General features: G+C 38.1%; 8 protein-coding genes across 10 annotated transcripts; 2 read left to right on the top strand and 6 right to left on the bottom strand.

Moving 5' to 3' along the window:
- Positions 1–2,221: 2,221 nt before the first annotated feature.
- LOC114250108 (WD repeat-containing protein 48 homolog) lies at positions 2,222–9,619 on the top strand. Of its 2 annotated transcripts, none has more exons than XM_089739115.1 (5): positions 2,222–3,692; positions 4,740–4,921; positions 5,416–5,580; positions 7,578–7,763; positions 8,947–9,619. In XM_089739115.1, the coding sequence occupies exons 1-5, from the start codon at positions 2,360–2,362 to the stop codon at positions 9,040–9,042; spliced, it is 1,962 nt and encodes a 653-aa protein (XP_089595241.1). In that variant the 5' UTR covers positions 2,222–2,359; the 3' UTR covers positions 9,043–9,619. The 2 variants fall into 2 exon arrangements, with proteins under 2 accessions (XP_089595241.1, XP_089595242.1); XM_089739116.1 differs by having other exon boundaries at positions 2,223–3,692; positions 7,581–7,763.
- A 2,411-nt stretch (positions 9,620–12,030) lies between these two features.
- LOC114250117 (Hormone receptor 51) lies at positions 12,031–71,308 on the bottom strand. Of its 2 annotated transcripts, XM_089739021.1 has the most exons (12): positions 71,185–71,308; positions 70,146–70,307; positions 53,214–53,339; positions 52,226–52,340; positions 39,020–39,123; positions 21,782–21,896; positions 18,716–18,852; positions 17,843–17,930; positions 16,354–16,462; positions 15,344–15,458; positions 14,325–14,444; positions 12,031–13,540 (listed from the first exon to the last, which is right to left on the bottom strand). In XM_089739021.1, exons 2-12 carry the CDS (start codon positions 70,204–70,206, stop codon positions 13,302–13,304), a joined length of 1,329 nt encoding a protein of 442 aa, XP_089595147.1. In that variant the 5' UTR covers positions 70,207–70,307; positions 71,185–71,308; the 3' UTR covers positions 12,031–13,301. The 2 variants fall into 2 exon arrangements, with proteins under 2 accessions (XP_089595147.1, XP_089595148.1); XM_089739022.1 differs by lacking the exon at positions 71,185–71,308 and having other exon boundaries at positions 70,146–70,317.
- A 14,493-nt stretch (positions 71,309–85,801) lies between these two features.
- LOC114250102 (uncharacterized) lies at positions 85,802–112,890 on the top strand. The gene is made up of 10 exons (XM_028183841.2): positions 85,802–86,006; positions 89,396–89,481; positions 90,050–91,110; positions 91,725–91,833; positions 93,147–93,369; positions 93,618–93,829; positions 94,475–94,587; positions 95,140–95,255; positions 96,133–96,252; positions 96,977–112,890. The coding sequence occupies exons 1-10, from the start codon at positions 85,941–85,943 to the stop codon at positions 97,187–97,189; spliced, it is 2,319 nt and encodes a 772-aa protein (XP_028039642.2). The 5' UTR covers positions 85,802–85,940; the 3' UTR covers positions 97,190–112,890.
- Positions 112,891–114,386: 1,496 nt separating this feature from the next.
- Positions 114,387–120,686, bottom strand: LOC114250099 (uncharacterized). The gene is made up of 7 exons (XM_028183838.2): positions 120,048–120,686; positions 119,145–119,279; positions 118,088–118,206; positions 117,414–117,537; positions 116,807–117,057; positions 115,276–115,504; positions 114,387–114,631 (listed from the first exon to the last, which is right to left on the bottom strand). Exons 1-7 carry the CDS (start codon positions 120,349–120,351, stop codon positions 114,429–114,431), a joined length of 1,365 nt encoding a protein of 454 aa, XP_028039639.2. The 5' UTR covers positions 120,352–120,686; the 3' UTR covers positions 114,387–114,428.
- Positions 120,687–130,579: 9,893 nt separating this feature from the next.
- Positions 130,580–133,219, bottom strand: serpin-4 (serine protease inhibitor 4). The gene has a single exon (XM_028183839.2). It carries the CDS (start codon positions 132,764–132,766, stop codon positions 131,534–131,536), a length of 1,233 nt encoding a protein of 410 aa, XP_028039640.2. The 5' UTR covers positions 132,767–133,219; the 3' UTR covers positions 130,580–131,533.
- A 2,372-nt stretch (positions 133,220–135,591) lies between these two features.
- On the bottom strand, positions 135,592–171,110 carry LOC114250114 (ATP-dependent RNA helicase DHX30). Its single transcript, XM_089739129.1, has 22 exons — positions 170,727–171,110; positions 169,905–170,060; positions 168,974–169,172; positions 168,317–168,537; positions 158,281–158,367; positions 157,451–157,504; positions 156,971–157,115; positions 150,972–151,164; positions 149,925–150,042; positions 148,941–149,097; positions 147,974–148,133; positions 146,557–146,711; positions 145,082–145,245; positions 143,944–144,024; positions 142,814–142,886; positions 142,160–142,296; positions 141,122–141,310; positions 140,048–140,212; positions 138,976–139,177; positions 138,087–138,276; positions 136,623–136,693; positions 135,592–135,822 (listed from the first exon to the last, which is right to left on the bottom strand). The coding sequence occupies exons 1-22, from the start codon at positions 170,830–170,832 to the stop codon at positions 135,609–135,611; spliced, it is 3,237 nt and encodes a 1,078-aa protein (XP_089595255.1). The 5' UTR covers positions 170,833–171,110; the 3' UTR covers positions 135,592–135,608.
- Positions 171,111–179,981: 8,871 nt separating this feature from the next.
- Positions 179,982–181,370, bottom strand: serpin-5 (serine protease inhibitor 5). Its single transcript, XM_028183836.2, has one exon. It carries the CDS (start codon positions 181,322–181,324, stop codon positions 180,137–180,139), a length of 1,188 nt encoding a protein of 395 aa, XP_028039637.2. The 5' UTR covers positions 181,325–181,370; the 3' UTR covers positions 179,982–180,136.
- Positions 181,371–203,625: 22,255 nt separating this feature from the next.
- serpin-32 (serine protease inhibitor 32) lies at positions 203,626–206,182 on the bottom strand. The gene has a single exon (XM_028183837.2). The coding sequence runs from the start codon at positions 206,075–206,077 to the stop codon at positions 204,890–204,892; it is 1,188 nt and encodes a 395-aa protein (XP_028039638.2). The 5' UTR covers positions 206,078–206,182; the 3' UTR covers positions 203,626–204,889.
- Positions 206,183–215,392: the final 9,210 nt, after the last annotated feature.

Here is a 215,392-nt window from a genome sequence, read left to right as displayed (position 1 = left end):
TAAATAAAAAAAAAACTTATACAAAAACATCATTGCAATTAATATGTAAGCAATATTGATTGCTTTAATATTTAATACGTAATTTGAATATTATCAGTTACTCGTTATTAAGGTGAAGTTTGTTTAATAATATTTTATAATTTCAATTCTGATTACTATTAGATTTTATCTTTCGTATTAACGTTTAAACATAAATTATTATTTAAGTATAGAGTTTAAAGTTCAACCAAAAATATTTGATTATTATGATCGTCTATCATCGATTTACAGATGCATGTATGAAAATTACTACAAGCTAAAAACAAGTATTTGGTATCATCAAAATATAACATGCTTATTTATAAGTGTGGCAATCACTTTTAAAAAAATATTTTTACGTGTTTTCTTTTCTGCTTTATTTCTGTCACTGTCATCTGTCATTTTTCCTTTTCTTTTTCGACTTCCTCCAAGTGGAAGTATTTCTACTTAAATGTGGCAGGGGTCTTTTTAATAGTCACAAAGCCATTAGCTTTTTATAATAATCAATTTGTTCGAGTCAACAAAACATTTTATTGATGATAGGGATAGGGGTGTGGCGTTTAAGAACGCACATTTTTATGATGCGTGATCCGGAGCGTACGATATGTTGGCAGGAAGATAGTCTGTGACATTATTATAATTACCGCCAAAAAAGTCTAGATACCAGGCCATAAACCGCCAAAAAGGACGATAATAAAAAATAACTTTATACGTGTAAAACTGCTGCATAAATAAAGCTGTTATTATTTCTATTGTATTGTTAATTAAACGTGGTTCGACAAACACGACTTTCACGTGAAATAAATAATGGACCATGTTTAGATCCCTTCGGGGTCAATTTCATAGGGCGTAGAGCAGCCGCAGTACTCACTATAAAACTGAGACTTAGAACTGATGTCCCACGGTGGGTGGCGGCGTTGGAGTCCATAGACATCAGAATCTGAATGCCGCCACCTACCTCTACACATCAGTTCTAAAGCCTCATTTTTAACAGTACAACGGCTGCCCATTTCTTCAAACCGAAACGCATTACTACCCGTGCGGACTCACAAGACGTCTTACCACCAAATAATTGCACAAATTATAGATTTTGCGGGTTTGATTTTTATTACCCGATGTTATTCCTTCACCGTGAAAGTCAAACGTGAATAATTGTTAAATACGTATTTCATTAGAAAAAATGGTACCCGCCTGGGGCATTCGAGCACCGTTGCATCACTCGACACGAATGCACGGGCGTCTTATCCTTTAGGCCACGACGACATATGAATAAGGATTAAATTAAGTAGGAGTCCTTTATGAGATAATATCTAGCTAGTTCTAACGAATCTATTTTATGCATTCCTTTAAAGACCAAATCCAAGGACAATACGAAGGTAACTTCGGTTCTAACGTCCTACATTTGTAGTAAGCTTACTAACCTTTTATTATTTAGTCCGTTTGTTATAGTTTCTTTGTTAATTGATCATTTAACATAAACAAATGATTACGAAGTAGAAACTGGGCCTTAAATCATAATGTTTACTTACAATCTTTTTCAAGGTAAAGTCAGTTTTATCTTAAGCTTGTACTAGTTTCGTCATGTACACAAGAGACATGAATATTTACATTAAAATAATTATATTGACTTCAAGCTGTGCGTCGGTTTTGTGTTACGATCTTTATTTGGGTTCGGATTTCGGTGCCCGTATGTCTTACAGGGAAGTGAAGAAGCAAGGCTTACTGTTTTTCAAACGTTCTGAGAGTTTAACATTTGAATACCCAGAAGGAACTAATATAACTGGGATAGCGTGCGTAGATTTATCACCGAACAAAATGGGTTCTGTTACTGTGGAAGAAGGTGGAATCGGTTTTAATAGTGTTAGTCTGTACTTAGAGAGTGAAAGAAGCGCTAGTTTGAGGTATACAGTTGAAATTTATATACCTTCTTTCATAAAACACACATCGGATCAGAACCGTATTGGTGTTGTGTTTCGATATAAAATTTAAATTAGTCTATTAGTATTGTTTTTAAATCGGTATGGTATTTAAATTTATGTCAATAGAATAAACCATAACTTAATTATTTTATGAATTTTTGTTTTGTTTGATTAACCTTAATATTTGCTCAATAAATTAGGTAATACATACTAAATTAAAATAACAAAATAATTTGTAAGCTCTCATCGATAATAAAACGCAGCACATCATGTCATCATAACATGCCGACCAATAATCAAGCGTCAACTGTCAACACAAACGTCAACTCCGTTAAACAATTCGGCAACAAGTCCGGTGATTGTTGGAAATATTAATATTTCCAAGGAATTATCAATTGATTTTCATACTAAAATGTCGGAAAATGGGTACCACGATGCGTAAGAAAACTCAAGTGTCGTTTGTTATTCGTGACGAAGAAGAAAGGAAGCATAAAAACGGTGTAAGCTCATTGCAGCTCGATCCCGTCCAAGGAAGGCTATATTCAGCCGGCAGAGATGGAATTATTAGAGTATGGAACACTGCGACAGGCGTACAAGATAGATACATTCAAAGTATGGAACACCACACCGATTGGGTTAACGATATAGTGCTGTGCTGCGGCGGAAAAAATCTTATTAGTGCATCTTCTGATACAACCGTAAAGGTATGGAACGCCCCGAAGGGCTTTTGCATGTCGACTTTACGAACTCACAAAGACTACGTACGGACTCTAGCATACGCTAAAGATAAGGAACAGGTGGCTAGTGCTGGCTTAGACCGAGCTATCTTCCTGTGGGACGTGAACACTTTGACTGCATTAACTGCCAGTAATAACACAGTTACGACGTCAAGTCTCGTCGGCAACAAAGAATCAATATACAGCTTAGCCATGAATCCACCAGGCACAGTTCTTGTTAGTGGTTCTACAGAGAAAGTCCTCAGGGTTTGGGACCCTCGTAATTGCTCTAGACTTATGAAGTTGAAAGGGCATTGTGATAATGTTAAAGCACTGGTCGTAAGCCGAGATGGAACTCAATGTGTCTCAGGAAGTTCGGACGGCACAATAAAATTGTGGTCTGTGTCACAGCAAAGGTGTGTTTCGACAATCCGAGTCCACTCAGAGGCGGTATGGGCATTAATAGCTACCGATACCTTTTCTCATGTCATATCTGGAGGCCGCGATCGTCTAGTCATTATAACGGAACTACGGAATCCAGAAAACTTTATGATTGTCTGTGAGGAGACAAGTCCCATTCTCAAATTATGCTTTACAGCTGACCAGCAAGGAATATGGGTGTCGACGTCTGATTCAGATGTTCGTTGCTGGAAACTACCGCCATTATCAACATTGACTTCAGAGACATACGACCAGAACAGTTACAACACTAATAATGTCTATCAAAGAATGCCATTACATAACATTCCTGGTGGACCTGCAATAAGGCATTTCACAGTATTGAATGATAAAAGACATGTCATAACAAAAGACTCTGCTAATAATATAGCTTTATTTGATGTTTTGAAAGCATGTAAACTTGAGGACTTGGGTCAAGTAGACTATGAGGAAGAAGTGAAGAAAAGGTTCAAGATGGTGTATGTACCAAATTGGTTTAATGTTGACTTGAAGACTGGAATGCTGACGATACATCTGGGTCAGGATGAAACAGATTGCCTGAGCGCTTGGGTCAGTGCCAAAGAAGCTGGATTGACTATAGGTAATAATCCATTACAGTACTAAGTAAAATATTATCAATACAGAAAATATTTTTTTAATACGCTTTTATTAGCTTCAGATGTATATATGTTTGTAACGGAATCTTTGAATTTTGACCACCTTCAAAACTTCGGATTAACTCGAAATTTGGTATACTTATTAAGGAACGATGACAAATCAACATTTAAAAAAAATAAAAAAATAGATGTTCAACTAAAAAATTAAAAATAAATAATAGTTCAAAAAAGTAACAAAATACGCTTTTATAGAAAATTCAACTAAGAAATAGAAAATAAATTTTAATAAATTTTAATTAAAAATGGTGTAAGAAAAAATGATTTTATTGTAAAAAAGCGTGGGGTGCGTGGTATTAGTAGTTATAAATATTTTATGAAGGGTTATTTTGATAATATCCTGAAAAGCAACCAATGCTTTTTTTACAATAAAAAAATTTTTTCTTACTCTATTTTTAATTCCAATTTATTAGTTTCTATTTTTTAGTTGGATTTTCTATAAAAGCGTATTTTGTTACTTTTTTTAAACTATTATTTATTTTTGTTTAAACCTTTTTGTTAGTTGATTACATATGATTATTTAAATTGTATTATAGAAACAGTAATATGGACTGCAAATGTACATATTTTATATAATTTTTTTTTTATTAATTTTAATTAGGTAACAGTATTATGCATCTTATCTTCCTGCATAGCTAATATGTAACAAATAGTAGATTTATAAAAAGATAATGTAAATAAATCATATTTAATGGTGTGTGATAGTTGTAATAACACATTTTTATTACCTATAAATAGAATGAAACTAGCTTTAAGTAGAGCATTTTATCTGTGATCATCAAATCAAAGATATCTGCTCTTGCACATATATGCTTCCCAAAGCTTAAAAGGGCTTCCCTGATTAAATAAGACATCATTACATTAATGATAAATTATAAACACCTATTAAAAATCCCTTTGAGATCCCCTCTCTCTTTTCAATAAATATCATAGAAAATTTTTATTAAAACTGAAACATATTTTCAAATTTTCAGAAAACGATCAGAAAGTGAACTTCGGTGCTTTACTCCTGCAAGCTCTGTTGGAGCATTGGAACCATCGAAACCGAGTGAATGAGGCGGGTCAGAGGGTAGTCGGAAACAATTACTTTAGTGTACCTTTGCACACTCCTCTTATTTTCAGTGAAGTCGGAGGAAGAACACTATATAGGTTACAGGTATGTCAATTTATTATTTATTACAAAAATTAAGACATCCACCATAGATATAGCAAATAGATTGATGTGACACATGGAAATAATATGAATTTGTTGTGACTTGCAGTTGTGACTTTGAGCTCTGGTCTTGTAAGGGCACATACATTGTCATATCTAAAGCCTTAGATAACTGCTTAATTCTACATTAACTGAGCCATAAGTTTATTCACCCATCTATGATTTGTATAACATTTAATTGAGTTAAAGAGACAACAGGTGTTCTATGATGCTGTCAGATTAATTTGACACAAAACTGTAGTTGGTAGCCATCATACAACACAAAATATGCGACAGATGCCTGAATCTCGCTTACAACATTTTAAAGATAAGCTTGCAGATATACAAGTTCCGAACAACAACATTTGGACCGTTGCTCTATTAAGCAATATCACCCTAATATTCCCACAAGACAACAACCCTGAATGATCCATATTGTGTGATTTTTCCACTTTCAGGTTGGTGATGCAGGCGGTGAGACTGAAGGAAACCTGCTTGGAGAGACAGTACCCTCGTGGGTTGAGGATGTCGCAATAGAATTAGCTGCTCCCAAGCTAAACAAGCTCCCGTTTTATTTGCTCCCACATTCTAGCTGTCAGAGCAAGCAGGATCGACAGAAGAAGGTATGTTATTAACATTTAAAAGTAAATAAAAGGAACCTTAGTTACTACTCTACTGGTGGTAGGACCTCTTGTGAGTCCGCACGGGTAGGTGCCACCACCCTGCCTATTTCTGCCGTGAAGCAGTCATGCGTTTCGGTTTGAAGGGTGGGGCAGCCGTCGTAACTATACTGAGACCTTAGAACTTATATCTCAAGGTGGGTGGCGCATTTACGTCGTAGATGTCTATGTGTTCCAGTAACCACTTAATACCAGGTGGGCTGTGAGCTCATCCACCCATTTAAGCAATAAAAAAAAACATGCTATGTAATATGTAAAGAGAAAACACATTTTTTAGATACTTTTCAATTTTAATTATCAGTCATAATATTCAGTCATGTCTCATTTCTGTGCATACCAATAACGTAATCAGATAACTTGTAAAGTATCTTATGATTATATAAATCCATTGGTTCAACGAACTCAGTTGTATGTTTATAAATTACTAGCGGCCCGCTCCGACTCCGCTCGGGTCTTTAACAAATATTTCAAAATAAAAAATTATAATACACACATCAACCCTTCTATTTGCGTGAGATTACCAAAAAAAGAAAATTATAAAGGTAGTTTGAATATTATGATTTTAATGTACTTTTATTTTCATTTAAATGATATTTTTTTATCTATTTTTTATTAATTTATTATTGTTATTTTTCTAATGTTTTTAAAGAGTTTAAGTATGTAATACATACAAAACAAAAGGCATTGAGTTTATTGAGTCAGAGCTTCCCTGTACACGATACTTGACGTTGTTTTATTTTTTTAAATAATAGATCACTTATTGTGGCATAACTATAATAGTTAGACATATGCTGTCGCGACATTTTTATGAATAATAATGTGTTCTACAAAGTCATAGTACATTATTTTATTCTATCATGAATAGTTTTCGCAGAGCACGCGATGTAAAGAATATGTTAGGTATTTTTTTTACACCTTGGGTTACATTATTGGAGTTTTATAGTAAGGATCCGTAATTTTTTTCAAGAAAGATTATAAGTCTATGTCACTCGGGAATAGTGTAGCTTCCAAACAGTAAAAGAATTTTTCAAATCGGTTCAGTACTTTCGGAGCCTATTCAATACAAACAAACAAACAAATCTTTCCTATTTATAATATTAGTATAGATCGATGCCTCCAATGAACACTACTCTTAACTCCAAATTCGTAAGTTTACAGGAGGAGCGTTTAAACGAAAAAAGCTGATAAAATCTTTATTATTGCAGATATATTTATGGCTTTTTCTTGTGTAACTATCTGATTTACTCTTGCTTCGAACCCCATTAATAATGAATTTGTAATACTTTTAAAACAGTGAAGCGATTTCCGTGAAAAACGAAAATTTCAAAATTTTGTTAGAGTAGGATCGAGATTGGAGGCATCGAGATATAGTTTGTTATAAAAAGGAAATGGATTATATTTTTCACTATGCTTAATATATTTGCAGCACTTAGCAATAGCTTAAGCAATGTATGGATAACTCATGTAAATTAACATATTAATGCTATGCGCTGAGGTTCGGGATAAATAAAAAATCTACCGAAGTACAAGTTAACACTGTATTAGCACTTAGAACACATAGAACACTTCACAAACACTTTAAAATTCTCCATTCACTTCTTCCGCTTCGCTTCAGGTGATCCGTTCGCTGTTTCGCTTCGTGTAGTTCCGATTGCTAACTGCGTGCCATCTCTGCAACGCTTTTATAGTCGAGACGAAATCCCTAGAATCATTGAGAATATTCCACAAAAGTCGAGTACTGTGTGTTTCCGTTGTCTGACAATAGATGGCGTTGTACTTCTCGAGCGCTCTAGATACTATTACATCCTTCGATACTCGTTCGACTATTCGGCGATAGATGGCGTTACTCTTACCGGCGTAACAATAATATTCTGCACAGTATCTGGTCACATAAGATATATGAGAAATAATAACATAAATTTTCTTTACCGACTACCAAGCAGGATCGTCTGGTTGCCAATGATTTCATACAATGCCGCAAGATTGCCGAACATGTCGTGGAGAAAATAGTGGGTGGTGGGGATGTGAATGGGGCCAGTGCGGGAAGCGGAAAGGGGAGTGCTAATGAGGACAGCGGAAACGATGGCTCCCCGGAGGAAAAAGTTGAGCTGCTGTGTTGCGATCAGGTAAGTTGTTTCCAGATGTCTTTTTTGCCACGTACCATCCGGCTTTAGAATGAGCTCCCCTCCACGGTGTTTCTCGAGCGCTATAACATATCCTTCTTCAAACGAGGCTTGCGGAGAGTATTAAGCGGTAGGCAGCGGCTCGGCTCTGCCCCTGGCATTGCTGAAGTCCATGGGCGACGGTAACCACTCACCATCAGGTGGGCCATGCGCTCGTCTACCTACAAGCCGGCCCACTTCCACTTTCTCCGAGCAATCACTTTGGCTATGTCAGTCCCAATCAATTCTTCTACGGGTTTCGGTATTGCGCAATATCTATCGGTACATCGGTATCTAATACCAGATAGCTCACCAACTAATACCAGGTGAAATGCGAGCTTGTTCACCCCTGGATGGGTCAAATAAAAAAGATCCAATTACACGAAACCAGAAGTAGCTTCCGGGTGTGACAGGAGGTCGTTTCCCCCGTTTGTCAATTTACATGTTACATTTACATGTGGTACATGACATTCCATGAAATCAATGAGTATTAGTAAAAAGTAATTTTTGCGCAATGAGCTTTATGTTATTGTCGTTTTAACTAGGTCATTCGTTCTCATCGTATACGGCGAGGACTTCGACCAGAAACCTTTTTTTTTTGCAAACTAACTCGTAGACATAACGGTCGCTTTTCCCATGTGGTGGTAGGGGGAGCTGAGCACTGCTTCTGCTAGGACCAGTGTTAGCAAACTCTTCCAGGTTGAACAACGTGAGCTCACCTACCAAACAATGAGTAGTTGGAATAGCCTCTGTAGACCCGATTAGGTAGGCAAAGAGAAGGCAGAAAGAAGTCAGTTTTGTCCCTCCCGTCTGAACGAATGCTTACTGGTGGTAGGACCTCTTGTGAGTCCGCACCACCACCCCGCCTATTTTTGCCGTGAAGCAGTAATGCGTTTCGGTTTAAAGGGCGGGGTAGCCGTTGTAACTATACAGAGACCTTAGAACTTATATCTCTCAAGGTGGGTGGCGCACTTACTTTGTAGATGTCTATGGGCTCCAGTAACCACTTAACACCAGGTGGGCTGTGGGCACGTCCACCCATCTAAGCAATAAATAAAAAATAAAAAGAATGTCGCTTAGCGTTCGGTCAATGGTCAACATCCGAACACAACACACAGAAATAACATTCTCGAATGATAATTTTCAGGTCCTGGACCCAAATATGGACCTAAGAACGGTCCGCCATTTCATTTGGAAGTCCAACGTCGAGTTCACGCTACACTATCGTATATTAAAACAATGAAATACGCATAACTTCAGCGAGTGCAGAACGCAACTAAAGAAGTGCCTAATGTTTCGTTGTGTGCTTGAATAATGCGCGAAACGAGGTCGCTTTGTGGTCACACTGAAACGTCAAATCTGTCATCTGTCAACGTCAACGCTAGAAATGTCAGTTGGCGAAACGTCAGATTTCGTTGTGGTAAGGATTTCTCCGGTGCTGCCAGACTTGGAGTTTTTTGTATAATCATTGGAAACGGAAATTTATAAAATATTTGATGCATTGCGAATATTCTTATTAGCTAATTTAAATGTTAAAATATAGCAATAGGATAATAAATCTTCATCAATGAAATAGAGAAAAATAAAGACATTTACGAGACTTCATGACATGTATTTCTTCGAACTAGGTATAAGAGGAATATTTCTGTTCTACCGTGAAATCATATTAAATCTGTCATTGGTCATCTGATTGAAACGAAGTCATAATTAGTGATTTTTAATTAGTCCGCAATATTGCCAACAACGATATAATGTATGATAATTGACAATCTACGTAGAATAATAATTGAAATAATTTAAATAAAGCATGTAAATGTTAATGTGTTTTTTTTTTCATTTTTAATAAACATTGAAAAAGAATGGAATGGCTTTGGTATGAGCTCCTCTCTACGGTGTTTCCTGAGCGCTATGACATGTACTTCTTCAAACGAGGCTTATGGAGTACTTAACGGTAGGCAGCGGCTTGGCTCTGCGCCCGACTTTGCTGACGTCCATGGGCGACGGTAACCACTCACCATCAGGTGGGCTGTATGCTCGGGTGCCGCAGAGCAATGACGGGCTTACAGTTGAAGGATAGAATGGAAATATCAGTTCAATTGAAGCTCAGTAGTGACTCATGACTTAATTTGAATGACGGCAGTCCGTGTACATGACGAAATTCAGATTTTTTTTCTTTTCATAGTATTTCTGATAAGCGCCATCTTTTATTAATTACAAGAAAGTGGTTGAGGAAAATTCGTGAAACTCATTGTGCTCTGTAAATATAGATGGCGCTGTTTACTATTTTTTCACTCGAGTCTTGTCTCTAGGCGGCAGTGCTGCGTGTAGATCGTACACTATACACTTCTTTTTTTCCCTACCTATTCTAGTAACCTCGAGGGGTTATTCTAGATTCACCGATATAAAAATAGATATTTTTTATTCTAATATTTATTAGAAATAAAGTTTTTAAATTATTAATAAGAGTTAATAAGAGTTACTACGTACAGCCCGCCAAAAAAAATAAAAATAAAAATTGGCCAATTGATTAAAAAGGTTGCTCACCCCTGGTCTAGTTGGAAGCCATCCACAGACAATGATATAAAAATTTTCATTGCTTCAGAAAAGCTACTGCTCTAACAGATGTCAAAAAAACTAAAATCTAGAATTCACGACATTTATTCCATCATAATATTTTACATTACAGCTTTTTTTTTGTTAAACATGGCAGTATTCATACTAATTAAAAACATTAAACTTAATACTAAATCAATACTACATCATTAATCTGAGATAACTAGAATATTTAAGATTTTTTTTTTACATATACCATTTCTTGCCTTAACTTAACCTTTAAATACATTATAATTATAACGTACGTACTACTTATATTTTAATTAAAGCAAATAAGGAATGGACAAAAGTCGTATATATAACACATTAATGTACAACTGTGATGATGGCTGGCGCTCTTCTTATTCTGAAGATGAACACTTAATCAAGCCACCATATCTCAAGATAGTGTTAGTTATTTCCATGTAAAATAAAACTTCAGTGTCAAGAAATTTTGTTTACAGACAATTTAAACGGTAGTTGGCATAATATTCAAATGTCTATATGAAAATGATAAAGTTAAAATAATAAACCGTAAAAATAGTATTAATTAGTCTTGTGAAGGGTATTTAATAAAAATCCAAAAAGGCGATAGTTGCAAGACCACAGAGATTTCTCGAAAATTATTCTACCCTAAACCTTCGATCAATAATAGTACTAGATTAAGGATCAGGAACAAAAATAAGACGCTCCAGTGGCCACGTTTGCAGACACGAAAACATCTTCATTTCTTAGAAAAAAGTTTAATAATGTTAACGACTTCAGTTTATTATAAACCTTAATACTTAAACATAAAGTTTAAGTACCGTTGCAAAATATATGTATTTAGGTCCTTTCGTCAGAAAAAGAATATTATGGAATAAATTTAAAATGTCACTTGAACATAAAAAGTCATCAGTACAAAAATATTTATTCTAAAATGATACATAAAGCCCAATTTATAAGGTTAAAAATATTTGTTTAAAATTTCGTGCTTATTGTATTGTGGAACTAGATGTAGTTCTTGGTATTACGTTTCAATGCTCAGAACACAGTAAGTATTGAAAGACATAGAGTTGCAGAATATACATATTTGTTTTAGGTTTGTTTTGTATGATCGCAACTATTTTTGACCGATTCAAAAAAGTAGTAGATAATATTTTACATTGCCGCTATTACAACAAATAGGTGATAAAAAATAAAATTGAATAAAGTAAAAAAAATATGAAAGGAAACACGAAACATGTTTTCCACGTATTCTTTATACAGAAGTAATTAAAACAATAATGTAGGTTTAATTACCTTTAAACAGATTCAGTTTGTTATAAAGCTGTCTTTTAGAAGTCATTTTTATATGAGCGGTTTCTTTTTTACAAATATAATGTAATCTTATATCAATGAATTTTTCTATAATCAGTTTAATTTAGGCTTATTTTATGGCTGTGTTCGTTTCCCCCAGAAAACAAATCCTTTTCAGCATATACGCTTAAAATATTTACACATACATATAAAGTTTTTTTAATACTTTTTTGCATTGATTTGCCACCACCATTGAACAATTCTAGAATTTTATAAGGGTTCTATATTTCTTCTCCTCTTTCTTTCGCGACAATACGTATCCATTGTGCACAGCGACAAGGGGCTACTAGGAAATCTACAAACAAAAATAACACGATAAAATAACAAAACTGCTCTATGCATTCCCTGTTCAAGAATAGGTGATGTTTGTTACAATAGTTGGTGCCTTGTTGCAAACATTGGCCAAACAAATACAATATTCGTAAATTGTGTTTTATTTACAATATAATTGTGTTTATTATTTTATCAAAAACACTTAATAATATAAATTTACCAAAAAAAGATATTCCTTCCAAAACCTTGGTGTTACGGTGGTTTTTTACTCAGTTTTTGAACGCGCAGTGCAGCGTTTTGACGTCTTAGTGTTGGCTATGATTGGACCATACTAATTTGAAATATAGTCTTATTTTTCGGGCCGTTTTTGAAGCGCTAATCGCGAATCTAGTAGTATTATTGATCGAAGCCCTAAACACATTGTTTGACGTAAAAGATTAAATAATGTTGCCAAAGTAAAAAATGGGTGTAACTTTAAGGTCCAATTATAAAAAAAAATTCTTACTAAATTAATTGATAAAGACATTCGAAATAAATCTATAGGCCGTATTTCGTTAAACTAATAATCGATTCGCAGCTTATACACCTTAATGACTAGAACGTGGTTAACTTTAGGACATGTGTGACAAAATTACTAATAAGTTATGTTATTTGTACACAGTATTGAAGAACTTGCCCGGCTCACTAGATGGAGCCACCGTGTTAAAACTAATCAGATCTTTACCAGAGCGCTTATACCGGAACAACCCAACGTTACGGGAAACGAGAATCAATTTAGAATTAGTTATTTACATTGTCCTACTGACTGACAAATTAACATAAGTAAGCCTTATTTTTTAAATATTATTTAACAACGACGCTCCACACTAATTACGGGTACTTACATTAAATTTAACAAAATGTAATAAGCTGCTACTTATAGGTATTTAGTTATTCTTATCTAAGATCGAAAAGTATAGTAATAAATAAACATGTAATACTAAATAACGTTAACATGTATTGTAATGTTCATATTCTATTTAAGTAATTTAAGTTACATTTAAATTAAAGGTAAACCTTCAGGTTTCACTTTAAGTAACAAATATTTCTTATTAAGAAACATAGATGGCGCTGTTGCAAACACAAATGGTACTTTCGATTCACATAGACAGCGTACTCCTGAACCGATTTCTTGACAAAAGCCGCTGCCTCTCTCCGCCAAACACAGATGGCGCTGTTGCAAACACAAATGGCGCTCTCGATTTACATAGATGGCGTACAAACGCCGCCAAACATAGATGGCGCTGTTTTACAGTTTCATCAATTTCGATACATATCGGCCAGTACCTTTTCCATAGGCGTTTGCCCTATCGTTTTCGAGAAGAATTCTCTTTCGAGCTGCGAGGGCGCGACCATGCGTAGCAGCGGCAGCAGCAATAGCAGGCGACCGAACCTGGCGGGGGCCGCGCCGTGGGCCGTCCGCGCGTGCGTCATCAGCATCACCTGCGCTTGGTCTTGCAGGTTCTCGATCTGGAGAGGGTCTTTGAGACCGCGCGTTTCTGCAAGTCAAATTTAGTTATTAACCGACTTCAAGAAAGGAAGAGGTTCTCAATTCAACTGTATGTTTTTTTAATACGCTTTTATTAGCTTCAGTATGTATGTGTGTAACGGAATCTTTGAACATGATTTTGAGCCCCTTCAAAATGTCGGATTAACCTGAAATTTGGTATACTGATTAAGGACCGATGAGGATAAAATAATAAAAAAAAATTGAAAAAAAAAATTGTTAAAATTGAAATTCAACTAAAAAATGAAAAATAAATAGTAGTTTAAAAAAACTAACAAAATACCCTTTTATAGAAAATCCAAATAAAAAATAGAAAATAAATTTTAATATATGTACTTGAATTAAAAATAGTGTAAGAAAAAATGATTTTATTGTAAAAAAGCGTGGGGTACTTTTCAGGATATTATCAAAATGACCCTTCTACATCTGTTCATAAAATATTTATAACTACTGATACCGTGCACTCCACGCTTTTTTTTTTCAAACCGAAACGGGTTACTGCTTCACGGCAGAAATAGGCAGGGTGGTGGTACCTACCCGTGCGGACTCATAATAGGTCCTGCCACCAGTAATTACGCAAATTATAATTTTGCGGGTTTCATTTTTATTACACGATCTTGTTCCTTCACCGTGGAAATCAATCGTCAACATTTGTTGAGTGCGTATTTCACACGAATGCACCGGACGTCTTATTCACGACGACTACAAAAAGTTCCTTCCTCAAGAAATCCATCGCTGATAGCGACAAGTGTGACGCGCTGTGTAAACGCCCCTACCTGACTTGAAGAGCACGATGGCCTTCATGCAGGCGAACTCCGCCGGGTCTACGAACACGGCGCGGTACCGGGACAGCACCTCGCGCAGCCGCCGCAGCGCCGCCGACGAGCCCCCGCCCTCTGCGACACGGGACAACAACAAACTAAATTGTGGGGAATTTCATACTCCTCCGCGAAATTTCCGTAAAAAATCGGTTGTCTGTAAAGTTGGTTTACTGACGATAGTTGAACGTGACAACGTCATAAGAAAATACTGATGGAATGGTTTCATTTTTCAATTATCGCAATTATCGTTGCTATAAACAATTGACACCACATTCACTTTTCACTGAACTTCATACTTGACGAAAACATGTAAATGTATTATTGTATAGCAGCTGTCCACGCGGATGCATCGCTCACTCAAGTAGGAGAGAGACAGATGTCGAACGCTGTCGAACGCGGAGGCCGACTGTGCCTCTTTGTCGCTCGTAGCGTGCTCTCGATTGCACTTCAAGCCTTAAATGGAACGCCTCAGAGCGAGGTAACGCCGCATGAGGCATGTTTTTTCGTGCGTGCAGCCGGCTCCATCGAATTATAAGACGCTGTCACGTCAAAAAAGTTGTGTGGTGTCATGGGACACCGGATAGGAACAAAGTTCCTTAATAACTATAAAAATATTAATTTTAAGTTCTATTCAAGGTATAAAGAAAATAAAACTAGAGGTTTCGCAACAACCCACGGTCATTCGGTAACGTGCGAACTTATTGTGGTACACTTCATTCACAGTTGTTTGCATAAGAGTTAGTGTATTGCGCAAACGAACGCTCCGAGATCGTGGTCAATGAATGATAAAAAAATATGTTATTTTGTGTACGTTTTTACAAATTGAAGTCGTACACTGTGTGCATTACTAATAAAAATCTTACGATACGGACGTTTTTCCCGGTTATGGTACCCCTCCGCATCGTCCCATAAGGAACTTTGTTCCAAAAAGGGTACAATGTTTTTGCTTCGTGTAGTAATATAGTGGATAATACCTTGGTCGAGCTGATCGTTCCCGAAGAGGGCCGTGCAGGCGGCGTCGAGCGGCAGACACCACTGGATAGCGTTCAGCAGGAATAGCTCTGACCACGACTCCTCCAGCAGAATTACCTGAGCATACCTTCCTTTACATACACACACATAAACAAAAGAAGACAATTCCATTTATTATCTATGTAGAGACTCACTGGTTTTTTTTTTATGATAGAAAGATTACTGGTGGCCCGGAGGCCTTTCCAGTTTCACCAGGATAGGTGGGCGAGCAAAGGCTCAGCCAGGAGGTGTGGGATTTGCTAACAACTGCCTGAGCGCCTCCGAAGGAGATCTAGCAACTCAAGAGCAATTGCTTCGCCAATGAATCTACTACCGAATCCGAATCGCAACCCACTGAGAAGATCCGGCGAAAAACAGCGGGCTGATGCATGGGTTAGGTTGTACGTCGACCTCTTTGTCGAGTTCGACGAATACGGTTACCGGGGTTCCACAGCGTGCTCCTAGCTTTAGAGCTGAAGGTATCTAATGCAAGAGTTATTGGATCGGATGGAACTGCTCTGTATTGAAACGACCAAGCACCGTAATTAATAATTATCAAAATACTCTCAACAGAGACAGCTTTCTCTCGCCAAAACCACTTATTTTTTCCCTAGTTAAGCTGATAGCCTCTCGAGGCTATGTCAGCGTAACCGTGCGAGTCCAAACCCGCAATAGAACGAGAAGAATATTCAAAAGTGACAAGTATCACATCACTAGACCAGCGGCTCTCAACCGCAGCGTTGACATATAACGAGAAGCTAGACCCTATCAAATAAGCCGCGAGTTTTACAAGTACGGTACGGTTTAGCGGTAGGCAGCGACTTGGCTTTGACCCTGGCATTGCTGACATCCATGAGACCCCTCATCACCAGGTGGGTCGTACGTTGTTATTGCGAGTTACACATTATTCTATCTCCAAGTGTGGTGGCAATCACATGGTTTTCCTTGGACGCGAATAAGGAATCCAGTGTACCTGATCTCTGAAGGCCAGGCTGGCGAACGAAGGTAGGTTCTTGGCCCATTTTACGGCCATGAACAGGAGACGGGCTGCCGTCTCGGCTGCGCTCTCCACGCCAAGCGGCCTGACACACAAACAGACATGTCCCGACTATTATATTATAGAGTTTGGACTGGAGGCTGTACGACATTGTCTCTCGATTTCAGGAAATTTACTGGTGGTAGAACCTCTTGTGAGTCCGCGCGGGTAGGTATCACCACCCTGCATATTTCTGCCGTGAGGATAATGCGTTTCGGTTTGAAGGGTGGGGCAGCCGTTGTAACTATACTTGAGACCTTAGAAATCATATCTCAAGGTGGATGACAGCATTTACGTTGTAGATGTCTATGGGCTCCGGTAACAAATAACACCAGATGGGCTGTGAGCTCGTCCACACATTTATGCAATAAAAAATTAAGAAAAAACTCCGTTTAATGCGATCAGTTGTCATACGACCGAGAATTCAACCGCATATATAAGGATCCATTTGCTTTAGTTGCACTCGTCGTGGCCTAAAGGATAAGACGTCCAGTGCATTCATGTTGAGCGATGCTACTATGCCGGTGTTCGAATCCCGTAGGCAGCTACCAATTTTTCTAATTATATATAAGCATTTAACACATTTTCATGGGTTACTTCCACGATGAAGGAATGATGTTGTGCAATAAAAACCTTGCGTAATTACTGTAGAATAGAGACAGTCCTTAATACTGAAAGTTGTCTCTCTAAGCCTACACTATAGGCTTAACATCGGAGCCCTTGAAAACACAGCGTGAAGGCCTCCACCCATCTCAAGACATCAGGCCAAAGTCATCTTCAGTGAGCTCATAAATTCTGGTTATCGGTCGCAATGCGTTAATACTCAGAGTACGCTACTGCCCTTCGATAAACTCCTTAGTCGCGTGACCAGACCCACGATCAAATATGGTTCTGTTCATACTGACTTCTTCTTCATATCAGCCCACAGATGTCCACTGCTGAACATAGGCCTCCCCAAGCCTCGCTACAAAGACCGGAACTGCGCTGCCTGCACCCAGCGGGTCCCCACGGACCTCAATAAATCGTCGGTCCATCTTGTGGGAGGCCTACCCACGCTACGTCTTCCGGTACGCGGTCACCACTCATGAACTTTCTGGCCCCAACGGCCATCCGTTCTACAAGCAATGTGTCCTGCCCACTGCCACTTCAACGTCGCAATACTTTGGGCTATGTCGGTTACCATGGTTTTCCTGCGAATCTCCTCAATTCTGATTTGATCTCGTAGCATAGCCCTCTCCATTGCCTTTTGGGTGACCATGAGTATTCTGATAAGGTCCATTGTGAACGGCCACGTTTCAGTGCCATATGTCATCACTGGCAACACACACAGGTCAAAGACTTTCGTCTTGAGGGTATTTGTGATGAAAAGATTTTACGAGCAACGTGCTCTGCCCCCTGCCACTTCAATATACTGGCTTAAACGCACCTATACGGAGCGCAGTTCTGTCCATACGTCAGAGCCGGAGGTGAGTATGAAGTCGAGTCTTCTTCGTTGGTGACGTCAATGCTGTCATCTGAAATAAAATAAAAACTTTTTACTGGTGGCAGGATCTGTTGTGAGTCCGCACGGGTAGGTACGACCACCCCGCCTATTTCGGCCGTGAAGCAGCAATGCGTTTCGGTTTGAAGGGTGGGGTAGCCGTTGCTGTTGCATTAACAATAGTAGACGCGAAGCACTCACCTTTACTGGTACTTTGCGTATGTGGATTGGGCAGGGGCTAATCCTTATTACTAAAAGGGTGTTAACATTCAAGAGTGCTGTGTGCTTAGTGTGAGCTTTTTAACGTTATCGATAGCGTAAAAGTTAACTTAAATTCGTATGGAGTTGGAAAGTTTGCCTACGTTTGCCGCTAGAGGCGCTGTTCCAGCTGCATACAAATTTGAGTTAGCTTTTACGCTATTAACTCACACTAAGCACACTGGTCTTCTACGTCATTTCGGATCCTCCCGATCCACTAACGGTGCTTTTAGGTACCTCAAGCACACTTGAGCAACACACACACTTTAAAATTCTCAATTCGCTTTTTCCGCTTCGCTTCAGGTGATCCGTTCACTGTTTCGCTTCGAGTAGTTCCGATTACTAACTGATTCCGTGCCATCTCTGCAACGCTTTTATAGTCGACACGAAATCCCTAGAATCGTCAAAAATATTCCTCACGTTTCTAGTATTGTGTTTCCGCTATATGACAATAAATGGCGTTGTACTTCTCGCGCGTTCTAGATGTTACTAGATTTTCGGTATTCATTCGACTATTCGGCGATAGATGGCGTTACTCTTGCCGGCGTAACAATATCTTACCATCACTGTCGGAGTGTGCTCTGCCGTCGTGGTCCCTCGAGGAGTCGGGCTGCGCCGGTGGCTGGGGCGGCGCGTAGGGTGGCGACAGCAGTGGGTAGCGCGCCGGTGACAACGCCATCGCCAGGGATACAGGGGGTCTATTCAATAAAAAGTTATGAAATTTTGAAATCGTCGTAGTCTAAAGGATAAGACGTTGCATTCATATTTAGCGATACACCGGTGTTCGAATCCCGCCGGCGGGTACCATTTTTTCTAATGAAATACGTTCATAACAAATGTTCACGATTAACGTCCACAGTGAAGGAATAACATCGTGTAATAAAAATCAAATCCGCAAAATTATTATTTGCGTAATTACTGGTGGTAGGACCTCTTATGAGTCCGCGCGGGTGGGTACCACCGCCCTGCCTATTTCTGCCGTGAAGCAGCAATGCGTTTCGGTTTGAAGGGTGGCGTATCCGTTTTAACTATACCTACTGAGAACTTAGAACTATATCTCAAGGTGGAAGGCGCATTTACGTTGTAGATGTCTATGGGCTCCGGTAACTACTTAACACCAGGTAGGCTGTGAGCTCGTCCAACTATCTAAGCCATAAAACAAAAATATATCATATTGCGGTTATACGTAAAGCTCAAATTTCGACGCACTTATCGACTTGATCTAAATCGATTCAAATAAAAAATATACGGTAATTAAATTCGAAAAATATATGCAGTTTCGATAGTCTCTCTCATATTTCTATTGCTACAGAAAAAAAACAATACTATACCGGCATTATTTTTGTTCCCAAAGAGATTGGACGTGAAAAACACATCACTTTCTCCCCCATAACCGGACCCCATTGGAATATCACTCGCATAATATTACATTAGCATTAACTACACATATGATTTAGTGAGACAACGTTCAACACTATCACTGGATTGGATTATTTGACTCTCAAATATTTGTGCGCGGCTAGTTCTAGCGCTAGTTCGAATAATGAATAATAGATGGAGCCACTAACGCATTTTGAATAATCTGTGCGATTGTTTAATCGAATCAACCGTGAGGACTTTTTGGCGGGAACGCGTGGAGTGAAGTTGGGTGATTTGTTTTATTTTGTCTGTTTCTTCAGGTTTAAATGTGTAATAATGGTGGTTTATTAACTGTTTAATATCTATGAAAGTGCACAAATGTGGCAAAATGAAACAAAGCCGCTGGACGTAACTTCTCAGTATCCTCCAAAAAGTTCACTGAAAAAATCATAGTAAACGACCACCATTTTACTGAGATTATATTTCATTCCATATCATCTTATCTTATTTCATTTCACTTCATATTATCATTTTTCATAAAAATAAGAATTAAAATTAAAATAAGACATGACCTAAAGGCCTTAGTTACCAGGTCATAAAATCCCTTAAAACAAACAACCGTGAATTTAATTGAATTTTTTAATAGATTTACGACCTGATAACTAAGACCTTTGAGTCGTGTCTTAATTTAATTTATATTCTTATTTTTATGAAAAACGATAATATGGAGTGAAATGAAATGAAATCAAGATGAGATGATATGATGTGGGATGAAATATAATCTCAGTAAAATGGGGGTCATTTACCTACTATGATTTTTCAGTGGACTTTTTGGAGGATCTCGAGAAGTTACGTCCAGCGGTTTTGTTTCATTTTCCCACATTTGTGAACTTTTTCAGATATTAAACAATTAATAAACCACCATTCATCATTTAAACCTGACGAAACACTAAATAGACAAAATTAAAAAAAAATCACATAAGTTCACTCCTCGCGTTCCCGCCAAAGAGTCCTAATTTTAATTTATTTCATTTGTATAAAGAACACGATAACGTATAAACGACATTAGCATCGTGCTTTAAATAGCAACGACTTCGACGTCATACAGCCCAGATCAAACCGAGGGCCAGAGTAATGCGATCAAAGGTTGTACCGGATCATTAGGCCCGCGACCTGCCAGCCTTTGAGCCACTCCATTTGACTGCCCATTCTAGTGTACACATCAACAAAGTCCACATATCAACACCTGATTTGCTTTTGCTCTTGTTGTAGCCATATTTTTTTTACGGATATGCGTATTAGTTATCAGGCGTCATTAGGTAATACAAAGTAGGTAGGGAGATGAACCGACGATCTATTGAGGTTTGCAAGCAGCCCAGGACCTATGTTTGTGGTGAGACTTGAGAGAGGTTTTTGTCCAGCAGTGGACGTCTGTGGGCTGATAGAATAAAATAGAATAGAATAGGTAGTACAATCCTATATTCTACCACGAAGCAAAGCAGCCAGGCCCATGGAAATTTGATGGTCCCAAAAGAAAAAAAGCCCTTTTTTTATTACCCTTGTAGGCAGACGAGCATACGGCCCACCTGATTGTGAGTGGTTACCGTCGCCCATGGACCTCAGCAATGCCAGGGGCAGAGCCAGGCCGCTGCCTACCGCTTAATACTCTCCACAAGCCTCTTTTAAAGAAGGACATGTCATAGACCCTTCTAGAATCGCGTTCTAGAATTTCATAATTCGAATTTCGAATTTAGAAACGCGCGCTAACCATCCTTTGACTTTTCTCCCGGAAACTCGGCGCGTTCTTTGTGTACTACGAGATATGGCACATAAATGTTTCTTCACAGCATCTACACAGACGGTATACTTCAAAAGGGTATATTCTTTTGTCGCTCCAATGTGCGGCGACGCGTCAACACGGCAACGCTTACGCTCGCTTAGTTTCAAACTTTAATGCCTACGTTTTTCAGCGCCATTGTGTTTTAAAGTCTTTCCTTTCATTCGTATTCCATTAAAACGGACTGTTAATAGCAAATTTAAACTAAAACAAATCCTCATTCGGAGATTTTTACTGGTGGTAGGATGTCTTGTGAATCCTCACGGGTAGGTACCACCACTCTGCCTATTTCTGCCGTGAAGCAGTAATGTGTTTGTGCATTCGCACCGGACGTCTTATCCTTTAGGCCACGACGACTTTGTATCTTTCGTCTCCTGCGGTTGCTATACGCTGTATTATGTACTCGAGACATTGAATTGAGGAGGGCTCACCCGAAAACGCCCACAGCCACCGCCGCTTCCCGCAGGGCTCTTTCCTGGTCCATCTCCCGCAGAGCTTCAGGCCGAATGGTCGCGGTATTCCTGGGCTGCCTTTCATTTTGCACGGCTGCAACAAAGCGTCCGAGTTAATAAACGGCTAGAGATACAACGTGAAATTAAAACATTAAAAACTATTCAGACATTGACGAAGCTTTACCGTAACGGCCGTCTGGTGTAGTGGTAAGTGACATGGTCACTACACAAGGGGGTCGCGGGTTCGAATCCCGCCAAGGGAAGATATTTGTATGATAAATATAAATGTCTTTTCCAGGGTTATGGATGTCTATTAAATATGTGTATGTGTATAATAAAAATCTTATATTTATTTCCGTTATCTGGTACCTGTAACACAAGTTCTTTACGAACTTATCACGGGACCAGTTAATGTGGCGTGACTGTTAATAAATATTTATTTATTATTTATTTATTTATTATTTACCGTACTCCGTTCAGTTTAACCAGGACAGGTGGGCGAGTAGAGGCTCAGCCAGGAGGGGTGGGATTTGCTAACAACTACCCGAGCGCCTCCAAAGCCTAACAACTCAAGAGTAGCTGCTTCACGAATGAATCTACTACCGGATCGGAATCGCGATCCGCTGAGAAGTACCGGCGAGAAACTCAGCGGGCCGATGTTTAGGTTTTTTTGTTTTTCTTTATTGCTTAGTTGGGTACACTCACAGCCCACCTGCTGTTAAGTGGTTACTGGAGCCCTTAGACATCCACAGGGTAAATGCGTCACCCACCTTGAGACATGAGGTATAAGGTCTCAGTATAGTTACAACGGCTTCCCCACCATTCAAACCGAAACACATTACTGCTTTACGGCAGGAATAGGCAGGGTGGTGGTACCTACCCGTGCGGACTCACAAGAGGTCCTACCACTAGTAATTACGCAAATTATAGTTTTGCGGATTTGATTCGTAAGCAATTAGTCTGAAGACGCCTTACCACCAATAAATACGCTAATTATAATTTATATGAATTTGATTTTTATTACACGACGTTATTCCTTCACCGTGGAAGTCATTTTATTATGCGGGATTCGAACACCGGCACGGTTGCATCGCTCGACACGAGTACACGGGACGTCTTAATTTTTAGGCCGCGAAGCTTAAAAGGCTTTTGGGGGGTGTGACTTAGAAATCCGATCGACACGTCGATGATGCAAAAATCTACTTTTTTTTTCTCCTACCTATGCCGATAGCCTTGAGAGGCTATTTTAGCTTCGCCCTAACATGTAGGACGGGATACAAACCGGAAGTGTTGCTAATACTGACCCTAGCAAGATCCGTGCTTCGCAGAATCTACCACCGGATCGGAAACGCAACCCACTAAAAAGATCCGGCGAGAAACTCAGTGGGCTAAATCCAAGAAATGGGCACCACGGTATGGTGAGTGCATTATAAGGCCTGATAATAACACCGCTCATCTGATCTCAAACCTATACTGCATTAGGGGTGTCGACATACCACGTAAGCGTCAATACTGAATGAAACAATCCAATTATAATGCATATTGTATTCGACTTAACAATTAAGATTAGCTTGCATCACATTATTAAATCGATATAAACAGTTTTTAATTAATTTAAAATACCTTTATTCCGTTTGTATGTTTTTCATGTTACGATATATATTATTTTTAAAGATCCCTCTTTAATAACGTCACGATTAATTAAAGATTAATCGTGACTATTAATTAAAGATTAATCGTGACTAGAGGTCCCGCAGTAGTCGAAATTCGACTATATTTAATAGGAATTGTAAGTTTGTACACTATTATGATTGTATTTTATACTTCTATAATCACAAATTTCGCCAAGACTACACTATAAAAAATATTAACAAAAACAAACAATATTCAATCTATTCTCAATTTGACCACAGACGTCAAGAACAAAAGTTTGACAATAAATAGTATGCATGCGTGTGTGCGTCAAATACATGGTATGTAGTGTGTGTAATGTTTTATTTATTGATTTAATGTAACATTAATGCATTATTTAAAAAAAAAAATTAACATTCTGCACTCCTTCTCTATATTCTGTATAAGTGTGAGAAATTTCATAGGTACTCCTCCGTCCGCGCAATTTTCGTAAAAAGGGATACAATTTTTTTGCTTCACGTATTAATATATAGATAACAACTAAACAAACTTAAATATTGTAAGCGATATAGTCGGAAGATAAAAAACGTGTAAGTCGCATCATTGAATTATTCGCTTCCGTTTTTTTAATACGTGTAATAAAAAGAAAAATACATTTGAAATTTCCTCCCGACAATTTCAAGGGTATAAAAATGTCACATGACCTGTTACAAGTCCCGCCCAAACACCCCTCGGAGTGTGGGGGCTCCCATTTGATTTTATTGCCTCGCCCGACTTCGAACCGCGTATACCATTAAATTCTACGTGCAGATACGACGCTGTTTCTTATTGTATTCAGCACCAGAGCGCGCGGATATTAAAAAAATGTTTTTTTTATTGCCTTTGTAGGCAGACGAACTTACGGCCCACCTGATGGTCAGTGGTTACCGTCGCACATGGACTTCAGCAATGCCAGGGGCAGAGCCAAGCCACCACAAGCCTCGTTTGAAGGATATGTCATAGCGCTCGGGAAATACCGTAGAGGGGAGCTCATTCCAAAGCCGGATGGTACGTGGCAAAAAAGTGGCTACAAGTAGTATGGATGAACACTACTGCGGTGGCGGGCGGTGCGATGGTAAAAGCGAGATTATGGTAGCTTATAATCATTTGTGTTTGCGAAGAACAAAGAGGAAACAAAGTCGAAATTAATATGTACATATGTGGTGTGACTACTTCGCGACCGAAGGCATGAAGGTACAAACCCGTTCGGCCTTATTTGTAGTAGGAAGTGTGATCGGAGTTACGTGGTTTCTTTTTGAACCATTTTTATTAGAACGTCATTATCAACGACTAGCATTGGCTCTAGAAAGAGCGTTGGTTGGCAGAATCTACCACTCTAAGCTGGGCTAAAGTGGGCTGTGTCTATGGGTTAGTTCCCTCGTCGAACTCTTCGTCGTAATTGAGGATTTCAAGGTGTGATTTAAATGTGTCAAGGAACGAAAATATTAGAATGATTTTCTATTGGTTAATACTGGAAGTAATTGATATTTTCCGTAAAAAGTTAAGTAGTTATAACCTCTAATTGGCGGATCTTGTCTAGGCAAAAACACTGAACAACAAAAAACACCAAAAAAAACAAAAGAAATTAAAATCAATGCAGTCGAAGTAAAATTAAAATATTAGAATTTTTTTTTTTTTTATTGCCCTTGTAGGCAGACGAGCATACGGCCCACCTGATGGTGAGTGGTTACCGTCGCCCATGGACTTCAGCAATGCCAGGGGCAGAGCCAAGCCGCTGCCTACAAACAGAATCTACATTATTAAGGAGAACTCAAAAACTACTGGTCAGACCTTGATAATGTTTAAATGGTATAATATTACTACGAAGCACTAGTTTTCGAATAATAAAACAATAATCAAAATTCACTTAAAAATAGTTCAGAGGTAACAAAAAATATCGTGTTATAAGAACCTCCGTCATTTTTGAAGTCAGTGAAGCTAAAAGGTTTTTTTTATTGCTTAAATGGATGAACGAGCTCATGGTCCACCTGGTGCTAATTGGTTAACGGAGCCCATAGACAACTGCAACGTAAATGCCGCCACCCGTACTGAATTCTAAGGTCTCACTTTTAACAGTACAACGGCTGCCCCACCCTTCAAACCGAAACGCATTACTGCTTCACGACAGAAATAGGCAGGGCGGTGGTATCTACCCGCGCGGACTCACAAGACGTCCTACCACCAGCAATAGACGAAACATGAAGTTGGTAGGCGACGACCAATCATTCGCATTGTCGCGTGCCGATGTGATGGGTATGTATGCACGAGTCTACGGCAAACGTAAATGAGTCGAATAGCTACGTTACGGTTTACGTGGTCACGTGATCTCTAAACAGACAAACCGTTAAAAATAGTATTAATTACGTGCGCCGCTCGAAGGCACCACTATAACGGTAGGCAGAGGCTTGGTTCTGCCCCTGGTATTGCTGACGTCCATGGGCGACATTAACCACTCACCATCAAGTGGGTTGTACGCTCGTCTCCCTCCTCCTCCTCGAATCGTGTTCCTCATGTCTGAGGGTCGTGACCACCATCACCCATGAGCTTCAATCTTAAGATGTTTTTCCACTTTCCCCTGTCCACGGCGTCATGTAGCGCGCCGTACACTGTACTGTCCAAAGCGGTGCGGATCTGATCCCTACAAAGGCAATAAAAAAAAAAGAAAAAAAATAATTACGATTAACTTTTTTTTTATCGCTTAGATGGGTGGACGAGCTCACAGCCCACACGATGTTAAGTGGTTACTGGAGCCCATAGACATCTATGACGTAAATGCGCCACCCACCTTGAGATATAAGTTCTAAGTTCTCAAGTATAGTTACAAAGGTCGCCCCACCCTTCAAACCGAAACACATTACTGCTTCACGGCAGAAATAGGCAGGGTGGTGGAACCTATCCGCGCGGACTCACTAGAGGTCCTGCCACCAGTAAAACGTTAAGTAACTTTAGAACATTAAATCTTTTTCTTTTAAGTATAAATTTTCTTTAAGGTAAAGTAAAAAAAAAGATATAATCTATTTGATTCAGTCACTCCCGTTCGATTCACTATCTGAAAATCTAACCTCACTAAATTCTGAACATTCCTTAATTCTATAGTGAGATAGTTCAGAACCCCACCTACTATAAATCAAAAGCCCCTCCCACATCCGGCCGCAGCCATCTTTGAGATCTCATTTCCGGCGGCGTAAGAAAGAGACGGGGCTCACGATAGTTTCGTGTGGAAATGAAAGGGACGAGGCATTAGCGGTTTTCGGGTTCAATTCGGTTGACACTTAAGATTTGGCTGTTTGAAAATACTAGAGAAAATACTAGTCGAAATTCGACTATAATTAATTAGAATTGTAAGTTTGTACACTATTATGATTGTATTTTATACTTCTATAATCACAAATTTCACAATAATTTCACAATCACAATAAAAAATATTAACAAAGACAAACAATATTTAATCTCAATTTGACAACAGACGTCAAGAACAAAAGTTTGACAATAAATAGTATGCATGCGTGTGTGCGTCAAATACATGGTATGTAGTGTGTGTAATGTTTTCTTTATTGATTTAAAGTAACTTTTATGCATTATTTTTAAAAAAAAATTAGCATTGTGCACTTCTTCTCTATATTCTCTATAAGTGTGGAAAATTTCATACTCCGCCGTCCGCGCAATTTTCGTAAAAAGGGATACAAAGTTTTTCCTTCACGTATTAATATATAGATTGGTGTTTTTTTTTTTCATTTCTTAATATTAATGGGTAAGCTTGAGGTGACAGATTAGTTGTCCGGTGTGATATTTCCTTCAGTTTGGTGAGCCGAAATTTCAATTAAAACCAATTTTAAGATGCGATCTTGGGGTTATTTATAATCGTTATATCGAGGAGTGAAATGTTATTTGATTTAAACGATATTTTTGCAACAGTACGGGAGAGATATTTAAAGTTTAATATTTAGAAAAAATATCATGAAAAAAAGACTTCAGCTATTTGAATGCAGTAAACTTATTTATTTTATTTGTTTATTTATTTATTTAGGTATACTTTATGCACAAAACAAAACTTGTACACAGGCGGACTTAATGCCATGGGCATTCTCTTCCAGTCGACCATAGGGTGGTGCAGAGATAATGCATGGTAGGTGCATTAACAAAAGAATAACAAAACAACAACAACAAAACAAAAAAAGAACAAAAGCAAAACAAAATTCTTCCTTAAAATAACATCTCAGTATTATAGAATACACATAATGCTAAATATAGGCACTTATATACTTAATTGAAGTTTTATTAAAAACATCGAATCGTTGATGCTAATCCCTACTAATATATTATAAATGTGAATGTAAGTTTGTTTGTTACGCTTTCACGCGAAAACTACTCAACCGATCATCATGAAACACATATTCTTGGAGGTATTAGAAGTAACATACGATACTTTTTATTAAGAAAAAAAAATATTTTATACGAAAAATTAAAAAATTGTTTATCAAAAAATTTCAAAATCTAGCTTCTTGAACGCATCTACCGGTTCAGTAATGAAGTTCCAATCCTGAGTACTGTAAATGAAGTCGCGGGTAAAATTTAGCGTTATGCCAAAGTAACTATTCCACGCGGACGAAGTCGCGAGCAAAAGCTAGTACCAAATAAAACGGAGCTTTAAATTCAAAGATAAATGTCGCGTATTAAGCGGAATGTCGCTTAAACGAAATAGCCTTTCTTCACCCCTCGATGTTGTTTAAGACGTTTCGAACAAACTACAGTTTTGAATATTACACTAACTACCCTCTGTTTATTTATAAAAAATTCTTTCTCCACTTTTACGTTTCATTTCATGGATAATACACATAAATTAGTTATAGATAAGCAACTCAAGGATTCAACAAAACTGTTTACGGGCCTCGGCCACTAGATGGCTTCGCTTCGATTAGTTTCTCATTGCTCCTGTATATGGCAGTAACATAATATATTATCTATCCTGTATTTTATTTTTAATTAAGGATTTTGTAAATTTTCTATAACAAATAAAGACGTATGATATACTATTTTTTTATTTTCTGTGTTTAGTTATATGTCGCCGCAACGATTTTTAGAAACTTGATTTTAAGTTTATTCGTTATAAAATCATTAAAGCCAAAGTTTGCAAAAATTAATGCAAAGATTATACGCAATGGTTAAGTGAACTGTGGAAGTTCTTGACCTCAGTTATTACAGGACATACCAGAAGCGATGCACAGCACGCATCGCGCATCAGTATGGCCGTGTCGCCGCAACGATTTTTAGAAACTTGATTTTAAGTTTATTTGTTATAACATCATTGTTTAAATTATTTAATGACGATTTGTTGACAATGTCGCAATGTCAAAGTCGTTAATAATTAGGCGTTGTTTTACTACGAGGGCGAATTCCTTTAACTACTTCCATTTTTGCTGAAATGGTGGTAGTCACATTTATTGTCATTAGTCAATTCTAGACATGAATTACTTTCGCTGATAGATTATTTTAGTGCTAATTTTTTTAAATCAATTGTAATAAAATCAAATCAATTTAACATAGTAAAACGTCATCGATTACCGTAATAATTGTTTTTGTAAAAATATCTTGGGTAACTTAAAATGTTATGGTGTCGAACAAATTGTGTAAAAAGGAAGTGACCTGCGTCACACCGGCACTTTTGCTCCAGCTCTCGGAAAGGAAACATTGTGAGTACAATCTATACCTATCGGTTTGCATTTAAAAATGTTTAACTAGGTAATTCTTGTGAGTTCATAATTAAAAGTTGTGAAATAATTATGACTTACTTCTCATTAGTAAAATTCATTTGCATACCTTCCTTCCAAGCCACGATTTAGTGGTTTGTATTTCATGTAAATTACATACATTGAAATCACGTCTTCCCTTTTATTTACACCCATAACCTCATTCTATTCGACATATACAACAATTAAATTAACCTTAACTTTAATAACACAATATATGTTTAGGGGCATCTGCTACAAGATGTCGCTAGTTTCCATACAACAAAATATTTATCTTAAAGTATGGCAGTTTCAGAGCTGTGTTTCGTTTCACATGTAACGGCCAACGGCGGCTTGAGGTCTGACAGTTTGTTAATTGTTAGTAGCAGGTGAGTTAGTTGACTGAATCTCTCGCCCGATCTTCTCAGTGAGTCGCGATCGCGTTGCGTTGGTAGATTTTGTTTTTAATACGCTTTTATCAGCTTCATACGTATGTTAGTTTGTAACGGAATCTTTGAACATGATTTTGACCCCTTCAAAACGCCGGATTAAATCGACATTTGACATTCTTATTAAGGACCGATGACAATTTAATATTTTAAGCAGTTTGATCTATTTGATTGATTTTCTATTTTTTAGTTGGCTTTTCTATAAAAGCGTATTTTTTTGGTTTTTTAAACTATTACTTATTTTATTTATTGGTTACCGGTGCTTGATACGTACACCTATAGAAAATATATTTTTCTACAATGATATAATATCTATTATAGAAGCCTTTAGCGTAAGTCTAAGACTTTTGGACGAAGGTTCTTTTAAGTGTATTTTTAGTTCGACTTACCTACATTAGTGCCCTAAAATACTATGGTTACTTAAATTATTATAAATCCATATATTTTTTCGTGTTTTCAACTCACTCTCACCAAAATAAGTTTTGAAGATGCTATGCAACGCTTATAGCATTTCCAACATGCCAGGACTCATGACATCATTGAAGTTAATTAAGTTTATTTTTATTTTTATTGCTTAGATGTATGGACGAGCTCACAGCCCACCTGGTGTTAAGTGGTTACTGGTGCCCATAGACATCCACAACGTAAATGCACCACCCATATTAACCCAACACCACTTGAGATATAAGTTCTAAGGTCTCAAGTATAGTTACAGCGGCTGCCCCATCCTTCAAACCGAAACGCGTTACTGCTTCACGGCAGAAATAGGCAGGGTGGTGGTACCTACCCGCGCGGACTCACAAGAGGTCCTACCAACAGTAGAATTGAAGTTAATTAAGTTAAAGTGACTTAGTTGAAGTCATTGCTTCATCGCCACACATTACAATCTAGAGCTCCATCATTGTGATTCAATTAGTGCCAGCCGTACTCAAATTGCAATCGTATTTCAATAATTGGAAAATAAAATCAAACGAGATCAGGTGCTGGCCTCATCTGTCCAACATCCCTAAATCACAAGCGGAATTATTAAAATACCCTACATCCCTTTCTTTCTTCGGCGTGAACGCATGCTACCATCTCTGTCAGTCGCGACTCCGGTTAAACCGAACCGGCTTAATGGTTATTGATGCCGCATTCCAAATTGTATCCAATTTATAAATAATTCTCATTGCATTAAGGTTCAGGATCGCTTGCGCTCGACGCTTCGGAGATCGAAAACTCGACGTAAAGCCTTTTGAAGTCAGTTTTAAAAGTTAGAAATCCTTTCGGACCAAATGTTCGCTGGTTTCGGTGAAACGAGAATGATATTTAAGCTAGAGTGGATAGGGCTGATATTTCTGTGAAGAGTTCTGAACTTATGACTTTTCGGGTTGGGTAAGCGATTAATACAGGGTCGGATCTGAGGGCTTTATGCGAGGATTAAAATCGCATTAATCAGTGTCTGTTACTTTAGCTTTAACTCCGGTATAAACAGTTAAGTGTTATGCTTTATTGAATTTATGTACTGCTCTCTGCAATAACGGCCGTTTTGATGTTTCTCATTTCGTGATTGAATTTGACAGATGTCAATTTTGACAGTGCGTGACGAATAAAAGGAATTCAGAAAAACCGAGGCCCTTGAAGTAACTATAAAAAGAAAGCATGTGCGCAATTCACACCTGGTAGAAGTGAAACCTTCAAAAATTTTGGCTTCAAGATAATGAGACGTATGCAAAATTTCGGGAAGAGGATAATTGTAGGTTTTAGTAATGACCATAGTGATACAAAGTTTGATAATTATTTTACACTAGCTGACCCGGCTAAAATAATACTTGCCAGTGGAATTCGAACAGCGGTGCATCGCTTGATACGAATGCATTGGAAGTCTTATCCTTTAGGCCATTGAACATTGAAACATGATTTCTACATAAATCTCAATTCTATAGCAGCAGAAATGCCTAGCTCACAACACGTCCAATGAACAATAAAAACAAGTCTTTCAATATTTTTTTCCTACCTATGCTGATAGTCTTGAGAGGCTATTTCAGCATTGACGTGTAGGTTAGCTCACGGGGCTCAAACCGGGAATTTTGTTAACACTGACCCTAGCAAGAGCAGTGCTTCGCTAAATCTACTATCGGATCGGAAACGCGACCCACTGAGAAGATCCGGCGAGAAACTTAGTGGGCTAAAGTCTTTCAAGACTGTGTTTCGATGTTCCTCTGTCGATGTAAGCAAAACAATTTAATACGCCACAGTTATTCCTGCACCACATTCTCGTTTGAACTCAAAACGTATGGACATTCATCATCCTCAGCGTAATTAAATTGAGGCCGACGAAATCTCAAAGCGCACACTCCTTTCCACGTTCAAGGGGAGAACCGAACAGTATAAATACAAAGGCTCTCGTGGCGCCCGAGGATGTCCGGAATTCTCATTAGTACGTGCAGATAACTGAGTCAGCATCCTCGTTAAATTGAATCAAGGTTTGTGGTTAATTTGGCTGTTGATTCGCTTCCATGTCCCAATTGTCTTGGCGCGTCATCGAGGATCATAAAGCGAAACGACGCTAAAGTCTATCGAAAATCAGACGTTGATTGACAAATTAGTGTGTTGATGGATGCGGTATGGATTGACCAAAAAACGCCCTAATAGAAACACAGCAATACCAGATTATTATTAAAGTTTCAATGCTTATTACCGGTTGCGATGTGCTATGGATGTGACATGACGAATAATACTTTAGTCGTCTGTGACCAAGGAAACTGTAATGCATTCAAAATAAAGTAAATAATGTAATTATAATTAAAAACGCCATATTATAACATAAAACCAGTATTACTTAGACCTCATCTGTTAAGGTTGGCGGGATCTGTTGACAGGATTTACGTTAAGATGTTTACGGGCCACGGTAAGTGTTTTTGGTTGCCCAATAGAGTACTTAGTCGGGTGGGATACTCTCGCTGGGACATCTATCCGTGGACAATGACAAGCTCGACAGGACGGCACAGTTTAAAAGTTCGTCCCTCATTAAGGACCTCTCCCTGCGGTTCCGACACCCGCAACAAGAGGGCTAAGCTCATTTGAATGTGAAGTGTGAACGCCTCGGGGTTGAAGCTTTGTAGTTTTCGTTTAATTATCTCGTGTTTGTGGGAATCCGATACTCGTTATGGCGGAGGCGTGGCGCGGCGTTTCTGTAGACTTATTAAGCACGGCTTAGGGCGCTTTAGTGTTGCGGTTGAAAATTGCATCCCAAAAAAAGCTCCTCTCGGTTATCGTGTTTGAAATATTTTTTTTATTTCCATTAAGTATACAGTCCACCTGATGGTGAATGGTTACAGTCGCCCTTGGACTTCAGCAATGCTAGGTGCCGAGCCGAACCGCTGCCTACCACAACACTACATGTTGAAATGTTTTGTGTGATATATTTCAGCTGATATTAGCTTAGCAGGTCATAGCTGATGCACGCGACACACTAACCATAATCAATTCTATTCGTGTGCCTAAAGGGATTGTTCGGTTTTCGTGTACTTAAACACTGATTACAACAAGTAGCCTTCAGTCATATGCTCTCCAATGCGATTCGCTCTTATAATTTAGAACAAAGAACTTAATGACAGGCCTGGTAAAGTTGATTTTGTTTTGTTTCAATGGAGCGAATGTGTCTTCAAGCACAATACTCGGCAGATTACTCGAACGAAGTGCTTTGATAAGAACATTTTGTTGCTATATTAACAGGCTGTAATTATCGCAGACTTAGCAGATCATAGATTTAAGAAAACTGTCAAGGAACGTTTGGGCAACAAGGTATATTATAAAGTTAAGGATTATCTACTAGATGGCACTACGTGGGAATGAGGCGTTCGCTCCTGGCCTTTTCATTTTTCATTATTATTATTATTATTTTGTAATTGTATTGTTTGACTTGTTTTTTCGTTTTTTGCAACGATTTTTACTTATTTAAAAAAAAAATTTTTGAGAAAAAACAAAAAAAAAACCCGCTGAGTTTGTTTCGCCGGTTCTTCTCAGGACTGTGGCTTTTTTTTGGAACCGGTGGTAGAGTTAACATTGTCGTCAGTATAACAGTCATTGATGTTGACATCTAAGTTGAAATAAATGATTTTGAATTTGAATTTGAACTCGTACCGTATGTGCAAATAAGAATTTGTAAAGTTTTTTTTTTCTCACTACTTATTCGATGATAGCCTAAGGGGTTATTTCAGGTACTCCCGGACACGTAGGAGAGCTCACGGGCTTAACCTGAGATAATTTACTAGGCCTAGCAAGAGCAGTGCTTCGCAGAATCTACCACCGGATCGAAGTCGCGACCCACTGAGAAGATCCGGCGAGAAACTCAGTGGGCTGTGTCTGTGGGAATCAGTGGACTCACTGGATCAGTGGACAGCGAACAAACTACCAGACCTCAAGCCACTGTTGTGTCGTTATATGTGAAATGAAACGGAAGAGTACAGAAAAATATTTTTATAAATAACTAGAGGGTAGTTAGTATAATATTCAAAACTGTAGTTTGTTCGAAACGTCTTAAACAATATCTTATAGGTATACAACAAAGGGAAGATCTTCCATAGATATCTTGTGTTCTATGATGGCTACCCGCCGCAGACTGCTAGTCCTAATAGTACCGAAATGTCTTAGTCAATTCTCGGTTATCGATAATTTGGTGTTCGGATTTGAGTGGATTCTGTCTATCAGCCCATATGCGTCCTCTGTTAGGCGAAGACTCCCAATTCTCGAAGTAACCACTGCTCTTCCACTGTCCGTGTGAGAAGACTTATTGTCGTTTTTTTACCTAAGCGGATAGCCTTGAGAGGCTATTTCAGCGTAACCTCAACTAGTAGGTGATCTCACGGGGCTCAAACCTAATGACGTTGCTAACACGAACCCTAGCAAGAGCCGTGCTTCGCAGAATCTACCACCGAATCGGAAACGCGACCCACTGAGAAGATCGGGCGAGAAACTCAGTGGGCTGTGCTGTAGGTTAATTTACTCGTCGAGCCCTTCGTCGCAAGCGACGGGTTCGACGGTGCTTGAGGTACCTAAAAGCACCGTTATTGGATCGGGAGGACCCTGCTTTCCAATCTGTCCGCAGGATCGGGAATGTATGTATGTAATGTATGGTTGTGGCATGTTTCTTATGCATGTGACTCGGTGGTGCAGTAGTTAGCGGCCATCACTGTTGCGCCGAAGTAAAAAAAGAAAAAGAAAAGACAATGTGCCCGCTGAGTTTTTTGCCAGTTCTTCTCAGGACGGAGGCCAGTTTTTGTGAATTGGCGGTAGTTATTTTTGACGTTCAACAAGTATGTACTTTCATTTATGTTAAATAAAAAAAAAATGATTTGATTTGATTTGATTTGAAGGTCGTGAGTTCGATTCCCGCATTGGGCAAATATTCATGCAATGCAAAGGTTCCTTTGCTCTTTGTTTAGTCGTTTATTATCTATAAATCGAGAGGTGAAAGAGTAATCAAAGGTCTATTTTATTTGGTATTAGTATCAACAATTCGATGTTTTTAATTAAAATTCAATTATATTTACCATATTCAAATAGCCAAAGAAGTTTTTTTGTCATGATATTTTCTTCAAATTTTATATTTTAAATGACTCTCCGGTTACAAAAATGTCGCTTAACCCAATTAGCTTTTCACCCGTCGATATGTATATATTTTAACGTATATAGTCTCTGGTCACGTCCTTACGGATCCATCACATCCAATAACCTTTGCATTAGACAGCTTCAGCTCTAACACTAGGACTTGGCTTAGGAACCCCGGTAACCGTACTCGTCGAACTCGATAAAGAGGTCGACGTGCAGCCTAGACCATTCATCAGCTCGCAAGGAATCTCTTCTTTTTTTTATTGCTTGGATGGGTGGACGAGCTCACAGCCTGCCAGGTATTAAGTGGTTACTGGAGCCCATAGACATCCACAACTTAAATGCGCCACGAGAGAGGCGCCTTGAGATATAAGTTCTAAGGTCTCAGTATAGTTACAACGGTTGCCCCGCCCTTCAAACCGAAGCGCATTACTGCTTCACGGCAGAAACAGGCAGGGTGGTGGTACCCACCCGCGTGGACTCGTAAGAGATCCTACCACCAGTAAAATCGCCGGATCTTCTCAGTGGTTCGCGATTCCGATCCGGTAGTAGATTCATTCGCGAATCAGTTGCTCTTGAGTTGTTAGATCTCCTTCGGAGGCGCTTGGGCAGCTGTTAGCAAATCCCACCCCTCCTGGCTGAGTCTTTGCTCGCCCACCTGTTCTGGTGAAACTGGAAAGGCCTCCGGGCCAGCGGTAACCCTTCAATCATAAAAAAAGTCTCTGGTACCCATAAGACACGCAATTATAATTTGGGGCGCCTAATTTGATCATAATACGTTTTTATTTATTTATTGCATAAATTGATGGACGAGCTCATAGCCCACCTGGTGTTAAATGGTTACTGGAGCCCATAGACATCTACAACGTAAATGCCGCCACCCACCTTTAGATACGAGGTCTATGGTCTCAGTATAGTTACAACGGCTGCCCCACCCTTCAAACCGAAACACATTACCGACTCGCAAGAGGTCCTACCACCACTACAATTTTGCGGGTTCGATTTTTATTCCATCACCGTGGAAGTCTATCCAATTGTATGTATGTACGTGTCCACGTTGAAAACAGAAAAATAAATATACAAAAATTTGCATTAAATTATTACAGCAAATCCATTCGATCGGAACAATACACTAAGCCAACAAACTTATGCATGAATCAAGTTCTTATAATGGAGCGAATCGGCTAAGAGGGGAAACGCTGGGCCATAATTTGTATACGCAGTATGGGCCACACGGCGACACGTGACCGACCGAAGGACAACCCTTTGTTCACACTGGAATGCACGATCTCTTTGGGTTCATGAGCCATAAATATTTGCAGACGATGCGTATTCGCTTGTGCCTAGTTTTCTCGATTAAAGTTTAACATTAGACCGTCATTCGCAAACGCCTTTTTCCATGGAAAGACAGGTGGAGGATGAGCTTCGAAAGCTCCAAATTCTGACCCTCCTAAATACAGCTGTAAGTTAAAACAAGAGAGATAGAAAAGAATCATCATCATCAAGTTAGGGTGTGGCATAGCAGTTGCCCTACCCTAAAAATATTAACGCGTGAAAATTTCGCGGCAAAATGGGCAGAAACCTACCTGTGCGGGTTAACAATACGCCCAATTTAATTGAGTGCCACCAGCGAGGTAAACTTACAACAAAATATAGAAAAACGTTAAACCAACACTTTCTTTTAATTAAATAAATCATATCAAGTGGTTAACGGAAACCTATAGACTCCACAGAGCGCCTTGTCGTTCAGGGCAAAGTAGAAGGCACCAGATCGCGTGGAAGGTTGGCCATGCGATAGACCGACCAAATCAAGTCGATATTTGGCTATTGTTTACATGAGTGTACCAGGGTCACCACAAACCGGGATAAGTGGCGATTGCTCGTAAGGCGCATAACATCTGCCCACAGCGAACACCGAATGACGACTATGACCGCTCTGACAAGAGTGATAAGACAAAGAAGATTGCAAATGCTGTCACCCACTTCAAGACACGCACAACGGCTGCCCCACCCTTCAAACTGGATCGCACTCTTTCGCGGCAGGATTATGGTATAACTCAACCACCAACAACAAACTCAAACAAAACCACCCTTGTTCTCACAGCGCAGGCCTGTACAAACATGTCATACACGTCAAAACATTTACCGGAGCTAAATCTGTAAAGCGCGCTCCGTCCCATGCACGAGAAAGACTTGACTGACCGTGAAGTGATCGGACCCGACAATTCGCCGGGCCCCCGGTACTGTTTATACGTCGGCAGACGTGCAGCGAAATTAAGGCAGGCGCGCATTGTCCGCCGGCTTCCGTAAACATGACTTTAAGATAGCTTCTCGCAATGCGTATTGAGACGGTAATATCTGGCATTTAATGTGAGTGGACATAATAAACGCTATCAGAATAATTGTCTTTGTCTATATTAATGTCTATATTCAAGGCTGGTAGGAAATCGCAAACCTGAAGATGCTTAGCCATCATAAGACACATCATTTGAAGGGCGGGGCCGCCCGTTGTAACTATACTGAGATCACTTGTGGTAGGACCTCTTGTGAGTCCGCACAGGTACCACCACCCTGCCTATTTCTGCCGTGAAGCAGTGATGCGTTTCGGTTTGAAGGGCGGGGCAGTCCCTTATCGTCGATACTGAGACCTTAGAACTTATATCTCGTGGCGCATTTACGTTGTAATTGTCTATGGGCTCCGGTAACCACTTAACACCAGGTGGGCTGTGAGCTCGTCCAACCATCTAAGCAATAAAAAAAAACACAAGATATTTGACAGATGCCTGAATCTCGCTAACGACATTTTCAAGATAAGCTTGTATAAGGTATCCGCGAATTAGGTAGATATGTAAGCACATTCTGCGTAGCGTACTCTTTAATTTTATTGAAATAGGGTTTGCACATCAATGAAAATAATAATATTTTTTTATTTTTCTAGGATATGTTATACAGCGTTACTACGGTTCTTAAATATTGTGAATGGACTCGTTATAAGGCCCCATTAAGGTAGTTTTGTAACACCATGCATATAAGCTCCGAACAACAACTCTCCTTTCTTCCCTTTGACGTATAACCATCTCACACACTAATACGAACTTCAATCCTAAAAAAAAAGTAATACGAACTTCATTTTACCCGCTTTTATTAGATTCATATGTATGTATGTTTGTTTGCATGTTACTTAATCTTTGAACGTCATTCTGACCGACTTCAAAACGCCGGATTAACTTGAAAATTTACATGCGCATCAAGGACCGGTGACGATATAATCTATACTAATATATAAATCTACAGGGGTTTTTACGGATGTTCCGTTATAACTACTGAACCATGCATCCGACTGACTTGAAACTTGGTATCCATGTAGAAAATACATGTACTTAATGGATAGGCTAATATTTATATGAGTGTTAGACTACCTAATAATAATGACAATAAATCATAATGTTAATTTTAAATGCCCAGCGAAGCGGGCGTGTACTGCTAGTAATTTTATAATTTCGCTCTATTATCCTGACCAGTATCCGAAGGATAAATAAATCTATATATTAATACGTGAATCAAAAAATTTGTACACCTTTTTACCAAAATTGTGCGGACGGTGGAGTATGAAATTTCCCACACTGATAGAGAATATAGAGAAGGAATCCACAATGCTAATATTTTCTACAATTATGCATAAAAAATACATTAATTCAATTAAAATATCATTACAAAAAAAAGGACAACAGCTCATCAGAGCTACCGCATAGGCATGGTATTGTACTATTACCACTCACCATCTTTATTCATTCCCATGGCGAGGCACTTCTTCAGTCTGCACGCTTGGCACTGGTTCCGGTGCGCCTTGTCCACGACGCAGCGGCCGGTACCAGCTTGACACCTGGGAACAATCACAAACGTAACCATACCTCATAAGGAAGGGAATATCGGGCATGAGACCCCGGAGTAATATACCCGGCCATTATTATTATTATAGTGTAGGGTAAAACCTGGATAGATGCCGCAGCGGGATAGATGCCTCATGTTCTAAAAACCTAACTTCCCGCACTCATGACAAAAAATTAATTTAATAAGTAGGAACCACAGTCACCCTATACCTTATCTACCATTTGACAATCGCGTGGTGACGAAGTGTTTTCCTCGTGCACATAATTTTCTCCGCGCGGAATTTCACGAACACGTCAAAGATTGAAAGGTTAGCATTTAGCGTGGTATAACTTTATAATTAGTGTAAAATTCCATTATATTTTTTGCTACGTGAATATATTGGTTCATTGAGTCTGCATCTAGGTGTAAATAAATGCTATTAAGTTTATAATTTATTTACAAAAAATTTGGGCATCTATCCTTATCACAAAGGATAGTTGCCCTGATTTTTTGGGGTATAGGTGCCTTTAGAGGCATCTATCCCTCCATACTCTGCCATTTCAGAATACAGCAGAAATATGCCACGAAAACATAAAACACAAACAACTGATTTACAGTTCAAGCAGCGAAGATGAAGACAACCCACTTAACTATAAAATGAAAGGAAATAAAACAATAGATTTGCCCCTAAAGAAATCTAAGGGATAAACCTAAAACGCATGTAATAATATCTGCATTGAATGTTTTGAAAACTATAAAAATACGAAGTCGTAATCCGACTGAATTCAATGTTTAGTGTTTCAGAACTAGCTACATGAAACGTGTTTTTCAGAAATGATGTAGAAGATGTGGAAAATTTAAAGCACTATCCAGTTAAACTTCAATTGGACAAAATAATAAAGATATCTTTATTGTGTTAATTTAATATAAAAAAATATGATTTTGCAATGTACACATTGACACTTAATGTGAATATTTTATAAACAATTAATTGTTTAAACTCTTAAGAGTTTATATTTTTGTTGAATAAATATATGTAAAATTTAATTTCATAAAAAAATAGGATAATGCATGTTGAAACTAAAAAAGTTGTAGTTTAGCTTACGCTTACTTAACGCTTTAAAAATTTAATTATGATCATTTGTGTGATATGAGAACTATCTTTTAATTATAAACATTCATAGACTTAAAAAATACAAAATATTTTTTATTATTATGACCCATGTTTCTTGGAGACAATTATTGCTCTGTTAGGAATAGAACTTCTAAATATTTGGTTTGGTTTTTACGTTTACACGATATAAAGGGCATCTATCCTGCACTGCAGGCATCTATCCTACTCAGTATTTTCTTGGTGGGGCAACTATCCATACAGGTAGGCATCTATCCTCCAAAAAAAGGTTCTACGAAAAACGAATTTCTGCAAAATCTGTATTTGATTGGTTAAAATTTTTTTATACTAATTAAACATAAGGGATTGAGCTAACTACATTAATAGAAATTATTCGTATAAAATTAATATTTTCAAAATTACATGACTTTTTCAAAAAGTGGGGCATCTATCTCGGCTTTACCCTATTAAACACTGCCACGCCTGGGAAGACGGCAGGACACACTATTATTATTATTATTATTATTGGTTACGGCCTGGCCACGGGGATCGGCAGTGCGAACAGTGAAGCGGTGGACGAGGCGACCATTCGCGCAGCACCGTTTGCAGGCCACGGGTACTCACGTTCGCCGCCGCGACTAGTAAGGAAGTCCGACAGCGAAATGTCTATATCGAAATTATCTCGATATTGCTTACAAATTAATAGTTTTTTGGTTGAGGACCTATTATTTGGAAAATATTGTGAAGTACATGATTTGAATAAGAATTGGAGTATACCTATAGATGGAGAATTCCACAAGAAGTACGAGAAATACTTTGGGTGGCTAGACTTCCAAATAGCTGGTCTAGCTAGTATTTCAGCTACATTTTTTTTTATTGCTTAGATGGGTGGATGAGCTCACAGCCCACCTTGTGTTAAGTGGTTACTGAAGCCCATAGACATCCACAACGTAAATGCGCCACCCACCTTGAGATATAAGTTCTAAGGTCTCAAGTATAGTTACAACGGCTGCCCCACCCTTCAAACCGAAACGCATTACTACTTCACGGCAGAAATAGGCAGGGTGGTGGTACCCACCCGCGCGGACTCACAAGAGGTCCTACCACCAATTACTGATGAGACACGCAAAACTATCCCTCGTAATCGCACAGCGACATTGGCGGATCAACAAACCGCACCGGCTCTGGGCTAGCAAAACGAAACTAATACATATTAAAGATATTTCATTACAGATAATCCATCAGATAATAGGCTTACGAGCGGCGGTGACATTTGTTGCAATTTCGGACACAAAAGCCGCGGAGGAGGACGCATGCGCGCGAAAACCACTGCTTATTACACGCCACTTTAACACGGTTAGATTGGCGCTGTCCCTGGACTCAGGCTTGGGACAGCATTATGTGCTTAATAAAGAACGACTTAACGATAAAGATGTCGAGGTTTGCGGTGAAGGATCGAAAGAGCAATATGGCATTTGCTTGATCGTTTAGAAAGCCTCGGAAAAGTCGAGATAGAATTAACTCCAAATTTACAGATACCTTATATACAGACATAAACCTTATCATTATTTTTTTCATTATCATTTCATTTCATTATTTTATCATTATAATACCACTTTAAGAAAAGTATTTGGACTTGGACACTTGGGCAATTAATGTCACTAAACCTTACTGGTAGTAGGATCTCTTGTGAGTCCGCGCGGGTAGGTGCCACCACCCTGCCTATTTCAGCCGTGAAGCAGTAATGCGTTTCGGTTTGTAAGGGTGGGGCAGCCGTCGTAACTATACTGAGACCTTAGAACTCGTATCTCAAGGGTGCCGCCGCATTTACGCTGTATATGTCTATCAGCTCCGGTAACCACTTAATAATCTATGCAACAACAAAAAATTAAAATGTAGGAAATTACTTTTGAAATTAATGAAAATGAAACAGAATCGCCGAATGTGTATTCACGCTTTCTTCCAAAAAGGTCCAATGGTATCTCAGTAGATTCCCACACTCGATACATTCTATTTAATGTCATCCCATTATCAATTTCAAATATAACAGATTATGTATTCAATAATAAATGAAAATATCGTAAAATTTGTCGCTGGCAACAACGGAATTCCAAAAAGACATATTTAAAAAAAATATTAATATGCGCAACGGATGTGTCTAATTCTGAGTAAAATGTTCATTATCTATTTAACCAGTGGTACCTTTTTAAGTATCGAAAATCAATTTGGCATAAGATCTGGCACATGTCATACTTGTGTTGTGTACAGGATATTAATGGCGCGGTATGACGGGTGGCGAATTGATTAGAACGGAGCTTCAACGAGGGGCGAAACGTTTGGGGCCCAAATGTTAAACAGTTTTTAATGTTATCTTGTGTGCGGATCAACCCTAATTCTAGTTATAATTTTTAGTTTTGCATTGTTCGATATCCGAATGTTTTAGGTGGGTAAATGTTTTTTTTTTTGTTTTTTGGCGCCAATTCTTGGTATACTTTATCTGTGGTTTTCGTGGAAAAAAAATTGATTGAAATGCAAATAAAAAAAGTTAAGAACTTTTTGGCAGGAACGCGAGGAACGAAGTTGTGTGAATTGTTTTATTTTGTCCATTTAATGTTTCTTCAGGCTTAAAATACAATAACGGTGGTTTATTGTTTAGAATCTGTGAAAGTGCACAATTGTGGGAAAATTAAAAAAAGCCGCTGGACGTAGCTTCTCGGGATCTTCCAAAAGTCTACTGAAAAAGTCTTAGTAAATGACCACTATTTTACTGGGATTATATTTCATCACATATCATCTCATTTGTAAATTTAATTGGTTTTTAATCATTTATGTTATAATATCACGATTAATTTCCTTCGTTTTTTATTATTCACAAACTGTAAATAATTACTTGACGCTGGCTAATGCACAAACCGTGCCGGAACCAAAAAATAAAGAAAAAGGAGAAGAAAAAAATTAAGACACGAGAAAAATCTAGAATCTATAGGTTTAGTAAAAAGAGATTAAAAATCACATCTCTAATATAAGATCATCTGTGTAAGACTGTAATGAATTGTACAAAAAACGGAACTAATTTTTTTTGTTTGTATTAAAATTAAAATATGTCATTATTTCTGAAACAAACAACATCTCTAACACGAATGTAATCCCGTGGAAAACCTATGCGTCAATATTTAACACATATTTCACATAGAAACTATTTTAGATTGATTTTTATCCAATCTCACAACGCCGCATAACGCGCGGCGCCATATTGTTCTCTCCGAAATCAAATCATTATAAATCCTATTAATCGCAGCCCAAAAACGGGAACGCGCGCTACCGAAGCGGTCTCATCTGTTAAAGTTTGAAGCCAAAAATGACAATGGCGAGTGCATGTACCACTTGAGTCCACTTAATCCGCTCTTTGACGAAGAGGGCATTCCTAATTCTTGCCACATCTGTGCCTCGCTGGGGCTTCATAGTGAATTGTAAGGAATGAAAGCTAAAAATACAATTTGCGTAATTACTGGTTCTTTTTTTATTTATTGCTTAGATGGGTGGACGAGCTCACAGCCCACCTGATGTTAAGTAGTTACTGGAGCCCATAGACATCCACAACGTAAATGCGCCACCCATCTTGAAATATAAGTTCTAAGGTCTCAAGTATAGTTACAACGGTTGTTCCACCCTTCAAACCGAAACGCATTACTGCTTCACGGCTGCAATAGGCGGGGTGGTGGTACCTACCCGCGCGGACTCACAAGAGGTCCTAGTACCAGTAAAAAGTGATTGGATTCGATTTGATTGACGAGATTTGATTCTAGTTCGAGAAGGCGGTAGGACGTGACTCGGCTGTGCTCTTGTCATTGTTAATAACCTATAGGTAGGATATATGAGTCGTCTATTATCAAAGGTGACAATCTGTGCATTTGGACAAAAAAATGTTATTGATATGTCAATACAGATTGATTTGAATATAATCGTCTCCTTCAAAGAATACGGTTCAAAACCTGCATTAAATAAAGGTTAATAGTTAACCTGTTATTTATCTAAGATTTCGTTCCGAAGAGTTTTGTGAATGCCAATGGAATACAAAGTCAATAATTCGTTTTTCTGATTTACCAATAATTATCCAAAAGTCAGATTGCCGGCTTTGATAATAGTCGACTCATATGTCAATCTGCTTTAGAAACCAAACTATTAAATGATTAACGAAGCCATAGAGAATAATTAAAAAATATACTATTTTGGTCACTTTAAGATTAATTGAAATGAAAACCTCTTTGGCACCGTTCTGTTTTGAAACTCGATGAAAAGTGAAATGGATGCTAAAAAGAGACAACATTATACGTATGCAGGATTTAACCTGCGAGAGAGTGAGATGGAGTACTCCTGGAGGTTTCACTTCGAACTCGTGTGAATTGCGCGCATGATTTTCGAAACCAATATCCTTTGTTTCATTAACTAATTTCTGGTACTTACTAGTTAATAGTAGGGGTGGTAGGCCATTAAAAAAGACTGGTGGGAGAAAGACTCGTTTGCCCGCTCGGGTATGTACCACCGACCTGCCTATTCCTGCCGTGAAGCAGTAATGTGTTTCGGTTTGATTCGAGGAACAGCCGTCATACTACACAATCGATATTTAGACGCAATGTGATGTTTATGAACTCCTGTATCTCTGCACTTAGCAATTTGTGGGCCGCGAACTCGACCTCACTCGACTTCACTCGACGTGAACTCCATGTAAAGTTTGTTTACTACGGAACGTTATCAATAATATGTATTGACATCAGGCTTGGACTATTTATATTCTTTCATTGCTTAGATGGGTGGACAAGCTCACGGCCCTACCTGATGTTAAGTGCTTACCAACTGAACCATACTGAGATCTTAGAACTTATATCTCAAGGTGGGTGGCGTATTGCTTCACGGCAGATATAGGCAGACTACCGAATTTACCCGTGCGGACTTACAAGACGTTCCTAAATACAAACCATTTTAGTATTGTACGTCACAAGCATACAAATTTACTTAAATCCTTTTTTTGTATCTATACGCGAAAAATTCGTTTTTCCCCTAAATCAGGGTAATCATCGGAAAGTTGGCAACACGAAAGCTTAAGTAAACTAAAACAAAAATACAAAAATCTTAAGCCTGTATATAAATATGGAACGCCTTCGGAGCACCGTCAAGGGTCCTTAGTGAGTCTAAAAATAAAACTGGGGCGTGGAGAGCCAAGAATAAACCACGTAAAGAAATGTAGAGTCATCCATAATAGCCTTATGTAGAGAGTAGAGGTAATCTAGGAACGCTACTTAGCATATGAAAAAAGGACCTAAGTTATATTATATCGCACCTTTAGAAATTAAGTGACGTAATTGAAATTCTTGTTTTTTTTGTAAACGCCAAATATTTAATTGAAGAATTTTATTGTTATTTGTTCAGTTTCTACTTTAATACTTCAAGCTTTAAACTTTAAGGTGTGGCTTAATTTAAATGGGATGGAAAGTATATGACGGAGTAGGGACGTCCGTATTGTTTGTAAAAAGTGTGACGTCAGCACCGCCGACGTCGCGGTCATTACTTTCTTGACGAATGACTCATGTTTGGGTTTCCGAAACAAAACTTCACGAGAACTTCACGAGAACTTTGTATATTGCACGAGAAGCATAACAACGTTACAGAGATATCCGTACAGTACAACGGCTCGGACATGAATGAATCAGTGCTTTTTTTTTTTTTTTTTTTTCCTACATAAGCTGATAGCCTTGAGAGGCTATGTCAGCGTAACCCTAACTTTAGTAGGTGAGCTCACGGGGCTCAAACCTGACGATGTTGCTAACACGAACCCTAGCAAGAGCCGTGCTTCGCAGAATCTACTACCGGATCGGAAACGCGACCCACTGAGAAGATCCGGCGAGAAACTCAGTGGGCTGTGTCTGAGAGTTAATTTACTCGTCGAGCCCTTCGTCGCAAGCGACGGGTTCGACGAGAACGGTGACCGGTGCTTGAAGTACCTAAAAGCACCGTTAGTGGATCGGGAGGATCCGAGATGACGTGTTTTGGGCGACGTCGACTGCTTTCCATTCTGTCCGCAGGATCGGGAATGTAGTTACCGGCGGCCACGATGAGAGGGTTCTCGTGTCGTGCCGCTTTATCGAAGTGGCGCATGGACGCCGACTGCAGATACTTACTGATGGACTCTAAGTCCAGGTCGTCGTGGAGGTCGACATTCCTGACGAACCACGGGGCTCCGACGGCTATCCTGCAAAAACGGGATTGAATGACTTGGAATGATTTCAAGTGTATGCGGGCCGCGTGAGCGAACACTACACTTGCATAGGTCATGACGGGGCGTATGCAAGTTTTGTAGAGTGTCACCTTATTTCTAAGGGACATTTTACTTCGCCTACATATCATCGGGTAGAGACGTCCTAGAATGAAGGCGGCACGGTCGCGTACCGTCTTAATGTGGGGGCGGAATGTCATCCTACTGTCGAGGGTGACGCCTAAGTATTTGACCTTCGGAATCAGTGCTAGACAGCACGGCCGTATTTATGGGGCTTCGTACCCGTGAGCGTGTTGACACGTTTTAAACACGTGAGCGTGTTTACACGTTTTTCAAACACGTGAGCGGGTTTACACGTTTTTCAAACACGTTTTAAAGTATTGAAATTACAATAAAAGGAACTGTTTAACATCAATTTCTTATCACAGAGTAATTAGTTGATGATCAGTAGGTAAATAGTCATATTTGCGCCGACATATATTTTGTCGTTTTTGAAGTTATACTTCTTTAGGCGCGTTATGAAAAATTGATGAGAGTGAAATTTTACGATGCGCGCGCACCGTGACACAAAATTAACAGAATGAAGTTGCCCACTAAATCGCTCATTACAATACGACCGACGCGCATGTACACTCGTAAAAAAAATTGTTATAAGCATTCATTTTTTAGTAATATAAATGACAAAAATTATTATTTAATATAATTCATTGTAAATATTATTAAATTATTAACGTTAAAAATTTATTATTAATTATTTAATATTTAAATAAAAAAGAAATAAATTTAATAAAAATAAAGTATAACTTCTTACGCGCGCACATAAGTACACGCACCCTTTTTTTTAGGCTAAAGTTTAAATTTAACCATCAAACTCAAAAAAATAATAATTACAACTGATAAAAAAAACATATTATTTATACCTCGTTAAAACTATGAAAATCATTTTCTTTAAAAAAAATTGTTAGGCCACTTCAATCATAAAGGTGCATATGTGAACGAACTCCACTTAACGTTAGGTGAGTATCGGAGTTTATATTGAGACAATCCGTCCTCAACTATACTATATATCCACCATGTACTATACAGACAGATATAATATAATATATATGATAGTACTAACTACATGCCGTCCGTATTTGGCACCACTATCTATACTACGAGTAACATATAAAACTACAGTGGTTTTTACGGATGTTCCGTTATAACTACTGAACCGTGCATCCGATTGACTTGAAACTTGGTACCCATGTAGAAAATACATGTACTTAATGGATAGGCTAATATTTATATGAGTGTTGGACTCCCTACACCAGTTGCGGGGGCGTTATTGGTGAGAATCTTTGTGGGGGTGAGAAATAATAATATTAATTTTAAATGCGCAGCGAATCGGGCGACTACGGCTAGTCCTATATATTTCTGTGGTCCCTGCTTGTATACTCTAGTATAATATACTCCACCTTTTTTCCTATTCGCTGGTAGCTCTACTTATTATGGAAAAAATGCTTAACAACGCGAAAGAAACTAAGAAAATACCTATCTATTGTTCGGCTGCTGAGAGAATGTCTTTGTGGATAGGGTGGAAGATGTCATTTTGATACACTTTTCATCTTAACGTTTGAAATATGTACAACCAATTAACTCTACTAGTGGTAGGACCTCTTGTGAGTCCGCGCGGATAGGTACCACCACCCCGCCTATTTCTGCCGTGAAGCAGTAATGCGTTTCAGTTTGAAGGGTGGGGCAGCCGTTGTAACTATACCTACTAGAGACCTTATAACTTATATCTCAAGGTGGGTGGCGCATTTACGTCGTAGATGTCTATGGGCTGCAGTAACCACTTCACACCAGGTAGGCTGTGAGCTCGTCCACCGTTCTAAGCACTAAAAAGAAATAAAATCGAGTGGATTATTTGGGTGGTCGGACACTAAATGTTTTAATATGTCAATTTTGTTTTCCTACCTATTCCCTGGTAGTCTAAGAGGCTATTGTAGCCACGCGCAGACGGTTAGGTAAGCTCACACGCTCAACCTGGGAGAATTTGCTAACACTAGCTCTAGCAAGCGCAGTGATTCGTTAAATCTACCACCGGATCGAAATCGCGACCCACTGAGAAGATCCAGCGAGAAACTCAGTGGGCTACCAATAAAGACCATTGAGTTAGTCCTATGTTGTATTTTGTAAGCCCCTGGATTCAGCTACATTGATAAAATGGCTCCCAATATGAGAAGTTTAAGGTCTAGTGTGTGCTTTTTTATTGCTAAGACAAGTGAATGAGCTCACTGCACACATGGTGCTAAATGGTTACCGGAGCCCGTGGGCATCACAACGCGAATACGACTGTGAGTCGCGATCTCGATTAATCTTTAATCGTGGAAGTCATTCGTGAGCATGAATACCTTATTTGATTAGAAAAATTGGCCTTAACCTGCGGGATTCGAACACTGCTAGTCGTATCGCTCGATACGAACGCACCGGACGTCATATCCTTTAGGCCACGACGACTTCAGAGATTACAATTTCTGAACACCTCATATGACAACTGTGAGCTGACAGCGATGACGTTAGATAAACAAATTAATATCACCACTACAATAGTTGAGTCAGATGACTTGGTGTTGAATCACTAGATGTGACACACAAAAACTGCTTAAGAGTGAAACCTTTGTAACGATATCCGGTGCGATATTTGTTTTATTAGCAATAACTGTATTTACAGAATTTTCTACCGTTTTCCACGAGTCATACTTAAACACTTTACCGTAGGCAGCGGCCTGGCTGTGCTCCTGGCATTGCTGAAGTCCATGGGCGACGGTAACCACTTACCGTCATGTGGGCCGTATGCTCGGCTGCCTACAAGGGCAATAAAAAAAAAACAATGTTTAGCGGTGCGATATAGCGGTTTATATTTCCGAAATGTCGAATACTTTACCGAAAATTAAACCAAATATGTAAATTCAAAATTCAAAATAAAGCACTATATTGGCCAATAAATCGTAGTAATAATTGATTTAATTATTATTTTTTTTCTGTCGATACTGTGTGCTTACAGCGCCCCTAGCGGCAAACGTAGGGGCACTGCTCCAACTTCATACAAATTTAAGTTAACTTTTACGCGATCGAGAAGTTAAAAACCTCACACTAAGCAGTGAGGTTAATAAAGCGACGTCTTGGTGAACATTACATTCAAAGATATCGTTACAAACAAACAAATGTACATACCAAATTATTATATTATAATGAAAGCGTGTTAAAAAGTAGTTTTAAGTATTTGCAATTCGGTGTGCGTTTGTCGAAGCATTGAAATTACGGACAACTAATTTCAATCCACTCCTTTTGTCCTACTTAATCCTAGGCAACTTAACGGGCTATTCCAACTACCCGCGGACTAATAAGTGAACTCAGGAGGTTCAACCTGAGAGAACTCGCTTACACTAGGCCCAACAAGAACAATGCTTCGCTGAATCTACCACCGGATCGGAATCGCGACTAATGAGAAGATCCGGTGAGTAACTCAGTGGCTTCTACCTTCACTTGTTAAAAAGATTTACTGCACTAGGTAGGCAGACATTCTCTCGGTCTACCTGGTATTGATTAGAAACCAAAGCGAGATATTACAACGTGAGTGTCACCATTCTCTGTACCCTCCAATGAGGAACGCCCGCTTGGCGGCAGATATAAGCAAGATTGCCTAGCGACGAGCCGCGTAGAATTTTCTAAATTCAAAATGACGGTAGCTGCCACTTTTGATTAGCTTAATGGGGCAACAAGGCTCAAAGCTCAGTCGTTGGCCAATAACGTCATTATTGTTTCTATTGGCTGAGCCCGTATATCAAATACTATACTTATAAATAACTTACTTGAGACCTTAGAACTTAAATCTCAATGTGGGTGGCACATTTACGTTGTAGATATCTATAGGCTCCAGTAACCACTTAAACAACGAAAAAAAAAAAACAATATTAAAAAATTCCTTGTGGCTAGCGCCGTTGTATATACTTATATATTATAACACAAGATTTGGTTCACATTAAAAAAAAAAAAACATTTTCATATAAAACACCTGAACACTCATCACACAAAAACATTAAACATGAATAAATTATAATGAAAAGCTAGATTGAGCAACGTATTCCGAAAACCTTTTGACATAATTTCATAGAAACACAATATTTAAATTGTGACGAAACATAGATTTCACTTGTTTGAAATGAAGAAGAAAAAAGTTACTCATTCATGCGGCCTATACGAAAGATTCTACATCTGTGTAAATAGCTGTGTTGGTTTGATCTATTTTAATACAAACTTAACAGTGCGGTCGGGTGAGTTTTTTATTCATTGTAAAACGCTGTAAAGATTTCCGTTTTCGGTTGTCAAATATAAAATGGTTTTAATTAAGGTCGTGACCTGTGAAGGAGCGTTTCAATTTTAGTAATTGTCTCTTAATACACGTGGTGCAATATTTCACAAATTTCAATTGTTTCTTTTTTTTTCGATATAGATTCTTTTTTTTTTTTTGTTAAAACGAACTTCAGCTGGAAAAGAGGTCGTCTTATAAAAAAATTATAAACATGTTATATTCGATAAATGAATTACTGATTACTGAATTTTTTCATTATTTTTGTATAGCTTAGATGTGTGGACGAGCTCACAGCCCACCTGGTGTTGAGTGGTTACTGGAGCCCATAGACATCTACAACGGCTGCCCCACCTTTTAACCGAAACGCATAACTGCTTCACGGCAGAAATAGGCAGGGCGGTGGTACCTACCCGTGCGGATTCACAAGAGGTCCTACCCCCAGTCATTACGCAAATTATAATTTTGCGGTTTTAATTTTTATTACACGATGTTATTCCTTCACCGTGGAAGTCAATCGTGAACATTAATTTGTTAAGTACGTATTTCATTACCGGTGTTCGAATCCCGCAGGCGGGTACCAATTTTTCTAATGAAATACGTAGGTACTCAACAAATGTTCACGATTGACTTCCACGGTGAAGGAATAACATCGTGTAATAAAAATCAAACCCGCAAAATTATAATTTGCGTAATCACTGGTGGTAGGACCTCTTGGGAGTCCGCACGGGTAGGTACCACCACCCCGCCTATTTCCGCCGTGAAGCAGTAATGCGTTTCGGTTCGAAGGGTGGTGTAGCCGTTGTAACTATACTGAGACCTTAGAACTTATATCTCGAGGTGGGTGGCGCATTTACGTTGTAGATAGCTATGTGCTTCAGTAATCACTTAACACCAAGTGGGATGATCAATCATTTTATTGAAAATGAATAAATTTAGTAATCTAGTCGAAGATGTAATTAATACTAATTTTACGGTATAACCTCAAATTATTATTTTTTTAATCCTCAACCACGGAAACTGTTATGTATTCGAAACGTCACTGATGATATAGTGATAATAAAAAAAACACGAAATAAAACCTTAAAAAATTGTTTAAATTTGAATAAACCTGATTACAATTGATATATTTTTTCCCTAGGGGTAGGTGTAGGTGAGCTCACAGGCTCAACCTTAGAGAATTTGCTAACCACTAGCCGTAGCAAGAGCTGTACTTCGCTGAATCTACCACCGGATCGGAATCGCGACCAATGAGAAGACCCAGCGAGAAACTCAATGGGCTAATTACAATTGAACTGCGTCTAAAGAAACACTGCAGAATAAGAGTTGAAACAGTGTAGCGACTCGAGAAGGACTTTTTTGAATGATCGGGCACATACCGGTAAATAAGTTTCCTTCTGACGGATCTTTTGAAGAATCCACTGCAGCCGTTGCAGGCGAGGATCCCATAGTGCTTCCCGGAGCTCGTGTCGCCGCAGACAACGCATATCAGACCTGAGATAAGTAAGTAGAAAGTAACAGTCGTTCACAAGATGTACCAAATATATGACTACTTACTAATCGGGCGTAACAAGTAAGCATTCTAATAAGAAAATGTAAATGACGTCATGAAGTAGAATTAATTCTCTGTTGTAATAAGGATTGCTATACCGTTCAAGAGCTTATTCGTTTTCATGAATTTCGAATTTCGAAAATATAGAGAAAATTACAAATGGCCTAACTTCGTACAATTTAAACCTTATAGAACATTACGCAAAAACTTTAACGATTACATACTTGACATATGAATTTGAATACAGAATGGTCAATTTAGCATCAGGAACGACTAAATTGATTAGTTAAAAAGTAGCAAGATTGACTTCCATGAAACGTAATGGAGTACAGAAAAGGCACATTAAAGAGGTATTCTAATTTCAAAATGGCGTTAGGTGACGCGAAAATTTAAATTGAAATTCTGTTCTTTTTACAAACTCAAATGTACATACCTATATTTTACGCACCTACACTATTTTATATTACCGGTGGTAGGAGCTCTTGTGAGTCCACACGGGTAGGTACCACCGCCCTGCCTATTTCTGCCGTGAAGCTTTAATGTGTTTCGGTTTGAAGGGTGGGGCAGCCGTTGTAACTATGACGCACTTACGTTGTAGATGTCTATGCGCTCCAGTAACCACTTAACACCAGGTGGGCTGTGAGCTCGTCCACCCATCCAAGCAATAAAAAAAAACATGTTTTCAAGATAAAAATAATCTTATTAATTTAGTTGTATTCCAAATTTAAATTTCCCGCGGTTTTGGAAGCGTCTCAAGCGGACCGCTCAGAATCATCGAACGGGATCCTGTGGTATCCGATGCGAACCTGTCTTACCCAAATGGTTGGACTTCTTCGTGGGAGGCTCTGGTAGCCAGGGTCGTAGGGCCGGGGGCGCGAGCGCTGCAGCCACCAGAGCTGCAGAGGATGGCGGCGACCAACGCAACGGCGACTGGTTCTCTTCTGTGGACAACAATACTTAGATTATATTTTTTTATTTCTACTTTTCTTTCTTTGCTCTCTAGGACAGTCTCAATTGCCTTCTAACCCTTCAAACTGGACCCTATTAATCAAGAGAAATACGAAAATTTCTTACTTTCGCGGCTTCGGAGTTGTTCCTTCATAATGAAAATCGATCGTAAAAATATTCTAATATCTACATTTTTAAGTTATTGCATAGCTTTTATCGCGGGCTTTGAGCGCGGCGACCAAATCAAGAAATTCCGTAACGAAAATAAAACCTAACCGCCTACCGTGTAGCTTGCGTTCAACACATTCACACGTTGCGCTTGTGTTAGTGTCTAATTATAATTGCATAAGTTGATAAAAATGCTATGTAAACCTTTACCGCGGCAGTCCCCGAGTGCCACACGTGTTTTTAATTAGAAAAAAAAACAATGGTATAGTCACACAGCTGCTATGTCCATCAATAAAGTCGAGAATTGCGTAACAGTTCTAGTGACTCAGATCGAGATTCAAACTAAACATCTCAAATAAATACACAATTAATAAAATGACCATTTCAAATCATACCCTTTCGTCCTAATACGTTTCCACTTTCACAGTATAAGGGGCCGTGACACCCCTACGCTGAACGTTTTTATGAAGTCGCTCCAAGCCATTCTCAACTTTAACTTGTAAGTTTTAAGATCGTTGACTATAGCAAGAATTACGCGGCCAGAGATTAGGGATAATGTGGCAAGTCAATTAAGTGATTGGTACCAGACGATAAAATGAAATACTAGGGGTGATTCGATTTATTTAAGTGTTGAGGAATTTTAATAGATATAATATTTTGCTAACGTATCTGTATTCATTGACGTGATTTATTGATGCATAAGTTCACTTTTCGATGAATCTGATCAAATATATTATATTTGTGTGACTATTGGTTTGTGTTATAAAAGGTTGCAATTCGTTCATCTGATTTACTTTTTACTGTTATTAGTGTTTCTGCAATGGCTTAGACTTTAGTGCTAATGACTTATGACAGATGGCCAGCAATTCGATACAACAGATTTTTACACTAGGTAGTATTAGAACTATTATAGTATTAGGTGATATCATAGAATTCAAAGACCAATACATACGTAGCTTTCGAGTTGAAAGTTTGCTTTTAAAATTCAAGAAATAACCGTATATCATATATATCAAATTATAAATTTTAATAATTATCCGTAACACATCACTAGGTAGATTAGTTTTTGAAGTGCAATTTCTTTAGGCGCGTTAGGTGTTAAATTTAACTCGTAACAAATTCGTTACAGCTAGAGAGAAAATACACAATTTACGACGAGCAAGAGTGAGAAACTAGACAGAGCGTCTCGCGAACCACTCGACCGTGGAGAGAGGGAGAAAGCGAGCTATGTTGTTTCTCTTATACACAGTATTCCCTATTACAAGAGAAATTTGATTTCAGGATGAAAAATTAAGAAAACCATAATACTAATCACCGCAAGAAAGTTTCACTTTTTTTTTAATTACCTAATTCTATTTATGCTGAGCTAAATTCTCTAAGCATTATATTCCCGTCAACTTGATAATAAAAACAAAGAAAACATCAACATCAAACAATGTTTTATTAATATTGCTTAAGCTACGTCTTTACTGGTGGTAGGACCTCTTGTGAGTCCGCACGGGTAGGTACCACCAGTCACCACCTCGCCGCAAAGCAGTAATGCATTTCGGTTTGAAAGGAGTATTTTTTTATTTTATTGCTTAGACGGGTGGACGAGCTCACAGCCCACCTGGTGAAGTGGTTACTGGAGCCCATAGACATCTACGACGTAAATGCGCCACCCACCTTGAGATATAAGTTCTAAGGTCTCAAGTATAGTTACGACGGCTGCCCCACCCTTCAAACCGAAACGCATTCCTGCTTTACGGCAGAAATGGGCTGGGTGATGTTACCTGTGCGCCTGTACAATAAAATCCCACAAGATGTTCAGAACCTACATATACATAGGTTTAAGAAAACTATTAAAGAACATCTGTGCAATAAAGCTTACTTTAAAGTCAAATTATCTAGAAGATTGCACAAAGTGGAAATGAGTTGCTCGCTCCGGGCAGTTCAATATTGTAATAATTGTTATGTTATTATACTCATGTAAAAATGAATATTTAAAAAAAAACTAATATTAAAAAAAAAAAACATGCCCGCTGAGTTTCTTGCCAATTCTTCTCAGGACGGAGGCTAGTTCTTGTGAATTGGCGGTAGTTCTTTTGACGTTCAATAAGTATGTACTTTCATTTATTTTGAATCAAAATTTTTTGATTTGATTTGATTTGATTACCCACCCGTGCGGACTCACAAGAGGTCCTACCACCAGTAATAAAGTAGCCGTAATAGAGTAGCCGTTGTACTGTTAAAACTGGGACTTAGAACTCATGTCTTAATACGGGTGGCGGAATTTATGTTGTTTATGTTGTTTATGTCTCTGGGCTTCACCCATCGAGCAATAAAAGTATAGTAATAAAGCGGTTCAACAATCCGATTATTAAAAGAGCAAGTTCTCTTTCAAAGACCTATTATTATACAAACAAGGCCCACTGAGTTTCTCGCTGGATCTTCTCAGTGGGTAGCGTTTCCGATCTGGAGGTAGATTCTGCGAAGCACGGCTCTAGCCAGGGCCAATGTTGGCAACACCTCCGGTTTGAGGCCTAAGAGCTCACCTATATGCTAGGATAACGCTGATATAGCTTCTCAAAGCTATCAGCATAGGCAGGGAAAAAATAATAACACAAACAAATGTTGGTTTTTTTTTCAATAATAATAGCTGACCCGCCAGACTTCGTAGTGCCCCAATCGATAAATAAAAGACCTAAGCTTTTGTATAAAATAAACTTAAAACAAACAAAAGGAATCCGTCCGACGGGGGACACATCGAAGGAAAAACAAACATGTCATTTTTATTTAATTCCGAGCATTTTCATATTTATCTACCTTTTAAACCTTCTCTGGACTTCCACATAATAATTCAAGACCAAAATGAGTCAAATCAGTCCAGCCGCTCTCGAGTTTTAGCGAGACTACTTTTTACTGGTGGTAGGACCTCTTGTGAGTCCGCACGGGTACCACCGCCCCGCCTATTTCTGCCGTGAAGCAGTAATGCGTTTCGGTTTGAAGGGTGGGGTAGCCGTTGTGACTATACTGAGACCTTAGAACTATATCTCAAGGTGTGTGGCGCATTTACGCCGTAGATGTCTATGGGCTACAGTAACCACTTAACACCAGGTGGGCTGTGAGCTCGTCCGAACATCTAAGCAATAAAAAAAAAATAAAAAAAAGTACTAACGAACAGCAATTCATTTATATATATAGATTTTGAACTGAAAACGACTTGAGAAAATTCCAGAATCGTCAAGTTCTTAATGTACATTAACAAACATCCCTTCAACGGGCCACCAACGAAATCGAGTTGCAGTTAATTGCGGAACAAAAGACACTATCCCCGTTATTGCGTTTATTTACTTACCTACATTAGTGTCGAGCGCAGTCAATGGAAATCGAAATGCCACAGGACTAAGAACATGCGAAATGAACATAAAATAATTATAGATTCGTTACCTGTTTATATAAATATATTGTTTGTTTGTTTGTTTGTTTGTTTGTGTGTTTGTTTGTTTGTTTGTTTGTTTGTTTGTTTGTTTGTTTGTTTGTTTGTTTGTTCGAGTATAATGCAGTTTTCATTGTGTTACGAAAACACCCTCAAAATAAACTCTGCTAATCTTTTTCGTAGTGTTTAAACTCTGGAATACTGTTTAATGGTCGCAGTAAAGATAGTTCGAGCAATAATATATGACAGAGAGGCTGGTTCCATGGTGTTTTTTTTAAAATGATGACGTCAGCTTCAGAGTCGGAATGTGTTGTGCTACAAAAGTAACTCGTATTTATAGTAGAACAGTGGGGGTAGTTTGTTCATAAATCCTCCTAGATACCGTCTTAAACAAATTGTTGACTTGCGTTGGATTTATAACCCTTAAGCAACAATTTTAATGTTGACGAGACAGTTAATTATAACTAATCTTTGTTAACTAAATAGCAGGGTCACTATTTAGTTAACTAAAAATAGTTAAAATTAACTGTTTCTTTAATATTAAGTATGTTAACAACTGTTTACGATGGTATTCAAGAGAATTGAAAAAAACCACACACATACACAAAACATTCCGACTCGAGCAGCCGACCGAGGTGGAGCTTCTCTGTTGATATCGTTGTACACTTGAAATGCAGTAATTGGAATAGTGAGTCTTAATTACAGTCACTATGGAAGGCAATAACGGTAATGATGAATAGAATTACGTTAGCGACACTGACGTCATTATTTTATAAACACAATGGAACCAGTCTCTCCGTCGTATATAAAAAAATCTATATTTAGTTTGGTCATTAAAAATTTCCGTCATCTCTGTCGGTTCCGTGCTCTGCGGTCCGTAACAGTTCAAAGGGGGTGTCAATCACGTCACGAACAGTACTAACAGAATTATCGTGAGCATTGTACCAACAATGTTCGAATGGGCAAATCGAATTTTGTCATTACCTCGTTATCCGGTAAGCTTTGAGTTGTGTTTTAGATGATTTCAATTGTATTAAGCATTCGGGTTTCAACAAAAAAATAAAGAAATACGCTAATGATTTTGGAGGTTTTTATTTATTTATTGAATAGTTGGGGGACGAGCTCATAGCCCACCTGGTTAATAAGTCAGTTACTGGAGCCCATAGAAATCTATAACGTAAATGCCAACACCTTGAGATGTGAATACTACGGTGTCAGTGTAGTTACAATTTTATAATTTTTCGAGAAAATCTTTTTTTTTTTGAGTTATAGGTATATACAGAATGTTCCAGATAAATCTTTTTGGGCATAAGCTTCAAATGCTTTACTATGATCAGAGGTTGTAATGTGCACACGAATTGAAAAAAATAAACACAATCATACCTACCCGGAAGCCCAGACGCATAGCATCCGTTAAGATTCCCTATGCCTTTGTAATGTAAATAGCTTTTGTCCGCGACTCCGTCCGCGTGAAATATTTAGTTACTTTGGCATAACACTACATTTTACCCCCACTTCATTTACGTAGAAAGTAAAAATATTTTTGAATTATAGAATGATATGGAGCTATTTAAACCTCAATTTTGAAACATTATTTGATGGTGCTCCACTTGTATTGGTCTTACTGTGATTTTATATAGCCTGTAGCCTTTCTCAATACATGAGTTATCTAACACTGAAAGAATTTTTCAAATCGGACAGTAGTTTCTGAGATTAGCACGTTCAGATAGATATCGCCATTAAAACTATTTTGACATTAGTGTAATGTTTTGAAGTCGTCGTGGCCTATAGGATAAGACGTCCGGAGCATTCGTATGGAGTGATGTACCGGTGTTCGAATCCCGCAGGCGGGTACCAATTTTTCTATTGAAATATGTATTTAAAAAACGTTCACGATTGACTTCCACGGTGAAGGAATAACATCGTGTAATAAAAATCAAACCCGCGAAATTATAATTTGCGTAACTACTGGTGGTAGGACCTCTTATGAGTCCGCACGAGTAGGTACCACCGCCCTGCCTTTTTCAGCCGTGAAGCAGTAATGCGTTTCGGTTTGAAGGGTGAGGCAGCCGTTGCAACTATACTGAGACCTTAGAACTCTCAAGGTGGGTGGCGGCATTTACATTGTAGAATTTATTAACTTAGGTAATAACTCATTTTCACTATGCTTAGTGAATAAATTAAAAATAGTGTAAAAATAATGATTTTATTGTAAAAAAGCGCGGGGTGCATAGTATCAGTAGTTATAAATATTGTATGAACAGATATGAGTAGAAGGGTTATTTTGATAATATCCTGAAAAGCACCACACGCTTTTTTTTACAATAAAATCTTTTTTTTACAAAAAAACAATTTTTTTTACACTATTTTTAAATAAAATTTATTAAAATTTATTTTCTATTTTTTAGTTCAATTTCAATTTTTTCAATATATATTTTTTAATATTGAATTGTCATCGATCCTTAATAAGTATACAAAATTTCAAGTTAATCCGACGTTTTGAAGGGGGTAAAAAATCATATTCAAAGATTCCGTTACAAACGTCTGAAGCTAATAAAAGCGTATTAATAATTCCTTTCTTCCTTTCCTTTCTTCTTTAGATATTTATAGGCTCAGGTGACCAGTTAACACCAAATGGGCTGTGTCCCCCCATCTATCCAATAAATAAATAAAAATAAAAAATAAAAAAAATAGTGTAGGTAATCCGCCATTTTCAATTTGGATATTCGTTCACTGGTTATACTGCCTCTATCGCCGTGCAACCTCATCGTACGTGGAAACTTTAGCCCCTGTAACTTCCGATCGGTTACACTGTGAACGTCGGGCTATAAACCCCGAACGGAGGCCACCCTGTGCCAATATAAAATCAATATGACAGAGTATTGGCCCCCGGGGAAGCAGCGCACATGGGACACGAATTAATCGATTAAGCTCGATGTATATTTATCTATAGTAATTCCTATTCGATATTTATTTTGACGCTTCGGAATTTTCGCAAATGAAATCGATATATTAATACGTGAAGCAAAAACTTTGTATCCCTTTTTACGAAAATTGCGCGGACGGAGGAGTATGAAATTTTCTACACTTATAGAGAGCTAGCGACCCGCTCTCGCTTCGCTTCGGAAACATTAAAACACACATGAAACCAAAAAAAGAAAAAATTAAAAAAAGTAGCCTATGTTCATCAGGGACAATGTCGGCTTCTAATGGAAAAAGAATTTTTCAAATCGGTCCAGTAGTTTCGGAGCCTATTCGAAACAAACAAACAAACAAACAAATCTTTCCTCTTTATAATATTAGTATAGATATAGATATAGAGAAGAAGTGCACAATGCTAATATTTTTTTTTAAATAATGCATAAAAGATACATTAAATCAATAAAGAAACATTACACACACTACATACCATGTATTTGACGCACACACGCATGCATACTATTTATTGTCAAACTTTTGTTCTTGACGTCTGTTGTCAAATTGAGAATAGATTAAATATTGTTTGTCATTGTTAATATTTTTTATAGTGTAGTCTTAAAGTATAAAATACAATCATAATAGTGTACAAACTTACAATTCCAATTAATTATAGTCGAATTTCGAGTACTGCGGGACCTCTAGTTTAAATTATTTTACTATGCTATTTTTAAATTTTGAACCTAGTACAAACTTCAGCTCTTCCAAAGGCTAACAAAATAAATTATAAAGGTTAATCTCTATTTGTATTTAAGAGAGAAAATAAATAAAATATTATTATATCATATATTATTTTAGGTCGACTTGAAAATAACGGACTGTCTATGTTCTATTCAACGATTTTTTTTAAATTGACACCGATTTTTCCATTGTTTCTAGAACGATTTAAAAAAAACATTTTGTTTTTTTATTAATAATTTGGTTTTTTTTTGTTTTTTTTTTTAAACCATTTTGTTTTTTTAGGGTGCTATCAAGGTGACCGCATTGTTTAGTTATATACATAAACACTACTACTTAATGAATTCCTACCACGTTTATCATTTGAGAAACACGACGAAGGGAAGATCTTCTACCGAGCGGGTTAATTGCTCGGTAGACCTTATCCGAATGTCGTTGTTCAGAACTTTTATATATGCAAGCTTGTCTTGAAAATGTCGTAAGGCAAGGTATGAAGGCCACAATCACATCAAATTAGTTCTCAACATTTCAGCGTGGAGAAAGCGTCAGTTCCATTATACGTCACAAAGAATCAAGAACTCGCACAACATGAGATCGTGGTAACAACACGTCATTTACATCGTAAATGGCCGCGAATATTTAACTCATTTAATTGAGAACTTTAACGAATCCTTAATCTGCATTTGTTATATATTGTTTAATCTGAAAAATCACAAAGACGCTACAATAAGACTCTTGTGAGTCCTCACGGGTAGATACCACCACCCGTAATGCGTTTCGGCTTGAAGGGTGGGGCAGCCGTTGTGACTATACTGAGACCTTAGAACTCATGTCTCAAGGTGGGGGGCGCATTTACGTTGTAGATGTCTATGGGCTCCGGTAACCACTTAACACCAGGTGGGCTGTGAGCTCGTCCACCCAACTAACTAAAAAGCACTCAGGAATCGGACCAGACTCAAACCTAATTTTTACTTGTGTTTTTATGTATATTTTTAGCTTGTGATGTGTGTGCCTAACAAATAAAATAAAATAAAAATCGAGTCACCAGGACAACATTCTACGCCACATACTTCTAAGTATACACGTGCATGAAATATACCTATCCTCATTACGCCCCCGCATGCGGGTCACAAAACATTCGTACGAAAGAAATAAGGGAGGATATAAAAGAAAATTTTATAAGGCACATAAAGTTAGGGGGGAGAATTGGAAGTCAGAAAGGGACGGGAGTAAATCCGTGGTATCAAGATAAATCAATGTTTGTACGGGAGCGCGCCACTTAGTTCAAGAACAGAGATTTACTTGGAGAGGTTACTAGTATTATTATTTTTCATAAAAAACTTGATTTAATATGTAGTAGCATTTTGTCTTCTTACTACTGTGTATACGTAGAAATGACTTGTAAACTATAAAATACAACTGTGATTATGTGACTGAAAAACGTTTCAAGTGTGTATAGTAGGAGAGAGAGAGAGAGAGAGAGAGAGAGAGAGAGAGAGAGAGAGAGAGAGAGAGAATGCACTTTATTGCACACCAAAACACAATTTACATTCAAAAATCAATCAAAAAAAGCAGATACGTTTGTACAATAGGCGGTCTTATCGCTAAAAGCGATCTCTTCCAGACAACCTTTTAATTTATAGAAACTCTGGAAAATATAAAAAATATAGCAGGTATGTTGCGGTGTACTTGCTGTTGTATAGTATGTAACTTTAAGTGGAATTAAGGTGTTATTTGTTCACGAATTGTAATTAAACTTTGGAAAAATAATGCTTCACAGACACCAAAAGTAGATTCGCGCCAGTATAATAATTTGGGAATATACGACAAAGGGAAGATCTTCCACCGAGCGGGTGATATTTGCTCGGTAGACCGACGGTCCGAATGTTGTTGTTCGGAACTTGTATATATGCAAGCTTATCTTGAAAATGTCGTAAGCGAGATTCAGGCATCTGTCAATTATCTTGCGTTGTATGATGGCTACCCGCCACAATAATACACTTCAACAAATGGTCGTTTTTTTCGTGACCAAATTGAATTATTAAGGACCATGTTGCGTGCAACTAATAGTGAAACAGTATATCGGTGTTGAGGTGCGTAATTAGTTGGCACATATTCGCTTGTGATGCTCAGAATGTTTTTGGAAGCAATGACAAAGATCTTCCACCGATCAGGTGAAATTTCTCGGTAGACCGACGATCCGAATACTATTGTTCGGAACGATCAAGGTGACCTCATTGTTAAGCTATATACATAAACACTATTACTTAACGGATTCCTACCACGTTTGTCTTTTTTTTTATTGCTTAGATGAGTGGACGAGCTCACAGCCCACCTGGTGTTAAGTGGTTACTGGAGCCCATAGACATCTACAACGTAAATGCGCCACGCACTTTGAGACATAAGTTCTAAGGTCTCAGTATAGTTACAACGGCTGCCCCGCCCTTCAAACCGAAACGCATTACTGCTTCACAGCAGAAATAGGCAGGGTGGTGGTACCTACCCGTGCGGGCTGACAAGACGTCCTACCACCAGTACTATCATTTGGAATCTACGGCGAAGGGAAGACCTTCCACCGAGCAGATTGATCGGTAAACCGATAGTCCTTATGTTGTTGTTCGGAACTTGTATTTAAGCAAGCGTATCTTGAAAATATCGCTAGCGAGCGATTCGGGCAATTATCAAATATCCTATGTTCTGTGATAGTGATGACAAGTTCACAACCAGATAGGACCGGGCCTAACCACGGATGAACATAAAAATATTATCTGATTGTCGACTCCTACGCTCCGCTGTCCTCGCCTGTAACCGGGAAACTTTGTCGCTTGCCGTTTTATTTGCTTTTCTTTTGACGCGGCAAGCTCTTGAGCCGTCCCGATTAATTTCACTCCCTTTTTTTTTCTTTTCCGGATGCATACTTAAAGTGCTTTCAGCTTTGGAGGCATTATGAAAGGCGAATTCTAATTGTGAGTCTGTATTGAATAAAATTAAGAATTGCTGTTTCGAGATTTCACTGTTCTTTTGTTTTGATATTTTGAGAGTTGTTTCTTTGCTTGCTATTATGTAAATTGGAAATGAGCATTGACGAAATTTATGAGCCAACGGTATTGATGAATTCGTTGAAGCGTTGATCTCTAAGGCTCGGTTTTAAAAGTATGATGTACGGAAGTAATGTAGTTTTTCTACGGTTTCAATTTGATGAGACATTGGCAATGACACATGTTTTTTTTTGCTATTTTCCTATTACACTAGCGAAGACTAATAAAAAACTTGATAGAAATATAGTGCACCGAAACTATTCTTATAGCTTATATGTTGCTATACAATAGAATAACCATCTCTTCGAATGAATGTCGTAAAAGTCGACTCAGAGGTTCAGCGTTCTCTGAGCATACGACAGCCAATCGGCATTTAATATTAAAAGGGCGTATTCTGCCCCCCACGGACCTACTCATGAGACATGAGGTTGAATCTCGATAGTATTACAGCTATCCCACCCTTCAAAGCGGAATGCCGGAGAATCCAACTTACATGTTTTTTTTTCTTTTCTTTTTATTGCTTAGATGGGTGGACGAGCTCACAGCCCAGTAACCACTTAACACCAGGTGGTGTTAAGTGGTTACTGGAGCCCATAGACATCTACAACGAAAATGCGCCACACACCTTGAGATATAAGTTCTAAGGTCTCAGTATAGTTACAACGGCTACCCCACCCTTCGAACCGAAACGCATTACTGCTTCACGGCGGAAATAAGCGGGGTGGTGGTACCTACCCGTGCGGACTCCCAAGAGGTCCTACCACCAGTGATTACACAAATTATAATTTTGCGGGTTTGATTTTTATTACACGATATTATTCCTTCACCGCGGTAGTCAATCGTGAACATTTGTTGAGTACGTATTTCATTTAGAAAAATTGGTACCCGCCTGCGGGATTCGAACACCGGTGCATCGCTACATACGAATGCACCGGACGTCTTATCCTTTAGGCCAAGACGACTTCACTAACGAAAATATCTACAAATCCGCACAAACATGAATATGAATACTTATATAACGTCTCTAATAAACATATTCATTCAAAATTAATTTGTTTATTGAACATCATAACTACCCTAAGTGTGAGAGCGAATAAAAAAATAAATAAAAAAACAAAATGGACGGCATTACGTCGGAACGCAAATTAAATTCGAAAACAAAAATCTATCATCTCGTTTATTATTCAAGACCCGTTCTGACCGGGTGAAGTGGCAAATCATTGAGATGCTGAAAATCAGTCGAATAGACCCTCGGAGCTGGTGCACGGATGCTGAATACTAATTTTTGTCGGGCGGTAGGTACATATTTTTTTTTTTTTTTTTCGTTTGAAATATGAAAGATATTTCAGATTCGTTTATTGGTTTCACGTATCTCGTGTGCTTATAAAGAGTGGTTAGACGTAATATATTATGTACAAATGCAAATGCGTTTGGTCCAGCCATAAGTTCTGTTGCAAATGCAAATGCATTTTTTTTAAATGAAGTAATGTACCTACAAATCAAATAAAAAAACATTTTTATTCAACATAAATGAAAGTACATACTTGTTGAACTTCAAAAAGAAATACCACCAATTCACAAAAACTAGCCTCCGTCCTGAGAAGAACTGGCAAGAAACTCAGCGGTAATGTCTTTTTTTTTTGAAATAATAGTTTTGTTTTTTAAATATTAGATTTTTTTAAATGTTCATTTTTACTATGAGTATTATAACGTAACAATTATTGCAATATTGAAATTCCCGGAGCGAGCAATTCTTCTTTTTTTATTGCATAGATGGGTGGACGATCTCACAGCCCACCCGGTATTAAGCTGTTACCGGAGCCCATGGACATTCACAACGTAAGTTCATAAGTTCTAAGATCTCAGTATAGTTACAACGGCTGCCCTACCCTTCAGACTGAAACGCATTACTGCTTCACGGCAGAAATAGGCAGGGCGGTGGTACCTACCAGTGCGGACTCATAAGAGGTCCTACCACCAGTAGTTACGCAAATTATAATTTCCGCTCAATAAAACCGTCTTTTTTGATACGTTTTAATAGTATATTAGTATGTAACGGAATCTTTGAACATAATTTCGGCCCCCTTCAAAACGTCAGATTAACTCGAAATTTGGTATACTTATTAAGGACCGATGACAATTAAATATTAAAAAAAAATTGAAAAAAGAATTGAAAAAATTGAACTTCAACTAAAAAATAAAAAATAAATAATAGTTTTTAAAAAACTAACAAAATACGCTTTATGGAAAATCAACTAAAAATAGAAAATAAATTTTAATAAATTTGAATTAAAAAAATAGTGTAAGAAAAATGATTTTATTGTAAAAGCGTGAGGTGCATGGTATCAGTAGTTATAAATATTTTATGAACAGATATGAGTAGAATGGTTATTTTGATAATAACCTGAAAAGCAGCCCACGCCTTTTTTACAATAAAATCATTTTTCTTACAGTATTTTTAAATAAAATTTATTTTAAAAAAATTTAGTTGGATTTTCTATAAAAGCGTATTTTGTTAGTTTTTTTTTTAAACTATTATTTATTTTAATTCACACCTATGTATTTAGTCGTTGAATGTTATGCGAGCCAGTAATGTATGAAGCGAGCCGACGGCGGACACTCCCGTACAACGTTACCTTGCATCCTGAGTGCGAGTTTTTAACGATCTCGATAGCGTAAAAGTTAACTCAAATTTGTATGGAGTTCTAAAAGAGAAATTTGTATGGAGTTGTATGGAGTCTTATGACGCTGGTAGTAGGGTGCCTTGTGAGTCCGCACGGGTATGTACCACCACCCTGCCTATTTCTGCCGTGAAGCAGTAATGCGATTCGGTTTGTAGGGTGGGGCAGCCGTTGTAACTATACTTGAGACCTTAGAACTTATATCTCAAGGTGGGTAGCGCATTTGCGTTGTAGATGTCTATGGGCTCTAGTAACACTTAACACCAGGTGGGCTGTGAGCTCGTCCACCCATCTAATAAAAACTTGCTACCACTAGTCCAGAAAAGAGCGGTGCTACACTGAATCTCCCGTCGGATCGGAATCGCGACCCACTGAGAAGACCCGGTGAAAAACTACCTAGGTTAATAGTAATGCACATTTTCCATTTACGAAAATCAATGACGAATCATAAAAACAAACAAATACCTATACTTAATGCTGAATACTGAGAGATGGCGCGACATCGTGAGACGCATCAAGACTGCCCCTTCCAACACTACATGACGATCACGACAACTCTGTCAAGAGTGACACGACTGAGAAGAAGAACCTATACTTAGCTTAAGGTTTTCTTCGATAGCCATTTCAGTTCGATATCCACATGTCTTTTTTCCCACTATTTCGCGTAGCGGCCATATTGAAAATGTTACCCTTAGCCGATGACGCGCTGCTTTACAACCAAACAAAGAGGTCGTAGGTTAAATATAATGAAAACTTATATACAAATACAGGATTAAATTATTTCGTGACAGCAGTGTCTTGAATGGTAAGTCTTCCTGAGCGTGCTTAAAAGACGCGCTACCCCAAAGAATATTAAAAGGAAAACAATTACCACAAAATGTGTCTGAATAGTTTTTTCTTTTCTTTTCCTCGTGACTACGTCAGACGAACGTATTGTACAAACAACAGATTAATGTTTGATTTTTAATTTTAATTACTTTACGTGTTTATTCAATGTTTTTAAACTAGCTTTTAGCTGCGACTTCTCTGGATTTATTAGGTTGTGATTTTGTTTATTTTGGCTATTTTATGATGATATCCTTGGACAAGCTCACAGCCGAATTTCATTGTTATCACACGATGTTATTCCTTCACCGTGGAAGTCAATCGTGAACATTTGTTCAGTACGTATTTCATTAGAAAAATTGGTACCCGCCTGCGGGATTCGAACACCGGTACATCGCTAGATACGAATGCACCGGACGTCTTATCTTTTAAGCCACCATGACTTCAGAACAGTACAACGGCTGCCTTACCCTTCAAACTGAAACGCATTACTGCTTCACGGCAGAAATAGGCAGGGTGGTGGTACATACCCGTGCGGACTCACAAGAAGTCCTACCACCAGTAAAAATTACTCTCTCAGTTTGAGCCCGTGAGCTCAACTATCCGTCCGCGTGTAGCAGGAATAGTCCCGACCAGCGAATAGGTTGAACAAATATAATTATTGGCAAGTAAATACTTAGATCAGTATATTTTGTTAAACGTTGAAATTTCGTTCAAGGAGTATGATTACTAATAAACAATTTATGTTAAAATACCTACCCGTGCAGACTCACAAGGTTTTACCACCATACATAGATATTACTATATTTGTTGTTAAATAATCATCAAAACTGAACACCATGGTAAGGCCCCGATAAGTACCCGCTAAAGTTTAAATATAATATATATTATTTTGTAACAGAATTTCGTTGTGTAATATGTGTCTGTATATATAATAAATCTTACATACATTTATTCACGGGTATTTAGTTTTACAAAATAAATGTACTGTTTGAACGAAGCAAGCCTTGGAACGGCTGAGCAAAGACTTCGTTCTGAATATATGATATTCATTTGTGTTTTGTGTTTAATTTTTTTGTGATTTTAGAATTGGTCAAACTCATTTCGATAGGTATTTATCGAGAGAGAGAAAGAGAGAGAGAGAGAGAAGGACTTTGTTGCACACCGAAACATGTTTACCATAGAGAATCAGTCAAAAGACACTTATAATTTTACAATAGGTTGTCATATTATTAGTCTCTCTTCTAAGCAACTGTCTTCATCCAGGAAAATTCTGAGAAAGATACGACAGCCGTGCTGCAGTATAGCATTATTAACCCTTTGACTGGCAAAAAATTAGTTATAGATAAGCAACACAAGCACTCAATAAAAATGTTTACGGGCGTCGGCCACTAGATGGCTTCGCTTCTATTAGTTTCCTCCTGTAGATGGGAGTAACATTATTTATTACATTCCTATATTTTATTTTTGATGAAGGATTTTGTAAATTATCAGAAACCACAAATTGATAAAATTTAATCAATTTGTCTATAACAAATAAAGACTTGTATGATTTATTACATTTTTATTTTCTGTATTTAGTTATACAATAATTAAATGCCTTAACTTTAACAGCATATAAGTTTAGGGGCATCCGCTACAAGATTTCGATAGTTTCCATACAAAAAAATATTTGTCAAATATTTGTTTATAATTATACAAAAGCAGTATTCGCAGAATCTGACCCGCTGAGAAGATCCGACGAGAAACTCAGTGGACTGTGTCTGTAGGTTAATTTATTGTGGTGGTTACCGGTGCTTGAGGTACCTAAAAGCACCGATAGTGGATCGGGACGATCCGTAATGACGTGCTTAGGGCGACGTCGACTGTTATCATTCAATCTACAGAATCGGGGATGTAGTTACCGGCAGCCACAATGAGAGGGTTATCGTGTCGTGTCGCTTTTTCGAAATGGAGATGTAAATATTTCGATTTCGATTACTAAGGCGTCGAAATATCTAGAAGACTCTGGGAAAGACGAATCACAAAGATACTGAGAATGAATTTATTTCTAAAAGAACTAAGCGACTAAAACGTACATTCACAAAGAAAAGAAGTTAAAGTTAGGCAATCCAGGCGCTTAGTAACAGAAATCGACATAATTACTTCAGTACGCCGCGTAGGGCACCGGTGACCTATATAGTAGTCAACAACTTCACAATATTCAGAGAGACTTATGAAAATATAGATCAAGCCTTTAAACCTTACATTTAAAATTTGTTAAATTAAATAATGAAAAGGTATTGGTATGGCCACCAGCTGTTACACGCGGTTTCGCCCGCGTGGTCAAAGGAAAAATATCAGTGTAGTTTCCCGTCGGAATGAGATGTGATTCTGGCAAAAAAGGTAGCTTATGCCAGTCTCCTGACCTAAAACTATCACTATAAAAAATAATGTCAATACGTTCCTTCATTTCGACGTGAAAAAAGGACAAACAAACACTCAAATTTATAATATAACTAACTGTTGCCCGCGACTGCGTCAGCGTGGAATAATCACTTTGGCATAACGCTAAACTTTACCAGCCTTTTCATTTACGTAGAAAGTGTAAATATTTTTGAATGAAGCTATTTAAGGTACCAAAATCACACTTTTTAACCGACTTCAAAAGAGGAAGTTATCAATTCGACCATAATTTTTTATCTATGTAATGTATTATTTTTCATAATATACTACTACTGAGCTGGCACTATGACCCCGAAGTGGGTCTTGGCCTCCGACAATAAACTTTGCCATTCATCCCGGCGCTGCGCAACACCTTGCCAGTCCGACACTTGGAGCTCCCGTAAATTTCCTTCCACAGCGTCAGACCAGCGGTACTCGGGCCTCCCTACGGGGCGGCGTCCCTCCGTTACAACAGAATATGCATGTATTTAATTATTGAAGATTTTTATAAACTCGACATTGGCAACAATGGCCTCGCACGAATCCAATTGCCATAATTAGAAAGAGAAAGAGAACTGGAAGATTTTATACCTGTTACCCGGCCATCCTGATGCTCTTGGGTCAGCTGGAGGGGTGCCTGAGCGATTTCCATTTCAAAAACGTCTATTATCACTGACACTGTTATTATCACTGTCTCCTGCGCGCTCAGAGCATTTATCGGTTTTTCGATTAACTTATTTCACGCCCTAAGAACTGGAAATTTACGTACTAAACTAAATTATAATTTTATTTAATACGGCCACATCTCTAATAAGGTTTATAAATAGTTCGATTTATCGAACCTATTCCAAATATCGTCCGTTAAATTTATCCAAATGCGTGATTATTTAGAAAAAAAAAACACAGTCCAAATCGAAGTTGTTTTAAAATGTCATTTAATTTCATACAGAACCCAATAAATAGAATAGCGAATCGCTTTTTTAAGAATGTATTTAGTTTTTCTATTTCATACAAAAACAACTTAAAAACGATAATCGCCTTCTATTAAAATACTTTTAGGGTTTAATTTCGAATATTTTTTTTTGTCATTATTATATATTTCAGACACCACGAAAACTGAACTATTCACAACTTCGAAAATAACATAATGACAATAAAAAGACGCGAGGTTAAATCGTAATAGTAGCATGAATTCAGTGAAACAATAAAAAAAAATCGAAACTGCTTATTTCTGAAATAAACTTCGATACAAAAATGTCCTACCGTCATAGATACCATTTGGCGTTTGCGGCCAAGCCGTTTGATCAGAAAAATACAGAATTTTATCAAACGCTTGCCGAGAGAAACCGAAATTGTCAAGCTCTCATTTGACTTAATTAACCATTTAATCGTGAATTTCAAAAGTTTTTTCATTGTAGTAATCTTTAAAACTATGAGGGTTTGCCTGTTTATTAATTTTTTTCTCACAGTAGCAACAAAATCAGTCGCCGCTACCGACTAAATTGGCCAATCTCTAATTAATTAACTAATATTTTAAAAAATCTACGCGAAATTACAAGCCACTTCGCCAGCACTTTGTATACATTTGCAATTTTAGATTCAAAAAAGGCATTTAACCAAACTATTTTACCCGTTCACGAAAATTCAATTACCACTCAAACGTTAAGGATAAGAATTCGCGACGTTTTTTTTTTTTAATTTCCCGCGCGATTTTGTCAAGCGCTTGCTAGCGCGGTTGGTGGACTTTTGACGCGGTCTCCGCTCGACGTGAGCTTGGCCGAAGGCGGGTCTGACTCCGCCCCGTTGCTTTTCGCATCTGACGGGAACTTAGGGAGGGAGAAAATAGTCCGGGAGCCGCCGATGTTTTTTATATGAGCTTTTTATTTATTTATTAGTTCTTCTTTTTTTTTGACGTGACTAGTTTAAAACGGCAGTCTGTGGGTTCGTTCGCAAAAAAAATTAGAACATATTTAAATTTATGATCTTCACTATTCTGTCCGAGCAATCCTAGTGTACGTACTTTTCTCTCTGCAATAATTCATTTTATAAATTAAATAAAACTTGTAAAATGAATTAATGAAAAGTAAAATTAGTAAAATTTTATGTACCTAAAATACCGACATGATTGAATCAGTCGTGGTCAGAAACAAAAATTCTTACTCCTTTAATTCTTTCATCACGCATTTCTGTATGATAAAATTCTTAAAATATTTCTACGTATTTGTAATATACTTATACTTGAAGAGGAGCCAAGTAAGTACCTTATTTATTATTTTGGTGTAGTGTATCTTAGTTTAAAATATTAGACCAACGTTAATATTGTTATATAATATGTAACACAAATATATACCATATGGACGAATCTACCTGTTCTACATATATATATATATATATATTATTTTTTTTTCTACAAAAGCAATAAAAAAAAGTCAGTTTTATATTTGTTTATTGCTTAGATTGGTAGACGAGCTCATGGCCCACCTGATGTTAAGGGATTACCGAAATCCATAGACATCTACAACGTAAATGTCGCCATCCACCTTGAGACATGAGTTCTAAGGTCTCACTTTTAATAGTACAACAGCTAATGGGCTATCCTTCAAAACAAACGCATTATTGCTTCACGGCAGAAATAGGCAGGGTTGTGCTACCTACCCGTGCAGACTCACAAGACGGCCTACTACCAGTAAGAATGTTTGTTCCTTATAGCTACAGGAAATATTCAGATCGGCCTAGCAGATGAGGCTGTGAATTCTGATAACCATCGGATTAACGTAAATTCAATCGACCATCAAAGCGGGTCATGTTTAACTGATACTTTATATGTTAACACAGGTTTTTTTTTCTTCACAATGACGAAACATTTCTTGAAAAAAAAATCCAATAATTAAAAATATATACTGATCTAAGTATTAACTTTCCAATACTTTTTTTTCCCAACCTATTTGCTAGATAGAGGCTCACAGGCTCAACCTGAGTAATGTGCATTGTATCTTGGTGTGAAATGCTATTTGATTCAAGCGACATTTTTGCAACTTTACACGAGAGCCATTTAAAATATAAAATTTGGAAAAAATATCATAACAAAAAAACTTCTTCAGCTGTTTCAATTGAGTAAACTTAATTGAAGCTCAATTAATAGCATCGAACTATTGATATTGATACCAAATCAAACGCACCTTTAATTACAAAGATAATTGTCGCGTATTAAGCGAAATATCACTTAAATCACCTTTCACCCCTATTATTGGAAGCACTTCAACTTTGAATGCCTTAAAAAATTCGCAACAACTTTTTGTTTTTCTAAGATGTTGTTTGATAGGATGGCGAAACTCCCGGAGTACGCGTTCGATTTTGGGTCAGCTGTTAAGCGTCCATTTTAAGCTTTAATTTGTGGTATTACGTACTAGACTCCCGCCGTAACAAGTAATGGCGTCGTTCGATTTTCGAAAAACGTAAGCGTATTTATTTTGTTTGCCATCTATATTGCGAGTTTCATTATTTCGAATATAAGCTATGAAAGTTATTAAACATTTTGTTTTTGTTCAACAAATAAATGTTTTACCATTAAATTTTCTTTTTATTCGAAAATTTCGATCTGACTTCTTGATTTATTCATCATAATGAAATTTCTGTGTGAAATAGAAAAATCTAAGCAATCGAATCGGGATAGCTGTTATACTATACAACCTAGACTTGGATCTCGTGTCTCAATATTCACATTGTGATATCCACGGGCTCTGATAATCACTTAACAAAAAAATAGTCGAAAATCAATGTACATTTTTTTTTTTTTTTTATAATTTCTGAGTTTCCTATATAAAGAAGAATCCTTTTAAAATATTGGGCATTTTAGCAATTAACATAAAATGAATAATGTCAGTCACATCGAATTAAGTAGGTTTTTATTTAATCTAAAATGGCACGTCTTATACGTTAAATATACATACGTATTTATGCTAACATAGTTCTTATCAATACGGCAGTCATTAAATTTTGACCTAAAATAGAGACAAATTATTGGTAGCCTAATAAAAATGCAATATACAATACGCACGAGACATATAGTCGTAAACGCCTCATAAAGATCATATTTCATGAGGATATGAACATAGGTTTTGACAATTCGTCCAATAACAAAAAGGGAGACCCGAAAAGGCGTGGCGTTTCCCGCGTAAATCGACGTCAGAAAGGAAAAGTCAACGATTTCCGCGCGCCGGAACATTCTAGGCCCACCAATCGCGAATTGTCTTTGCCTTGTTTTGACATTTATAATCGGAAATATTTTATGTGGTAGGTATTTTAAGCCAGTGCTATTCTTTATAAGTGACTTCTTTTTCTTTATTTTCAGTATGATTATCAAGTGATGATTCCGTTGTTGCCAGTATCGAGCTTGTACAGCCTTAAATTATTATTATACGCATTCACACTTAGTTGTTAGCAAAGTGAAATGGTTTGAAATGAACAAAATTAATTTAATTGAACTTGATCTGAAATTGTTCTTTAATTGCGAAATCAATTGGAATGAAACGAGATGAAACGTTATAATCTTCAAATAACCTGATATGAATTTCCTGGGACTTCAGGGAACTTTTCGCTAGAACTCGAAAAGCTACACCCGGCGATTTCATTTTCCCACACTTTTGTACTTCCACAGATCCTAAACGGCCATTATTATTTTACGTCCAAAACCTGAAGAAACACTAAATCAACTAAATAAAGCAATTTACACGACTTCACCACGCTGTCAGCCCAAAATGATAAATTAATTAAACTTTAAAAAATTATGTAAAATCTGTATCTACAAATTTTACACCTGTGCCAAAACATAATCTGTCACTGCTCGTAATCTGTGTTATTCAATCATTAAATAAAATATGTAGTGTGTTCAGTTTTATTATAAATCTATTTAAGCATTAGTAAGTATTAAATTTCAAGAAGAATATAAAATATGAAATAGTGAGAGAGGGTTTGAATTTAGAAAACAAATCTCGTAATAATATTTTTTTTTTTTTTTTCGAATTAGATTCATATAGACGTAACTATGTAATATTTTTAAATAAGTTAATACACTTTTGGATAAACGAATGACTTACGGCCATTCTGCTTAAATACTATAAACATTATTACATAGGATATGCAGGTTTAAAATAAATAAAAAGGATGTTTTTGTTACGGAAACTATGTTACGTGACGTGATTTTATGAGACGTCCCTTTCAAATAATTAATAAACAATCATTCAATCTCGCATCGACGTTTAATTATTAAGAATTTAAATTAACAACAGTATCTAACGCTCACGGAAAAAATACCTTCCGAAAACTACCCACGCTCGAGTCAATTGTCGAACTCCGACACCGCGCGGCCACCACCCCCACCCCCCAACCACCCCAAAACCGCTGTCTACAGTGACAGTTCAATAAAGCAAGGGGACCAATCCCGGCAAACGTCGCCCCGATATAAGCCAATAGGATTAGCGGTGACTCCGTCCGCGTCTGGCACGGGAGGCCGGGCATCGTGCCGTCCTCCGCCAACAACGACCGTCTCGATTCAATTACAATTGAATTATTATTTCTTTGATTGTTTAATTTTTTCTTCGTTTCCCTTTGCCTTTGGCCGTGTTCCGTTTGATTTTTATTTAAGACTTCGACTTGACTATGACGGACACCTCTGTAATGCCACAAATGTAATTATCCAAGCTTCATCACAATCGAATGAATTAATTAGAATAAATATATTTGGTTATTAGGAATAGAAAAAAATGTATATTTTGAACCACGGTTATTACACGCTTAAAACTGAATTATCAGTAAATTAACAAAGTAAAAGAATTCCCACAGTTTCTCACCTCGTGTTCCCGCCAAAAAATCCAATGAGTATGTTTAAAACACTAGATCCGACCCGCCACATGTATATTACCTAATAATATGTATAATCTGTGAAATTTAAAAGTTTTTTTAATTGCGCTGAATGGCACGACTATAGTTATTTAAACACAGCTTGAATACATGGGACACTTGACAGAGATACCTAATATTTCTATTTTGTTGACTGCTAATTGTTCCACGTATCATGCTATATTTAACAAACTATAGATACCTACCTACTGCTTCTTAGCTCTGGATCACTGTAACCGCATATCCTAAAATGATCCGTAGTAGAATTTCCCCTTAATTTACCTTCTCAATTCCAAATTAATCTTACCTCCGCCAAATAAACGCGTAAAATAAGGTGAATTAAAGAAATTCAGCCGCGTTGAATGAATGAAGTGGCACATTAAGCAGAATGTATTCAATCTAATTAGATAGAATTAGATTAATTTACTTTCGTAACAAAATGAATTATCGGTACAGACTTTCGATCATTATCGACAAGAAATTGTTTTTAATACTTTTTTTTTATTGCTTACATGGTTGGACGACCTCACAGCCCACCTGGTGTTAAGTGGTTACTGGAGCCCTTAAACAACGTAAATGCGCCACCCACCTTCAGATATACGTTGTAAGGTCTCAGTATAGTTACAACGGCTTCCTCACCCTTCAAACGGAAACGCATTACTGCTTCACGGCAGAAATAGGCAGGGTGGTGGTACCCACCCGCGCGGACTCACAAGAAGTCCTACCACCAGAAATTACACAAATTATAATTTTGCGGGTTTCAATTTTATTACACGATGTTATTCCTTCACCGTGGAAGTCAATCGTGAACATTTGTTGATTACGTATTTCATTAGAAAAATTGGTACCCGCCTGAGATTCGAACACCGGTGCATCGCTCAACACGAATGCACCGGATGTCTTATCCGTTAGGCCACGACGACTTCGACTGTCTATCAAAATTTCGTTCGATTATATCCCTGGTATTGCCTATAAGCGTCCGTGAGTATTCGCCATCAGTAAAATCGTACATTCGTCGCCACTAAAGGCAATAAATGACCATATCTATATATTATGAATTGTTCAAAGGGAGAAGTGAATTCTCTCATTTCATCTGTAACTACACAGATTACATCGTTGACGTAGAAACGCAAACGTCATTAACAGGGCTTTATTTTAATCTATACGGTTCTCGGTACAAATTGAGGTGAATGAAGTTAGCCCCTCAAAAAAATTTTTTTTTCCTATATTATACTTATTCTCTATTAATTCGTTTGTTCATCATTTGTTCATGATTGTTCACTGTTAATAATTGTTTGTTCTGCATTTATTTATTTAAAAAAAATATTTAAAAATATACCTACAAGTTAGCCCCTCTAATGCAATTTTTAATACTTTTTCATCCTTAATGACTCGTAAATAGTCATTTTCGATTGTTCTTATATAAAACATGTTTGTTCTCTTTCGAAATTACTCGTTTTTTGTTTAATTTACTATTTTTATTAGTTGAATAAATGTATGCAAAATATGTGTACTGCGCATGCGTCAACTATAATGCCTAAACTTTCTACACGGTTTTAATCGTGAAAAAAAAAACAAATATAAATCCTGAAGGAGCAATTAATTGGTATACAGTTTAATTTAAAAAATTTAAAAATAAATAAATGAAGTAATGTGCATTGGCGTTAAGTTAGACCAAATACATTTTTGCCATCCTCTTACCTATCGTATTAAAATGTTATTTTACTAATGTTAGGAATATAATTTCGACTGTGTAAAAAAGTTATTATAATGTATACCTATATTATCTCTTGAAAGATAAATAATGAACATATTTACTTATTTGTTTATATTACCTATGTGAACTCCCTATCTTTTTTATACCTTCATAACGATAAGTAGGAGGATGGAAAAAATGTATTTGGTCTAACTTAACGCCAATGCACATTACTTCATTTATTTATTTTTAATTTTTTTTAATTAAACTGTATACCAATTAATTGCTCCTTCAGGATTTATATTTGTTTTTTTTTTTCACGATTAAAACCGTGTAGAAAGTTTAGGCATTATAGTTGACGCATGCGCAGTACACATATTTTGCATACATTTATTCAACTAATAAAAATAGTAAATTAAACAGAAAACGAGTAATTTCGAAAGAGAACAAACATGTTTTATATAACAACAATCGAAAATGAATATTTACGAGTCATTAAGGATGAAAAAGTATTAAAAATTGCATTAGAGGGGCTAACTTGTAGGTATATTCGTAAATAATTTTTTTAAATAAATAAATGCAGAACAAACAATTATTAACAGTGAACAATCATGAACAAATGATGAACAAACGAATTAATAGAGAATAAGTATAAAATAGGAAAAAAAAATTTTTTTGAGGGGCTAACTTCATTCACCTTACAAATTGGATAATGTTCACGGCAGGTGGTGAGCCGGCGGGAGGCTGACGTCAAACGCAGATGACATTTGTAAAGACCAAGGGATATATTTGTTATTGTGTTTCCAATTCCACGCTTATTGTTGTATCTGTGTTCGTTTGTCATGGCGAGTTGATTGCTAAGTTGATGAAGAAGTTTTGTACATTATTAATAGAATGTACTGTGGTTTTGTTAATTAACTAATTAACGACGTAATCTGATGGATCATTTTAGAGTTGCATTACTATTATTTCAGTAGTTTCTTGGTTATATAGATGTCACAACGGGTATACCACCTCTTCCTAAGACATAAAAAGTAGGAGAACAGTTACTGGGATTTAGACCTCTGAGGGTGATAACATTCAATTCGTGTTGTCTATGGGCCCAAGGATACGCCCCAATACTTAACTCTTAGTGTGCTGAGCAAATAAATAAATAAAAACTGTTTCTTGCATCTATATCTCCATATTTCATACATTTAAATTTAATCCAGCAAATTCATACACATAGTTCTATATTGATCAAAGTCCTGGCGTAGTTATGCATGAACCCGTCCATCGGGTGCTCAACGCACCAAATTCAGTTACCACTGTAAACAGGCAAAGCAAATCAGGGCTGTCAAATAATCGGTACAGATTAACAACGTGGAATAAGTAGATACTAGCTAGTCCCAAAATACTTTATGAGGCCGTCAGCGCAAAAGTGGTCTAAGCTTACCATAGTTATCATGGAGCGATGAGGTTTAAGTTTTCGAGAATTTGAGTTTGAGTAGACAAAAAAAGCTTACCTACCATAGTTATCATGGAGCAATGAGGTTTATGTTTTCATAAATTTGAATTTGAATAGACAAAAAAACAATAATGCTTACAAAGCCATCTGCTATCTATGAGTGAAACTATGGTTCTGCATCAAAATTTATTATATTTTAAATAAATTGTAATATTTCAATAAGCATGATTATAAAAAATCGTGGGTTTGGCCACTTTTGCGCTGACGGCCTCATATAAGTATAACAACAATCAAGGTTGCGACAGAAACTAAAGTACAAAAAAAATACTTGACGTGTACAAACAACAAGGAAAATTAAGCTTTATTTTCGTCTTTATTTTGTTTTAGTTTATTATATGCGTCTCGTTTTATTATATCGGTATCAATCCATCTCTTTTCCCATGTCACATACAACTCAAATTCGACTGGATTATGGGCAGCAACGTTCTTTTTAAGATTGAAAGATTACTGGTGGCTCGGAGGCCTTTTCAGTTTCACCAGGACAGGTGGGCGAGCAAAGGCTCAGCCAGGAGGGGTGGGATTTGCTAACAGCTGCCCGAGCGCCTTCGAAGGAGACCTAACAACTCAAGAGCAGCTGTTTCGCGAATGAATCTACTGTCGGATCAGAAGCGCGACCCGCTGAGAAGATCCGGCGAGAAACTCAGCGGGCTGATGCATGAGTTAGGTTGCATGTCGACCTCTTTGTCGAGTTCGACGAGTACGGTTACCGAGTTCAGCAGTGTTCTCTTAGTATTAAGGAGCTTATCAAAATTCCCAACCGGCATTTACAGCTACAATTCATAAAAAAGTTAATAAAGACTTCCATCTCAAATCTGAATCTTTTACTGGTGGTAGCTCCTCTTGTGAGTCTGCACGGGTAGGTACCACCACCCTGTCTATTTCTGCCGTAGAGCAGTAATGCGTTTCGGCTTGAAGGGCGAGGCAGCCGTTGTAACTATACTGAGACCTTCGAACTTATATCTCAAGGTGGGTGGCGCATTTACATTGCAGATGTCTATGAGCTCCAGTAACCACTTAACACCAGGTGGGCTGTAAGGTCGTCCACCCATGTCAGCAATAAAAATAAAAGTTAGTTCGCCGCATTTCTTTGAGTTAAAGTGAACAGTACACAAATTTGGAAATTGATCATCCCTGGTCCGAAGCAACGTATGAGCGGCTGATACAATTGCACACTGCATGCATCACAAAGGGCTAAGCTTAATCCATCTCGATTAATATGTACCTAATACCGAATTTACGAGACGAAATAAATGTCGAACTTTTACTGGTACTAGAAAATAAACCTGCATACGTAGGCACCACACTTCTTTATTCTTTATTGTACACACAGTTAATACAATACAATAATTGCGAAAAGTTATAAAATGGCGAACTTAACTCAACAATTGAGCTATCTACCAGTTAACAGTTCTTAAAGAGGGAGAGCTTTACGTAAGTGGGTAGAAGAGTACAATCTAATCAATTTACTTATTGATACAATACACAATTACACACATAAATAACATAAACATATACATACACGTACACATATAATGAAATACATAAAATAAATACATATAAGTAATACTAAAGTGCTCCTCTATTTTCTCCGCGAATCAATCACGCGTTGCCGTTTGAAAAGTGAAGCAGAATGCAATTGCCCACATGTGACGTAAGCCGCGCTAACTTAACCCGAGGTAATAATTTTCAATAGCACAGCTTGCAGTGTCTTAGAAAGTGTTATGCAAATCACTGGTCTGTCATTTGACATAATTTGTAAGCGAAAATAGCGGCTTAACTTTCACTGGTGGTAGGACCTCTTGTGTGTCCGCACGGATAGGTACCACCACCCTGCCTAGTTCCGCCGTGAAGCAGTAATTCGTTTCGGTTTGAAAGATGGGGCAGCCGTTGTAACTATACGTAAGACCTTTGAACTTATATCTAAAGGTGGGAGGCACATTTACGTTGTAGATGTCTATGGGCTCCAGTAACCACTTAACACCAGGTAGCTGTGAGCTCGTCCACCCATATCAGCAATAAAAAAAAATAAAAAATCGCCTCAACAAAACAATTAGCAACCGATGAATAAATAAGTTCTCTTCGTTCTACACATTATGGCGGGTAGTCATCAAAACACAAGATATTCGAAAGACGCCTGAATCTCGATTACGGCATTTTCAAGATGAGCTTGCATTTAAAGAAATTCGGAACAACATTCGGACCGTCGGTCTACCAAGAAAGATTACCGGCGCGGTGGAGTATTTTTTTTCGTGATCACCACGTGGACATCACGTGAAGACCGCCACCTCAAGACATAAGGAGTTAGTTGCGAATGTGTAGGACAGTGATTCTCAACCACTGTTCCGCGGCACTTTTGTGTGCCGCCAAATTTCAAAAGTGTGCCGCCAAATTTTGCGAATATATAATAATGTTAATATTATTAAATTATATCACTTTAAAAGAAAAATATTTTAAACACGAATATATATTAAAACCACAAAAAAAAATATTATAGTATATTTTAGTTTATTTCGTATATTAAAATTTTTCGATAAACTATTTATGCTGTGTGTTGGAGTAAGTAAATAATTTTTATCTTTTTTTTGTGTGCCGCCAAATTTTGAAATCGTTAAATATGTGCCGCAACAAAAAAAAAAGGTTGAGACTCACTGGTGTAGGACAACGGCTATCCCACCCTTAAAAAATACTTCGTGGTAGAAATATGCAGATTCAGTACCGGTAGTATTCACTGGTAGGACCTCTTATTAGTCCGCACGGGTAGGTACAACCACCCTGCCTATTTCTGCCGCGAAGCAGTAATGCGCAGTTAGCGTTCAAAGCATGCTATTCTCTAACACCATCAATGAAAATCTAGTAAATAGAAACATTATCCTTCAGAGAAGCTTGTGTAAAGAGAGATATCCTTAGCTATGAAACATGGTGTTGTTAGAGTGATCTTGATACAGCTGTGTGCTTAGCGCGAGTTTTTTAACGTTCTCGATAGCGTAAAAGTTAACCCAATTTTGTATGCAGTTGGAACAGCGCCCCTAGCGGCAAACGTACGCAAACGATCCCATTCCATACAAATATGAGTTAACTTTTACGCTATCGAGAACGTTAAAAAACTCGGACTAAGCAAACTGGATTCACTCATTACACAGACGCACGTATGTATGCAAACCTACTGAATTTATTTCCGAATCTTCTCAGTGAATCGCGATTCTGATCCGATGGTTGATACATTGAAGCACTGATCTAGCTAGGGCAGGGGCCTGAACCCCGTGAGCTCGCCCACGGGTCAGGGTGAAACCAGAATAACCCATGAGGCTACCTGCCGTTAATAAAAAAGTAAATACTTATCAACGGGTTTAAACGACATTTCGCTAATACGCCACATTTATCTTTGTAATTAATTAAACTTCAATTAAGTTTACTCCATTCCAATAGCTGAAGAACTTTTTTGATAATGATATTATATTTTTCCAAATTTTAACTTTATATGGCTCTCCTGTAAAGTTGAAAAATGTTGCTTAAACCAAATAGCCGTTCATCCCTCGATTAACCTTAGCACATCTCTTTAGCGCCATCTCTGTTGATAAAAAAAATCTAAGACCATACTTATTGTATAGCACGCCATCTCTCGTCACAATAAGACATTACGTTTTACATTTTATCTTGATTTGTTTGTTTTCACACTACGGTATATAACGTTGTCGTAAACTCTTCTTTATTGATTTAAAAAGGGCAAGAGATGATTTTGAGTATATTGATGTGATATTGTGGATGGAGAACTCTCTTTAAAAGTGTCCGAAAAATAAAGTGACTTCAATTCAACGAACAACATAACAATTTGATAGGATGCATCAAATTTACATTTAACATAAATAAAATTCCTACCTAAGCTGAGAGCCTTGAAAGGCTATTTCAGCGTAACCTTAACTAGTAGGTGAGCTCACGGGGTTCAAGCCTGATGACGTTGCTAACACGAACCCTAGCAAGAGCCGTGTTTCACAGAATCTACCACCGGATCGGAAATGCGACCCACTGAGAAGATCCGGCGAGAAACTCAGTGGGCTGTGTCTGAGGGTTAATTTACTCGTCGAGCCCTTCGTCGCAAGCGACGGGTTCGACGAGAACGATGACCGATGCTAAAGGTACCTAAAAGCACCGTTAGTGGATCGGGAGGATCCGAAATGACGTGTTTGCGGCGACGTCAACTGCTTTGCATTCTGTCCGCAGGATCGGGAATGTAGTTACCGGCGGCCACGGTGAGAGAGTTCTCGTGTCGCCATGTCGTGCCGCTTTATCGAAATGGCGCATCGATGCCGACTGAAGATACTGATGGACTCTAAGTCCAGGTCGTCAAGGAGGTCGACGTTCCTGACGAACCACGGAGCTCCGACGGCTATCCTGCAAAAACGGGATTGAATGACTTGGAGATTTCACAACTTAATACAGTTTTCTTTTTTTTTTTTAGATTAATTTCCCATTTCTATGCGTTTGTTTGTCACTTATGAGTTAAATATTTTTAAGCTCTACCCTCGAAAAAGCTTAATCAAGCATTTAACTTGCTTTTCATTCGTAAAAAAAAGCCCATAAACCGAAATCCTTTATAACAAAAACCCGAGCTTTATCTGTTGTTTCACGAAAAGTGAAATTTAGCGAAATCAAAGATTTTATTTTTATAAGAGAATTTAGATGTCGGGTGGAAAGAATAGAAAGCGTCTCTTACACTGAAGTAGGAAACTTATGGAAATGAAACGTCAACCAAAAATTCGTGCCACTGTGACGTCATCTGGCCACAAAACATGGCGGTTTTAGTGCTGTACAAAAGATTTCAATGTTATCAGGTTTTATCGATAAACGTTCTTGGCTCATTTTATTTTAAATATTGTTGAGTATTATTTATTTGTAGAATTTATACTTTAATGGGAAGTAAGTAGGTATATTGTTATGTGCAAATATGATATGATTTAGATGGGTGAAATCTAAGACAAGTTCGTCCTTCGAATTTGCCAAGTAAATGATATGATGTTTTTTAAAAGTTGCTACACTGATTTTATAAAGTTGTTGTTTGTCGCAAAACATAAAGATATGGCGTAGTTCAAAGCCATCTACCCATTTCTAGCATGCTAAATGTTATCGTATTTTGAGTACGTGTTTTTCTTAGACTATTACAATCTATTTTAATTGTTTTGCTGACTCTAAAGTCCGTAACACACTACTGCAGCGCACCCCAAGGAAGGTGCGCCGCACCATTTGAATCACTTTCACTTGAGAGTGATTCAAATTTTAAACTTATCAAGGGACCGCGTGATAAAAAAAAAACACCTACAGATCATTTATTCATTATTAAAAACTTCATTCCTTGTGACTTCCTCTCTAAAATCACTTAATTATTAAATATATTTTAACGAATTTACAATAGTGCTTTACTCACTGCGGAATAAAACTATTTTATTTAAATAGTTCCGAAGAGATTTTGTCGGTAGCCTTTTTCCCGAAATATCTAAACAGAATGTTTAAATATGTTTTGATGACATATTTTAATGAGGAATTTATGATTAGTGTCATTCCGACCGAAAAATGGTGTCCGATTTTTCGGATGAGGGCTCCATAATGAATTTAAATATATATAGATAATAGTTTTGGGGCATCGACTTTCTTGAGATCCTATAAAATATGTTTTAATTATTATTTTTGTATGTTTTAAGCATGATAAAATAAGAAATTTTATTTAAGCAATCATATTAAATCGATATCAAAGTCAATAAATAATGTACAACCCAAAACAGACGGCCGAACTGACGTGATAATGACATTTGGCGCTCTAAACATGGCGGATTTTCGGCCTCATTAGACAGAGACGGAGACATTTACGTATATTCACGTTTCATTTTATGTACGCACTGAAATACTGTTATATTGTTTTCCTGCGAGTTAAAGTGCCGAGTAAGAACGAGATAGATATATGTTTATGTGTGTGCCTTCAAAATGGGTGCTATTTATATAAGCAATTGTACGTATAGAACAATATGTCGTGTCCCTACTATATAGGTCTATGGTCTCTTAGTAAAATGGAAATTAACTGTGAAAGAAAACAATGATATTTCACTGTCAAATATTACATTTTTTTAAGGGATTTTATGACCTGGTAACTAAGACCTTTAAGTCATGTCTTGTTTTAATTTATTTTCTTATTTTTATGAAAAATGATGAAATGAAATGAAGATGATTAATTTGAGACATTAATCAACTGAGATGAAATCAAATGAAATGAGATGAGATGATATGGGATGAAATATAATCTCAGTAAAATGGTGGTCATTTATTGAGACTTTTTCATTGGACTTTTTGGAGGATCCCGAGAGGATCCAGCGGCTTTGTTTATTAAACAGTTAATAAACCACCGTTGTTACACATTTAAACCTGAAAAAACACTAAATAGAAAAAATAAAACAAATCACACAACTTCACTCCTCGCGTTCCCGCCAAAAAGGCCGGATTTATTTTGCTTTAAAATAAGTATAGATTATATCAAACGTCAAACAACACAAAAAAATGACATTTGAGACAGCTGAACTTATAGTAACGCCAGGTGGCAGCATCTTAATTAAAAACAAAGCGATGCGTTTGTATTCTCTTTGATTTTAATGATGTATGTCTTTAATTTCTTACAAAATATTGGATAATAACATTAAATGTGCATCTCAACTTGGACTTATCACTAAGATCTCTCACTAAACAGTGTACTGACTGTCATTGGTACTGTAATGCAAAGATTAACTTATGTAAGGTGAAATCACTTTAATCATCTCGTTTCTTTTAGACATAATAAATAACAGTACATTTATCATTCTATAATTTCTAGGTTTCATATTATGATATATTTTACAGTACGATCTCAAATAATAAAGATCCTAAGTACCTATGTAAGTACCTATTTTTAACTTTATCGTCCAAAATGAAAATACCTGGCTGTTTAAAAAAAAAACCAGCAAATTACGCGGGAAATTTGTAAAACTCTTGCATGAGTTAAACTTTCTTACAATTTTGAAATTAAAAACCATAATTCAGCCAAAATAGCTTTACACCACCAAAAAAACGTAAGTTTATTCTTAATTAGTTTCATTTATCGTGTTTTCGAAGCGATGTATCAAAAATAATCTGCGCCGTGCCGTTTAAGCAGCAACACTGCTGCCAGTAAGCACGTATAATTTTATACACATGTAGGTCAATGAAAAAAATGGCTTAGCATCGATGTAAGCTCGTATGTATCGTGGCAAGAATCATATTTATAATTTAAATGGCCTTCAGTGATTTGTGTCACATAGGGAATGCGTACAAAACAGTCGAAAATGAATCAGACCAGGTGAGTGCGAGGTGTTATTGTAAAATGTAATTTCGTATGGGGTGTTGTAAATGTCGAACTGTCAATTTGACCCAAAATCCGGGTGATTTCTTTGATTTTCTTCAGTCAAAACAACTCTTGTCCAACATTTTCGGAATTTATGCGGTTTCAATTAAAATGATAGTTATTGTTCTCCGATTTGAATTCAAAAAACATTTTGTGAGGTTTCAACTAAACATGAATGATGACATCAAAGAATGCACATAATATTTTTAGAATTATGTAGTAGTGCACATTAGAGAACACAATAACAATATTTTTTTTTAGAAATGTTTTTTATTCTAAAGTCATTTGCAGTCTATCTGTTAGTAAGCATTCAGAAATCAATGTGAAAGGTCAATAAATATGTTGGTTCGTTTTCGTAAAAGTAACACTGATAATGCATTTGATAATACAATTTATGTCATATGTCAGGTATTTATTTGGGCTTTCTCGTTTTGACCTTGCAATGCATAATTACATATTTCCATCAACACTACCACTAATGACCTTAGAATGTTTTAAAAAAATTGGCACAAAAGTGTTTTTGTGTTCAGGCATATTTTTCTCTTTGACACAAAAAGTTCTACTTTATATTTGAATGCCAAGTAGCTATAAAGCTTACAAAAATATATATACAGTTCGTAATTAACTACAGTTTAAACTTTGTAGCAGAAGTTCTTTGAAAAAAAAGTTGTTTTATTCACAGTACATTAACTTTATATCTATTCAAAGAGCTGATAATGTAAAAATTGCCTGTCAGTCTGTTTTATTCAATTCCAATAAGGAATGATTGCATTTTCTCAACAAAGCAACATTTTCAACTAAACTTGTTTGATGTGTGCCACTAATAATTCCTATAAGCATTAAATAATCTAGTTAATCAAGAACAGTTAAATCCACTCAAAATAGAAAGTAGCTGAACAAATTAAATGGTTCTTAAAAATCAAATTTTATACAGTAAACATTCATTTAAGTGTACTGTTTATTCATTCTCATTACATTAAAGAAAATATAAAAGATCTTTACCCAAAAGTATTTTTTAATTATATTGTATGTATATATGAGGCAATCATTTTTTGTAATTGTATAATTTCAGAGTAATATCTATATTATTTCATTACCCTTTCAAAATCATTACCCCTCTATCATTAATAAATTGTATAATAATTTAAATCACTATCCAAACTCGAATTGAAGTTGAAGAACTTGAAGTTTTAACGTTAAACTTATCAAATAAAGTAGTTTTTCTTCTATGAATCCTAGGTCCCTTGATGTAAATTTTAAATCATATTATAATATTTCTTAGTCAGTACTAAGTAAGTAAGTAAAAGTATTATTGCAAGCACAAACTGATTCAAGTTATACATACTCATTAAAATTATCATTAATCATTTAATATATTGTCGTTGTCAAACCAAAATATATGTGCACTTATTGACATTTTTAATTTTGACCTTTTCCTATAATTCACAGCTCTATGTACCGTATATAAAAATCTGCTATGTGTATTGTGTCTATAGCTTTCGTTTGATATAGTTCTTAAAAATTTACTTTCATATAAAATTTTGTATGACAGTGTTTTTAGTCGTTAATTGAAAATAGAGTTTTTGCACATAGCAGATTTTTGTTTGACAGTGACGATATTCAAAATAAATAAGTTCTATTAATTAAATAATATAATAAATACATTAAAATCATAGATAAACTAGATACAGAATCCTAAATATCATTTTCACAACATGAAATCCTTAAATAAATTTATTTAAAAAATAAATTTAGAATGGATGATATGGAGGAAGAATAGTTTGATAGAGCAAGCTTCCACAACACTAAGAAGCTTTTACTAGCTATCTAAGTTAAGGAGTTATTCTTGGAATGTGCATATTGCGAGGAGGCTTAGAGTTCAAATCACTGGTAGCTTGAATCGTCGATACTACCACCACCAGAGAAATCTTACCATCATATAGGACATATGCACAACTGTCTACAAAGCAATTAAGAAAAATATAGCTGCTTTTTTCTTAAATTATTGAATTATAGTCCTCTTCCTCACAACAAGAGTTTGCTGTGAATCATTGGACACCATTTGTATTACAGAAGAATACATAACATTGTATTACTAAGTCGACCATCACAAATAAGATTTTGACGAAATATCAAGCTTTTACCTATAAGCTTAAGTAACCACTTAATTCCAGATAGGACATGCTTAGCTTTTTGTTGACAAAGTATTAATAATGCCTATTATTAACCTTTTTTTTATTGCTTAGTTACTGGAACCCATAGACATCTACAACGTAAATGCGCCACCCACCTTGAGATATAAGTTCTAAGGTCTCGAGTATAGTTACAACGGCTGCCCTGCCATTCAAACTGAAACGCATTACTGCATCACGGCAGAAATAGGCAGGGTGGTGGTACCTACACGCGCGGACTCACAAGAGGTCGTTTTTAGACAAATTTAATTTGATCAAAATCAAGAGAGATAAAATGGTACATATAAGATATTAAGATACCTAGCTAATTGAATGACAATATGATAATCATGAGATATTACATTTTATTCAATAAATATTTATTTATTTATGCACCAACAAAGTGATCATCAATACAAAAAATAGACAAATTGACAATAAGTACATGACAGATATGTGATATTGAGGTGATCAATTATAAATTATTATTATTTATTTATATTTATTTAAAATCTTATTAGTTACATAATAATTTTTTAAAAAAAAGATATTAAAAATACAATTTTTAAAAAACACTATATAAAAATAGATTGCCGCTGATGGCGGTATCTACGACACAAGCCACCAGTGGTTAGGACTCCAGAGTGAGAAACCTCACAATGCGTGCAGTATCGAGGATAACTGCTTTCTGTATTAGGCCCTTAACCCAGCTGTATAACGAAAGTTTCTTAAGATGTTGATCGAAACTTTTCGCCATCAAGCCTTGTACCGACACAACTATTGGTACAATGATGGTTGAATCAACATGCCACATGGCGGTAGTCTCGTGGGCCAGGTCTAAATATTTTATTAATTTGTCCTTTTCTGCCTTCACGAGGTTCTCGTCATGAGGAATGGTGACATCAACCAACACTGCTCGACGCGCAGATCGATCTATTATTACAATATCAGGTTTATTGGCTATAATATACCTATCCGTGATAATAGATCGGTCCCAGTAGAGCGTAACATTATTAAATATATAATATTACATAATCATTACATATGTATACACTTCACATAATCAGATCCATGTACATACTATTAAAATATTTAATTCCAACCATTTGCATGTGCCAATTAGTGAAAAAGCAACATCTTAATTTTAATTGTAAATTTGACATAAACTTTCAGTCAGAACGCATTATGGAGGAGAACTCGATCGTACGAGACCTCATCACAAAGATCCTTGATGAATCTGTACCCACAGAAGGCGGCAGGTAAATACACAGAAATTATTCTTTGATTATTGATGTTGATATGCAAACAAGAACACAGGCAGCACCTAGTCTAGTGATTAGCGGTTGATACTTACTATCATGAATACTATATGAATGAAGTTTGGCAGTAATCTGCCATGGTAATTTGTTACTTGACTTGTATTTGTTTCCGTTGCCCATAACAGAGGAGAAAATAGTAGTGTCCAATAATGTCGAATATGAATGCTAAAAACTATTTTTATAGGTCAGTTTAGTTCGGTCAATTACTAGTATTTTAAATGGAAAATCAAATTGGTTTGTTTATATTTTAATGTCTTTGAAATTATTCAACTTTGGTTTTAGTATACTAATACATACTGGGTTACTCTCGAGAATGTGACGTAAGGAACCTTCTATTTATAATTCGAAACTCAGCGATAATAAATAATTCATGAACTAAAATAATGCGAGTTTTGCTCCAGAAAATCTTGAATAACAAACGAGTCATAATGTAGCGTTATTAATTTTAAACTTCGTGCCCTTTTCGCCTCGCAGAGTTTCATAAAATGTTACCACAATAATTTTCCAGCACTGCACAGTCATCGGAAAAAAGTTTAAATAGCTTACAACAGAATTATCAGAAGAACGAAACGGGGAGCCCGTCGTACGCATCGCCTTCGTATTACCAGAACAATTTGTATTTCAATCAGAACGAACAAAATGGCTTCAACAATTTCAATATTCAGAACGGTTTCGGTGGTAACAATGGTTTCGTCAATTACGCGGACAACGACGTTAATCTACTCGGTCTGGAGCCGGTCCCTGACGCAGGTCCAGATGCCGTCACCCCTGAGCAGCTGAACCTTCTGAGGCTGGCCGCACAGGAAATCGGAGGAGCACAATTCACAAGCCCTAACGCTTTCGACGACAAATTCTATAACTTCTTCGAGCCCAGCCAAAGAAACTCCCTGTCCGATACCAATATGTTCCAAGTCAACGATTACAGTCGACCGAATAGTTTGAACTTGGACATGAGCCTGAACGCAAATTACGATTATAACAATCAGAGATACCCGAACTATAAAGACCAGAGTCAAGATCCGACGCAACTATTGCAGTATCTGAACCAATTGAACATATCCTTGGACCGAAATAGAGAAGAAAGCGCAGTTAATAATATGGATTTCAAGATGCCAATGGATTTAAACGGTCCATATCAGCACGAGCAGTTCAATAAGCCGGCGGACGATAAAATGTTTTACAGGGGCTACCAACAGCCGCCGCCGAATAAGAGTTTTGGCGACAATTTCTATGACGTCATGCCGATGAGTGACCGAAGCCCACTGACCCAGGGCTTCGACTACGCGAACCAGACGCCAACCGGTGTCAACTACAACACTAACGTCTTCAACCAGAATGACTTCATGCAGAGGCGCGACATGAACGCATTCCCGAGTAATGGCGTAATAAACGAACAGAGAAACAGTTTTGAGAATATAGGGAGGGAGAATAACATGCAGCAAGCGTCGGTCGTGCGGCAGAACCAGGAGCTAGCGCGGCAGATGAGCCTCCTGATGCGGACCCGGCCTCCGCCCAACCAGCTCAATGTGGACGTCTCGTTTCTGCACGACAACGCACCCTACAATATCGGTAAGGAATCCGGTTTACAAGTCAATTCGTGGCAAGTTCAGACAATAGCAATCCTTTTTACCCTCGAGTTTTTCAGTATTGAAAAATCTATTCGCCTCTATTTTCAACAGTTCTATCTTGTTATAAATATTGAAAGATTTTTTACTTAAATATATTATATAATTTTGACTTGTTACTCTGAGGTAAGGCAGACAGATAATGCTCTTTCACAAAGAGGGTGTGAGTGAGTCTATAGACAAAGTTACCAAAGCCCATAGACATGGCAAACTCAATGTATCCAAGACTTCTCACTCTTCAAATTGGAACGCGTTATTTCTTTGCAGCAGAAATAGGCAGGTAATGACTTATCTGTTCGAAATCACAATACTTTTACAATTCAGGAATGGAGCCGTTTTATAGCTTGGTTTGTTTTACGGATTTCCAACCGGAATCATGGTCCTTAAACTTGAGCGAGTGGGAATTAGTCGGCGGTCCCAATGGAAAATAAATAGAAGAAATAAGACTAACTTCTGGAGGCTGTGAAGTCTTACATATTATGTGTTACGCGATCCCTGGTCACAATTTTCTTTGTTAAAGATTATTATAATTTAAATAAAATATTAATTAAATTCCAGGTCTTGGAGCCCTGTTGGGCGCGAGTCCATCCGTCCCGCCTCCAGTGTTGCCATCACCGATGTTGGATTTACCTCTTTTGGCACCGTTCTACGCAATGAGAAATATGAGGTAATTTGCCCACTGTATTTTAAGTTATTTTAAAATGTGTCATAACTTTTTATCGCTTAAATGAGTGGATAAGCTCACATACTACTTGGTTTAGTGGTTACTGAATCCCATAGACATCTACAATGTAAATGCTGCCACTCACCTTGAGATATAAGTTAAGTTAAGAAGATTTCAAGTATAGTTACAACGTCTGCCCCGCCCTTCAAAATGAAACTCATTACTGCCTCACGGTAGAAAAAGACAGGGTGGTGCGACCTACCCGTGCGGACTCACAAGAGGTCCTACCACCAGTAATTACGCAAATTATAATTTTGCGGGTTTGATTTTTGAAGTTATACTTCTTTAGGCACGTTCTGAAAAATTGATGAGAGTGAAATTTTACGATGCGCGCGCACCGTGACACAAAATTAACAGAATGAAGTTGCCCACTAAATTGCTCATTACAATACTACCGACGTAACTTGGCGAGTCTGAATATAGCCCCAGATGAACTTTCGCGCATGTACACTCATAAAAATAAAGTGTTATTAGCATTCATTTTTTAGTAATATAAATGACAAAATTATTATTTAATATAATTCATACTAAATATTATTAAATTATTAACGTTCAATATTTATTATTAATTATTTAATATTTAAGAAAAAAAGAAATAAATTTAATAAAAATAAAGTAATTTTAAATTTAATAAAAATAACTTCTTACACGCGTACATAAGTACACGCACCCTTTGTTTGTTACACGATTTCCTTCACCGTGGAGGTCAATCGCGAACAGTTGCTAAGTACGTATTTCATCAGAAAAATTGGTACCCGCCTGCGGGATTCGAATCCCGTTGCATCGCTACACACGAATGCACCGGACGTCTTATCCTTTAGGCCACGACGACTTTAACCTATAACTAACGGCGTGGACACATGTCTAAAGTGCGGCGCCTGCTACCGTGTTACGGCGCGGCGCCGTGTACTGTGCACCGCACCGGCACATGGCAGTAACCACCGTTTCCTATACAGTTTCTGTCTTAACATGCATCGCGCTTCATATTTCCTCTTAAAATGACCTCCGTCATGGTTCATTATAGAAAGGTATGGATTCACCCAATATTTTCTTTGATTCTGTTTTTTTTCATTCGTCTTATTAGCAACAAGAGCAGAGTAATACGTCTCGCGATCCATGTTAAGACAGAAACTGTATTGGAAACGGTGGTTACTGCCATGTGCCGGTGCGGTGCACAGTACACGGCACCGCGCCGTAGACATGTGTCCACGCCCTAATAAATGTGAATCTGAGTTGGCTGAGTGTTGTGGTTGCAGGGGCGGCGCGTCGTCGTCGTCGCTGCTGCACGCGCGGCTGGAGGCGTGCTACGAGCAGTGGCGCCAGCTGGAGCGCGAGCGGAAGCGCACGGAGGCCCGCCTGGCGCTCGCCTACCCCGGCCGCGCCGTCTCCTCCTCCAACTCCATCCCCGTGCCGCGCCTGCCGCCCTGCCCCACCAGGGTCGACAGGCTCACCGTCGACATGCTCCGGGAGCACACCAAGGTACGCGACCTCAGGTGTCGAGCCTTGAAACGATCGATGAAACGAAAAAATAAGTCCATAGAGACAAAAACACATAAATGTATGGGATTCAGCCGCCGAGAGAATGAGATAGAACAGATTAGACGTTCTCGGTCGACAAGCCCTTCGTCCCAAGCGACGGGTTCGACGAGGACGATGACCGGAGACCCTTGTGCTCACGTAATGTATACTTCATAACAACGCTGATCAGTTCAGTCGGCGAATTACAGGTGCTGACGCTTATGGGCAAGATGGAAACGTTAAGGGCGAGCGTTTGTGCGAATCACAAGAAGAACAAACAGGACGACACAAAGATAACGGTGTTGAAGAGGGGACAAGAGAACGTGGTCAGTGAGAAGCAGAAGGAGAAGGAGACCGGCTGCGACCCGGCCACCTTCGATCCCTCCACTTGGAGAGACGATATCAAGAATTTAGCTGAGATGTAAGTTTCGAGAGCTATTTAGGAAAAGTTAAAACAAAGCTTACTTTGGAAGTAAATTTTAAGTGATGGATTTTTATAGATTTATTTTTGTGATCTTTTTTTTTATTACCCTTGTAGGCAAACGAGCATACAGCCCACCTGATGGTAAGTGGTTAAGGTCGCCCATGGACTTCAGCAATGCCAGGAGCAGAGCCAAGCCGCTGCCTACCGTTAAAATTATTTAAATTATTTAAAATAAATTACTAATCAGTGCGGGGCACACATTACGCCCTGTCTCTAGTCATCCCGCAAATACAACAGCATAGACTGACATCCAGCATCTCCTTAGGTTGACAAATGTAAGTTCTGTATGCTTAGTTCGAGTTTCTTAACGTTCTCGATATCGTAAAAGTTAAGCCAATTTTGTATGCAGTTGGAACAGCGCCCCTAGCGGCAAACGTACGCAAACGATCCCATTCCATACAAATATGAGCTGGCTTTAACGCTATCGAGAACGTTAAAAACTCGCACTAAGCACACTGATCTGGCCAATTTTTATCCTCACAGTATCAATTGTTATAAAAAAAAAGTTTTGTCTCACAAATATATTGACGTATCATAGTGCAGTTACATAAAGAGACGGGTAATGTGAGTGTTGTGTGTCAGCGCGCCGCACGGAGAGGTGGAGAGCGCCATGGTGGCGTGGCGCAGCGCCGTGGGAGGCGTGCAGGCCGCGCGCCGCCGCGAGCTGGCGCAGCCGCAGCGCGCGCGACCCGACCGTGAGTAGCCGCCCCGCCCCCCAACGCCCCCGCCCCCCGCGCACACCCTGCTACCTATGCTGATAGCCTTGCACGGAAGGATGGTAGAAATCTCGAGAGGCTCATCGTGACTGGTAAGGTAGATGCGAAAAAACCTCGAGAGCGCAGCCCAATACGTTGGTCCGACCAGATCCGCATCGCTCTTGATTCCACGTTTCACAACGCCCTCCACACCGCCAGAGACAAGAATAGATGGAGAAAGATCGTGTGTACGAAGGTGATACAAAAGGGTGGTCACGACCCTCAGCATTGAGGAATTCTATGCAAGGAGATTAGATTTTTTTTAAATATTAATATTTACAATGAGTATTATAACGTAACAATTATTGCAATATTGAAATGCCCGGAGCGAGCCACTTTTTCTCAGGTGGCATTGTAATTCTCGAGCATTTTGGATCCTTCGATGTTCGTTCGACTATTCGGCGATAGATGGCGCTACTGTTACCGGCGTTACAATACTTACTGACCGAGTCAAGTTCCAGGTGATGAGCCGCGTGTGTGCGTTGGTTGCAGCGATCCTGCAGCTGGCGGAGGCGGTGAAGCAGCTGTGCGCGTGCGCGCGGCGGGCCCGCTGCGCCATGTGGTGCGACCTCACGCTCACCGTGGCGCTGGCGCCGCACCACGCGCGGGTGAGGCCGACGCACACATGTTTTTTTTTAAATGAAACTTCTTTAATGAAACTCGATGAAACGAAAAAATAAGTCCATAGAGACACAAACACATAAATGTATAGGATTCAGCCGGCGAGAGAATGAGATAGAACACATTAGACGTTCTCAGTCTCCTCTTTGTGCGACTCTTCGTAGCATCCCCACTATCGTCTACTAAACATTGTCCATATGTATGCTCCTGTATATCTTATTTTATTTATAAATTTCACTTCTATCGTGACACACGTACACTTTATTTTCCTACCTAAGCTGAAATAGCCTCTTAAGCCTATCAAGCTTTAAGAGGCTATTTCAGCGTAACCTTAACTAGTAGGTGAGATCACGGGGCTCAAACCTGACGACGTTGCTAACATGAACCCTAGCACGAGCCGTGCCGGTGACTTCATTCACCCACCCTTTAAATCAACTCTACATTCTTTATTCTCAATGAAATTGAAATTATTAAGATACACAGCACTTATGAGGTAATATTTATTACAAAAAATTAATCTACATATTTGGATACATATTATAATATTTGAGTTTTATCTATTCTAATATATAAATCTACAGTGGTTTTTACGGATGTTCCGTTATAACTACTGAACCATGCATCCGATTGACTTGAAACTTGGTATCCATGTAGAAAATACATGTACTTAATGGATAAGCTAATATTTATATGAGTGTTGGACTCCCTAATAATAATGACAATAAATAATAATGTTAATTTTAAATGCCCAGCGAAGCAGGCGAGTATGGCTAGTTTTATAAAATATACTACTGATGAATAATGCAGCATTAAGTTTACTCATGAAGGTAGATTTTGTTGTACAATAATGACTTATTATTACAGAGTGAAGCGTCTCAACCCGCCTCCCAACAAGCCTCACCATCTAAACAAGCCCCGGACATCTCCAACCCTCCGAGTGTCGCCACCCAGGCAGCTCCGAAGCAGTCCACTGAAGTCAAAGAGGTGTGCATTCAATATAATTGCTGCGTTTTCGTTGAAGACCCCGCTATTATAAAGGACATGGGCCATTTTAGGCCCAGCTACTCGTGCTCTAAAGGACGTTATTGAGATATCTATAGAAAAAAACATTTCATTTTTACATACTTCGTTAAAGCAACCGTCATTTCAATAATTATGATCATTAATACTATACAATACCGACTTTCAAGACGTGACTTTCTACATATCTACACTAAAATTGTAAAGTTTTAAATTATGTACAGAGTATTAAAACATTATCTTTTAAAATGTGTCTGTAAAAATATACAATTCAGATGTATTCAAGGACTTTTTGGTGGGAACGCGAGAAGTGGAGTTGCGTGATTTGTTTTATTTTGTCTATTTAGTGTTTCTTCGGGTTAAAATGTGTAATAACGGTGGTTTATTAACTGTTTAATATCTGTGAAAGTGCACAAATGTGAGAAAGTGAAGAAAATGACCACCATTTTACTGAAATTATATTTCATACCATATCATCTCATGTCATTGCATTTAATTTCATCCCAGTTGATTAATGCCTCAAATTATTCTTCAATTCATTTCACTCCATTTTATCATTTTTCATAAAAATAATAAGAATATAAATTAAAATAAGACATGAACTAAAGGTCTTAGTTACCAGGTCATAAAATCCCTTAAAAAAACGATGTATTCAATACCTAAAGCATCTTGTTCTTTAATTTCTCAGGGAACCCCGTCCGCCGTCGAACCAAAGCCGGAACCCAAGCCGGACGCGAGCAAAGTTCCGAACAAACCAGCCGACAAGCAAGACAAGAGCCGCCGCGCCCAGTACCGCAAGGTCAACCGCGGCGACCTCTACGCCAAGAGCCAGCGGTACGACGCGAGGTTCGTGCCGAACAGACACCCGTACCACTACCTGGCCACCGGACCCATTAATTAATCGATAATATAAAATCGATTTTCGAAACCGCTGCCTCGATACGAATGCGTACGATAAACCTTACAAACTAATTAATCGATAATATAAAATCGATTTTCGAAACCGCTGCATCTCGATACGAATGCGTCCGATAAACCTTACAACGAACACTCGATTATCGATAGCACGCGTCCGTATCGATTAATTAAAACGATAACCGACGTCTCTAGTATGACGTATCGGCGATCGTTTTTTTAAAATTCCATTTCCGTTTTTAAACAAAATACAATTTACTTAAAATTGTTTTTTTTTTAATTAACATTCGTTGTATTGAATCGCATATCGTTATTAAAAAAACTTATTATCTTCTACCCGCTGTATAGGTGTTTAATGTATTCTGCTCAAAAACTATGACAATTTCAAAATTGAATTGTATAGGAGACGCACTTTTATTTTGAATAATACGCATAATGGTTGTATATCGCCTTTATATGTAAGCCTAATGTTTTTAACGTTTGAGGGATTGTTGCAATCTTCGATGTCATATCAAGATATTATATTTATTGAGAAGAAAAAGAATGAATGAAAGAAATGTGAAAAAAAAAACAGGAAACTCCGCTAAGCAATTTCTAAAATTTTTATTATTATTAATGCATTTAAAGTACACACAATTAAAAAACGATTGTACGCTTTTATTGAAACAATATTAATTGTTTAATGTTCCTCGATAGATTAATTAAAGTATTATTGTTAAAGTCTTGAATCTCGCTTCGGGCATAGTTTATTATGCGAAGTCCGCAGCTATTTATGTAAAACTTGTGTACAATAATGATAATGGATTCTCAGGTGAGCGAGAGGTGTATTCGTAAAGACTAAGGCGGGACATACAAGAGACCATAATATATTTGTACTTGAGAAATATTAATATATTAATTGTAGGTTAATTAGGCTGTTTGTGTCACGGTGTTTTTTTTTTTTTTTTTTTAATTACATTACGTGCTTTTGTTTGGATTATCGTAATGGCCGGTCGTCTGAATGTGACTTGCCAAATATTGCTTTCGGTGTGAGCTTCATTATTGTATTATACGTTGTGCAAATATGACCTCAACGAAATTGTATCCCGCACCAATGATTCTGCGTTCAAAACTGATGCACAAATTATAATATTACGAATTTTATTACATATAGTATAATTAATAAAGAGTGTATTTTATTAGGAAACTAGGCGTGTCCTGTGACTTTACTCGTAATTTTTTTATATATTTTTAAAGTAATGTATTTCACATCCGAAACATCGTGGACTTGCTTTACTGCATCTTTAGACAGGCCCAAACGAAGACTCGTATATTTAAAATCGTATCTATATCGCTTAGATGTTTTTTGATTCGAAACATTGATCTAGTCAAATATGTAAATTTAAATACCGACCCGATAAGCACAAGCTCACACCGAAAGCTGAAGTCGACGGTCCCCGAGAAAGCTGCGAAAGCTCCGCGGCGACGTTCTCGATACGTGAATATTAAATTAATTAATGATTGTAATGGTCGACACTATTTTTTTAATATAACGATTTTCGTGCAACTCAAGTGTATGATGAACTTAACTTAGGATTTTAAGGGTGTTGTTTTTTTTTTGTTTTTTTTTTTATCGATATCATTTTTTGTACCGCCGTCGTCTGGGGGACTGCGCCCGGGGACCACGCCAGGAGGTAGCGTGAGTTTGTACTGAATTACACTTGAAAACAATTTTAGTGGTTAAACATAATGACGTCACACATCTAAATTTCTTTTTATCGATATTTTTTCCCTTCCGAAAACCAATTCGTTGAATTGTCTTTCTCAAAATCTGCATTTTGTACTAAGCAACTTTCTACTAATGATAGGCTACATAATAATAGTTGGGACTTGTTAACCGACTTCAAATAAAATAGGTTCTCAATTCGGACGATAGTTTCATATTGAAGATATAACGTTTATTATTTTTATTATAGATGTGTGATCGTTTTTTAGTTATAATTTCGATGAATTTGTAAAAGTCTAGGCTACAAGTTGGAAGAGTCCACAGTCCGCACGGGGTATGGTGCGCGAAATGAATACATTTTTAGAGGCGTTTTATAAAAGCTTAGCAAAGCTGGTAAGGAATTGATTACTTGGGAACGAGCCTTAAGTGACAGGTCTGCGCGACTTCGCTAAGTTGTCGGTCGGACAATGGCCTAAGTTTTGTTATAAACTTATATATATATATATATATCGACGCTTGAAAGGCAAACGTGACTAAACGACAATAACTGCTTTATACATAAACTAGCGACCCGCCCTCGCTTTGGAAACTGTAATTTATTATTGATTTCTCCACTGTTTAATGGATGTTATTATACATATAAACCTTCCTCTTCAATCACTCTAGCTATTAAAAAAAACCGCATCAAAATCCGTTGCGTAGTTTTAAAGATTTAAGCATACATAGGGACAGACAGATATAAGGACAGAGAAAGCGACTTTGTTTTATACTATGTAGATGATAGGCAATAACCATATTCGATGCGCAAAAAAAAAATATATTTCTAGGTCTATTAAAATCATTTCAATCCTACAGCTAGATTCGTTAAAATATTTAATATTGTTTTTCAGGAATTCCAACTTTAAATTAGTCTACTGTAAAGTTCACTGGCATTGTCGCTTAGTCACGTTTGCCTTACAAGCGTCGATATATTTAATCTGTTATTAGTACAATTGTTGTGTTCGCGTGAGTACGTATGAACCGTTTCGTAGGGTCATAGAGGATAACGCGAACTTCGATTTTTTTTATCCATATATTTATCGTTGGGTCCTCGGATTGTTCAAAAAGACAAGAGCGAGTCGTTAGTGGCCATTTTGTATTTCAACGAGACGAGCAATCTCGTTGTGCTTTCGGGAGAGCTTTCGATAAAAAAGCTTTAGAATCAGTTTCGTTGTCTGAACTCTGCACAAAACGTCAGCCGACGGAATTCGCGAACCAAATATATGAATATGCGATGTTCCACGCGCGTACATTTAGTAGTTAAGTGATAATAACCTTTGTTTTTATTTGTTTGATTATATTTTTTCTTTTTCGCTTTTTTTTTTCATCGTTTTCTATAAAGCAATGAACTCGTATCGATAATTAATATCGATAAAGGTTTTACAACCCTAAATGAATTTAATTCGTTTTCGAAACAGTATAATTAATATGTTTAATGAATTTCACACGAACTATTTCGCAGTTTTATTAATTAATTTTTTTAACGATTTTCGTTAATACATAGTGCCTTTTTCGTGCATGCACAATATAGATAAATATATGTTTTGCTGTATACGAAAAGATCGATATTATAATATAAAAAAGTATAGAATCGAATATCTTTCGTCGAGTGTAACTCTGAAGTCATGTGGGGTTGGGTTTGAAAAACAAAGACAGAAATGACGTCATAGCTTGCGTCCGTGCAAAATGTAGGCATTTCCGGAATTGTATTATATAGAGACTCAACTATTCGCGAGTCGCGCGCGGTGAGAATATGATATAATTCTTACAAGATCATTCAATTGCAAATTGGAATCTTTTCATTTGCATAAGTTCCACAACAGCTAAAAAATGCTGTCAGCATGACGTCATAATGACGCGTCTGCATCACGTGTGACGTCACTTGTGGCCAAAATGAGCAGCTAACCGTAAGACTTCACAACGTTGCTACATTGCGTCGGATTGCCCGTTTATATACGATCTAATAATTGAAGACATGACTAGATGAAGGGGTTAAGTACCATTTTTAAGATTTTTTAATTTTTACATTGAATTAAGGTGCCTAAAATAATAATAATAATTAATTTACTACATAAACTCTTAAATCTTGACCTAGAATACTATTTACATATTTAACAAATTGAGAGGTTACGCAGATGGCTATAAATTCCATGTGTATCCTATTTGCCTATAAATCATATTAGACCTTAAAACTTCGTGATTGAAGGGTATTTTTAGAAATTGCATGTCATGAAGGATTTATGTACGAAGAGAAAGTATAAGTAACAAAAGTTTGTTACTCGTTTTCTCAAAATTAACAAATTGTATCATATCCCCTTCATCCACTCATGTTTTCAATCATAAGCAAAGGTCGGAGTAGGTAGATTGATTTAAGGTCGTTGATGTCAAACGTAGAGGATAATATGGATATGCCTCCAAAATACCGGAACTTCATATTTATTGTGATAAAATTCCGGAACAAAGGAATTTTGAAATTAGCATGAATTTATGTTTAAGGGGAAAAACGTATTAATAATATCAATCTACGCTGATACTTACCTGGAATAAAACATGTAACATGTTTGGCGCATGCTCTTCATCATATATCAAAGAAAATAAGATCGTAATATAACATACTTCCCGCACATTATGGATAAAATGGCATGTCCATATTATAATATCTTGACGCAAGTATGTAAAATCAATCCACCTACTCCGATCACTAATCATAAGTTACATTATGTTCGCGTCGCCAACCCCACATCGAGATTCCGTACCGCGTTAATTAATTTCTAAAACATTTAGTACAATTCGCGCTAGACTCAAAATCGGTGGATAACCAAAGCAAATATTTAATTCGTTTTTGTACAAATATTGTGCAACAAACGGATAGCACAATTATTATTATTTTATATAGTTAGTTAAACGAAATAATTTGATAAACCTCGTATGTATGTACTGTTTCGTTATTTTTCTTTTCCAAATGTTGCCATACGGACGAAACTATTTACCTCATATCAATGTTCTTGCAATACCTATTATTAATATATTCTCCGCTTTTTTTACACTACAAAGAAAGAAAAGAAAAAAACGGTACTTTTAAGATTGCACCGTAGTTATGAAACTATTGTTTTGTTTTATAAATAAAAAGTGCCTGAGCTTTTATGAAATGAAATTATCGGCTGCAATGTTGAAATAGGAGTTTGAAAGTATTTTAAAAATTATTGTTTTTCATATGTCCGGTTTTGACCTTGAAAATTTCATGACATTGATTGAATGTGTACGTATATAATACCTACTATGCTGTAGGCTTAAAGGCTTATGTTGGCAGATTTTTTCTCAACAACGTATCATCTTAAATGAATTAATTCGAATGAAGAAGATCAGGGCGATGATCGATAGAGATTATAGCTAATTTAAACGGTTATATCGAATGTATGTATATATAATCCCGTACAAAGTACAAACAAACTTTTTAATATGAACACTATATACTATATTTATGTACATAACGGGACTGATACAGCAACTCAACAAACTGGATGCAAATTTAAAGAAGAATAATAATAATATAAATTGATAGTATCTGTTAAAATTACTTCTCGGATTACATGAGAGATCTGTTATTAAATATGTTTTTAAAATTTCTAATATTTCGGAAGCACATTCAATTCTGCATTGTGGCCGACGATAATGAAATATCTATTTATTTAGTTTCATATTTGACAGATGAATTTATTTACAGCTTATTTTTTTATGGGACGAAAATGAAATTTTAATAAATTAATTATTTTGTGGCTATGAATTATTGTTTGTTTCATGTTAGGATAAAAATTATTTATTAGGTTTAATGGAGATGTAAGTCTTAAAAGTGCCACGATGAACCTTCGTATCGCAATTCGGTCGTATTTACTGAAGCATTGTCTTTGAATCCAAAAAAAAACATTGAGACATTTTATATGAAAATAATTAATGATTTAATCAATAATTAAAGTTTCCAAGATAAAAATCTGCATGAACTTCTTCCGAATGTTGACGAACTTTGACTAGCTGCGAGCTTGTTCTGAATATATTATAGATATATCCGGAAACGTGGTACAGTTAACAAAAAAACAACCATAAAAAATATTACTAATTGTTTTAAAAAAAAATGCGGTTTGTTTAGATAATGCTGCTGTGTTCTATGATAATATAAAATATTACAAAAGCAATTACAAAAATGAAAAACAAGCAACATTAGGGCCATATCGCTATGTTTTAAATATTTATTTTACTGTTTGCAATAGCTGACAGGAAGCGCTCACATTTACAGACTCCTCAGCATTACGGACATTTAAATAATTCTCAACAGTAATATTTAAAAAGCAGAATTTTATTTTACGTTATACAACAAACAATTGCACTGTTCTAAATCCTTATTTTTTATCTGTAAATGGAACTTTTTAAAATGCAAGTTCCAGACTTCAAAGGCTTTAAACCAAGTCAATGTTTCAGTGAACACTGCGTTCACGAGAGTAGCCGTTGAAAATGTTTTTTTTAGCTCAAAACATTGTTCCTTCCGTCCATATCGGAATTTCCGCATAGTATTTTATAAGCTTCCCTATCGACGCATTTATGACCCAAAAATATCAGTGCTATGCTTTTTCAATAAAATAAGTTAAAAAGTATATGATAAAAAGAAATATATATACCTAATATGTGTGTACATTTATTATATTTAAATAAAGTTGTTTCTGAATTTCTATGTGACCAACGCTTATAACAGCATATCTCTTAAGAATTATCGTGTGATATATAACCTAAATATTAAATTATAAAATGTTGTCCTTTTTAATTATTAGTAGTCGTTTTAGGTACGTCAAGGGATTTTTCGAAAAAAAAAATATAAAAAAAATGAAAAAAAAATAATACCAAATCTTATTCAGTACTTAAGTTTTAAGTGTAATTGTTTAGTGAATGCTTATCGGTTATATGAGTGTTCTAAAGCTGGGTTCACAAGACACGGGCTTGTGTTTGTACTACGCGAATTAAATGAAATATAAAACGTTGTTTAAAAAGGGGATTAGCGAGCATCGGTTCCGGGTAACTACTCATAATGGGCGGTTAACTGATTCACCGATTTTAATTAATTTCCATATAATAATTATTTTCTAGCAAACTGTATAAAGAAAAAAAAATCGCTTCTTGTAACTATCTCTCAAATCTTGTAACCACGATTAAATTTAAACTCTTAAAGTCTTTAAGAACATTCTTTTGAAATTTTATTTCCTGAAACAAGACCATTCAAAAACATTAGAAAACTTGAATAAGCCCACCAAAAATACATAAATAAAATAAATAAAAACTTTCACACTAATGTTACCTTTACTTATTTTAAAAATAAATAAAAATGTACTTTGCAACCCTTACACATTCTAATATTACTTTTTTTTTTTCAAAAATAATTTATTACCTATTTCATCTATATTCTTGCGAATAATATTCAACGGGTACATTTAATATATAGAGGGGTGAAAGGGTATTTTGTTTAAGTGACACTTCGCTTAATACGCTACATTTATCTTTATAATTAGAGGTCCGTTTTATTTGGCATAAGTATCAATAAATCGATGTTTTTAATTGAACTTCAATTAAGTTTATTCTATCGAAATAGTTGAAGAAGTTTTTTTTTGTTATGATATTTTTTCCAAATTTTCATTTTTAAATGGCTCTCCGGTGAAATTGCAAAAATTTAGCGTAAACCTTTCACCCCTCGATATATTTTATCAAATATGCACAACCCGTGGCTTGTGAGTTCAGCGGTGACGTAGGAGACGTCAGATATTTCGTCCTGTCAACGTGTCACTCGATGTCCCTCTCGTGAAGTATACATTCTGTAAGGTGCTAGACAGAGTTTAGATTTAGTTCTACACCCTTGTCGGATGTAGGCAGTACTCCCTCGACTTGGTACTTGAACGATCAGAAGCGGCTTCGAACGCTTGTGAAACGTGTTTAAATTAATATTCGTTTTGTTTTGCCGACGGTACCGAAGTCATTCGTCGTGCTAAATCGTAACGAGCGCTAGATATTAGTGATTTAGATTAAAACTCGTCGAGTAACTACCTACGTAAAAGTGTTAGTTATTTTTTAATTAAATATATATTTAAAATATGTTAGTCAGTGTTTAGATAATTCAGATTGTTAATAAGAGTATTTTTTCTTGAAGCCTCCTCTCCGTTAGGGGCGCGGAGTGTGTGAAACTTTCATTTATATTCGCTCCAAAAATCCTGAATGTACAAAATAATGCACCGCTAGTATAACCAAGCTAGATGTATTCGATGGGTATATATATATATATATTTATTAGCAAGACTGGTTCTTATGAGTAGCTTTTCGTGAATAGTTGTTGTGTCCGTCAAACGCATGTCTCCGAAGGAGTTTGAGTCTTTTAGTTTAGTGGGAATGTTCCTCCATGAGCTCCAGCGTTATCGGAGGGTACCGCGAGACTCGCTCTGCGAATGTGGATCAATGTTAGAGCTTTATCGAATTTGATAATAATATTACTCGTGTATATTTATATGGTAACCGTCGTATAGGGTTGTTAGGAACGGAATTGTTAGAAAACACGCTGCTTAGATGTTTATTGTCGCGGCAATTGTCTCTGTAGTTTCGAGATTTTAGTGTTTGTTGGGGTTTTTTTTTTAAATATAAACGCTAGTTGTTTAGTCTAGTTCACGGAGTCCTCGTGGTTCGGTCAATTTAGTTGTTGAAGAAAAGGTTCTGAAGCTTAACGAGTTTAATATGGTGAATGTTATTATTGTTAAAGTTGACGATGACTTTAAGAATTCTCTTTCAGAACAAAACGATAATTATTTTTTTAGGGTTAAATCTAGGTGTCCTTTCGTCGTCGTTCGGATGTTGATCGTTAACAGGCCTTACTGTTAGTGTACATGTCCGACGCCATTTTGGAAGCGTGTGATTTAGTTCGCGTGGCGTCCGCTAGGCGCGCTCGGGTCGCGCAGCGGGCCGACGCTCTTTTCGCCACAAACGCGCACGCACAAACGAATACTCTTAATCGTTTTAATAAAATCGGTCTATTATTATTGTTTTTGTCAAAAAGGGTATGGCTCTATTGTAGATACGTATGTTTTCTATTTAATATTAGTTCCGTAGTATTTGTAGTCGCATGTGTGACAATAACGGTGTTTTTAGTCCTTTTTTGGTACATTGTGATATAGATGAGCCGCTGCGCTACCATGTTTTGTTTCTTTAACTCTATTAGAATTAGGTTTTATAGCTAAAAAGCCTTGGGGGGCGTTTTTTTTTTTTTTTAAATTGTTGTAAGGAAACAAAATCTTCGAAGCCATAGTTTTAGAACGCATAGGATATACTAATATTTTTGCTACGCGTCGTTAAGTAATAGTTCTGTCCAATACGATAATACACGCATAGGGTGTTGTTTTTATTTTATATCTGAGAGCGAGGACCGACCCGCCGATGTCGGGTTTTGTATACGCATTATGAAGCTACACGGATTTGAGTTTAGCCAGTTCCTCTTAATTCTATTTGAAAACGAATATTGTCTTCAGTATTTATATAAAAATATTTGGAAACGTATATTTAATTTCTATTTTGTATCTCGTACCCACACAAGAAACTAATAATTAAAGTTAATGAATTAACTTAGAATATTAAAGCCAACTATGGTATGGTTCAACATTTGTGTGTCTGTGTATAACATTGGCCCTGTATCGCTATGTTTTTAGTTGTTTTTTCCGAGTGATATATGCTATGGAATGTGCTCGCGAGTGTTCACAGTCGAGAGCTTGTTAACAATGTATGTACAATTATATTCTTATAACATTATTATTATAATATGTACATACTCAAATCGCAAGCTTGTGTGTCAGCTGACAAGCATATTCTATATACACAAGAGTAGCCTCCGGTATCCAACAACGTGCTATAATAATAAAATCTAGTGTTAAATGTCACTTTAATTCAAGTATTAATACTGTTTGGATACAAATATTCAACTACACCTCTCTTATGAATTATCTACCGTATAAGTAAAAACATTGATTCTAACATGCCATGACTGTTAATGATTTTAATGTTTTAATAAATAAATAAATGTATCTGGAACTGAAAAAAAAATACATTCGGTTGAAGATAACTAGAGACCAACTCATAAGAATTTATTAAAGTAAAAAAATAAAGTTCTGCAGATAAAAATAAGAAAATAAATATAATAAGGTTTCATCTACAAACACATAGACTATATGTATTATATTATAATATTTACACAAAATTTTAATTCTGTACCATAGAAAAATGTTTGAATATATTCACCATCAAATCAGATTGTTAAAAGTTGTACTGAACTACTTCGTCTGTAAACATCGATTCTATACTATTGATTAACAAAAATTCAATTTAAAGAAGATTAGTCTCCCGTTTATCTTTCGGTGAAATTTGAAATGTTAGAAACACTAAAATGTGAAATATTTTAAAACCATAAAATTGTTTTAAATAATGATTATACAATTTAATACTGTGTAATTAAAAATTCCTAGGTCATGTGGCCTCTTTTGAATGAAATAGGTGCGATAACATTTTTGCAATTTGTAAATATAAAAATCAATACCTTTAATTGGTATTGAACACCTCTATTTTTATTATAATAAGAATATGGATTTTTTAATGATTTTTCAGTATTTAAAATGAATTTAAACATAAGTATTTCAGAAGGTAAATACTGCTAATATATATCCTTTATTTACTCTTGACATTTGTTATATATAAAAATACAGTAAAAAAGATGCATCAATGTTTTTACTGGTACAGTAATTGACATACATTTTACAAAAAAATATATAAACATTTTTTTATCATTGACTCTTTGATGTGTAATTTACAAACATGTCGTACAGACAAACGCCCAGTTTGCTTATAGGCAGTGATTTTTTTATGAAAGCAACTCTGGAACTCAAAAGAAAAATAAAAAATTTAATAATAAATGTCTCCACAAGAATCCAATGAGCCCTTCTGCATTGAACTCAACTGAATATGTGAAGTCTTGTCGAAGCTCACTAAGTAATATTTAATTAATCTAGTTAACATTACGAACCGTACAGAAATTAACGAATTTTAACCAAATCTAAAGTAGCTATATAATAGTTAATAATTCCTCGTTTTTTATATATTTAAAAATAAATGAAAAAAAACTATTTTACACTTTTAATGAACTTCAAATTATTGATATTATATTAATAATAATATATTCAGACACGTTTTCCAATAAATTTGTTAATGTATGTATTTTTAGACGAAGTCAAATAAAGAGGAGGTACTAAGTTTAGTCATATTTGCTTAAATTAAATGTAAGCTATTATTGAAAGAGTCTTTATTTTTCAATGATAATTTTGTAATTTTAATTTTGTATTTACAAACAAATAATGATGATTTGTTAGAAGCATTTCTTTTTTAAAACATATAATTTTAACATTGCCAATGTGAAATTTTATGTACTGCGTACAGAATAACAATGTTACAAAATTATAAATATGATTTCATATAAATTGAAATTTTTTTTTTTATAGACTTAATTGTTTTTTTTAGAGTTTCAAAAGAGAAGGTATTCAAAACTGCGAATGTGTGTACAAAAACATTTATCTACAATCGGTCACATTCAATAACTCTGACAGTATTTTCTTTAACCCATTGAAGTTTTATCAAAAATTTAAAAAAAACAATTATTAATCTCTCGCTTCTCTCATTGAAAAAAAATTACAATAAGTTGGATGAGTAAAATGTATTAATTAAACGCGAATTCTGACTAGATTTGTATCGATCACAAAATAGATTTTACATGAGTTAGAGAGCGAAAGAGAGAGAGGAATAGAAAGTTTTGGAAGCTCTGATAAAGCTCAGTTACGGGCAGAAGGCAAGCACTTTTCAATAAAACACACACTATATTAAAGTAGTGAAAGGCTAATTGGTTTCAACGAAGTTTTTGTAACTTTACATGAGAGCTATTTAAAGCTTAAAATTTGGAAAAGCATATTACAAAAACTTCTTAAACTATTCGAATGGAGTAAACATAATTGAAGTTCAATTAAAAACATCGAACTGTTGATGCTGATACCAAATAAAACGGACCTTTAATTGAATATGCAATTTCGAAAAGGGCACATGTCGCATATTTTGTCAAATACGTCTTTTCATATGCATGTAGTTTTGAGGCTTACCTACACCCATTTTATAATAATTCCAGTAATTTTCAATTGCTAATTAACCCTAAAATATATCTCAAAAGTTAACATTTTAAGTTTTACACTGCTTTAGAAAATAGTCAGTTTTATTTCATTTCCTAAACATTTTACATTTTCAGAGATGTGCCCTTTCCGAAATTGCATATTCAATTACAAAGATAAATGTCGTTTAAACCAAATACGCTTCGATATATACTTATATAAATATAATGGATACTATGTACTTCATCATTCGCAATTTTGACTACTAATCGAAATAGCACAAAAAAACAAACAGTACAAAATACAGTTTCGTACACAACGCGTTCTAACGAATTGAGAATTCAATTATGTTCTTGTTTTGTACGACTTATTCGTTTATTGTTGATTATTATGATGATTTTTTGTTTTAAGCATGCTTTATTTTTATTCGCCACCACTGTGTTTATATTGAAAAGTTTTAATATAATTTAAAATATATAAATATATTATTATTTAAAAAAAAACATGTAATAATAGTTTTATGGCTAATTTCGTTTCATTTTAAAAATGTCTTCAGATCTGGCCGTACGTGTAAATTTGTTTTATCATTCGTAGTTTGTAATGGCAATAGCTGATTTTAATTTTATCGACAAGTCAATGTTTCGCTGCAAGGGAAAACGATCTTACAAAACGTGCTAAGCGCCGTCGTTAAGGACGAAAATCGTCTGCACTTTGACTTGCGTAATGTTCAGTTGGAGACGTTCCCACGGCGTATGCGTCGTCGCCGGGATCCGATATCGAATTTGATGAGCTTATTAAATAAAACATGTTATAATATTCGAGTTGATGGGACAAGCCATTGTTGTGTTTTTTTTTATCTCGCGTAACGCAGAGTGCTATATCGATAGTGTACCGTAGATTGGAGGGAATAAGGACTAGAGGTAAAATAGAGACAAATCAGGGTTGTCACAATGCTTTTGTGAGATTTAATTTTGTTGAATAGAAAATGACTTTTATTTAGTGTTTAAGAATATTAAATAGTTTAATTTAAGTCATCAGAGTTTTGTAACTGATTAAAGGTATTGAAAAATTAATTGCCTAAAGGTAAGTTACCTAACAACTAAACAGTGCCAGCCCTATCGAAAAACTCTATTATCCCCATACGTGACCCGATTCACCCCAAAGCCAAGGTGAATCAGTTCAAACCAGTTTTTTAAGTTTGTGTGTATATTTTTAAATTTAATCCTCCGGAACCATTTTAATCTCAATTTTATTGGTATTACCCTAAAAACCCTGTGAAAATTTGTGTTGGAATTCGAAAGCGTCTGGATTCCCCCCAATCTACTATACTTCAATATTAAAGTTCTACTTATAAATGAAACGACATGTGTTGATGTCTCGCTCGCACGCTGTACGTATGAGCGAGAGAAGTACAGTAAGTACGATGCTTAAAAAAGTAATTTATTAGTACTATTTTGATAAGATGCCAATATAGATTTCGCATTGGACCAAGGAATAAATGTAAATTTGATAAGTGTAGCTCACTTCACTCGCTGACGGTACGTATTGTAGGGTTTTATAATGAAAATTTTAAAAAAATATGGGAGAGCGGGTAGGCGGAATATTAATTTAATACAAATCGAACTGGGAAAGGTTATTTAATTAATTATTATATTACTATTAATATAGAAGTGACATTTCGGTTAATAAGCGACATTTGTCTTTGTAATGAAAGGTCCATTTTATTTGGTATTATTTATTGGTATTTATTGGTATTATTTATTGGTATGGTTATTAGTACCTATCAACAATTCGATGTTTTAATTGAACTTCAATTATGTTTACCACATTCAAATTGCTAAAGAAGTTTTTTTGTTATGATATGTTTTTTTCCAAATTTTAAATTTAAAATGGGTCTCCTGTATTGTTACAAAAATGTCGCTTGTATGTAGCCTTTGACCCGTCGAAATTATTACGAAAATGAAGAAGGATTGCTTTAATAAAATAACAATTTTGATATCAAAAATCCAAGACTCTTTCCCTGTACGGTTAGTGAAAATGCATATCGAAAATTTGCCAGCTTTTAATGTCGTTAGGCCCTGCTAGTTCCTATACACGTTGCTTTAATTATGAAATGGCAAATTAAATTTGTTTACCTCCGTATTTTAGTGAATTACATAAATTTTAAATTGACCAAACAGCTCTCCCGGTCTCCCTTCAAAAATGTTTCTAACTGAGATAATGCAGTGCATATATATATATATATAAATATTGTTTGTTATTGTGTTGATGTAATGTGTCACTTGCGACGCGTCGGCCTGGCAACTGTATTTTCAGACTGATTAATATGAATATTCTCGCTTTCTCGTCTTTGCTGTTGATCGTCTAGGTGATGCCCGTGAACATCAGTCTAGTTCGGGGCTTAATATTCGGTGTTTACAAAAGAAAATAACATTTATATTATTTAAAAATTAACCTTTTTATTGACTGTAATTCTACATCTTGTAAATGCATATCTTTGTCTCTTTTTCGTTTCATCTAGTTTCAAAATTCAAATTCGTGTAAGAAAAACCACAATGAGATAAAAAAAAAATATACAAATCCTAGGAATAGAAATAGGCCTTTTATTAGTTTGTTAGGTTGGCCGTAACTGGCTAGCAATTTTATATGGGAAAATACTGAACTATACGATCAACAACAGAGTTAGACGAGTCATTTAGATGCTGTTGAGAGGTAAACAAAGTGACGGTGAGTTCGTGCAAAATCAATCGGGAATCATATTCTGACACATCTTCATATCTTCTTCACAGTCATATTCTGACTTCTGACGTGATATGATGAAATACGATCCACTATTTAGTCGTATTAAAAATTAAAATAGCCTTTTATTGCGCGCGTGTCGGATAGTTTTCGTTACAATTCTGTATGGAAATGATTGCGTTCATGTCCTGATTTCAATATATCGGGAGCAAGCAATGTTTAACGTTCTCAAACATATATGTTTGCGGAGTCGAACAACGTGCTTAGTGCGAGTTTTTAAAGTTCTCGATAGCGTAAAAGTTAACAGTTTGTATGCAGTTTGAACAGCGCCCCTAGCGGCAAACGTAGACAAAACGTTCCGACCCCATCCAAAGTTCAGTTAACTTTCATCAGTTGAATAATTAAAACAATTAAAATGACAATTGGTCCCTCCGGAATCCGGTTACTGCACTGTTGAAGGTTTAACTTTTACGCTATCGAGAACGTTAAAAAACTCTCACTAAGAACACTGTTTATAATTTTACGTAACAAAATTTTAATGTGATATTACAATCGTTTGTCGTTTTTGCACGTGTCCACCGTCACGCGAGAATTAGTGAAAATTTATTATCGAATAAGCCATTGCTGTTTCTAGTTTAATAAAACCGTCGTCTTGATACAGGAATAAGGTCGTTGTTTGTGAGTGGCAATGGAAGCTGGCCTACGACGTTACAGGGCAATGTTTTGAACATTTGACGGTAGTTAGATAAATTTTGTATGATACGATCGCACGTTCGCCTTATTCTTGTACGAGAATGTTAGTGTGTCGCCAACTGTCTTGTGAGTAAGTGGAAAGCGTTTTTAATGTTGTAACCGGTGTTAGTAATGTTATCGAGTAGTTGATGCTAGTTTCGGTTAATTGTTTCGGTACTAATGGTTTCTTTTGTTAACGTTTTTGGCACTGTATTAATTACCTTCTGACAAAAAATATATAATGAATTAAAAATAAAATGATTCGTTTCATTTTCGTTCCTCCGTAAGTAAATGTACGTATTGCCTTGTGCTCTAGTGCACTGCTCACAGCAATATGTGGACTAGTGGTAGGACCTCTTTTTGTCTGCAGGGGTAGGTACCACCGCCCTGCCTATTTCTGCCGTGAAGCAGTAATGCGTTTCGGCTTGAAGGGCGGGGCAGCCGTTGTAACTATACTTAAGACCTTATAACGCATCTCAAGGTGAGTGGCGGCATTTACGTTATAGATGTCTATGGGCTCCGGTAACCACTCAACACCAGGTGGGCTGTGAGCTCGTCTACCCAACTAAGCAATAAAAAAAAAACTCGTCGCGACGGGACATGGTGCCTTACATTTTGTTTTATCGACACTGTTTATGAAAAAAAAATCATAACAAAATCATAAAAAAAAAACAAAATGTGTGCAATTCACACGTGGTAGAAGTGAAACCTTCCAAAATTAAAATACAATTATCCTAAACGTCTTAAGTATATGTAAAATTTTGTCATTAGTAAATAATTGTAAGGTAGCGCCCTCTGTGAATTGATATTTTAATTTCACGTATAATCCTAAATTAAAATTCACTACAAGAGCTTTCATACACACGTCAGTATTAAAAAAATCTCACAGATGGCGCTGTATTAAATAGTATGTATATTTCTGTCTCATTCGTTGCTGGCTTCATCCTACACATTTTTGTATTTGTGTCTCTTACCTGTCGTTTTTTCCGTTGCATCCGGTTTGAAATCACAACGATTCTAAAGAAGTTTTCACTTCAAAAATATGGACGCTAGTTTTATGTGATAACGTCAGTAACGGAATGATTGGAACTGCTAGGTCTGACGTCACGCGAGCAGAGAGATAAATGTGTCCCAAGTTAACGCTCTGGCCGATCGTGTCTCTCTATCGCTTGTTCCGCGCTCTCGCTTGCACGCTCAAGCTCAGGCGGAACGTGACACTTTTTCGTGCGTGCAGCCGGTGTTCGTCGATTTATAAGATCACGTCATGTATCACGTCAAATAAATATCAATTTTCGTATTTCTGTTAATAAAAACAGCGACTTTTTTTTCTCTTATCTATTCGGTGGTATGCTAAGGGGTTATTCCAACTACACCCAGACATGTAAGTGAGCTCAGACGGGCTCAACCTCAGAGTTTGCTAACACTGACCCTAGCAAGAACAGTGCTTCATTGAATCTACCACCGGATCGAAATCGCGACCCACTGAGAAGATGCGGTAAGAAACTGGGTTGCGTCTATCGTATAATCGACGAGTTCGAAAAGGACTGCCCCACTCTTCAAACCGAAACGCATTACTGCTTCACGGCAGAAATAGGCGGGGCAGTGGTACCTACCCGTGCGGACTCACAAGAGGTCCTACCACCAGTCTCAAACAATTCCTCATAACACTTAGCATGTAACGCACAGTACAGAAAAGCGAAGTACAATTGATAACCCCTTTTTGTTTCAAATCGGTTAAAATAAAACAAATGCAATTGCTATTAGAATAATTTATTAACTGCTAGGTATATTATACATCAGTCAAGTTTCAATTCAATTTTCCCTAATTTCCCTTTCGGCACGTCCACCGAGGAGAGGGTCTCCGTGACGATGCCGGTCGCGACCGTCACATTGTTCTCCCTGATGGTGAAGGGTTGTCCCTGCGTCATCACCATGTCCTCCAGCAGCGTGAGGTACACTTCGCCGTGGTCTCCCGGCATCATCATGTGCATTGATGGTTCTACAACATTATTACCTAGTTTTTTTTTTTCTTTTCCTACTTATATAGCCTTGAGAGGCTATTTCAGCGTAACCTCAACTAGTAGGTGAGAGCTCACGGGGCTCAAAACGGAGTGATGGTAACACTGACCCTAGCAAGAGCAGTGCTTCGCAGAATCTACCACCGGATCGGAAACGCGACCCACTGAGAAGATCCGGCGAGAAACTCAGTGGGCTGTGTCTGAGGGTTAATTTACTCGTCGAGCCCTTCGTCGCAAGCAACGGGTTCGACTAGGACGGTGACCGGTGCTTGTACCTAAAAGAACCGTTAATGGATCGGGAGGATCCGTAATGACGTGTTTAGGGCGACGTCGACTGTTTACCATTCGGTCTACAGGATCGGGTATGAACCTAGTATTAGTAACTGGTATTAGATAGAGAAACGAAGACAGCCAAAACGTGGAGGACGACGGCCAAGGATGGCAGATTTTTTTAACTAATACGAGAAGAGATGCGTTGATGCAGCTCTAGGCGGTCATAATGGAACCGCTACTTTAATACAATCAAAGCTACACTCAGCAATATTGAAGTTCCGGGGTCCGTGGACCTCAGTAGCTGGTACCGGGTGACACAGCTGTGAACTAAGAGGTGACATTGGAAACGTACCCAAATCGATTCTGCAGGCGATGTTCCAAGTGCCACTGAACATTTGCTGCGAATATTTAGAGAAGACCGGCTTCTTCCTGCCCCCCTCGCTTCGAGTCAAGAAGTAGATGTTCGCCTTGTAGTGATTCGTCATCTTCATACTCCTGGCGGCGCAGAGCAGCATGCCGGTCTCCACGGAGCGTATCTTCATGCCTCTCAACAGGACCCCCACATTGTCACCAGCTATCGCCTGGCAAAACGAATCATTACGAACGTGGCTTTTTGGTATTTAAACTGTAGCCGGCGCACCCATTACTGGTGGTAGGACCTCTTGAGAGTCCGCGCAGGTAGGTACCACCGCCCTGCTTATTTCTGCTGTGAAGCAGTAATGCGTTTCGGTTTGAAGAGTGGGGCAGCCGTTGTAACTATACCGAGACCGTAGAACTTATATCTCAAGGTGGGTGGCGCATTTACATTGTAAATGTCTATGGGCTCCAGTAACCACTTAACACCAGGTGGGCTGTGAGCTCGTCCACCCATTTAAGCAATAAAAAAAAACCGGGGTCCGACAGCGCCATCTCTCGTCGAGTAGTGGGAATTATCAGAGAGCGGACAATCTAGTCAAGGACAACTTCAGCTATAAAACTCAGAGTGATCGTGTTTGAAGTCGTCGTAGCCTAAAGGATAAGACGCGTGGTCTACATGTTCTACCTATTCGTATCGAGCGACTGTAGCGAGGTTCGAATCCGGCTGGCAGGTACACATTTTTTTCTAATGAAACACCTACTTAACCCATGATTACTAACAACTTACTTACACGATAAAAATAACATGACTTTTTTTTTTCTGCTGATGGATGAGCTCAGAGCCCACCTGGTGATAAGTGGTTACCGGAGCCAATAGACATCTATAACCTAAATGCGCCACCCACCTTGAGACATAAGTTCTAAGGTCTCAAGTCTATACTCGGTCTATGGTTAACTATTTAACCATAACCCAAAACAAAGTTAATACGTCTGCTCGATCACAGCAGACATACTGTGAGACCACCGCGCCTCTAGCTGCTTCGAAAATCACGCTTACGGCTACAAAGTACATATGAGACTTTCATCATCATCATCATTATCCTGTCCTTCTCCCAGTTACCTGGGGTCGGCGCAACATATTTTCTCCTTCCATACTCTTCTATCATATACCATTTCTTCGCTCACTCCCCTCTTACCCATATCGTCTTTCACGCAATCCATCCATTTCTTCTTAGGTCTACCTCTTCCTCTATATCCTTCCACATTCATAGTTAACATTCTCTTACCAACCTCATTTTCATTTCGTCTGATCACATGTCCATACCATCCCAAACGCGCACTTCTCAGCTTCTCTGTCAAAGGTGCTACTTCAGACTTCCTCTAACATATTCATTCCGTATTCTATCCATTCTCGTTACTCCACACATCCATCGCAACATTCGCATCTCTGCTGCATGCAATCGCTTTTCACCCTCTCAGACTTTAACCTCAACAAATTAAAAAACCAAAGAATTTAACTGACATACCTCCGGGACGCTCTTCCTAAATATCTGTATGTCTGATAGCGTGGTCTTGATATTATATCCGAATCCCATGAGGTCAGCGTCGTCGTTTCTCTTCATCACACCCCTCTTTATGGTGCCCACCACCACGGTTCCCCTCCCGGGCACCGTGAACGCATTGTCTATGGGCATCAGGAATGGTGACGTCACGTCCCTCACTATCCGGGGGATGTACTCGTCCATAGCGTCAAGAAGTCTTTGCACTGAAGGCACACCTGAGACCACAATTCAAGAGTATTTTATCTTCACGTAGAAAAAATATACACACGACATACGTTGAATGTCTTAATATTTTTGAGATTACAAAAAACTGTGGAGCAGAAAATTTGATAAATGGAACAAAAATATTTTTTGGAACGAAGTTCCTTACGGCAGGCTTGGAGGGGATAGGGATTTTGCTGCGCGATCGAACTGAAAAAAATGTGATCTGATTTTTTAACACTGGAGATTAGTCTCACAATGTTAGATTAAACAAAAAGAAATGGGTTTGACCCAACTATAGATGGGTTCGATAGTATCGCAGCTGTAGATTGTAATAATTGACTGGAGCCATTTCATTACCTGTACGTACCGTGTTCGGAGGGGTCCCCGTGGAGCGCCCGCAGCGCCGACCCGCAGACCAGCGGGGCGCCGTCGCTGTCGTAGCCGAAGTCCGAGAGCAACTCACGCATTTCTATTTCGACCAGTTCAATAATCTGCGAATTGGTTTTTTTAATCTTGAAAAAATGTCTGAAAAAATTCTATTCGACCATCAAAAGTAATTTTTAGTCATGCTTAGCGTTCAAGACTACGTTATTCTATACCAGATAATATTTTCTTCATGTCCTCCCCATATCCGCTAAATTGCAGGTAGTGGAGGAATAGAGACCTTTCTTACTAATCAGCTGAGGTTGCTATGTAATGCAATAAAATACTACATTACACATAATAACACAAATAATAAATGAACATTTAGCTTAATAGCCTGGAGTCCAAGCCATTAAGTACATTAAAAAAATATATATCTAGGGCAGTGGTTCTCAACTATACCACTAAAATTATTAGCTTAAACTATTTTAAGCAGTATCATAGGTAAACAAAATCTTTCTTTTGTCTGCGTCAAATTTTAAAATTATTAAAAGTGAGTTACGCACGTGAAAAAATATTGAAATTCACTGATCTAGATTTTCTATTACCGTACATAATATATTTGACAAATCAAAAATTCTATCGTAACTCTTTTATAAATAAAATATTGAAATTCACCTCATCATTAACAATATCTGCTTTGTTGATAAACACTAGAACGTAGCGTATGCCAACTTGTTTTGCTAGCAGCAGATGCTCTCGAGTTTGCGGCATGGGTCCATCATCTGCGGCTACCACTGAAACGGAAATATTACATTTTTATTGGAAGATATTTAGAAACGGTGAACATTTCTTTACTAGTTGGAGGGCGTTTTGTGAAATTGGGTAGGTACCATCACCCTGCTTGCTTCGGCCGTGAAGCAGTAATACATTTCGGTTTGAAGGGTGGAGCAGTTGTTATACTGTAAAACTCAAGGTGGTTTAAGGTGGTTTGGGGAAATTTACATAAATATAATAATATTCTTGTGGTTTGTCAGCAATCTCCAAACGCTTGAAGGAAGCTACACATGATGCTAAGTCTGGCTGGTACGTTGCACAGAGAGTGAGTCCGGCTGTCCAACGAGGTAACTCAGCCAGTATCTTGGAAACTGCACCTCCTTCAAGCGCATTGGAAGATTTGTTCTACTGTATGAATTAATTTATGTTAAATTATTTTGATTTGTTTAATTGTATAAGTTCCCTAATATTATTCGGTGAAATTTCATTATAAATAAAGTCTTCTTGTGGTTTTAATTTTTATTACACTATGTTATCCCTTCACTGCGGTACTCATTCGTCAACATTAGTTAATATGTTAAATACATCAATTAATATCTGCCTGTGTCAGTTGAACACCAGCATGGTGAGATAACTGAATATGAGTATGCTGGATATCTTATTCTTGAGCCTTGCATTTATTACAATTTAAAATGAAATGTTGTGAATTTCAACAACAGTTCTTTGTGCAATTATGCATGTTTCAATATCATTTAATTATAAATAAATTAATGAATGAAAATTTTTAATGTATCAATAATTACTCATCATCATATCATCATCGGCCCAGTTCTCCATCCATAGCAACCTTTTGCAGGTGGTCATTGGGAAAGCTACTCATGCTGCAATTTCCAGTCACCTATAATAATACACTATATAATATATATATAAATATAATAATACCCACTAATACACCTACCTAATATAGCGGCATCCATCTGTGAAGCTCCGGATATCATGTTACGTACATAGTCTGCATGACCAGGACAATCCGTATGTGCATAATGACGTAGCTTAGTACTATAACCGACGTGAGCAGCATTAATTGTAATACCTATAATTTAATGACATCAGTTTCAAATCTTGATCCAAATAGTCCAAAAGCATGATCATCAAAATGTTAATGTGACCATTAAAGATACAGATGCAATTTGTTTTATTTATTAAATTACATAGGATAAGTAGTTAATAACAATATAGACAACACAAAATAAGAAGCATACACCAACTATTTCAGTAAAATATGTACTTTTATGAACAGTGCACAAAGCCAACTATTATTATGCTTATGACATTATTACAATTTTCTTAGTGGTCTATGCACTTACGGAAGCTTATTTCATGGAATGTTCAAGAAATGATCTATGATGTACATTTATAACAAGGAAGCATTTGATAGTTAGCATGATTATTCCAAGGAGTGTGTCCATGATAACACACAGGCACTCTTTTGATCATCATTTTTGCGGTGCATTACTCAATTACTCAAAAGATAGGCTGTAACTACATTGTTACACTACATAAACGATCACTGTCTTGATCAAACTAATCGCTCATGACCAATAGTTCGACAAGCGAACTAACCCATGGACACAGCCCATTGAACTTCTTGCTGGATCTTTCCAGTAGGTCGTGATCCCAATACAATGGTAGATTCTGCGAACCACTGCTCTTGTTAAGGCTGGTGTTAGCTAATTCTTTCAGGTTGAGCCCCTGAACTCACCTAACTGTGAATGCGATACTGGAATAGTCCCTTACGTTACCAGGTAGAAAAAAGTACCATATAATTGGTAAAATTGAATAATCATCATAAATCACGTACCGCGAGCTTTCTCCTCTGGCGCTTTATCAATCTCGTCGTATGACACATAGTTTGCTAGACCGTCTTTCGCCAGTACTTTCGTAATAGCGGCTGTAAGAGTCGTCTTCCCGTGGTCTACGTGTCCTATTGTCCCAACGTTGCAGTGTTTTTTTTCTGTTACATCACTTTTGGGCTTCGTACTGAAGTTTCTTAATTCCAATTGAACTAAGCCATTAAAACGGGTTTTAATGTAAGAACTACAACTAAATGATGTGTTCTTCTTACACTGATAATATATTGATCGTAAAATTAATCTGCAGGACATTTTTTTTATCAATATTTCGTCATAGACTTTACTTTGTTTGTTGTTATTTTTTAGAAAATGTTGACTAAATTTTTAGGTTATTTTCTTATTTTTCCACTTCACTTCGTTCGGTAATTCATTGACAGTTGACATTTCACATTCGTACTTCGTCTAGAAACAGTCTACATTCAGATAATGTTTAGCTAAGTTATTTTGTACATTGCTTAAAATACGAGCTCGCCTTACACTTTAAGACCTGTACAAAAAGCATTGAACCATACATCGGACCAGATGACAGCAAGTCGTCGTGGCCTAAAGGATAAGACATCCGGTGCATTCGTGTTGAGCGATGCACCGGTGTTAGAATCCCAGGCGGGTACCAGTTTTTGTAATGAACGTACGTACAAAATACGTAACTAACAAATTTAATGTTCACGATTGACTTCCAGGGTGAAGGAATAACATCGTGTAATAAAAATCAAACCTAAATCATAATTTGCGTAATTACTGGTGGTAGGACCTCTTGCGAGTCCGCACGGGTAGGTACCACCGGTCACCACCCTGCCTATTTCTGCCGTGAAGCAGTAATGCGCTTCGGTTTGAAGGGTGGGGCAGCCGTTGTAACTATACTGAGACCTTAGAACTCATATCTAAAGGTGGGTGGTGGCATTTACGTTGTGGATGTCTATAGGCCCCGGCAACCACTTAACACTCGGTGGCCAGTGAGCTCGTCCAGCCATCAATGAAATAAATAAAAAAAATTAAAATCGTCTCGAAATTGTTTACCGCACTCAAATATTTAATCCAGCCATCGATGTAGAATCGATGACTTCGCCGACCATGTTTCTTTGAGATTAACCATGCGTCTAGTTGCAGTGTCTACTGCAGTTACTCCTACTGGATTCTGTCGATCGGGCGAAAGTGCAGAAAGAGTGGTCATAGCAGTCCCACAGATATAGAGCGCCCCGAAGAAATACGGCCAATAAAAATACTTCATCCACCATTTCAGCTAATTACCAATGTATAATATTCCTTAATAGTTGAACTGATGACCAATAATACAAAGAAAATGACACCTTTTGAACAAGATTTGACCCTTGGCTATGCCAATCTCTATCTTTGTCAGAGCAATTAAATTAGTTTGCAAGAAACTCCACTTTTTGTTGACTATTGAATTTTTTGTAAATCTATGACAATTAGTTTAGGATCTAGAACACATGTGAACTTTATTGACCTCTTGATGTTACAGTTATCTAACTAATTAATTACAATTTATTTATTACAAACGCATTTATTTATTAATCCATATGCAAAAGCCAAACTAAATATACTTAATGTGCTTAATTAGACATTAAAATGTCGCTTAGGTTTGTTCTACGAGGGCAGCGAATACAAAAAAAAAAAAAAAACAATGCATCATTTATTTCTAGTAAAAACAAAACAGTTTACAGCGAATTGTATTTGGAACTAAACTAATCATCAAATGATTCACACCAATGACAACATAGTATTATTGATCAGTCATTAAATATTTTACGGAAATTACTACAGTAACAACGTTATGAAATGATTTAAGATGGTTTGTGGGGCATGATTTACGAACTTTTTATATTATTAAGGAAAAATCTGCGATTTGAAAATTTAGCCTTGTCTCCAAATGGCCTGTTATAACGTGTTCTTTTCTCTGTTAGTTACTTACGCATATACGTAGGATTCAAGTTACTTTGAATGTCATACGCAATCGTTTCCAACACTGGTAAACATTTGTCGAGCTATACGAAAATGTACCTAAACATAATGAATTAAGGTTGTTTTACTATGATATCTCGATCTTCGGGTTTTCCGTGAATTTTATACGTATACATTTACTGGTATATCAGCTGGCTGTTGACTTTCCTTGTAGGAATATTCATCAAGTAAATGAAAATGCACCTTAATGCTGAGCTTCAATTTTATCGATATCGATTTAGAGCTGTAATTTTATCGATATCGAATTTTAATGTATTGTTCGCCTCGTTGGGTTAGAGCTGATACCTAATATGGTCTAGAAACATGTTACAAGAAAAAATGGCTTTTTTGGAAATTAAATCTTCAGACGAGTTAAGCTCTACTGTCAAGCCTCGGTCCACGATGCCATCCGCGACATGCAGGATAGACAGGGTTGGAATATGACAGTCCAGGAGAAAGTTATTAAGGGAAGTCATGACCCACAGCGTTGAGGATTATAGACACAGAGTAGTGGAGAATCTTCCGTCAACGCTCTGTAGTGTTCTACTTGGATTGACAGGTATTGAACAATACGATATCGAGATTTTTGTTTAATAATTATGCAGTATGAACAGACATTATTATATGGCAATGGCAACCGTAATTTTGCTGCTTACTTTTTACATTTAATATAGGTAAAAAATATATACCTACAGGCATAGTTGAGATGTTTCATTCTGAAAAATTACTCTCATTTTTATGGTGGCTTCTTGTATCATATAACACGGTTTTGCATAACACGGGATTTTCAAGGAACGTATCTACCGTGTTATAGGACGGATTAACTGTATTTCAGTTCTTCGTTTCCATAGTACAGGAAATCCTAGTTTCAGGCCAGTTTCATTTTTATTGCCCTTGTAGGCAGACGAGCATACGGCCCACCTGATGTTGTATATTACCGTCGTCCATGGACTTCAGCAATGCCAGGGCAGAGCCAAGCCTTATCCTACCTAAATATGTATTATTACTCTCTACAAGCCTCGTTTGTAGAAGGGTATGTCATAGCGCTCGGGAAACACCGTGGAGGGGAGCTCATTCCAAAGCCGGATGGTACTTGAAAAAAAAGTTCTCTGGAAACGCACTGTGGATGAACGCAAAATTTTGTTTTTCAAAATTTTAAACTTAATATGGCTCTCTTGTAAAGTTGCAAAAATTTCGCTATAACCAAATACCCATTCACTCCTCTATATGAGTCGTCTATTATCAATGGTGGCAATCTGTGCATTTGGACAAAAAAATTTTATTGATATGTCAATACAGATTGATTTGAATATAATCGTCTCCTTCAAAGAATACGGTTCAAAACCAGCATTAAATAAAGGTTAATGCTTAACCTGTTATTTATCTAAGATTTCGTTCAGAAGAGTTTTGTGACTGCCAATGGAATACAAAGTCAATAATTCGTTTTTCTGATTTACCAATAACTAGCTTTTGCCCGCGACTTCGTCCGCGTGGAATAATTAGTTACTTTGGTATGCCAGCCTAAATTTTACCCGCCTCTTCATTTACGTAGAAAGTGAAAATATTTTTGAATAATAGAATGCTAAGGAGCTATGTAAGGTACCAAAATCAGACTTTTTAAACGACTTCAAAAGAGGAAGTTATCAATTCCAATTTTTTCGAGAATGTTTGAATCGATTTTTTTTTGTTCGAAAGGGTAGACTTCTAGCATGGTTCTGAAATCATCAAGATCTGATGATGGATCCTGGAGAAATCTAGAAAAATCCAGCTTGTAATGACCTTAGCCTGATGTTATATATAGCTTATAGCCTTCCTCAATAAATGAGCTATTTGACACAAATAATTTTTCAAATCGAATCAGTAGTTCCTGAGATTAGCGCGTTCAAACAAACAAACAAACTCTTTAGCTTTATAATATTAGTATAGATGTATTTAATTTAAAACAGCTACATATTTTAAACTAAGCTAGTGGACCCGGCGAACTGTGTTCCACCACACGGTTTATTTCAAACACATCAACCGGTCAACTTCAAAATTCTACTATAATTAACCATAGACTACATTACTGCTGTCAGTTACGTTTTGTTATTCCATATCAGTTGCGTTTTGTTATACCACGTTTTATGTCACGTCCCACGGGAATGTGATAAAAAGTATCCTATGTCCTTCTCCAGGTTCTAAGCTACCTCCTCACTAATTTTCAGCCAAATCAGTTCAGCCGTTCTTGAGTTATAAATAGTGTAACTAACACGACTTTCTTTTATATATATAGATTGTCCAAAAGTCACATTGCCGGCTTTGATAATAGTCGACTCATATGTAAATCTCATATGACAAGATTGCGTATGGATCATATCGTTAGTATAATATTGGTTTCTCGCGAACAGAATAATCCGTACATATGTTATTTTTATTGCTTAGATGGGTGGACGAGCTCACAGCCCACCTGGTGTTAAACGGTTACTGGAGCCCATAGACATTTACGAAGTAAATGCGCCACCCACCTTGAGATATAAGTTCTAAGGTCTCAAGTATAGTTACAACGGCTGTCCCACCCTTCATACCGAAACGCATTACTGCTTCACGGCAGAAACAGGCAGGATGGTGGTACCTACCCGTGCGGACTCACAAGAGGTCACCACCAGTAATTGAGTCGTCTATTATCAAAGGCGGCAATCTGTACATTTGGACAAATTTTTTTTATTGATATGTCAATACAGATTTATTTGAATATAATCGTCTCCTTCAAAGAATACGGTTCAAAACCTGCATTAAATAAAGGTTAATAGTTAACCTGTTATTTATCTAAGATGTCGTTCCGAAGAGTTTTGTGACTGCCAATGGAATACAAAGTCAATAATTCGTTTTTCTGATTTACCAATCATTGTCCAAAAGTCAGATTGCCGCCTTTGATAATAGTCGACTCAATTACGCACATTATAATTTTGCGGGTTTGACTGTTATTACACTATGTTATTCCTTCACCGTAGAAGTCAATCTTGAACATTTGTTGAGTACGTATTTAATTGGTACCCGCCTGGGATTCGAAACCCTTTGCACGATGGCACTGGACGTCATATACCTTAGGCCACAACTAATCGTGACAGAGGACGCCTCACTTCCGGCTCACGCAGGTGCTCACTGGGCATGGTTGTTTCGGGGAGTTCCTGCACCGGATCACAGCCGAGCCGACGGCAGAGTGCCACCATTGTGGTTGCGACTTGAACACGGCAGAGCATACGCTCGTCGCCTGCCCCGCATAGGAGGGGTGGCGCCGTGTCCTCGTCGCAAAAATAGGAGCCGACTTGTCGTTGCCGAGTGTTGTGGCATCGATGCTCGGCGACGACGAGTCGTGGAAGGCGATGCTCGACCTCTGCGAGTGCACCATCTCGCAGAAGGAGGCGGCGGGGCGCGTGAGAGACAGAGACGCACAATCCCGTCGCCGTCGAGCGGGGGCCAGGGAGGCGGATCTCGCCCAAGCCCTGGCCCTCTAAGTGTTTCGGGTCCCCCACACGTGTCGGTCTGGGGACCGGCGAGGGGGGCCTAAGAAGACGACGTGCAAGCTGCTCTGCGCGCGTTTTACACAAGAGCATCCGGGTGATGGAAGGCCGGCTATCCTCGACCCACGCTGGTTCTGGCCCAGCGGGGTATTCCGTAGGGTAACCCACGCTAACCGGCGCCATCTAGGCGGGCTTCGGACAATCTGCCGACCGAGAGGGCTGGTAGTCTTGGCGCCGACGATCGCCAATCCGACGTCCCGAGGGGGAGGGTGATGGGAGAGATCTCATGCGAGGTTTGGACGTTAGTTGTTGAGCGAAATGAGGTTTTAGTCAGTTCGACTCTGAGATACCCCGCCCGCCATCCCCAGAGAAGGGCGGAAGTCCGGCGATTTCCTCCTGACCAAAAAAAAAAACTAGATGTACCTACCTAATATTTATATAAATATAAAGTAAATTTTTTACTTATTCTAAGCTTATAGGTAGCACTTATAAAGCCCCTTTTATTAGCTATTGTATTTAACGGAATCTTTGAACATATTTTTTGGGCGACTTCAAGAAGTTAAGATTAACTTGAAAACTTGCACACGTATTCAGGTTAACGGAAAAAGATGAAACTGTTAATTTGGTTTGCTATTAATGCCTGTTATGTTATTTTAGTTTTTAACTTTTGTCCACGTTGTTACTGGATATGGTCTAGCTTCTATCGCGGGTTTTGAGCGCGGCGACCGAATCAAGAAATTCCGTAACGAAAGTAAAATCTAACACCACCACTCCGCCTACCCTGTAGCTCGCGTTCAACACATTCACACGTTGCGCTTATGTAGTGTTTGTGAATAAGCACGCGGCGTGACGTCGCACTGCATGCGCCTCAAGAAAAGTCTGCCCATCTCTCTCTCTCGCGGTCTAGCTTATAAGTGTGAAGGGGACAGTTAATGTTTTGCTAATGTTTGTTAATGTTTATAAATATAGCGTCGTCTTATTTTATTATTAAATTATTATTGTCTAATCTATACTAATATTATAAAGAGGAAAGATTTGTTTGTTTGTTTGTTTCGAATAGGCTCCGAAACTACTGGACCGATTTGAAAAATTCTTTTTCCATTAGAAGCCGACATTGTCCCTGATGAACATAGGCTACTTTTTTTAATTTTTTTTTTTTGATTTCATGTGTGTTTTAATGTTTCCGAAGCGAAGCGAGGGCGGGTCGCTAGTTAAGTATAATTGCATAAGTTGATAAAAAATGCTATGCAATAGCTTTACCGCGGCAGTCCCCGAGTGCCACACGTCTTTTAGGATAGTTAGGATTTTCCCCCCAGAATTCCCAAAATCTTTCAATCGCTCAAAAAGAGGTGAATTTAACAGGTCATACGACACGAGTGCGATCACTCTATTATGACCAACAATTGGTAAGAGAGATATTGAATGACATCATCATCATCTACAAACATTCAATAAGGTTTACGGATATTGATTTTAGAAACAAGTTTTACGCTAAACTTCTGTTGTAGTCGACGAGGCCACCATTTACCACATTTTTAACGGACTTCAAAAAAGGAGGAGGTTCTCAATTCGACTGTATGTTTTTTTTTAATGTTCGTTGTCTCATAACTTGTGACTGGGTGAATCGATTTTGATGATTCTTTTTTTATTAGAAAGCTGTCGTTTTTGTACCACTACCATTGTAACCAAGTCCAACACAATGTTTTGTATTGTATTGTGCTTTTTTAATCTATTTATTTAAGCTTCGGAAACTGATTGTCGTCACAGGAGGCTTACGCTGTATATTTATTAGATAGTAAAAAAAACTATTGTATTGAACCTTTAGTATTGAATTGGCATAATCCAAAATTATAATTTTTTTGTAAACGCCAATAATGTTATATTCAAGAATTGTCATTTTTTAGTTTTTCAATTTTAATATTTTAAAGTAGGTATGCGCTTGATTTGAAAGAGGCGGAAAGAGTAAGTTTGTCCTTTTCTGGCCTAAAAGAGACTATTAAATTTTAATGAACTCATATAATACATGTTCTTAGATAATTCGAAGTATAAAAATCGGTTTATTAAAAAAATTAATTAAGCCACTTCGATTCTAAAGGTACTTTATAGTTGTGAGGTCGCACAGGTACCTACTTATGCGTTCCGATTTCAATGGTAACCGTTGTAATATAGAAACGAAACTTAGAATTCATATCTCAAGGTGGGTAAACTCTGGTACGCGAGCTAACCGGTTTAAGCATAAAATAAATTTTAATATTCTTTACGGCAACGGTCAATCGCAATGTATCGGAGCTTACTGCTTATCTTAATTGCTTGTTATAGTTACACGTCATGCATTAATTGATTAATTGGCTCCGCGTTAGCATTTCCCTACGGAAAGATACGCTTACGAAATAAATAAACAAACAAGTACCTACCTACACGTAGAAACCGGATCTAAGAAGTTTACAGACCGCTTCAACAAAAATCTCGTAGTTTTCAAGGCCATTCATGAGGCGATAGTTTCCACGACGAACTTTCAGCTCTAACACTAGGAGCAGGCTTAGGGATCCCGGTAACCGTACTCGTCGAACTCGGCAAAGAGTTCGACGTGCAACCTAACCCATGCATCAGCCCGCTGAGTTTCTCGCCGATCTTCTCAGCGGGTCGCGATTCCGATTCGGTAGTAGATTCATTCGTGAAGCAGCTACTCTTGAGTTGTTGGGTCTTCTTCGGAGGCGCTCGGGCAGCTGTTAGCAAATCCCACCGTTCCTGGCTGAGCCTTGCTCGCCCACCTGTCTTGGTGAAAATGAAAGGCTTCCGGGCCACCAGTAATACTTCAATCATATAAAAGTGTGCACGACGTGAAGCTACCTGGCGAGCAGGATGCCCGTTGTTATAGCTAAGCTTCATTTCCCCATGGAATTCACGGGAATTCAAGTTTTATAATCGCCAAACAATTAATACAGTTACTTAGCCGGACTAGTCAGCTCAAACAAGTTATTATTCGCACGACCAATGTAAAAAAAAAAACACTTCATCGACCACCAATCACACTATTGTTCACGAGCCAATCCTTGAGCAATTTCCTGTTTTTAGATTTTTAAGAAAACGAGACATAGCCTTGCTAGGCGTTTTGTGACCCAACAAAGAAAAATGAACTTTATTTGATACTGTTTTTTTTTTATGATTGAAAGATACTGGTGGCCCGGAGGCCTTTCCAGTTTCACCAGGACAGGTGGGCGAGCAAACGCTCAGCCAGGAAGGGTGGGATTTGCTAACAACTGCCCGAGCGCCTCCGAAGGAGACCTAACAACTCAAGAGCAATTGCTTCGCGAATGAATCTACTACCGAATCGGAATCGCGACCCGCTCAGAAGATCCGGCGAAAACTCAGCGGGCCGATGCATGGATTAGTTGATACTGGAGAAAAGGCTACGTTCCACTGAGACTGTCGTTAGATTTATGGAGTAGGTACTTACATTTATCGAAACCAGACGCTCGTCACATCACCTTGATATTGAACAGAAACCTTCGCTGCAGTGCTAGCGACTGGACCAAGTTTCCCAACAATGGGATGGACGGTTTAAGGACGCATAAGACACAAAAAAAACATATTATCAAAAACTTCCATTTTGTAGTTGGTCTCGAAGTTTTTTTTTGAAGTCGTCATGGCCTAAAGGGTAAGACGTCCGGTGCTTTTTTTATTTTTTATTGCTTAGATGTGTGGACGAACTCACAGCCCACCTGGTTTTAAGTGGTTACTGGAGCCCATAGAAATGAACAACGTAAATGCCAACACACACCTCGAGATACGAGTTCTAAGACTCAGTTTTATAGTACAACAGCTGCCCCAGCCTACAAGCCGAAACGGATTATTGCTTCACGGCAGAAATAGGTGGTGGTACCCGTGCGGGGTTACAACACGCCCACACCACCAGTAATCAGAGCCTGAGTGACATCGTGAGACATAAGATCGTAGTATTAATTGCTGCTTAGCGGATCCCAGATTTTAAACATACGTGCTACCACCACCTGTGAACTTAGTGACTAGACTAATCTACCAAACTTTTATGCCGCCATTTTGACAAACAAGTATTTTTTAGGTACGCACGCCGGATTTTTTCTGTAAATTCAAGGTAATCAACATCATGAATTCAGATAATAATTGTGGTTACAAGGTGAGGAGCCTTTGCATTTTCGTCATTATTTTGGACCTAATCATATTATGCAATTTTAAAATGGTTTTTATGGCCAACGACGGCCACCGACGATACGGCTCATTATGATTGGTCACTGTCGCACATAGACACTGGTAATGCCGTGGCCGTAATTTAAGGGCTGGTAATTCCTTTCAAATCTCGTTTCATTAGCATGCCGCGAAAAACCGTCGCGTCGGGGAGTTCATTCCAGAGCGCGATCGCAATCGTGCAATTGTCACGGGTAGGACATAGTGCACAAAACACAGGCAACTCTAATGTAATTCATTTGCGTAATTACTGGTGGTAGGACCTCTTGTGAGTCCGCACGGGTAGGTACCACCGCCCCGCCTATTTCTGCCGTGAAGCAGTAATGCGTTTCGGTTTGAAGGGTGAGGCAGCCGTTGTAGCTATACCTGAGACCTTAGAACTTATATCTCAAGGTGAGTGGCGCATTTACGTTGTGATGTCTACGGGCTCCAGTAACCACTTAACAACAGGTGGGCTGATGAGCTTGTCCACCCACCAAAGCAATAAAAATAAAAGATTACTTAAGCAAAAATACTGACTCTGGCTCCTGACCATAAAAGTTATGCCTTCAGTAAATAAGTAATGTACTCCGTCTAATAATAATTTACGTACCTTATTCTAGTTTGGACTTCTGACGTCACATCGTGAACTACCGCATCTAATCTTGTCTTCACATTTCAGGCGGTGCATTAAAATACTTGATATTAATCTCGTTATTTTATTTAATGCTTGCTTTTTAACCAAAACGCACTGCGGAAATTATAGGATACGGATTAGCGGGGCATTCCCCGCATTGGTCCAGGCAAAAAATGCATCATTAGATATAAAATATTTATGTAATTTTTTATTAAAAGCATTAATGGTAAATCGTAAACTTTTTACTTTTGAAATTCCAGTCCATCTAATATTGCTATTACACAACACACTGTGCAAACGCTTTCAAGGGAGGGCTTTCTTTGTATAATTGACACGATAAATAGTCTTGAAGTATACATAGACTCAACCTCCAAAAATATACTAATAAACTAATCAGAGATTACACAATCAAGTTATTACTGAGATTTTAATATAACGTTAACAGTTATATGCCTAATATTCAGTGTTCTCACCTAACACATTCACATGTTAAAAGTCAAGACTTAAACCTCATGTCTCATGGTGGCAAGCATTGTGATGTTTAAAAAATCCAGAAGCTGTTTAGCACTATGCCCTTGAGCTTTCCTTCCAACACAGTCATTAAAAAGCATATTTAGACCTAGTAGTAGAATAATTCTAAAGAAACTTCAGTAGAACATTGCTCATTGCAATGTTTTCATTTTAACATTTTCCTATTACTAATTACAAGTTCGAGTCCAATCCAGAGTTGATACAAACATATTTCCAAAGAAACCCAATGCATAATTCCAGTAATTATTACTATGCATTTTCCTTTTGCTGTATAACTTTATTTACATTTGATGTTTTTTTTTCCTATTGCACAGTATAAACTTATGTATGTTTTGATTAAAATTTGGTTTGGAATCTATGATTTTCATTTGAGAAATATAAAAATATTTATTTGAATCATCACAATGTTATCAATTTAAGCACATTTTAATATACTGACAATATCTATTTCATGCACATTTTACTTCTGACATACTTCTACTGTTAGCATAAATTGACAGGACAATGACTGTCAGGTTAGCTAGCAATCGATAAAAAAACCACAATTAAACTATTCAGATCTTTCAATTGTTTCAAGTTACACATACATTTAACATACTCGGAATTAGTAAAGTGATGGCTCCGTATAAAAGCCTCCAAATACAATTGAATTTGTTACTTTCTCTACAATCATGTAAGTGAAGGGACGATTTGCCTCAAATCTTACAACTCCTATTCGGTTGCTGAATTCTGCGACTGTTACTCCGGCAGCTGTTGTTCCTGCTTCCGTAACTTCAATTTCTGCTTTGTGTACCACTTTCGACACATACATAGGAGTCCGAGCCATATGTGGTAAAACAGCTTTCCTCGCATCAAACAAATCCTCAATACCCATGGCATTCTTCAACACCGATGTCATATCCAAATTAGACTCAATTTTGAATCTCGGAATGAAACAATCGACTTCATCATCTGAAAATTCCTCCTTAGAGATGCGCAATTCTTCAAAGAATGAATCTAATGAAAGCTCCTTGAACTTCATGAACATACTTGCAAGTGAAACACCAGGGTTTGGCACCATGATTAACATTGACAAGCGGTTTTCTACACCGTATGGCAATTCAATGACTCTTGCATTTAATATTTTAATGTTCGAGAATGGATATGTATGGCGATTGTACATCATGTTCACTTCACCAATTTTTTCACCTTTACTATTGTAAAAAGGTAGTTTTGATGTAGACGATGTGTTAAATGGTATAGTCCACTGACCTTTAAAATAGAGTGCACTAGTCAACAGCATTTGGGAGTCTTGGAAACTACCGGTGTCAACTATCTTTGGTATTTTACCATGGGTGAAGTTGGAGATGGCTGAATTCAATAAATTAGCAGAGTTCTGTGCATCTTCGAAGTTAAGTGTTATCATATCAGTTTCATAATAGGTCTTTGCATTGTCATGAAAGTCTTGTTGTGGCAAACGTTGCTTATCGACAATTATGGCATTGATTTTGGCGAGTTCTATTGTGTTCGTGTTGACTCGGAGCCATTCTGAAATTTTTTGGAATTCGCTTCGAGTGACGTTCGTATGCTTTGCTTGTAGCCGTAACGCGTGGTTGATCTGCCGTCTCGTATTCCCAGACGCGCCTTCAGCTATTACCGCCAAAACCGTCCAAACGGTGATTGGAGACATAATCAAGTTACCTTTACTCTGCTCCAAATTCGAGGTGTGATACAATAATTCAATGGAAAAATTTCCAATCTTCTCGGTGAGCCCATTGTGGAGATTAGTCGCCTTAGGAATATTTTGAGCGAAAGACAATGGCACGATTGCCAAAACCAAAAATTTTAAAAGACACATAATTAATTTAGTTTACTTCACTTCGTTTAAAACACGTTTCGTAGATTCCGTCGTACGAAGAGTCCGAGGACTGCGCGGCGCAAAACGCAGTCTCGATACGGATGAGGAAAATCACATACGGTCGCATTAGCACAAGTTCAGCGTTTATTACGTAGGATAAAACCGGTTTATTTTATATATTGCGACAAGCGGCAGTTTAGCTTAGCCCGCTAATAATAAAAGCACAGATCAAGTTTAAACTACGATTAAAAGTGGGAAAACAAATTATTTTGCTGACTGTGTACTTATTTGTTTTTTTTTTGTTGTTTACGGACGCGGCATAGATAATACACTAGATTGATACACATATAAGGCTGGGACTGTGAGGCATAAATTCCTTGACCTTTCTTATAATAATTTCGGCCTTTTTGGCGGGAAAGCGAAGAATGAACTTGTGTGAATTGTTTTCTATAATAATATGTTTATCAATATTTGTTCAGATTTAATCTTTTTTTTTTGTTTAGATTGATGGAGGAACTCACGGCTCACCGTGTAATTGTTTACCGGAGCCCATAGATATCAACAACGTAAATGCCGCCACCCAATTTAAGAAATGAGTTCTCTGTCTTAGTTTATAGTATAAGAACTCTCCCATCCTTCAAAGTGAAACGCATTACTGTTTCACGGCAGAACTGGTAAGGGTGATGGTAGTTATCCGTACGGGTTCACAAGACGCCTTACCAGGAGGAATTACTTAGTTTATACTTATTTTTTGGGGTTTGATTTTTATTACACGCGATTCCTGATTAGGCCACAAACACTTGTTTAGTTACTTAATGAAGATTTTGAATACCCGACACTACACAAATAAATACGGGAATTTACTCTACATGATATAAATATATTTTTTTTATGTTTTAGAGATTACTGTGGCCTTTCCAGTTTAACCAGCAACGGCGGATCCAGGGGGGGGGTCATGGGGGTCATGACCCCCCCCTGAGCTATTTCCAGGACTTGAATTAACTTGGACTAATTGAAGAACATCATGATTTATTTATTATCTATTGTTATCAAAATTAAATTATAAGTTCTTAACTTGCCCACGACTATGTGACCCCCTCCTGGCACCAAAGCTGGATCCGCCCTTGTTAACCAGGGCAGGTGGGCGAGCAAGGGCTCAGCCAGGAAGGCCATTATTTACCTTTATTTTTAATAATTAATCAAGATTTATTCTAAAACTTTTTAAAGTTACAGCTTTTCAGTTTTTAGCACAGTTGGGTGTATAGGCTGGTATAGGATAGGATAAATAGAGTACACAAGGCGTTTTAAACAAAATATATTATGTATTTAGAGTCTGAATGTATAACTAATGATATCGTATTTATAATTTCGTGAGCAGGCTTACAGACCGCCTGGCGCTATGTGGTAACTGCAAACCATAGATAAGAAAATCGCTGCCCACCTTGAGCCTTAAAATCGAATTCATATTTATTTTGAAGCAACACTCCATTTGTCCCTGGGTAGTTTGGCTTGGCTCGGCCATCTCTTTCAATTCATTGTTATTCACATGTGTGGGCGGTCTCCCACGTGGTTCGTTCTTGAAATCAAAATTTCTATCACGAAAGCGTTTAAACCAAAATCGCACGGTGCATTCATTAGCAGTCCCCTCTCCAAACGCAACATTGATATTGCGAGCCGTTTCTGCAGCGTTAGTTCCGCATCAGAACTCGTATCCAAAAGTCACTCGAATTTTCAAAGTACCCATCTTTATTATCTAAGCTGAATAAAAAAAAAACAACTAAAAGTCGATCGATTCGAGTATCGAATGTTGCAGATTTTTTTAAAAGAAGAACCTCATAGGTACCATTTGAAAAAAGTTTCACTCAAAAATCTCAAACCATGAAGATTCTATGTCAATTCGAAGTTCCTATTACAATAAAACGGCAACTTCATACTTTAACCCCTATTATTACATAGACCTACTTCAGTGTAGGTGTATCACTGAAGTATGGTCTATGATTATTAGGCAGTAGGACTCACTGAGCAAGTAATCACTACGTTTTGGTAGGACTTTTTGACGGAAACGCGAGGAGTGAAGTTGTGTGATTTGTTTTATTTTGTCTATTTAGTGTTTCTTCAGGTTTAAATGTGTAATAACGGTGGTTCATTAACTGTTTAATATTTGTGAAAGTGCACAAATGCGGGAAAATGAAACAAAGCCGCTGGACGTAGTTTCTAGGGACCCTCCAAAAAGTCCACTGAAAAAATCTCAGTAAATGACCACCATTTTACTGAGATTATACTCGTATGTCATCCCATATCATCTCATTTTATTTCGTTTCTTGCTATGTTAACAACTTCATTTCATAATATTAGTTTTCATATTAAGAAAGTTTTCATTAAAATTATAATAGGTCTTGACATAAAGGTCTTAGTCCCATAAAAACAAAAATTATGCATGACAGATGAGTAATTACGCCTAAGAAATAAATAACCGGGAACAAATCACGCACGGTAATCCGCTATCAAATTAGGTTTCCCCTTATCCCCCCCCCTTCACAGCGCTACAGCAGCAACCTATTCTGCACCTGCCAATTTCTGCTGTGAAGCAGTAATGCGCTTCGGTTTGAAGGGCGGGGCAGTTGTTGTACTGTTCAAACTGAGACCTTCGAACTCATTTCTGGAGGTGGGTGACGGCATTTACGTTGTAGATGTCTATGGGCTCCGGTAACCACTTAACACCGGGCGGGCCGTGAGTTCGTTCACCCACCTGAGCAACAAAAATAAAAAAGACTATAGGTATGTGTATTTAATTAAAAGAATCCAATATAAATTAATAAAATAAATTTATATTCGCATGTATTTATTCGTCATCAACAAATACTTTTTCCTTCTTCCCTTCCAAGCACTCTCGCGATCCTTCCACTAATATCCTTCCGATGCTCTTGACTAGTCTGACTCTGAATCTTGATACTTTAGTGTTGTCACCGTAATCTAGAGTATTCATATTTCTCTCTATTTGGTACTTGAATGTGTTCCACAGCATTTCTCTGGCTTTTAATAAATAATCCGCTTGACTGAAAAAAAAATGCGTTACCTGTGGTCAAAAGACATTTTTTTTATTTCAAAAGATTATTACAGTCATAATAATGAGGGTCGAGGTAGGGGGGCGCCACCGTAGCAAATGGTGTAATTTTAAAGATACATTCAAGTAAAGACATTCCAGTAAAATAGTGAAAAAAAAAAAGTAAAACTTCAGCTTTCATAAGGCGAAATAACTCACTCAAAATACTATAAACGGACATCAACATGGAATATTTTAAAACATAACATTATTTTCAAGCGCTAAATTATTCTATAGCGTCAAACCGAATATAAGATAATTATTTTAAAAGGAATAAAATAATTCACGGCAGAAATATTCAGGGCGGTGGTACCCACCCGCGCGGACTCACAAGTGGTCCTACCACCAGTAATTACGCAAATTATAATTTTTGCGGGTTTGATTTTTATTACACGATGTTATTCCTTCACCGTGGAAGTCAATCGTGAACATTTGTCGAGTACGTATTTCATTAGAGAAATTGGTACCCGCCTGAGATTCGAAAACCGGTGCATCGCTCAACACGAATGCACCGGATGTCTTATCCGTTAGGCCACGACGACTTTCACGAGAGAACTTAACGTTTTAAAAAAATTATACACACACTCCATACACTTGACTTTTCGAACTGCTTCATTCATATCAGATCGCTTGCTACCTTAGCTAGTCAGTTTTTCAGTTTATTTTTACAACTGGACACTTATTCAAGTCAACATCAACAAGATCCTTACCTCTACCCTCCTTTTATCATAAGCACATGCTTAAAACACTTACCAGGTTGGCATGTGTATTCTTAAGTTATGTTTTCGTATAGACAATATCGTTGTTTCACTGTCCGACGCCTCCTAGAAACAATAATATATGTTTAGTATATTATTTCCTAGAATTTATTACATATTTTTATTACACTTTTAATAAAGTTTAATAAATGTATTTTCTATAATTAAGTAATTTCAAATTTTGTTATTATTATACATCCTGTTTAAAAATTACTGGCTGTAATGTTTTTGAGGTTAAACTTCTTTAGAATCGTTGTGATTTCAAACTCGATGAAACGAAAAAATAAGTCCATAGACACACAAACACATAAACGTATAGGATTCAGCCGCCGAGAGAATGAGATAGAACACATTTTGACGTTCTCGGTGTAGTATTTTTTTTTAATACAGCGCCATCTATGAGAATTTTTAATACTAACGTGTGTATGAAACCTCTTGTAGTGAATTTTAATTTAGGATTATACGTGAAGTTAAAATATCAAATCACAGAGGGCGCTACCTCATACTATAAAAGATGATTTACAATTATTTACTAATGACAACATTTTACATATATGTACTTAGACATTTAGGATAATTGTTTTTTAATTTTTGAAGGTTTCACTTCTACCACGTGTGAATTGCACACATGTTTCAAGTCCGACCTACACTGCTACATTTTTTATTATTTAAGTCAGATTATTCTAAGTCATGTTAAATTCAATTATTTTTTTTCAGTATCAACTCATATAATGGTGGAGGAATGTTAGGTCTTGGGTTACCTATTTCCAATTATACTAGCGGCCCGCTCCGGCTCCGCTCGGGTCTTTAACAAAAATTTCAACGATATTTGACGTTATTTTATTTTTTTAAATAAAATAACACTTATTGCGGCATAACTATAATAGTTAGACATATGCTGTGGCGACAGTTTTTGTAAATATTAATGTGTTCTACAAAGTCGTACTTTATTTTATTCTATCATCAATTAGTTATCGCAGGGCACGCGATGTAAAGAATATTTTAGGTAATTTTTTTATACCCTGGTTTACATTATTGGAGTTTTAGTAAGAATCCCTAAATTTTTCAAAAAAGATTTTAGCCTATGTCACTCGGGAATAGTGTAGCTTCCAAACAATTAAAGAATTTTTCAAATCGGTTCAGTAGTTTCGGAGCCTATTCAATACAAACAAATCTTTCCTCTTTATAATATTACTAGCGACCCGCCCTCGCTTCGCTTCGGAAACATTAAAACACACATGAAAAAAAAAAAAAAAAAATAAAAAAAAAATTAAAAAAAAGTAGCCTATGTTCATCAGGGACAATGTCGGCTTCTAATGGAAAAATAATTTTTCAAATCGGTCCAGTAGTTTCGGAGCCTATTCGAAACAAACAAACAAACAAATCTTTCCTCTTTATAATATTAGTATAGATAGTATATAGTATAGAAGTAGCTATAGTTACGATAAACACAGGTCACCTTCCGCACGTCAGACGGGCTGAACAGCAGGGCGGTCTGCGGGGGCACGAGGCTGGTCTTGTGGAGCACGAGGGCCCTCCTCTCGGCCGAGCGGTGGCCCCCGAAATACGCGATCAGCTTGCATTTATCGCCGCGCTTGATCACATTGTGGTTCACGCTCTCGCTGCTGACGTGGGCGCGTTCGCGGGAGCTAAAGCACAAGCGCTATATTGTATTGGGAGGTCGCTGCTGTAGCGGCAGTTTAGGGGAAGGGTAAGGGAGATTTTTTGGCGGGAACGCGAGGAGTGAAGTTGTGTGATTTGTGATTCGTTGACTTCGTCTCAAACTTTTTCGTCTGTGTGTTGCATGTCGCGTGACGGTCGGCCGCGGAGTAGAGATAAAGTGAAATGCGCTCGTCAGAGCAGCCAAGGCCAATTATTCATTTGTGCCAGTGCTCCGTGTTTAAAACGTCCGTAAAAAAAAGGCTCATTTTTACCGTGGTTTCATAAAACCACACAATCCTTTCTTTTATTTTGTCTATTTAGTGTTTCTTCAGGTTTGTGATTCACAAATGTGGGAAAATGAAACAAACGGCTCCCGCAGAGACCTGCTGTTGCGAGTAGAGTAAACGGCGTCGGGAGGGACCCCCCCTTGCAACCCGTCGCGTCTGGGTCTTTATTATCTTTTAAGTGGTTACCGGAGCGCATAGACATCTACAACGTAATACCGACACCCACCTTGAGATAGAAGTTCCAAGGTCTCAGTATAGTTACAACGGCTGCCCCACCATTCGAACCGAAACGCATTGCTGCTTCACGGCAGAAATAGGCAGGGCGGTGGTACCTACTCGTGCGTACCTCACAACACGTCCTACCACCAGTAATCGTTAGAGTTTAGTTCCGTTGCGTACCTGGTGTATAGCACGGTTTCCGTGGCGAGTTTCCCTTTGGTCCTGAGTCTGCGGCTCGCGGTGAGCAGCGCGTCGCTCCCGGACAACAGCACGGCGGACGTCAGCTCGTCAATACCACTGAACCTGTTTAGTTCTTCCGCCTCTATCGTAGGTTCTACTACGCCAGTTTTCAGTAGTTGCTCCAGATACAAGTTCGTCAGATCTGTGCGGAAACAGTGAAATCATCAACATCTGGTGGTAGGACGTGTTGTGAGTCCGCGTGGGTAGGTACCACCACCCTGCCTATTTCTGCCGTGAAGCAGTTTTAAAGGGCAGGGCAGCCGTTGTAACTATACTGAGACCTTAGAACTCATGTCTCAAGGTGGGTGGCGCATTTACGTTGTAGATGTCTATGGGCTCCAGTAACCACTTAACACCAGGTGGGCTGCGAGCTTGTCCACCCATCTAAGCAATAAAAAAAACCATGTGTGCAATTCACACGTGGTGGAAGTGAAATCTTCAAAAATTAAAATACAATTATCCTAAATGTCTAAGTATATTTTATGTAAAATTTTGTCATTAGTAAATAATTGTAAATCATCTTTTATAGTATGAGGTAGCGCCCTCTGTGAATTGATATTTTAACTTCACGTATAAACCTAAATTAAAATTCACTACAAGAGGTTTCATACACACATTAGTATTAAAAATCTCATAGATGGCGCTGTACTAAAAAAAATACTACACCGAGAACGTCTAATGTGTTCTATCTCATTCTCTCGGCGGCTGAATCCTATACATTTATGTGTTTGTGTCTCTATGGACTTATTATTTCGTTTCATCGAGTTTGAAATCACAACGATCCTAAAGAAGTTTCACTTCAAAAACACTACAGCCAGTAATTTTTAAACAGGATGTATAATAATAACTAAATTTGAAATTATTTAATTATAGAAAATTCATTTATTAAATAAATTTATTAAAAAAATAATGAAAATTATGTAATAAATTCTAGGAAATAATATACTAAATATATATTGTAAAGAAGTGTCACTTCAAAAAAAAAAAAAAAAACTTTTTATGCTATCCGTACCTTTAACGTTTTTCAATCTCTCCTTACTGAGTCCGTGCTGCGTGCACCAGCGCCCCGCCTCCCCCCCGCCGAGCTCGGACAGCTTCTGTTCGAACTCGCGCTGCACCCAGTACAGGGCGCTGTAGTCACACGTCGGACTGAACTTGCGTTTCAACTCGAGTATTTCTGCGAAACGATTCTACTTTACTGATCGTTCTATCTGTTTTGAATTTAGATTTGTTTGGGACTGGGAAAAGGATAACACACTCTGTAGTTCGTTGATGCACTATTCATTTTTCTCACTTGCGAGAATTATATGTGCTGATTGATCAACAAATCACAATTTTATTGTTTTTGCACCGGCACCATGTTTTAGTTTTTTTTACACACTTCGCGCCATTTTCATACGCGCGTAGTTTTTGTTGTGTCAACAGATGGCGTGGATAGGGGATTGATTTACCTGGTCCGGGGGGGTAACGAACTGGGTTATGTCGGACTCCGGCGCCTCCTGCGAGGAAGAGGGAGACGAGGAGGGCCAAGGTCCTCCACCTCCTTGGAAGTCGTTGTGGCCTAACGAATAAGACGTCCGGAGCACTCGTGTTGAGCGATGCACCGGTGTTCGAATCCCAGGCGGGTACCAATTTTTCTAATGAAATACGTACTCAACAAATGTTCACGATTGACTTCCACGGTGAAGGAATAACATCGTGTAACAAAAATAAAACCCGCAAAATTATAATTTGCGTAATTACTGGTGGTAGGACCTCTTGTTAGTCCGCGCAGGTAGGTATCACCACCCTGCTTATTTCTGCCGTGAAGCAGCAACGCGTTTCGGTTTGAAGGGCGGGGCAGCCGTTGTAACTATACTGAGACCTTAGAACTCATACCTCAAGGTGGGTGGCGCATTTACGTTGTGGATGTCTATGGGCTCCAGTAACCACTTAACACCAGGTGGGCTGTGAGCTCGTCCACCCATCTAAGCAATAAAAAAAATAAAAACCTCCGCGAATTCCTCGCAGGAGACTACGCCTTGAAGGGTGGTGGTATCTACCACCAGTAACGGACCTTCGGCTCAGCGACCTGGTCCGAACCCACCTGCCTTGCGTTGAGCAGCGTCGTGGAACAGCTGTAGGTTGTCGCTGACGTGCGTGGCGATCGTGGCGGCGGCAATGACATTGCCAATGGCCACCGAGTGTAGCAGGCAGACAGCGACCCGCGGCGCCAGCGCCAGGCCGCACAGCAGCCCACCGAGTCGAGTCAGCTGTTGCCGGCCGGTCAGAGCACCTTTGTGGAATAACATCACGTTTTTTTTTGTAAGAGTAACTTCTTTAGTCACAATAGTAAAAGTTATATCGAAACTTAGGGGCAATGAAACGACCGTACATAATAACAGCCGGTTTATTATTACTGTGAGCGGAGCGGGCCGCGGTATACGAAGTAAATAGCATACACTGCATTAAAATTTAACTCGCGACGGATTCGTTACGGCTAGAGAGAAAATATACAATTTAGGACGAGCGAGAATGAGAGAACAGACAGGGCGTCTCGCGAATCACTCAACTTTGGAGAGAGAAAGAAAGCGAGCTAGGTCGTTTCTCTTATACACAGCATTCCCTATTACAAGAGAAATTTGATTTAAGGATGAAAAATGATGAAAACCACAATACTACACACCGCAAAAGAAGTTCCACTTCTGTCACGTGCACCATTCTTTTAAAATAGATGCGTATACGAAATCATAATTCAATTAAAGTACTAGTAGTATTTTTATGTAATGTTTTTATTTTTGCATATATCTGTGTTTATTTATTTATTTATATTTTTCATTTACAATAGAATTTATATTTCTTTAATAAATTTGGTTTAAAAATAGTGTAAGAAAAAATGATTTTATTCTAAAAAAAAGCGTGTATTTTTTATCATCTCATAATTTTTCATTTTTTTTAGTTGAATTTCAATTTCCTCATATTTTTTTTAATTGAATTGTCATCGATCCTTAATAAGTATACCAAATTTCGAGTTAATCCGACGTTTTGGAGGGGGTCAAAATCATGTTCAAAGATTCCGTTACAAACATACATACGTCACACGTCAGAAACTAATAAAAGCGTATTAAAAAGAAATCATTCATACCAATCTCCACGAGGTCGTTGACGGCGAAGTCGATAGCGTCCGAGCCGGGGGGCTCCGGAAGCTGCGACAGGAAGTCCTCGATCCTGTCGTCCGGAGCGTACGACTTGCAGTCCAGCACCGTCTGCACCAGCGGCACCCTGCCGACACACCGCCCGACTGTAACTCTGAGCAGTACAGTGAGTCCGCACGGGTAGGTACCACCGCCCTGCCTGTTTCTGCCATGGAGCAGCAATGCGTTTCGGTTTGAAGGGTGGGGCAGCCGTTGTAACTATACTGAGACCTTAGAACTTATATCTCAAGGTGGGTGGCGCATTTACGTTGTAGATGTCTATGGGCTCCAGTAACCACTTAACACCGGATAAGCTGTGAGCTCGTTCACCTATCTAAGCTATACAAAAAAAAACACGTCATTTCGGATCCTCCCGATCCACTAACGGTGCTTTTAGGTACCTCAAGCACCGGTCATCGTCGACTAGTTATAGTATGCACTCGTCGTGGCCTAAAGGATCAAGACGTCCGGTGCATTCGTATCCAGCGATGCAGTGTGACCCCTCGAGGTCAATAGAATAGGCATCAAAACACAATTTAAAAGGAAAACCTCTTGAGTGAGGTAGAGCGTCACTAGACCAGTGCGCGGCAGGGTGAGTCACTCACCTCAGTATCTCGGGGGTGGAGTGCGGCCGGAACTCCTGCTCCTTCTGCCTCGTGTACAGCTTGTAGCAGTGACCTGCAACACGCGCGCGTGTCATCTGCCGGGGGGACCGGGGGGTGGGGGACCGGGGGGACCGTGGGGTGGGGGATCGGGGGGACCGGGGGGACCGTGGGGTGGGGGATCGGGGGGACCGGGGGCGGGGGACCGAATGTTGTTGTTCGGAACTGGTATACACGCAAGCTTATCTTGAAAATGTCGTTAGCGAGAGATTCGATCGTCATAAACGTACTGTTAAGAGATCGATTTGACGGTATTTAAAAAAAATGTGTGTGTGTGCACTCGGTAGAAGTGAAACTTATAAAAAATAAAAATAATCGCAAGTGTCAACCACTCCACAGTGCAATGGAGCAGCGTCGCCCTGGGGGAACCGCCTGCATGATCACGGTAACCCTACGCCAAACTTATTTTTTCGTTTCGTTTTATTTCGTTTCATCGAGTTTGAAATCACATCACAACGACTGTAAAGAAGTTTCACTTCAAAAACCGATCTACACTTGACTAGCTTTATTTAAAATAATATTTCAAAATTACATTATATTATCTGTGTTGACTGACCAACGTCCGTGTTTCAATTCGAGAACCCTTCTACGAGTGCAACCTAAGCGTATAGAAATAAGGTTTAAATTAAGCTCATTATGACCAAGTGACCAATAAAAAAATAAAATAAAAAAAGTTCGATTGAATCGACGAAGTTAAGTAGTAGACGAAGTAGTTTTTAACATAATTAACATTCAAATTGGTGTAGATAAATTATTTTAATCCATCAAATCCTATATAACCCCGTGGGCTTCCTAGGCGCGGATACATCGACTAGGATTTTTTTTTATTTCACTTGTAGACAGACGAGCATACGGCCCACCTGATGGTGAGTGGTTACCGTCGCCCATGGACTTCAGCAATGCCAGGGGCAGAGCCAAGCCGCTGCCTACCGCTTAATACTCTCCACTAGGCTCGTTTGAAGAAGGACATGTCATAGCGCTCGAGAAACACCGTGGAGGGGAGCTCATTCCATAGCCGGAATTCCATAGCCATATTTATTTAAACGACAAATTAATTTAAGTAATCAATATACCCGGTCGCACTCTCCCGGCTCGTCCGCACCTCTGTTTGGCGGCGGCCTGCGACACCCACGCCGTCTCCAGACATAATGTACCTGCAGCCAAATGTAGCTTGTCACTCCACAGTCAACTGTAAACTGACGCACTAAATGTACCCTGAAACTGAAGTTTTAACTACAGTAGATAATCCAATTAGGCAGCACTGAAATTAAAATTAAATAAGGCAACACTGAAGTTAAAATTACATAAGGCAACACTAAAGTTAAAATCAAATAAGGCAACAAACACTGAATTTAAAATTAAGTAAGGCAACACTGAAGTTAAAATCACAAAAGGTAACACTGAAATTACAATCAAATAAGGCAACACTGAATTTAAAATCAGATAAAGCAACACTGAAATTACAATCAATTAAGGCAACTCTGAAGTTAAAATCACATAAGGCAACACTGAAGTTAAACAATTTTTTTGTTGCGTTGATTGGCAGACGAACACACTGTCCGTCTGACGGTAAGCTGTTACCGTAATACCAGAGGTACAGTCAAGTCGCTACCTGCCAATAAGGCACAATAAAGAGCATTGTAAGGAATAAATTTGTTAGAGCAACTCTGAAAGTAGCACCTGTGACAGAGAAGCTGAGAAGTGTGCGTTTGGGATAGTATGGACATGTGATGAGACGAAATGAAAATGAGGTTGGTAAGAAAATGTTAACTATGAATGTGGAAGGATATAGAGGAAGTGGTAGACCTAAGAAGAAATGGATGGATTGCGTGAAAGACGATATGTGTAAGAGGGGAGTGAGCGAAGTAATGGTATATGATAGAAGAGTATGGCGGCCAACAGACAACCTTGAAAAATTTACTGTGGGGGGCAAGGTAGAAGGGGAAAGACCCGCCGGCCGGCCACCAGACCGTCGGTTAGATCAGATAACTGCGCTCACTGGACTCTCTATTGCCACCGCCTTGAGAGAAGCCGAAAACCGAAGGAAATGGAAGCTGATGATACAAAGGGCTTTCAGGGATACGACCATCAGCAATGAAGTATGCGACTAAGGAGAAGAGGAAAGGGGAAAACATGTTGCTCCGACCCTAGGTGACTGGGAGAAGGGCAGGAGAATGATGATGATGAAGGAACAGTGAGGTCAGTACAGACCCGCGCTCTGGTCGGTGGTGTTCTCCCGGTGCGCGCCGGTGTCCAGCACGTGCGTGACGTCGGGCACGGTGAGTGACGTCTCCGCCACGTTGGTCGCCAGCAGCACGCGCCGCACGCCCGCCGCCGCCGCCGAGAATATGCGCGCCTGCTCCAACGCCGACAGTCTACACCATAACGACCACTTCATTACTTATTACTACTAATGGTCCAACAGTAGTCGCAATGAATTACTAGTAGTCCCCTAGTAGTCAAAATTTCTTACTAGTGGTCCCCCAGTAGTGAAATTTCTTACTAGTGTTCGCCAGTAGTACAATAGTACATTGTGCACCAAGGGAGAAAAGTAGGACATTTCCTACTTTTCTCCCGCGGTGCACATACTATTTTTCTCCTACCAAGCCAAAAGTTTGTGGAGTACGGAGCCGGGGTCCAGGAGCGAAGCCCTGGCCAGGGGGTAGGGGGGGCGGAGCCCTCCCATACTCATAAAAAAACAATTTAACTGTTTTTAAATATATATTTTTAACACAATATTGCAAATTAAACGAGCACAACAATGGCGGAGAATTTTAGGTGCGTGAGAGCAGACGTAAACACTAACGCGCATGCGCGCTTGTCAGTACCCAGGGAAGAAAAATTACACTTTCTTCCCTGTACAGCGGGAGGAAAAGTTAGACTTTCTTCCCTGTACAGCGGGAGAAAAACCGAACTTTCGGCGTGGGTAGGAGAAAATTTTATTACTAGTGGTCCCCAAGTAGTACAAATTTATTACTAGTGGTCCCCCAGTAGTCGAAAACAAAACTGAACGCTCTTTTTTACTGAATGACACTGAAGAAAAATCCTTTTGAAAATTTAAAGTTTTTTTTTTATTGCCCTTGTAGGCAGACGAGCATACGGCCCACCTGATGGTGAGTGGTTACCGTCGCCCATAGACTGAAGCAATGCCAGTGTTTTAAATAATAAAAGTATAAAGGTTTTCTTTACGTGTATTTAATGTGTGCTGTTCGAAGAACTTCAAAATCGGAAAGGGCAACAGTTCGCAATGGCCCCATCGGGAAAACTCAATAATGAGATCTAAATTAACATTGATTTGTGAATGTTGTGTTGTGTCTTGTATCGGTGCGGCGTAGTGTGGTGCGGCGTGGTGTGGTGTGGCGTGGCGTGGCGTAACTTGGCGTGACTTGTCGCGTCGTGGTGCGTAGTGAGTGACCTGTCGTATCTTATATAGGCGTGACGTGACGTGGTGTGTCGTGGTGTGTCGTAGCCGGTCGTGGTGTATCGTGTTGTGTTATGTATTGTTGTGACGTGGCGTGTGAAGTGGTGTGACGTGTCGTGGCGTTGTTTTTCGTGAGGTGTCGTGGCGCATATTGGTGTGGCATGTCGTGGCGTGTCGTGGTTTGTCATGTTTTGTTGTGTATTGATGTGACGTGTTGTGGTGTGTCGTGTCGTGCTGTGTCGTGTCGTGTCGTGTCGTGCCTCACCTGGAATGAACAGGCACGAGCATATGCAAGTCCGAGCCTCGATAGTGCTCTTCTAATATTTGCATCGTATATTTTATCTCGGCCCAGCCCGGGAGGAACACTAAAATCGCACCTTCCTCTTGCGTTCTGTCGATCGCTTTTATCACTTCGGCTATCTGTTCGAACAAATGAAGTTATCGTTACTGGTGGTAGGACCTCTTGTAAGTCCGCGCGGGTAGGTACCACCGCCCTGCCTATTTCTGACGTGAAGCAGTAATGCGTTTCGGTTTGAAGGGTGGGGCAGCCGTTGTAACTATACTGAGACCTTAGAACTTATTTTAAGGTGGGTGGCGTATTTACGTTATAGATGTCTATGGGCTCCAGTAACCACTTAACACCGGGTGGGCTGTGAGCTCATACACTCAACTAAGCAATAAAAAAAATATCATATAAATACATTTTGAAGTCGTCGTGGCCTAAAGCAGGGATGAGCAACACGCGGCCCGCCATGTCTTTCAAAAATTGAATTTATTTTGTCGACTTTCTTATTTCTGTTCGGTTTTTTCTGTTTTGTTTTTATCTTGCATTAATTTTTGTATAAGATTTTTTTTTTTTTAGTTTTATATTTTTTTACATTCTAATATTTACTATAAATAAAGTTTCGTAAATTATTAATAAGAGTTAATCTATATGCGGCCCGCCAAAAAAAATGAAAATTAAAATTGGATCATTGATTAAAAATATTGCTAATCCCTGGCTTAAAGGATAAGACGCCCGGTATATTTATTCGTACCGACAGTGCCGATGTTCGAATCCACGAATACGTCCACTCGTATAAACAATCAAAAAAATATTCAAATGATTCATTTAAATCTGTAATCCGTTGTAACAAAATTTAATTAAACATGGAAACACTCAAGTAGAACGATAGTGGCTCTTTGGCTACTTTTCTTCCCTTATCTAATCGTTGGTAGCCTAATAGGCTATTCAAACTACTCACAGATCAGGAAGTGAGCTCACGGGCTCAACCTGAGAGAATTTGCTAACACTGGCCCCAGCAAAAGTAGTGCTTCGTAGAATCTACCACCGGATCGTGACCCACTGAGAAGATCCGGCGAGAAACTCAGTGGATCTTGATTTGTCTTGCTTTATGACGCACACAGATTCTAAATGTTTAATAAGCCATTGTCACACGCATCGAACCTAAAGGAACACTAAACTAATAAAATAAAACAATTCTTTTTGTTTTTATTGTCCTTGTAGGCAGACGAGCACACGGCCCACCTGATGGTGAGTGGTTACCGTCGCCCATGGACTTCAGCAATGCAAGAGGCAGAGCCAAGCCGCTACCTACCGCTGAATTCACACTGCTTGCGTTCTCGTCAAAAAGCACCTTAAATCTTTAATGATAAAAGCTATATTTCAGCAACACGAGTACCTCTTGGCAGTGAACCGTCGGTCTTCCGCCCGCCCTCGCGACGCTCTCCATCGTTTTGGGCAAATTCAAATTGAACTTTTTTTGTATGTCATCGAGATACGTGACCTCGACCGGATAAGTTCTCCCCGGAACTGCTATCACCGGACATTGTCCGAAATATCTGGAATATTAATGCAAAATTTATTTATGGATGCTAAAGTAAAAATTTGTAGACATTCAGTTAAATAAAACTAACAATTATTGCCTTGACACATTGTAATGTACAATTAAAATTTTTTTTCGTATGGAAATCGACACAAGTGACCATTGTTGCCAGCTTCAAATTTATAACACCATCAATAATTTGTATATAACGCCTTGCAACCTTTCCAAATAATGAAACACAGTTAATTTTGATAGTTCTAATTTATTTTGATATTTTTATGATCGTCTTGTATTCGACTAAATTTAACTGATAACTTTAATCTGTTAACCGGGGAATTCCCTGTTTTTAAATACGCACGCAACATGTAATGTACACGGACTCTTTCACTGGGACGTGTCAGGACGAGCATACGGTTCACCTGATGGTTAGTGGTTACCGTCGCCCATGGACTTCAGCAATGCCAGGGGCAGAGCCAAGCCGCTGCCTATCGCTTAATACTCTCCACAAGCCTCGTTTGAAGAAGGACATGTCATAGCGCTCGGGAAACACCGTGGAGGGGAGCTCATTCCATAGCCGGATGGTACGTGGCAAAAAAGATCTCTGGAAACGCACTGTGGATGACCGCAGTAGCTCCAGGTAGTATGGATGAACTCTACTCCGGTGGCGGGCGGTGCGATGGTAAAAACGAGATGCCGGTATCATCTCGAACGATTCCTCAGAGCACTCCCCATGGAACATGAACCATAGAAAGAACAACTTGAACGCCGCCGCCCATGTTAAGACGTGATGAACAAACAAACTAATAACGCATTTACTACGTACCTAGTGAACACGTCGACATCAAGCGTGGCGCTCATTATAACGACTTTAAGCTCCGAATTGATCTTCAAAGCTCTTTTCAACAGCAATAAGGTCACATCGGTGTTCACGTCCCTCTCGTGAGCCTCGTCTATGAGCACGTGAGTGCAGCCTACGAGACCTGAAAAAAAAAAACAAGTTTAGGGTCTTTATTGGGGCAGGCAATGTATGACAAAGTCGAATGGCGCGGAGTCAACGACCCCTAGTGAAACGTTAACTTACGTAACAGATCAGATTTTAGGGTATTCTTTGGGCAGGCAATGTAGGACAAAGTCAAATGGCGCGGAGTCAACGACCCCCTAGTGAAACGTTAATTTACGTAACAGACAAGTGATGCTTGTCTGAACGAATACCTTTGTATTGATAAAGCACGTCTTTGCAGTTCTGATATCAGAAATTATCTTTGTATCTTTTGTTTTCACGTCTTTCGATCTCAATCCGACTTTATTGCATGGGCGAACGAGCTCACAGCTCATCTAGGGTTAAGTTCTCACGGAGCCTATGGACAGCAAGGTGTGGATGTCGCCGCCCACCTTGAGATTTGAAGTTTAAATTACTATACAAACAGCTGTAATAATATTGTGCTCGCCATGTGAACATTTTGGCAAATATCTGGTATACTTATTTTTTGAGTCAGGCCAGGTGAAGACCTGGTCGTGGGGAGCTAGATGAGACAACTTGTAATGATGATGATAATGATCCATCCGACCGATTTCGGCTATGGCGACCGCTTTGACTCCTATCCGTCGATTTGGCACTCATGCGCTCGGAGATGGCTTATATAGCCTCTTTTCACGGCAAAAATTGTGAAGGCCCTATGTACCAGCAGAGTACCCTACAAACTGGCAACTACATCACAGTTATGGCAACGCAAACGGCGATTGCTGACAATCTGGCGGTAATAACATCTCGTCGGCATGATCGGGTCACAAGGCAGTACGTACCGACCTGGGTTGGCCTGCAGCCTTCTCAGCAGGACCCCGCTGGTGCAGTAGAGCACGGAGCCGGCGGGCGGCCGCGGCGGCTTCGAGTGCAAGCGCACTTGATAACCGACTGTTTCTCCAACCTGGAAATTCAGATGTTCACGAGAAGACGAAAACACTTGGTAATCAGACAATAATAGTTCTGAATCGCACTATTGATATTTAAAAAAATTTATGACTATAGAGGTCAGGCAGGCCAAAAACCATTATGACACTATATCCAATCCTGAAAATGGACGACTTGGCTGCATCCTTAGCATTGCTGACGTCCATAAGCGACAATAACCACTAACCATCAGGTGAACCGTATTCTTGTATGCCTACAAAGACAATAAAAAAATAATGAAATCACAACAACTTTGTGGTTTATGTTGTGCCTTACATGCGGAATGTTATGAAGAATTCTTTGAGAAGATCCCTACATCACGTCTTTACCATCGCACCGGGCTCAACTCCGGACTTCATCCATACTGCCTTGTAGCACGTTTGTCTACAGTGAGTTTCCAGAAATTTGTTCAGTAACGTACCCTGACGTTTTGGGTTGAAATTCCCTCTGCAGTAATTCCTGAGCGCTATAACATGTCCTTCTTCATACGAGGATCACTCAGCGATAGGCAGCGGCTCGGCTCTATCCCTGGCATTGTTGATGTCCATGGTAACTGGTGGTAGGACCTTTTGTGAGTCCGCACGGGTAGATACCACCACCCTGCCTATTTCTGCCGTGAAGCAGTAATGCGTTTCGGTTTGAAGGGTCGGCAGCCGTTGTAACTATACTAAGACCTTAGAACTTATATCTAAAGGTGGCTGGTGCCTTTACGTTGTAGATGTCTATGGGCTCCAGCAATCACTTAACACCAGGTGGACTGTAAGCTTGTCTAAAAAACCATGAGCGACGACAACCACACACTCTGAGGCGTATGCTCATCTGCCTATATTGTCGAAATGTTACTAAGCTTCAGCAACCTGGATCCGGCCATCGATCTCCTGCGCCAGTCATACAGTCGTATCTCACCTCCTCCCCTAGTTCGCTGGCGACTCTCTGCGCCAGTCCGATGGCGGCCACGCGTCTCGGCTCCGACACTATGGCGGTCGACAACAAGGAGTTTTGCAACAACGCGATCGGCACCCGCGTCGACTTCCCACAGCCTGCCTCCCCCACAACCACGGTCACCCGGCTGCCTTCGACCGCCTCAGATATTTGTTTACTGCAACGCGAGGTAATACAATACTGTTGAAAAGTATCTATAGCTACACGTATCGCTCGAACTTTTTTTATTGCCTTTGTAGGCAGTCGAGCATACGGCCCACCTGATGGTAAATTCTTACTGTACCCCGTGGACTTCAGCAATGCCATGGGCAGAGTCAAACCGCTGCCTACCGCAAACCCACTACCTAGACCTACTTTCATATCCGATCCTGTGGACCGAATGGTAAACAGTCGACGTCGCCCTAAACACGTCATTACGGATCCTCCCGATCCATTAACGGTGCTTTTAGGTACCTCAAGCACCGATCGCCGTCCTCGCCGAACCCGTCGAATGCGATGAAAGTTTTCAGTGAGTAAATTAACTCACAGTGATAGCCCACCGAGTTTCTCGTCGGATCTTGTCAGTGGATAAGCGAAGCACTGCCCTTGCTAGGGCTATCGTTAGCAAATTCGCCAAACTGAGCCCTGTGAGCTCACCTACATGATAGATTGAGCTAGTATAACCCCTCGAGGTTACTAGGATAGACGAAGGGTTCGACGAGTAAATCAACAACACTCCGGTTTGAGACTCGTGAGCTCACCTACACGTCAAGAAGAAGCTGAAATAGCCTCTCAAGGCTATCAGCGTAGGTAGGACGAAAAAAAAGACCTACTGTCTGATGGATCATCGCCTTAAACGCTTATTTTTGCCCGTGAAGGAAGAAAAAGTTCTCTACCGCCAGCAATCATTCACTTACGTATTCAATCTGACATACTAACACAGATATTAGACGTGCTAGTTAGTGATAGTCAGCATTAGGTCAACGAAAACGTGAACCAGTGAAAGTGTATCCGACATGATGACGTCACGCGACGCGAGTATTCCGACGTAAGCGCGACTGACGTAGTTAACAGTGTTGACTCATTCGACTGACTGGATGGTGCTGTGGTTAAGTAACCCTGACTTTAGAGCCTAGGATCGTTGGCTCGATTCCCACATCGGGCAAACGTTTCTTTGATGAACAGTCTTGTTTGCTCTATGTCTGGGTGTTTATTATCTACAAGCGGCCCGCTTCGGCTCCGCTCGGGTCTTTAACAAAAATTTCAACGATATTTGACATTGTTTTATTTTTTTAAATAAAAGAACACTTATTGCGGCATACCTATAATAGTTAGACATATTTATGCTGTCGCGACACTTTTCTAAATAATAATGTGTTCTACAAAGTCGTAGTACATTATTTTATTCTATTATCAATAGTTTTCGCAGGGCACGCGATGTAAAGAAAATTTTAGGTACTCTTTTTACACCTTGGGTTAGCCTAGATTATTGGAGTTTTAGTAAGGTTCCTTAATTTTTTTCAAAAAAGATTTTAGCCTATGTCACTCGGGAATAGTGTAGCTTCCAAACAGTGAAAGAATTTTACCTACCTATTCAATACAAACAAACAAACAAATCTTTCCTCTTTATAATATTAGTATAGATATATGTATATATTTATTTAAACGTATATAAGTGTGTATGTCAGTGTCTGGTATCCACTACCACAGGCTATCTTAACTTTGGACTTCGATCACGGACCGTGCTTGATTTATTTTGGACATTAGATTTTTTTTTATTCTTGAACGAACGATTGAACCTACGGTTCATTTGCTGCGACGGAGATGAGTTCTAAGCCTTAATTGTACTGTCTAACGGCTACCCTATCTTTTAAATAGCCTTAAGCAGAAATGTGCCCGATGGTCATACCCATATTTGCAGGATCACAATAAGCCCTACCACCGGTCAAACTAAGCTTTAGACGTACTGCCAATTGCCGAAATATTAATAAATAAATAATAGTTTAAAAAAAACTAACAAAATACTGCTTTTATAGAAAATCCAACTAAAAAATAGAAAATAATTTTTTTAGTTGAATTTCAATTTTTTCAATATTTTTTTCAATAATTATTAATATTAAATTCTCATCGGTCCTTAATAAGTATACCTAATTTCAAGTTAATCCGACGTTTTGAAGGGGGTCAAAATCATGTTCAAAGATTCCGTTACAAACATACATACGTCTGAAGCTAATAAAAGCGTATTAAAAAAGAGATATTATTTAAAATTCTAAAGTTCGGCAACCCTACCAGTGACGTTTCAAATAAAGTCGAACGTAAGCCGCGTCACGGATACAACGTGAATGATAGAGAAAGTTGAAATTCGCTTTCAACGTTCACTGTCGCTTTTATCATGACGTCACGTGAACGACCGTGACGTAAACTAGATTTTTTATTAGGGGATTTTATGACCTGGTAACTAAGACCTTTAAGTCATGTGTTATTTTTATTTTTATGAAAAATGATGATATGCAGTGAATTGAAATGAAGATGATTAATATGAAACATTAATCAGCTGGGATGAAATGAAATGAGATGAGATGATATGGGATGAAATATAATCTCAGTAAAATGGTGGTCATTTAATGAGATTTTTTCAATGGACTTTTTGGAGGATCCCGAGAAGTTACGTCCAGTGGCTTTGTTTCATTTTCCCACATTTGTGCACTTTCACAGATATTAAACAGTTAAAAAACCACCGTTATTACACATTTAAACCTGAAGAAAAAATAAATAGACAAAATCGCGGTAGGCAGCGGCTTGGCTCTGCCCCTGGCATAGCTGAAGTCCATGGGCGACGGTAACCACTCACCATCAGGTGAGCCGTATGCTCGTCTGCCTACAAGGGCAATAAAAATAAAAAAAGACTCGTAGAGAAGAACATAGATTAAGCAAACTATAACAATATTTTTTGCTGTATTGGGCAAACGATTCCACGATAGTCATTTCCAGTCGCTTATGGGCATCGACAACGCTAGGGGCACAATCAAATCGCTCACCATGGCGACATAGAACTAACAACTCTCTACTGGTGGTAGGACCTCTTGTGAGTCCGCACGGGTAGGTACCACCATCCTGCCTATTTCTGCCGTGAAGCAGTAATGCGTTTCGGTTTGAAGGGTGGGGCAGCCGTTGTAACAATACTGAGACCTTAGAACTTATATCTCAAGGTGGGTGGCGCATTTACGTTGTAGATGTCTATGGGCTCCAGTAACCACTTAACACCAGGTGGGCTGTGAGCACGTCCATCCCTCTAAGCATTAAAAAAAAAACTTCAGTGTTGCCTTATTTGATTTTAACTTCAGTGATGCCTTATTCGATCTTGGCGTCAGTGTTGCCTTGATTGTTACTTCAATGTTGCCTTATTTGATTTTAACTTCAGTATTGCCTTATTAGTTTTAGCTTCAGTGTCGCCTTATTGGATTATCTACTATACTTAATTTTAAATTCAGTGTTGGTTGCCTTATTTGATTTTAACTTTAGTGTTGCCTTATGTAATTTTAACTTCAGTGTTGCCTTATTTAATTTTAGTGTTGCCTAATTGGATTATCTACTGTAGTTAAAACTTCAGTTTCAAGGTACATTTAGTGCGTCAGTTTACAGTTGACTGTGGAGTGACATGCTACATTTGGCTGCAGGTACATTATGTCTGGAGACGGCGTGGGTGTCGCAGGCCGCCGCCAAGCAGAGGTGCGGACGAGCCGGGAGAGTGCGACCGGGTATATTGATTACTTAAATTAATTGGTCAGCACCAAATTAAATGTTAAAACTATAGTATTTTCCCTAAAGACTATTATGACCTTGTGTCTGTAACTTCGGAAATCGGTAACCACTTTAAGTCCACTCATCCACGCTGACAGACACAAATCCGCATGATTACGGATATTATTATCACGACCCGGTTCAAGGTCGGATGACGAGGTCAACAGGTCTAGGTCACATGGCCCGACGCCGTATACCCCGAGCAGTTCGCGACGAGGTCAGATACGGTTAATGGGTCGGGAGCGACCACGATTCCGAGGGCAGAGCACGATTGTAAGCTCTATGACGTCATCACCGATCGTTTCCAATGAGGCAAGATTTTTACGGAATTCCCCGTATGCACATTACCTTATCTCGAGTTTCCAACTCATTTACCCGTTGTGTCTTTATCTTTTTAGAATTTCTATAAATAATACGGATGTCTGCAAGAGATCGCTTTTAGCGATAAGGCCGGCCGCCTATTGTACAACTGTATCTGCTTGAGTAGTGTTTTTTTTTAAATGTTAATTTTGTTTTAGTGTGCAATAAAGTATATTCTCTCTCTCTCTTTCTCTCGTTTTTTTTTATTGCTTGAATGGTTGGACGAGCTCACAGCCCACCTGGTATTAAGTGGTTACGGGAGCCCATAGACAACATCTACAACGTAAATGCGCCACCCACCTTGAGATATTAGTTCTAAGGTCTCAAGTATAGTTACAACGGCTGTCCCGCCCTTAGAACCGAAACTCATTACTGCTTCACGGCAGAAATAGGCAGGGCGGTGGTACCTACCCGTGCGGACTCGCAAGACGTCCTACCACCAGTAATTACGCAGATTATAATTTTGCGGGTTCGATTTTTATTAGACGATGTTTTTCCTTCACCGTGACAGTCAATCGTGAACATTTGTTGAGTACGTATTTTATTAGAAAAATTGGTACTCGCCTGCGGGATTCGAACACCGGTGCATCGCTCAACACGAATGCACCGGACGTCTTATCCTTTAGGCCACGACGACTTCAAGTAAGCCTCAGTTTTACCGTACAATAATCTTTTTTTTTTTCGGGCTGGTGCCAAGCACCTACAAGGTCCCCTCAACTAGGAGGCGCGTGAGGTATGTGGAACTAGATGATCTGCTGATGTTGGGAGCAGACCGTGAGCCCAAAGATGTTTTAGGGCCCTACCACACTAAGCGACTCCCCTGCACTCTTACACCCGACGTCCGATCTCCGTCCGGGTCTGAACCCGGTCAGAGTAGGGGGGTCCCGCGGTCAACACTACAATCAGACTCGCGGCGCCACCCTACAGTACAACGGCTGCCCCAAGCTTCAAAGGCTTCAATGTTCACGAATGATTTCCACGGTGAAGGAATAACATCGTGTAATAAAAATCAAACCCGCAAAATTACAATTTGCTTAATTACTGGTGGTAGGACCTCTCGAGAGTCACCACCCTGCCTATTTCTGCCCTGAAGCAGTAATGCGTTTCGGTTCGAAGGGCGGGGCAGCCGTTGTAACTATATTTGAGACCTTAGAACTTATATCTCAAGGTGGGTGGCGCATTTACGTTGTAGATGTCTATGGGCTCCAGAAACCACTTAACACCAGGTGGGATATGAGCTCGTCCACCCATCTAAGCAATAAATAAAAAAAGTACTGTACAGTACAAACGGAAAAAGCGATGGTTCCTACCCGAGCGGGTTCACAAGAGGTCCGTGATTATGCAAATTATAATTTTCATTGATTTCGTTTTTATTAAACGCTGCTCCTACACCGCGAGAGTCGTTCGTGAACATTTATAAAATCTGAATTTCACTAGAAAAATTAGTACCTGCCTGCGGGATTCGAACACCGGCACCGTCGCATCGCCCGATACGATTACACCGGACGTCTTACCCTTTAGACCACGACGACTTCTTATTATACACGGAATTATTTAAGGTTATCTACGTTTTTTTTATATTGAACGAGTTCCCAATATTTCGGCGGTGTTGCAAGCGCCAAGATCGCGGATAGCCCACGTAGAATATCTATGTAACTTCCATGACAGATGCTGATGTTGACAATGTTATTAGCCACATAATAATCAGGCCCGACGGCATAACTATCTGATCAGTAGTAATTGGATCCATTCATGGCATTTAACACCAAAAAAACATAACAGTCAATAAATGATAAGAAAAATTGTAGCTTATATTCACTTACACGTATCCGTCGATGGGCAAAGGAGTTTTCTCGGCGTCGTAAAGTTCAAATTTCCTTGTCAGAGTTCTCTCGCGTTTCGTTAATGTGTTTTCCGACGGCTCCGTTATGATCCTTCCGTACACGGGATGGACGTTGTTTTTTTGTTCTAATTGAAGATCGAAATAAAAATAATAATTTAATACTCTGGCAACATTTTAATTTTTTTAGTTCTCTATATTGTAACTATTTTTGGAAGCGGATTGGAGTCTTTTAGGGAAAAATTAATTTATTCAAAAAAAATAACTACCTATCTTGGTGGGAAATGAATTGGAGCGAGATGAAATTTTATTGATGCTTCATCCAATCACCATCATCATAAACCTTCGGGAATCTAATGTAACCCAGATGTCCATGGGCTTTTTGGACCAATCCCAGAAGCTCTATCCAGAGCGTGGTCTCGTTCCGCTTGTAGTAAACAGTTCACAAAAAAAACCAACTTACCAAAAATATCGTTGGTACTGTTTTCATTTTCAAAAACATTATCCGAGTAATCATCTGAAATAAAAAAGTTAATAAAATGTATGTACATATGTATCGGCGCAACTTGCGCAACGGTTTGGGATGGTATGGACATGTGATGAGACGAAATGAAAATGAGGTTGGTAAGAAAATGTTAACTATGAATGCGGAAGGATATAGAGGAAGAGGTAGACCTAAGAAGAAATGGATGGATTGCGTGAAAGACGATATGGGTAAGAGGGGAGTGAGCGAAGAAATGGTATATGATAGAAGAGTATGGAAGGAGAAAACATGTTGCGCCGACCCCAGGTGACTGGGAGAAGGGTAGGATAATGATGATGATCGGCGCAACTCTATTATTTAGTTTCGTTTTCTCTATCATTCTGTCAGTCATGTCTACTTTAAATTATAGTGCATTAAGGTTGTTTTTTGATTAGCTTGTGTCTCTCTATGCTGTACTATTTTGGCAGGAAACGTATTGACCGTGCCTCAGACGATGCTGATGTTCATGGGCGACGGAAACCACTCACCATCAAATCGGTCGTATGCTAGTGCGACGAAGGGCTTGAAGAGTAAATTAACCCTCAGACACAGCCCACTGAGTTTCTCGCCGGATCTTCTCAGTGGGTGGCGTTTCCGATCCGGTGGTAGATTCTGCGAAGCACGGCTCTTGCTAGGGTTCGTGTTAGCAACGTCGTCAGGTTTGAGCCCCGCGAGCTCACCCACTAGTTAAGGTTCCGCTGATATAGCCTCTCAAGGCTATCAGCTTAGGTAGAAAAAAAACAAAACAAAAAAAACCAAAAAAAACTTACCTTCGTCTATGGTCGAATCTTTAGTCACAAGTGAGGTCTGCAGCAGCCTTTGCCTCGCTTCTTTGAAGGTGGCCTCGTATATTTCTTCTACAACAAAAGCTTACTTTAGTATCTAAAGATAAGCAACCAAAGGACAATGCCTAAAAGTGGGCCAACTTTATGTCAAAACTATTTGTACTTGAAAAACTATGCCTTATTTTTTCACGTTGTTTAGTTTGTGTGTCAACATTTCTTTCAACCTGGCATTGTTTTCCAAAAAAAAAAATTACTTATTTGAGAACATCCCAAAACTATCCATGCCATAGTTTTTAAATTCGCCAATAGGCAAAGGGCTTAGCCCATACAGCCTTATAGCAAACCTATACGCTGTCAAACGAAAGAGTTGTTTGTGACTTGAACAACAAATTAAAAAAAATTAGCTAATGCTAATAATTCACAGGCTTCTTAGTTTATTTTTGTTCAATTCAATATTTATATATTGTAATAATAATTATTAATTAAAACCATGAATTATTTAATATTTTTAGATATTAACTAGCGACCCGCCCTCGCTTCGCTTCGGAAACATTAAAACACACATGAAACCAAAAAAAAAATAAAAAAAAGTAGCCTATGTTCATCAGGGACAATGTCGGCTTCTAATGGAAAAAGAATTTTTCAAATCGGTCCAGTAGTTTCGGAGCCTATTCGAAACAAACAAACAAACAAACAAATCTTTCCTCTTTATAATATTAGTATAGATGATTCCATTAGTAAAAATATCAATGGCCTACCATTACTCTATTCTTATTATATATCGTCGGCTTATTGCAAGAACTCATTAACTGCAAAAAATCACTAAATGCGTTTTTATCTATAATGGGCTCATTTTTGCATATTCTACAAAATGCAAAAACACGCTAATTTCTAGCTGGCCAATTTTAGCCGTTACGTCTTTGGTAGAAAATTGATAATTGCAACTTTGGAAGTCAGGCATTTACAAAGATTCACTAAGCAGCACTAGTTATTTTTATTAAATGGATAATTATTTGAAAACAGCATACATTACATTACAGAACTCATTTTCAGCATCTAATTAATTTTATCAAAACAATGTAGTATAATATAACTTAAAATTGTATTTCGATAAAATTCATTATTTACATTTAGTTAGTTTCTGTAATGAATCATTTCATCAGAAATGCACAATAAGTAATCTTAATGATTTTTATCGATTAATATAATATAAATCATAATATTAAGATTTCCATAAAATCATTTATTCTTTTTCATTATTTTTTCCATTTTGTTGATGGCATGATTTTAATAAGTTAACATCGATTAAAAGAACATAGTAACTTCTTGCAGGCTACGTGGTGCCTCGGTTGTAGTTTAGTGAGTTATATTTTAGGGTTTGGTGAAATGCGACAAAACAGCTTGTCTAGGGAACACGGGGCATAAGACGAACCCGACGAACGCGGGTGAGGGTGGGTTTGCGCGGGACGAAAGAGTACTGCTTCGCTCGCTCAGTTTGCGGCGAGATACGTTGATTACCACACCTGTTATAGAAGTTAATGATTTCTGACAAAATGCAACGAAATAAATGTTTCAAACAAGGACGAGGAAGCAAGATGTTGGAGCAATTGAAGTTCCGAACAACCTATTACTGGTGGTAGGACCTCTTGTGAGTCCGCACGGGTAGGTACCACCGCCCCGCCTATTTCTGCCGTGAAGCAGTAATGCGTTTCGGTTTGAAGGGTGGGGCAGCCGTTGTGACTATACTGAGACCTTAGAACTTGTATCTCAAGGTGTGTGGCGCATTTACGTTGTAGATGTCTATGGGCTCCAGTAACCACTTAACACCAGGTGGGCTGCAAGGCCATCCACACATCTAAGCAATAAATAAAAAACCTAGCAAGCAAACACCTGACCTACAATAGCATCATTCTTTCCACGAGTGTAGAAGACGTTAAATGATACACTGGAGAACGGGCAACATCGTTATCTGAGAATCATACCAGTGGACTACGATAATGATTGCCAACTTGTATTTACTGATAGGATGGTTGGTATGGCGTATGGAAAGCCCGTACAAGTTGGTACCACCATCGAAGCGAAACAGCATACGGAACAATTTAGATTTAGATTTCGGGTCTCAATATGGGTGGTGGCATTCACGTTGAGATCTCTATGAGCTGCAGTCATCACTGTAACACCAGACAGGCTTTTTTATATTTTTTTAGGATTGAAGGATTACTGGTGGCCCGGAGTCCTTTCCAGATTCACCAGGACATGTGGGCTATCAAAGGCCCAGCCAAGAGGGGTGGGATTTGCTAACAACTGTCCGTGCGCCTCCGAAAAAGACCTAACAACTCAAGAACAGCTGCTTCGCGAATGAATTTACTACCGGATCGGAATCGCGACCCGCTGAGAAGATCCGGCGAGAAACTCAGCGAGCTGATGCAAAAACGTAATCAGTTTCTGTTATGCTTAATGCTATACTTAGTTCAAGTTACCCACCTTGAGGTGATTGAACATAAGTATTTCGAATTGGGCCATACACAGAATAATAATATGGAGGTCGATAATATGCATAGTTCTATCGAGAATCAAATGCGTCTTATGCCAATTTTTTCTATGATAGACCTCTGTAATGTTTTAAGATTGACTAGATCGAACAGAAAGCTAAACAAGAAAAAAACAGCAAAGAAGCCGTATGAACCTATGAGCCGCTCTGATATCTTGAACCTAAAAGAGTTGAGAAACAAATTAATGTATAATAAATCAAACCGGCCTAACATTGTTCAATATAGGTATGACTACGTTTCCAATTTTAAGGACCTAGCCTGCAGAGCTACAGCATTGGTATAACAATATACCTGATAAAGAAGGTCCAAATTATCTTAATGAAGAAGAAACCTCTGATACAGTTTTTGGAGTTTACTCCTTTAGAATCGATTTACATATATAGGCCCGGGGTATGAAAATTATGGGGACCAAAATCGTACTAGCATGTCACACGAAATGCGTTATGCGCCTGATTGGCTCCTGATTGCGTGATGCGTGCGCGCGCCAATCAAAATCGTACTAGCATGTCACACGAAATGCGTTATGCGCCTGATTGGCTCCTGATTGCGTGATGCGTGCGCGCGCCAATCAAAATCGTACTAGCATGTCACACGAAATGCGTTATGCGCCTGATTGGCTCCTGATTGCGTGATGCGTGCGCGCGCCAATCAGGAGCCAACGCGCGGCCGCGTTATCGCAGGTGACGCCGGGCTGCTGCGCCGGCAGTCCGCCACAAAGCCTCGTACTGATCGCGCGTTTCTCTCATTATTGTATTTTCATATATTTGTTAGTCGTTTGTTTTGTGTCTCGTTAATTTGTTAATAATCTGTAGTGTATCGTGTTGTCGTAATATAGAACTATTTCTCGTATTGTTTCGTTTAATTTTTTATATCCAGTAAACTCCAGTCGTGCGTCGGAGCGGACACACACACTTTTTTTTTAACCTAGCTCTTTTTTTATTTGTTTTATGTTTTTGTATGGTGTTTAAGCTCAGTTCCTAATTTTCATAAAAAAATACATGATTGAATGAATACATGAGTGATTGACTAACAGGGAGAAGAAAATAATTTTTAGTTTATTATTGAAGTCGTCCTGGCCTAAAAGATAAGACGTCCGATGCATTCGTATCTAGCGATGCATCGGTGTTCGAATCCAGCAGGCGGGTACCAATTTTTCTGATGACATACGTACTTAACAAAATATGTTTACGATCTACTTCCACGGTGAAGGAAAAATATCGTGTAATAAAAATCAAACTCGCATAATTATAATTTGCGTAATTACTGGTGGTAACACCTCTAGTGAGTCCGTACGAGTGGGTACCACAACCCCGCCTATTTCGGCCGAGAAGCAGTAATACGTTTCGGCTTCAAGGGTGGGGCAGCCGTTGTGACCATACTGATACCTTAGAACTTATATCTCAAGGTGGGTGGCGCATTTACGTTGTAGATGTCTATGGGCTCCAGTGACCACTTAACACCAGGTGGGCTGTGAACTCGTACACCCATCTGAGCAATAAAATAAAAATAATATTATGTAAAACTTTTGAGACTGCGAAGTTGTCGTGAGTACTTGGCAATATTAGCTATTGCAAGTTCTTACGTCAACTGTTATGAAAAAAATGTTTTTGATTATTATGTTATTATTCGTTTTTGTTTATTTCAATATGGTTTGATAAGTATTTTGTTGTTTTATTTTAATTTAAGAAATAATTAATTCACATATAAAACTGACTTACAGTAGCAAGAAGTCATTAACTTTTAGTTTTAGTTTATAAATAATATATAATGTTATATAACTACCGACTCTCACTTGTTTTAATTAATATACATATTAAGCAATCCAAAACATTCAATTTTTCTCACAGTAATTATGTATGAAGGATAATATGGGCTAATCAACATAACCACTAACTAATTCCAACTAAAATGCCGTTTTCCCAAAATATTGAATATGTCACATAATGACTTCTTGCAATAAGCCGACGATATGATCAGTGTTCGGTGATATATTACCGAACACCTTTGTCAGCATAATTCGCGTGACGCGTTAACTTCATTTCCACAAACCGTCAGTGCACGATCAACAACCGCGTCACCCGGGTGCATTCATAACATTAACATTTAATTTATTTTCTCTATATTTTAACAATAAACATTTTTAAGTAACATTATCTTTAACTAACAAACTCACACCGCACCCTACATTTTGATCACAGAATCCATGTAATTCAATAATATTATTCTCTTCTGATGAGATCCACCTGGGTATGGTACAATTGTTGATGTTATCGATGTCTGTCGTCAATCTTGACCACTCAATATGAATATCTTCAGGCACTAAATCGTCCCACATCAGATCTTTCTTCCATAGTCTTTGGAATAGTAATTTTAGTTTTGTTGAAAGCGGTGTTAACCAGCCGAGTGGATCAAACAATTTAGATATTTCTGATAGTAAATTCCGTTTGGTAAGTTTTGTTGTATACTTCAAGAAGTTGCATTTAAAGGTAAAGTGATCTTCTTTCGGATTCCAACGTAAGCCTAATGTTTTCGAAGTGTCGTCCGCCTTAAAGTAAAAAATTGTTTTATCGTTACATTCTTGTGTTTGTTCGAGAAGTTGATGTTTGTTTGATGACCATTTTCTGAGATTAAATCCGCCCGACTTCAAGAGCTCTTTTAAATCTGATATAAATTTTTTACCTTTCTCTATAGAATAGCACCCGTGGAGAAGGTCGTCCATTTAAAAGGATCCTTCTAAAACTGTTGTTGCTTCCGGGTATTTGTCTCGTTCATCTAATGCCAGTTGTTTTAACGTCATCATTGCTAGAAAGGGTGCTGCTTTTGTTCCGTAAGTGACTGTTGTTAGTTGGAATGACTGTATCGGTTGTTTTGGTGACTGTCTCCATACGATTTTCTGAAGTTGTTGATCATCGCTATTGATTAAAATTTGTCGATACATTTTCTCAATGTCAGCGGTAAATGCATACGGAAACTGTCTCCATTGTAATAAGAGAACCTGTAAATTCTTTTGTAGATTAGGTCCTTTATGCATAATGTCATTTAAACTCCATTTAGAAGATGTTGAAGCTGACCCATTGAACACGACTCTTAAGCTTGATGATGAAGATTCTTCACGTAAAATACCGTGATGAGGCATATAGCATTCTTGTTTTATGTTTTTGTTGTTTTCTGGGATCATATGTCCTAATTTAGCATATTCGTACATAAATGTTTTATATTTTAGTGCCAACTCCTTCTGTTTATTAAATTTATGTTCTAAATTTTTCAGTTGAGCAATCGCCATTGGTTTCGATTTACCTAAATTATGTTTTAAATCCTGCTTTAGAGGCAATGTCACTTCATATCGACCATTTTCGATGCGTTTAGTTGTTGAGCAGTAAAAGTCTATACATTCCTGATCTTCTACTGAAATATTCGTCGATTCGTTGATTTCTTCCACCTCCCAAAATTTATGTATTTCTTCCACGTTATTGAGGGCTACATTACAATGATAAGTTTTAATACTTCCGCATAAAAACCATCCTAACTGTGATTGTTGAGCCATAGGTTGTTGTAAGTTTTCTCCTTTAATCACTCCTCCCAGAATAATGTTAGCGTAGATATCCGCACCGAACAGTAGATCGACTGGCCGACTCTTGTAAAACTCGGGATCAGCTAAATTGATATTGTTCAAATATGACCACGCAGGCTTAGGATATGTTTTGTTTGGTAAACTTTTTATTAAATTGTTCATAATGAGCGCCTCTAGTTTGAAATTGAAGTCATTGTTAATTGAGGAGCATTCTATAATTGTTTTTCCTTTGCAGCTGTTTTCGTTTTGGCCTACACCAAATATCACCCCTTTGCATCTTTGACGCTTTAATCCCAACGTTTGGGCTGCAGCTTCAGTTATCAAAGATATTTGCGAGCCTTGATCTAACAAAGCTCGCATGTTATAATAGGTTCCATCAGCCGCTTTCACCTTTACCAAAGCAGTAGCTAATAAAACTTCTGAACTCTCATTTAGCGAAGCATTAGAGGTTTTTGAAACATTCTCATTTCGTGTCATGCGTTGTTTCGCAATGTTTTGTTCAGTTGACACCGGAGCTGACATGTTCATGTATTTCGTAAATGCTTCGTGTAATATAGTGTTATGCGGAGCTAAGCATTTCCGACAAGTTAATGTTGGAGTGCATGGGTTTCCATTATGACTAAAAAGACAATTGATACAAAGTTTCAATTTGTTTGCAGTTTTGAGTTTCTGTTCGTCATTCATCAATAAGTAATTCTTGCAATTATAAAGTCCATGTTGTTTATTGCACAGTGGGCATTTGAAATACGAAACATGCATTGATTTCGCAATCGGTCTATTTCCATCACTTTGTTTAATAAAATTGTTTGATTTGTTGAATGGATTACAATTATTTTTTCGAATGTTAGATAATGCCTGAGGATAATTTGTTTGATTTAGAGGCCTCTGAGGTACTATTTCTTGTTTTCGACGCGATGCTTCAAGACTAAAAAATTTTGTTTCCAAAAATTCCAGAAATTCTTTCAAAATTGGTAGTTCTCTGGAATTCTTCAACGACTGTATATAATCCGTGTAGGTCTCGGAGTCTAATTTTTGACCTAGTATATGAACGATTATAGGGTCCCATGTTGTTATATTAACCCCTAAGTTTTTTATGGAATTAAGGCATTCCTGAGTGGTATCATGCATTCGTTTAATTTGTTGTAAGGATTGTTGTTGCATACTTGGGAGTCCCAACAAAATGTTTATGTGAGATGAGAAGATTAACTTCTTGTTGTCGTATCGATGATTTAAAATATCCCAGCATCCCAAATAATTATCGCTACTTATTTGAAGGTGTTGTATGAGCTTTTCAGAATCTCCTCTTATTTTACTTTTCAGGTGTTGCATTTTTTGACTGTTAGATAGAGATGGATTGTTGTGAACAGCTTCCGTGAATAAATCTTTGAAAGAAACCCACTGATTATAATTTCCGCTGAAGACAGGTATTTCCAATTGTGGAGTAGCATTCGATCTATGAGCTACCGACCACATCTTTGTGTTCAATGTTTTCTTGAGAGTATTAAATTTCTTCTCGTATCTGTCGTACATGGCGGCGTATGTTTCATTTTCTCCGTCCATCTCGGATTCGATTTCCCAGTGAAGGCTATCGATAGCAGCCCACCGTTCGTGTAGTGTTTTTAAAGAGTCTTCAAATTCCCATTTATCAGCAATCAAATCTACGTCTATGTTTGATGTTGTTCGTATAAAGGCTTTAAAATTAGCATATTGTCTTTTTAAGAAATCGTCCAGTTTACTGTTTGTGCCTTGGCTTCTTTTCATTTGTTCAACCTGTTGGCTTTGCCCACTGGTTCTTATTTCTTCATTTATTTGTTTTGACAGCAACCCGAGTGAAGCGTCACTTGAATTTTTATTTTAATGTATTTTTAATAGTTTATTGTGTAATTTGTATTATTTGTATTTGTAATATTGTGTATAAAAGGTCTGCGTAAACTCATGCTCAGTCAATGTGGTATTCGTCGAGTTGACGTCAAAACTCCCAAAAAGCAATAAAAAGAGATACACCGGCTTTTTATTGACATAAAAAATATATAACTTCGACAGACTAGGCTGTATAGGCTACGCTCTTTGCCTGCTTATTGGTGAATTTAAAAACAACAACAACAATATCGTTGCCGGCTTCCGGATTTTCATTTCATTTTATTATTATTATGAGGATATAATAATAATAAAATGTACGTAAGGGCTTATTTCTAGCAACATTAACCACAATTAACTTATTTAATACTGTAAATAATTATGAGAGCGATTATTGATTTCGATGAAAACAATTATCAACTTAATTTTAGCTGCAGAAAAAAGATTTCTCTTAAACCTGGGTGAGAATATAAAAATCGTTTTCTGAATATGAAACGATATTTCTTTGTCTATCAAATTAAGTTAAAACCATCATGACAGGACAACTTTTTTTAGGGGCCCAAACGCCCATAGAAAATGGGCATTGTCCTTTTGAATCATGAGCGTGCATTACGCACGTAAGTTATTTATTTACCATAAGCTGCTTCTGAGATTAGCATCCAAAAACGCACAGATAAACAGACAAAAATTCTAAAAATCATTATTTTGGGTTCCATTGCGATCATAAAGCCCTCTATAATAGTTTTCCGTACCAGTAAAAGTTAGTTGGATATAATAAATTATATAATAATGATACTTAATACCGCATATGCAGCAGCGTATCTATCGAATATATATTCGAAAGCAATTTTTTTTTTAATAAGGTCAGTTAGTCACTTATGTGATATTAGAATACTGTGTATAAGCAATCATGAATGATGAGCGATATCTTTTTGGTTTTAGATTCGTGAATGTTCTTAGCTGTTTTGGTGTTGAATCATTACCAGAGTCAGTTAGATATCACAACGCCATGATACACATTGTAATATGAAGTCTAAGTTTAACGGTAGGCAGCGGCTTGGCTCTGCCCCTGGCATTGCTGACGTCCATGAGCGACGGTGACCACTTACCATCTTGTGGGCCGTATGCTCGCCTGCCTACAAACGCAATAAATAAAAAAGGTCTAATATATAACAGCTGTTTCACCTTTCATGCCGAAACACATGACTGCTTTGTGGTAGCAATAGTTTACGGCTTTAAAATAGGTAATTGACAATTGTTAATTGCAATCAATTAAGTCCGTTCTCTGATGTATCATTTAATAGCCTCTTAAAACACACATGAGAAGAGGTGGCCTGGTGCCATTAATGTTATGTGATTTTTAGTGATTACGAGATTCTGTAAATTCCACAACGTTAATACTGAATTATATTACTGTAATGTGTAACTAAAACATGAGACCTTAGAACTTATATCTCAAGGTGGGTGGCGCATTTACGTTGGAGATGTCTATGGGCTCCAGTCACCACTTAACACCAGGTGGGCTGTGAGCTCGTCCACTCACCTAAGCAAAAAAAAAATAAACCGTTAATACCATTGAAACTTACAATTAAAATCTCAATTACATTTCATATGCCTGTTTAATAATAAGTTTGTTATCACCATGAACCTCTGACCTGTGACATCCAAATTCTGGGTAACAACATCTCCATGCATTTTACTGCTTAGCAAATTAAATATAAACTAGATGATTATTTTTTTGATAACGCCATCTTGTTGTGTCTTTAAAGCGGTTAGTTGCCCTCAATTAAGAAAAATAGTATTATTATTCGCCAATAGATGTCGGGAAGAGATTATTGAAAACACGAATAAAACAACATTTTCTGAAAATAAATCGTAGCTAGATCGATTGATCGCCCCCGAAATCCCTTGTATAATGATGATTTTATGAAAATCGTTGGAGCCGTTTCCGAGATTCAGATTATACATATATATATTATACAATAATTGCTTGTTTAAAGGTATAAGATAAAAAACTACAAAAAAAAACAAACAAACCTACTTATTCCACTCTCATAATCATTCCATATTTTGTCAATTCTCTCCATTGATTTATCGCTGATGGTAATCTGTATTGGTTCATTCAGATTACCCCTGATGTCATTCAATACGTCTCTGTCATATATTGGCGCTCCGTTGTCGTCTATTCGATTGTTGATGTACAGCCAATGCAGAGCCTTTGACGCAGCCTTTTCTGCAGCCAAACGTTTTGAAATTGCGGTGCTGTTGGATTGAAAAAAATATTTAACTTCTCGATCGTAATTGAAGACATGAGTGGATGAAGGGTTAAGTACCATTTTTAAGATTTTTAAGTTTTTACATTGAACGAAGGTATTGTGTGCCTATAAACCATATTAGACCTTAATTTCCTAAGATTAAAGGCTATTTTTAGAAATTGCATGTGATGAAGGAGTTATCTACCAAGAAAAAGTACAATAAACAACAAAAGTTTCTTGCCAGTTTTCTCAAAATTAACAAATTGTATAATATCCCCTTCATCTACTCATGTTCAATTGTTATTTAGGTGCTTTAGTGGTACAATATTGGACAGCAATATTGATACAAATTACAATATGATCTCGAACACAAATATTTAACAGCAAGACTTGTCTCCGGAGTTTGAAAGATTACAGTAATTCTTCAGCAAAAAACTTCTTACCTTTCAAATTTAACCTTCTCTGGCCAAACGAAAGCATATGTGCAGTTCCAATCATTCTGTAATGTTTTCTTTTTTTTCCCTTTCAGTGTCACTATGTTCTGTTTGTAAAACACTTCAAACACTTTCTCTGGAGTCCTCGATTGTAATATATTAAGTGTTACACGAGGTTGTGGAAATATTTTTGATGTTATATTGAGATCTGAAATCATTGATCAATTTCTAGAATCTTTATACTTGTGCTTACTTTTGCAATGATATGTGAGATAGGAAAAGGCTCTCACTGCCTACCTAGTATCAAATGATTATCAAAACCGACCAACATTGAGTCATATTTCTGAAGTCTTAATAGTATTATAGAAAGGCTATCAAAATTGGAAAATAAAAGCAGCATTGAGGTAGCCACCCACAGCCACCCCCTTTTGATCAAAACCTGAGTAACTTCTAAAAAATACTGAAAGTATTAAGCAATATTCTTCTTCTTCTTCTTTGTCGCAACCTTATCCCACTAGGTAGGGTCAGCACAGCAAATATTTCTATTCCATTCTCTTCTATCTGCCGTCATCTCAACACTCAATCTTCTCTTTCTCATATCGTCATTCAAATACTCCATTCATGTCTTCTTCGGTCTACCTCTTCTCCCTCTACCTTGCACAACCATTTCGATACATCTCCCCTCAAGCATCACATGTCCATACTACACTAACTGTAACACTAAGTCATATACATGATACTATAAATCAAAAGGACCTTTATTATTACATATCCATATTCAGTACTATTTGTCAGCTTACTACTAAGATTCTTCAATTTTGAGCTAATACTGGTGGTAATTTTAGGTGTCTAAGAGTCATAGCCATATAGACAGGTGGTCATAGTTCATTTATATTTGTAGTAGTAGTAGTAAAAATAGTTTAAGTATTTATAATTGTACCTTTTTCTTCTTGAGCACTCTTCAAATTTTTTTCATCTCCACTCAATATGTTTGAAGATAATTTTCTGAGTGGGAAGTTAATTTTTAATTTATTGGCTTGTTTAAATATGTTTTTATTACTACTAAATATTGTGGTTTTCGCTAGTTTTTGAAAACCTGAAAATATATTTCACCATTAATTTTGTAATTTAAAATAAAATACAACTCAATATTGTGAAACCAAATTTGAATGTGAATATTATTTAGACATGAGAGTAGACACGCTATTTTATATATCCACATTTAATATTGATTCAGTGGTGCAATAGTTAAGAGACCCTGATGGTGAGGGTCATGGTTCCGATTCTTTAAGTAAAAATTATATGAAGAAAATATCTTGACTATGTAACTTAATGTAAAAAAAGAAATGAGGATTTGTTCTGCTTTTCTTTTCCATTATTTGCCATTTAATAGACTCTTTATTAAAGAAAGCATTCCATAGAGTAGAGAAATTATTTTGACTAAAGAAAAAAGCATTACTATTTCTAAAATGGAAAGGTGCTTTGCTAAATTGGTTTTCCATTTTAGCTGGCAATGCTGCCAGCATCAAGCTTACTGTTTCATTTTTATATTCTTAGTTTTTTTTTAATTCAAACTTTTATTCTGCTGTGTAAGCAAGTGATATTGAAATAATAGTCCTGAAGATGATGTAATGTAAGGAATATCATCGTAAATGCCCTTCAATAGATACAATGATCAAAATTTTATTTGCTTCTATTAATAGACAATTTCATACACAGTTTTTATGAATAAATTATGATATAATTAATATATACTACTTACTGATATAACCCCGGTATCGCTGGCCGACATTATTAAGCAAGCTATCATAAAAGTTATATTTTGTCCAAATACTTGATCTAGTCACTGAACTCTTACACAAAAACATACTGAATTTTGATCGACTGCTCAATAAGATAATATTTTTGTTAATATTAAATCTGTCTAACTTTTCTATGAACCTAACCTAAAATACAGTCGTATTATTATCGTATTATTTAAGTTGAGAATTCAAACTGTTTATGCCAAACATCAATTTTTGTAAACTTTATATTCTATCAATACCCAGCTTAACAAAACAAACTTTCAAATAAATAACTAAATTTATTTGTTTTGAAGAACAGCTTGTTAACTTTTTTATTAATATTTAAAGGCCTGGACTGTAGTGTTTTAGCCAGTTTGCATTTATACTTATTATGACATATCACTAAACTTTGTTCTACGGCACTCGTTCTAATAAAGTTCATATATCCCTTGAATAGCACGAATCTGTCTAGAGCTCCAGAATCGTAACTTTTCGGAATCGGAAACTGAGAACAGATTTACACTTTTTTATTGCATTAATGCGCCTATGAGCTCACAGTCTATTAAAATTGTTATGGATAAACTAGAGTCCAACTACGTCAAAACGTGAATTTGGCCTTAGCCAATCTTGAGACATGATGTCGAAGTCTCAATGGTAATATAATATAACGATAATCGTTTCTTTCTAACAGGTACTAGATATTTCGGTAGAAATAGGTGAATGGTAACACATAGCCGTGCATCTTGTAAATATATCCTATTACTATGAGTGTGGAGGGTAGAAGTAAGGAAAATCGTCTCTGTGTGTGCAAAAGGGTGGCGCTACAGTAGCAACCGGGTCAATTTTAAAAAAGGCGCTGAAAGCTATTAGAATAAGATAGATAAATAAAAAAGGACGAAAGAACTGCAAGCACTACAAAATCACAAAAAGTATTTTATTTAAAGCTGATAAGAAAATGCAATCGATGTCTCCACGTTTTACCACAATTTTTACCATTTACCAATTTTAGGTTACATTGACGAAATTAGTTTGGACTAAGTAAACATGTGAGGTCTGGTATATTACACTGTCACTAACTACTCTAGTCATTAAATATATTAAATTTCCTAACTCAGCATACTTCAATCAATTATCAACTGCTCAATTCATATCATACCCTGTGCCTATGCTAGCGCCTATCTGGAGGATTTTTAACTGTTATTTAGTACTGAAAGTGGCACACTTTTTCAAACTTCTCCCATATGAGACGGTTTTCCTTACCTCTACCCTCCATGATTAGGAGTAACACTTTCATCGACGAAACATCTACAAAACTTGCATTTCCATCACGACTGCCCCATCGCTGCTTGCATGACTCATGCACGTGTGGTGTTCACGCGGCCCGCATATACTTAAGGTCACTCCAGGTCATTCAATCCAGTTTTTGCAGAATGGCTGTTTTAGTTCGGTGGTAGGTATATGAGGAATATAGATCATCACTACGACCTCCATATAAAACCGATACGTATGTATTTGAAGAAAGCATCGGAACGGTTTTTTGAAAAAGCGGCGCATCACGATAACCCTCTTATCAAGGCTGTCTCTAAGTACATGTCCGACTCTGGCGACAGGACAACGCAAAGCCGCCGTCGTGCAAAACACGTCTTTTTTTTTATTGCTTAGATGGGTGGACGAGCTCACAGCCCACCTGGTGTTAAGTGTTTACTGGAGCTCATAGACATCTACAACGGAAATGCGCCACCCACCCTGAGATATAAGTTCTAAGGTCTCAGTATGGTTACAACGGCTGCCCCATCCTTCAAACCGAAACGCATTACTGCTTCACGGCAGAAATAGCCATGGTAGTGGTACCAACCCGTGTCAAGGTTACAAGAGGTCTTACCACCCGGTACAAGGACCCGTTACATGAGGTCTTACCACCAGTAATTACGCAAGTTATAATTTTGCGGGTTTCATTTTTATTACACGATGTTATTCCTTCACCGTGGAAGTCAAACGTGAACATTTGTTAAGTATGTACGTAAAAATTTATACCAACCTGCGGAATTCGAATACCGTTGCATCGCTAGATACGAATGCACCGGACGTCTTATCCTTTAGGCCACGACGACTTCAGGATCCTAGGATCCTCCCTATTCAATTTTGATGCTTTTAGCTTTAGCACATTTAAAGCTCTCCAAGCACCGGCTACCACCCAGGAGTTCATCTGCAACCTAGCCCATCGACAAAACCCATTGAGTTTCTCGCCGGGTCTTTTCAGTAAGTCTTTACTGGTCACTAGGACAGCTAGGGAAAAAAGGGAAAATTGGAAGAAGGATGATATTTATCACCGAAAGAAAACTCAGCTCTAAATCGTCCGTATCATAATCTTGTATAAATTTTAAACTAAGTCTTGCTATGGATTGCGTATCTGCAATAATTTACAGGCGATTTTCGTGCATGTGTGATTAATATGATTATTTTGTGATGCGCGACACGTGCAAGAAAGGGTAAGAGAGACAGAGATATATCACAAATGTTATTAATCAAGGACAAAGAGCGTCTAACGCCAATGAGTGATTGATTCGAATTTAATAACAACTGCATTCAAGTACTTGTAAAATGGAATGTGAATTGTTGGAATGTATTCATTGTATACAATGAATTCGAAACGTTAACGTAATATAATTTGAAAAAAAATTCGAGATGGTCTGTGTGCTTGGTGCGAGTTTTTTAACGTTCTCGATAGCGTAAAAGTTAACTAATATTTGTATGGAATGAGATCTTTTGCGTACGTTCCCCACTTCGATAAAGCGGCACGACACGAGAACCCTCTCATCGTGGCCGCCGGTAACTACATTCCCGATCCTGCGGACAGAATGGAAAGCAGTCGACGTCGCCCAAAACACGTCATCTCGGATCCGCCCGATCCACTAACGGTGCTTTTAGGTAATTCAAGCACCGGTCACCGTTCTCGTCGAACCCGTCGCTTGCGACGAAGGGCTCGACGAGTAAATTAACTTTCAGACACAGCCCACTGAGTTTCTCGCCGGATCTTCTCAGTGGGTCGCGTTTCCGATCCGGTGGTAGATTCTGCGAAGCACGACTCTTGCTAGGGTTCGTGTTAGCAACGTCATCAGGTTTGAGCCCCGTGAGCTCACCTACAAAAGTTAGGGTTACGCTGACATAGCCTCTCAAGGCTCTCAGCTTAGGTAGGAAAAAAAAAAAAAAATTGCGTACGTTTGCCGCTAGGGGCGTTGTTCCAATTGCATACAAAATTGGCTTGACTTTTACGCTATCGAGAACGTTAAAAAACTCGCACTAAGCACACTGATATACAGATGTACATACCAATAGTTTTTATTACAGTGTGCTTAGTGCGAGTTTTGTTCATTCCCGATCCCGCGGACCGAATGGTAAACAGTCAACGTCGCGCAAAACACGTCATTTCGGATCCTCCCGATCCACTAACGGTGCTTTTAGGTACCACAAGCACCGGTCATCGTTCTCGTCGAACCCGTCGCTTGCGACGAAGAGCTCGGCGAGTAGATTAATTCACAGACAAAGCTCACTGAGTTTCTCGCCCGATCTTCTCAGTGGGTCGCGTTTCTGATAGATAGTTTCCGGTGGATTCTGCGAAGCACTGCTCTTGCTAGGGTTAGTGTTGGCAACGTCGTCAGGTTTGAGCCCTGTGAGCTGACCTACTAATTCGGTGAATCTAGAATAACTCCTCAAGGTTACTGTAAGATAGGAAAAAGAAAGGAAAAATAAGGGAGTTTTTTTTAAAACATTCTGGATAACGTAAGAGTTAACTCAAAGTAAGGAGTTGGATCGTTTAACTACGTTTGTCGTTAGGGGCGCTGTTCCAACTGCATACAATTTTTATTTTTTGTTTTCCTTACTAAGCTGAGAGCCTTGAGAGGCTATATCAGCGTAACCTTAACTAATAGGTGAGCTCACGGGGCTCAAACATGATGACGTTGCTAACACGAACCCTAGCAAGAGCCGTGCTTCGCAGAATCTACCACCGGATCGGAAACGCGACCCACTGAGAAGATCCGGCGAGAAACTCAGTGGGCTGTGTCTGAAAGTTAATTTACTCGTCGAGCCCTTCGTCGCAAGCGACGGGTTCGACGAGAACGGTGACCGGTGCTTGAATTACCTAAAAGCACCGTTAGTGGATCGGGCGGATCCGAGATGACGTGTTTTGGGCGACGTCGACTGCTTTCCATTCTGTCCGCAGGATCGGGAATGTAGTTACCGGTCGCCACGATGAAAGGGTTCTCGTGTCGTGCCGCTTTATCGAAGTGGCGCATCGATGCCGACTGAAGATACTTACTGATGAACTCTAAGTCCAGGTCGTCATGGAGGTCGACGTTCCTGACGAAGCACGGGGCTCCGACGGCTATCCTGCAAAAACGGGATTGAATAATTTGGAGTGATTTTAAGTTTGTGCGGGCCACGTGAGCGAACACTACACTTGCATAGGTCATGAACAAATTTGAGATAACTTTTACGCTATCGAGAACGTTAAACATATTATTTTAAATGAAGATAATTTATGAGGCGAAAGTATTATGTAATTATCAAATTATGTTAACAAGAATATGGTACTATATGGGAGTTAATGAGATATAATTAAAAAACAACGATGAATCGAGAATTCGAAAATTTTATGAAATGCCTCTATTCGTTCAAAAACTGTTTTTTTTATGGTTAAAGTATTACTGGTGGCCCGGAGGCCTTTTCAGTTTCACCAGGACAGGTGGGCGAGCAAAGGCTCAGCCAGGAGAGGTGGGATTTGCTAACAGCTGCCCGAGCGCTTCCGTAGGAGACCTAACAACTCAAGAGCAGCTGCTTTGCGAATGAATCTACTACCGGATCGGAATCGCGACCCGCTGAGAAGATCCGGCGAGAAACTAAGCGGGCTGATGCATAGGTTAGATTGTACGTCCACCTCTTTGTTGAGTTCGACGAGTAAAACTATTTGTATGTATGCCAGAGACGAATACATTATCCGAACGAATGTTTTCGTTGATGCTCCTTGTGCTACGAAAATATTTTTACACAAAACAAAATTGAAACTTTACGTGAAATACTTGATGCAAAACTTTATTTGGAGAGTTTTTTTTTATTTTTTATATTCTGCAAAATCAGAATAACACAAAGAATGCCATTAAAATAAAATTCTAATATTAATATTTTTTTAATAATGATAAAAATAAAAATTGGATACTAAAACTAAATTCATTTTTTCTTTGTTCATCTATACCAGCCTTTCCCAAAGTGGGCGATTACACCCCCTTGTGGGCGCTGCAGGCCTAAAGAGGGGCAGTAAGAGACCCAGAAAACAAAAAAGGGAGCGTTCTGTAGAATCTTGGGAGGCGATTTGTAATTTCATCTATGAGGACTCTTAGAGACCGACTGAGCTCTCGCTATAGTGATTTTTAAGGAGGTGAAAAAATGGGAGCACTAAAAAATAATTTATTCTCAAAGTGGGCAGTAGACAAAATAAGTTTGGGAGCCTCTGATCTATACTTATAATATTATAAAGCTGAAGAGTTTGTTTGTCTCAACGCGCTAATCTCTGAAACTACTGGTCCGATTTTAAAAATTCTTTCAGTGCTAGATAGCCCATTTATCGAGGAAGGCTATAGGCTATATAACATCACTCTAAGACCAATACAAGCGGAGCACCAATAAAGAATGTTTCATAATCGGGTGATTTACCCTTTTGAGAGCTTCTGCTGCGTGCGCTACAGGAACTGTTAAAGTTTCGCTAAAATAAGGTATGACAGAATTGTTCCCCTTTAAAAGGTTTAAAAAAAAGTCCGCGACAGCATATGGCATATGTTAAGGTTGACTCACTATAACGTTTTTTATGCTAGCCAAATCTGTTTTAAAATAAAGCATTATTTGTGAACTATTCCACGTGGACGAAGTCGCGGGCAAAAGCTAGTAAATATTATAATCTCTTTCGCAGCGCGGTCGCTCTTTTTACAAAGTAGTGAGTAATAACTTGGATTTAAAAATACATGATGACTTCAGTTATTTAAGTTCCGTGTGCTTGTTTCATTAAATATGTACAAGGATAAGAACGTCCTTCCTCTATATTCACAAAAATCTGCTATCACCTGTCTGTAATTGAGTTTTTATAAAATTCGCAGCTATATTTTGACACATGACGTAATTTAAATAAACTTTAATATCTTTACACTGCTATCAAGTTATTATTATACGCGCTTCAGTGTCGTACCTAAAAACAAAACAAGTATTTTTAAAAGCAATTCACTAATTAATTACGCATGTACCTATACGTTTTCAAGGTCTTTTGGTAGTTTCTTTTAAGTTCAGCTAATTGTTTTAGAATTCGTTCTTAATAGGTCAGACATAACACGTTAATAACTCTAGTCATTCATCGAAATTAACAAATTGAATGATTGAATAAGTTTTAAGGTTAGAAAATCTGAAATTCAGATACGTGCAAAATTATCTATACTTGTATATCTATACTTCTATAGTAATAATATTATAAAGAGGAAAGATTTGTTTGTTTGTTTGTATTGAATAGGCTCCGAAACTACTGAACAGATCTGAAAAACTATTTCACAGTTTGGAAGTTACACTATTCCCGAGTGACATAGGCAATAATTTTTTTTGGAAAAAATTAGTGATCCTTACTAAAACTCCAATAATGTAACCCAAGGTGTAAAAAAAGTACCTAAAATATTCATTATATCGCGTGCCCTGCGAAAACTATTCATGATAGAATAAAATAATGTACTACGACTTTGTAGAACACATTATTATTTACTAAAAGTGTCGCGACAGCATATGTCTAACTATTATAGTTATGTCGCAAAAGTGTTGTTTTATTAAAAACAATAAAACAACGTCAAATATCGTTGAAATTTTTGTTAAAGAACCGAGCGGAGCCGGAGCGGGCCGCTATGTTTTAATATTTGGGTTATTTCAAGTTACTTGGTGTCTTCTTCTTCTTCTGTTTGATTTTTGGTCGCGCGGTTTGCGCATTTGCCACAGAGCAAAATAAAAGGTTGGGAAACTACCTACGTAATAAAAAAACTTGATCGGATTCGCAAGGGACAGATTAGGAAAGTTAGAGAATATATGAAAATACATATAATATAATACTTGGTGTCTGTGACGCCTATAACTTTTGTATGAGAGGATTCTAGCTTCGCACACATTAGTTCTGCTTCATGGATTTCGGTTTTAGGTCGACCCCGATTTCTTTTTTGGAGTCGCTCCTTTCACCGCACGCTTCTACTGGTTTCTCTATAGCATGATCGTCTCGTTAGGCTGATTTGTGAACCTGACTACTGCACCAGGGTTCTGGTTTAATTCCCGGACAGAGTCAGTGACTTTAGGGCTTTTGGCTTTGAGGTCAGGGTGTACTCGATATTTTTGTTTCCCACCTGGTGTTATGTGGTAGACATCTACAAAGTAATTGCCGCCACCTACCTTGAGATATGAGTTCTAAGTCCCAGTTGTTACAACGGTTGCCCCATCCTTCAAACCGAAACGCATTACTGCTTCACGTACTTACTTCATTACTGCTACGTATTTTTACTATAATACAAATTACACAAGCGAAAATCTTTTCAAACTGGTTCGGGGCCCCTCACTACATTTTTATTACGTATTTGTATGACTGTTTGGAGTTAAAAATGTATTTTTTTGTAACTGTTTGCATTGAATTATAGCTGTGATTTTGAATAATTCTGTAATACGTTGAATCAACATTCAAATCCATCATGTGTTGACGCAAAAGCCGCTTAACTTGAATTTTTAAATGAAAGCGACTAAAGGTATACTTAAGACAGTTTGATTTAGTCTATAAAATTTAAGGATACATAAATATCAGTCAATATCATTGCTATCAAATTGTAGTGACTCTTTGTTTCCTCTGTTTGCCGTAAGGTCAAGCGCGGACATCATTATTGGCAAAACCATTGTGGTCATGATTAATAAGTACCTACCATGTTTTATGTTCCAATGCTGTTATTTAAGAAGCAAAAAATATTAGATCATACATTCAGGGTACAATTTAAAACCTACACCTTTGCTCTCTTCAAAGAATGTAGATATTTTTGCTATGTTCAGAAAAAGATACAAATTCTTATGTGTAAAGTATTAATAATAAGACAGGGTCAAGTGGAGACCAATTGTGAAGGCCCTATGTACCAGCGAGGTACCCTAGGACTACAACAACAATAACAACAACATTAATAGGCAGGCAGCGGCTTGGCTCTGCCCCTGGCATTGCTGAAGTCCACGGGCGACGGTAACCACTCACCATCAGGTGGGCCGTATGCTCGTCTGCCTACAACGGCAGTAAAAAATTATTATTTTTTTGTCTCTAAGAGGAATGGGTCTTGATTGGACTTCAATCGATGTTGCTTTAATATAAAGTAGGCAGGTATTCTCACAAACATCTTTGTGTTTTGGATTGTTATTTTGTTCCCGTCATTATAAGTAAAATGTCGAATGAGTCTTGTGAGTCCGCACGGGTAGGTACCACCGACCCGCCTATTTCTGCCGTGAAGCAGTAATGTGTTTCGGTTTGAAGGGTGGGGCAGCCGTTGTGACAATACTGAGACCTTAGAACTATATCTCAAGGTGTGTGGTGTATTTACGTTGTAGATGTCTATGGGCTCCAGTAACCACTTAACACCAGGCGGGCTGTGAGCTCGTCCACATATTAAATATATAAAAAAAAAAATGAAATTTTCGCAATCGCATTTTTTTTTCTACCTAAGCTGATGGTCTTGAGAGACCACTGCAGCGTAGCCGGGCGAGTAGATGAGCTCTTGGGACTCATACCTGACATTGTTGCTAACACCAACCCTACCAAGAGCCGTGCTTCGCAGAATCTACCACCGGGTCGGAAACGCGATCCACTGAGATAATCCGGCGAGAAACTCAGTTGGCTGTGTCTGTGGGTTAATTTACTCGTCGAGACCTTCATCGCAAGCGACGGGTTCGACGAGACCGATGACTGGACAGTCGCATAGATTTAATAATTAACCAATCATAATCTTGTTTTGTTTTTCTTGTCTTGGCGAATCTTGTTTTTCGAATGTAATTATTCGTGATATTTTCCGAAGAACACTTCAATCTCACCAACTATGGCATAGACGTGTCATTTTCCTTAAGCTATATTTAGTTTCATATCTCGAATACAACCTCCATACTGTTTTGACTATTTTGATGACGCGTAACAAAAACACTGGTTCCACAATTAACGTTCTTAAGTTTTAATCGAAATTAATAAAAAAAATATAATTAACAAAAAATTAATCGATCAGTATTTATTTAAAAAAAAAAAAATATATAAGCTTTATGACTTAGTACTTAGGGCGATATTAAAATTAAAAAAAAAAACATATCAATAGACAGTCGGTTTTGAATAAATACCACTAAATATCACAGTGGTGGTCGTTTTCTCCATTACGAAGTAAACAAAGGGCCTATTTGCGTGGAATGTGGGCGCCGAAATCCTATCGGTAAGAGTGGCCACGGTCGACGCAGAGGCCACTGTTCCCGATTCCGTGACCTCTATATCAGCTTTATGCACTATGGCCGACACGAATATATTCTCCTTTGTGATCCGCTGGAAGTTAGCTAAGTCTGGCTGGAATATGTCGTACACTCCCATGTCGTTTAATGGCTTATTTAGGACGACGTTAGTGCTGATTTGGAACCTTGGTAGTTTCACGTCGACGTCTTCCAAGCCGAAATCGTCTACGTCCTTCTGAAGCTGCTTGAAGACATCCTTGAGATTGACATCTGCGAAGTTCTTGTACATGTCTGCGATCTTCGTTCTCGGGTGTGGAAGTATGACCAACATCGAGTACTTTCCGTCGGTGCCGTAAGGAAGTTCCAGTACGAAGGCCTTAAGCTTCTTTAGGTTTGAGAACGGGAACTGCCCCTTCTGGTACATCATGTTCACGCTGCCTATTACCAGTCGGTCTTCGTTGTAGAAGGGCTCCAGTTCGGTGTCAGATTTGTTGAACGGCAATCCCCAGAGGCCTTTGAAGGATATCACGTTGGTTAGTATCAATCTTGATTCTTGGAAGTCGTCAGAGCGCAGGACGTTCGAGACGCGTCCCCCGGATTTTTCGATGTAGGTGTTGGCTATTCGAGCCGAATTCGGGTCGCTGAAGTCGAGCACTTTAATCGAAGCACCGAAATCCTTCTGGAGCGTCGTCCTGAAGGCCGGCAACAAGGTGAAATCGTTGTCCAAGAAGACGAAGTTCCGACTGACCAGGGATACTCCGTTCGCGGTCTGATCGAGCACCACGTCCGTCAGGGATTTGTACCCTTCGATCAGCGTTGCCGGATTTTTGGGCAAAATAAACGCTCTGCTCAGCTGCCTGTAGCTATTACCGGACGCTCCTAAAGCGATTCCCGTCATCAAAGTCCATATCCCAAACGGCGAGATCACAACGTGCCCATCAGTCTGAGTCTGCGTGTGGTACAAAAGTTCAATGCTAAAATTCCTTGGTCTCTCGCTGAAATCGACATCACAATAACACGCGCCGACGAAAAAAAGAACGAACGCGATTGAATACATCCTGCACCGTTCACGTCCAGCGCGATACTGAACCCGATACTTGCGTGGTGCAAACAACTTGTATAATTTATACGTGTTAATCTTTATTAGACGTGCAAGTAAAACGCGAGCTTATATTAAGGTCACTAAGATGTAGTTTTGATTTGTTATTGTGCAGACAAGATGTATCGTGTGACGAGAAGTCGACAAACCGGTTTTGATTTTTGTTTTTATTTTATTTAGTGCTCATTGATTATAAATGTAGCTTATTTCGTGGCTCGTCTTGTAGGGCTGTCCATAGATTATACACTTAATATTTGGGGCTGTCGATGGGCTACCGTTAAAGCCTAAATTCTAATTGACTTACTAACTCTACGGGTGAACGATGTTAATCATGTTGTCAAATACAAACGAATTTACTATCATTTTACTAGAATTCAACCTAGGAAAAATAGGAACCCATTTTGTTTTCAATTTATTTAGTAACGGTATTTCCCGTGTCAGCTGATTTAACTCACAAACAAAAAAAATCACGAGAGCGGGAATCCAATTTTCCCGCTTAAATGAATACAAAAGTATTGTAAACACGTTTGTTTCGACTTATTTATATCTAGTCACATGACGGATTTGCTGTCAATTTTTGGCGCAAAAAATTCCCCGCACCGCTCGGTAATTCTCTGCCTGCAAATATGTACACATAGGTCGGTACCTATTTTTACGGTATTTTACTGAAAAATATTGTACTGTTTATGATCTCACACCCGACCCAAGTGATCGGGCAATGGAAGGCCGCCGTCGCCCGTAATATATATTATTCCCCAGATGCGCTCTCGATACTTTTACGCTCTTCAAGCACCGGTCAATTTCTTGACAGAGCCCAAGAGTTTTTTTTTTTATTGCTTAGTTGGGTCGACGAGCTCACAGCCCACCTTGTGTTAAGTGGTTACTGGAGCCCATAGACATCTACAACGTAAATGCGCCACCCACCTTGAAATATAGTTCTAAGGTCTCAGTATTGTCACAACGGCTGCCCTACCCTTCAGACCGAAACGCCTTACTGCTTCACGGCAGAAATAGGCAGGGCGGTGGTACCTACCCGCGCGGACTCACAACAGGTCCTACCACCAGTTCAACCTGAGAGAATTTGGCGAGTAGCTGGAACAGGATATCAGCGAATAAGTTGAGTATAAAAAAACAAATATGGTTCCGAGTCATTAATAAAAACGTTCATTGCAACAATACGAATTGATTATAATGAAGAGAACAATCTATATTATATTAATACGTGAAGCAAAAACTTTGTATCCCTTTTTACAAAAATTGCGCGGATAGAGGAGTATGAAATTTTCCACACTTATAGAGAATATAGAGAAGAAGTGCACAATGCTAATATTTTTTTAAAATAATACTTATAAGATACATTAAATCAATAAAGAAAACATTACACACACTACATACCATGTATTTGACGCACACACGCATGCATACTATTTATTGTCAAACTTTTGTTCTTGACGTCTGTTGTCAAATTGAGAATAGAATATGTTTTGTCTTTGTTAATATTTTTTATAGTGTAGTCTTGGCGAAATTTATGAATAAAGAAGTATAAAATACAATCATATTAGTGTACAAACTTACAATTCCAATTAATTATAGTCGAATTTCGACTACTGCGGGACCTCTAGTTCTAACAATAACACGAGTCAAACAGTTAGCATTTGAAATGTTACTTGTGCATCAAAATAGTTACATCATACTGTTGATATTACGGTTGATATTTTAGTATTAAAATATTCAAATCGAGTCAATGAGTAAACATGTTTTTCGACACACCTTTACGATTACAAATTCTATAGACAGTTTAATATGAAATGGCGATAGGCAATCGCAAGCTAGAGAGGTCGTCGTACCCTCTGACGGGAGCACGGAACGGGCCTCGGGGCAAAGCCCACTGCCCGGAACGAAGCTCCCTGCCACACAGGGCAGGGGTGATGTGGGTGCAGGACGATGAAATGGGGAGAGCTGTTCGCAACGTGTACGGCTGCATGGCATCGACAAAATAAATACATATATATAATACGATGGGCTGGTCTAGTGACGGCTCGATGCCCGCGGAGGAGTCACCCCGGCGCCGGCTGCTGTCCTCTGCTTCCTAATAGGCAATCGCGTCAACGCTCGCAAGTGTTAGCGACTCCTAGACACTGCTCTGCTGCGTTTAGAGGTAGCTTCCGTTACTTGGCTTCTAAATGTTGAGAACACTAAAGTTCTTTTAAAGCAAATTTAAAAGTATATCTTCTGAACATTCTATCCCTGGAAAGGCATTATGAATAAACACAGCGGGTCATGTCATGTCAGCGGGGATGTTAAAAATGAGATGTAGGATCTCGAACTCTTGTGAGTCCGCACGGGTAGGTATCAACCACCACCCTGCCTATTTCTGCCGTGAAGCAGTAATGCGTTTCGGTTTGAAGGGCGGGGCAGCCGTTGTAACTGTACTTGAGACCTTAGAACTTCTATCCCAAGGTGGGTGGCGCATTTACGTTGTAGATGTCTATGGGCTCCAGTAGCCACATAACACCAGGTGGGCTGTGAGTGCGTCCACCCACCCATCCACGTGGCCACGGCCACGACGACTTCAAATATAGTTTTTAGTTGTACTTTGGTGGAACTTTTGTTTATCACGAACCCCAGCGCGTAACAATACATGATGAAATATTACATGAATATTTCGTGGCGTCGCAAAAAGCGGCAAAAGCCAAAAAACCTTCGCCTATTTTTAAATACATCATAAATTTATTATTAAACCACATTATGAATACTAACCTTTGTAATTAAGCATGGAAAATCCCAAATGAATTCACGATAAATACGTAATTGGAAAGAAATTCAGAACGCAGTTTTTTACCTTGTGAAAGTTACAAATGTTATTTTGGTTTTCCTCATGCATACGCACATACGTACTTTTGCGAAGTCGTCGTGGCCTAACGGATAAGACGTTCGATGCATTCGTGTTGAGCGATGCCCCGGTGTTCGAATCTCAGGCGGGTACCAATTTTTCTAATGAAATACGTACTCAACAAGTGTTCACGATTGACTTCCACGGTGAAGGAATAACATCGTGTAATAAACATGAAACCCGCAAAATTGTAATTTGCGTAATAACTGGTGGTGGTAGGACCTCTTGTGAGTCCACGCGGGTGGGTACCACCACCCTGCCCATTTCTGCCGTGAAGCAGTAATGCATTTCGGTTTGAAGGGTGGGGCAGCCGTTGTAACTATACTTGAGACCTTAGAACTTATATCTCAAGGAGGGTGGCGCATTTACGTCGTAAATGTCTATGGGCTCCAGTAACCACTTACCAACAGTTGGGCTGTGAGCTCGTCCACTCATCTAGCAATAAAAAAAAAAACAAAGATTTTTGCAATATATAGGTATGTAAGGTATACGAGCGTACGGCCCACCTCCTGTTAAGTGCTTACCGGAGATAGATATCATAACGCGACCACTTTAACCTCGAGAGCTCAACTGTAGTTTTAACTGTCCCATGCTTAAAATCGGGATGGTTAACTCCTATGATGTAGTAAAGGCAGGATTGAGGATCTACCATGCCACCACCACGCGCTGATATCAGCAAAACATATCACTAGCGATACTTGTAAACGAATACAATGCAACAGATGAAATCTGATAACGCCTTTGTGGCGGGAAAAAATTCAATAAGCCTTGCAACGTAAAATGCTCTCTAAATTTCGAACGAGAACAATTTTTAAAGTCCGTCAACAGGTCAAAGGTTCTTTCGACGAAGTCTGTCCGTTCTGCTACCCTAAAAAATGGAAACGCGTATCTATAAATACTAAAATCAATGCGTGTATGTAAAGACATAGATATTTAGGGGCCTTTCGGGAAAGCCCTAAAGGCTCCGAAGCGGCTGGACCGATTTCGATGAAATATCCAGAGAATCATCAGATTGACCTAGCAAATGGTCCTGTGAAGTTTGGTAGCTCGGTAGATCGGTTCAAAGTTAAATCGAAGATCGGCTGGCAAGGCGGGCCGGGTTTATCTAGCTTCCATTAAATATAAAGCAGAGCAGCGTTACGACGGACCGACCAAATAAAGGCAGATCTAAACGGTCCCGTGAGGAATGGCTACGTCGTGTGAAGCGCATGACCACCCGAACTGATGACCATGACCATTGCACCAAGAGAGCAAACGACTGAGTAGGGTTAAATCTTGTAAATCCAACGGGCCGTGTCTTAGATGTTTTCCTGAGTCACGGTTACGAGAAACGCAGAAAAGATAATTAACTATAAGAAAGAAGATAGAAAATTTATCCCGGACTATAAGGCAGTCGTGTTTAAGAGCCATTAGAGCAATAGCCCACCGCTACTGCCCAAAGGCAGAATCTTAAAATGACGGGATCTCAGCGTATCATGTTTTTTTTTCATTTATTTACGTCTTTTTCTTTTTTTTTCCGCGATCCCATATGATCTTTAGTCGATAGAGTAAGCTATCGTGCTGCATGGGCATAAGCTTTACGATCGGCCGCTTTTATGATGTCTACCCTGATTGGAAATGCTGTCGTTGCCATGAGATGATAGCAGAAAGAAGTCATTCCGTCGCATTATACGAAATTCACGGAATAATATGGGTCAGTCCAGTAATGAATCGGGAACCACACTGTCTATCGTCTAGGTAGTATATTTTTTACTGATGGTAGGACCTCTTGTGAGTCCGCGCGGGTAGGTACGTTCGTACGTAGGTACGTTGAGATAAGTTCTAAAGTCTCCAGTATAGTTATAACGGCTGCCCCACCCTTTAAACCGAAACGCATTACTGCTTCACGGCAGAAATAGGCGGGGTGGTGGTACCTACCCGTGCGGACTCACAAGAGGTCCTACCACCAGTAATTACGTAAATTATAATTTTGCGGGTTTGATTTTTATTACACGATGTTATTCCTTCACCGTGGAAGTCAATCGTGAAAATTTCTTAAGTACGTATTTCATTAGAAAAGCTGGTACCCGCCTAGGATTCAAACACCGTTGCATCGCTAGATACGAATGCACAATGCACCGGACGCTCCTTTAGGTCACGACGATAAACTCACACTAAGCACACTGAAGCGGTTTCGTTCAGAACCAGCTTCGACTAACTGGTTAGCCGCGTAAAACATCGAGACATTGGGTAATTCCGTGTCCGATCACTCGAGGTCTGTAAATAATAGACATCGGGAAATAACATCTTCTCGGGAAACGATAAGCACCGATGAATCTTTGGTATTCTTCACCGTGAATACACATTTTTTTCTAAGCAAAGACGTAAATGTATTTGTAGTTTGAATGTGGTCTTTTTTGGTGCGTATTCGAAAGGAATTTTCAATGAGAAATCTATAAACGTTGTAGGTTTGCGGTGACGGTGACGGCCTCTGGTAATGGCCGTATCAGTGGCGTAGTAAAACCCTCAGAGACTAGTGGCAAAGCCATTGGATTGAACCCCGGTATGAATCACCACATTGCAATCTAATTATAATAAATCACATACCCAACAGTGCTATTAACGTTGTGAACATTACAATGAATTATCGAATAAATTTAATTTCACATAACTTTTAGGTATATTTTTTTTTATATCTAAAATTTGATTTAAAAATTGGCAATTCTGTTTTTTTTTTATCCTACCTAAGCTGGTAGCCTAGAGAGGCTATTCCAGCGGAACCTTAACTAGTAGGTGAGCTCACGAGGCTCAAACCTGACGACGATGCTAACACGAACCCTAGCAAGAGTCGTGCTTCGCAGAATCTACCACCGGATCGGAAACGCGACCCACTGAGAAGATCCGGCGAGAAACTCAGTGGGCTGTGTCTGAGAGTTAATTTACTCGTCGAGCCCTTCGTCGCAAGCGACGGGTTCGACGAGAACGGTGACCGGTGCTTGAAGTACCTAGAAGCACCGTTAGTGGATCGGGAGGATCCGAGATTACGTGTTTTGGGCGATGTCGACTGCTTTCCATTCTGTCCGCAGGATCGGGAATGTAGTTACCGGCGGCCACGATGAGAGGGTTCTCGTGTCGTGCCGCTTTATCGAAGTGGCGCATCGACGCCGACTGCATATACTTACTGGTGGACTCTAAGTCCAGGTCGTCATGGAGGTCGACGTTCCTGACGAACCACGGGGCTCCGACGGCTATCCTGCAAAAACGGGATTGAATAATTTGGAATGACTTTAAGTGAGTGCGGGCCGCGTGAGCGAACACTACACTTGCATAGGTCATGACGGGGCGTATGCAAGTTTTGTAGAGTGTCACCTTATTTCTAAGGGACATTTTACTTCGCCTACATATCATCGGGTAGAGACGTCCTAGAATGAAGGCGGCACGGTCGCGTACCGTCTTAATGTGAGGGCGAAATGTCATCCTACTGTCGAGGGTGACGCCTAAATATTTGACCTTCGGGGCCCACGGTATGGGTTGGTCGAACATCGTGATTGGGCGAATGGCGGGGGCGGGGGTGTTGACGCGCCTAGTCGGGAGGGGGATGCTCAGCGTGGTGTTCGGAGGGCGACCCCTTTTGAAGAGCACCGCTGTGCTCTTCGTGGGGTTGATGTCGATGCGCCACTTCCGGAACCACTGTCCCATGGTGGTGGCTGCGGTCTGAAGTCGTCGATGAAGCAACGCCTTCTTCCTACACGAGTAGTAGATGGCGGTGTCATCGGCGAAGAGCGCCAGATGGGTCTCCGGAGACCGGGGTATATCATTGATATACAAACTAAATAGTAACGGGGAGAGGGCGGAGCCTTGCGGAACTCCGGCTGTGACGTGACGGGGCCGGGAACGCGTTCCCTCGACTCGATATCGGAACGAACGGTTCGACAAGTAGTCTCGTATGATGAGCACGAGTCTGTCTGGCACTCCCATGTTATACAGTTTGTATATCAAACCGTTGTGCCAGACTTTGTCGAACGCCTTCGCTATATCGAAGAAGAGGGCTCCTGTCGGAATGGAATAATTTGAAATGATTTTAGGTGAGTGCGGACCGCGTGAGCGAACACTACTTGCATAGGTCATCATTTTTGTTTAAAGTCTGTACCCGTATGGACTCATATGAGTAGGTACCGTCCTTCTGTATTTATGGACAGCTGTCCTATGACAACAATTGAGACATCCGCCTCAAGTTTCAAGACAGATTCATTTCAATTTTTCTAAGCAAAACAGTGTCAAACCATAGACACTTCAGTGTGTCAAACACAACCATAGACCTTTAAAGTAGTTAATAGGTTTCATACTTCAGTGAAAAAACTTACGTTCTGACAGCTTTTTTTTTCAATAAATGGCTCCAACGCCTTAGGCATTTGCCAATGTCACAGTAAATCTCAAACAAAACTTACTGTGTTTTTTGCAGATAGTAATATTGAAAAATGGCACATAAAAAATATGACGGGTACTTAGAGAAAAAAATTTTCATCTGTGATTTTAAGAACAGCAGAATCAAATATGTTAGACTATTTACTTTAAAGAAAAATATTGTTAGTAGCCTAATACAAAATCAATTACATTTCGTAATGTTACCTCCGTGTGCTTAGTGCGAGTTTTTTTAACTTCGCGACCGCGTAAAAGTGTTGTCATATTTGTATGTAGTTGGGGTGGCGCCGCGTGTCTGGTTGTAGTATTGATCGCGGGGACCCCCCTACTCTGACCGGGTTCTGACCCCCGTTGGAGATCGGACGTCGGGTGTAAGAGTGCAGGGGAGTCGTTTAGTGCGGTAGGGCCCTAAAATTCCTTGGGCCCGCGGTCTGCTCCCAACACCTGCAGATCGTCAAATCCCACATACCCCGCGTGTCCCCTAGGCGCGGGGACCTCGGAGGAGGTTCAGCCCTCGGCCCAAAAACAAAATTAAATTTGTATGGATTTGGAACAGCGCCCCTAGCAGCAAAAGAAGGAGACCCGTTATAACTCCATACACAAAGGGGAATGCCCACTCTCCATAGTGTGCTGGGCCCAAGATGGACATCCAATATTACTATAAAAATGGACTGTTTCAAATTCTTAAATGTATTAGATATCTAAAAAATATATTGAGTTGGCGCCACTATTATAAAAATTAAATAAAAAATAAAAAGTTTTTAAGTTAATTTTCTATATAATTATGTGTCGGATTGTGAGATACTTAAAGAAACTTTTCTGTTCTTAATGTTTAATTTATTAATTATGATAAGAGAGATAGATGTTCCTAATGTATTTTTATCCAATGTATGGTTTTGAATCTCGGTCAGGTTAAAACCACAATTCACACAATGTTTTTATTTTAGTTGTACATATTTAAATAACAATACTAGTAAATTTTTTTTTATTGCTTAAATGGGTGGACGAGCTCACAGCCAACCTGGTGTTAAGTGGTTACTGGAGCCCATAGACATTGCGCCACCCACCTTAAGATACAAGTTCTAAGGTCTCAAGTATAGTTACAATACAAGTTAAAGTCCAATGGGTATGTCTTTGATGTTATTTTATGTGCTTATAATCGATTAAAATCGATTTATTAACTCATTAATATAATATAAAACATATAAATAAAACATTTTAAGTATTCTCAAATACTGAAAATGATTTATTTATATGTTTTATTTATATACTTAAAATGTTTACTTAATACGTAAAAGGTTTTGATGCTGGCAATATTTTTCCCGCCTTTTAAACTACTTATTGTAAATTGTAGTGGCACTCATTTGGAAGAAAGTAAATGCATATTTATTTATGACAAAATTAATGTACTAAACAGTTTTTCTCTAATCTGTTGTCCGCTTTGGGCCTGAAATGGGCATTCCCCTTTGAGTTAATTTTTACGCGATAGCACTGATAACCATATAAATTAAATGATGCGTCCTCGCCTAATGTTTTTTAGATATTCGCACAACGTTATTTCAATGTTCGGAGAACTGTGTCACAGGATAATGTTTCAACGGAAAACCCAAGAGGTTTTTGTTCAAAATAAACCGCAGGTCACGATTTCTATAACTTATTTGCATTACAATAAGGATGTGTTGTGGCTTATTGTTTCGCTTTTGTAACGAACTACAAAGGCGTCTAGTGCCTATTGTGTATAGTTACGAACGTTGCGGTACCTACAATAATGTCATTTCGCAAAATGTTTCCTGAAAATGACGATGTCCATTTATTGTTATCAGCCCACGCTGCTGGCATGCTCATAAACTCTCTCCAAGTCATCGTATCCCGTTTCTGCAGGATAGCCGACAGAGCACCGTGGTGCGTCAGGAACCTCAATCTTTACGACAATCTGAATTTAGAACCGATACGTATATAAGATTAAAGGTAGCGTCAGAACTCTACTTCAAAAAAGTGGCGCGACACGATAGCTTGGTATCGTGGTTACCGCTATTAAATATTCGATCTAAGCGACGCGACGGGGCAACACAATGCTGCAGTCGCCCGAAATATGTCGGATCCCTCGAGTCCAGTTTAGGTGCTTTTGGGCTCTTCAAACGCCAATCACCATCCTCGTCGAAGTTGTCGATTACGACGAGTGAACTAGCTTATATAGACACAGACCACTGAGTTTCGCGCCAGATCTTCTCAGTGAATCGCGATTCCGGTCTGACGGTAGATTCTACGAAGCACTGCCCTTGCTAGGGTTAGTGTTAGCAAATTCTTGCAAGTTGAGTCCCTGAGCCCAGCTACTCGTCCTCGTCTAGCTGTAATAGCCTCTTAGGCTCCCAAGGAATACATAAGAAGAAAAAAAATGTTATCAAGGCGTTACTAACGGCCGGTCCCAATATCGGATCCTCGATCGGGAGATCGGTTCAATCGGAGATTGAAAACGATCTCCTGATTGATCTCCAATTTGCGTCCCAATAACTACGGATAGCAAACATCGATCGATTTTCAAAATGGAACGCCGATCGATCTATTTTGTGAAGTTCCCTCCCGTGCGTTCCATTTCAAGCAGATATAATTATGACTATGTTATAAACCTATTAATGAATTTAAGAAAATATGCATACTTTTGGGTTTTGACGTACTAATGAATTATTTATAAGTCAATCGGTATGCTAAAATTAATAATTTTGAATATTTAGTTACTTGTACGAGAGCGGGAGGGTATAGTGATTCCCGAAACGTTCTTCGCATCTTCATTGCTCTCGATCCACTCTTGGTTCCTTGAGGCCTTCCAAGCACCAGTGACCGTTCTCGTCGAACGCGACGAAGAGTTCGACTAGTAACCCTTTCCAGTTTGAAGAATGCGACGGATATCATGCGATTCAATTGATTTTTGTTTTATTGCCCTTGTAGGCAGACGACCATACGGCCCACCTAATGGTGAAAGGTTACGGCCGCCCATGGACTTCAGCAATGTCAGGGGCAGAGCCAAGCCGCTGCCTACCGTTAAGTACTCTCCACAAGCCTCGTTTGAAGAAGGATATTCATAGCGCTCGGGAAACACCGTGGAGGGGAGCTCATTCCAAAGCCGGATGGTAGGTACGTGGCAAGAAATCGCACTCCCCATGGAACATACGGTACAAAATACAGAGGGAACCGAAGTCCCTCCGCAGACCCAGAGGTTTCAAACAATCCGTGAATCCTTGACCTCATATCATTTGGGTTGTTAAGTCTTGTCTATGGATTGAGAATCACATAGATAATACCAGGTGATTTTTTTGGCGCGAAAGCGAGGTACCTAAGAAACAACTCATAATTGATTATTTTATTTATTTAACGTATTTTTTCAGTTGAAACGAGTAATAATTAATCATTATTAAATTTTAACTTATTGATAAGCAATGAAAATGGGCAATTAAAATGTTATGTGAAAATAAAAAAATAAAACATCGTTGCTATTGGAGGCTTCTGGGGTCTTTCGCTGAAGTCTCAAAAACTTTCTACCATTTTATTTTATTATTTAATAAAATCAATTTATTTATTATTTTACCTCGTTGAGACTTCTGTCTATGGAATGTAACAAATAGAATATTAAGAAGCGCATCTCGGTTTCATGTAATATTTTTCAAGTCAAGATTTTGAACAGTGAAAATAGAGCTAGAATCAGTTAAATTAATTATGTAAGGTTTGCTAGCTTAATTTTTATTACCCACCATGTTATTCGTTCATAATTAGCGCGTCTGAACACGTGCTAGGCACGTGCACAAACACACCGTGGTAGGTACCTATTATATAAGTAATTGGCGACAGCCGCATTTATTTTGTGTTAATTACTTCTTCGGTCTTTTCAATGCTAGTGTGTAATAAAACAACCACGCAGTTTTTATTACAACGCCATCTGTTTGTATTTAGAAGAACTAATCAAGACCGAGCAATGGTTATTTCCATTACAAAGATAGCTAGGAATAGTTTATTAAATCTGTGCCAGATGGCGCGCATTTATAAAAGTGTGATCATGAAAATTATACTATTTTACTTACTTCTTACGGGGTTCTAGATTCACCGAACTAGTAGGTGAGCTCACGGGGCTCAAACCGTGAGTGTTCCTAACACTGGCCCTAGCAAGAGCAGTGCTTCGCAGAATCTACCACGGGATCGGAAACGCGACCCACTGAGAAGATCCGGTGAGAAACTCAGTGGGCCGTGTCTATGGGTTAATTTACTTGTCGAGCCCTTGATCGCATGCGATGGGCTCGGCGAGGACTGTGGCCAGTGCTTGTGGTACCTAAAAGCACCGTTAATGGATCGGGAGGATCCGTAATAACGTGTTTAGGGTGACGTCGACTGTTTACCATTCGGTCCACCGGATCGGGTATGTTTACTTGCTAACGTTAAGTTAATATTAAAATTTTATCGCAGGCTTATAACCCATTGCGTCCTCGGGGTGTCGCCGCGTGTCTTGTTGTAGTGTTGACCGTGGGAACCCCCCTACTCTAACCGGCTTTTGACCCCAGTCGGAGATCGGACGTCGGGCGTAAGAGCTCTCGAATATTAAGTGTATAATCTATAGTAAGAGCGCAGGGGAGTCGTTTAGTGCGGTAGGGCCCTAAAAACATCCTTGGGCCCGCGGTCTGCTCCCAACATCTGCAGTTCATTAAGTCCCACATACCGCGCGCGTCCTCTAGAAGCGGGGACCTCGGAGGAGATTCGGTCACGGGACCGAAAAAATACCAATTTTTTTATTTTTTTTTATTGCTTAGATGGATGGACGAGCTCACAGCCCACCTGGTGTTAAGTGGTTACTGGAGCCCATAGACATCTACAACGTAAATGCGCCACCCACCTCGAGATATAAGTTCTAAGATCTCAGGTATAGTTACAACATTTATCTATTCCGTGGTTACAACGGCTACCGCACCCTTCGAACCGAAACGCATTACTGCTTCACGGCGGAAATAGGCGACTCACAAGAGGTCCTACCACCAGTAATTACGCAAATTATAATTTATTAAAATAATAAAGACGTAATTAAGAATAAATAATCACATGAATAAATTGAATTCGTAAAGAAAATGTCAAATATTTTAATGTAGGAGCTAGGAAGTTATATTGCGTATTTATCTTTATAATATTAATGCGATTTACAAATAGCTCGTGATACTAAAAAAAATCTTCGATCAATTGTATTGTCGGCGAATGAAAATATTAATTACGGCTGGTGGTCGATTAACAGTTATAAGAAAGTGATGTCATATAGAAGCATTAGTTAGAGTATAGTAATGTTAAAGCGGTGATTTTTTTCCCGGATAAATTCTGCCAAGCTTCAGCAAGACAGGTAGGGGAGTGCGGGCTTAGTCGGGAATATCGGTATTTTCCGAAAGCTGCCCCAGCGTCGAAGGACATCTAAAAGCTCAAGGGCAGCTGCTGCTCGAATGGATTTGCGACCCACTGAGAAGATTCCCCGAGAAATTCAGAGGGCTGTCACGAAGAGAGATGTAGTCGTCGTGATCTAATAAAGGATAAGACGTCCGGTGCATTAATATCTAGCGATGCACCGGTGTTCGAATCCCGCAGGCGGGTACAAATATTTGTAATGAAATACGTACTTAGCAAATGTTCGCGATTCACTTCCACGGTGAAGGAATAACATCGTGTAATAAAAATCAAACCCGCAAAATTATAATTTGTGTAATTACTGGTGGCAGAACCTCTTGTGAGTACGTACGGGCAGGTACCACCAATCTGCCTATTTTTGCCGTGAAGCAGTAATGCGTTTCGGTTAGAAGGGTGGGGCAGCCGTTGTAACTATACTGAGACTATCTCAAGGTGGGTGGCGGCATTTACGTTGTAGATGTCTATGGGCTCCAGTAACCACTTAACACCGGGTGGGCTGTGAGCTCGTACACCCATCTCAGCAATAAAGGGCTGATGTATAGGTTAGTTTGCAAGGCGAACCCCAAAGGCCAAAGCGAGTTCGACAAGTACTGTCACCGAGGTCCCTAAACCGGCTCCTAATCTTAGAGCTGAAGTCGTATGATGATAGTGGTACGCGTGGATCCGTACTATGAATATAAATTATTTGAAATAAAATGAAACAATTGAAGGAATATTTTAAAGCCACGCTTAGGATTTAATCTCGCAGTTTTTATTATCATTAGGTATGCATATTATTTCCGAAGACTTTACAGTTTTCGTCGTCACGGACGAACGCAAATCTAATTGTAGCTATTTTCTATGACTCGCAATAACTCTAGAAAATATTTGAGAAAAAACAAAAAAAAAATAAAAAGCCCGCTGAGTTTGTTTCGCCGGTTCTTCTTAGGACTGTGGCTTTTTTTGGAACCGGTGGTAGAGTTAACATTGTTATTTATATTTTGACATTCAACAAGTGTGTTATATTGACATCTAAGTTGAAATAAATGATTTTGAATTTGAATTTGAATTTGAAGGTTAGTGGTAACGAGTCGTCGTGGCCTATGAAGTCGTCGTGGCCTAACGGATAAGACGTCCGGTGCATTCGTGTTGAGCGATGCACCGGCGTTCGAATCCCGCAGGCGGGTACCAATTTTTCTAATGAAATACGTACTCAACAAATGTTCACGATTGACTTCCACGGTGAAGGAATAACATCGTGTAATAAAAATGAAACCCGCAAAATTATAATTTGCGTAATTACTGGTGGTAGGACCTCTTGTGAGTCCGCGCGGGTGGGTACCACCACCCTGCCTATTTGTGCCGTGAAGCAGTAATGCGTTTCGGTTTGAAGGGTGGGGCAGCCGTTGTAACTATACGGGAAACTTTAGAACTTGTATCTCAAGGTGGGTGGCGCATTTACGTTGTGGATGTCTATGGGCTCCAGTAACCACTTAACACCAGGTGGGCTGTGAGCTCGCCCACCCATCTAAGCAATAAAAAAAAAAAACAAAAAAAAAAAAAAACGAGTAGCATCTTGTATAGGGAATAAGTTGAAAAAGTGTTCACCTGTACCTAAACAGAAAGGTATTGTTAGAGAACTCATCGAAACAGCCCTAGTGTAGCAAATGGAAATGATATGAATGTAGCAGTTTTAAACAGAGTTAAGTGTGCTGGGTTGAAAAATGTAATATTTTTTAGGACTTGTGTGTAGTTAAAAATTATGCAGTTCTTAAAATCTGATATACTAATGTCAAAGATGCTAGCCTTCTAACACCGGTCACTCACATGCGCACGAATACGCAAACCCACAAGTGTAGGACGACATTTGCGAATGATTATGCAAAGTTTTTGCTGCATTCGTGGTTTTCCAAGCTGTGTCGGTTTTTTAACAGACATCAAAGCGCGCGAACCTCGAACCTTCGCGTAGTCTCCCACACATTCGCTTGCCCAGTTGCGCCGACGATTGCGAAGGTAACGGACGTATACTATACGCCATTTTCATAGTTCGTGACGTCTACATCTATTAACATCTATTAATTTGGAATCCGTTCCAAGCAATTTAAATTAAATACTAAGACAACAGAGTTTACCTCTTGCAGTAAATATGATTTATTTGGACACAGCCCATCAACAAATACTGTTTCTTTGAAAACAACTGTGATCAACCTGGTGCATCAGAACTTACAAGGTTTGATGGGTAAAGAACTTGAAATTGATTTGTTTCTAGATTACAATAAAGTCAACTTTCTATGTGTAACTGAACATTGGCTTAAAAAATATGAATTAAATTGTAATTTTAAAAATCACCAGGTTATGAGTTCCTTCTGCAGAGAGAATGCTATACGAGGAGGCTCTCTTATCATTGTTAATAAAAATTATAAATGTAAGGAACGTAGAGACATTGTGAGCCTCTCTGTGGAACGGATTATTGAAATGGCATGTGTAGAGCTTGAGCAATTCATTGTTGTAAGTGTGTACAGGCCCCCGAATTCGTTATATGATTCTTTTGAAAATATATTGGAACATGTTTTATTAAAGCTTTCTGTTTCTAATAAACATATTTTTATCTGTGGTGATTTTAATATAAATTTATTAGAAAATACAAATGCCACTATTAGATTCAGAACATTGTTAAAATCATATAACCTTAGCAATTTATTTTCAGAGCACACAAGAAAAACTAGCACATCGGCAACCTGTATAGATAATATTTTCACAAACGTAAAACCTTTGCATAAATATATTATTAATCATTTAAGTTCAGACCACAGTGGACAATTCATATCTTTTAAAATTAAATCTGTTACAGATGTTAATAGTTCAAGAAACCTACAGTTTGTTCCTATTAATATTAGACGTATGGAGAAGTTTAGAGGTAAAGTTTTGGCAAAAATTCCGAATATTTGTTATAGTGAAAATCCTAATGTTCACTACATGGATTTATTTAATTGCATTAATGATGAATTTAGTGCCATCTTTACTTCTAAAACTCTGATCTTACATAATAAAAGATCATTCAATGAATGGGCGACTGTTGGAATTCACAAAAGTAGGCAGAGATTATATGACCTTTATCATGAAAAATCATATAATCATAATAAGTCATTTCATGAGTATGTCTGTAAATATTCCAAGCTGTTTAAAAAAGTCTGTACATTGGCCAAGTCATTGCACTTAGGCAATCTTATAAAAAATGCACCTGACAAAATTAAAATGACTTGGAATATCATTAATAGGGAGACTGGGAATGTCAGAAACAGCAATGCTGAATCAATTTTGAAAATCAATGATAAAATAATAACTTCTCATCAAGAAGTGGCCAGTGCTTTTGAGCGCTACTTTGCTGATATCCCAGCTTCTACTACAAAATCTTTAATTTCATCTCCTACCGTCGCCGAATCATTACTGCAAGATCATGTTGATAAATGCAGTGTTAACTTTAAGTTCACAAATATTGCTATAAAGGACATAATTGATAATTTCAAGCTCATTAATATTAAAAAAACTGGTGATTTATGGGGAATATCAATTAAGGTTATAAAATCCATTATTGATATAATCGCACCTTACCTTGCTACAATATTTAATGACTGTATTGATAGTGGTGTGTTTCCTGATCTAATGAAATATAGTAAAATAATACCTCTGTTTAAATCTGGTAGTACTTTTGACCCCACTAACTTTAGACCCATTTCAGTACTACCAACTTTGAGTAAAATTTTTGAAAAAATTATTTTGGAACAGCTTTTGAACCATTTCTATTCCAATAACCTGCTTCATAACAAACAATATGGATTCACTAGAGGCCGTTCGACTATTGATGCAGGTGTAGATCTTATTAAAAATATTTTTCAGGCTTGGGAGGAATCGCATAATGCCCTTGGGGTATTCTGCGACTTATCTAAAGCTTTTGATTGTGTTGAGCATAATACATTGTTGAGGAAATTATACCATTATGGTATTAGGGGCGTTTCATTAGAACTTATTAAATCTTATTTATCCGGAAGAATCCAAAAGGTAGACGTTAAAGGAAAGAGATCTTCCGGTGTCTTACTTAATATGGGTGTTCCTCAGGGTTCCATATTGGGTCCCTTCTTATTTCTTGTGTATATCAATGATTTACCAAAGTTTATTGAAACCCGTCACGAGGTCGTATTATTCGCTGATGATACATCCTTATTGTTTAAAATTAAACGACAATTGGAAGATTATGACGATGTGAATGATGCTATCTCGCGCGTGGTACATTGGTTTAGTGTTAATAATCTGTTATTAAATAACAAAAAAACAAAATGTATAAAATTTACCACACCTAATGTTAGACAAGTAGACACTAATATCATTGTAAGTGGAGAGACACTGGAGCTTGTTGATTCGACAGTTTTTCTTGGTATAACAGTTGATTCCAGGCTGCAGTGGGGTCCTCACATATGCAAGTTAGCGAATAGACTTAGTTCTGCAGCGTTTGCGGTAAAAAAAATACGAACGTATACTGATGAAGATACGGCACGTCTAGTTTATTTCAGTTATTTTCATAGTGTTATGTCCTATGGCATTTTGCTATGGGGCAATGCTGCCGATGTCGAAACCATTTTCATCCTGCAGAAGAGGGCTATTCGTGCTATTTATAATATGCACCCGAGGGAATCCTTGAGGGACAAGTTTAAGGAAATCAAAATTCTAACTTTAGCGTCCCAATACATTTTTGAAAATTTATTGTACGTGCGTAAAAACATTGTAGAATTCCCCAGAGTCTGCGATTTGCATAATGTGAACACTAGGAACAAACATAGGCTTGCGTTGCCGGCGGCTCGAATTAAGAAAATAAGCAACTCTTTCAGGGGGCTGGGTGTACAGCTTTTCAACAAGATCCCACAAAACGTTCAACTACTACCTGTTCATAGATTTAAGAAAACTGTCAAGGAACGTTTGTGCAACAAGGCATATTATAAAGTTAAGGATTTTTTACTAGATGGCACTACGTGGGAATGAGGTGTTCGCTCCTGGCCTTTTCATTTTTCATTATTATTATTATTTATTTGAATTGTATTTTTTTGACTTGTTTTTTTGTATACTGTAAATATGTTTTCTTGTTTAAAAAAAAAAGAAAATAGTTGAGAAAATACAAAAAAAAAAGAAAGCCCGCTGAGTTTGTTTCGCCGGTTCTTCTCAGGACTGTGGCTTTTTTTGGAACCGGTGGTAGAGTTAACATTTTCTTTTACATTTTGACATTCAACAAGTGTGTTTTTGATGACATCCAAGTTGAAATAAATGATTTTGAATTTGAATTTGAATTTGAATCTACTGTGTAGCGTATCTTCATCCAAACAAATCCCATAAAAAAACATGGCTGTTAATGATGTCTGGGAAAGAATTAAAAACTCTTTTTCTCTTCAATGTTCTATTGACGAATTAAAAAGGAGGAGAAATTCGTGAGACATTCGTAAACAAGTGTAGGCGGAAGCGCAAACGGGTTCGCAAATGGAGATGCGAACCACTTTGCACAGCCGCTAGGTTTGCGAATGAATGTTTGACGGCCCTTCACATGCGCGCAAACATTTGTACAATGTACGAATATTTGCGCGCATATCAGTGGCCGGCATAATGCGCTAAGCATCACAGTATAGTAACATATTGTATTTCGCTATCATTCATTCATTAATTACCCGCATTTCAAGCACGCTGTACATCTCTCAATTTAAATAATATCAAGTGCTGGAGTTTTATTACCACAAGAAGCTTCCTTATGTATCTCAAGCCGGTACAATATCTACGTCTGGCTGAGCCTTTGCTCGCCCACCTGTCCTCGTGAAACTGGAAAGGCCTTCGGGCCACCAGTATAATTTCAAACATAAAAAAAAAACTCTCTACGTAGGAAGTATTTCTGCCTTTTAACCTTTATTGCTTTCCCTTCAACGGACACTTTAATACACTAAGATGGTATTTTTGTGTATTTTATATTCGTGTCAGGGAAGATCGAGGGAAAGAGACCGCGCGGGCGCAGTCCGACAAGGTGGTTCGACCAAATCCGCACCACACTAGAGATCCCATTCCACGACGCCCTTCATGCGGCCAATGATCGGAGGCGCTGGCGGGACATCACAAGGAGTAAAATCATGTCGAATTATAATGGTCACGACCCTCAGCAGTGAGGAAACGACGCGAGGAGGAGGAGGTATTTTTGTTCCCTACCTATTCGTTGGTAGCTTAAGAGGCTATTACAGCTACGCCTATTGTACAAATGTATCTGCTTTTTCTGATTGTTTTTTGAATGTAAATTGTGTTTTGGTGTGCAATAAAGTGTATTCTCTCTCTCTCTCTCTACAGCTACGCCCGGGCAGGTAGGTGAGCTCACGGGCTCAACCTGAGAGAATATGCTAACACTAGCCCTAGCAAGAGCAGCGCTTCGCAGAATTTACCACCGGATCGGAATCGCGACCCACTGAGAAGAATCGGCGTGAAACTCAGTCGACTGTGTCTAAGATGGTTTTTGTTACTTCTATCCTCTATACTTACTCTTACTCTACAATACTGCGTTATCTATAATGACAGTCCTTAGTTTTACTCACAATTATGATATACATACCTATAGGTACCTATGTGTTTGTTTTTCAATTTTGTAAACTACTACACTAACTAATACTACACTAATAGAGTAAGATCCCAGGGCGCCCAGACGTCTAACTAACACTACGCAATCGGCCACATTTTGTTCGTCAGAAAATACGTGACGTCTGGGGGCCCTGGGATCTTGGACTATAACATGGACAATAACAAAGTAATGCACGTAATCGAAGAACAGTAGCGTGTTGACTCATCATAATATAACTATTAATTCATCTTACGAAGTTCAATGTTTAAATTACATTGTAAGCGAATTTCTCACGTTCGTGTGACGTCACGATCGCTGAAGACGAACTCGAAATGTTTGCGCACAAGAAAACAACATTTTTGTTGAATTCACTTAATATTATTATATACCCTTGACCGAACCGGATTCGCGATTATCTTTTTTGCTACAATACTTTTGTTTAAGAGTAAACCTTAAAAATGACAAACAGCCTTCGCGCGCGCAGACCGCCATATTTATCTACTTTTGGCGGGAAACAACAGTATTTTAAAAGGCGAAACAGCCATAATGAAATTGGGAATTCGTACCCTGTCTCAGGTGGATGACGGCATTTTGTGATCTCCATGAGTTTCGGTGGCTATTTGAGATATGTTACGTGAGACAACCCATCCGGTCAAATCTAAAACATATTATGTAGTTTAAATAATAATTTAAAAAGACGCTTGAATTGTAAATCGAATTCACAAAAATAAGTATAAAAATAAGTAAAATAAGTATAAGTATAATTTGTTGTAACACTCTCATCGGAATATTGGGGTGCAGTTTTATAACTGCATTATTGTTTTTGGCTAAGCCTCTGCTCGCCCAAATGTCCTGGTGAACTTAAAAAGGCATCTGGGCTACCAGTAACTCAATCCCAAAAAAAAAACAAAAATCTTGAATTGTCATTGTGTCTTCTTGACGCGCGTGCGTCCATTAACGGTGCTTTTAGGCACCACAAGCACCGGTCACCGTTCTAGCGAAATAACTCATAGACACAGCCCACTGAGTTTCTCGCCGGATCTTCTCAGTGGGTCGCGTTTCCGATCCGGTGGTAGATTCTGCGAAGTACTGCTCTTGCTAGGGTCAGTGTTAGCAACACTCCGGTTTGAGCCCCGTGAGCTCACCTACAAACGTTAGGGTGAAACTGAAATAGCCTCACAAGGCTATCAGCATAGGTAGGAAATAAAAAAGACGCGCGTCCAAATTTCAAGTCGGACTGTCTTGAAGTCTGTCAAAATTACGTTCAAAGATTCCGTTACCTACATAATATAAACATATCAGGCTAACAAAACCGCATCAAAAAGAAATAACTTATGAGTTTTCGTGTCTATGCCTTGATCACGTTCGATCGGAATAATAATTTTAATTGTTGGCGTCTGTGAACGCTCACGACTCACAATATGACATGACAGCCCGCATACTAAATAAATTGATTCAGTTTACTTACCACGCATTCGCGATTTGCAATAGTAGTAGTTTTAAGTTAGTATTTTCGTCGGTTTTAGCGAGTCGTACCACTAAAACTGTGTAAAAACGTCCGAAGTAATACTATATTGACAATTAAAAACGCGAGAATAAACCGTAAAGTAGTTTGAATAAGTTTCAAATCAACGTGAGGTCAAATGAAACAAACAAACAGCCCTTGAAGTGTGTGTCTATTTTGGTTTAATTTAAACATGTCCTATCGGGTCCCCCCTTTCTTTATTATTAATAATTTACGGCTCTCTTGAAATTAAGAGCCTGTGGACATCATCACACGTTGCCGTCAAGCTTGTGACGTCAGGTCTGAGTTGTATTGTATAAAGTCTGTCTTCTCAGACTGGATATGACTGTTTCGCGGCAGGAATAGGCAGGATTGTAGTTATAATAATAAAAATGAAACTCGCAAAATTATAATTTGCGTAATTACTGGTGATAAAACGTCTTGTGAGTACGCACGGGTGGGTACCACCACCCCGCCTATTTCTGCCGTGAAGCAGTGATGCGTTTCGGTTTGAAGGGTGGGGCAGGCGTTGTAACTATACTGAGACCTTAGAACTCATATCTCAAGGTGGGTAGCGCCATTTTCGTTGTAGATGTCTATGGGCTCCGGTACCACATAATATCAGTCGGGCCGTGAGCTCGTCCACCCAACTAAGCTATAAACAAAAACGTAGGTACCAGTGCAGATACAATTACCTACCACAAGTTAATTTTACTGTGTCGCGTTCAATGGTCTCTATTTTGTATGAAAGTCGGAAATCTCCAAGGTGATCTGACGCGCGCTGTGCTTATTGTTCTAAAACAATGTTACGTTTACAGATGAACAGGCAAAGGTTTGTTGATTACAGTAGCTGTATGTGTGCGTCACCAGCCTTGACGAAAGAGGATACGTCTTCAAGGTACACCTTCAAGTTGGTGAAATCCGGAGGGAATTTAGTTTTCCTTGTTGTAGTTGAGATGGTCATCTTCATTTCCCCATCGTAGTTTTCTCGTTCGATCTAGAATGGTTATGTTCCTCAAGACCAATCTTGTCTCATACTTTCCGGAACGCTATGACCTGAGCTTCCTCAAAGGAGGAAAACTAACAGATTAATCTTAAATATTAAGTGTACTATCTGTGTTAATCATGTGCGTTATCTGTGCTAACTATCTATTTATTAATACGTGAAGCAAAAACTTTGTATCCCTTTTTACGAAAGTTGCGCGGACGGAGGAGTATGAAATTTTCCACACTTATAGAGAATATAGAGAAGAAGTGCACAATGCTAATATTTTTTTTAAATAATGCATAAAAGATACATTAAATCAATAAAGAAAACATTACACATACTACCATGTATTTGACGCAACACGCATGCATACTATTTATTTATTGTCAAACTTTTATTCTTGACGGTCTGTGGACAAATTGAGAATGGATTAAAATTAAATATTGTTTGTCTTTATTAATATTTTTCTATAGTGTAGTCTTGGCGAAATTTGTGATTATAGAAGTACAATAGTCTTTGAAAATACAATCATAATAGTGTACAAACTTACAATTTCAATTAATTATAGTCGAATTTCGACTACTGCGGGAGTCTAACTAAGTCCCTACCTAGTCTACCTAGTCTACTACCTAGTCTAACTAAATAACTGAAACCTACTAAATGGGAAGCATATCGAACCTGACATTTCGGTAAATTACAAAATCAAGTTGACACTTTCTGTAAGTCATTTTGACTGCGCTATTCAAGCGCATTACGAAAAAAGAATCTTCTAAACGCAATTATTTACCTATAGGACTCGCATCAAATCTTTTGAAATATTTGCTTACAACTATTCATAATTGTATTGTAAATAAAGTTTTTAATTTCGTAATTTGAAGTAACGTTCATTGCAACGAAATTATCATAGATTATTTTGTATGGTAAATGACACCATTGAAGTTAAATTAAGAATGTATCACTTAATTTTGCTCCAATGAGAACCATTAACATTTAAGGAAAAACAATATGGGCGACCTTTATTCATACGTCATAGAAATGTAATTTTTTATGATTGAAGGATTACTGGTGGTCCTGAGGCCTTTCCAGTTTCACTAGGACAGGTAGGCGAACAAAGATTCAGCCAGGAGGGGTGTTATTTGCTAACAGCTACCCGAGCGCCTCCGAAGGAGACCTAACAACTCAAGGACTCACAAGAGGTCCTACCACCAGTAATCAATGCATCAAGTCTACCCCTTGCAACATTACATGACGATCAAGACAACTCTGTCAAGAGTGACACGATTGCGAATAAGAAATGTAATTTAGGTAAATCAACAGAGATCCTGTCATCAAACATTCTTAGCTACTCACTTAATTCTTAGTGAATACCTGTGACCTTGCTCGTTCACGAAGCCCGCTATAGAAAGCAGAGTATTAAATACACTTGACATTGGCGAAATCTAAAAGGAAAAGCCATAAACCTAAGAGATAGATAGATAGATAGATGAGAAATGTAATCATTGTTATTACTGTGTGTTTTTAATTATTATACGTTAAAACTACGCTGTAACCACGTATGTATGGCCATGTATTAAAGACGTATAAACCTGCGTATAAAATACGACATTTAGAGATAGCCTAAAAAAATGGTCACGTTGTTTCTTGAATGAATATAATAACTTAACGATATTGAGTTACATGATTTAAAATTTATCAGACTAAACAGTTGTAGGGTCGCCGTAGACGCCAGAGAACACTATTAAGTTTGTCCTTCTGTCCACGATCAGAAAGACGAACTCTTTATTCACCTCGATCCTGGGCCCTAATATCCTGTCTTCTAATCCGACCACGGTGGCCACAGCCGCCACGGTACCCTCTTCTGTAACTTCCAAATCTACGTTCTGGATCGCCGATGACACAAAGAGCGGACTTGTAGACACCCCCGGTAACTCGGCTTTCTGCCCGTCGAATATAGAATGTATCCCTGTGTATTTTAGAGGAGTTACCATGTCCGATTGCGATGATATTTTAAAACGTGGAACGTAGCAGTCCACTTTTGGGGGGTCATCAAGTCTGAAGTCTTCGAGCCAATCCATCGGCTGTGTTGCCAAGTTGTTTAGCAGCTTCTTGATTGGCATTCCGTCGAAAGGCACAAGGATCAGCATTGAAAATTCTTCGTCTTTTCCGTAAGTCATTTCTAAGACTTGAGCGCCGATTCGTGGGGAATCCGCTAGGTTGTGCGGTGCTTTGTGGTACATCATATTGACAGAACCAACGACTTGTCCTTGGGAATTATAAAACGCTTCTTCCTTCGTCTGGGTCGGATCGAAAGGATACTTCCAATTCGCTTTAAAATACAACGCATCAACAAGGACCATCCTTAAGTTCTCCAAATCTTGCGGTTTAACCGAATTCAGTATTCTTCCTTCTGTCGCCAAGCATATCCAATAATTTATATCGGCCGCAAGTTTGGTCGTGTTTCTCGGGTCGACCGTGTATATATCCGTGCTGTACAGATTAGCGAGCTCACAGAACTCCGGGTGGATCTCCAGTGAGCAATCGGAGAGCATGACCGATTGACCCTTCAGGACAAGGTCTCTGGACGTAGACTTGAAGATACCGCGGGCGGCCAGATGCAGCGTTTGCGTCGCGGCCAAATCGTTCGGTAATTGCAAAGCGTTTAGCAATTCCATGAACGTGTCTCCAGACGAACCCTCCGCCAGCAACGAGAACACGCTCCAAATCGATAGGGGTGATATTGCAATGTTTTTAACGCCAAATGCTTCTTGAAACGCATAAGTGTGATCCAATAGTCGCAATGCGAATGTGTTTATAGACGAATAGTCCGCATTGTCGAGAGGCGCAGATGTAACGACGGCCGCCAAGGTCAACGCAATCTTCCACATACTGCACAGTTGCGAGCACAATACAGAACTGATTCTATCGATTCGTTTGGGGTTTCGTTCTCACGTGTTTCGCTCGCAATGTGTTTGAATTAACTGAGTTAAGAAACGTATCGCGTCGGATTTAAAATACTATGCCGCCAAAGCCGTGTCTATAGGACGAGAGCCAGCCCCACATATACGTAATCTTATTACATTAAATTAATATTTTTAACAGTTAAAATTCTATGTCGAGAGGTTTAAGTTGGTTTGCGACAATTTTGCAACTTTGCAACTTGCACCAGGATAGCCATTTAAAAGTTTAAAACTTGGAAAAAATATATCGTAAAAAAAGTGTGTGTGTAAGTCACACACGGCAGAAGTGAAACTTATAAATAAGATATAGGTATACTGACTATCCCACTACACAGGAGCATACATATGGACGATGTTTAGTAGACGATAGTGGGGATGCTACGAAGAGTCGCACAAAGAGGAGACCGAGAACGGCTGATGTGTTCTATCTCATTCTCTCGCCGGCTGAATCCTATACATTTATGTGTTTGTGTCTCTATGGACTTATTTTTTCGTTTCATCGAGTTTGAAATCACAACGATCCTAAAGAAGTTTCACTTCAAAAACTTCTTCAGCTATTTGATTTGCATAAACCTAATTGAAGTTTATCGACCGTCTGGTGTAGTGGCAAGTGACATTGTCACTACACAAGGGGGTCGCGGGTTCGAATCCCGCCAAGGGAAGATATTTGTATGGTAAATATAAATGTCTTTTCCAGGGTTATGGATGTATATTAAATATATGTATGTGTATAATAAAAAATCTTACATTTATTTCCGTTATCTGGTACCTGTAACACAAGTTCTTTAGAACTTATCACGGGACCAGTTAACGTGATTGTTAGTAAAAAAAAATTAAAAATTTTAATCATCGAATTGTTGATGCTAATCTATACTATGCATAATATAATAATAATAATAATAATATTATAAAGAGGAAAGATTTGTTTGTTTGTTTGTTTCGAATAGGCTCCGAAACTACTGAACCGATTTTAAAAATTCTTTCACTGTTTGGAAACTGCACTATTCCCGAGTGATATAGGCTATAACCTTTTTTGAATAAAATTAGGGATCCCTACTAAAACTCCAATAATGTAACGCAAGGTTTAAAAAAAATACCTAAAATATTCTTTACATCGCGTGCGCTGCGAAAACTATTGATGATAGAATAAAGTAATCTATACTAATATTATAAAGAGAAAGATTTGTTTGTTTGTTTGCTTGTATCAAATAAGCGCACTTTGAATTACAAAGATTCGCTTAAACATAAACCGGATATCCTTTCATCCTTCGATACAAATACTGTTTATTCGTATTCTTTAATAAGTTTTGCATCCGCGTAGGTATATCTTTAATGGTTAATCGCATCCGCATCTTAGGTTAACATTTTGTTTAATAATTAACAATAATGTTAGTCTTAATGAATTTAAATCGTTACAAAATTATTATAAAAGTTGTGATTTTGAAAGTAGGTGTTAATTCGAGGCCTATGTTTTTTAGATGTGTGATTATTGGTTACATACTTTTTATAATAAAAGAACAGAATTGAAATTTTATTCAGCACATATTCGTTTTTTTTATTTTTTTATTTGACGTTAGGATTTCCTCATCTTTTTTTATTGCACAGACTAGCGAATAAACCCAAGTCGCACTTAAGTTAAGTGGTCAACGGAGTCCATAGACATCAACGTGAATGCCACTACAGACTTTGAGACATGAGGTTTTAGCCTCTATTGTTTTTTGTTATTGCTTGGATGAGTGGACGAGCTCACAGCCCACCTGGTGTTAAGTGGTTACTGGAGCCCACAGACATCTACAACGTAAATCCGCCACCCACTTTGAGATATAGGTTCTAAGGTCTCAGTATCGTTACAACGGCTGCCCCACACTTCAAACCGAAACGCATTACTGCTTCACGGCAGAAATAGGTAGGGTGGTGGTAGCTACCCGTGCGGAATAAAAAGATGCCCGACATTAAAAAAAAAGTCGTTATTAAATCGCGAAAGTAGTTTTGTTTTGACGACCCAGAAAAATCAAAGAAAATGTTATAAAGGTCATTTTCATCATCAAAGGTCAAAGAAAATTGCTTGTTCAATCCGCTGTTGTCAGATACTTATTCGACAAATATATTTTATTCGTAGGACAAATCGTTATGGCACAGCTGATGGTTTGATAATTAATATTGAAACAGCTTTAGACTTAGACTCTTAAATATCATCTATGGCTTTAGAAGCCGTAACATGAGGGAGACCACGAAATAACGATTTTATTGTTTTTTTTTTTATATGGTAACTTTAAATATGAATTTCAATTATGTATTTCGAATTCTATTCGAAAAGTCTGGGCAAAGGATAATTTTATATTTTTACACGCTTTATATTAGCTTCGTTTGTATGTATGTTTATATGTTTGTAACTGACTTCTTTAGACGCGATTTTGACCCACTTTAAACGGCCAGATTTCATTCAAACTTTGTAGATTTATCGAGGACCGATGACAATACACTAATTTTATAAGATTATTCCATTATTCAGTTTGCAAAATAAGATTTTTGCCAATTTATATATTTTTTATCTATAGTCGATAAAGCAGGAATTGATGTTAAAGTACTTAATAGTTTTAAAAATACGCTTTTAAAGAAAATTTTACTAAAAAATGAAAAATAAATAATAGTTTAAAAAAACTAAAAAAAACACGCTTTATATAAAATTCAACTAAAAAAGATATTATTGAGGTAATATTTAAAAAAAAGCACCCCACGCTTTGTTTACAATAAAATATATTTTACACTATTTTCAATGTAAATTTATTAAAATTTATTTTCTATTTTTTAGTTGAATTTTATATAAAGCGTGTTTTTAATTTTTTTCTTATTATTATATTCGTCATGTTACTCGACAACAGCGTTCCGACCTAAACATCCCGCATGCGAGGTATGGTATGGCATAACTGTAACTCTCATTTGTCACTCCTATCAGCATACATGAATAATGTTTGCATAAAAATCTATTACCACACTGAATATCGTTCTAAATACGTCAATATTATGTCATCGTGTTTTTTTTTAAACCGTAATTGAGCCCTGGAACTAAAGGCTTGAGCGTCACCACAGATTTATTGTGGATTGAATTAATGTCGCCTACCACCTTCCGATGTGAGGTCGTTGTCTCAATGGCACTGTAGCAATAGCCGGGTGCAAGTCACAGTCGGTTATCAAATCCCAAATTAGGATTCATGTACTTTATGAACCAGATATACAAGCTTATATTTATAGATATTAAGCACCCGGACAAATATCAAACAAAAGTATTCATAACGCGAATGTTTGGAAAATGTTTTAAAACCTACGACCGTCTATCCAGCAGTCAGAAGCGCTAATTACTGCAACAGACCGATTCAGAAAATTCTAGTAGGTAGGTACATGCTGTCCTAAACGAACTCAAACTTTAAACTCTATTGGAATTCGGCAACAGTAACATTACCTACGTCGCAGTCGCCTACAGATGTACCAATTTCTCCAAATTCACCTTCACAGCATTCGAAGTTACCACATGCTTCGGTCTCCACTCCTGTGCCAATTGGTTTGCGTCGAAGTAATCGGCGTATACAGGCACCCCGCCGTCTGTTCAATGAGATGTTTTTCACTGGTGGTAGGACCTCTTGTGAGTCCGCGCGGGTAGGTACCACCACCCCGCCTATTTCTGCCGTGAAGCAGTAATGCGTTTCGGTTTGAAGGGTGGGGTAGCCGTTGTAACTATACTATATACATAACTTATATCTCAAGGTGGGTGGCGCATTTACATTGTAGATGTTTATGGGCTCCAGTAACCACTTAACACCAGGTGGGCTGTGAGCTCGTCCACCCATCTAAGCAATAAAAAAAAATGTAGATGGGGAGCAATGTTGTAACCTTCTTTTCCATATTCTACTATTTGAATTATGTAATTTTTAATACGCTTTTATTAGCTTCAGACGTATGTATGTTTGTAAGGGTATCTTTGAACATGATTTTGACCACGTTTTGACCCCCTTCAAAACGTCGGATTAACTCGAAATTTTGTATACTTAATAAGGGCCGATGACAATTAAATTCAACTAAAAAATGAAAAATAAATAATAGTTTAAAAAAACTAACAAAATACGCTTTTATAGTAAATCTTACTAAAAAATTGAAAATAAATTTCAATAAATTTGAATTAAAAATAGTGTAAGAAAAAATGATTTTATTGTAAAAAAGCGTGGGGTGCTTTTCAGGATATTATTAAAATAACCCTTCTACTCATATCTGTTCATAAAATATTTATAACTACTGATACTATGCACCCCGCGCTTTTTTACAGTAAAATCATTTTTTCTTACACTATTTTTAATTCAAATTTCTTAAATATTATTTTCTATTTTTTAGTAGGATTTGCTATAAAAGCGTATTTGTTAGTTTTTTTAAACTATTATTTATTTTACCACCTATCATTATTATATCTTACGTTATGTCTTGAAAACCATGTTTTATTATAGTAGGAATAATTGTAGAATCTTTACAATTGACTAGCTGCTTCGCGCCGCTTCGCCTCTGTTGTCAAGAATAGTGCATCTTCCCGTGGAAATGAGATTTTTTTTCGCTAAATGGTGGTCTATGTCACTCTTCTGTTCTAATACTATCACTCTAAAAGAAATGATATCAGTCCGTTGTTTTGTTTCGACGTGAAAGAATGATAACAAAACCAATCATCATATTAATAACTAAAGGCCCGCTCCGGCTGTTTTATTTTTTTAAATAAAAGAACCCTTATTGCGGCATAACCATAATAGTTAGATATATGCTGTGGCGACACTTTTTGTAAATAATAATGTGTAAATAATAATGTCTACAAAGTCGTAGTACATTATTTTATTCTTTAATCAATAGTTTTCGCAGCGCACGCTATGTAAAGAATAATATAGGTAATTTTTTACATCTTGGGTTAGATTATTGGAGTTTTAGTAAGAATTCCTAAATGTTTTTTAAAAAGATTATAGTCTATGTCACTCGGGAATAGTGTAGCTTCCAAACAATGAAAGAATTTTTCAAATCGGTTTAGTAGTTTCGAATACAAACAAACAAACAAATATTTCCTTTTTATAATATTAAGTATAGATATTAAAAAGTATGGACGGTGAATATTTAAAACTAAACGAAATAGTTATGAGATCAACGAACTACAATTAAAGAAATAACTTTATTGATTAGCTTGTATCTTTAGAAAAACGTTCCGATACAATTAACGCTGTTGCGAAATTAATGAAAATTGATTTATTGTTTTGTATTTTGTTCGTTCGTACAATGGGGAGACAGTGAGCTTGCGAGTTTATTGTTCACGTCATCTTTATATGTTAACTAGCAGGCCGCTCCGGCTCCGCTCGGGTCTTTAACAAAAATTTCGTTGTTTTATTTTTTAAAATAAAAGAACACTTATTGCGACTTAACTTACAAATTCGTAGCAAATTATTTTATTCTATCATCAATAGTTTTCGCAGGACACGTGATATAAATAATTTTTTAGGAATTTTTTTTACAGTATGGGTTACATTATTGGAGTTTTAGTAAGGACCTCTAATTTTTTTCAAAAAAGATTATAGCCTATGTCACTCGGGAATAGTGTAGCTTCAAAATAGTGAGAGAATTTTTTAAATCGGTTCATTAGTATCGGAGCTTATTCAATACAAACAAACAAACAAATCTTTCCTCTTTATAATATTAGTAAGTAAAGACTAGTTGAGCTTTGCTGTGTTTTAATAACTTTTATGACTTACGACTGGCTTGTTGGTGCAGTAGTAAGCGCTCCTGACTGTCGCGCCGAAGGTCGTGGGTTCGATTTCGACCCGGGGCGAAAATTATGTGATAAACAAGTTTGTTTGCTCTTTGTCTAGGTGCTTATTATCTATATATATAAACGTATACAGAACAAGTCCGGCCTTGCGTGGAGTACTGCTATATTAGGTGTATTATCTATGGTACTGCTCCCATGCCTGGGCTGAGGCTCCCAAATACCAGCTACTTCCATTAGGCTCTATACAGAAGAGGGCGTTCGGATTGTCGATAAGCCCATTCTCACGGATCGTTTGGAACCTCTGGCTCTGCAAAGGTACTTGAGGTCTCTCTGTATTTTGCACTGTATCTTCCATGGAGAGTGCTTTGAGGAATTATTCGAGATAAGCCCCTCATCTCCGTTTTATCATCGCACCACCAGCCATCAGAGTAGAGTTCATCCATACTACCTAGAACCACTGCGTTCATCCACAGTGATACACACATATCCAGAGATCCAGAGATATTTTTTGCTACGTACTTTGAGATCTAGCTGATAAGCAGCCTATATTTACTCGAATATTCTGAAAACTGCAAAACCATTCCGTGAAATTCTTCCATGAGCTCGAGAGTAGGGTCTGCGAGTTTTTTGGTTCTGTTTGGACCGCATTCACGAACCGTTATTTTGGGTTTTTTCTCCCTATTTATTTCCTTGTAGCCTAGGGGGCTTTCCAGCTCCGCGCGGACGGGTAGGTGAGCCCAAGGGCTGAACCTGAGAGAATTTCTTAACACTAGCCCTAGCAAGAGCTGTGTCTACCTTAGATTCGCAGAATACCACCGGATCGGTATTGCGACTCATTGGGAAGATCCGGCGAGAAACTCAGAGGGCTGTGTCTATGGGTTAGTTCACTCGTCCAACTCTTTGTGGACTCGTCTGCCTCGACTACCGAAACGGTCGAACGGTTCGAGCTGAATGTGCCCAGGAGTTTGAATCAGAGTTGGTGCTAGACAGAGCGCAGACCTCATCAATCTAATATATAAAATTCTCGTGTCACGGTGTGCGTGATTGAACTCCTCCGAAACGGCTCGACCGATTTTTGTGAATCTTAGCGTGCATATCGGCCAGGGTAGAGAATCGGACAACATCTATTTTTCATCCCCCTAAATGTTAAGGGTACCCTCTAAATTTATTTATTTATTTTTTAGGCAATTTTTTTGTTCTTATTTTTTTTTTAATACAGCATACAAAAATACATACAACCCTAAATTTTCACCCCTCTACGATCAACTCTTATTTTTTATTTGATAATTAAAAACTTTAATTTTTTTTGCAAGAATTTTGTTTTTTTTTTTGTCATGACTTAAAATATAAAGGACAATGCCCAAAAGTGGGCCAACTTTATGTCAAAACTATTTGTACTTGAAAAACTATGCCTTATTTTTTTACGTTGTTTAGTTTATGTATCAACATTTCTTTCGCCCTGGCATTGTTTTACAAAAAAATAAATTACTTATTTGATAACATCCCAAAACTTAGTGCCATAGCTTTTAAATTCGCCAATAGGCAAAGGGCTTAGCCCATACAGCCTTATAGTAAACCTATATGCTGCCAAACGAAAGAGTTGTCTGTGACTTGAACAACAAATAAAAAATAAAAACTAAAACTCTAATTTATAAATTCACAGACTTTTTAGTTTATTTTTGTTCAATTCAATATTTATATATTGTAATAATAATTATTACTTAAAACCATGAGTTATTTTATTTAATATTTTTAGATATTAATGATTCCATTAGTAAAAATCTCAATGGCCTACCATTACTCTATTCTTATTATATATGATCAGAGAGTTTTGGCAGCAACCCGAGTGAAGCGTCACTTGAAGTTTTATTTTAATGTTTTTTTAATCGTTTATTGTGATGTATAATATATAAATTGGGCGTTGTTTTGTGTATTAAACGTCAATAATTGTTGTTCACGATTATTGAGGCATTGGAATAAAACTGTGACTAACATAGCAGTGACTGTTTTTTTTTTCAAGATAAAAGGTCTGCGGAAATTCATGGTCACTCAATGAGCTATTCATCGAGTTGACGTCAAAACTGCCAAAAAGCAATAAAAAGAGATACACCGGCTTTTTATTGATATAAAAAAATATACCTACGACAGACTAGGCTGTATAGGCTACGCTCTTTGCCTGCTTATTGGCGAATTTAAAAACAACAACAACAATATCGTTGTCGGCTTCCGGATTTTCATTTCATTTTATTATTATTATGAGGATATAATAATAATAAAATGTACGTAAGGGCTTATTTCTAGCAACATTAACCACAATTAACTTATTTAACACTGTAAATAATGATGAAAGCGATTATTGATTTCGAAAAAAAACAATTAACAACTTAATGTTAGCTACAGAAAAAAACAGATTTCTCTTAAACCTGGGTGAGAATATAAAAATAGTTTTCTGAATATGAAACGATATTTCTTTGTCTATCAAAATAAGTTAAAACCATCATGACGCGACAACTTTTTTTAGGGGCCCAAACGCTCATAGAAAATGGGCATTGTCCTTTCATATTACTCTCAATATTACACTCTTATTCGATCAACCCTTAATTTTCCATCCCGATTTTTATTTTTTTAATAAGGTTGCAAGATGGCAATCAAATAATTGTAGTACGATAAATTCTTTTTTTTTTTTATTGCTTAGATTGGTGAACGAGCTCACAGCCCACCTGGTGTAAAGTGGTTACTGGAGCCCATGGACATCTACAACGTAAATGCGACACCCACCTTGAGATATAAGTTCTAAGGTCTCAGTATAGTTACAACGGCTGCCCCACCCTTCAAACCGAAACGCATTACTGCTTCACGGCAGAAATAGGCAGGGTGGTGGTACCTACCCGCGTGGACTCACAAGAGGTCCTACCACCAGTAAAAAATTCTTATTCAGAGTTTATAATTTCAAGTTCTTTTAATTATGATTTTCTTTTAAATTCAATTTGATATCCTGCCCTCGCCGGTCGACTGCTGATCAACAATCAATCGATCAGTTACCCCCGCTAGGTGTCACCACTCATCCAGCAAACATCACGTAGTAGGGATGAGGACGAAGCCGGTCTCCTGTTTTACTCACTATACATTTTTCAGCCATTCGTAGCTTGCCAGCCATGTTTTTTTGGTTTTATTTGTGTATCAATAGTATGTTCAGTAGGTCTGAGAATCGGCTACATCTATTTTTCATACCCCTAATTATTAAGGGTTGTCCAGCCCAAACATTTATTTTTATTTTTTTTATAACTTTTTTTGTTTTTGTGAGGTATTATGTGGTTGAATTAGGTTTTTTTTTCTACACTAGAATTTCTCTAGAAATCTTATTTAAGGCAACACAACGTTTGCCTTGTCAGCTAGTATAAATATAAATTTAAAAACAAACAAATACTTCAAGAGTAAGCCAAACTAAATCGTAGAAA

This window comes from Bombyx mandarina, chromosome 28 (genome assembly GCF_030267445.1).
Source record: "Bombyx mandarina strain Sakado chromosome 28, ASM3026744v2".
NCBI classification, from domain to species: domain Eukaryota; kingdom Metazoa; phylum Arthropoda; class Insecta; order Lepidoptera; family Bombycidae; genus Bombyx; species Bombyx mandarina.
Note: the sequence above shows the minus strand (reverse complement) of the source record. Positions and strands in the feature narration are given on the sequence as shown.

What these genes read in the sequence shown, in the direction of transcription:
- LOC114250108 (XM_089739115.1), top strand. Translation starts at nt 2,360, where the DNA reads ATGGGTACCACGATGCGTAAGAAAACTCAAGTGTCGTTTGTTATTCGT. An exon ending in AGAAGCTGGATTGACTATAG is followed by an intron (nt 3,693 to 4,739) that starts GTAATAATCCAT and finishes TCAAATTTTCAG; the next exon opens with AAAACGATCAGAAAGTGAAC. An exon ending in AGCTGCTGTGTTGCGATCAG is followed by an intron (nt 7,764 to 8,946) that starts GTAAGTTGTTTC and finishes GATAATTTTCAG; the next exon opens with GTCCTGGACCCAAATATGGA.
- LOC114250117 (XM_089739021.1), bottom strand. Translation starts at nt 70,206, where the DNA reads ATGGAAATCGCTCAGGCACCCCTCCAGCTGACCCAAGAGCATCAGGAT. An exon ending in TCAGGATGGCCGGGTAACAG is followed by an intron (nt 53,340 to 70,145) that starts GTATAAAATCTT and finishes TGTTGTCCACAG; the next exon opens with AAGAGAACCAGTCGCCGTTG. An exon ending in GCCTGGCCTTCAGAGATCAG is followed by an intron (nt 15,459 to 16,353) that starts GTACACTGGATT and finishes AGGTATGCTCAG; the next exon opens with GTAATTCTGCTGGAGGAGTC.
- LOC114250102 (XM_028183841.2), top strand. Translation starts at nt 85,941, where the DNA reads ATGGCCTTCAGTGATTTGTGTCACATAGGGAATGCGTACAAAACAGTC. An exon ending in CAACGCACCCTACAATATCG is followed by an intron (nt 91,111 to 91,724) that starts GTAAGGAATCCG and finishes ATTAAATTCCAG; the next exon opens with GTCTTGGAGCCCTGTTGGGC. An exon ending in TACGCAATGAGAAATATGAG is followed by an intron (nt 91,834 to 93,146) that starts GTAATTTGCCCA and finishes TTGTGGTTGCAG; the next exon opens with GGGCGGCGCGTCGTCGTCGT.
- LOC114250099 (XM_028183838.2), bottom strand. Translation starts at nt 120,351, where the DNA reads ATGTCCTGCAGATTAATTTTACGATCAATATATTATCAGTGTAAGAAG. An exon ending in GCCAGAGGAGAAAGCTCGCG is followed by an intron (nt 119,280 to 120,047) that starts GTACGTGATTTA and finishes ATTAAATTATAG; the next exon opens with GTATTACAATTAATGCTGCT. An exon ending in GATGGATGCCGCTATATTAG is followed by an intron (nt 118,207 to 119,144) that starts GTAGGTGTATTA and finishes TTTCCGTTTCAG; the next exon opens with TGGTAGCCGCAGATGATGGA.
- serpin-4 (XM_028183839.2), bottom strand. Translation starts at nt 132,766, where the DNA reads ATGTGTCTTTTAAAATTTTTGGTTTTGGCAATCGTGCCATTGTCTTTC.
- LOC114250114 (XM_089739129.1), bottom strand. Translation starts at nt 170,832, where the DNA reads ATGTTTTTGTGTAAGAGTTCAGTGACTAGATCAAGTATTTGGACAAAA. An exon ending in CTCGTGCCTGTTCATTCCAG is followed by an intron (nt 145,246 to 146,556) that starts GTGAGGCACGAC and finishes GTTATGGTGTAG; the next exon opens with ACTGTCGGCGTTGGAGCAGG. An exon ending in AGCCGGGAGAGTGCGACCGG is followed by an intron (nt 142,887 to 143,943) that starts GTATATTGATTA and finishes CGCGTGTTGCAG; the next exon opens with GTCACTGCTACAAGCTGTAC.
- serpin-5 (XM_028183836.2), bottom strand. Translation starts at nt 181,324, where the DNA reads ATGTATTCAATCGCGTTCGTTCTTTTTTTCGTCGGCGCGTGTTATTGT.
- serpin-32 (XM_028183837.2), bottom strand. Translation starts at nt 206,077, where the DNA reads ATGTGGAAGATTGCGTTGACCTTGGCGGCCGTCGTTACATCTGCGCCT.